Source organism: Pseudopodoces humilis, chromosome 1 (genome assembly GCF_049639895.1).
Source record: "Pseudopodoces humilis isolate 2021_Gansu_Grassland_sample_001 chromosome 1, ASM4963989v1, whole genome shotgun sequence".
In the NCBI taxonomy this organism is placed as follows: Eukaryota; Metazoa; Chordata; class Aves; order Passeriformes; family Paridae; genus Pseudopodoces; species Pseudopodoces humilis.
The window spans coordinates 8,798,834-9,042,252 of NC_142200.1; the positions used below are offsets into that span (position 1 = coordinate 8,798,834).

At 39.7% G+C, this 243,419-nt stretch overlaps 1 protein-coding gene across 4 annotated transcripts; it reads left to right on the forward strand.

Annotated features, from left to right (window-relative positions):
• The first annotated feature begins 97,584 nt into the window (after positions 1–97,584).
• ASAP1 (ArfGAP with SH3 domain, ankyrin repeat and PH domain 1) lies at positions 97,585–242,189 on the forward strand. 4 transcript variants are annotated; one of them, XM_014256080.2, is made up of 30 exons: positions 97,585–97,820; positions 116,579–116,665; positions 127,090–127,219; positions 170,513–170,585; positions 178,324–178,469; positions 181,936–182,010; positions 182,351–182,400; positions 182,727–182,856; positions 183,630–183,715; positions 184,450–184,525; positions 185,357–185,443; positions 191,918–192,018; positions 192,433–192,502; positions 193,635–193,722; positions 194,806–194,854; positions 200,466–200,629; positions 202,157–202,290; positions 203,365–203,456; positions 203,994–204,180; positions 206,549–206,634; positions 208,237–208,352; positions 210,126–210,193; positions 212,709–212,816; positions 214,264–214,492; positions 225,359–225,520; positions 228,399–228,465; positions 230,502–230,560; positions 232,899–233,401; positions 237,197–237,319; positions 239,307–242,189. In XM_014256080.2, the coding sequence occupies exons 2-30, from the start codon at positions 116,607–116,609 to the stop codon at positions 239,379–239,381; spliced, it is 3,393 nt and encodes a 1,130-aa protein (XP_014111555.1). In that variant the 5' UTR covers positions 97,585–97,820; positions 116,579–116,606; the 3' UTR covers positions 239,382–242,189. The 4 variants fall into 4 exon arrangements, with proteins under 4 accessions (XP_014111555.1, XP_014111573.1, XP_014111564.1 ...); XM_014256098.2 differs by lacking the exon at positions 225,359–225,520; XM_014256089.2 differs by lacking the exons at positions 97,585–97,820; positions 116,579–116,665 and adding an exon at positions 126,543–126,597.
• Positions 242,190–243,419: the final 1,230 nt, after the last annotated feature.

Here is a 243,419-nt window from a genome sequence, read left to right on the forward strand (position 1 = left end):
CATTACTTGCTTTGTGTACAGGTGGGATTTGTGCCAAGAGGTGCTAATTTCTTATGACGTGGGTGCTGTAAGTGACAGGCATTAATAAGGTTTGATCTGTGACTTTTACTGTACTCAACTTTAGGATTCTTCTTCTCACTTTAGCTGTCTCTTTAACACCTTTGATAGGTCTGTACAACTGTATATCAAGGCATATTAGAGAGGTCTCATTGATATTGATATGTTTGGGATGCACTCCTCTCACTCTCTCTTTGAACTAATCATCTGACTGAAGAGCTTTTCATTTATGCTCATACTTTCACATTTCTGCCTTGACTTCCAGGGAAAAGGCATCCAGCCATTCCCAAGAGAGCCTTGGGAGGGCAGAACAAACTAGAGTCCCAAAGAAAGCAGTCTGGCAAAGGAATACCCACATGTGGCCAAGCATGCATTTAACCCTTACTTTCCCCACAGAAATTAGATTTCACTTTTTATGAGACAGGTTTTCAGTAGTCACTAACAAGGATTTTCTTCCCAAAAATACTTTCCTCAGGTTGAGACATAGCCCTAGAAGCAATGACTCAACAGCTACAAATTCCTAACTGGAAACAAGCCAATAATTAACCTGGTTTGGAGTCTTTACAGAAAACTATGGACAGCAAGTGACTCTGCACTTGACCCTGGGACCCTGACAGACTCCAGCCTTTCCTACATTTATGTATTGATCCAGACATGGCAGGGAGCTACTGTGTGATCTCAGCAGCTAGAGTGCTGCATTTTTCTACATCAAGTTCTTGCAGTGAAAAATGATGTGGCAGCAAAGTTTTGTCAAGGGCTTGGTGTTCACAGTGTTAACTGAGATGCCGTTCTGATCTCCATAAGAACTGCTTCTGCTGGCTCACTTGCTGTATTTAATGTTGCCTCGGCTACTGTCACAGCTTCAGTGTAGGTGTCTGCAGCTGAACTGTTTAGACTCTTTCTGTAATCAGTGGAGGGAAAAAGGAATTTCCACAGGGCAGTTCATTCCATCTGGGAATAGGTGGGAAAGCTGAAAAGTAAATCTGTCAAGGAATAACCCAGATGTTGACTTCTGTGGGGTGTAAAGTGCTACATTCATACTCAGATCACATGAATCCCAACCTTGCCTTCTCTTCAATGACCCTTTGCAATGCTTTTACCTTCTCATCATGTTTCCTTGGAACAGGAGAGCACGGGGCTCTTCTCAGCCTCCCAGCTCTCTGCAGACACACTGCTCTGGATTCATTTTATTGGCTCAATTTTAAACAGAGTGACAACGTGTTGAAAAAAATCTTTTAAAGTCTCTGTCCTACCAACACCCCCAAAATCTGTTGGTTTCTGTAGTAACATTCCAAAACAGGAGCTGAGTTGTACAGCATTCATTCTTTTTGAGCAGGAAAAAGTCTGGCCTACAATTCTCCACAAGTGCTCAAGTTCTGCGTTTTGGGATGGTCCTGAAAACTGGGAGAATGGGAAACTCACCATTAAGTCCACCAGTATGAGGACTTTTGACAAGGCCAGGCCAAGTATCTGCAGCCTCCAGCATCTGAGCTGGACCAGGTAATTGTAGTTTGCCAGAACCAGGATAAATCTCCTCACAGTTCTCCTCAAGGAGCAACAGGTCATTAAGTTAATAACAGTAATTTAAAACTATAATTATCCCACCAACAGGGAAGCTGAGAAAAAATTATGGAAGAGCCACTTAGTTATCTCTTGCTCCCTGGGATGTCCTAACACTGCAGAGTATGCCTGAAAAGAAGGGTCCAGTGATCAGGAGCTCGTGTCACAAGGAGTCACATCCATGGCCATAGCAGAGAGATCAATGAATTTACATTGATTCAGGGTACCAGCTGGAAATGGCAGAGTTTCTTTCCACAGCTGGTGGAAGAATATGGAATATTCTTTCCATATCCTGTTGTGCTGTCACTTATCTTCCATATGCTGTGGAAAAAAATAAAAAATTTACTCTCCAACAGCCTGTAAAGCCACTAAAGGCCACACAGAATTTTTTTCTAATAACCATTTACATTTAATTTGTGTCTATTGACACGGGAGAGAAGAGGAAGGAAATGCACCTGTGTTTATTTATCTCATGATTTCCTGATGATTTCGTCAGACCTGCTGTCAATTAGTCACCAGTTTTGCTGTCAAAGAGAATGTTTTTCTCCTTAGAGTTTCACTGGGTTAAGTGCATGTTTTGATTGCCTGTTGGAAACTCCATGCTTAAACTGTGCACTGAGAGGATAAAAAATCTGCAGTCAAAGAGAATAAAATTCCTAAGGACTCAGTTCTCTGCCATCCTGTACTAAATCTGGCCATTCACAGCTGTGCAAAGTAGATGTAAACCCACAACAGGGGTAAGCATCCACTTTGAAGTCACATAAGTGACCCCACAGGGTGCCAGGCTGAAGGAGTTGAGTCTTTGTAGTGGAGAATCTACCAATTATGGAAGAAAATGGGCATTCAGCATTTATGTATTTAAAGTAGCTCTGTGTGTATATGTGCGCATAAACAGAGAGAAAATAAGAATTTCAGACTAGCTGTGCATCACCCCTCCAAAGCTATGCCATCTGAGTCATCAAGAAACTTAATACAAACATCATGACACAAATGTTAACATGCCTCTGAAGAGATGTTGTTTTCTATTTCCATCGATTGGAAGAGGATCCATCTGGAATGGTCAGATGGGAGGTAATCAAGAGAATCAATGTTGCCTGGAGTGCATTTATCCCATCCCAAAGCAGACATCTCAGGTAGGTAGGATGAATCATGACCGATCATTAGTTATGTAAAGACATTAGATGCATAAAATTAGGATGAATTTTACCATTGAGGATTCCATCTGATTAAGAAAGCTTCATAATCTCTGAAGAAAAGAAAATATCCTCAGGGATTTACTATTTCTGTCCTACCAAAAGCAAAGATTATTTGGTTTGGCTCTTATACATAAATTAGAATAGAGAATAACTTTAAAGACCAGAACTCCTGAACTCAGTAAAAGTGATTTCTCTGAGCATTGGTAAGTTTTGAATCAAGCCTGAAAGAATCAGATCTTTACACCAAATACCTTCTTGAGACAGGAGCAATGTCACACCTTTTAGCTTTGGTCTTCTGCCCCCCATTCTGGCTGTTTGCCACCAGCAACAAGCCCCCCACAAGCCTGCTTTGCCCCTTTGCCCACCTGCATTTGATCTTGAGCTGTTGCTGGACTTTTTCAGCTATGAAGCCATGGTGGATGGTGGATCAAGACCACTTTCACAGAAACATTGGATTGTTTTTCTAAAACCAGTTTAAGTTCCCTAAATCTGTGTGTGCAGAAACATGTCAGGGGAATGTGGAGGGAGAGCAGAAAGGGACACCTCGGGGAGGCATTGTTGCCAGTGCTTCATCTTGGGTAAAGCATGAGGATTTTGATGGTGCATGGGAGTCTCACATGTTTAATGGCCTAATCACCCCTGAGCTCCCACCCTGCCTCAAGTGCTTTTTGGTACTGTAAAAGAGAGCTTTTGTTCCAAGTAACATATAACGAAAAATCTATGGTACTCCATGGTAATGTGAATCACTTGATCCAATATTTAGCAACTTAAACAGGTGCCAAGCAGCAGAGTTATTTGGGCATTTTCCAGAAACATAGTTTATCGTTGGGAAATGCCACTTTGTTGAAATGGAGATTTCTCTTGGGAATATGCCAGTTTTGATGAAATTTTCATAAGAAAGGTTTCCATGGTAGGATAGGATTTCTGGTCAAAATGCCAAAGAGAGAGAGAGAAAGAGACATTTTTGCTCCCCTAGGAAATCCAATAGGTTATTGTTACGGCACCTGGTGAGGTCAGGACATCCAGACCCAAATCCATACCCAGAGCACAACTTTGGACTTGGCTGCCCAGTTATCTGGTTGAGTACCTGAGCAGTCCATTTGCTGTTCTCAGCTTCAGTGTCCTCTGTAAGAGTTATTCTGCATTCTCTGAATAACTATTGTTGTAGGAATACGAACCCTAGTCCAAACAAGGCTTGAGACTCAGCCAAGCTCCTTCTCCTTTCCTGGCCAAATGTTATTTATTCACCAGGAATATAGTCACTGGAATGAGTAGCTATTCCTCACTTAGCTTTAATGTGTGCACCCAAGCCTCAATAGCTGTGGCTATGCAACACTAAAACTTGTTCATGTGTCCATGTTTACTGCCGTATCCAGTTTTCCTTCCCCCCATACAGCAGCCTGGTGTGTACTCTGCAGCTTGCACGTTGACTAAAAAGTGCTGAGCAGCAACATGGGAGCCAAAAAGTTTCCACATGCTCTGGAGGGAGCATCCCAGCTCCACCTAAATCCAGCAGAGGACCCTGGTGAAGGTCCAGTGGTGGGTCTGCTCTGAGTTGCAGGCTAAGGGCCGTTCAGTAAAGACAGAAAATGCAGACACTGACCTCAACAGGACTTAAAGACATGGATCACAGTGGATGACACCTGCTAGGGTTGTGTGGATCCACTTACTTCAATTAATTAGTTGAAATTGGGAGTATTCTTATTTCTTTCAATTCACTTAGGGGTGCTAGATATCAGCTTTTGAGTTTGACATGTCTCTGATATCTCCAGCTGTGTGAACAAACTTCTGACTTTTTTGCTGGTAAATTTCCATAGTTTTACATTCTTAATGACATCTGAACAGACAAAGACCACAGATTTTTTTTTTTTATTTTTTAAACTAAGAACCATTTCATTATATCCTGAGCTCCTGAAAGAACCACATTGTGGGCAGTAATTGGTGAGAATTTTTTGAGTTTCTCCCATGGAGTAAACATCATTTGCAAGCACCTCATCCATCAGGGTTCTCTGAGATATCGTAGTAATCTGCAGCATAAACAGCATTTTTTTACCATGATCCCAGTAGGCATTGTTCTTATCTACAGAGCGCTTTGGATTATGTAGGAAAGGGTACATAGGAAGCTTACAGCATCCAAAACATTTTCATTTTATTTCTCACTGCCTCGCTGCCGAGGAAGAAAAGCTATATTTATATACTCAGTTATGTGGACAGTTCTGACTGCTGCTGAGTCATAAAGGGTAGGTTTAGTGGGCCAGGAAGGGGAAGTACAAAGACTGGAAGAGTTTTGCCAGTCTGATTTCCAGTTACACCACTTGAGATACCCCCAGTCACGAGATGACAGAGCAAGACAGAAGCTGAACAGTGGCTGTCTCTTCCCCAGCCACAGCCCTGGGGTTTTCTTGGACAGAGAAGATGCTGTGGGAACAAAGGGTACTCATAAAAGTGCAGTAAGGGATAGAAAACAACCAGAGGGAAAGTCTTTTCCTGCCAGAGACTCTCACCATGGCCTTGCAGGTAAAGACAAACCAAGTGGTTATTGCCGCTGTCATCTCTCTTTCACAGTGCCACTGGTATTTTGGTCTTCCCTTAAAGGGTGAATTCTAGGTTCCACACATGGCACAAGCTGCAGTAGGCTGGCACTTGGCAGTTTTGAAATCTCAAGTTCACACCCCCCTCACCCCTTACATACCCAGGAAAACATGCTTTTCCTTCTAATGCAACAACAGGGTCTTCAGGAGAGTAATAGTTTATTGATTTTTCCCCATTGGTGAATGTAATAGAGGACAGACAGATGGAGCACTGAAGTAACACTGTCAAAACAAACAGATGATAAAGAAGATTTATCTACCAAACAGTTCACTTTAAGGCATTAGATTGGGGCAATGTATGGAGTGTAAGGTGAGCATCTATCCTCAATAAGCCATCAGTTTCTAGTCAGCCTGTACTGAAATAAAGTTTGACTGCAATTATATCACCATGAGGACTGTCATCTACAGTATGAGCATCCTAAATATTTATATTTGATCATTATTTTACAGTCCCATGTTTTAATACATTTACATACACTTGCAAATATTTAATAAAATATACAGCTTTAAAGTTTAAAATAATGATTTTTAAAATCCCATTCCTAAAGAAGTCTGGACACTTATTGCTTCCTTTAGTCATTTTGAATATGACAAGTTTCAAAGGACCAGACCTCTGTTGCTTAGCTTACAGACAATGTCTTAACAACAATCGAAAGTTCTAAGACTGTAGCTTAACAAAACATGTGATGAAATCCAATCCTGGTTCATAAAACACCTAAGGACAAGCCTAAGTTTCATTTTTAACAGCAAAAGTTAAGTATGTCCTCAAGTCCCTCACTGGCCCAGCAGCTGAGCCAGGTTAAGGGGCTGCAAGGTACCATTACCTTCCACATCAGGCCTGACCTACATGTCACTCTGCCATCTGGCTTGGTCTCAACATGCAAGCAAAAGCATTTTCATCTCTCCCCAGCAGACTGCAGCCATAGCTGAAGTCCCAGGATCCCACCTGGGAATAGGACATCTCAGTGGAAGTGCAGCAACCCAGATTGTGGTCACAAGGAGGTACCAAACACCCACACGCTGCTTTTGTTCAGCAGTCTTTCTCTTTCTCTGAGAAAGAGTAACAAAAAGGAAAAAGTATTTGTTAGATTGAGTTTGTTGACATGTAGCTAAATGTTTAGAATTAAGGAAGTACAGAATTTATATTTTGGTTATTCACTTTGCACAATGGAACAGAACTCAGGGTTGATTGCAGATATTTCAGATATAGTCTAAACACAGATTCTAACTTTAAAAGGGACTAAAATATGTATATCTAGAGGTCAGCAGAAAATTTTTACTTATTCATGAGCCTCTGTCTCTACTTATGGCTGAGCTTATACCAGAAAATAAAACATGGTCCTTTTTTCTATGACTTCCTACTTAATTATAGCAAGATCTCATTAAATAATTGACTTCTACAAAGATTGTACAACTAAATTCCTGGCAATTATTTCATAGATATGAAAACAAATCAGGATTAATTCCATTGGTTTAAAACATGGCTTTAAAATTTACATGGGTGGCATCAGCACCAGACTTTATATACAATTTCTATGTAAGTTTAAGCTTTGAGGAATTTCAGAGCAGCTTATCTGCCTGAACATACAAATTCCTCCAGAGACCCCAGCAGCAATTAAAACTCCACAAGTACTGAGCTATGAAAAATTTGGAAATACCACTAAGTTTTTAAGAAATTCTCAGAGGTTCAAGTATTTGGTGCAGACTTCATCAAAATGAATCAATCAGCCTTCTGGGTAAATAGGCAAAGCTTTTAAGCAGGAGTGAAGTAAATATTATATATATACCTATATGTGTGTGTGTATATGCGCATATATATATATATATATACATGCATATGTATATATGTATAGATATATAAAAATAAAATATATTTTTGCTAGTTTGTGCTAGACCTGAGGTCCAGATATTTTTTTCCCTCCTGCCACCAAAATCAAAAAGAAAATTAAACCTTCTAATTTTCCTGTCCTGCCTCAAAAATGCTTACTCTGATTTAGCTAAACCTTCCTAAAGAGAAGTTTAGAGGGAACAAATATGTTTTTCCTAGGAGTCCATGAGAGCAGAGCAGGAATGGAGGAGTTCAAACATTTCTAAGTCAAGTCTGTAGTGCAGAATGAACTTTAGCCAGACATGATGAGGAGTTCTGCTGCTTTTTTGGTTTTTATTGTTGAAAAAAATTGTCATTTCATAAAAATGTAAACTTAGCAAGGAAGCCTGCTGATTTTTTTCTGGACAGACTTTGGAACATTTATGTGGGCAAAAATGGAACAAAAGCAGTTCCTGTCTTTCTCTGAAGCCTTATATCTGGGGTAATGGTTTGGAATAAATGTGATAACCAGTAGGTTCTGTCCTTCTTAACTTATGGGGTAAAACCAAACCTTGTTTCCCCAGCATTTTCCTGCCCTATTTATTTCATTATTGAACTTCACAAAATAAACACCTTGTCTATCCATGCATATTGGGCAAAATAGGAGCCAGTTTTGACTGGCGGCTTCTGACCTGTGTTATTTTATACACAATCACCTGTTTGTTTATTTGTGGATGCTGCCAGCCATCTCTCTGGACACTTTGTGCATGATGAGTTCGATGCAGAGACCGAGTGACTGCTGCTGCAGGAGTTACACTGGCAAGTGATGGGGCAGAGACTGGAAACATCCCCCAGCCAGAGAAAGCTGCAGGTGCCATTTCATCACGAGAACTCACTGCAAGGAAAAACTAAGGATGTGACTTCTCTCTTTCAAGGATAAAGGCTGGAGCTGACCCTAAGGAATTTGCTCTTCTTAAAACATTCTGAGCCTATAATATTAAGAAGGGTGTTGGCTATGCTAGAATTACTGTGGTAGTCTCTAGGTATTTAAATGCCTAAGCCCCAGCCTGTTCCTGATTTTCTCTGTCTAGACATGGACTCTAGCATCTTTTATTGCAGAAAAATCTTATGCAGTGTTTTCTATCAATCTCCAAGCACTCCATGCCAGGCTGAAAACCTTACATTGAGAATACTCTGGCAGATAACTGACTTTGGCCTTGCATGCAGCGGGGCAAACACTGGCGGAGGGGATGGGGACAGTTGCTGTTATCCTTGGATTCACAACTCACATCTGCTGCAGCTTTTAAAACTTACCTTTCTTCCACTCCCCAGCCTTCAGCTACTTTATTGACTTCAGCTCCCAGCTCCAAATTTAACGAGTTTCTATAATCTGTCTACAGCAAACCTGGGGGTTTTGACTCAACACAAACTTGCAGAATGTGACACAGACAGTTAAACCCAGCCAAGGAGGATTTGGGTTTGTTTTCTCTCCTAAAAAGAAGCTGTAATCCATTCAAAGTATTGCCAAGGTATTTTGGAATCAAGCTAACTCATTTCTGAAGTTCATGCTGAGGTAATGTGTTATTAACCTCAATTGTTCTGTTTTAATCTTCTCTGTCCATGGGAACAAAGTTGGGTTTTGGCTTTGGCTTAAAAAAAGAATCATCTACCATCCTGACAAAACTCAGAAGTGAATGGAGCTGTGTGAAGGAGAGACAGCAAAGGACATTGGGTACTGTGTTCTGCTGAGGCAAAAAAGAGAAGGATGAACACTATTTTCCAGACCACATAATGCCACAGGCTCAAATATCATGGGTTTACTTGAGTGAGTGGAGGTTTCACCTCTTACCAAGAGTGTCTGAACACTTCTACCCTAGCGCTGAGCAGTTAATCTGCCCTGGGGTGCTTCCAGTTTGGAAAGCAGAGGCAGCCCAGAGGGAGGGGAGTTTGCTCAGCTCCACAATTTTTCAGGGGTTCATGTAACTGGGTGCCTCCAGCTCTTTACGATGCCATCCTCTAATCCTCTGCTTTATTCAAAGGACCAGGGACTATGACAAACTCATAGTGACTGTGGCTAAAGTTCTCCAGAAGCCACCAGCTGGCACTTTTCAGCAGTAGCTATAATCCAGGTTTACTGGCCAATTCCTTCTGAGCTGATTTTTCATCATGTAAAATGATTCTGCCTGCTCTGCTGCACTGATAGGGAGAAGCAGACAGGAGAGAGAAAACAAGTGGGAAATGCCAATTGGCACTGAGAGAAGTGATGTGCTTAGTGTGGAAATGCTTGTGTTTCATGGGATTTAGCAGGCCCCAGGTCAGGCTAGAGGATCTTAAAGACCTTCCCAGCTAGGAAATATGGATTACTATTTTGTAATTTCTTAACAAACAAACAACAACAACAACAAAAATTGTTTACTTGTGCAAAATATATCAGAGCAAGTGTCACAATCTGAAGATACTTTCACCAGCTCACCATCCCTCCCTGCAGCAGGAAGGAAAGGGTGGGCAGGGCAGATGTCAACAGGAAAACATCTGTCTCAACACCTGGCAGAGCTACAAGGTAAGGATATGGGTGGCAGCATCTTCCTGAAGGGCACCTCAAATCTCAAAGGCCTGGAAAACAATTCTCATGACTGTGCAATAATTTGAAAATAACAATGAAAATAACAATATATAATTATTTTATAACATAACATAACATATATTTATTTTTATTATATAAAAATATATTCTGTGTAGATTCTCCATAAAATTGCTCATATCTCTTCTCTCTGCCCTCTTGGCTAGGAGATCCAGATGCTGATTTTGCTGAAGTCAGCAGATTTCACAGCCATTTTTCTGTTTCCTGTGAAGTGGTTTCTGCCATTGTCTTTCTCTCTCTTTAATTAATTCTGCATCATCTAACTGTCCCTTTTGGCATTCCCGATTTTTAATGTTCTTAGATTTATATGGTTTTCAATGATATTCCTTAAAACTAAAGTGTATAGCTAGCTATTTAATCCAGTTTTCTGCCTTCCTTTCTTTTCATCTGTGTAATATGATTCTCTTCCATCTTTTTTCTGCAGGCTGCCAAAGCCAAAACAAAGCTAGTCCTATTACTCTGGTCATACATTTTTAATGAATTTTTGTTTCATGCTCGCTATTCCATTTTTTTTAATAGATTTCTATCTTTCTTTCATGTATCATTTTTTATAGAGCTTTCTCACAGGTGTCCCTGCTGAGACTCTTTAACAGTAAGTCTCAGAGAAACAGGAAGACTCACATCAGCCAGCCAGAGACAAGCAGGAGTCCACTGGGGCTGTTGGGAGCCCAAGGGCTCAGTGCTGCATCTTCACCCAGGTCCAGCACAGCATGAAGCAGAGCTCCACAGCTCCTTGCTGCAGGAAGCTCAGGTGCAGCTGAAGAAGAGTCAGAGAGAGCTTGTCTGTGCCATCACACACTGCACCCCATGGCATTCCTCCCCAAGACAGCTGCCTCTAAGGAATGGCTGCCTATCCACCTCCTGCAGGATTTTTCTAAGCAGTATTGCACAGACTATAACCTTGTCTGCTTTTCTGCCTCTGTCAGGTGGGGTTAGAAGAATATGAAATATGCTGCCCTTATACCTTCCATTCAGGCCTAGTTTATGTTCATTTAGTATTTTGTTTTTGAACCTCTGTGTCCTTTGTTTATCCTCTCCCAAGAAGCCTGCAAGTGCATTTGTTTTCAAAGTCCTTGGGAGGAGTAATTTCTCCACTATGATTCTGTGACCTTTCAATTCCCTACTTGACTGCAATCAAGAAGGTGCAAAATTTTTGGATTCTGGATATTTCTGCATTTCAGACAAAATAAGTATCACTCTTTTTGGATGAAAGGAAGACTTCACTTTTCTCTGCCAGAGAAGAACCTGCTAAAAAAACTTTTTCTTTTTCTTCTTGCCTTGCCACTTTTGAACTGAAATATTCCATTGCACAGAGCTGAAATGAATTGGTCAGAAAACTTAAAATGTATCACCTTCATTGGCACCATTCTTTAGCAGCTAAGCCCAAAACCACTGGTATGTCACTCCATTTCATGACTCCAGCACACTACTATCAAATCTAACTTTTGGGGCTCTCCATGGACCATGATTAGCTTATATAACATATCACATCCAAGTCTCCAAAGCCATTGTGTTTTTAGAGCTTACTCAAGTGTAAGAACTTATCCAAGAATCCATATTGAATGGTCTGGGATACCAATGCATGGCTTCATGTTTCATTTCTATTGGATGTGACATTCAAATTATCATAGTGAGTAACTGTTCTGCCTCAGAAGAAATTTGAAATGACTGGATGCTACATAACAAGAAAAAAGAAAATAAAAAAAGAAAGGTCTGGGGATGTTCTGCAATGATATACAAGAAAAGCAAGACTCTTCAAATATACAAATATGGATTTTTCTATGTACATTATTTTACACAAGTATTTAACTTACAATTTCTTAACTTCAAGCTTAAGCTACCAATGATGTCTTCTTGAAGTACAATTATACAAAGTCAGATGTCAATAAATACATTTCATATGCACAACCTGTTTCCTGGAATTCAGGCAAAAATATTAGAAGAAAAGAACATCTTCAGAGTGGTTTAATTTTATTTTTTTTTTAAAGAAAACAAAACCTTCTGGAAAATTCTGCAAGTACATTGTAAATCTGGCTGTTCTGTTCACTTCCTCTTACAAATTCCACAGTGATAGGGAGGACTTTGTACACAATGGCAGCTGATATTTGAATAGCTTGCAAGAGGTTTTGCTGTTAGCATCTCAGCCTCAAACACCCAGCAGTATTACCATTTACCCCCAAAAAATGTTTAGAAGGAAAATAGTTTGAAATTGAGTCGTCTGGAATTATTTTTGGCCTGAACTTGAATCACCTTTGGCATTAAACATGCCTTTCATTTTGGCACTTGAACTTTGCTCAAGGAGATGGGGAAGAGCACAGGCACAGTGCCATGTTTCAGAACAAAATACCCATTTTACATTACATTCCCACTGCCTGTATCTAATTGCATGTGAATATCTGACAGGAAATGGAACAGGATACTCAGCATTCAATGCTTTTAGGAAACAGATAATCGTTAAATTGGTCTTTGCTATAGTTAAAGGAACAATTGTTTTACCAGACTGACCAAAACCAAATTACACCAAGGGTGCCAAAGAATACTGACAATCTGTACTCTACTGGGTGTAAATGGAATCATTCCTTTTCTCTTTATTTTTCCTTTTCAGTTTTCATTGCATTTCTTTCCCTACTCTGATGCTATCTCCTTGTAGGTGTGTGACTGGTAAAAAAAAAAATATTTAACTTTAAATGCTGTTAAGATAATTAGCTGTCACATACAAGTTTTGTTTATTCTCCAGCCAGGATAATGTCATTTTTAACAAATTTTCATGGCTGGCCCTCCATTACAGAAATGAGCTGTGTTCCTAATGAGCATTTTCTGGCCTTTGAGATAGAAAATGGCTTTGCACTTTTTGAACATTTTGAGACAGTGATCTATTTATATACCAGTAATCAAGTAGTTCAAAGATGTGGGAAACTTTTTTTTTTTTCTTTCCTTTCCCATACTTCCCTGATAAAGAAATGAGGGGAAAGAATGCTTTTGAAAAAGATTTCCAGGCACTCATACCCTCCACCTAATGGTAACAGGAAATTATTTTCCTATGAAACTCTCCCTTAAGCAACTTTCTTCTAGAGTATTCCAGGGTGGTTGGTGACACCAAATTTGATAAAAAGGGTCCTTTTCATATGGGCACTTCCAATCATTGCTCAGCTTGATGGAACCTAAAAGACTGTGCTTTGTGGTTGGGTCTTCTTAGGTCCATGACTCACTTACTTGATCTTGCCCCTTTTTCTTAGAAATCATATCCCTACTTGGTTCAATTAATTGCAGAAATTATTGAAGCGTTTGGGTTTTTTTTTTCCTTGTCTTTGCAGAGGGATCAGGAAAAAGAAGCACATCAGCTGGGTGGTAACTGTTCTTGTCTTTATTACACAAGATGATCTGCAAGAGGTGCAGATACCATTGGATTGGATATAGTTTATGTACCCACCATGGAGCCAGCCTAGGAAATGTAGTGCTGTTTTCTCAGAGAGTCCTCATTACTTGTCATCTTGCCCAGCGTGCTTTTGTTAATGTTTGTGACATTAAAACATAAAACACCCATTAAGGAGAAAAACTGTAAGTGAATGACAAAACTCAGTAGGTAAAATCAGGTGAGCCCAGGGGACAATTTGAGTAGCTTCTACAGTTCTAAATAATTTCCCTTAAAATAAGAAAAGGAAACAGTGAGGAAAAGAGTACAAACATCTAACAAATATATATGACTTTAAATAAGGCTTATAGGCAGCAAGATTATATTTTACTTTTTACATTCCTGAATGAAAGAAATAAAATATTTATATTAGAAAGTAGAGGTGTAATTTAGATTAAACCATTTGAAGACTGATATGCCAGACAATGAATTTAATAACACTTCATAGTTTTCAGCATCTGTAACAATAGAATAGTGAAGGACTTCATTAAAATTTACAATGCCCCTGCCAGATACTGCTATTAGAGACCACTAAAGGGAAGGTGACTTGCCCAAGGTAGTCCTACATTGAATTCATAACCCATAAAGCTCAGAAGTCTGAGTTTTGTTCCCAGGTCTAACTAGAAATCCTGAACTATGTCAGGTCCCTCACCCGGGGGTCTGGCAGTGCTGGCAGGACTGCACATCCTGGTGTCTATGGGGGCAATCACACCTTGCTGCTGTTGCTGTCTTCAGACAATTTGGTGTGTCTCTTTGCTTCTTAAACACCATCTCAGCAGAAGATGAGCTAATTTTTGTGGCTTTTGCATGGACAACGTGAAGTTCAACAGTCCCTGTCTGATCGATGGCTCTGTGGCAGCTGCGAGACAGTGCTGCCGCACAGAGTGAGAACATCGGCTTTTTCTAGCAGGAGCAGCAACCACGAGCAGCTCTGAAAAATGACACAGATGTCCATTTGTTTTTTAAAGATACATTAATCTTTCAGCAAAGTGTTTCTGAAGTTGCATTTGGACTTGGCTTTCGTTAATGTCCCACATTTCTAATTGATTTTTCTGACCTTCCCAGCCCATATGAAAACAGGGCGGCTGGGGCTGCTGAGGGAAAGCACTGTTTGCTGCCACAAGAGCCACATGGCCGGCAGCCAGCAGCACAATTACACCACGTGCCTGGAATGATAATTGGGCTACTGCTCCCCTCTTTACTTTTAACCTTGTTATTAGCATTGATGCAGCCTCGGCGTGACAGATTGACAGACAAGATGGGCCACAAAGACTTATTGTGATGACACTACATAGAAACCCTCTGAAGGCACCACAGTGAGGGTCCACTTGGGTACATGCAAGGAGGAAATAAAACAAATGGTTCTTATTAATAATTACTATTGTTGCTACTACTGCTGTTACTGCAGCTGCTGCTGTTACTGTTATAACTTGCTGCATTCAAGAAGGATCTGGGAGGTGCTAGAGATGATAGTTTCTGCTAAGCAGAGAGCAGGATGGACAAGAACATCATGTCCCAGGAGGAAGATTTACCATTTTTCGTTCCTTCCATTCCCTTTGTACAATTTTCACAGCCTCTCTCATGGCTCTGTTCCAGTTTTTTGCCTCCTCTCAACCCCATTTTTCTGTAGCCTGACCTCTACTCGTCATCACAGAGGCTTGCAAAACTCCCAGGGAGCCTGAGGATAGTTTCAGAAGTTGGATGTGCAACAAGGAATGAAGTTCTAAGCTGAAAAATTTAATCAAAAGTGGGCCACCAGTAAAGAATTTGGCAGGAACTTTCCCTCAGAATTCGGCCCTTTGGAGATCTATGGTGTTCAAGTCTGTATAGCACATAATGAGAGAGAGTCCCTTTCCTTGAAAAAAAATTTACAGGCAAAGTTCCAGAGAGGAGACCAAAGAATTGGAGGTACAAGCTGGGAGATAATAAAGAAGGACACAAAATGAGTTTCTTTGACAGACAGAAAACTTTGCTTAAGATTGGAAATTAGGCAGAGAGGATAAACAGTGGGAAGAGAGCAAAGCATTTAGTATAGATCTAGACTGATTTAGAACTTCACATTTTAGTATTCCTAATTTTCAGAGCACATATTTTCTTGGGGTTTTTTGGGGTTTGCTGTGTTTGTTCTCTTTGTTGTATAGAAGCTGCAAATCTATTCCATTTTAAATTTTACTTCTCTTTAGGCAGGATAGTTTACTTTCTAGGTAATGAGATTTTTTTTTTCCAGTAAATTCCCAAGATTTTCTCTATCTCTAGGCTTAACAGGTGTAAAAACTACTTCTACATTACTTTAACATTTCTATTTTCATTTCTGGATCTTTTTATCAATATTTTTCATGTTTTACACACATCTCATGTGTACCAGGATGGTAATTTTTAGGCCCAAATTTAACATAATAATTCAGTCCAAATTTAATAATAAAATAATAACAATACACACATCACCAGCTGAAAACAAAACCTCTGAGCTAATATGACTCATAAAAATATAACAATCCATTACTTGCTGTCCTTTGCTTTTTTCCTCTTCTGCCTTCCACAATTAAATACTAATGGTCATGAAGAGATTCTCTGGGGCTTTTTCACAATGTAATTTTTCTTAAAAGCATCTACACTTGCTCATGCACTATTGTTCAAAGCATACAAATAAGCTGCATCATCCAGCATTTCAAAAGTTGAATTTTACTGCCATGTTTAAAGTGCTCTTTACCAATTACAGCTTGAGAGAAGCCAGGGAAGAGATGTTTATAGATATGCTCTGCACTGTAGGGGTGGATTCAGACACAAACTTCATGGGGCATCGCTGCCTCTCCTGTCTGACTGAGCACTGCACTTATCACTGCTGATGGAAAGATTAAATCCCATTAAACTGCCACATTTTCTTATTATTATTCCCCCTTCAGCAGGAATTTATCCAGCAGCAGGCTCAGACCAAACATGACACATGGTTCATATGTGGGGCAGCTCTGGTTTTGTACTGAGACTCAGAGCAGTTCTTACAAGGACGTGATCTCCCAGTGACACCCTGACTCCTTCTTTCTTTCTCTCAGCTCTGCTCAGCTACAGAAGCTGTAAATTTCCACTCACAACTGAGACAAGAGCTAAGGATAGCTGATTTGGCCACTCCTATTGGAAAAAAGAAAGAGGAAAACAATATTGAAACCACATACAATAAATAAAATTCCAGTGCCAATTAATAAAGGAGAATGAATAGTTTTCAGTTGTCCACATAGGGCAGCACCGGTTTAGTGACAATTATTTTCTTCTTTAAGTAATGAAATTTGGTTTTGATATTTCTGGATGGGATGTGAAGGAAAATTCATGGGTTTAAGTACAGAGAAAAAGAGGAAATTCAACATTCTTATAGACGCAGTCTGGCATAACGCACATAGCTTCATATAAGCACAAGAGTTCAAGTTCAGACCAACACTCTGTGCTTTGCTCATCATTGCTGCTCTCTCAGAGCCACAGCCTGACATCTCTCCTCTGCCAACCTCAATGTTTTATTACAACTCACATTATTGCATTTTTTTTCTTAAAGACCATGCTCCTGAAAACATGCATTACACAAGAATCTCCACTTTCCCTTGAAGAAAATTAAGTTTCCAGACCTCACTGCTGCAGGACAAGGCTTGGAAAACATGAATCTTAAGTCAAACATAAAAGCCTCAGAAACCAGATGGAAACTCAGAAACATACAACCATCTCTCTATTTTTTATTTTTTTTAACACCCTTTTGCTTTTAAAGCTGTCATACAATTGTTCTGATACCTGACTCATGATTTCTGAGTGCCCAAGGCTGGCAGTCCAGCTTCGTGAGATAGGAAGGTTTGCCAGTGAGGGGCCCAACAGTTCTGACAGAGAGGCAAAATTAACAAAGCATCACCCCTGAGCTGAGCAGAACATCATTCCACAGGGATGACTCCCTCCAGGCTTTGGAACCAATTGTCAGGCTGTGTCTGCTCATCCTCCAGGCTGCCCTCCCCTTAATTGTCCTATTGCATGAGCTGGGCAGGAAGACTGTAAATATTTAACAAATGTGCCTAAGTCAGGAGCTGAAGCTATATAATCATTAAAGTCAAGGCAGAGCTCTCTTCAGGATGTAATTCCAAGGACTGTCTGGAGATATTTCCACTGTCTGCAGAAGAAACCTTCTGATGACCATGATCCTAATCTAGGCATACTAATTAAGTGCCTAAATTCAAGTTGGATGAAATCAGGCTAAATCCTTGTGTCTTCAACAGCTTCCTCTTCCAAAAGAGGTTTTTAATGCAATCATGAAGTGATTCTGCAACTAAGAGAAAGCTCTAAATGGCCACCTGAGCCAACTCACAGGAGACTGCAAATAATCCACTACCACTCATACATATCTCACTTCTCAAAGTATGTCATATGGATTAAAATTCATGCCTTGCACCTGCAGGATATTTTGGTGTTATGCTAGAAAAAAAAAAAAATCAATAGATTCTTCCAGGTGTGCATTAACAAATGCACAGGGAAATTTATATGCAGGGGTTACAGAGGTGCCTTTAAAAACCAGCCCTTTTATTTGAGTATTTCAAGATGCAAGCTGTGGTGGTGGTGGTGGTTTGAGGAGTATGAAGAGCCCCTCACAGCGAGAAGCAGGATCTTTGACTCAGGGAGCACTAAGAGAGCAGGAATATGCTTTCTGCTGCTCCCCATGAAAATCTCTAAGATATCTCCTCTTGCACACACTCCTCTCAGAGCTGCTGAGTCAGCTGGGCTCAGCAGCCGGTCCTTCCACAAAGGCCAAGCCCTGGGCAGCAGATGCAGGGGTTGACCAAACCGTAACTTCCAGTTTCACCCCAGATATTTATGGTTCCAAAGACTGGGAAGAAGAACCACACATCTGTCCATGCCCAAGTGTCAGGGAGGAGCAGGAGTTGAGAGGAAAAGAGGTTGTGGAAGCCATGAGGATGATTAGGAAGAGGAGGGTGGTGTGACCACAGGCAAACACATAGATGTAAACAAACAGCCCAAGGTGCTGAACAGAAGCAAAAAGCTTCCCAAAGCCTGAAGTTTGGAAATACCAGAACTAAAGTTGCTAGGGCAACCATAATTGGCCCCACTGTGTATAAGCTTCAATTAGATAACCACAAACTATTTTTCCACAGGGCCTAAAGATCATTTCCAGTGCTGGGACTGGGTGTGGTGCTGGGCACAAAGGCTGATGCCCCAGCAGTCCCACCCATAGTCAGGGGACAGCTGCAGGGACAGCAGAACCAAGCTGGGTAAGCAGCAGCAAAATGCTTTCACAGCAGCAGAAAGCACAAGCACAGATCCAGCAGAGCAGGACTTGTCCCTTGCTGTCTGATATCACATAGGAAATCACAGATTCCTGTATTTTCACAGCCAGTCATTAGTTGGTGATTTCTTTGGATATGTGGCTTAATGAAATTGTTCAAGGCCAGGTTGGTTGGGGCCCTGAGCAACCTGATCTACTGGGTGGCATCCCTGCCCATGGCAGGAGGGTTTGAAGGATAATGTTTAAGGTGTCTTCCAACCCAAATCATTCTATGATCCCATGACTAACATTCACAGGTCCAGGGAGGAACACTCACACTTGAAGGTGCTTCATCGTGGAGCAACCTGACACAGGAGGCTGATCCTCCTCAAGCACCCAAAGCAGGCTTTGGACAACTGTGTCCTTCTAGTCCTCTAGAAGCACCAGAGGCAAGTACTATCTTGAAGTGACGTGAAAGCTGGATGTGTATATTTAGTACTGACATGACAAACTGCTCAGAGCAGACAAAAAGGCTGCTGGGGCTCAGCACAGAATCAGCACACAGAGGTGTTTGAGAAGAGGCTGCACTGCTGCCTTCAACATCAACATCTCCTTTCCTTGTGTGAGCACCTCAACCACGGCCACATTCCTGTAATACTTAAGTCATGAATATAACATTAGCACCAAATACATGGCAGGCTAATTGCACTGTACCTACAGAACCAACAGCCACTGGGTGACCTTACAGGGGTCATTATCCTGGGACACTGCACCTCCTCTTCTCAGATTTTGTCTCTCTTTTTTTTAGACTAGTGGCTTTTAATTCAGAACTTATCCTCACTGACCTTTCACACAATGAAACATGATTTTAGTCTGGTTTTTCAAGCACTCTCATAATCTAAAGAAAACCATCTAAGTATCCCTGGGTCTTCACTGTGTCACTGCTGTTACAGTGGTATCAGTACCATCATTTCAATATTTCTGTTCAGCTCCAGCACTGAAGGAGAATTTTGGATCCACACACAAGTATTTGTGAAGCTGTTTTTGCTGACCCAGAGAGGAGCATGTTATTTTGGACCTCCCTTTTGAACACTAACACAAACTAAAATGAAGGAGAACCAGAGAGGAAGTAAGTGGCTCACACAGTAAAATTGCTTTTGAGAAGAAATGACTCAGCCATTTTCTGCTTAAATGCAAACACATATACAAAAATATCCCTGCCACATTATGCAGAAATCACCCTTGTTTCAGCTGGAAAAATAAAGAGCCACTGAAGCATGATGAAAGCAGCCGGAGCCAGCCAGCTCCTGTGCCCAATGCCCCATGCTGCCCTCCCCCTCTGCTCTGCTCTTCTGCTCCTCAAATCTGACCAAAAGAAAAGGGTTTTGAAAACCAGGAGTGGAAGGGGATCATTCCTGGCCTAAAATCAGACTTTTGCTGCCAAGTTTCAGCCCAGAAGCAATTTCTTACAGCTGAATTATAAAACTCTGGGCAGAAAAAGGCTGGGAAACAGAGAAGGGAGGAAGACTGAGGGGTTTTTGATGGATAGGCAGGCATGACCTTCACTTCAGCAAGACACGTGGGTGATGCTCAAGTCTTCCCAGGGCAGAGAGGTCTTGCTTTAAGGCAAAAAGATGAAACACTCTGACAAAAATAAAAAATTTGAGATATTTTCTTTTTTTCCTTCCTTGTATTATTATTTATTTCTTTCATCTTCAGACCACTCTTGCTCATTTATCTGAGTTGCTTTAAAGTATCTGTCAGTTGAACCACTGAGTCATATAATCAGATATTGTCATCTTAATGGTGACAATGTTTCTTGAGCTGCATTTTTTTTGTGTTTTACCTTTGGCAATTATTTAAAACACTCCTAGAAGTAAGCCTGTGGGCACGAATTGTAGCAGCTGCATAAAATCTTCTTCTTAAAAATAATTTTCTGTGTTTGCAAATGTTCTCTATCAAATGCTAAAAATCTCGACCTGTCTGACTTTAGACCAGTGGGTCAAATACCAGAAATTAATCATTTTGTGACTATTCAAACATGAGACTGTACTTGCAATTCATTCATTCTGATACAACTGTATGTACAAACAGTGAAGAAGAAAAATGACCATAGATACAAGGGAGTTGCAAAGTGACTTGGCAAGTATCACACATAGGATTTTGGCAAATGGAGGAGGACCTGTGTCTCGTTACAGAATGCAGATCTGTGCACTTTTTATCACTGCTCTGACCTCAGAAGAGTGTTTCCCACCCTTGTTAATTAATAAGTGTACTGTTCATTTTGAAACAAAATGAAAAACATACAAAGAAAAATATTCACAGAAAGTTTGTTGCAGTGTTGTCACAATATATTTTCTTTTCAAAAGAATAAAAAATAAATTAAATGTTAAATATTCATTTGTTACTTTTATTTTGCTCCTGTTTTGCTTGCTTGCATTTTGAGGGTTTCTGTGTAGGAGTATTTTGGATGGGTGGGAACAGGGTTTTCAATATTTTGTGGAAACACCTCCAGATACTCTGTACCAGTCACCTCGTAAATGAGTTTTTCTCCAGCAGAAACTGCCTCTTAGTGAGCTTGAGGTTGATCCATGGTGTCCATGTAGACATGCCCTCAACCTGACCTTCAGAAAACACCACAGTACAGGAAAATAGGAATTCTGTCTTCAGGCCATTTACATCTTTGGTCTTGTGGCTTACACCACTGAGCATAAGTGCATCTGTGGTTTAGGGAGAGGTTTACCAGAGATCAGCCACCAGAAGTCACTGGACAGTCAGTGATGATATCAGCTGTTAGGCAGATCTGATTTAGTTAAAAATGGAGATTTCTAGTTACCAATGACCTTGAAATGTTGATAAGTTGTATTGTGTGAGCATAGGGAAAGGCCTTGTAATTTGCATCTTACACACAGCTGCACTGGTGCTTGAGGCACCAAGAGCACCAATAGTAAAGATAAACAGTGTCTTGGCTGGTGGAACTGCTAATTTCTGTTCTGTTTTGACATTATTGTTGTCTTAGTTTAGGGCAAATTAGGAAGGAAAACTCCAAATGGGGATTTCCCCAGGGAAATGCCCCTCCCCACTAACTGGTCCGGGAAAAGAAAAAAAATTCCTTAGAGAGAAGTGGAAAAAGCTGTTTATTTAACAGAAATTGAGTAATATTAAATAATAAAACCTCTTGCTGTTCGATGGGATGGCAAGTCTAGGAAGAAAAGTCCTTTTCATGTGGTGTAGTTCGGCTCGTTCAGGTTCTTATCAGTCCCTCCGGCGCTGGAAAGTGCCAAGGCCCAGGCCCCGGTGGGCCACAGGCGTGAGCTCCCGGGGTTTGGCTGGGTGTTCAGTCCAGAGCAGGCTTGCACAGATCCAAGAAAATTGGGAAAAAAACAAACAAAGGTCCAGGGAACTCCTCTGCCTCAGCTAGCTAAAACTAACTAAAAGCCAGAGAGAAGCTCTGTCCTGCTGTCTGTCCGTGCTGCAGACACCACAGTCCAGGAGCGGGATGTGTGGGAGTGATGTTTTTCCTTAACACAAACTGCGCGCTTCTTCTTCCCCCTCTCTTGCTGTCAAAGCCAGTCTTAAAGGTGCAGAACTTAATATATAACATAAACCAGACGATTGGGGATACCAGTATCATAAAGTCACCCCAGGACAATTGTCAAGGGCTTTTAGTGTCCCTGGACCAGTTTGGGGAATGACTAGCAGAAGGGAGCTACTCATTCTTGGACTTTGAGGAAGCAGTGACTACACCACAGCCTAAAGAAAAATCAGTTCAGCTGATGCTCAGGAATCATCCTGCTCATCTGCTGATAGTTGCTCATGTCCACAGTCACATGAGAGCCACTGATTGAGGGCCTCAGTAAGAAATGTAAAGGAAATGCTCACCTTGCAGTAACTAGGATTATAAGTCATGAAAATATGGCTCCCTCATCCAGACTTGAAATGTTTTTGTAAAAGACCCTTCAGGGCACTCTGCTGCACAGCAGACACTTGTGTAGCTGATTTCTTTTTTACTCTCTAAAAATAGTTCACAGATTTGTATCTTCTGGTTTGTGTCAGAATTAGGAATGAGGCCAAACCATATCCAATTACCAAGTTACTACTGATGCTGGAAAATAAAAAAAAATAAAATCCAAAATTATCCTTGGATTTCATTTTATTACACAGTTTTGCCAAACCACACTTATATTGTTCACAATTTGAAAAAGAAATAAGTCTAAAATATCTGAAGAATTTTCAGAACTGAAGTCCCATTTTTGTATGCCGCTTCAGCCAGATCTACAAATGCAGGGAAATATGTAAGTCCCACTGAAGTCATTTGAAGGCATTTGGGTTCTGAAGGTCTTAGCTATTTAAAAAGTCTGAACTTCAAAGATACTAGATCTTACATCTTATGCGAAGTCAAAAATTGGGCCTGTATGTGCCTTGTCCTGTCTGAAACCATTTAACTGGCATCATCCTGCTGTGAACAAGACTGGATATTTGATATAAAATGATGTGTCTCATATTTCTTCCATTGGGAAACTGAAAATAAAGCCCCTCTGTTTTATTTATAAGTGAAGATTCTTGGACTATCTGCTATGTAGCTTCATGTTCATATTACAGCTGGTGTAAGCTGGTCTCAGTCCTGGACAGAGGTTCTGGACTGGACACCTCAATGAGTTCTAGGGACTTGTATTATCACTGCTTACAACTCAGCTTATTTTTCCTTGAGGTTTGGTGCTAGTTTCATGTGCAAAATTTCCAATCCAGGGTCCTGGTTTGCCTTTGCAACTCTGTCAGCTCTGTAGAAAGTCACTGGCTGCATCCTAAACCAAACTCAAAATGTATTTAAAAGTGAAATGCTGAGCAGGAGGCTAAAGGAAATGCTTCTGTCTGCTCCTAGATTATTCAGTCAAAAATAATTTTTAGGTTATCTGGCCACTTCCCAGCCTTTCCTAAATGGAAAACTCAGTCATCCCTAATCCATTCCTTTTATATGTTTGTCGCCAAGTTGAAATCTACTGGAAAGATGCAGGACAGGGACTGTCTGCCAGGAGGCAGGGTTTTTATCCCACTCCTATGCACAAAGCCATAAATCATATTCTGCCATCAGATCATTATTTTTCTTCTGTTTCTTATAAACACAGCAGCAGCATCAAATGAAATATGAGTCTTCCAAGGCTGTTGGACTTCCCTGTATGTACTGTAGAAGGCAACATTTGCAGACATATGGCATGCAGGCTACTCTTAGAGAAGCATTTTGAAAACTGAACTTGTACAATTTTGAGTCCAATAATTGTAGGTGGTCTGGGTTACTAACCCTAAATCACTTCAGTGGTAACTATTTCTCTTAGTCCTACACATCAGTCTGCATGACACTATGTTTGATGGGATTTTGTTAAATAGATATCTCAAATATAATCCCCTGAAATGAACTATAAAATATAATCTTTCTGGATGCATGGTTCTTTTTTTCATTAGATTTGCTTATTTGGTTACAACACCCAGGAATTTGTTGGTCAAGCACACATAACTTGCAGTGCTTTGGTGAACAACCTGGATCTACTCTCATTCCTTCACCAATTTGTATTCCTTCCTGATTTTTGCCTCTTCCTTTGCCACAGAAGTATAGTTAGGATAATGACAAAACATTTCTCAGGACTTCACTTGTTACAAGAGAGGAAGACCATGGAAGCATCTAAAGTACTTTGTTAGTTTTGCTCTTTTGACTTACATTTGTCCCCCTACCTACAGAGAGAGAAAGAGGAGGTCCATACACATATATTCATATCCATAGCTGAATACACATACCATATATTTTATAATTAATTATTTCAATGTGACTGACTATTGAGTTACCCTCTTCTATGTAGGAACTGTGCTGCATAGGCCATTTTGGAAACTGTATTTCAGGAATGGCCATGGAAAACAAGGGAAGAACAGCATTAGTTTTCTTTGGTGTAGGGATCTGTATGGGTACAAGCCCAGAAACTAGAAAGGGTGTTGAGGATTGTTGTGGCAGGCAAGTGAGTGTGAAAAGCTTTGTGAAAAGACAAAGAGGCAGGATCTGGCCACGTGGGACCTTGCTTTCGAGGGTGGCAACATCGTCCTCACAGCAAGCACATCCAAAAATCCTCCTGTGAACTCTCAAAAGCTTTGTTGCTCACACACTCTGCTTCTGGATGCTCCAAGCTCTGCTCCTGAATGCTCCAAGCCTGCTGTGAGCAATGTAAGGGCTGGACCCAAGCCCAGAGATCCCCACTTACAGGGTTGGAGGCAGGGTGCCCTAAACCACACCTGTGCACATCACATGTACCCACAGTGATTTCTCAGCTTTTGGAGAACAACCTGGGTCTGCTCTGCAAAGCATGATGGTCACATTCAAACCACCTGTGAGGAAGGGCTCTTGTCCCCTGCTCTTCCCCAGATCAGGGTGTGATAAATGTAACCTTGGATAAAAAATTCGTGAAAGAATAAATAAGTATATAACTAGATTTGTAACAATGTAAAAAGTATATAAAATATAGTGTGGCCGAAGAATTTCCCCAAACCCAGCAGTAACTACCCATTCAGGCGGTAACGACCCTAGGCGACGTTCATCAGCCTGAAAGAAAAAGCAGGTTAAGCCAAACAAGGAAAGGAGCCAGGCCGAGATGGCCATCGACTCCACACCGCACCTGGGCACCCCTTCCTGCAAACCCCAACTGAAGATGCAATCAGGCCGGACAATAAGAAGAGCCCAGCCGAGATATCCGTCGACTCCACACCGGACTTGGATACTTCACTCTGAGAGCCCAAACCGAAGATACAATCAAGAAGCACTCAGAACTTTTACATACGAGAGGACTCTGCCCAGTCGTCTATTGATTCAGTTCCACGGTTCCAGGAAATTCATTCAACCAGCCATCTAAACTCTTTGTTGAACAGTAACTGCTCAGAGTTTTGGCCTCAGGACACAAAATCCCTATAAAAACCCCGGACAGTCTACCCTCCTTCGTGGATTTGGGAACACCTATACCTTTGGGTATAGACCCCTGTCCACCCAGCGCTGCGCTGTTTATTTTATTGTGGTTTTTCCTCGTTGTTTATTTTTATTATAAAAATTGTTTTATAATAAACTGTTCTTTTATTTAACCTAAATTTGCCTTTGCATTTATAACAAGGGCCAGGGGAGATTTGAGAGATAGACCATTCAAGCCAAGCCATAACAGTGACAGAGTCTGGCATTTTCACAGCACAAATGATCAGATTCCAGTTCCTAGAGCTGTTTCCTGACACCATTTAAACCACTGGTATGAAAACAGGCCTTCACCTTGTCCTAGCCACAGTGAGGTACGTGGTCAGGAGCAGCTCACCCCAGCCAGAATCCCTCCCTGTTTCCCTGCCACAGAGTATGGCAGCTGTGACCCATCTGCAGAGACACTGGTCTGAGGACATCCTTTGTGCTGAGCATGCAGCAGGTTTAATCACACTGTGCAATCTTTAACATGATTGCGTTCATATTTATTGCTGTGCTGACACAGACAGCCCAGCTACTCTGCTGATGGATACCCTCATACATTAGCTCAGTTAGAAACCTGATTTCCTGCCTCTGAGTGAACTGAGAGATGCTCTAGATGCTGATACAAATGTCTTATAATCCAGCTATAGCATACCATTAGGATAATTGTCTTGAGACCAGTGGTGCCAGATTGATAGTCCCTGTTCCATTTGCCAGCAGCGCAGGTGCAGATGCTATTAACAAATGCATCCACACCTTTTTAAAACACTGCTGAGCTCTTTGCTTCAAGGCTAACCTTCAGCAAGGAGTTCCTTGAGTTAATTATTCACTGTGTCAGTACAGATAAAATGCCCAAATTAGAATTAATAAAATGCTGGAAAGTTAACCCTGAAGGGAATATCTCAAAGAAGGATGCTACACTGACAAGGAGATTGAGTAGATGACCTAATAAGAAAAATTTAGTCCCTTTTCTAATTTCTGTTTTAAGACTTTACCAGATGTGCTCAAATCCCAAGCACATTACATGCTTTGAAGTACTCATCCAGCCCTGGGTGTCTCTCAAACTAATTTCTTCTCTGGGTATAGTATTCCTCACTGTTGTCTCCTTGGCCTCGTTGATGCTGACAAGACTGATGCGTGCATTCACACCCAATCCCACTCAATTAACACTCACTGTTTGTGCTCAGTGTTCATAGTGAAACAGCTTCAAGGTGCACTTTGGATAAAGCACAAAATCTTATTTGTTTTTTACATTTCTTTGTTCTCAGCCCACCTCTGCTTTTAGTTATATAAAATTATAACTACTTAAAACTAATGAAGTAAAGAGCATAAACAGAAGTGAATGATCAAATAGGTCTTCTTCACACTGAACTCTAAGATTTCAAATGGTGTTTAAAATTCAGTCAGAGCTGCAACTGCATTATCTTCTGTTCACTCAATCCTTGATCATGAATTGGAAGCATTCATTATTTATTCACATCTGTCATTCATAAACCAGTTTATTATGAAAAGGATTAAACATTTCCCCCATACAAATCCCATTATTCCATTGGATTTGTAGTCATACCATCCTTCTCCTTTGAAAATGCTGCTCTCTGTTCCTTTAGTAACATTGAGCAGTTGCTGCCATTTAGATAGGCATAGGACAAATTCCACATTTCAATGGTCCTTCATGAAGTAGCTGCACTCAGCCACACTGCTGTTCACCTCACCATCCACTTTCCCCAAGTAAAGCAGGGATAAAACCATACAGAGTGCAATGAAACTCCTGAGGGTCCTTCCTTCCTCCCCAGCATGTGGTGGGGAAAATCAGACTCTCAGACCAGGAGTGTGGGGTTTCCCTGGACAACAGATATACCACAGCTGGTGTCCCCTGCCTCACACTGGGGGCAAGACATGGTCCACGGACTGCAGGGGAATTAAATATTGGTAGGACAGTGATGTTTGTGGCAAGAGTGAACAGAGGACAAAGAAACGGCACTGGTGATCAAAACTATGGCAGACTTGGGAGTTGTCCTTAGAAAATGAGCTAACAGACAATTCTTTCAGGCAGGAAAATCAGGCCAACAAACCATGGCAGGTTTTTTCATCTGGTGGGAGTTTTATGGTATGCACCTTTCCAAAGGCAGATATTTGGAAGGTAAGTATTAGAGCAAGCATCCTTTTGAAATGCAAATTTTCTGTGCAAATGTCCCCAGAGAGAGCATAGATCTGAGATATTAGTTGTTATTTTTATTTATTATTGTTGTTGATACTGATATTATTATTGCTGTCATGTTACTCCTGGACCAAATGGGATGGCAACACATTGGAACAGGGAAAGATCTCTTAGTAGAAGTGCAAGGAAATATGGTCATTCTGGCAACAGTCTTGTTTTCCTTCATTCCATTGTTCCAGGATACTGCAGGAAACTACTAATATATAGTCTGAGTTCAACTGCTTCTAGGCACTACTGCAGGCACTCAAAAGCTCCTGGTGATGCTACTCCCTGCATTTCCAAGCACACTTTTGGCTATGGGTCTGAGCTGGGCTCTGCTGCTCTGATCAGCCAGCTCTGTGCAGTCACCACAGCTTTCCCCAGCAAGGCAGCAGATGTCTCGTGGGACCAGAGCCATCTCTGCCATAAGTCACTTGGTTTCACTGAGGCAGGACTGCAGCTACACTCATCCCAGGGGTCTGGACCTTGACTGTTCCTCTGCTTTGCCATATGCTCCACTGTAATTGTAAGCTGCAAAGCAAAAAACAAATATGCAGCTTAAACAAGCCTGCTCTGTGTGGTGTTATTTCACTTAAGGATTAGGTGAATCAGCTTCACTGAAGAAGGCAATCTCTCACCATATGCCCACCCAGACTCCTGAGGGGCTGCTGCAGGGCAGGAGGGAGGTGTGTGCTGTAAGGTGTGTTCTAGCTCTGTTGTTAATATAGTGTCCTTGATAATGCCTGGCTATAAAAAATGGTACTTAGAGAAAAAAATCTATTTTTAGACAAGCCCTCTTTAGGGAAATACCTGAAATCCAGCAAGGACTATCCTTAACTCTCAGAGAAGGAGTCTTGAACACCCATATCAAAATTCCCACTGTAACCAGTGACCCCAGAGCATCATCTTCAGACTCCTCTATTTCAATGCACAAATTCAGAGCAATGAAATCTTAAAAATCTAATTACATCAGCTCCAGATGTTTGCATCTCTGAGGCAACATTTATTTACCTGAAGCTCTCCCTTCAAGAGAGGAGAAGCAATTAGCACAAGGAGTATCACCCACAGAGTCAGGCATATATATATTACTGAGCATCAAGCTGTGACACCTGAAATACTGGGGCACCAGAAGACAAACAGACAAACACTGCATTTGCTTTTGAGACAGGAACACAGCAAAAAACTCCAACCAACATCAACCTAAAAAACCCCAAACCTTGTAATCAACAAGTAACAGCAGAAAATACCAAGAAAATATTACCAATATGTCAGATGGTAAAATTGTAATACATCGTGAGGAAGAAAAGGATAACCTGTGTATCTACCATAAACGTAAGTGATACTGAGAGTTTCATAGGCAGAAACTGTATTCTTTATGAAACCAATCAGAATAATGTGTCAAAAGGAGGCAGACAGACTGATGGGCACAATGTCTTCTTTCAGTGAACTTTTGCAGTTGCTTTTCATAGGCAATACAAGCACACCTCAGACTTTCAGATGTGTGCTAGCTCTCACTCATCTCCCCTGGCACAGGGTACGGCCTGACTTGGAGCTGTGCAAAGCTTCAAAGTATTATCTGAGGTGCAACTGTGATTCCACCACTTTTATAGATACACAGAGTGAAGTCTTGGTGGGAAACTAGTCAGATGTTCCCTCCATGAGGCAAAAGGAAGGGCAGAATCTTGATTCTCTCTCCCCAAAGTGGTGTTCTGCAGAGTTAGCAGAAACAAAACACTATTTATGTCACTAGCAATGGCATATTTTATTCTGAATTCTTGAAGGAAACAGACCTCTAGAGTAATAAAGGGAAAATAAAAATAATAATTTCTTTGGAGGAAAGAGATGCTCCAAAATTGGAAAAATGTACTGGACATGCTGCTCTTATAGGAACCATTTATCTTGCATCTGCTCCCTTAACTTTCTCTCAAGCTCCAATTATGTATGAACACAGCTGTGTACATAAAAGGTAAATATCCACATGAGTCCAATGGCCCAAGAGTCATGTTTTAATTCTCTTTAATTTTGTTTTTCAACTCTTCATGCAATTCTACTTACCTTATGGGCCTGACTTAAAAAACTCAGCTGGTGAAGGGACAGAAGGTCTTTCTGCAACTAGCACAATAATTTTTATTGTCTCAGGATATATCCCAAATACATCCAAAAGCTTTCAGACATAGAAGAGTGGTCTTAGTATTAAATGAATTTGGTTCATTACAGTTAGAAAAGATTTTTTTTCCCATCAGATTCTACTTAGTTGACTGTAAGAGACTCACTGAATTATTTCACATAACAGAATCACAAAAACACAGTAGGTATGAAAACAGTAAACAAATGGCACTGATTTTTGTCTCATTTACTTTAGTTTCATACCACTTCAGTTTCACTTTTCCAGTTTTTTATCTAATATAAATCAATAGGTTTCTACTGCAACCAACAGCCCCAGAGTGATTTCATCAATCAAGGTTTAGATCTATTGTGTTCAGTGAAACTACTGCTATTTGTGCCCTAGTAAATAGGTAAACACTCAGATTTTGTATTTCATATTTTATTATATTTGTCCTTACAAAAAAATATTACTAAGTATATATGAAAAATGTTTCAGAGAAGTAGGAATGAACAAATGCAGAACATTCAAGGATTTCCTAAGCAGGAAGATAAATATATTTTATTATGTACAATAATTAGCACTAAAAACATTCTCAGCACTTCCAGGGTACTGCTCACACAGCAGCTTGGTTATAGCTATTTTTTGTGTCTTTCTCTTTCCAATGCCCCAGAAGGTTTGGATCATATTTTGTTGCATAAAGATGAAAAAATTAATTTAGATTAAATGTGTCAACAGAGGGTAGTTCCATCAGTGAAGTGCAGTTGTCTCATCTGAGCCTCTACAAGATTTCCAGCAGAGAAATGCCCATTTGCTCGCTTTCCTGCTCCACTCAGTGAAGCTCTGTAGGGTAGAGATAATTTTCTTGTGCCTCAGTATTGCTTTGATTCTGAAAGGCACAGGCATGGATTAAGGAAATGCCCCAGCTGAGCAGCTGTTATTTGTGAATCTATCCTCAGGCTAATCATATAGCTAAAGCTCTAATAAAGCAGTGAAACTAGAGCCTCAGTGTTGGCAGGGCATTTTTTGGCATGAATTGCAACCCATCTTAACCAGAAAGGTAAAATGGTAAAAAAACTGAGAGGGTATTTATTTTAAAGCTGTAAGACGTTGTTGTTAATGAACCAGACTGTGAACCTCTTACTAACACTTTGACAAAAAAAATAATGACAGAAGAACCCCCAAAAGGCTGAAATTTCAGGTACTTTGGTGATCATCCAGGAGAGGTATTTTTCTGTTAAGGTTTGAAGTAAATCCAGCAAGTCATTTTTGAAACAGCAGCAATAGTCTGAAAAGCGTGTGTTCAGAAATAGTACTGATTTTAAAGGTCTGCTCCCCATGTTCAAGGACCAAACAACTTTCAACTTTGGAATTTCTGTACCTACCAGTTAAGGGGAAATAACCCAAGAAAAAAAAAAAAACAAAAACAATAAAACAACCCCTCTTGATTTGTAAAGTGATTTGATCATATATCATCAGGAGCTCAAAATTCCCAACATCACCTTTCCAAACAGTGCTTTTTGATCTTCACATCAAAAAGCTGAAAATTTATCTTGTCTTCCCCCAATACCTTTCTACTTATAACTCAGGAGTTATAACTCAGGAGGCAGTAAAAAATTTTTGAATTTGTGGAACAAAACCTGACAAGCCCCAATGAACTAACATGAAGCATTTACAGATTTTCATGATAAAAATAAAATAAAAAATGTCAGAGATTTCTAATTTTGTCTCTTTCCGAGATGAAGGAAAAAAAAAAAAAGGAAAAGGAAACAAGAATGGAATTTATATGTTTTAGAAATGCCATAAACAGGCACTACCACCTGTTTATTCAGTGGCTGCAGAGTTCTGCCAGGAGGTAGAAGGTTGGGGTTAAGTTCCCACTTCCCTCCAAGAGATCAGAACCTAAAGGAGGTTACTCTATTGCACAGGGGAGTAGTCTTCTGGGAAATACTTTGTGTTTTGCTTTTTTTTCCCCCTGTAGATCTTGTTCTACTGTATATAGAATATTGAAATATTCATTAGGCCAGAGAGAACAACTCTATATCATGATGTTTAGGCCCTGCAGTGGAGAGACACAACATCACTCTCATGAATATTTTAATATTATAAACAAAGTAGAACATACTCTATCAGAGCTATTGAAAAAGATTTCCTCTGTCTCCATCCTGCACTGGGAGACACCAAACAGTACTTGTGGTACTTGGGGGCTGTTCCTGGGAAATTAAGGTGGGTTCAGCTCTCGTCTGGCAGACGAGGAAACTAAAGCCTTCTTTTTTGCATTTTAAATGAGTCCCTGCCAGATGAACTGTTGAAAGACAGGAGACAGGTGGCTTTTTAATCAACTAATCTATCTTTATGTAACTCTTTTTCTTCTCTGCCTCTCACCTTCAAGAATGACAAGCTCATCCTGACTTTTAGAGCAGTTCTAAACTCACTGAAATGCCACTTTTGGGCAAAACACTTAACAAACAAAGCTTACTCAAATCTGAGCATATTTAATGATATTTATGTTTTTCACAGCTTTAAGTTCATCTTTAGGATTATACAAACCATGTCCAGGTTTCTTTCCACATCTCCTCATACTTGGACAATTCTGATTTGTCTCTGATTTGGTGGAAAAGTAGATGGATAGGTTGGAGGGAAGGAAAAGGGTGCATAGGAGTCTAAGTACATCTCACTGTAATTAAAAAAAAAAGAGATCTGTTAGAACTGAAATTTGTGAAAAATATTGATCTGATTTCTATGTTACAGATTTAAAGCTGAAAATTGAAAGTTACTAGAAGCTGTGCTAGACTGTCCATGATTTTGTCCATGATTATTAAAATCATAGGATTGGTAGCTGAAGTTAAATTCAAGTGAAGTGCATAAAAAAAAAGTCCTAACCACTACTACATTTCTGTCAAAGAAAAAAAACCCAACAAAACAACAAAAAACCAAAGCACAGAAAAAAAGTCAGCACTCTCTGTTGAGCAATGTTCCCTGATTTAAGTGTGAGTCCACTCTGGAGGCACAGCACGGTATTTCTTCACATGCTATATGGAATGCAGTCCTCCTTTCCTACCTAAAAGCTGGGCTGAGTGAGAAGAATTTAGGTCAACCATTTAATTTTATTGTGAATTTTGCTCTTATGACTATACATTATAACATGGGGGCATGGACAAAGTCAGGGAAGAGCTAGAGCAGATGAGCCTTTGGATTTTCAAAGCTTTAACTTCCCAGGCTCTGAATGATAGGCATGCTTAGGTCAGAATAAAATTTCTTTTGTCATCTTCAGAGCCAGGAATATCCCTTTAGCTGGCTGAGAAAAATAATGTTTGGAAAATCTCTGTGTGATATTATATTGCTTATATTATTTATTTTGCCTGAATTTGTTCTGTAGCAAGCATTCTGGAAGTAATGCAAGTAAAATAACTCATGAAGAAACGACATAAATACAGTGAACTGTCATTGCATATAGCTTCAAGAAACACTTTCCACATACATCCACCTAGTTTTCTTCAGTGCAGTTGTCACAGGAGAGTTTACTAAGGATCCTACATGATGGAAATTTCAAACACATCTTCCTACTGCAGGTTATTCACCAAAGAAGAATCCCTAGGCTCCTGAATACCCAGGGAATCATTGATGTTCTGGGAGACAGGCTGTCACACAGAGGCAATGAGCTTGTGTGTGTGTTTTTCCTCCTCACAGGCACACAGTGATTCAGGCTACATCTGCATCCACAAGTGATGTGGTGCAACAGGAGCACCAGATTATCCTATTGCAAATTGCAACCATCACAAAACCATTTATGCTAAGGACAGCAGCACAAATGTGACTCATGGGGTTTTGCTTCAGGACAGCTCTGATCTTGTCCTCAGGACAGAACTCCTCTCAGCTGCTGGAGCACATTGGTGCTTGGCTGCCTGCAACATTTGGCTGGATCTGGCTCATGAGCTCAAACAGTGCAAACCAAAACTGGAGAGTGGGGACAATTAGGAGAGTAAAAGGCACAAAGCTTTTAGCTAAAACCATGCCTATTCCTTACTTCAAACCCATCATGTCTACACTGTTTTCTCACAAACCACATGCTCCATGGAAACCTTCAAGCCTCTTTCTCAGAGCAGTGGATAAAAGCAAAGACTTCTCCGAGCCACCAAAGGCAGGACCACAGAGGGCATTACAGCCCAGGTGCAGCTCCCATGGCAGCTGTGATCCCTCCTGGATGCCTCTGTGATGGCAGTGGTACAGGCTCTAGCAAAACAGCTCCCACTCTGGAGTCACTTAATCACTTTGAAGAAGCAATTTAGATAATCTGCTGGGACTACATGGGTACATGGAGCTGGGGGCTCAGCCATCCCGACTGGCCAGAGATGTCAGGATGAACCCCAAATCCAACCTGTGTACATTGAAAGAGAAGATATTAAAATCTAAGCATATTACAATGACCTGAGAGCTGTCCAGTGGTAGACATGTGGTGACAGTAGATGTAAAACTGAGATCTTTACTTATTTGGTGGTTGTGCTGAAGGACCCAGTTCATACACTGGCAAACATCTCACTCTTTGCAATGCCTAAATTGAGGACATGGGACAGTCAGAGCATTAAAACAATACCCAAAAAAACTCATTTTATGTGGCTAGCAAATCCTTAGGAAAATTCAGATGGCTTTGGTAAACCACAACATTTTACCAGCTTCACTGGAGGTTTTAACACATCTGGTTTTATACCCATACACAAAGATAAAACTCCACAATGCTCAAATTTTCCATGTCAAGACAAAAATTCACCCACTTTTCCCTCTGCAGTTGTACCCCAGCCATGGGAAGTGTACTCTTCCATTACTCAGGTGTTATCAGAACCAGATCCCACAACTGTTTGATTCAACATTTAAACTCAGCTTTTAATGGTATGTAAAAAAGCTACAAAGGAAGAACTTTACTTGAAACTCTCAGTTATAAAAGCAAATTGTCCTAAAAATGCACCTAAGCCTTTTGGAGATGGGGCCTACATCTTGGCAGGCTCCACAGGATTGCAGCACATTACAATAGTTCCTCAGCATAAATAAAAATAATCTAGATGGTTTTTTGGTGTCTGCACATTTCACATAGCAGGGATCAGACCCAACTGGCCTCCTGATGACAGTGTCATATAAATATTAAATATTAATAGCACTGTTACTGTTAATTTGGCAAAATGCGATACTGTGTAAAACAAACTTTGTCTCTTTTGGCTGTGCTGCAACAAGGAAAACATATGTTCCCAACATTTCTAGCTGGACAGCTTTCTTTTACAAATGTTTGCTTTTCTTAAATTAACATACATGAGTGGGTTGGGGAAGGGGGGAGCTGGTGGGGTGGTGTTGCTGTTACCTGAAGTCTTTCAACCCCCTTTTTTGTGAGTCACATTTACACCTACTGGAAATCTGGGCTTAGGTGACACTTGTCTCTAATTCAGAAACAGTCTCTTATTCATCAGATAAAACCAGGAAAAGCTGTGTAAAACCATTCCAGTCTTTGACTTTTGTAGGTTTTTGTGCAGTTCCTGTCATAAATGTAGGTCAGAGACTGAAGGTAGTGGCTGGAGCAATTAAGTGCTCTATTTGACGCAATTGCAGATCAAATAAAATACTTGAGAGTTTAACCATTATATGCACACATTTATTCTTATGCTTTCTATGTGCTGTAAATAGGAAATATTTACTTTCATGCAATCTGGAGACACAGTATCAACAGTGAGAGATAATCCTCATGAATATGGCTGTCAGAATATTTGCCAGCACCCTCTCTTCGTTAGCAGTAAAAAAAAATGTTTCTACCTTACCCCTTTAACAATGTACTTAAATCTTGAAAGGTGAAGTAAAGACTGGAAGAAGTCTGAAGGAGGTATCCCTAACACTCTCTAAGGACATGTGGTAGGTATGAATTGCACTGTTAGATAGTTCTGCTACTAAGAGCTTGCACACAAAGCTCAGTAGCAGAGCTGTGCAAGCCTAAATGTTATTAATTCAACACAGCACAAAAAGATGAGGTTTTGTTGGCCATTTCATTTTGAGTGGGGAGAAAAGGAGAAATAAACAGGAAAATGCAGGGAGAACTGAGACCTCTAGAGAGAAAATACCACAACATTATGAGGAAGCACAAGCATGAAGAGAGCAAAAGCTGATAATGACTGTTTCCAGAGCTGGCTGTTGAGTACTGCTGAGAAGATTGTGAAAAAGTCCTTCACTGTCTCACTGGGGAAAAGGGAAGAAGCAACAGTGTTTGTGGAGACAGGTGTAGGATTAATCAGCTGAGACAATGCTCTGGTACCTTGTAAACACGATGAGACAGATGCAACTGCCCAAACTTGGTGCCCCATGAGACACCTAGGAACAGCAACTGGAGTGCAGGAGTCATCCAAGGGCATCTCAAGTAGCCCCAGATACTTTCCTGGCAGTGGGATAGCCAGTCTGATGTGCCTGCATGTGAGGTAGATGGATAAAGAGGTTGTGCAGGCTGGCATGTCCAGTGTTATTTTAGGTTCTGTGAAGTATCTGCCTTTTAGTACCCTGGAGGTTTTTCCAACCTAAATTGTTATGATTTGATGACTCTCTGCTCTCTGATGCTGTCTGTGGTACTGTGATATGACATGGTTTAGTGGGCATGGTGGTATTCAGTCAAAGGCTGGATTGATGGTCTTGGAGGTCTTTTCCAGCCTTAGTGATTCTGTGAAGCCACACTGGCCAATCCACTGCAGAAGTGCCATGTATCATTGGGGTCTCAAACACCACTGAACTTGTTTAAACAGCAGCATTCCCCCGCTTTGTGACAACAGGCTATCTGAATTGCAAAGGAACTTCTCAGCCATTCTGTCTCAAAGTTGGCCCTGAAAATTGTCCTGTTGAGTTCTTCTTTCAGGTCTCTGGACTGCACTATAATGTTACCTTAAACATCTCATGCATGTGTAGACTCCTCCAGGTAATGTACCTTTAAGTCTTTAACTCTGGAGATGAAGTCATCCTGAGAAAACAGACATTTGGAGAAATTAATCTAAACCTGGGGCAGTTCTTGGAATATTTGAGTGCTGCTGATCCGCTGAAGGGAGAGGCCCAGACAGTAGAAGTCATGGTGTCAGCAATGATAGGCTACAGTTAAAGCTATTTGAGAAACACAACACAGCCTGGGTCAATTGGATTGCCTGATGTGGGCTCATGCTCCCTGGAAAAGCAGCCAGCCACGCTCCCAGCCCGCCCACCACGGGGCTGTAGGATCCACAACTGATTCATTTCCATGCAAACAGCATGGTCAGCTGCAGAGCTCATCCCACCAACCATAAACATCAGCACAAGGCTGTGAAAATGGAACTATGTGTCTTTGAGACTCAAAAAGCCATGCAAATATGCTAAAACCAAGAGATGAATACAAAGCCTCAGTAAGAAACTCTTACAAAAAGCATTGCCAGGGGTTTATAGGACCCAGCACGAGGAAGGACAATGCAGACCCTGATCTGGTAAAGCAGAAACAGTGAATGTCCTCAGGGTGAGACAGCAGCCACGGCAGGTCAGCTCTCTAATGGACAGGGGCACAAGACAAGGAACTGAGGCTATAAATAAGCTTCTCTTCAGCCAATGAGCCGTGAGAAATGCGCCGTGTAGTCACTGAGGAAGGAAGCTACAAGGCTGCAAAGAAAATGGATTCTTACATCTCTGGAAACTAGCACAGACTGCCTCTAACAGCAGTGAAAGCCTGGCAGACACTTGGGTATCTGCACTCACCCAAAACCACAGAACAGAATCACAGCAAAAAAAAAGTGTCACTGCTGATTACCAGTGAGTGAAGCCAGAGCACTTGGGCTGTTCAAGGCAAAACTGTCTGCTGATGATTGCATCAAGACAAGTCTTAGGGGAAGTGCCATGGATAATGAATTTCCCTGGGCTTGTGTTTTAGTCTCAGAGAGCCACAGGAAAGGTCTGGTCAATGTTGAATCACTAATGGAAGCCCTACCAGCAGCATTTACACAAGTTTTTTAGAGTGCAGTCAAGAGTTTGCTGGATTAGAGGAAAATCTCTGAGCACATGGCTATAATCTATTAACATGGCTATCATCTGATGGGACAAATATACAAACAGTTGGCATTTGGAAGTTACATGGCTGGCCAAATCACAGGGAGTAATCCCACTGAATGCCCAGAAATACACAGAAAAAGAAAAGCATGCAAAGAAAGTATCCCATCTATCAGATTCCAGCCAGGTTCTTGGGAAAAATCAAAACAAATTTAAGAGGGGAATTGCCTCATGAGAGAGAACTTTCTCAGCTTCTAGTAGGTGGATATTTTGGAAGCCATTCAGGCAAAACTCCAGTGGGGAAACAGAAAACACATTTTGCAAGATATGACATAACCAGGTCCCACACTCAGACAATCAAGCACATGACACAGTAGCAGAGTTCAAGTGACTCAGCACTCCAGGAGAATTTTAATACAAAACCTCTTCCCCTGGGTACACACAAAGCAATAGAAAAAACAGATCAGCACTAAATAGCCTGAGCTAAACATTCATCTGGACAAAAGAACAATCATGCAGGCAAATCTGGCAGGCTTATATGAAACAGCAACAGGCTTGGGACAGCAGATGAAATGAAACCAGTAGCAACAGAAGACTAATGGTAGGGAGCTGGAGCCCATGTAGAACAGAGGCCAGAGCCAGGAAAGCAATGCAGGGCACCCAGCAACCAGCTGAGTCAGAGGAGATGGGAGCTATGAGAGGAGAAGGCTGAAGAAGAGATGTGCTGAGCTGCCTGGTACAGCAGAGACACAAATCCTGCGCTGGCAGGAGACACATGCTGCTAGTGGCAGCCTTCTTCTTCAGACACCTGTACATGAGAAGGGCTACATGACTTAGTAGGTCGCTGCAAATTGGCTGCAAAAGGAATAACCATATATCTCAAACTTCAAGTTAGAAAATGCTTTAAAAATTAAAGAAAAAAAAATTTTAAAATGGAGTGGGTAGTTCCGTATCTGTCATAAAGCCAAAAGCAGAAGCACAGGTCACAAGAGTGTGTGTTTTGAAAGGGTCACTGGAGGAGGCAGGCTGGGTGCACATGGCTGGGGAGCTGAGCCAGAGACAGGAAGACAAAACCCTTTTGGGACATCTGAGAAGGTCAAACAGAAACATAAACCTGAAGCTCTGATCCCTTTTTCTTTTTTTCCTTCCCACATTTCCCTCCTAGGTCTTGCATATTGTGCTGTCCCTCTGAGTGCACCCACAAACTCCGTGGGTCAGGACACCAAGGACACATCACATATTGCGCTGGGAATGCTGCAGTCTCTCTTCTGCTACTAAAAGCCTCAGCAATACATTCCTTTTTGCATTTCTTCTGCTTCACACTGTGCAGGGACCCATCAGCACAGTTCCTCTTAATCCCCTTTTGCTCAAACATTCCCTCTTGCTCAGGCACATTCAACTGCTTATTAGGCCACCACTACCTTAAGGTCAATCGTGATTATGTTGTCCAAAATTTCTGAGTGTTTCTTTCCTATTGACTAACCACATCATACAACAGACTAATTAACCCACCAGGTTCTCATTAAGTGGTATTCCTTTGCTCTCCTCCAGGACCACCAGCTGTGCTGCAGATTTCCTCTGAGTTTTGGAAAATAACAAGATTCATTATTAGAAATGGATTTTTTTTTCCTTCAGTGTGTCACAGGCCCACGGTCAGGTTTAAAATAGCAGCCCCCCAGACTCTGGGGCTTGGGTCAGGATTTAGATAGACTCCTGCAGGGGTTGGGGTTGATGTTGCAGCAGTTCTTTGGGGAGTGAAGGAAGGATCCCATCACGAGGAGACCTGGATTTCTACAATATGCCCATTTTGGAGAACAAAAAGCATGTTTTATTCTTTCACAGACCATGATACATTGGATACTGCTGCTTAGGGTCACAGCAGGTCTGCAGCTGATGTGGTCTCCAGCTCTTGGGCAGCTCTTCTGCCACTTCAGAGCCCATGTTCACCAACTCATTTGTTTTCCAGAGGAAAAATTAGAATACTGACACCAAAACAGAGAAGGATGCTGAGCTGAAAACAGTCTCAATTTACCCATCCTTTGGGTGGTTAACAGCTTCAGACACTACCCAGGATGTAGCAATTCCTACATCTGGTTTGTGCACCCATTCCTCACATACCAACTGCCTGGTGTTCCTGCCTGGTGAAGGAGCATCTCTCACCTCTGTCAGAATCCTGCCCAGCCTGGGAATTCACTCCAAACTTCAGGCAGCACAAAACACCAGGACGCCAAAGTCCTCCGGTCTGGCAGGCCAAAATGTTTGATCCTCATACTTATGTTGTGGTGAACAAATTAGACATTAGTGTGTGGGCAAGTGCCTCAGTTCTGAACAGGCTTTAAAAACTGAAGGAAAAAGAAAATCTTATTTAAAGAAAATGGTCCATTTTATTGTCTCTCAATAACTTCCAAGTCAGCGTGGACAGTGTCTCTGGTATTGCTTCCAACCAGCTGAAGAGAGAACGTGTCCTAATTTCTCCATCAATGCCTGTAATTTGAGGGATGTTAAGATTATAAAGGAATGCTTATTTATCATTTAAAATACCACTGATATGCATGTGTAATGAAAATTTATGTTAATTTGTATTAAATGAAATAAAATGTCTATCACTGATAAAAAATTTTATTGGCCTGTTGTAAGTAAAAGAAAGATTTTTTTTTTAACTAAATTAGGCATAGACATAGATATTCCATTTCATGAGACTCAGCAGCCAGTTCCTATTTTGAAATGAAAGAAAAAAGCAAGACTTCAAAACTTTTCATTAAGACACAGGTAAAAAATTATTTCATTTTGATGTGTTTCCTAAACCAAACCACTTTGAAGTATTTATTTAAAATTTAATATTACTTAGCTGTTTATGAAAATAAAACTTTACAAATAAGTTGTTTTGACTAAAATAATTCTCAGCATGTTTTCATTCATGCTTTATTTAGTCTGATTTTTTTAATATGTTACATGTGTAAATTAACTATTACCTTTTTTTATTAGAAAAGGAGGGGGGTGTTTTTGCATTCGGGCCATAGAAAATAAAGGCATACTGGAAGATTGCAAGGCCACTTTTATCTCAAATAAAATGTTTTCCTCCCATAGAAAATTTTAATTTTTAAAGCTTCTAATTTCTTAATTAAACTGTACAAAAAGGAAATACAAGGTATAAAATATTCATAAGGAAGAAAATCAATATATAGCTAAAAGGCTGTATATTACATGAAGTGCATTAGAGCATATCGATTTTATGAAGTTGTCTTTCAACTGCTAATTACACATTCATTACAGGATTATAAATCTTAATAAAGTGATTGAGTCAATGTACTAGAAGGAAGAAATCTTTTCAAGTCCATGATTTGCAAGACCAGACTGTGGTTTCCAGCCTCACATCTGGACAGGTCTGCTGTGGGAACAGGACGACAGGCCGTGGAAGATCTTTGTGTGAAGTCAGGAGCAGGCTGATGGGGCTTCTCCCTGCCTGTTCTCATGAGGGGGATTTTCCCCTCGAGATGCAGAGATGGAGCTGTTTGGAGATGGGCCAAGATGCAGAGGGATACAGCTCAGCAGCAACCCATGGATCTGACCTAATACGTGCAAGAGGAAGCAGCTTCCTGAACACTCAGCCTCTGACTGAAAAAGCTTTTTTAACAGGCACTTCAGGTTGCTTGGGAATATTTCCTGTTGTTACAAAATCCCTAGACAATCAGAACTCAATTGTCTGCAAACCATATTGTGCAATGTAAACTGTCAATTTTGAGAGAGACAAATGCACAAATCCTAAGTGTACAGCCTTAGTCAAATTCTGGTTTTAATCTGGCCTTCCCAAAAAGCACAGCATCATGCCCTACTTGGTGATGAAAGATCAAAATGACAGAATTTGATCCTCCAAAAAATACCACTGTGAGCCATGGAAGTGTGGAGCACAAGGGACAAGATGGGCAGGTTCAAGAAGTTTCAGATGAGAACCTTCTTGCTCAGATGACTCTGACCTGTGCACAGGTAATGGGACCCCTGTGCACAGCTAATGCAAGAAATTGTGGATTACATAAAAATATAGTAAAAAGTAAGGCCCTTCTTAAGGGAAGCACGAGCTATTCCACTTAGATGCCAGAGCAGTGGTCCAGGGAAAGCTTAAAGCAGTAGTTTCCTCATGCATAAATTACAGTGGCTCACTTGTGCACCCTAAAAGCCACATTTAACCCAACTGGTGAACCCTGCCCAGCCCTGATTTACAGCATGTTCTGTTTTACAAAACCTACTTAGCCAACATATGGGAACAAGGATGGGGGAGGAGACACGAACATCTGCTTTCCTTGTCCTGGGATTGCACTATTGCTGTGTACAGCTTTTCACTCTGGAAGACTTTCAAGTCTGAAAGAGTCACCAACCACTTGGATGCAAGAGTGTACTCTGATGTTGCTGCTGTCTGTCTTCCTGCTGTGACTAACTCGGGATTTTTCTGGTTTTGACAGTGCTGACGTGCCTGGCAGTTTGCTTGCAGTCTTCACTGGCAGGGCCAGGGGCCAGGGTCTCCACACCCCACACCCAGCAGCCACCTCGTGCTCATGGTCATTGATGCTACCAGTGAAACAGCTGCTTCTTATTAAAGATTTCCAATAAGGGGACTTGATAAATGACTCTGTTTGTCTCAGTCTATACTACTGCTGTCACTTTCTATGTGCATTCCAGGGATGGGAGCATTATTTTTAAGAAAGACCAGCATTTCCATTTTGGAGGCAGCAGAGAGGGAGAGGAGACAGCCAGATGTGGCATTTGGCTTCGGAATGCGCCAGGGCTTGGATCCAGCAGACAGAGCAGAGGTATGGCTCTGGTATGGTTGTGCTGTGCAGACTGGCTGGCTTCTGACAAAAATGTCTCCTCAAGAAATTGGCACAACTCTTATGAAATGCAGTCCCTCAAGCCTCTACTGCTCTGGGATAAAAGGGCTTGAAATGCTCTTTCTAGTCCTTATGGTTACTTCTGTGAGCTCCTGTCCCCATAATTTGTTTGAAGTGTGGCAGGAACTTGACCCTTCCCTTGACAAAAACCTTGTAAGTGGAGAAATTTCTGCTTGTCTGAAACTCCTGGCTGCTCCTGGTCAGAATAATGTGTGATCAGTGACTGCACAGAAGCAATTCCTGTGCCTGTATTTCAGGCAGAGAGCTTTCCTCAGCTTCTCTGCATACACCACATCTCTCCATCAAATTTTCTTGCTCCCTGCTGAACTCCCAGCAGCACATAAAGCCTTGGAGTGGGGACTGAGGGAACTGTTCTGCTTTGCTTTATTACCACAATGATCAGTTATGAAATCAGGCACAAGGGTAACCACTCTGTGTAAAATCACCATAAAGATGGCCAGGTGAGTTGTGTTTGAGGATGCCAAGGACATGACTGACTTGAGGGAAAGAAAATGGAGCAGGTTCTGTTGTTCCCACAGGGCCAGTTCCTGCCACTCGCACATCTGGCCCTTTGAAATCACTGCAGCATTAAAGATTCAGTGGCTGATCTGGCTGGCTGGTAGGTGATGAAGCAAGCTGGGGCCCAGAAGTAACCTTGAGCAGGGGAGGAAATGCAGCCCAGGGCCAGAGGATCTCTCAGGATCCATTTGCAGGCTGCACAGGATGCTTGAAGAGACACCCAGCAAGAAGCAGCAGCCTGTGAACTGGAACAGATTAGTCAGGTGGCACTTGCCCCATGCAAACAAATCCCTTTCTAGTTGCACTTCCTTGAGACAGCAGACCTGCTCCCAAAGCAGTGACCTTGGCCTCTGAGCACCACTGGAAAACAGGAGAACCATGAACTGGAAAATGTGTCAGAAAGCAGCTGCATGTACCTCCCAAAGCAGCCCCTGTTCCCACTCAGGTAAGCACAGGCCTGTCTGCAGCTCAAAACTATCAAAAGTCACCACTAATGAGTATCTCTGAAATCAGTGCTATTTTTTGTCTCCATTACATTTCTCTTAATTCTCAAACTTTCTGGGTCACACAATGATGAAGGATGTAATTTTGGTTGTCATGCATGTTTTCTCTTAGTGCCACAGCTGAAAAGTTGAACCAGATGCTGCCTTGTCCATGGCTTTGTCATTTTTCTGGCAAGTTTTTCCCCCTTGTAAGGTGCACTCCTGTACTTTTCAAACCACTTAGCCCAAGGAGCTCTTGGTCACTACTTTTTCAGTAAGTGACAACTCTCATTCCAGCTGTAGAGAAATTAATATCTCCCAGCCTTCCCCATCCCCCTCCTAAATCCAAAAGGAAACGTTTTTCAAAGTGCAAAGTACAGATCAGTACCCCAGTGGTGCCATTTTTGTGTTGTTCACATTTTTGCCACAGTGAAGAAAATAAGCAGTTTGGTGCATGAGCCCTTGCCAGGTCTCACAGCTTTGTCCTCCTGCCTTCCAGTATCAAACTCTGCTCTCCCTCCTGGTGCATCCCCCTTCTCTCTGCCCAGTGTGGGCTCATACCCTTCTTTCATATTATTTATATGCCACCAGTTTCTCATGCCCCTGTGTGTTGATTTTTGGGGCCCACTGGACCTCAAGGAGACAGCAAGATGTGTCATGGAGATGGTGACAGTCCAAGATCTCAGCCCCCTCTTCAACCTCCTATCCCCTGCCTCTACATTATCACTCTCTCCATCCAAACATTCAGTCTGGTTTTATCCATTAGTTTCCCCATTAACACCCAGTTTTGGTTGCACTTTCCTGAGCAAACTGGCAGAGCCAGTGGGCTTTGGGTGCTGTCTAACAATACCACTGGATTTTCATCAGACACAACTTTTCTTGGACTCTCTGATTGTCCCTCTGTGTGCATCCTCTGAGCCCACAGGCAACTCTCAGCCAAGCCTGGGCAATGTCAGGACATCCCACATGGCAGGACATCCCAAAGCTACTGCATCATTAGCCTGTCAGACAGGAGACACTTAGCTGAGGAGAAGGCTGCAAAGCAAGCTCAGCCCCTGTTGGACACAAGAGAGATTTTATTAACACTCAAACCAACATCAAGAAATAAATATCAATAAGCCTCAAGGTAGGAGAGGGATTTAGGTGCATCATTTCAGACCATGAAGTAATTACTTGCTTTCAAAAAGTCATTTGAAGACAGAGTCACCAGAGCCCAGCCATTAAGAATGACTGCACCTGGGATTGCAGGACCCAGCTTGTTTTTTCCCAGCACAGTCTGGCACTGCTCCCTCACATGTCCCTCATCAGCTCTTTAGAACCGGGGTCCATCCCACAGGGCTCAGCCCTGCAGCCACTTCACAGCCTGTAGTTCTCAGTGATCTCCACCTGTACCTGAGGGATGAGGGACATCTTCATCTCTGAAATTATCCAGGCTTATCCAAAACACTGTTTTGTCCAGTGGGATGGCATTTGGTTTTCCTGTCTTCTGTGCAGAGGAAATCTGCTCTTCAAAACATTTCTAGGGAGGGTGACAAAGAAATACCTCTGTTCTGTTGGCATTTTGAGTTTATTCTCATTTAATGTTGCTGAGGGTCCCAGAGTCATGGCAGATAACAGCCCCCTAAATCTCTAACTTTTCTTTACCATTTGCACCATGTTTCCTGGAGTCACTGGGACAAGTGGAAGGAAGTGGGGAGGAGGGTTACAGATGGTCACTCCAGAGACCAGCACTTCCTGTTCTCTCACCTCCAGTGACTTCAGCACACAGGCCTGGCACTCTCTTCAAGACAGTTCTGCACAGTTTTACTTGGGCATTGCTAAAGTGGTAAAAGAGAGGATCTGGATCTGAACATCCAAATTGCACACACAGAATTATTGCAGACTGGTTTTGAGAAGTCAGTTGCTGTCTAGCCTGCTTGCCTTCACACCCTGCATGCTAAGCCTGAACAGCAATATGAACATTAGCCTGTCTCCAAATATTCTCAAATAATTGGTGAAAAAACATGAAAAGAAAAAAATAAAATAAAAAAAGCAAGGAAAGCTCTGATCCAATCTGCTCTACCCTGTGTGGGTGACAGAGAAAACTCGGTATCCTCAGGGATTTGTCAAATAAAGGACAAAACATGAAGATGTGTCCTGAGGAACACCTGTCAGTCTCAAAAATGTGTGCATGTCTCATCAGGGTGGTTTTCTCTCACCTCCTGACACTCTCAGTAAGATCTCATGTTTCCATGGATACTTCTGCTCTGGTTTGCTGTGATATCCTTCTTTCTGTGCTTATTGTTGTCTGCACAGCTGGTAAGGAGACATCACAGTAGCCTTCTGGAGTGTGGATCTGCAGGGTGGCTCACACACCACCTAGGGGAACACATTTGTCTGAACCATCATCTGTACCTTTACACCAGCGGGGTCCCACCACCAGCCTTAGTAACTCAATGGTAACTCAAGTAACCCTTGTGATGCTCCTCAGGAGCAAAGAGCCCCAAAGACTTATCCAGATTGTGAATTATATGGTCTCTCTCATTCTGCCTAGTTCCCAGCATCATTCTTGATGTTACTGTGGTATCATCTGCTGAAATGCCACAGTATTTTGGACTCTTCAGGGAAACAACGGGAGCGAACTGGGTTTGTATTCACCTTTTCCTAGAGAGTTTTCTTGTGAAAATGGAAAGTAAGTGATTGTTTAAATAAGAAAGGATAAAAAATAAAATAAAATGAAAAAAACACATCACTGCATAATCTTGAAGGACAAATGAGCTGGAGTTTTTGTGACAGCACTAGTCAAAGGACAGCCCTTAGAAATGCAGAAACCCACGCAACAAAGAGAGATGAGGAATGAAATCAAACAAGAGGAAAAGGCAAAATGTTGTGATAAATGCACCAACTGTATTTAAGAAAAATTAGAGGCAATATTTTGCTTGTCTTTTTAAATGACTTAATGACAGAAATATAGCAGAGGGAGACTTGCAATTGAAAACCTTTCATCTTGCCATAGAAATTATTATCACAGGCCTATCTCCTAACATCATCCTAACTATCCTATCCTATCCTATCCTATCCTATCCTATCCTATCCTATCCTATCCTATCCTATCCTATCCTATCCTATCCTATCCTATCCTATCCTATCCTATCCTATCCTATCCTATCCTATCCTATCCTATCCTATCCTATCCTATCCTATCCTCCTAACACAGCTTCTACCAAATATAATCCTGAACTAGTCAGTTTGAAAATTCATCTTCCAAGCCAAATAGAGCCTCTATGGTAAGAGCTACACAGCTGAAAGTGATTATATTTTACTTGGGCCATAGATTTGATTCACTTTTCAGAGAAAACCAAAATCTCTGTGACTTATGAGGAGAAACTACCAGTGACACTGAAATCACTGAAAGCAAGTCTTGGCCATACCATAAATCCACCTTTAAGACACCCATTGTCAAATTAAGACCACCACAACTTCATAATGCAAAACACTTATGTGATAAAAAACTCAATCTACCTTCTCAGTTTTTTTTCAAAACCTGTGGGCAAGTTGACTCCATCCTGGCAGGCTTCAGGCTGGAAAAAATTATCACTGGCTCCTACTGCTTAACTTGATGACAGACCTCTGTCATTCCAAAGTCAGGCTGAATCCCATCATAAAAACCAGCCTGAACTCCGTGGTAAGTTCTCAGCTAATTCCTTGGAAAAATGGTTCTCAGCCTTGTTTTCCTACCCTCGGTCTCAGTGGAAGTGAGCGCTGCTGGGCGATGTGTTAACGCGCAGTGCCCGCAGTGCGACTGCAGTCTCTGTGCTCTCCTGCCTCTCTGCTGTTTAAAGAAGGTGAAATTGCTTTTTATCCCAGTGAATGCTTTAGAAAGATAAAATGTACCAATGCCAAAATAACAGGAAATAGTTGTTACCACAATGTTAGCTCACTTTGCCTGGGGTCTATCTTGCAGCAATGTGCCAGGTTGCTACAGTTCCTCAGCAACTTGGATTTCTCGTCTTGAAAATTCAAGTATGAAACCCAGGGTGGTATCAGCTGGCAATGTGCCACCTCCCTGACACTTTCACATGGAGGAAGATTTTCACAAGGGAAATCCCCTTTCCTGGCATCCAATTCACCATGCCCCAGAAGCTGGTGATGGGAGCAATGCAGCCTGCAGATCTCTCTGCCCAAACAAGACTTTTAACAGGTTTTGTCTGCAATTTTCCTCCTTTTTGCTTCCCTGTGGTAGCATAGCCTATTTTGAGAAACAAGATAATCTGAGACTCCATTGGCAATTACCCACCTCTCTGCTGAAGCCCATTACTTTATTTTCAACCAATTTCTCTGCCTACAGAATCCAGCAAAGCCCACACCAATGGGTGAGGAAACAGGGATCCCTCACTGCCTTTAATAATATTTTTCTGTTCCAGCCCTCTGTATTCAGGGTCTTAATGCTGGGACTGCTTGATTTTTTTCTTGTTTTGCCTTTTGGGGAGCAGGACTGTTTCTGAGGTAAAGCCAAAGTCCACCTGTGGGGCCACCTTGTATTTCAGCCCCATCTGCAAACAGCATTTCACAGGTAAATAGTCATCCATTTAAAAATCATGATGACTATTTAATAGATTTAGGAACCATCTTTGGAGGGCTGCCTGATACCCAAAGGGGCCATCCTAGGGAGATGCATAGACATGCATTTTTGTTAGCAAATGACACTGAAATGAGCTATTGAGCTCAATGAGTTTTTCACATGATTTAACAGGCGTTGTGAAAAATGCCTGCGTGTGCACAGCTTCTGTGTATCCACACACAAATAAAGAAACCAGCTACCTTCCATATTTCCCTTGGATATTCCTTTTTTCCCCATCCTACAGAATTTTCTTTTCTTTATTCTTCAAAAATTGCTGGTAGGAAAAGTACTTTTCTGTTTTTATTTTGAGCTCTGTGTGTACTGGAAAATTACAAAATATTTGACAATGGAAAAAGACTGTGGTTATCTCAATGTTGTCAATGAAGAAACTGATATAGAAGGAGGATTTTGGAGGAGTATGTCTTATTTGCAGTATATACCATTGCACAGTTATCCCATTTGTAAAAAAACTTACAACTGATAAAATAAAACTTTCACTCAAATATTTTCAGGAACTCAAAAAAATATAGTGAACCAAGATGAAGAGTAAAAATAGTGAAAATACTTTATGGATCAAAATTCTTAATAATATTTGGGTTTGATTGAAAGTCTTATTTTTAAATATTTGGAAATTTTTCATATAATCTTTACCATATTTTCCCTTATTTTTCTTTTAGGTATTAGTGCTTACTCAAAAATAATCCATTAATTCACATATTAGTGTATCCATAAATTCCAACAGTAAGCATCTCAGAAGTAGCTGTTACATGTAATGTTGCTTATTTAGATTTATGCTACTTATAGTAGAACCAACAAAGCAAAAAATTAGTTCAGAGATTCAGGATCAGCAGAATACGTTGCTGCCATCATTAGCTAAAGAGTTCGCCCTTTTGTGTTTCTCAACACTATGAATTTCCCTCAAACAATTCAACACACCTGGACACAATTAGGAAGAAAAATACAAAACACCTCCAAAGTATTGCAATTAGGTTTGTTCTGGCAAGTCCTGAATCTGTATTCTGGTGGCAATTGGCTTCTGGTGCAAAACGTTGTGCCAAAAGCAATGTTTTCTTTTGCATAAAACATATGGAAGGCTCTTGCTGAATTCCACTGTGCAGCATGCCTCTGGTAACGCTGTTGTCCAGCCTGGGAGAGGAACAGCCCAGAAAAAGTTACTGCTGGGAGCACTGAGATGTTAACAGGGCTACTGAAAGGAGACTGTGGCTTGCAAGTTGGTGTGAAAGCTTTTATTGCAGTCAGAGGCTAACCAGCAGCAAAAGGCTTTTCCACAGGAGAAATCTGATCCGCGTGTGGTGGCCATGAGCACCCTCAAACCCAGTGGGTGTAGGCAGGGAGAGGATTTATTGGTAATGTGAAACAAGGTAAGTACATCATTTGCAAAATTATCCAGCCTGAGCCTGTACCTGCAAAGAGCAAACTTGTGCATCATGCTGAGTGTACCTGTATCTCTATCCATCAACTGTTGTTTTGTGTGACAAATCTTTGGCCACAAACACAAAACAGATCCTCTGTGCAGAGTGCTTGCAAAGAATTTGATGATATTATTTGAAAAATATTTGCATTGTTTCATTTTCTTGTTAAACTAAAACTTTTCTGAAAATGTTTTGCAGGCATCATCTATGTAGTCATATTACCGAGTTCAGCAAGATTAATTTTGTCAGTGAAACTCTTTAGAAACTGAAAGTTGTAAACTGAAAGCAAAAAAGCCAACCTCAGAGCACTCCTTTCATAAACTTTCCAAAAACTGAGGGTAGTAAATGACTGTGTCACTGCATCAACTGATCATTGTAGGGGAAGCATTGTCCAGCCCCCTCTGTGTCCACTCACCCATCTTCCAGCTGGTGAGGCTGGGCTCAGGCCAGAGGTGAGGCATCACATAACAGTGGAACTAAATATTACAAGAGAAGCTTTGTTGTCCTTTCTCCTATGCCCACAAAAGCTCTGCTTTCTGGTGAATATAAAAGAAATGCACTGTTGGGAGAGAGCTTGATGCAGATCAGCAGGGTCCTAGAGCAGCGACCTGAAAGTACTGGGAAGGGATTTGCAGAGATATTTCTGCCTTGGACCTGGATGGATCTGGGAGGGAGGCTGTACCTGCTGAGGTCTAGCTGTAAATAGCTGCAGCTCAGGGTGGCAGAAAGCCCTGAAGAAGAAATTGGGACTCTGTCTGGAGAAGAAAATGGGTAATTAAAGCTGCAGATTAAAACATCTCTTTCATGTTTCAGTTGGACCAACCATGCCCAATGAGAGGTTGTGAGCCAAGGAGGGGGCTGCAAAGCATTTTAAGGGGTTTGGGGGCCTGCAGGGAATTTAGGGCCAGCAACAGCATGTTGTGTGGCAGAAGCACCAGCAGAAAAGTCCTGCCAGCTTGGCTGGAGAGTGGGACAAGTTTGCTTTTCACCAAAGCACTTCCTACCACCCTTGAGGTGAACTGAGACAGGGGCTGGCAGGGGCTGAAGAGATGCTAAACCACAATGTGACATTCCTGTGTGCATGAAAGGCGAGCAAATGGCTTAACATAAGGAATAAACACAGTAAGAGGGACTTTATCAGTTTTTACAATTAATTTCAGTGACTCCTCTACACCCCTGTGTATGGCTTTTTTTGCATGTGGAGTTTTGCAGTCTGTGCTAAGAGCATTGAGCACTGCAGAATCTGGGATCTGTATTATTTCTGAGCAAACCTGTTCCATTCAGACCCACAAAGCTGTTCCCCTAAGAGGCACATGCTTCACCACCTTTGGGCACATGAGACATCTGGAGCAATTTCCAGGAGCTAAATACCTGTGCAAAGTGAACATAGACTGTTCCCAGTGTGTCCCCAATGTGTCCCCAGTCTCCTTCCTGGGAACAGCAGAACTACCTCACTTAGAACTACCTTAGAAAATGTTGATTTTGAAAGACTCTCAACAAAAACTACTGTATTTTAAAAACAGAGACATATAGTGGAAGTATTTGGTAACCTGAGCTCCAGCATGGTCAGTGGCAGCTGCACTTTAAGGATGGGAGAAGACTGTAAATCTGTTTCATCCTTGAGTCCCGTGGGTCCTGCAACTCCTGCTCACAAGCCACAGAGACCATGAAGTATCCCCAAACTGTTCATTGGCAAATTTGTGTATTAAAATGACATTTTGCTCGTCATTGAGCACAAAGACACCAGAATATTAATGAATCTGCCCTCAGAGATTGCTAAGATGTGAATGTTTGGCTTTTGGTCTTGTTTGGGGTTTATATTTGTTTGTTTTTTTAATGCCTAAACTTTTCCTTTAACTCTGGGATTGGAAAAATAAGCTAGTAACGTTCACTTTAAAAAAAAAAAAAATTAAAATTTTGCAGAGATAGAGCCTTTAAAGTTGTACTTGGCCTCAGTTCTGTTCCAGACCCAGTAATCTTCTCATTGATTGAGGCATTCTTAATGGGCCCTTTAAAAAATAAATAAATGAAAACTGGTAGTTCAATCAATGTGCAATCATTAATTCAATATTCATCCCAATTGATTTTCACTTCCAAGTTTCATTTTAGTATGAAGTAGGGCATTGTGTTAAGGAAGTTGTGGGGGAGCTTGTAGGTTTTGGCAGCTGGGATGAGGGGAAGCTGTGGTTTTTAGATTAGAGGAAGGTGTGGGAACCAGTTCTTTAGCGAGCTGTTGGAGCAGCAGGGGCTGTGCACGCTGTTTGTGTGCATGTTTGCTGTCAGCCCCCAAAGCTGCCATGGGCCAGAGGAGCAGGATGCAGTGGCTCCCGCTCCAGTCCTCTCCTTGCCCTGCCACCAGCTCCCTCCACCTCAGTGACTGCACTGGGCCACCCCAAAACCCCTGAGCTGCTCCCCAGGTGTCTCCTGCCCCCCTAACTGAGGCACCATCAAATCCCCATGCCCGCTTTAGCTGCCTGGGGAAAAGAAACTCCCTTTCCCAGCTGGAGCATCTCCATTTACAAGGCTGCCAAGCTCCTGCAAACATATTTCCAGATATTTTCTGTGGCTGCACTATATATTCTGTGGTTCAGTCTCATGAGATATGCAGGGCTTTCCATGGCAACCAGAGAGGTAGCTTTCTTCTTAAAGAAACAGCAAGTAACAGAAAATGAGAACTTTACCCAGATAAATTCAACCCATTTAAGGACATCAAGGAAGCCCATCAAAACACATCCTGCTCCCAGGAATGCAACTCTGTCCTCATGGGGAGCAGGACTGTGGAAACAGTCACAGTCCTAGATGCACTATGGAACAGGGCAAAAAGAGCAGGAGGAGCAAAGCAAAAACCCGTCCAGTTTGTGCCTCACCTGTCTGTGCCCCTCCTTGCCACAACCCGCTGAGCCTGTCCCAGCTCCCTCACCAACGCTATGGGTCAGGTTTCCAAGTGCACTAATTTCCCCAGAAAAAAACCCAAAAAGCAAAAAACAAAATAAAGCAATAACAAAAACCAACACAAAATAAAAAACTAAAACCAAACCAAAAACACATTTAAAAAAATTTAAAAAAACCCAACAACGTGGCTTGCCTGTGCTTCACTGTCTGCCCAAATACATATCCACACTGGCATCTTGACCATGATCCCAGCTGGTCTCCATCTTCTTTCTCCCTCCATAGTCAATAATAATTTCTTAGTATCTCCTTCAGTATCTTAATCTTTTTGTGCAGCTCTCTGACCTCCTCTCAGCCATACCAAGAGCTGTCAGTTAAGTGGTCAGTTATAATGGTCCATTCAGCACTTTGTGCTTTACCACCCCATATTTTTTTACTGGGAAATCCTTTGGGAAGGCATCTTTCCACTTCAGGACTAGTGATAAAAGGAGGAAACAGCCCCTTCTGAATTATTCTGCTAGCTGGTATACGTGATAAAAATCATTACAGCTGTAATAAAAAATGTTGATAAATTAGAGGTAAATTTAGAAAACAATGGTAACACCACAGGATCTAAAGGGACTAACTTAGAATCACTAGAATGTCTAAATATCCTCCCCAAATAAGGGTGTTAAAAGGGCTTCACTAATTCAACAAAGCTGTAATTGGTACACATAGAAGGAAAATACATGTTCAGGGTGGAGCCTTAAAAAAAACAGATAAACTGAAGAGGATATTAAGAATCGAAACCCGAAGAGAAATCTTACACCTTGACAAGGTTCTCCATACCTGACCACATGGCACAAAAATCTGGAGTACCCAAACCAAGGGCTGCCACAGCTGCCCTCCTTTGGCACAATCTCCATCACCCATGTCCCGTGAATTCTGAGCATCACCTAAAACAGCCTGGATTTTACCCTTGAGAATTAAACCTCAGACTCTCATCAAGATGAGAAGCCAACATTTACATACGGGGTCAAACAATTACCCTCCCTGCACATTTTCCCTTTAAAGCATGGGTGTGGTCATTTGGAGAAATTTCTATTAAAAGAATGAAATAATTTTTGATAATCTGTTAGAAAATCAGTTTGATAGCAGTCAGAGAATGCAGGCACAGGATGCTGTGCCATGGCGCACCGAGTGCTACACAGTTTGGAAAACAAATTACATGATTTGCTTGGCGTCACATGGAAACAGACAGGACTGGCAGCAGAGCTCTGACATCCAAGGTTCCAAATCTGAGATGTAACTACAAAACTCTCTTTCCTTCCTCCCACGGCCACGCTTGTGCAGCTTCACTGGGGGAGGGAGAAAAGCCGTCAGTGCTCACTAACTGGAAAATTAACTCAGTAGCAAAAGCAATCCTGTTTCCAAACTTTTAAATGACAAAGACCTAAGGGAGGGAAGGGGTAAATCTATAAACCCAGGTAATCTACAGTGTTCTGCTGACTCTAATCTTTATAAGTGAACTACTCTCCAGACAGAATATGTATTCACCGTCACAAAATCACTGAAGTAAGAACCACAATAAATTGCTGCAGCTCCTTTGAAGTCCGCCAAGCTTCTGCAAACTGGGCAGGCTGAGGACAAACTTTGGAAAACTCTCTCTTCATTTGAATATTAAGAGGACTAATAAAACAAAGAGGACATGGTAAGTTCTGGAGGCTTTTTTTTTAGTTGCCAAGAGACAATTTGGATGTCAGCATGGTTTTTAATAGCTCTCTTCACTCCAGTCCTTTAGTTGTGCTTACAGAACCAGTTGCAAAGAGCATCTCCTGCTGCTTTGCAGATTAATTACCCAATGTTTGGGTGAAGTGCTGTGTCAGTGCTAAGCATTATTGCTTCCAGCACCACCACTCTGCAGTGAATGCAAGTGGCCACTTTGGGAGGGCCACAGTGGCTTCTGCAAGACCTCCACATTCCTCAAAGCCATGTCCCACCCTCTGCTTCAGCAAGGGGGATTTCTTCATAGAGCTAGAGATACTGGTGTGCTCCAGCAAGCATGAACATAGGCAGCAAACACTGCATGGTGATACAGCATTTCATGCACACTGACAGACAGGATATGAGCCCTAAAAGGATGAATCCTGTCTGATTCAGTGGTATCATCCATCAAATCCTGCCTCATTACTCTTGTTGCCCAGCTTAGCTGCCTACAGTGTTTTTGTTCCTCCACCTTCAATCTCCTGTGCAACTGGACCCTATAAAATGATTCCCATGGAATTTATATAGCCACAGCGTCTAGAGACTGTGAAATGTTACAGTAATGGCTGTCTTATGATTGTAGAACAATGAAAGGATGCTGCCATGGTGGTGGCTCCCTGCAGAGTGTGAAAGAACTCTTCTTTCTATAGAAAGCAGGACTTTAGGGCCAGAAGTACCTATTTTTTGGATAATGAGACCCACAAAACAGCATTTGGTGCTTTTTCTCACAGTCCTTGGGACAATACTGTCCTGTCTCCAGAAGTCTGCATGTGTACTTTTACAGAGGAGAGTCATAAGAAGTCTTCTCCTTGCCTGTTTTACTCAAAAGCCAGGCACCATCTCGTCCTACACTAAAGAGAAGTGATCTTTGGTTAGCTGGCATGCTCCCCTTATTGCAGCTGCCTCAAACTCCTTTTTGCACTGATGTCCTCTCAAGATTCTGGGATGCTGCAGCCACTCCTCCCTTGTTAGGGCATTATTTGAAAGAACAGCCTTGGCAGTATTGCCTCCTGCATATGTTATGTACCAGCTGGGGCACATTCATCACCTTTTCCAGGAAAAGGAGGAGGAAAGTACAGAGCATATCAGAATCAGGCTTTGTTTTCTCACCACCCTTTCAGCAGAAGTCTGGGAGAAAAGAGGAAGCAGTTATGAGAACTGTGGTTCTCCTTTATGTTACCATAGGAATTTCCTGTAAGATGGTGTGTGCATTTTCCAAGGAATTTAGTTATTCACTCAACAATTATGCTGAGTCTGTCCCATGGGGAAGAGAGATGGGAACACTCATAGAAAATATATCCACACACAGCAACCTTGTATTAATGCAAGGTTATAGCTCATTGCTCAAATACACATGGAAAAAAAATCATATCACTTTTATACAACTCACTGAATTATTATATTCTTAAAAGGAGCACTATAGATGAGATGGATCCAAACTTCTTAGAGGTGCACTACAGAGGGACAACAGGCAGCTTGATCTAACTTTGAGGCTGATCCTGCTTTGAGAGACCTACAGAGGTCTCTGACAATCCCAGTTACTCTTTGCTTCTATGATTAAAAATGAAATGTATGCTCTGTAGAATGTTTATTAGGAGATAACAAGATTTTTAAAGATGCCTGATTTTTTCAGGACTAAGCTTGAAGTCATCAAATCAGCCTGAAATTCTCCCTGAAACTGTCTCCATTTAGTTGAAAATTTCCCTGCTTTTCTTCAGAAGTCAAAATAAATAAGCCATCTCTACATAACAGATAAACTCATTAGAAATGCCCTGCTGTGTTAGATCCGTCATCCATCTCTTCCACCAGTGACAGTCAGAGATGCTATTTTGAGAGAATACACGAGCCCAAATACTATTTGCGTTAATTTCCCACACACTCCCACAGCACCGACACTCAGAACAGAGATGTTCAAGTTCCCTCTGGGTGCTGCTCATGGCCTGTTTCACAGTCTCCTCTAGCAGCAGTGTCAGAAGTGTGGGACACCCCACAAAAGCAATCCTTTCTTTTTTGTGCTTTTAAAAGATCCTCTGCTGGTTTCAGTGAATGTCAGGAAGTTCTGGTGTGGTGGGGTATGGTCAGCAACTGCTCTGCAGACACAACCCAGCCTCCTCGAGGCTCAGTCCCCATCATATCCCCCCTTCAGCTTTGTCTTCAGCCAGAAGAGACTCAGCTTTTCTAGTTCCTTCTCATACAGAATCCCTTACTCCAATCCCTTAGTTGTGCTGCCACTTTCCTTGCCATTTCCCCTAACCCTCATGCCCTTGAGGTACAGAAACTCAGATCATTCACCAGACTCAAGGCATGGAAGAACCAAAAATGTAACAGGAAAATGACTCTTTATCATGACTGCAACATCCTTCCTGATGAGCTCCAGCATTTTATTGACATGCTTTTTTTCCACTTAACATGCTCAGTGAAAAATTTCAGAGTTTTCAGTTACAGCTCCAGGATCTCTTGCCTGAGTTCTAACATCATCTTCTTTAACCTGTTACAAAAACTCCATGCAGATATGTGAGAGCAAGAAAGCTTTGTGAGTAGGTGGTATAAAATTGGGAGAACTACCTTAGGTCTGCAATTTAAAAAAGCTTAAAGATGGCCTGGTCTTTTACTATAGTAATGCACATTACCTCTCAAGAAATACATTTGTTCAAGTACTGGAGCTTGTTTTGTGTTTGTTTGCAGAACTGAATTTCATTCTATATACATTTTCCTTAGAAAATTTTCAGGTTTTGATTTCTTACACTCTTTAGAAACAATTATGTATTTATGCACTTCCTGTAAAGGTGCCTGAAGTATTAACATTAGTGTGGCTTTTTACAGCAACATGTATGTGCTTATCTGGACAAGAGAGATACTCCTGCCATACTTTTCCCCCTTGTATGTCCAGCACATAAACAAGATGAATCTATTTCTCCTACACAGTTTACATAGATTAAGTGTTTGTCAAGAATTAAACCTGAAGAAGATATACACCTGAGATGCAGAAATCCACTCCAGGGCTGAAACAAAGAAGGATATTCTTCGGCATTCAAAATTTTACTTTCTGAAAAATTCATAGAATTCAGAGAATCATAGAAGGGTTTGTTGGAAGGACCTTAGAGATCACTTAACTCCAAATCCCTCCCATAGGCAGGGACATATTCCACTCAACCAGATTGCTCAGAGACCTGGCCTTGAACATTTCCAGGATGGGGCATCCACAACTTCTCTGGGCAACCTCTTCCAGTGCCTCAACACCATCATTTTAAGGAATTTCTTCCTAACATCTGATCTAAAGCTACTCTCCTGTAGTTTGAAGCCATTACCAATTATCCTACCACTACATGCCTCTATAAAAAGGTTCTCATCATCTTTCCTGTAGCCGGTCTTCCCTTCCATTCCCTTCCCTTGGAATTAAACTCTGAGGCCTTCTCTTTTCCAATCCAAAGAATGCCAATTCTCCCAGCCTTTCCTCACAGGAGAGGTGCTCTATCCCTCTAATCATCCTGGTGGCATCCTCTGGGCTCTCTCCAAGAGATCAAAGTCCTTTCTGTGCTGAGAGCCCCAGTGCTGGATGCAGGAGTTCAGGTGGGATCCTGTCAGAGCAGAGGAGCTGGATCCCCTCCCTCCCCTGCTGCCCACAGGGCTTTGGATGCAGCCCAGGACATGTTTGGCTTTCTAGGCTGTGAGTGCACTTTGCCAGGTCATGTCCAGCATTTCCTCCACCAACAGATCCAAGTCCTTCTTGAGAGGGCTGGTCTTATGTCCATATCCCAGACTATTAATGCTGGGGACACAGCACCTTGTACTTGGTCCTGTTAAATCTCATGAGATTCCCATGGGCCCACAATAGATGAACAATAACCACAGCCTCCAAAACCAGTATCAGGAATGTACTGTGACTTTAAGAGTAGTACATTTGTAAGAAAAAATGTAGGCAAACAACCAGATGATTAACAATTATGACTATAAATATAGTGGGAAAAAACCCAGTAGGAACAACTTTACTGAGCAGTATCTGCAGCTAAACTAAGTAGGTTTATGTCATCATTCAGATCCAGCAGCTTGCTGCCTGCTCACTGTTTATTCTCAGTGTTTGTCAGCTGTTGAGTTCTGGGCTATGGATTGTGCATTCTGAATTTTTTAGTGACTTTTATTTTGTCATGGCCTACAATTATGAAACATTTGGTCTGAAGAGCTCTTAAGAGCTTTTCACACTGCTGCCTCTTTTATTGCCATAAAATGGGAACATACACAACCTAAGGCTAAATGCTGCTCTGTACTGGACAATGAATTAGTTACTACAGAGAAAGCTATATATGCAACTCATTTCAAAATCTTCCTCCAGGCTCTGAACTCAAATTAAAATCTTTTTATACTGACTTCTCAGCTTGTAAATAAAACTGAAGGTAGGTAAAGAGAAGGGTCATCCATCCTGGAATTCAAGCATATCTCAAGGGAATTCTGGTGCAGCAAACCTGATCTTTGGGCTGCCACACCATGATGAAAACACAGGAAACAATATGCAAATAGAAAGCTCCATGAACTTCAGCATCAATGGTAACAGCCAGGTTTTTATAAACCAATTTTGTTCTGCCTTTGAGCAAGTCCAGGTCACTCCTTCACTGACAGTGTAGTGATGAGGTAACAGCATTTTCCTGGTGGTGTTCTCTCAGATAACACAGTGGCATTTAAACCCTAGATATAGAATCACTTGGTTTTTAAACTCTAGATGAAGAATCACTTGGTTCTGGGAGAGTCTAAACTCCTAATCTAGGGGCCCTGCTGTCTATCACCTGAGACAAACATTGAACAAATCCCTCCAAAATTCCATTTTTTAATGACATTCTCTTCACTAAATGAGACAGTTCTCATTTTTAATCCACTGGCTTCCACAGACATATGCAGAATGCAAAGGATGATCCTAGAAATAGACCTGTGGAGAAGGCATGGAGAGCCAGAGGAATTAGGACCCTGCTGGTTGAGAGAGGCCACATGTAAGTACTTAGCTCCTGCCTGAACTAGGATGTCCTCTCCTCTGCCTTTGAAATTGCTGTGGCCAGGCCTTCCTGTGCTGCCTTCATGGTTACTAGCTTTAAAAAAAAGATTATTATAATGAGATTAGCATATTGACATCATAAACCCTGCTACACGTGAATTAAGCGCATCCATTCTCAAGCTGTGAGGTTATTTAATCAAAACCACCCAGGAGAGGAAATATTTACAGAGCTTATGATGTCAGATCAAGACCTGGAGTGGCAGTGGTGGGTGCTGCTGCTGCCAAAGCAGTGATTAAAAGAAGATGATGTTTATCCAAAGTCAGGACTGAAACAGGTTGTTTAAAAGGGAAGTTTGTTTATAGCACAGTAGCATCTACACTTCTAAACGTGCTCCTTCTTTCAGGAAGTCATCTGCTCTCTGATGGGCAGAACTGCTTTAAAGCATCTCAAAGTGTGGGTCACATTGCCTGAGGAGGAGCAGCCTGCCTGACCCTACTGTCCTTCCTTTCCTCTTCATTTAGCACAATCCTAACATCAAACAGGAAAGAGAACAACTGCAACTACCTTCTCAGAGGTGATGTGCTATGAGAATATTTTTTCTTTTACTCTTCCAGTAAATTCCAGATGTCAGATGTTTCCAGTGGATGGAGATGTCAAACAGGAGCAGGAATGGTCACATGGAAGGAGTTGCACATCCACCCTTGGTGCTGGGAGAGAAATTACATGTGGAGATGCAACCTGTGCTCCAGGATGACTTACAGATATACCCAGATCAAGGCAACCTTTGGAGTCTCCTACAGCTCCAGCAGAAAAGTTTTAGAAATACTGTGGTACTCTGAGATCAAGGGACAAACAGTGACACTACTGGAGTATGACACTTCATGGTGGAGACTTGGTCTAACCTCCGTAGTGTTTGCTGGCTCTTCTTTGAGGAAAACAGCTCTGATCAGCTCAGCCTCACACACCTTTCTGAGAGTCTGTGCCTCCCTTGTTTGCGCTACACTCTGTACATTCCTTATCTGTGCAAAGAGAGCAGGACTGCAATCCTCTCCAGAACCACAACTGCACCTTCCACCTTCAGCTTGTCTCTACATTTCATCCCATTAGCTGTCAGTATGATATGACCACAGTCAACATAAGGCAGACAGACCATCAGCCTTGTTTGTCTTTGCTGGGAGAAACATCTCTTGATCCACGGGCTGGCTACTGCTGTAGTAAACAGTACAGGAAACAACTTGGGCTCAATTTTTTTCCAGTTCATTCTGTTCTCATGATGAAAACTCTTTGTGTCTTCTGTTTTACACCAGTCTGTGTCTTGCCATTTGTGGGCATGCAAAACAAGTTATGTTATTGCACAAGACCATATCATATTCAGTTGTGGACACTTTTATTTCATTTGGAAAAACATACACCACATCTGGCAAGAACAGTATTCCTTTGATTAAAAACAATGAGCTACATTTTGGTCTGACTCCTGTTTTGCTGAAGTTGTACAGCTGTTAAATCTAATGTATGTGAGTATTAAATAGGGTTTTCTCTGTGTTCATCTGAGCACATGCATGTGGGAAACTGGCAAATCTTCCTGCCTTAGAAGACAAACGGAAAGCATTTGAGCTTGGGACAACACAAGAAGAACTTGGACAACTGCATGACTGAGTGAGAAGGAAATTCTCTCTGCTGTGCTGTGAAGTGTGGCCAGCCAGCCTTGGGGAGACTTGTCACACACACAGAGGGAAAAGCAATCCATCACTCTTTGCCTCAACCATGATCTTCATCTGAAAATTAACTTTCACCAAATAACTGCACATGTTGTTCTGTATAACTGACCTGAAGAAATGTAGCTCTCAGAAGCCATGTCTGACACCAGGTGCTGCAGCAGTTGAGTAAAATGCTGGTAAGATGCCCTACACCTGACTTAGAAACCTTCCAGCCCCACTGCAGCTCTTCCTGGCAGCAGTAAAGTCCAAAATAAACCATGCTGAGCATGAGGAAAAATTCTCCAAGGTTGAGCAATACTCTGTGTCCATTGCAATCTCATTCAACATCTGTCAGTGTCCTCAGCAGGCTACTGCAGTGCATCTTGCTGTAGGAGAAGCAGGGCTCAGGTTACCTCTGTCCCAGGGCTGTTTTGCTGGTCAGGTCCTCTTAGACTGGCACCTCTATTGGCAAAGTGAAATTATACTGGTAAAATAAAAACACTTCCTACTTTACCCCCAAAAGACAAGATTTTTCCAGCAAGAGCATTAATAACATGGATTGAGAGAGCAGCACTGTTACAGCTAAACCTCTGCTCCCAGCCCCAGTGTGACTGGGCAGCATCGTGGGTCTGCTTCAGCTGGGATCACATCGCCCTCAGACCAACACAGCTGAAGATAACCATATCAGTGCTGGGCTTTCTTAAGTCCTACTGAGATATAAATATGAGTCCCTATCCTCCCTAAAAGTACAGGTGCAGGCTGCCTCTTCTGCTCCTCCCTTTTCAGGCCACTACTAAATTTTTTTTGCTTGAAATAAAGTCCAGGACAATAGCAGGGCAAAGTACTCTATTAAAGATAGCCCACACTGTCTTCATTGCTCTGCAATTCCCAGGCCTGGGACATCATCAAAAAATACCAAATTTTGGACCTGAACTTCAGTATAAAAATCAGTATCAAATTCCTAAACCAAGCATTTAAAAAAAAAAAAAAAAATCAGATTCCATATATGAACCTATTCCACTGGACTGTGCTCTGTATTCAGAAAGCATATTTTCTCTGCCTCTAATCTCACTGCAATCAATCCTTAAATTACACTGGACACCTTAATCACAACATCTAACATAAATATCAATTTTATTAATTCTTTCTGTGTGGTCCAACTTCACAGAAACCTCACAGTAGTTATTATTATCATATTCCACAGCATCCAATCACTTCTCATTGCATTCACACATCCAGAAACCTGTCTCCCCCAGATATCTGAAATGTTGCCATGAGCCTGCAGTAAAAAATACTGCACCCAACAGAAGAGAAAAGCAAAATATTTAGGTCAGCTCAGAATAAATCAAATTCAAATAAGAATCTGTTTTGCAGCTACATTAAAATAATAATAATAATTCCACGGAAGGAAAAAAGGAAAACTCTTACTGTGATGTGCTGCTTAGGTAAGTTGGTAATGCAGGTGTTTTGATGGAGAAACTAGGTCAAGTTTCTCTGAGACGTGGGCAAGGCCTCAGATGTTGTTTAGCATCGTACGAGTCTGTGGTGTTTCCAGGCACTCTGGTGAGGAGAGAACACTGAGGCAGAGCTGTTTTCATGTGGGTGCAATGGCAGACAGTGTTATCGGCTGGGAAAAAGGTTTACAGACCTTTCATTTGCATCTCTCCACTCGCCATCCCTGGGAAATCAGCTGCTGAGAATTGAGGCGAGGTGCCCTCCCAAAATAACTAATTTGCATCTACTAAATAGCAATAGAAAATGAAAGAGGCTCTCACTAATTCTTTGTTTGTGTTTCATGTTTCACCTGTTTAATCAGAAAAGTACATTCAGCATGTAAAGGACCACAGGGCCCACAGTGAGATGAAGCACAGCTTTTTCAATGTGAACCCAGATGCATCACACAGGGGAGAGACCAGGCAGGGCTACTCCCCCTACCAAGGGCACCTGCCTCTCCCCTGATGGGAGATCATCATGAGACCACTTGGAACCTGGGCCCATCCTGCAAGGACACAGGACAGCACTGAGAATCCATCCCTGCCATCCAGCCCGCCCAAAAACCACCTCCTGACACCTTGAATGGGAAGCTGGGTCACCCTGAGAACATGAGAGGTGCCAGTGGTGTTTCCACTAGGCTGCACACCATGGCATGGCCAGAAGGAAAACACACTGGTTTCACACAAACAGTCTCTTCTGCTTTTCTGCACTGTGACATCAGACTGCAGCATCCCAGCCACTGGACCAGACACACACAAGCAGCATGCCTCGTCATGGCATGGGTGTTAAACAACACCAGTTCTGAAGAGAATGTGAGCTACAGGACCCCAACAGCTGTGCCATGATAATTAAAAGATGGAGAAGCAAAGTGGCTGCCAGTCATGACAAAGACCTCTCATATTTTGCCACTGCTACTACCCATGTGGTCTGCCATTTCCAGTGCATTTCAGGTGGCAATTGAATGATCTGCTCTTGCTTCAGCAGCCTCTCCATTCACAACTCACTGACACAGCTCTGCTTGTGATGAAACATTTCCAGACAAAAGGTTTTTCTTGACTCAACCCTCCTGACAGGAAAAGAGAAGTAAGATCCTTCCCCATGTGTGTGACACATGACTCACCTTCACAGATCTCTTTCCCAGAATAAGGATTAAAAAAAAAAAGAAAAAAAAGGAAGTACAGCCAGAAGAAAACAGCAGAAACACATCAGAAAAACAAGCAAGCATTTAAGTCATAAAAAAACCTGCTACTGACAGCTTCTACAAGTCTACAACATCATCACATGAGATTATCATGAAGAGGCCTTGGAAATACAGACAGCAGCATGATGTGGTGTGAGTTGTGTTTGCAAGAGGACAGCAAATCCAGAACAACATAGAGAAAACTGCTGCTAGCATGATTATCTGTCAGGCACCTCTTACTGCACCTGCAAAAAGCATTTGAGAGAGAAGGTAAATGAATTTCCGAGCTTTGTGTCCCTGCTGTTTATATCCTGCTAGTCACTAAGTCAAACTCAGCTGAACAGCTCTGCCAAGCCCCAGCTGCCTCCCTGCAGCCTTCATGTGAGCAGCAGTCACAAGGAGCCACATCTCCCCAGCACTACTGCCAGCAGAACATTAAAATTTTGCCCTTGGTTTAGCCAGGCATTTATCTGGAAAGGAAGGGTGAGAGCCATCTGAACACATGAAGGTAAATAAAACACAGAGAAGTGCATCTCGGGCCATCACCAAGTCTCCTCTAGCAATGAAATGAGAGGAACCAGCACTTGGAGGCAATAATCTGCCCACCTTGAAGCAGGCAGCACATCTAGGGGAGGGCTGGTATCTCCCCAGAGGTGATGCAGGGAGGCCACCTGATAAACCCAGGTGCAGATGCCAAAAAGGAGGGGACTATTTCCATTCCCACATGCTGGCACGTGCTGCAATATAGTGAGTGAGACCACTGACACCCACATCCAGGTTTGGGGTTTCCCTGAATGAAGCCAACCACCAGATTTCCATTTGAATCAAAGACACCTAAGAATCGTAACATGCTTCCCAGCTGGTCAGATTTGGTCTGTTTTCATAATTTCCTAGTTCTTCTGAATAAACTTTTCCATTATTTAATTTCTTGAAGCAGTGTGGTTTTCTCCCCTTTATGGAGGCTGGCATGGATGGGCCACCTGTTCAAAATCTGATATGAAAACAACCTGGATGACAGAAACAACAGTGGATAGAAAAGATTGCACAGAAAAAACAGCAAAACAAAACTGCCTTGGCAGCCCCAAGCTTTTCACACTTGAATTTGCTAAGATCAATTCTTCAGTCAGTTCTGGAATACTCAATATGTGGAAAGGGTTCTTTTTATCCCATACCAGAATTAAGCCCAAGTAAATGCCAGCTTATGTAAGGTCCTCCCTCCTTACTCCCTTTCTGAGGAGCCCAAACTGAGTGAACTTGCCTCATCTGCTCTCCCCCTCTGATCCTTTGGGAACACCAGAAAGAAGGGAGAGAGACCTCTGGTAGATTTGTAGAACAGAATATGTTGCATTTATGTCCATGAGAAGAACTGATCATTAGACACCAGTCCTGCTCACCAGAAAAGGCAACAGCTTTTCTTCTAATGCCACCCTCATGTGGTTTGCACTGAAATCCAAGGCCTCCTCCTCCAGCAGCTGAGCAGACAAACCACAGCCCAGCCACTTTCTCTCTCTGTGTTTCAGTTTCCCTCTTAGCAGAAGGGATAATAAAATTACCCAGCACTCAGGAATGCTGTAGCTTTAATTCACTAATATCTATAAGTAGCTTAAAGCTCCTCAGCCATAGCGGGTTCTGGGAATGCCAGCAGAAATGCTTTGCATCTTGTTGCTGTACTTCAACTTTCCAAATTTCCCTATTGCATCCACTGATTCCAATAATTTGAGCTCTGAATCTTCTGACTTGGCAAATTCGAATCAGCTTTTCTCAATGATTCTGTGAGTAAAAATGTGCTCTTTGTCAGAGAGAGGAAACGGGGAGCAGCACTAGGCTATCTGTATGCTGCGTGAGTCAGCCACACTTTGTGCACCTGCTATGACTTACAGTCTGAATGCATTGACTGCACTCCGAGATGCTGGTGTTGCAAACAGATGAATTTTGTAAATCCTGTTAATGTTTCTATGTGTAAGAGCTTCCCAGCAGAAAAGGATCATGTCCATGTGAGTATCAGATCCACTTTACCCTTATAGATTTTAGAATAGTAGATTCATTTTCCTCAGGCTGGAGGTATAAATAGATTTATCGCAGAGTGAGTACCTGGTTGTGTTTGTGAGAATGGCAATTTTCAGGAAATTAAATTTTAAATTAGCTGCTCTAAGCTGTAAGAAGAGGAGAAATGTGTGCTTCCACACGCACTGGCTCTGGAAGTTCAGTTCCACCACACTCCAGCAAAATACCCAGCCTGGAGATAACACTGGGGCTGCACAAGCAAATGGCTTGCTCTGCTCTCTGTCAAACACAGGGTTTTATTCCAAAAAAGTTACTGGAATGTTATGTTCTCATAAGATTTAAGCAGCTCAGGCAGGGAAAATTGCATAACCTGTTTTCTAAGTTTCAGACTTTGACATGTAGTGAGCTCCTTTTGCTTCTTTCATGTGCAGTTGCCTATTGCATGGGATGGGACTAGAGAAGTAAACAAGGAAACTGAACTGGATAAGAAGGGAAAAAGAGTTCTGGGAGCTGTTGCTGTAAATGCAGGAGAAAGGGAAGTGGGATGTAGCAGTAGGGTACAGCCTGTGTACACACAAAATTGCCAAAATCTTTCTATTCTCCTAGTCAAAGAGGCTGCAGTGGGGCAGGGCACACACCTGCCTGTGCATGCCATCACCTTCCAAGGACACTGGCTGTTCTGGATTGACCAAATATAGCAAAACAAGGGAGAAAAAAATAAAAAAAAGTGGTGAAGGTTAGCCTGCTTCAGCAATCACAACAGAATGCTCTTTGCCACCCCTGGAAGCAGCCTCTCTTGGCTGCCACAGTGGTGGGTTTAAGCATAGCTATGGTTTGGGAGGAGGAGGAAGAGAAGGTGGTAACTGCTAAAAACTTGTCATTTTGGTATGTTTGTTTGTGAAGGGACCCTGACACCAGGAGGGACTGAGGTGCTGGGGCAGGGATGTGGCAGTCCAGCCACAACCCCACCACCCGAGCTCAGAGATTGGCAGAAGGTGCACTTAGGAGTGATGTTCAAGAAGCTGAACCCAGCTCTCAGACCTGCCTGTGTTTAGAGAGACACCATGACACTGTACTTCCCTGCATTGCTGGCATCATCAGTAATGGAATGCTAAAAACCCACTGCAGACTGTAAAACCCTCGCTGCTATTACCGGAATTTATTATGTGGGCAATTAACATAGGCAATCCCATTACCACTGCTGGGATTTATCTGAGGAAATCTCACATGTGTTATTCTTCTACAAAAACAAGTGATCAACTTTTTGGCTTGGCCTAAGTTTCCAAAGATAAATGTCTCCCCTCATTCATTACTAACTATGCAGCTTGTGGCCATGTGGCATGAGTATAAACAAGCTGAACAAATGTCTAGTATGGGAAGGAATGAAATGTTAATGCAAAAAATTGATTCGGTGATCTCTTTGCAGGCAGCGAGATGGATATTTCATTGCCAGGTCTGGCTATGTAATATAGTAACTGTGTGATTAGCACTTAATGACTGGAGTTTGTTTGTTTTCCTTCCCAATCATTAAAGCCATGTTGATTTGCTCAGAACATATTGATAATTTCTGAATACATAGGCAAGCAAATCAGAAACCACAACAGCATGCTCAGGCTCTGTTTATTTCTGTGCACTGACATGCAGCAGACCTTGGCAGACAGAGAGGTCTCCACCTGGGCAGGACAGAGGACAGGAAAAAGGGGATGAGGTAGTTCCTAAGCTCTCAGTCCTCAGAAATACCAAGTCACAAGGCCACATCCATCCAGAGAAAGATAACTGAGGCTCTGCTGCTGTTAAATCTTGGGGTCACCATCCCACACAGCTGCTGAGCACACAGAACAGCCCCCTTGCTGTGCACAGCTCACAGCCCTCAGCACAAACATTGACTTCATGAGCTGTCACAACAAATCCTCACCTGAACAAGACCCAAAGCACGTCTCCTTCCATTCTTGGCCACAAAAGTCTCGGCTTACAAAGTAGTTTCCTGTTTGTCTCCCCCCATTTCTGCAGCATTTCAGAGATTCCAAGGCAAGGCTGCCCTTCATGCAGAGCACTCAATGTGACTCTGCACCACGTGTCCATATGCATTTCAGCACAGCTACTGCTATTATTTTGCTTTTGATGACATCTGTAGCATTTCCCAGTCCTGGGAGATCTGACCCTTCACCACCACTCAGGCTGCTACAAGTGGTGCTCAAAGTGGGGCTCTTGAGTACCATGGCTGGGACTTTCAAAGGTGTTTAAGAGGCGTAGGTGCCTCCCTGCTGAAGTTTTACAGGAAAAAAGGATGGCTAATTCCTTTAGTTATGACTACTTGAAAGAAAAGAGGTTCTCTGCCCACAGTGTGCAGCAAGGACACTCTCATGCATGCTGTGAACTGACCTGTGTGAGCACATTTATGTCCCTGCTCATCACTTGGCCCAGGGCAAGATGTATGTAGGTTTCGTGCCAAAATCTCTGCAGAGATTCTTGTTCATGTTCTGTGGGAGCAAAATTACAAAACAGAACGAGCTACAGTTATGGATAAATATTCATCTGGTATTCAAGATAAATGCAAAGATGCATCTCAAGTTGGTTTCCATCTGCTAGTGATGATCCCAAGCTCCATTACTGGAAGCAAAACCCAAACAGCTAATTCATCCCTATTGCCTCCAATGCCAGAGCAGAAGCCTGTTTCCTACCCAGGTCTGTGTTACCAGGCAAACTGTCTGCCTGAGTTATGGACTTTATTATGAGCAGGAACTGTGCCAGAGCTTTGAGTCTGCTGGTGGATGATGACCACAGCATGAGGGTGGCTGGCATGGTCGAAGGGATCAGCACATCGCTCTGGGTGTCTCCTTCCTGAGGGATGCTCCTGCTAATGTGCATGGATGGACAAGGCAGACCCCACCATACCAGTTAGGAACAGTGTTGTCATGTAGCCCAGATGTAAAAATTATGCTTGGGTAAAAGGCAAAACCTAAAGGAAAATCTTGTATTGGTAAACAAAACAAGCCAGGACACTTTGCATCCTCTTGAGGCCAAATGAAGTGATACATCTCTCACCATTGAACTCTGGAAAAGGAACTCTGTAATTAAACCAGAACAGCTACATCTTCACTTCATCTGCACCAAGGGAAATATAGGATGGATATTAGGAAAATTTTTTTCATGGAAAGAGTCATAAAGTGCTGGAATGGTCTGCCCAGGGAGGTGGTGGATTCACCGTCCCCAGATGTGTTTAAAAAAAACTGGATATTGCACTCAGTGCCATGATCTAGTTGAGATGTTAGGGCATGGGTTGGACTTGATGATCTTGAAGGTCTCTTCCAACCTAGTCATTCTGTAAGTTCTGTGAATTCAGTATCTGCTGGCCCTTGCTGTCCTCCCAGCTGTGCCACAGAAACTGTGGCAACAGTGGTTGGGATGGTCAAAACCTTTGAGGCATTAATAATTATGGAGAGAATACCCACGCAGTGCTCTGGACCTGTTTAGCTCACTAGCCTAAGTGTTGCCAAAGGGCCTGACTCTGGAGTCAAGCCCTTTGGACTAGGAAGTCCAAAGCTGCCTTTTTTTGGTGCTGTGGGTTGAGCTGAGGATGTGAGTCTAAACTGGGAATTCCCAAAGGGACTTGAATTCCCCTGTAATTAGTAAGGGAGACTGGAGACCATGCACTGTCCCACTTACAGCCCACTCCCACTGGACAGGCAGTGGGCCCAGATGGCTGGTTTTGATATAAAACATGTTTTCCCTACTTTTGTCACTCCCTCCTTGCTATTCATGTGTTCACCCAGCTGTGGCTCCCTCCTTATTGCAGCCTGGCTGTGGCCGTGACTGCCGATGACTCACAGCAGAGCCATAAATGTGGGGCTCAGTACCTGAGTGTAAGCCAACACACCCCACAGAGCAGTACCAATCGCTAACACAGAGCTGGGTACATGGCAAAGGAAATGGACAGAAATCTTCCTAAATCCAACTTCAAAAAACTGGAAAATAACTCACTGAAATCACTTTGTTTCTGGGTTTGTATTTCCGATTGATACTGCTGTAGGTGGACATGTAAAAAATTGTAGGTGTCCTGAATTAAATTTTGAGAGTTCTGATGATGTCGTGTTATGTTATAAATAGTGTCTGCCTAAAGTAGTTAAATTCATTCTTATAATGCTTTTTTTTCCCCCTTAATATCATGGTGCCAAGTCAAATAAATTGGTAGAACTCCCACTCGCTTCAGTAAATTCTGGATCAGATCCTGCAGGATTAACCCATAAGTGCTTTGCAGAGCAAGGACTTGCAGACAGCAGTGACAGATTGATGAGAGCATTTCTGTGACCAAGAGTTTGCTGACAGGGGTTAAGTTTCCATGGCCAAGCACTAACAGACTTATGCCATCATTTTAATGGCCTCTGCATCCATTATGTTGAAAATGAAAGGAGCACATCTGTGTGCCTGGACATGAGAATTATTAATAAAGGGGGGACAAAAGGCAGAATACTGAGCAGGTAAAGTGAAGAGCATGGGACTGTTGTTCAAAGAGTTTTGAACAAACATGCGGGACTTGTGGATCTGATGAGTGGCGTGTGCTCTTGCACAAACATCCTACAATGGCAGATGTGCCCTGGGCTTGATTCCCAACTGAGGGCTGCTGTCAAAGCTGTACAGAAGTGCAATTCCTGCTCACTCTGGTAGGAGCTCCCTGTGCACAGTGAAGAGCACAGCAGGAGCAGTTGGGCCCAGGTCAAAGCTCCTAATGTGAGGAAATTGGGAGTTAAGTCTAACAACTGGCTGCATGCACATAGAGAGGGTTTAAATAAACATCCTCCAGTGAGAGGATGGGCAATACATTTGGAGAGCCAGACTGGCTCTTTCTGACATCTGTGTTTTGTTTCTGAATCCAGTGCTATGATAATGAATAAGCTATTTGCCCTTTCAACTGCATATCTCATGATAGCTAGTTTCCATCCAAAAGCTTTGGCCCCTGTTTGTAAATTGATCCTGTAAAGTTAACTCCTTTGTTCAAGAGGTTGTGATGTATCAATTGGGCTTTATGTGGAAAAGCCAGAGCAATACACTTACTGGGCCATATATGCATTGTAGAATAATTTGCAGTAAGGGTATGTGGAAGAGCAAAGATGGATCATACAAAAAAAAATAAAATATATATAGGCTCCAGTTCAAGAAAGTATCAGTTCAGAACAGAAGAGGATTTAAGCATATGCCTAACTCCCACTGAAATATGGCTTCTAATCATATGTTTCAGGTCAAGAGCATGGTTAGTGCTCACCCCAATTGGGAAGGATGTAGACAAAAGCTTAAAACCTCTGAACTGGGGCAGGGGTGACAATAAGGCCTCTGGTGTCTGGACTGACCAGACCAGGAATCAAATGTGCACCCAGTCCCTACCAAAGACACCAGGGAGACCCACAAAGGGAAAAAAAAGTTGGAAGGAGAGAGCAAGATCACCTGGAGACACTTCAGAATGCCAGAAGTACACGCTCAGTTTGATTCCAACCACAAAATTTGGCAATGACGCGTCCCTGGGATGCAGCAGCACAGCCAGGAAATGAAGATGCATTGGTCTTCACCACTCCTACATGAACATCTTTCTTACAGAAAAGTGGATGCTGAGGATCCCAGCCCTGGACTCACAAGACCTATTTGTTCTTTTGACTCATCCTTTGGGCTTGACCTTGGGTCACACCCTCCTCACAATACCACAGCTCTTGTATCTGTCCCAACCTCCCATGTGAGAGTAGAGAACCAGGAAATGCTCTCAGCCATGGGGGCCACAGAAATCCCTTTTGTAGATGGAAAAGTACCTACATTCTTGTTGCTGTAACCATAAAAATATTCCAGGGAGCAAAAAGGGCTTCTGTAAAAGTAGTTTTGCCACCATGGAGAATTCAGAGTGAGCCCTGAGGGAAAAGGGAATCTTCCTCACAGGAAACAGGACTGTCTTCACATTGTCTTCTTCAGTAAAATTAACATTGCCTAGGAAGGATGACGTCTCATCTAATATCTTAATCCCTGCCACGTACCCTGCTGGCAGTGGGATCATATGCATCTTTGGCAACAGGCAATTGGCATTTTCAAAGCATGTTAAATTCTTCCCTTCTGCTGTAGTGCATGGGGACACGGAACATATTGGCAGCCTTGCTCAATGTTATAATTTTACTAGAAACTCTTGAAGGAGTCTATTTGTCTTATCCCTTCAGTTTTTTCTTATTTCTTTCTGGTAGCAAGAACCAACAGCCAGTGAGGTACTTTCCAAAGAAAATAGTGGCAGAGCCTCTGCCTTGCAGGGCCATCAATCCCTTTAAAATCCTCTGCAGTGTTGTGAAATAAGAGAATCAGAAACCCAACCCTACCATTGTGACAATGTAAGGGTACTTTCAATATTTCTCTTTTCTGGGTGTTTGTGTGTGTGAGTGTGCTTAACCTTCATCTGTTTAATAAGGAGGTTTATTTTTCCATTGTAAATGGGAGGATTGGGAAAAGAAGTGCCTTAATCCAGTTCCTGCTCCAAGGTGGAGCATCACATCAGCTGTGCTGTTAAGCACCTAAAGTTTTCCTTTTCCTCCTTTTTTCACCTACTTTTCCTCCTTGGGGACCCTGGAATAAGCAATTCCTACGGATGCCCCAGGAAAGTCTGGAACAGCACTGGCTCAAAGAGTTTTTGGGGATTCCAGGAGTACAGTCAGCATCTCATCTGATCTAAACTGGTAGAGCTCTGCTGTGTTCCTCAGAGCTCTGCCAACACATACCATGTGGGGATCTGGCCCTCAGCCTTTATTAATTGTCACACGCACTCAGAGATGAAAAATACGTTTATCACAAAGCAGGGAGGAACCTGCATGAGCTGCCAAATGGGAAGGTGTTCACTCAGCTCGGCTCAGAGGGGCATTGCCTCAGTGGCACTGGGCACAGTTCTGCCAGGAGCAGGGAGGCTCTCACTGATGTTAACCAGCAGTGACAGAGAGAGACCAGACAGTGCTTTGGAGTTCCTCCCTGCCCTATTTTTCTGATCTCTGTTATTTAATAAGGAACCAAGTCTCCCCTGTTAGTACAAAATACAACAGCCAAGGCCAGGCAATGTTTCACAGGAGCAGAGGGCTCAAAGGGTTGTGTGGCTTTATTCAGACAGGATTTTGAGGACAAATTTGGGCTTCTGGGGACTGGTGATATGGAGGGGGTAACCGGGAGCTCCCAGTGGAGTAGGGCTACATGCAGTGGTGCTGGTGGATGAAGTCAGAGCAGCTGATTTTCCCCAGGGTGTTTCTTTGCCTGGTTTGGGAGGTTTCATAGGGATTAGGGAAGGATTTGTCAGGCTGTGGTGCCAAACCAGTGTTTATCCACAGAAGCCTTTTGATTTTTTAATTGTGTCAGAGATCTCTAGCTGGCATCTATCTCTCCAAACCTGGCCAGTCAGTGGAAATAGAAGATTTATACCCAGCCTTTGTTTTAGGGCTGCAAGTAGGCAAAGGGAGGGCTGAGCTTTCTTTTGTCTGACTTTAAAAAGACATCCTCCTCTTCATCTGCTTCCAGCTCATCCTCCTGGCTGGCAGACATGGAAACATTCCTGCCAGAGCTATGGAGGGATGGGGGAGGTAACAATGGCCCCCTTAGTGTGAGAGCATCAATAATAACACAAGGCCCCCTCAGATGCACACGAGCCTTTCTTGTTGACTGCTGTGGGAGTTGCCTGCATATTTTAGGAGACAATTAGGCTGATGCTGTGTACACTGCCTATTCACTCTTCATCTCCAACCCTGGGGAGCAGGAGGAATGATTTATTAGGGAGACAGACTTAATGTCTTCTGGCTTTGGTCAGCTGTGATGTGAAAATAGCCTCATTGAAGGCAATTAGTATCAAACCCTAATTAAAACCATAATCTTTCATTGGTTTTTTCACAGACAGCTACTGCACTGGAGCAGTCTTGCAGGGGGAGGACAGAGAGATGGGGAGTGGTGGGAAAAGGCAGGAACTCCCACTCATGAGGAAGGCAAGTGTGGGCACCACTTGGGAGCACTCAGCCCCTCATGGAGGACTGCCTGGCAATGGGAAATTCTCCATCCCGCTCTGCTGGGGCTGTGCAGTGACCTGAAAAGCTCAAGAGAGACGGTTTGTGTCGGCTGGTGCATATCCAGACAGTCCAGGAGAGACTAGCACTGCTCTCCATGACAAATCCTCAATAATCCCACAAAAGCAGAAACAAAACCTAAACAAGTGATGCAGCCTGAGCTTGCAAACAGGCGTGGGTGGCATTGTTCGATCTTTGGTCCCTGCCCAAATGGGGCTGGCTAAACCCCAGCACTCCCATGAGGTTTGTACCAGTGGAAAGCTTGTGTTTGCATAGGTGCTGGGATGAGCTGCTCACCCCTTTGCTGTGGCTTTGCCTGCCAGACCCCATGTCCTTGCTTCTGCCCTGAAGCATAGTGTGGAGCCCCACATTAGCTCTCTCATTGAAAATATGCTTATTCTGCTCTTGTGCCTGGTCCTCTGTCAGGTTCATTTAGTGACACTAAAAGTGACACTGAAGCCATTGCAGAGAAGGTGTTTTGTGCCTTTACACAGAAATGTGCCCACTTTGGGGTGTCCCAGTTGAAGCCAGAGGCTGCAGAATAGGAGATCATGTGTGGGTGATTGTAGCAGCGCACTACACCCTTAAAACAGCTTGTGTGCTTGTGTCTGGGCTCCGAAGCCACTAGAAGGCTGAAGAAGGATGGTGTTGGATGGGCTCTTGTTTGGAGATCTGAAAGCTGGGTTATTAAAGTGACAATAGGTACAGCTCTGAATAAGATCCAGAGACAAGAACGAGGAAGAGCTGAGGGTCCAGGACTATATAAGAGGTAAGAGGGGGTGGCTCAGTGGGCTAGGATCCAATGGGAGTAAGGCAAAACGATGCATTGGAGGGGTTAGGGACAGGGAAAACCATTGGGGTTGACAAAGCAGGGTAATGCAACACAACAGGGCCAATAGGGATTCAAGGAAGGGAGAATATTCTAGAGGGTGTACATAAATGGGAAATGGGGGCCAAACAAGGGTGGTCAGAGCCAATGGGATAACAGAACCAGGAAATAATTAACATCTGACTGCAAAGGCCTGTGGGAAAGAGGCTTCTCTCACCCCAAACCCTGGGAGATATTTGTTATTACAACCTTTCCAGAGCTGAGGGACAAGGATTTTAATAGCTGGCCCTTGGTCCCCATAGGTGATGGGGAAGCTCCTGGGAGGCTGGATTAAGTCTCCAGTCCACATTAGGCCTGTGGTGGGGGTGCTCCCCATGCCCACCTGCAAGCAGTGCCCTGCCAGATCTCCTCACTACATACGGTGCTCCAGGGGACACAGCAGCTGCACCTCTGGTAACAAATTAAACATGCCCAGGCCTCTTCTCTGTCACTGAGGCCAACCAGCTTAGAATAGTCTGCAGATGTACTTCTGAGCTCTTTTGCTCTCCAGAACTCTTCCAAGTTGCCTGCTGGGAGAGGTGGCTGACCCATGCTGCTTCGTGAACTGCAATGGAGACTTTTCTAACAGTGCAGACAAGTTCCAGTGCTTTTGAAATGGAAAATCTCCTATCAGTATTTAATTTATCAGTCAAAATAGAGATTAGATGTCTTCAGTATCTTCAGGTTAATAGAGGATTTCTGTGATTCAAGGAGCTATTCTGAAATACCAATGGTGTAGGAGAATTTTTTAGGGCTGCTGTTCTGGGAAAAGCAATCTCTGCTTGAGCTGAAGCCATTACTAATTTGAACATGAGTCTATTCAGCAAGTTCACATCCGCCACATCTGCTGCAGCCAGCGGCTGTGGGGCTCTCGGTGCACGCCTGCCCATCTGCTGAGCATCCACCTGCATCCCCCACCACTGCTGCACTCCAGCTCCCTGCCCCAGCCTGGCTTCCTGCACACCAGGAAGGAGACAGAGCCGGGCACTGCAGGTGTTTCCAGTTTCCAGATCCCTGCCGGGATGCTGGAGAAGTGCCTGGGATCCCAGCAGCAATGTCAGCTGGGGACGGCTGTGCTGTCCCCTTCCACACCACTCACTTCTCTCTGCCTTCAGGCTCGCCACACACGGGATCTGTGAACAGCCTAAGCAGCAAGCCAGAGCGTAGCTGGCCCACAAACACTAGAAGATAGACTATTCTAAACACAAAAATTTGCATCTGGAGTCTGCTCCTTGTGCTTATTTAGTTAGAGCTTTATTAAACTTATATATATTCCAGTTAAACATCCATACGCCTCATCACAGTTTAGTAAATCAGATGTCACACGGCAGCCAAATAAACCAACCATATATCAGCATTGCACAGTTTGTGGCAGCAATGTATATGGGGTAAGAGAAACTCGCTGACAACTCAGTGCTAAAGCATGCGATCCCACTCAGTTCTGATAAGATTTCCATATTAGGAAGAAGTTTCCTGTCCTAATTTCATCTGAGATAGAGTTCATTTTCTTCTTAGTAGCTCGTGCAGTGCTGTGTTTTGGATTCAGTATGAGAATAATGTTGATAACAAGCTGATGTTTTGGTTAGTGCTAAGCAGTGCTTTCCCTGAGCCAAGGACTTCTCAGTGTCCTGGGCTCTGCCAGGGAGCAGGTGCACCAGAATCCAGGAGGGAACATGGCCAGGGGTGACCTGGACTGGCCAAGGGGATATTCCACACTTTAGAATGTCATGCTCAGAGTATAAACTGGAGCGAGCTGGCTGAAAGAGGACTGATCACTGCTCAGGGATGGGCTGGGCATTGGTCAGTGGGTGGTGAGCAATTGTACTGTGCATCACTTGTCTTTCTTGGGTTTTATTCCTCTCCCTCTTTTTGTTATCTCTCTTCTCATCACCATTTTATTTTTTTATTTTTTTTTTACTTTACTTTGATTATTAAACTTATCTCAACCTATGGGTTTTATCTTTTTCTGATTCTTCTTTCCATTCCACTAGGGGTGGGGGGAGTGAGTGAGCAGCTTAGTTGCTGTCTAGGGTTAAACCATGACACTTCCTTATCTGAGGATTCAATAAAAATTTGGTTTCTGTTCCTAAGAGGAACTGATGTATGCTATCATCTGTCCAATTTATTCTGAGGCGTCCTCAGGTTCCCCTGAATCGCTATGAATCACTTCCTCAGAATTATGTGCAGATATTTCAAATGTATGCCTTGAGTATTTTAAAAACAGAGCTAATTGCCAGTTTTGGGCTCCTTTCGCACAGTCTATCAAGAAGATTTTGAAGATTAACTGTTTTGTTAGATAGCCAGGATTAGATCTTCAGCTGTATAAACTAGGACAGTCTCACTTCAAATTCCCATATATGATCCTTATCTCACTTGTGCATATGTCTTCAGCCTCAGGCTACACTCACTTCTTCTGCATCCTGTGAGAAACCCAATGGGTGAAATAACCTGTTAAGTTTCTAGTGTGGGAGAGATGCTGTTGTAGCACCTGTCCTAGTGCCTTTCACTGAAGGCAGAAAAAAGCTGCACTGAGATTTTAGGATCAGGCCTAGGCCTGGCACAGCAAAGCACTGCATAAATGAGTAATTTATTTCCACTATATGCCTAATTTTCAGTGACTTCAGCTAGACTGAGAACTGAGATTTTCCAGAGACTGATTTGAGGCTATGGTGAACAGGTTGCTGAATCAGAGCCTGGCTGGGGTTGTTTCATTTGCAGAAAATGGAACAGGGGTTGCACTGAGGGATGCTGCTGCAAACCTTCCAGGGCAGATGCTCTCACTGCCACTTAGTCCACCACATGCCAGATCCAAGGTTTTCAGATGCTGCAGTTAACCTGCCACATTCCCTAAAGAAAAATCCTTCACAACTTAACAGGAAATTCTAGTCTTGTTAATGCCTATTTTGGGTCTTTTTAATAATTTTAATTCTAACAGGAAATTGCATATAAAATGTTGTAAAATAGGCAGGAAATCTGCTGGATTTCAGGGGGTAGCTCTGATTTTTTTCTACAGTTCCCTATCCTTGAAGATCCTCATGACTTCACCAATGTTAAATTCTGCAGGACTTTTCCACAGAGGAAATCTGTCATTTCTTTTCTTTACACTTTCAACTGAGCAAATACAGACAAAATAAAGTTTACTGTGGCACAAGGGAGGCTTGAATCTGAAGTCACTTTTCAACAAATACTTGGAGCTGTGAGTGATATCTCATGCCCAACAGCTGAGTATGTAATTTGAAAAATCCTGTTACATGAGCAAATGAGAAGAGGAAAATATCTTGCTCAAAGCTTTTCACTTTTCCAAAGTTTCTTTTTTTTTTTTTTTTTCTTCCTCTATCTGCCTTGATTTTAAGAGACTGACTCACAAAAAGTGTGCTTTTCCTAGTCAAGAGAGAGCTATATCCTCAGAATTATCACATCTAGTCCAAACTGAATCTTGAGCCATGTGTTTCCTCAAGCCCCATACTGCTTGAGACTCAGGGTTGTGATTCAGGTGCATCTTCCTAGTGAAGATTAATTAAATCTGGGTTTCCTTGAAGCTTCAGAGACCCAAAAGGCTGCAGAGAGACTAGCAGAGATTTGATTTTTAAATGAAGGAAGACCTACTGCTGCACATACATCTTTATATACCCACTTTGTATATACAAGAACAGGATGATGGAGCATTTTCATATGCCTTTGTCTAATTGGGAGACAGGTACAGATTCATAAACAGAACAGAGAAAAAGGGCTGAAAAAACATAGAAGAATAGATTATCAGTTTCATCCTACCCAATCCATGCTCCTCCATCCCAAACTTCTAGTCTTCTTCCCTGTGTGGGGCTCCATCCACTCCTGCCATTCGGGCACATTATCATCCACACACAGCTGTTGCTTTAGAATAAGGAATCATTAAGTTTGGAAAAGACGTTTAAGATCATCAGGTCCAACAATCAACCTAGAACTACTGTCATGTTCATGATTAAATGATGTCCTTAAGTGCCAGCCATATCCACACCTTTTGAATGCTTCCAGGGATGGTGACTTCACCACTTCCATCAGCAGTCTGTTCCAATGCTTTACAACCCTTTCTGTGACTTTTTTTTTTTTTACTAATATCTAATTAAATTTCTCCTGGTGTTACTGGAGGCCATTAGCTCTTATCCTTACATTTCTGTGTTATACAAGGCCAAACACATATGTGCTATCTGGATGCATCCAGCACTGAAATTTGAGTCACACTATCAAAGCTGATTGATACTGATAAGTAACATGAAAATCAAGAGGAGATTTTGTGTTTTGAGTTATCACAGCAGTGCAGGGAACCCTCCACAATTTTGAAGTGACTGCTGCAAAATACATGTTTTGATTCAGTGCCCTGGAAATCTCAGATCTGCTGCTAATATTTCTTTTCCAATTATTGCTATGATTGGATAAAATATATTTCAATATCTTTGTGCTAATAGTTCTATCTAGAGAGAGAGAGGTATTTCCACTGCACTGCAAGACCATTACATTTATTTGTACAATTCACTTAACTCTGGTCCATGATATCGCCAGAAGCTCTTGATGGAATTATGGTTCCATAATTATAGCTTTATACATTACAATCCTTAGTAGCCTTAGGGCTGGGTTCTCACTTGCAATAAATCATCAGGGCTTCATTGATTTCGTTGAAGTATATGGAGGAATGTCAACTTACACCAGCTGAAACCTGAGGTGAGATCTTCACCCTTTGAAGTCATTGGGAGTTCTGCCATCAGCTTAAAGGCAGCCAAAAATTAACCCTTGCTCCTCATTTTTCATAGCCACTTTGCTACCATGAACTGCATCAAGACAATAAATTGTTGAAGCTAATACTATCACAAACCAAGATGCTACTGCTGATTAAAATCTATCATTATCACTCACACTCTAAAAGGTTGGGCACTAAAAGGTTTGATTCCCTACCACTCTGCACTTTAGATTCCCTTTGTACAGACCAAATGCAGCAACACAGCCTCAACTCCTGCAATACCCTCATACATTTTTATGGAGGTTTTCATATATGCACATATAAATTTAAAGTTTCAGAGTATGTCACTGTGCACTCTCAGATAATTTACTGGTCATATATGAGCCTCAGTGAAAGGAAAGGATAAATAACAAGAGGACATCCAGCATTTCAAGTGGTCAGCAAATGGATGGATCAGTTCACTCAGGCTCTTCTGGTAACCTACTTCTGCCAAGAAGCCAGACAATGGAAGAGGAGGTTAAAATACTGAGTGTGAGGAAATGCACTGCACAGGGGGAAACAGATCTGTAAATTCATATGTATGTAAGTGGTAAAAATCACTGACTGCCATAGGTCAGATTTGACCTAGTATTGATCACTTGGCATGGATGCAACTATCAGTCACTTATTACTTACACTTATTATTATAAGTATAATACACTATCAAGTCTTTCCTGTGAAAATAACATTATATAGCATCAATGTGTTTCAAGGATAACATTTTTGTGGGCTTAAATTTTGACTATTTGCATGTTCACTTATGGGAACAAAGCTACTGAAATTTTTGGTCCAAAACAGGCATTGGTTTTTTTGGCAACTAAAATGTGGATATCTGTGCCTTGCCCGAAGTCATCTTTGGCAGGCACATCAGAGATCAGCAGTTCCTACGTCTGAGCTGTGAACTTTTGATTACAGCTTATTGCCCTCTGAATCTAATTCCTTTAAAAATCAAAACAAGTCCTCCAGAGGAGGATTATTAGGGGTCTGGTAAGGATAGAATATCAGCACAGGCCCAAATTTACCAACAGATGAGACGGCTGTGGCGTAGGTGAAGGAAGGCATAAAATGTTTATCCCTTTAAGCCACAATGTCTGATGAAGGGTAAGCTGGAGGGAATGCTCTCTGGAGACCTCTCCTGCACTGCACTGCTCCAGTTTTGCTTTCCTCTCTGCTTATGGTTATAACTGTCTTATTTGTCCTTCCACTAAGATAAACATAACTTTCCCCCATTTGAATCCTTTATGACAAATTTATTCACTCAGAGAAAGGCTATCTCTTGCTTCTTGATAGCTCCAGAAAAGAAAGATAAGGGTGGGGTGATGAAAACGTTGAGCTTTTCATAACTGGAGAATCCATGGCCAAGGGACAGGCGGGTGAGGAAGCTCCTGCTCCAATGTCAGAAGCCTGTGGCAGCTGGACCACCCTTTCAGCTCTGATACATCAAAGGTGGCATTTGGAAAGAAGAACCATAAGAAGCAAAAAGTAAAGACAGAAATTCAGGAATATGGAAGAGTAGCCGAACCATTTTCATGGAGCAGATTACTGAAAAGTTAAAACCACTTGGTCAGACACAAGTGGACAATTTAGCTTAGAGGATAATGCACTGATGCCACAAGCTGCCCTGAAAGGGTGGAGTGGTTTTGTCACAATGGGCAGCTGGAATCCTTTCAGGTCCACTGCAGCACGAAATGTAATGGCAGGGACGAACCCACTCCAGCACGAACTCCTGAACCCACAAGCTTTCATGTGAACTAAGCCCTAAAAATAACAAGCTGTATCAAACATAAATTGATAAAGTCAGTCCAGGGTTTTTTCCTAATCTGCTGTCACTTGAAGAATGCTGTAAGCAGTTTCATCTCAGTCGTTTAGTACTAACAGATGCCTCTGCTCCTTGCACTGATGGAGAAAAGTGACGTTTTCACATAGGGAACACAGTTACTCCAAACTGCTTGCAAGGCAGTGATGAATACAGCCCCAGGGAACACATTTTTCTGGGTACAGCACATTAACAGAGCATTAACCAGGAGAACGTTAATTACACATTGTCGCTGCTGCTCACCCAAAAGGAATTCAGACTGGCAAAACATGATCATAAAAAAGAAGGCATTTGGAACAAATCAATGTGTGTGTGACATAAAAATGCCATTTGCATCCTGCCTGGGAAGGGTCTGCAAGATTTGCATCTGCCTCTCAAGGTCTCCACAGCACCATCAAACACACCCTCAGATGATGGTCCAGCGACTCTGTGCTCCACTTAATGAGCTCTGACAGGGAGATTAGAACAAAACCCAAAATACCCTCTGGTAACGTTTCCAGATATAAAACCTCCTTTTCTAAGGATTTTTTAGCCTTTTTCTTTTTTTTTTACTTAATAATTCTGTTTTAACACAGACTTCAACATTCCAGTGACCAAGGGCCAAGACATCTGGGTCTCTGAGGTTAGAATGTGCTGTGAGGACACAACTTCCTGATTCTCTGCCCAGTTTCATCCCCTCGAGTCTCCCAGTCTGCTCAAATCTGCACAGTCCCCAGGGCCCACAGACCAGATGGGGACAAACCAGCGCAGCACACCCCGAGCTCTCAGCTTGCACCCATCAACCCCTTGGAGAAGGAGACCAGGAGATCCATTCTGCCATGTCTATGACTGCTGGAGAAGACATGGTGTAGAGAAGAAAGTCCCAAAATGTCAAATCAATTCCCCTGAGCCACAGACAATTTGGTTTCTACTTAGACCAGTTTAACAGAGTACTGATCATCCATCTTCAGGGCGCTCTGAATGAAAGCTGTCACCACCAACACTACCAAATCACTGTTCAGAAAAGCAAAGTGACCTGTATTTTAAAATCTATACAAAAGTTACATTCAACAGCTGGTTCTGTTAGTGAAACACTCTGCTGTTAATGTATGCACACACACGGGCACAGCCTGGTGTGAGCATGCAACTTTGGGTTAAAGCCACCACTGCTTTATAAATTGTGCACAATCATCCCTAATCTTTGCGAAATACAAAATACAGTTTGCTCTCTGTTGCCTGTTCTGCACAGCCCTTTCATTACAGAAACATCTGTTAGAAGTGCTTTAGCTGAGAGCTCGTCAGACTTTCCATTATAAACCCCCATATTCAAGGGGTTACTGCAACTGAGCCATAAAAAGTTGCTCCAGGCTCAAACTTGGCATAAAAGGTCTCCAGTGGGAAAATTACTTTTTTTCTAAGCCCAAAATGTTAAAATACATGCAGTTAAACAAAATCAATTCACTTTTCTTCAGAGACTGCCTCTCCTGATTCTATGTGTTAGACTTACTTATATGTACTAACATTGTGCATGAGCCTTTAAAAGCAAGCTATTGATAAATTAATTCATTAAGGTCTTTGTTAAAATAAAGTCACTAAATTCACAGGCTCACTGATTCATTTAAAATATAAGTGGCCAGATGATTTCAGATAGAAAAGCAGCTACCATATGGAAAATATAATATCCATCCGTATAAAAGAGCAAGGTGGGGGGGGAAGTACTTTTAGGTCATATTTTCATCCTCAGCTTTAACTAACTTTTCTCTTGCAGACAATGGATTTACCCCTGGGCTGACAGTAGGATACAATGACAAATATGACCTGAGGGCAAGTAGAGAAGCTATTTTTTTTTCAGAGGCAGCCTGCTCTAGCAGGATGGTGGAGATTAGCAGAAAGATGTTAAGTAGGAGGAAATATGCTTGTTTAGAGAAGATAAGCAGGGGCAGGTGGGGGTGTGCTTGTGTGTGTTTCGCTCTACTGTACTGATCAAGGCAGTTAAGGCGATCCACTGATCCACAAGCAGCAGTACAAACAAAAATCCTTCATGCAGCCTGGGGACAATGAAGAAGAGGCAGAAACCATAGGAAAGTTCAATTTAGGAAAGACTGGTCTGCACGTAGAGGAAGATGAAGCAAAGCTAAAACCCAGGAGACCTTTGAATTGAAGAAGGGTTCATTTTTCAAGCTTGAGGCTAAGAGCAGTGCTGATGTTCAGCAAGGCAGCCCCTGGGTATAGAATGAGCAAAACTCTTGTTACACCATTAATTGTACTGCACCCAGCAGCTGCAGCAACAGACCTCACTGCTGATCCTGCAGGAATTTAAGCCCATGAGTAATCCCATTTAAATTAATGGGATTATGCCTCAGAAGTGTAGAGTTAAGCATATGTGTATTGGTTTGCTGGAACAGGCCTGGCGGGACAAGCAGGCTCACAGAGCACCCTGCCTGCAGTGTTGATGCTCTTTGTGCTGCCATCCCACAGCTCCTGCTCTTCCATCCACCCAGCCATTGGGAAGGAAGGCTGAGAATGAGCTCTAAGGTCTCTAAGGAAAACCTCGAAACTGGGGGAAGTCACACAGTGATTCACCATTGAATGAGTGCCACCATTGAGTGGCACCATTTCCTCTGAGTCAGTCCTGAACAAAAGTCCCAGCACAGCTTTAAGATGGGAAACTGCGGCTGGATGTGTGGTCCCATGGTGGAGATGGAAAACAAACATCCTGCTGGTGACCGTCACATAAGGTCTCAGTAGCTCATTTGGAGGGTTCGTTTTTTCACCCTGGTGTTTCTGGCCAAGATCCAAATGCTGTAATTCCAGCTTTCTGCTTCACCTTCCCAGCATGGGCTCTGGCTGTCTTGTAGCCTTGGTTGCATTTCTGAACACCAACAAGCAGCTGCTGGAGCCCTGATGGGTGAGGGACAGCAGCTCTGTACACACAACAGATGACCCAGACACCCCTAGAGAACAAGCATGACGTGGAGAAACAACACTGCAACCTTCACTCATGCTGAGGAGAGCTTTGGTTTCTATTAAAATCAGACATTGCTCAGCATGCTTGACTACAGCAAAGTGGCTCCCCAGCCTTCACTGACATTGGAACAACTCAAGATTTCACTACATGTGAATGTTCCCTTTAATCCACTCCAACGCTTCAGCTCTAGCAGTGAGCTCAGAGAAAAGATGTGAACATAGTGCTGTACCTTATGTGAGTAATGCACATATTACATCCTGCCTGTGGATGTAAGAGGAATATTTCACCACTTCTTGTGAAATAACTTGCTATCAGCATGCGGCATGTTTGAGAGGCTCCTGATTTTTGGGCATTGGCCAATCTCCTCCAGAGCTCTGGAGTTAACACCGCCATCAACTGATGCATTGTGTCACACCCTCTCCTGAGCATCAGGAGCTCCTAGAAAGGAACAACTCAGACAAGGAATCAGTCACTTAAGTCATAGGTTATCTGAAGTGAAGGCTACCCATGGCTTCCTTCCTTTTTCCTGTTTTTTGCAACTTTCTTCTGTGGCAGTTATCACCATATTTCTTAGGTCAAGAACACTCAGATGACCCCTCCTCATACTATTAATTATTATTATTATGAAAATATTTAAGTCCTCTAAATTAGAAAGAGTGTCCCAAACATCAGATATTTGACTGGCTTGCTCCCCAGCAATTCAGTTTTCTGTTTTTGCTTTAGGTGAACTATGCAAATACATGTTTTGACTGGCTAAAAAAAAAAAAAAAAACTCTTCTTTTAAACATAAACAAATATTAAAAATCTGACAACAAAAGCTGACATTAAGTAGCTGGAAATCTGAGATAGATATCAGCTAAAAGGAATTTCCTGCTGCTACTATGTGTATTTCTACCTTTAATCACTGTCATATTATTTTCTTATCCCTGCTTGTCCTCCATGGCATTATATAAGCAGGTATCAGACAGGTCCTAAAGAAGCCTTTTAGAACAGACCAATCTTTTAAGATTCACATTTTCTGTAAAAAAGGAATAATGTTCACAAAAGTTATATACTAGTCTATGTATTGAAATACTTTTCCTGGGCAGTTATATGTAATATCAACTCAACTTTCCATTTCAAATTCAAACATGCTCATCTCTACAAGTCCAATTAAAAAAAATATTTTTCTTTGCACATTCTTTTTGTGGAAGTGATGAAAATCATCTATTTAAAATGAATGGGAATGGATGTGAATCTGTTACTTTAGCAAGAAACAATCTGGTATTTCCATAAGCAATTAGACTATGTTAATAGTCTATAATCTATCATGCCAAGAAATGACAGAAGCAACTTCTAATCTATATAAAAGTGTCAGGGGTTTAGCTGATGTTTCTCCTTTACAGAAAAGATAACTCACATGTCCATCTGGATCTAACTCAGCTGTTGTGAAAGAGCAGCATCAGCATCCAGAACAGCAGAAACAGCAGAGAGTCAGAGTTCAGGTCCCAGTGCCATCCTGTTGTTTCTGCAAAAGCAAGGCAAATGACCCTGGAAAAATACATCAAAATGCAGCAGGGAGAGGTGTTATCCTTGGCTGTAAAGCTCTCTCTGAAGTAATCACCATGGGTGTTGGTTTGCCTTTCTTTTATTTTGCTTTTAAATAAGATCTGTGATCCTGTTAGCATTTTGCATGTCACAGTGAAACTTCACCCTAGAAAGAGACTGGGATGGAAATTCCTCAGCTGTGGTCCATGGCACAGTGGTGAGCTCACTGTGCCTGCAGTATGCTGACTTGCATCCTGGACTTCAGCTGAAAGGAGCAGAGCCAAGGGAAGGAGAAGAGATGAGATAAACAGAAAAAGCAGAAACCATGGTCAACTTTTACAGGAAGATCAATACCCATATTCCTCTAAAGACCTCTTTAAAAGAGGCACAAATGCTTTTTCAGTATGGTTTTCCATGTAATGTAAATTGCCACAGTGATGTTACATAATGACTTGAAGGATAAGTGCCCATGAGGCAATTTCTTTATTGAGATGTGGAGCTCATCACAGAAAAGCTGGAAAACACCTGTAGGTGTGGGAATAAGTTTCTACTTTTAGTGGAATAATATAGTCGGGTCATTGTTCCAGCTTTTCAAGATCCCATAGCATATAACACCTATTTCTGTCCGTCCTCTGAAGGATCCCTTCCTTTTTTTTCCCACAGATGAGATAATTTATCTGACATTTAGCAGAAGAAAAACCATTAAACCACATAATCAAGATGGCCCATGATGATCAGAAGCCAAGAGATATTGGCAAAGGGAGGAAATTATATGTGTGAAATGCAAGATTATGCCAATCTTGAGATGCAGTGCTAGAATTGGCTTTCAATGGACCATGTATGTTGTATTCCCTGTGAATAGGTACAGCACTGAATGATTCAGAAGTCTGACCTGAAGACCAAAAAATGGAGGGAAAGTTTCCTATTGACTTCATGGCCTTAGGATTACAAGCTTTTTGCAAGAAATTGATTACTGAAATAGCCTCAGCCATATGAAACCCCTGAGAAATATAGTTCACTATGCTGTAGCTATTTCTGCCACTGCTTCTACCTTAGCTGTCTGTCTCAGGCTGATCTATTTTAAATAATTATTTCTTTCTGGAACTTAAAGGCTTGAGTCATCCAAGATGATGAATTTGCAGGGAAAACTCCTTTTCCACCTCCTCCCTCCTCCCCCCGCCACTTCCATTACCGCACTGTGGAGGCCTTGTACATGAAACTTCACTCCTCCATTAGAACTTGAAATTTGACAGTGGTTTGAAATTCAACAGTTTGAATATGGCTTTTCAAACAGACATATACTTTCACATCTTTGAAAGCCAATATATACCACAGAATCACAGAATAAGCTGAGTTGGAGACCCACAAGGATCATGGATCCAACTCCTGACCCTGCACGGCACCATCCCCAAAAGTCACACCACAGCGCTGTCTAAACACTTCTTGAATTCTCTAAGTCTTGGGGCTGTGACCACTCTCCTGGATCGCTTCTTCCAGTGCTCTCTGCCTCTGACTGAAGAAACTCTTTCTAATATCTAAACTAAACCTCCCCTAAGCCTCCTCTGACGCAACTTTAAACCGTTTCCTCAGGCCCTTTCACTGGTCACCACAGAGGAGAGATCAGTGTCTGCCCCTCTGCTTCCTCTCACGAGGAATGAGGTCTCCCCTCAGTCTCCTCCAGACTGAACAGAACAAGTGATCTCAGCCGCTCCTTATAGGGTTTCCCCTCAAGGCCCTTCACCGTCCTTGTTGCCCTCCTTTAGACAAGCTCTAACAGCTTGATGTCTTTCTTACATTGTGCCACCCAAAACTGCCCCAGCACTCGAGGTGAGGCTGCCCCAGCCCAGAGCAGAGCAGGACAACCCCCTCCCTTGCCTGGCTGGCGATGCTGGGCTGATGCCCCCAGGACAGGGCTGGCCCTCCTGGCTGCCAGGGCACTGCTGGCTCTGTTCAACTGCCCCCAGACTAGGAGCCCTGGTCCCTTTTCATGGCTCTGCTTTCCAGCCTCTCATTCCCCAGTCTGGCTGTACATCCAGGGCTGCCCTGCCCCAGGTGCAGAATCCAACACTTTCCCTTGTTCAACTTCTGTGATTCCCCAGTCCTCTGATTTGTTGAGGTCTCTCTGCAGGGCCTCCCTTCCCTTGAGAGTCAATGGCTCCTTCCAATTCTATATCATCTGCAAACTTGCTTAGTATCCCTTCCAGTTTTGCATCCAAGTAATTTATGATGATTTTGAAGAGCCCAGAGCCTAAGAAAAATCTAGGTTTCTGACCAAAATTGCCTAAGACACCCTTGCCATGTAGGATATGCCAGCTCTGAGCTGACCAGGGCTGATCTAGACTGCAACTGGGTCAGTGCACAGACATCTGAGAACTGCAAAACTCACCCCAGCTGAGAAGAGAGGGAGGGTAAATCAGGGAAGAATCAAGCGAAAACTACATAATCACATATCCAACAGGGATGGGAAGAAACTTAAGTGACCAAAGATGGGGAAGAAGCAGCTCTGCCACAGCTCTACCCACGCAGCTTTTAGTGACTGATCTACACTCTCTTACAGTATGGTTATATTTTACAGTATGCATTGAATTTTAATTTTTCTGTGCAGATTTCACAGCCTTCCTTCCTCCTGTGGCTTTTACTACCCAAGAAGGGAGAGAGGCGGAACAAAAAGCTGCAAACCAAAGGGAGTGTGGGTGTGAGGGGGTTTATGTGTGCTTTGGGTTTGAAGCTTTGGCCTGAAAAGAGATATTTCTGTTAACAGACTACAAAAGATGGATGATTTGCTGTACTGAAAAAGTTAGAAACTCCTGCAACGTCAACACAGTTCATTGAAAGTTAAGAGGGGGCGTGTTATTTTTAGGTGCTAAGTAATTCACAACATTTTGTGTTTAAAATAAAATATTCATCTGTATCATTATGAGTCATCTTTGTTCAGATAGTTTACTAAAATATTCTCCTTATGTAATACTATCATCCAACATGCCTGAGATCTATATTTTATTTCAAAGTTGGTGTACAACAGAAAGTCAACAGATATATTTGTGTTTTTAAGGTTAATGGCGAAACAATATTTCAGGTATAGTCACTATTAACAAGTTGTAAAATGTTGACTTCCCTTTCTATATTTCAAATATTCTGTGTCCTTTCTATTATTATTTTTCTTCTGCAGTTTATGTGCTGTACTCCTGCAGCCAGGAACATGTGTTTCCAATTACTTGAGCTTTCCATACCAGCTTTGCGTTGAATAGCAACATTTTTTTAAGGTACAGCTCCTCCTCCCACAGAAGTTAATATTCCTCTCCTTTTGCATTAAGCTAACAGCAGTGGCTCTCGATTTCAGGCTTATTTTAGAAATCATTGGATTGGGAGCTCCCCCATACAAGAATATTGCTTTCTTCTAAATGTCTTGTACATTTCAAGTGAGAAAACCAAGCTTTCATATTGAATGTATAAGAAGTCTTGAAGCAAGACAGGGAAAACTGATGTAATCCAGTCTGCCTTGCATGACATTTTCTCTAGTTTCTTATACAGCAAAGAATCCAAGTTGACCACTAGAGCCCCAACGGTAGAAATATGAGACATCATCCCATCCTTAAAAGATATGCTTAGGCCTTACAAATCCCATTCCTGGAGCATCTGTGCAACCTGTGTCCGAGTAATGTCTTGTAAGGTCATACATTGTGATTATGACCGTTTGTACATGGAGAACTGAGGCAGATAGATGTTTTTGCCTCTGTGTTGGCTTAGGGCTCAAGTTTGTATTTGACTTTTCTGCACATTTCTGGGAGAAGAGGAATATGAAGGTCCTTGAATGTTTCCTGAGGAGGGCAACAAAACCAGTGACAGGGCTGGAAGTCATGTCCTGTGAGGAGCAGATGTGGGCTTTGGAGAAGAGGAGGCTGAGGGGTGACCTCATGGTCCCTAACAGCTTCCTGAGAAGGGGCAGGAGAGATAGAGGTGCTGAGCTCTTCTCCCTGGGATTCATTAGTAGGATATGGGAATGGTTTAAAGGTGTACCAGAAGAGGTTTAGACTTGATATTAGGAAGCATTTCATGGAATCACAGTCATTTTAGGTTGGAAAAGACTTTTAATACCTTCAAGCCCAACCATCAACCCAACACTTCCAAGTTACTATTAAACTACAGCAAACTGCTACTAACCCTAAGTGCCACATTTATATGTTTTTTTTAAATACCTCTAGGAATGGTGACCCAACCACTTCCCTTGGAAACCTGTTCCAATGCTTAACCACCTTTTCTGTGCATATTTTTTTCCAGTGTCCAATCTAAGCCTCAGCTGGTACAACTTGAGGCCATTTCCCCAGGTCCTGACACTTGTTACCTGGGAGGAGGGACTGACCCCCACATCTCTGTAACCTTCTTTCAGTTGTAGAGAGCAATGATGTCTCTCCTGAGCCTCCTTTTCTCCAGGTTAAACATCCCCAGCCCCCTCAACTGCTCCCCATAGGACTTGTGCTCTAGACCATACCCAGGCTGCTTTGCCCTTCTCTCAACATGTTTCAGAGGGTGTCAAAACAGTGGAACAATCTTCCAAGAAGGGTGGTCAACACTCCAAGCCTGTCAGCGTTTAAGAGGTATAAGGGCATGCCCTTAATGGCATGCTTTAAGCCCTGAAGTGGTCAGGCAGTTGGACTAGATGAACATTTTAGGCCCCTTCCAACTGAAATTTCCTATTCTATTGATCATCTGCATCAATTAGACATTGGCTTTCACTCAGGCTTCAGTCTGAGAAAGGCCATGGGCTCACCATACAGAGAAAAATCAGGCACAGAGCTGTAAACTGAGATGCAGACCTACAGACAGTGCAACCATAACCAACATAGAACACCTAACAAGAAAATGGACCCCAACCTGAGGCACAGTTCATCAAGGTAAGAGGTGTAGCCAGAGAGACTCAGGCTGTGTCTTGTCTGAGCAGAAGGTACAGGGCAATGTTTGAGTGGAATGGAGTAGGGTTACTGCACATTCATCCTGCTTCAGGTTGGGATTAAGACAAAACACAACTAGACAGCTGTTTGGCTGTGCCCCTGCATTTGTCACTTTAAGTGAAGTTTGAGCAATTTGATCAAGGCCAGCGTAAGAGCTTGAACTTGGCATTATCCATGAACCTGCTTAATGAAACTTCATTAACAATTTAATCTGCCTCCTAGGACTGGCTAGGGATCAGAAGGGGCAAGCTACTGAGTGTGGTCTGAGCCCCAGGCAGCAGAAAGACCAGTCAGAAGGTGTTAAGGTGTTTGGAATAGGTTATAAACTTCTGGCCTTTAGTCACTGAGTAACCAAAGATTGACTAGCAGATCTCTCATCTGACCTCCATGAGAGGAAAAGTCACGATCCCTTGTTTGCGTGAAGAACCACATGAACACTACTTTGTGGTTGCTCTGAACACTGGGGAGTATGGGTACCTCCATCTGAAGTACGAAGCTGCTGAGGCAGTGTGTGCTGAAATTACAACATAGGAAAGCAAAATATTTAGCACAAGAAGAGTCATTCAGAAAGGGGATTAATTAATGCATGGTGTTGTATCATCTTGCTCCATGGATGTGCTTTGTAGACCTCAAACAGACACTGTGTTTTAAGCCTCCAATGATAATATGGCAGAGCATAAATGAGAGATCCTGGTGAGCCAGGATGAATGTTTCAGCTGGTGAGCACTTGCAGAGGGATTCACAGCAAGTGAGAGTGGGATGAAGACAGCCACCACCTCCCACAAGAGATGAAGGAGCTTTTCCCAAAGAGAAGCCTATAACCAGCGTGCAAGCCAGAACAGTGATGTGACGAGGAGAAATATGGAAATGAGACATCTGCAGAGCCCATTCCTTCTCTGGGGAAGTGCTGCAGTCTCTGTGGCAATAGTGAGTCTCTTCCCTAACCACTATTTCTCCCCAAAACCTCTCTGATGCTGGTCTCAGGTGCATTGGTAGCAGAGGATAGGCACTGCAGCCCTTCTGAGGATGGTCAGAAGTTTCTGACCAGCACTTTCTGACTCATTGGGTCTAACAGAGGCCACCCCACCACCCATGCTACCTTGGTTTTCTCCCTGCAAAAATCACATCTTTCTGCAGCAGTCCCAGCCTTCTGCTGGCCCATCTCCTTCTCATCTACATACATCAGGGCTGTAACATGCAGACTTCTATTTTATCCTTTGGCTTTGTTTCTCAGTCCTGTTTCCTCATCAGCATTCTAGGGTTTGGATTTTGATGACACACACGCATGCATATGCATAAGCATAAAAATCTAAACTCTTAATCAATTACAGCCATGGGGAAAAAAAATAAAATTGAGTTCATCGTCCTTTTTGTAGTCACGTTTCCATGATGGCAATCACCTGTTCCCAAAAGTTGTGAATACAACTAAAACAACATTATTTTCCCAGTGGCCTTTAATTTTCTGGACCACCCTAAAACTCTCCACACTAACAACTCACAGCCTATGTTGCATCCAAATATTCAGTGATTAGAGCATGTGATGCTTGCAGCATTTATAACAGTGTTGACTCTCACATGTCTATGACAAGTCTCATGGCACCCATCCATACTTTCAAATGCTCAGCTCCTTGTGATAAGGGATTGAAAAAAAATATAGCACTAATTTTTATGTATACATTTAGTCTTCATTTGTAAAAATAGCTTAAAATAATTGCTCATATGACTTCCAAAGGCCCAGATCATGAGAAGCTTATGTCACTTTTTTTAAAAGTCCCCTAATTGCTAAACAAATCTGGTGATCAACTGGGATTTGTCATACTGTTTGTTAATGTCTGGAATTCTTAACTTCTGTTTGTCATTTAACTTTTCTGTAACAAACCAGTGACACCACATTTTCAACCATTCTTTTTCAACCATTTTTTTTAAAAAGAAAATCAAGGAAAACTTTAGTGACAATTGGAGAATAAGCCTGGTGTGGCGCTCATTTGTCGAAGGTGTCCTTCCAACCAAGCTGTTTCAGCACGACTGACATCCTGGAAACCTATAGAGAATGATGTAGAGAGAGTCAGATTTCTCCACACAACATTGTTATTGCAGCTTGGGTCTGTGGTGCATAATTCAGCTTATAATTGTCTCTCAACATTATCTGGACTGTCTGCATATCTTTGGGAAAAGATGAAGCCAACAGCTACTCTGACACCATGGAGACCTCTCCACATGACATCTGCTCTCTTTAGTACCCTGTACTGTATATTTCTGTACAGCATTTTTTGAGCAGAACTGGTTAAAAAAATTGTTTGTACATGTCTTTGGTTTCCTCCCTTCACTTGCCACATTGGAAAGAAAATATGGGGGGAAGGGGGAAATGAGGGCTGTGAAAATACTCCCCATTTTTGCCATTGTAACAAGGAACAATGAAGGAGAGGCAAGAGGAAATGCTTCAAGGTTTGGGGTGCTTTATTATTTCAAAGAAGAAAACTAAAAACAGTTGAAAATGAAACATGCACAGCCTCCTGTGCATTAGTGCAGCCTGTAGGTACCACTAAGGGTCAAGTGCTTCTTGTCAAGGCACTTTCTAATGTCTGGACCTTTTCATAACGTCAAGAGGTGCTATTTGCTTAATAAATGTACAAACATGTTGTTAAACTTGTTAGAACACAGCTTCAGCTGTATTTCACTGAATGAACAGTGGGGAAAGTGGCAATGTTTCTTGTGTAATGCAAGAGCACATGGTTTGTGCTGGATGGAGGGGGCTTGGTGCTTTTCCTAGTGCAACACTGCCAGCAGGGATGCTGATCTCAAAAGTAAACCTCCTTGGCTGCTCATTTAGGAAGGAGCAGGACTAGTAATAAAAGTGGCAGGGATCTCCAAGGAAATGTTAAAATTGAAAGCCAGTGCACAAAGAGATTTGTTTTGTAACGCAGCAAGTCTCTAAACAAGTTAATTACTGAAGTTTTCAAGAAAAATAGTGATTATATCTTATGGTAAGTTGTGTCAGCATTCATGAAATCCTTTGTTTTCTACTAATTTTCTCTAATGTTTGCAAAGTTTTAGTGTATGCTGTAGTAAATCCAGGTGGAGTCACAGTGTGATTAAGGAACGTGGTTTAGTGTTTTTCTCTGACATCCAGTTTCTGGTAGCTAGAGAGAGAGTGGTCTAGGATGGCTGAGACACAGAGCTGGCCATGCTCTGAAGGGAAAATACATTGGTTTCATATGAATATATTAAGTCATTTTTTTCAGGGATGTAAAGCCTCCAGGTGACAGAAGGGTGCAGAATGACAAAATGGGGACCTGCAATTTCTTTCTCCAAATGTTTTAATTATTCTGTTGAAATCTTCTCCAAATCCAGTAAGTAGGGCAGTAAAGAACTGATCTGTCTTTCAAATCTATAATGAAAAAAACCAAAATCTTAACTATTATGATGATGGGGCCTGTAATTGAAACATGAAAAGTAATAGAGCTTGGGGCCTCATAGGTTGATGATAACTTTCTTGAGCATTTTGTTCATGATCTCAATAATAATTTCATGTGATTTATCTTTCATATGCATAGCTAAACCCTTTTAATCTTTAATGAACTGGCTTGTCTTAATTCAGTGGCCATAGAGTTCTTTGTGGAAGAAGTGACAATTTTATTATCAGCCCTAGGAATACACAAAGCTACATCCTGGGGATATAGAGCAAGCAATCAGAAAGCTCAGCTGCTGCGGGTACATCAAGGGTGGATGTGGTTGTGGGATTTTCCCAGTTTAAAAGCAAGCATCTACACATCTGTACTAAGTAAAGCCACTAGCCTTTTTTTTCCCTAAGGTGATGGGGGATTTTTTGCAGCTGCTGTGCCCTTCCAGGAATCTTTACCTACTCTTTAGCTTTGATAACTCTTCTTGTCTGAGTTTGAAAATGTCTTTCTTCCCAATTTCTGCTGGAATGTTTCTGTAAAGTTTATTATTGTCAGCTTAATTATTTTGCCTACCATGCTGTCCCTGTTCTCCCTTTATCTCGAGGTGGACAATAACATCTTTTTGTAGAGTTTTTCAAAACAAATATCTCATAAAATTAAACTTTTCACAATAAGCACATTTTTTCTACTTATTTTTAAACTGGAAAACCAGAAAAGTGTATATATATATTTTTTATGGTTCCTTCTGGAAATTGTTGGAGATGTATTATAAACTCATAGTTTTCCATTGAATGAAAATTATTCCTTCCTCCCCCCCGCCCCCACTTTTGAATTTTTTTGTAGACAGAATCCCACTTTGCAGCACTTGCTCTTCTGCTTGCAGCCTATTGAAGGTAGCTGGAGGACACTGGTCTTTTCAATTATTGCTTTATCCCCTCTCACCTTGACCTAACTCTGCCCTGGTAGGGAATGTTTGCCTACCTCTAACTGATTTACAGCAGATGTTAGTGGTAATAAATTATATCCCACTTCCCCCAGCTCCTTTTTTTTTCCTAGAGCTGCTTGAACATTTTCAAATGAAAAGTCTCTCAATCTTAAAAGACTTTTTTTTGGTCAAAATGCATATTTTGAAGTTTTATGCCTATTTTCTCTCTTTTTTAAACTTTCTTTCCAGTTATACTGAAATGGCTGCATTTTTTATCTTTTCTCTATTTTTTGCTTTCCTTTTGCTACTGCAAAGAGTGGCACTAAGGAAAAAATACAAGAAAAGAGAAGGTGAAAAATATTATGACAACAGAAGAACTTCTATGGGAAAAAAGTGAATAACTGAAATAGCTCACTGGCAAAGCACATGGAACAAGAAAAAAAAGAAAAAAAATTCAACCTTGACATGTTTTAATTTTTCCCTGTTTTTCCACCAGCTCCCTCCTGACGTCATCAAGCAACCATTTGGTCCTTGTTTCATGCAGCACATGCTAGGCAAGCAGATGACTTCATGCCTCTAGAATCAAGTATTTATTCTACCAGCTCTTTGCACAGATGCAGCCACCAGTGCTCCAACCACACTCATGGGGACTGACCCCCATCACCAGCCTCACGCTTTCCAAAAAGCAATAGGGGAACAACTGGGAACATGAGGACTCAACTTGAAAGATATTTCCTGAGTCAGAATTAGATTGGAGACCAGATGAGATTTCCTGATGAAGGGATGCCCCCAAAGGCCCATTTTCCCCCCCAGTTCTGCTGCCATTCCCTACACTCAACACAACCCAACTCCACAGTCCAGGCATGATGTCCAAGCCTGGCCATTTCCAGGGAATGCTGTAACCAATGCTGGTTTGCCAGAGCTTCTGTCTTTGAAATAATACAGAAACACTGCAAGTAGTAGAAGGTGCTGAAGGAAGCCTTTTCCTATAGTGCTCCTATTTTGTTCCTAGCAGGAAACTTAATATAATGATACAGGTTAATATGGCATGTGGGACTCACATTAGGGCCATTTCAGATGAGATAATTGCCAATGCCTTAAGTGAGGGGACCAGCCAGTAGCTATTACCTCTGTGTCATTACTTCCACCAGCAAGTGAAATTCAAGGTACTAATTTTGATTTTTTTTTTTAATTATTATTACTATTTCTATGAAGTCTTAGGAGTAACAGAAAATCTAAACACATGATGTTTTTTCCCTAACATGGTTTAGGCAGGACTGTCCCAAAAAGTCAATTTTCAGAGAGAGGAAGAGTTTTTGGAAGTGGGCCCTTGCCTTAGGAGTCCATTACCTCTGGAAAGCAAAAAAGGCTGCAATTGTCTTCCTCCAGAAAACACAGTGAAATCCCCATTCTCCAAGCATGTAGGGGCTTAATCGTGTGTGTGTACTTGTAATACTACTATGAATTTAAATTTGGCAGCTCTCAGGTAAACTTCACTTTATTAGTTACATCTATGGGAGCAAAGGGTCAGCTCTATGCAGTATTATTGCTTCTCCTTGCCTTTGTCACTAGCTAAGAGCTTTACATTAATAGTGTAACCAAGGCAGATCATATAAAAGAAATAAATTAAGAAGCCTAATGGTGATATTTTTATGATGAGTGAACCACAAGACACAAAGTATATATTCTGAAAATAACCAACCAAACAGGCTTCATCTTAATTTTGCTAGGGACTGCAGAGTTTGTTCCTCAATTCATAGAATCAGACGATAGTTTGGGTTGGAAGGGTCCTTAGAAGTTATCTAGTTCCAGCCCCTCTGCCATGGAACTAGATTCCCTGACAAAATGGCATAAATGGAGTCTCTAAACACCCCTTTTGAGTTTAGCAGCCTGTCCCTACAATTTCTAGGGCAGGAAGCAGGGCGTCCCCACTGTACCAGCTTGGAGTAAGCCATCAAATATCCCACAATATATGGGAAATATCCCACAGACAGCCATACAAATCCTGTGTTACAGCAAAAGAGAAGTGGAAAAAGAACCAAGTAAAACTAGCTCAGGACCACCAGGTATCCAGGTAGCAGCAGCACACAGGACTTCGGGCAGGCTGCTGCAGGGCTCAGGGTGCATCTCCTTCTCAGAGGAGGAAAATTAGGAACATTTTCACCAAAGCAGCACTGTGTAGAAATCAGTGGAGTTTAAAAAGGCGAGGGCAGGGCTGAATGCAGGGCTGCTGCTCAAGACTTCAGAGCGCTGAGGCTGTGGAGCCCCCCGGGCAGCTTGTGTTTCCAGGCGTGTCAGAGCGCAGATCTGGTTTCAGGCTCGGCCACGGGCAGGCAATGGGTTAACAGGGACGCTGCACGTTAACTGTATCTGTGGAGATTATGGCATGTTTATCCAGTGTTCAGATTTCCTGTCTGAGTGTTTGGATTTCCTGAAATCCCTGCTATCAGCCCAAGTGCTGTCCACCGAGCAGACCTTTTTCTCTCTCTCTCTTCCCCCTACCCCACCCCCCGCTTTTTTTTTTCTTTTTTTTTTTTTTTTTAACTTTGCTCACATGGTAGGTTTTCCTTCCTGCTCTTTCCAGTTGTAGTGCCTGTGTCTCCTCACCGGTCAGGACATTTATGGATGCTGATCAACACTCTTAGGCTCCAGAACTCTGAGGATTGCCGTACATTGGATTTCCTTTTTATTATTATTATTTTATTTCACAGTATTTTATCATTTTGTGGCTAAAAAAAACCTGAAGAAACATGCTCTTTTTCAGCTGCCCATGGGAGAATATGTTTTAGTCTGAGATGGAATAATGGCCTTAGGCTTGAGGAGCAAATCTGGAATGGGAATTCAGTCTGCACACGTCCTGGTGAGTTACAGCGCGTCGGGGCTGAGCGTGGCTGGTGAGGAGCAGCTCAGACAGGGACAAAGGCTGAGCCCGTCCATTCCATGTGGCTGCCGAGCAAACTGCGAAAAGCAGATGGGTGAAGCTGAACTCAGAACTTCTCCCCAAAAGAACAACCGAAGTCCATTTCTTAGTTCCTGAAAATGCACACACTGCTCCACAGCCCATGTCTAGGTGAACTTCGCAGCAAAAATGTGTAAGGCCGGATTCTGTGAGTCCTTTCTCATGTAAGAAACTTCTACTCACGTAAACAACCTCAGTGACTTTAAAAAGAGCTCATGTAAAGAAAGCACTTGCAGAATGGGGCCCCCATTGTAAATTTCTATGTCTCACTCTCTGCAAAAATTAATTTTAAAAGAAAACCGAGCATTTTCTGATTGTCTTTGCATGTTTTCTTGGCCTTTTACATTTTATTGTGGATCTAGATTTAAGTTTTAAGAAGAATCCGTGTGCCAACTATTTGCCCTATTGTCTCTTAAATAAGTTTGCAGTAGGAGTGACAGTGTATTCCATGCAGCAGTTCTGGGAGGCCAGAAAGGGGCTTTCTGTTGTTGGAGGGAAAATGCTGAGTGCTCTGCTGCTCTGAATGAGCAGGAAAGCTGCATTCAGACATGGGGCTTAGCTAAGGTTTTAGCTTCGTTTTTGGATGTGAGAGTTCATGATGACATTATCAGCCTTAGATGGTTTTAGCTAAACCACAGTCACAAATGCAATGAATTGACCAGTCTCAAAATCAGTAACGCAGAATTTGAAAAGGAAAAAAAATCTTCCTTTCAGGACTCTGAAACAGATTTCATTATTGGCATCCATGGAAGTTTTTGCTGGAATAAGTTGTGGAAGATAAAGCACCATCATGTTGCAACTTTTGTTCTGTCCCATGGCTGGAGGCTGTGGTTGTGCTGAACATTCCTAAGCTGCTCACTGGAGCCAGTCCAGGGATTTGATTCTCTAATTGTAGGGGAAAAACTTGTTTCAGGAATTGTGTAGATGTAGAGAAACATCTTTAGCAAAGCCAGTTTTTTATAGTAATTTTACTTTTTTATAGTAATTTTACTGTTTTTCTTAGACTATTGAACAAATCCTGAATTCTAGTGTACAGCACTGCATGTCAAACAAGAGACTTTGATATTTAATTTTTTTTTGGGGGGGTTAGTAGGACAAAATACTTTCCTTCTTATACCAATAAAGGAAAAGAGCCATTTTCCAAGTTCTTTGCCAAGCTTTCAGATCTGAGGTTTTAAACTAACTGCCTGGTGTGACAGCTATCTGTACAACCCTTTGAACATGATCCCACTGCTCATCTTCAAGGTTTTGTTTGCTAAAAGCGGACAGTTTTCTGGAGGAGCCAGACCAAACTAATGTCTGCCTGGGAACCTCCAGGAATTGAGTTTTAATTATTGACATGGGGCAACAGTGGTCAATGTGTATTGATATGGTGGCATTTTATGCATTGAAAGGTCAGTTCTTGCTGTGTATGTAGGATATACTCTCATTCTAGTGCGTTGACTGTCAAAAAAAAAAGACAGGAGAGCCAAGGAACCCCTCACCTGAATTAGACTGGACCATGGTGTCCTGCCTTGCAGTTACCATGCAGTTTGATGGTCTGTGGTTGTGGATGTGATCAAACTGGCTGTAGCAGAAATGTGCTCCTCTCAAAGATAGCAGAAGGGTCAAATGTCATCAATGATCCATGAACTGCAAAAAATACAGATGAGGAGTCAGGGGAAATGTGAAGACTCATCTAAGTCTACCCAAATCTCCTAGCTTTAGAAATTTTGTTTGCCTTCCTATGAACAATATCCTTGATACTGGGTCAGTTGTGGGATTTTTGGCCCCTTTTTTCAGGACTGTCAGAACTTTTCTGGTTTCAGCCAGGTTGGAAATGCTGTGGGAATAGTTCTTTTGGTGGTATTTTGGAATTTCCTCTTCTGCTCACACCCAGAGCAGGAAGTGCAGAAGCACAACCTTCAGCTCATTGTGTACGGGTTTCTTTTTATAAACCTGAATTCTCTACCCGCCCCTCTCCTTTTTTTTTTTTTTTTTTTTTTTTCCTAATAGCCCTCATATAGGATTAAGGCTCTGTTGTATTTAGACTTATATTTTTTTAATAAATTTTCATATTACAATACTGAGAAATAGTTCCTTGCTAATTCCTTAATAAGTGATTATCACACTAATTTTCAATTGTCCAAGTGCAATATTCCAAATCCCACATTCAATAATGTCAGTGTGCTAATGCCCCCCAGTAGCTGCTTCTGCTGGCATTTACTCCTGAACCTTCAGCAGCATGAGGACTAACTGGAGAGCAGGATCTACCTACTCAGTTGCCCATGAAGAAAATCTGCAAATTCTTCTTTTATTGTAACGAACTGCACCATTAAACTCTCTAAGATTAGACATTTCTTGCTTTAATGTTCTTTCCCTCACACATTTTACTTTTCTGCATCAGTGAGGAGGTTTGACTCATGCGCCCTCACTCCATGTGTCCAACTCACTCACCATCACGACTGCCAGTCCTCCTGCCTTTCTTGCTATTGTTGGCAAGTATGGATAAACAATTTTGACAGGTACAGAGTCCTGCAGAGCTAACTTCATAAGCAGAGTGATGTTTCACTGCTCAGATGATGAATGGACCAGAGGAATTAAACCACTTTCACCAAAAATGTCCCCCACATCCAAAAATTTTTAACCCTTCCTCTTCATGCAGTTTTCCTCAAAAAGCAGAGAATTCTTGTTTCACACCTGAGAAAGCAGATCACGTTTGGATTGCATCTTCCCCCTCAAGACTATCCTAGCCATGCTGTGAGCCCTTAATTTGCCATTTTAGAAATGAAAATAAAGTTAAGTTGGATCTTAAAGTTGGTCAATGGCAAAATAATTATCTCTATCTCCATTTGGGTCCACTCTCAGATACACTACATGAACAGCTCTGCCAGTCATGATTGGAAACTCTCCATGAGTTTGTAAGACAATTTGCTCCTCAACAGTTTCATAGACTTCAAAAATACAAGGAAACACAAGCAAAGGGAAGTTAATTTACTTCACTGTAATCCTCTGTAACTTAAGAAGATTTAAGCAGATGCAATGGAATTACTAAGGGGATTTGAGTTTGGTGCTTGTTTTGGGGTGTTTCTTTTTCTATTGCTGTTGGCTCCGAGTCTCTTTCTTGGGCTTTGGGGATCTGCAAAGCTCCAGAGGGCACAAGGAGGGGGATGGAATGACAGCCTGGGTCATTATTTCAGACACTGATTAGCAGCAGCCTCAGCCTAGTCCACACATCACTGTGCCATGTGGCACCCAGGAGCTAAGCTCCATCCATGCTGAAGAGGGTGAGAGGTGATCCTTGCTCAGTCCCCCCCTGAACCCCAAAGCTGTGTTCAATCCCACTAAGTGATGCTTTTAGTTTTAGTGCATCTTCGTCTATCTCGACTGGAGTTAACAAAATCCATCTGTCTCTGTGAGTCAGCAGAAAAGTATTCAGCTTTTATAAGAGTTAAGGGACATGGGATAGGACAATGTCCTATCCCCCAGCTTGGCACTTGCACATCACGCAGGGAGAGGGGGCTGCATTTCCAGTTCCTGTGCACCAGAGGAGCTGATTTACACCAGCAGAGGATGGGGCCCGTGGTGTGTGTGGATACAGCTGCTGTAGAAGGCTCCTTTCATCAGCAAACAAATGTGCAAATGCCGTCACCCAGCACGCACTGTGACACGGCGGCTGCTGGCACTTCAGGAAAGTCAGAAGATAACTCTATTTTCTTCTTATAAAAAAAATAAAAATAAAAATGAGGAAGTCTTCCCTCTCCTCTTCTGCCCCCACTGCTACCACCCTGGCTTGAGCAAGTTGATCCTTAGGTATTTGTGTGGGGGTTTGTTCTCAGTGGTTAACCACATAACAATTTGAAGCATGTGGCTCACTCAAAAGAAACTGCCTTTAAACATTTGCAGACTGTAATTGTGTTGGAGAGAGCGAAGTCCCGGCTGGGGACTGCTGGCCGCCCTGGGGCTGCGGCAGCAAGCCCTGAACATCCCTCAGCAAGGTCCCATGAAGAGGGGACAAAAAGCTGATTTGGTATCTAGGAACTTCTGTTCTTGACAATGGTCTACAGCCAGGGCCAGATGTTCCCACCTCATGTTTTGTGTCTTTACTTGGTGTGTCAGAACAAAACAACCGACAGGAAACAAAACAAAGAGAAAAGGGTGGCAGTGTGGGGGACACAGTGTTTTGGCACACCACTTTCATAAATAAAGACAGAGGAAAAAATAACAAATTGGATAAGATTTGCTGTGAAGCTGAGAGTGCCTGAGGCTGCTGCATGATCCTTGGGGGAAGGGGTGAGGCAGGCACTGTGGCACTAAAGAGCCAGGCTCTGCAGGGCTTGGCAAGGAACAACCCTGTTTGTGGTGGTAAAATGCCTCATTAGAGTTCTTCCATCCCTCAAACCTGAATTTGTTGGACAGAGAGGAAAGACTGGAGAAAGGAAGTGTGCAAACAAGATGAGTAGTTGTGCTTGCAGGGGTGAAGATCCCAACGCCTGCATGGTGCCTCAGCACTTGTTATCCTAGAGCTGTGGGGCTATGCTAACATCCAGTTTTAGAGAGTCTGGGGCTTAAGGAAGCCACTAAAACTGAAGACTGCAGCATTTCCCCATGGGAGAAGATGTCTGTGAGACATTCTGCAAGTAGTCTGTGACTCCCTAAGGCCATGGGCTTTTAATTGCCATCTGATCCAGTGCATCCTCAGTCCATGGCTAAGAGAGCCTCTCCTTAGCTACAGATATACGTGCTCCTAAGTGTTCATTGTGAAAAATAACAAGTGCAACTAGTCTTCTTCACCCAACTACGAGCCTCACTTGTCATTCAACAGATAAAAATACTGTATCTGTACAACTGTCAGAATGGCCTCTGATCTAGGAAAGCAAATGGCTTTTGGAGAGTGGCCTTAAGGCTGAAAAGTTAAACTAAATTGGAGAAAGGGTAAATAAGGCCTTGCCAAGTCTTCTCTCATGGCTACAGTGATGGAAGCTGTAGCCAGGTGGCACAGAGATGGGATTGGATTCCAATTAGAAATTGAGCTGTGCTCCCAGGTACTGGGAGGACCTGCAACCCCACACATTCCTCCATATCTGTTCTCCAATCTGGTGAGAAAAATCAGCTCTTAGTCAGTGGCTGAACAACACCCCTGGGATTGCCACATTCTGCCTCTGAATTATGATGTGACCATGGGCATGTCACTGCATGGCACTACCCAGACCAGAAGCAGGAGCAGCATGGCTGGCTCCCACTTTCCTTTTGTTCATCTCTGCAGCAGGCAGAAGGGATATGTACGTGGGAAATGCAGAGCACATGGTTGATGTCCTCCTCAGAACTACTGGCGCAAGGAGAGGGAGATGTCTCCTGCCAAGCCTGGCACGGCTTCATGTCCTTTTTATAGCAGCTGGCCAAGTGCACAGAGAGCAATTTTGTCCTGGCCAGACCTGCCAGCCAGGGAGGCAGCAGGACATTTCAGGCACTAGGACAAGCCTTGTAGTATCTGGATTCAGCCTAACACCAAGCCCTTAGCAGAGTGTATAGAATCATCCAAGCCAAGACTTCAGGATCTTGTCTTCAGCAGTGGCTGACACATGAAAGGTGCAAGAGTTGAACAGGGAGGACAGGTAGTGGTATTTCCACAGATAATGGCCCCAGTGTTCCTGGATCTCATCTGGAGGATTTTCTGAGCTTTCAGAGGTCATGCTTAGGACGCACTTGTCCTGCAGATAGTTGCAACATGCTTTGTAGACTTTTTCCGACTTAAAGTAATACACATTTTAGGCATCCATTTTAAAAAGGCTCTTATAGATACAAGAGATTGTTAGACAAAAATGGGTAGGCAAAGCCATGGAAGGAATTTTGTCCTGAATTTATGTAGTTACTAAATCATTACTGAAAGTGAGGGTACAATCCTAGTTTCCTACCTGATTTGTAGTCGTGCTATGCACTGAATTTTGTAGAAATATTCAAGATTCATTTATGAGTAAATAAGATCTATGCCAGGACTATGTAACTCTAGTGATTTATTTATCTAATTTAGCATGGAACTATATTGCTACTTTCCTTCTGCATTAAAATCCACGCAGTTCAGTATTCACACAAATTAATATGCCTACTGATGCAATTATTTACATAGCATATTTGTCACAAAATGTGTAAGACTGCATTCTCTACTGATGTAGGAGCTCTACTGGCTCCATCCATCAGATAAGAGGCAGGTTGTAGTTGCACATCCTTTAATAATTATTTCAGCAGGTGTCCTTTTATTCCTGTTCATAATTAGTAGCTGAGTACTTAGCAAAGCTTGTCAGGATCAGAAATTCCTACAATTCAGTTGTTATCTATATGCTTGAACAAAGAGGCTCTCTACCTCAGTAGAATAATTTCTGAAGATATTTAAAAATAATTAAGGTATTTAAAACTAATGGGTACCATAATTCTACATTAAGTACAGAGCTTTTGAATTATGATCAGCCAGCAGGGTATAATTCTGATGTGTCCTAAATGCATCTGATTCCAGATTTAATCAATGGTAAGATCGGTTTTAGCCATAATCCCAGATCTCACAGGTCATTTAAACTTCGTCATTTTTATTTTCTGTTTCTGAAGCTATGGTAGAGAATGATCTATCATATTTCTGTGTTGACCAGGATGGGGTTAAAAATCCAAGATGATCTACAGCTGGTATTTATTCTCACTACCTAGACAAATGGGATTTGGCTCAGTGGAAACAAATTTCCTTACTATTGAGAATATTAGACTAAAAGTGCATCAGTAGCAGAGGAACAAAGATAAAAAGGTGATTGTAAAGTCATGTTGTGCTGGAGCTGTACAACAGCCTACCTGACACCTGGTCTGAATTACAGAAGTCTCTTGATGGCTGAGATTTATGCTTTTCTTCTCAGAGTTCCTCGGAAGCTCAGAGCAGTAATTAGGCTGTTTCCCCTACAAGGTGGTATATACATGTCTGCACAAGGTATTTCATAAACTCCTACACTTCGTCCCCTCCATTGCCTTCGAGCACAGAGGACAGCCTGGCTGTAAGGTTCCCCTTCAGTGAGAAACATCCTTCCCTCAAGGATCATTTCTGACACTACTTCTGCCCGTTTTAAGAGACTTTGGTTTCCCAAACAGCCACAAGTGGCTGACACATGTATCTCCTTCTCAGCTCTGGGGTCTGAAATAGGCCTGTGTTCTGTGAGTCACATCAGCAGTGTCCTAAGCAAAGGACTGCAAGAGCTACATCTTGAATAAGAGGGTTAGACTTACAAGTAAACTCCTACCATACATTTACACCATTAGACAGACGAGGCATAAGAAGGAACATGACCTTAATCAGTAAGACCAGGTTTAGCCTGATCCTAAGGAAAACAGGGTATCTTAGAGAACACTTTTCCATGATACTGGTGCTGAAAGACACCTACCCATTTAAGGGACCCTTATCCCTTACCCAGAATGTGATTTACATCCTGGGGAAAAAAAGTAACTTGTATCATAGGGATCCATTGAATAGGGTTTGAATAATGTGTCACTGAGAACTTTGCAGTGTCTGTAGCCTGTCTACAAACGACACTGAGGCAATTGCATTGTGTGTGTATGTGAACCCCAAGACTTGGACCCCCCTTCAGCCAAGACAGATGGAGAAACAGAGGTCTCAAGAGCTCCTACACATTTTGTGAAAATAGGCAGATTGCTAGAAGGAAAAAAATACTATTTGAAACCTCTAACTACCTCCTCCCAAAGGGAAAAGCCACAGCTGCTGTGAGGCTGAAAGAGAATTTCCACAGGAGTGTAATGATGTGCTCACTGCAACCCAGGAGAAAAGCTTCCACAGCATTTGCCACTCCAGGCTGCCCATAGGGGGTTTCAGAGTTCTCAAATCCTCTTGGTTCTTGATATAAAGTAATGCAAACCTGTGTGTGCCAATGTGGTTTTAAGAACAATAACAGTTCAGTTTTGCTCCTTGCAATAAATATCACAAGCCATTAAACCACCATATTAATGCAAGAAGTGTTTCCTGGAGATAATAATGTCCTGACATCAGTATTGCTTCCATACTAGTGCTGGCTGCTAGTGCATTGGCAATGTCTTGAGAGGACCCTGTTTGCTAAAGCTGGCCATTGAAGGTAAAATCTTAATTAGTAATTTTCAAGAGATGGTTGCCTAGAATTCAGAACTTTAGCTCATAACCAATTAAAATAGATTGGATTAGATTATTTCAACATCCTTTTGAAAGCGAGGTCGATTATTTTAGTCTAGTAAGGGTTTTGCTAGACAGGAGTTCAGTGCTTCCTCTCAAGTGTCCCAGTGCAGGACAATGTAACTCTGCTCTGAGCTGCAGAACATCTGTTTTTATGATTCAAGGCCTGTTCTGAATAGAAATCATCAGGTGGGTCAGGCTGTTGAAGACAGTCAATTTGAGTTTTGCAGAAGGGCAGTAGGCTCCCTTCAGAATGGGAACTTAGATGGGAGAGAAACAGGGATGCCCAGAAAGGACAGGTTTGTGCTTTTGCTCCTTAGCACCTCCAGCCGTCTGCAGCATATATGAGTTTACCAGGTTTAGCAGGAGACAAGTGCTGATCATGAACAGCAGAACTGAGCAATACCAGCCAGCTCCCACTCCAGGAGCAAACTGCAGCAGGTTTTGCTCTGGTTCCCACAGATAGAATGCAAGGGAGGAGGAACACCACAGTGACCAGGCAGCATCTGTGTGAACACTGACAACACCCTCTGGTTTCGACAGTAGTTATCATGAGAAAATACGTTTCTGCTTTGTCCTTTCTTGTGCATGACAGAAACAAACAAGATATTTTTTTTCCCAGAAAGGAAGCAGGTTCATTCTGGAATGTGCTGGGCAGATCAGGTTCTTCTAAATACTGAAGGATATGTATGTGGGATTTCAACATTTTTAAACCCTCCCAGGATATTTGTGCAATATTAATTGTGTCAGTTACAGCACTGTTTTTGCAGCAAACAGTAGACCCAGTGTAAGGAAAGCTGGCCTCATTTGTGTTGTTAGGTCTTTCTTTGAAGCAGAAACTATTTGCAAGATAAGAACTTCCCTCACAGACACTATGTTTAATTGGGGAAGAGTTCTCTTACAGGAATAATATTCTTACTTCTGTTCACATCTGCATAGTATTTTCCTGATCAGGAGATCAAGAGAAAGAGAATCTGAACAACTGCTTCTCTAAGTAATAATGAACAGAGAGCTGTGCAGTAAATCATAATGTTCAATAAAATGAAAAACAAAATTTGGCTGGAGATTAATGGCTGGAAAGGGACTTACTGAATTAAATTGGATCAGATGTTCCCTGGAAAAAAAATCTGAGATATATTCACAGGGTTCTGTGGTGTTGGTTTTGTTTTTCTCAAAGGAAGATTTAACTTGATTGTTTTGCAGCTGTTAAAAATTTCTAGGCCTTGCAGAGTGATCTTAGGGGCTTGTGGGAGAGGACAGACACTGGCTGGAAATTCTGGTCCCACTCAGGCAGGGTGGGGAGGGGGATGAACACGGAACCTTCCTGCTACACAATGCCACAAACTTCTCAAGTGTTGCAGGGGTATTGCATTTTTACAAGATAAGGAGGGCTGACTTCAGTTCCCACGTTCAGGGGCAGATTCATGATTACAGGTCTGCTGCAAAGACTGACATCCCTGAGTTCTCTAAGGTTGTGCTCAAAGGCCAGCTGCACCTCTCATGTTCCCTGTTAGGTGGTTTAGGTGCCTCCTTCTTACTGTGTTTTCTCCTATAAACCCAGTTCTAAGTGTCCAGCCCTTCAGATGTTGGCTAAAGACACATATGGGCTGTGACTCAGGCTTTAGAATTTCCCCAGGGACTAAGGCCCTCTAAATCTGCCCTTGACTTAGTATTTAACTGCCAGATTTGCTTGTGGTTCCAACCACAAGCAGCAAAACATTGACACTTCAGGAACTGTTCACCAAAGAAACTGACTTAAAACTGTAAACCAGTGATGGGAGCCGACATTTCCCACTGGTGCTGGTGGTCTGTCGAATCAGAGATGTCTCTTGTTTTGTAGAGATCCAGACTCGGCTCATTAATACATCAGATGAGGGAAACTAAAGCTGCATAAATTGTCACTGATCGTGCTAGAGATACTGAAAACTTTTTTCCCCCTTCAATTAATTTGGTGAGCTGAAAGTGAAACAGACCCATAGCAGGACAGATGAAAAGGCCCTCCTCGGCAAGCGTGGTGCTGAAAGTAAGGCACACATCTCACCTGCTCTCTGCAACCCAGCACATCTGCAGTGCTGGGGTTAGAGACTTGGCCTTATTAACTTGTGCTTCTTTAGGCTTTTGTAAAAAATGGACTTAACAACAGTTGCCTAGAGCCAGAAGAAGAGGAGAAAGGCTATGTTATTAAAACCTAGAATGAAATACCATTTTAAAATTCATCAAAGAGATCAGAGCAAATTCTCCAGAGACTGGGGACTTAGTCATCCCAGGTTTCTCCAGCTCATTTAGATAATTGCCCTTGAAATAGCTCTTTCTTTCTTTCTTTCTTTCTTTCTTTCTTTCTTTCTTTCTTTCTTTCTTTCTTTCTTTCTTTCTTTCTTTCTTTCTTTCTTTCTTTCTTTCTTTCTTTCTTTCTTTCTTTCTTTCTTTCTTTCTTTCTTTCTTTCTTTCTTTCTTTCTTTCTTTCTTTCTTTCTTTCTTTCTTTCTTTCTTTCTTTCTTTCTTTCTTTCTTTCTTTCTTTCTTTCTTTCTTTCTTTCTTTCTTTCTTTCTTTCTTTCTTTCTTCTTCTTTCTTTCTTTCTTTCTTTCTTTCTTTCTTTCTTTCTTTCTTTCTTTTCTTTCTTTCTTTCTTTCTTTCTTTCTTTCTTTCTTTCTTTCTTTCTTTCTTTTCTTTCTTTCTTTCTTTCTTTCTTTCTTTCTTTCTTTCTTTCTTTCTTTCTTTCTTTCTTTCTTTCTTTCTTTCTTTCTTTCTTTCTTTCTTTCTTTCTTTCTTTCTTTCTTTCTTTCTTTCTTTCTTTCTTTCTTTCTTTCTTTCTTTTCTTCTCCCTCTCCCTCTCCCTCTCCCTCTCCCTCTCCCTCTCCCTCTCCCTCTCCCTCTCCCTCTCCCTCTTCCTCTCCCTCTCCCTCTCCCTCTGTAAGTATTCACAGAGCAGTCAGATCAGGTCCACAGCTGCAGAAAAGCAGAAGAAACCTCCAGATACCCACCATTCACATCTCTGCTTTCTATAATATGAGTCAACCCCATCTGAGCGCATTCAAAATACTCATCTACTGTCACTTGCAGAGATATTAGGAATTCATTAGCCAGTTTAACAAATTAATGCACTGGTAATATTAATTTTTTTAAGCATTTTATTAAATACCAGGAGCTGTTTAGAGAATATAATGCTATTTATTCCACATTTTTAACTACCTTCAAGGCCTGGAGACTGTCATTCTCAATGCTTTCCCACCTTCTTGAAAACTGCATGATTTGCTTACTTCTGTCTTGGTATAAATTCATGCAGTTACCAAGACAGGCAGACCAAGTAGTGTTACATGAGGTTGAACAGGAAACTGATACAAATACAACAGAAAAAAGAGGTTATTTTTTTCAGATTTTGGTACAAAAATAAAACTGACATTACAACATATAATTTTGTTGTGGGATTTTTGTGTAACTTCTATCAAACAAATTCTGAAAGATCAGTACAACTTCCCATTAGATAGCCACTGGAAAATATGTCAGCATCCATGGCAGCACATCGTCTTTTTTGTGTTGTTTTCCATTGAAAGACTGGGGGTTTTCTTAATTTGTTTTCTTCTTCCTAATGTCTCTTCTTGACTGTAGAACTAGAGGTACAGTCTTATACCTGCCTGTGGTAAGGTTCAGGCAGAAATAAAAAGGCCCTTCTGCACTGTCCTTAGGCATGCAGTATCTTTGGAGTAGGTGTTCACCTCTGGAATCAGCACCCTACTCTCTTTTAGTCAGTAGGATGAAAGAAGCAGTTTAGCATGTGATTCATCTGATTTTATAGACATCTACTTTATTATCTCTGTTTTAAACTTCTGCTTTTGTAAGATGAGGTGAGATGCAACCTACTTTCAGTTGTCTGTGTTGACCATATCATCAGTCACGATGAAAGGAGTCTGGAGTGAACAGCCGAGGCAAGACACTTTGTTAGATACATCCCACTTTCACAGTGTAAAAGTTGAGTCAGAGCTCACTAAAGTGGAGGTAAAGAATCCCATTTACATGGACTGAGTTTGGGTTAAGTTGTAAAGGTTCTGTTCTGTCACTAACTTTTGAGGTTATCTCATTTTTCTATGTAGATAGGACATATGATTTCAAAGACATAAATATCCATGCTCATGGATCTGGGCATGACTCACTGTATGGGTAGATACAGACCTGAAGAGAATACTTAGGAACATATTTCTATGCCTATATTGAGGCTCCTATGTGCCTTGTATTTTGGGAAATTCTCTACAGACACTTTGATAGTTCTGCACTCTGCTGAAGGACAAGACGGCTAGAGGTTTTACCGAGCCAAAATAAATTACATTTTCACAGGGCTGTTAAGTAGGAGAGTGGTACTGCTTGGTGCATGTCAAAGAGGAAGGAATGACAAACAAGGCACTGTGAAGGACAGAGCTGTATCAGGAAAAGTGGGCTTGTCACAAACTGGAGCCTGGCGGTCTTGTCTTCAGTCTGCTGTAGCCATCCTACAAATATATATCAAATACATTAACTTCTGTGAGGTGTTCAGACACCAGGACAGTGCATGACCTCACGAGTGCCTGACTAATCAATGAAGGCTGGAAGTAGGAGGTGTGGTGCTTGCTTTGCTTGAGTGCTGCCAACTCAGAGTAGAAAAGCTGCTGAAGGAATGTTCAAACGCACCCAACTCTTTTGTGCCAAAACAATTTGATCTTTAACACAGATGTACCAGGTTTAGTTTCTAATTTTAATAATGATTCCTTCCTAAAAACTCAGACAGCAAATGACTGATCTTGATTTTAGCCCACAATCAGTGGCTATTGAGAACAAGTGGGGGCACTGAAAAGAGGGCTTGATGTCATATTCACATTATATTATTAATCTATATATACCATGCAAAGGGTATTTTGCAATCAACTTTGTACTGAGTAAATAATTAAGCAGTGACTAAGCATACAGGGAAGATGGGAAGCACTCTTGTGTGTTATTAGCCCCTCTGAGTTTTCAGAAGTGGATTATAACTCAAAATCTTGGACTGTGAATAGCAACCTTGTCATCAAATATTAAAAAATACCTTTGACAAGATCAGTGAAAGCCCTCCAGAGATGTGAAGCTGGGCAGCAGACACTCTGATTAGGTGCTGCCTCCACAAAATGAAAATTCTTCCCTGAGCCCAAGAAACAGCTGATGGATATAGTCAGAAGTGATAAAAAGGTCACTCTTAAGTGGATACAAGGAGATTTAACTCACAATACCACCATCCTGAAGCCCTTAGACAAATAATAAAAGACAGGCTCCAAAGACTAGAAAGTCATTCAGTCTAAATATTTACACAAATCTTTGTCATATATCTGAGTCTTAAAGAAAATTCACCTCTGAACGAGACAGCAGCAGATGACCACACAAGTACCCTTGAGCCCTCTGGCCCTCTCGAGCAATGTGCTCTAAGATTCTATGGTTGGAAAAACTGTTCAATCTTAGAATTGTGTTTTGCATCATGAATTCCAAGCTACTGTTCTATAGCACTTGCACAGCCCATCCATGATAATTTCATAATCGTATGACAATTATATCACATGAGACAGAGCACTAATTTCCATTCTAACAGTAATAACCATCTCCTAAAACTAGTTTCTTTTTTAATCAGTTGCTATTTCTAAAAGTACCATGAGAGAAAAGGTGTGAATTATTAAGCTGATTTTCCATACATATTCAAACATGAGGGTATTTCAAGATGAATAGAAGAAATCTCATACTTTGCCAATATATTTAAAAGTTTGGTGTAATGATGTGAGGATTAATACCTCTCAGCTTGACATCAATCCATGCAAAACACCAGAATTGTTAATTCCAGGTATTACTTGTAAAACTCAGAGAAAAGTAATGCAATTTATTACTATTTTCATTACTCATTGCATGCCATTCAGGATGGAATTAAGGAAAATATATTTTATTTCAATAAAGCTATCTTGATATTTTTTCAGGTTTTAAATTTTCCTGGGGAAAAATCTATAATACTTATATATTACTACTTATATATTACTTATGAACTTTGGTAGCACTTGTGTCACTAACCAAAATTTTGATTAAGAAACTAGAATTCTGCAAAGTCATCACAGTAATGATTGAATAGATTAAAACCACAGCAACTGACATTCTTGGAAACCCTCATAAGTGGGGACTCATCATCAAGAGGATGTCACTCAGCCCTTCAGGATCACTTCTAGGCTCTGTGCTGGGTTAGTTTTCCATTATTGTTTTCTTTCAGGATTCAGCCCATGTCTATAAGCATGCTAATATTTTGATCATATATTTTTAAGAAAACACTGAAAACACATACAGCTAATTCATGAGGTCCGGATGGAGCTTCTATTGCTTAGGACATACTTAAATCAAGTCCACAGATAAATATCCTCAGACTTGCTTCCCTGAAGTTTGTTAGACCACATCTTAATAGTGTTATCCAAATCATGGATTAGGGCAAAGCCAAAGAACATATGTTTGTCAGATCCTGTTTGGATGATACCAACACAGACAGAAACAGAACAAGCAGATTTTGGCATGAAATGAAAAATATTTTTGTTAACCTCACAGTTGTTAAAGAACATGTCAGTTACCACTTGGACTGAGTAATTTAGTTCCATATTTTGCCCATGAAAGTGTCTTAATAACCTTTGCAAAATGTGATTTTGAAAACAATCTTCAAATTTACAATACCTGCTTTTCAACAGAATGTGGATAGAACAATGACTTGATTCACTGCTGTTCAAATAACCAGCTCATTTTTTTCATTTGTGGGAAATAAGATTTTTCTACCTGCTTTATTTTAAAGCTTTTTGGGATATAAAAGCTTTCTGCTCAGTCATTTGCTGAAAATTGCAGAATGAAGCAGTACCCTACAGCATTTCCAGATGAAGTAGTCTGTTTATACAGAAAGCACAAGAGCTATAATTACTACATGATCACATTTGTATATCAAGGTCAGATTTCTGTGATTCACGCTATTGTTTGGACATAAAGGGAGTTGATTTTCAGCATGGTGGTGCACAACTACTATTGTTGTTATATCAGTGACTGTAGAAACAATATTAACTTTTGCTTGTTTGAGTTTTTCTATTTAGGCTAACTCTAGTTCAGGCATATGAGAAAATTGGCTGGCTAGTATTTGCCCTAAAATAGTCATTAGATATGAAAAATACAGATTTATATTATTGCTACTCAGGTCATATAGTCTATTATGAAAGAAAAAAAGTCCTCTAAAACAAAAAGCAAGATAAAGTAGGTCATTAAATGACTTACACATGAAATCACACAGAGTTTAAGCAATATCAAATTCAGGTAATTAAAGAATGTAAAAATAAAAAAAATCCTGATATTTTCCTCTATGCAAAATCCCTGCATAATTTTTTTTTTTATTATTGCCCAATATATTCACAATTTTATATTCTCTTCCTGAGAATCCATTAGCTTTCCACAACATTTACCCTGTTCTAAAACCTTAAAAATATGGGGATTCAACTCATTATACTTATTAGTTAAGCATTAGGATTAGTCAAGCACTTAGGTTGTACCAATTAATTTAATATAATTGTATGTATTTATAACTAGGCACAAGAACAAATGCTTTCCTCATCCAAGGACTCATAGAATCTGCTATTGTATTACTGTATTGTGTCGAGTTGTCACCCAGCTGCCATTAATGTCACCCTGTTCTCAGTTAGGCCCCCTCCTTACTTAAGCCCCACTAGACTTTCTCTTTTCAGGTGTAGGTGTTCCTGGGTGAAAGGCAATCATATTTCTCCAGTTTTCATTGTTCTCTATATGTTCTGGGCTTTTATATTTCATATTCACTCCCAGCTCCCACTCACATACTGTCATATATAAGGATTTTCCACAAATTTGGTAATGTTATCTCCACACTGCCAAGGACAGTCAGGGAGCATTGGTTTTGGGTTTTTTTGGGGGGTGCGAAGAAGAGTCAAAACACCATCTTGACACAGTCCAAATTCTACTACTGTCATTGGGTCAAGGGTTTGAGAAAAGTTGTATTTTGCCTCAAATATTCTTTACCCAGATAAATTACTCTAATGGGTGTATGGCTTGAGGAATTTGCCATCTGAATGATGTCCTAATAAATTGTCCAAGGTCATTGAGTCAGTGTTGAACTCATATGATATGAGCACTTTCATCACTGGACCACCATTCCTCTCTGTAGGAGAGCCACATACATTTCCTTCTCAGTGTTGTTTCTCATCAATCAATGATGATAACTTCAACCAACTTGATTTCTTTATAAATGTTTTTCTGGATTTCTTCGATATTTAATTTATTTGTTGATTGCTATTGTATCAAGACGCCCCAAAATGAGTAGGAGACCTAGAAAGGGAATATAATCATTCTAAACCACTGAGATCTAACTGAAAATCCTCATTATGCCACTTACAGCAAATGAGCAATTAAATAATATTCAATAGCCTATTATAGCAGACATAAGAAATTCTATGACTTTTTAGACTTACAGAAAATAAATTTCCATCCATTTAAAATTTAGTTCAATGTCAATCATAGTTACTTGTAAACTTAGGTCAGCAACTGATTTAGAAAGTAATGAGCCATTATATATTTTTTATTTCTTGCTTTGATTTGAATAACATAAACCTATGATGATGCTTTTTTTGCCTAAGGAGATGAATAGTATAATTAAAAGGAAGAGGTGTGCTGTAAAATTAAAGAATCGGCAGACATGTCATCAGGGGTTGAGTCACATCCAGGGTTGCCAGTGGCTATGGGTTTGTTGTAAGATGGTGGTACTCATTTGTCTGCCAGGAGAGGCCTTTCCCAATCCACAAAAACACAGCACAGTGCCAGGGCTGCCTTCACACAACTTTCCTGGATGTAACACAATATTCAAGCAGAATATTCTTGATTTGAGGCAGATACTCTTCCTCTTGCACACTTCAAATCAAGGGACACACCTCCTCCTTATGAGCAATGCTCGTAACCATTTCTCCTCTTGTGTTGCCAAGCTGGTGGCATACCTGGGAAAATCTCAGATCCTTTCCAGCCAGCATGTAAAAATCTGGAATCTGCTGGTAAAAAACATGTCTAACCCTTTTAATAATAAAAGAGCTCTTGACAACATCACTTTAAAGCATCTTAAAGGCTCAGAAACAGAAGGGAAAAGAGAGATACTAACATTCCATCCAAAAACTTGTATGCCACAATTTTTAATTGAATCTCACATGTCTTGGAGACAGGGATTATTCTGTGTTATTTTTAATGTTAAGGGCTGGAAAACCTCCAGACCCACATGACATATCTGGAAACACAAACAAACAGGACAAACCCCATAAACAAACTACAGCAGTCTCTGGGGAAATAGGTCAACAGGCATAATGTTGCTTCTCTGAGACAGAAGGTTAAGAAAAAAAAAGTACTCATGGAGAAGGATTTGTGTTTTTCCTCATGGAATCAAGGAATAAAGAGATATGCTCAAATGAAAATGGGCAGACTGGTTAATTCAAGGGTGAAACATGGGGATGGCTCTCTCCCACTCCCCTTCTGCCTGGGCCCCTCTGTTTGACCCTGATCTCATCCTCATGGCACCTCTCCCATGTGCAAGCTCACGCAGCCCCCATCTCTCTCCCACAGGGCTTGCCCCAGTCTCCCTGCTTTACCATCTAATGGCAATGGCTTCTGTGTAATATTCTCCTTCCCAGCACCCATATCTAGCCTCAAGCCCCTGCCAATCTTTTTCTAGCTTGTCCCTTTGGTCCAAACATGAAGATCAGTCCATAATGTCCCAAAGTGAAAAGTATATGCCAGCCCTACCCACCTGCTCAGGGCTCTGCACCATGTTTAGCACCTTCCTTTCCCCACAGCAACACAAGTCTTAAACTAGAAAGAGTATGGAATATAATGGCAGAAAAACTTGATGAAAAACTGTGAGACCACTCGTCCATATCTTGCTATGACTGTCTCCCCACACCCTCCTGCCCTCTTCTACATGTAGGATTACTCCCCGTCAGAACACTTCTTGTTCCCAGTCTCTTTATCCTTCAGATCTTATCTCTGTCTTCCAAAAAAGATCAGTCTTGTGCTTACACCTGACATTGAAATTTTCAGCTTGAATGGTTAGACTGAGGTTATATCAGAAAACAGGGTCTTCTGAAGTGTCAGACAACTTGGACAGTCAATGCTACCAGCACTGCACTCAGTGCACCTGACTGAGTAGTTGCCACATTGAGTTAGACAAAGAGTTTTCCCAGCCAGCTAAGTGAAGCTCTCCTCCAGCAATTTTTAACAAGGTATTCTTTTTCAGGGAATTTCTAATGGATCTCTTTACCACAGTGAAACTCAAAATATCAAATGCAGCAAACAAAAAATGTAAGATAAATTTCCATCACTGAAGAATTAACACACATTGTTTCAAACTGACTGTTTAAATAAGTGACTTTGTCAGTCCCATAGCTTTGGTCAGTTTTACTTACTTGATCTTTTCTCCTCATCTAGGTAGGTTTCTGGTTGTGACAGATGAGACATGAGATCTTCAGCATCCAGGCTTTCAAGTTTTTCTTCAAGAGATTCACTATGGAATCGGTAAGAAAAACAAAAGTCATAAATGTAAATAACTAGTTTAAAGAGTAAAAAGAAGACCAGATGTTTTATCAATTCTAATACCCGCCAGTGGGGTTTTTCCGCTTAATGTCACTTTAGACTTTACTACAGTGGGTGTTCCTCAGAAAAAGTCTAACCTATTGATTAGGTTTCAAGGATCAAAAATTCCAATAAATCAGTAAATCCTTACAAAGCATTGGTCACCTGAGCAATTATTGGAACAAACACCAAGATTTAATACATAGTTTGCTTTGCTTTCATAGATTTCAAAGCTGGATGAGGGGGGCAGGGTATACAAAGGACATTGTAACTCCTTTCAACTGATGTTGTTTTAACTTTGAAAATAACAAATCTCTCAGATCAGCCTGAAAAATCTATGGCAAGACTTGTGCGGGGGCTTGAAAAGAGGAGGGATTCTCTTCTTTGCATGATGTAAAGTGCTGAATAACACACAGTTGTCTAAATATGCTTTTGTTTATTCAGTCTCTGGATGGTGAGTTCTCTTCTTCTAAAGTTTTCACTCTCTTTCACTGAACCACTAAAAGCTACATTTGGATTGCCTAACAACACTGATGGTTAAGGCTGAAGTTTTCTTTGTACCGGATGCACAGGCTGGAGCTACCCTGGCACAGGTCACTGCTCCCTGTGTGACCACAGAGCAGTGTGGGACTTTCATCCCTTCCTCCTCCCTGGGGGAATCAGTTGACCATATTGCAGTCCTATTCCAGACCAGCCAAGAGGGTGAATCACTGCTGCTGATCTTCTCAAAACTGAATAAATCCTTCTTTGGCCCATTTGCTTTGTCACATGGCTACACATATTTTTCCTTTTTGAGTCCACAAGGTCTTAAATAAGCAAGAGTTCAGAAGTCAAACAGTCATATTTTAAAAAAATATAGAACTATTAAGCTGGACATTCCTATTTGATTTTGAAATGGCACTTACATTTTTATATCCTACTGCACCTAGATTTCCTTGAAGGAATAAAATAAAACACAGCCATCAAAAAGAAAATTGGTAGTGCTAACATCCCTGAAATTAATGAAGCCAAATTTCCTACAGTTCTATGGTTTGACTGAAGCTCCTGAGGAGGTGCAAACCGTCATTGAAACTCTTCCCATGACTGGGACACTTACAGGATCTTTACCCGACACTGATTAACTTGACAAAAACAAGGTTACAGTGAGCCTTTCCTATTCATAAAGACAAGAAATATTTTTTTCCCCTGCTCATTTTTATTTTCCTGCAAAAGTTTTAGGAACTGAAGATTTTTACATCTTTCCTGCTGACCTTTCAGATTTTCTGAGATCAGCATTGCTTTAAAAAAAATCCTTAGAGCAGAACAGATGAGCAGATGGTCACCCTCTATAGTAGCCAATGGAGCACCAGTTAACTTAGGAAGCTGGAAGCTCAAATTCAATAGTTAAAAGTAGAAGCAAATGAGTAATCAGCAAAAGGAGCTGCTGTGATGGACCTCTCAACTAAAATTCTACACTGCTACTTTTCATTTAGCACCATGTGAACACTGGCCCAGCAGAAATTTGGTACACACAGCAAGACCAGTTTCCAAAAACTTCCATATGGTTATCTGTCATCCTGGGTTTTACCAGAACCCTGCGACTTCAATATTCAAACATCTACAAACATCTGCAAACCATAACTTTAAATATGAGTAATTTTGCCTGAGCATAGAGGAGAAGTGCCACAAATTTTTAGATCTTATGTATTGTTAAACATTCTGATTTCCTTAATAAAACAAAAAAATATGCAAACAAAATAACCACAGACAAAACCCAAAAGACATCACTCCTGAATTGAAAATTTCTTATGCTACTTTAAAGTCTAGAGTCTGCCCAAGTGATGCATCCTTGAAAACAGTAGCTTATATAAGGGAAAAACAGATGTGCTACATTCAGTGGTTGCAAGGACCTTTTTTATAACATCCAACATCTGCAGATTTATTTCCAGCCTTTCTCTAATGAGATGCTATTTAGGAAATTATGAGAAATAAAGTATGCTCAGACAACACTATAAGACAGCATTTAAACTTCAACTCAGTAGGCCCTTACACATTCACATCTGCAAACTGTGTCTTAGCAAAGCTTGTGTAAAGCACAAATGACTTCTGTTTATTATCATGGGGGTCCCAGTCCCTCTTCTTCCACAAAGTAATGCTAGTAAAACTGTAATATAGAGGGAGAAGTCCCTCACAAACCCAGATCTTTCTGATTTATGTTTTCACAGCATTAACAACTAGTAGAAAGAAACCCTTTAATTCACCTGCCAAACCTTTTTGTCTGTTAAAAAAAGTGCTGAAAAAATTGTATAGACTGAGAGAGTCAAACAATGAGAAGAGTCCTTCTCATCCCTCAGCTACTTTTTTAAACTCTTACAATAAAATATATCTTAAAAATACTTAGTTCTGATACAGCAGTGTTCAGCTGAAAAGGCCCAGTGTGCTTTCACCTAGAAAAATAAATGTAATTGTCTGCATTCCACAGATAGAGAAATGATGCACACAGCAATCAGTTGCCATGTCAGAGCCATGAGTGGCAGCTCAAGGATATGATCCCAGGTCTGCAGAGCCTATATTTCATTCTCCAACTGTTTCCCAGGTTCATTTTGGTCTGAACCTTCCTTTTCACTGCAGGCAAAACGCTTCATGTTGCCATCAGCATACATTTAGCAGCTTTGGTAGAACCAGAGATGTGCCTAGTAATGACACAGACATACCATTTCCAGAGGGAAAGAGAAAATATTGAAATGTTTGCAATGTGGGTTGAGGCACATTTTCTTTCATTTATTTCATTCTCTTTTTATTTTGGAGAGCCTGCTATGCCAGCTGCCCTGCAACATGTTCATTTCTGCAGTATCAGACTATGATTTTAGTCATTGCTATTTCTCATATTAAAAATAAAAAGAAAAACAAAGCATCCAGCTATTATGACTCCTTCTTTGGAAGGACTCTTATTTATCTCCTTTCAATCGGAGTATCCCTTAATGACTTACTGGCTTCATCTTTTCCTTTGCAATCCCACTGGCATAGCCTGCTCTCATGCCAACAAGTCTGCAGTGCCCTTCCCAACATCCCTTCATAGATCTGCTCAGTGTCAGGAATGCAAGGATAACCGGGCCCAGGTTTCCCTGTGGTGTTCCCCAGCCTCACCAGGGCAGTGATGGTGGGTACTGCTGGAACACCGCCTCCCTCAGGGTGGGCAGTTCTTGCCTGACCATCTCTGTGAGTAATAAACATTATTGTCACTTGGGCAAGGGTTAATATCAAACTGTGAGTGGCTCCACGGACAGTTCTCTTATCCGTCAGCACTCATAAGAGCTTGATATCTTTGGACTGTCCAAAAGCCAGTCCATATAGAAGAATATACTGCTGTGCTTTTATATTCTGTAGATGTTGGAAGAGCTGTGTTTTAATCTGTTGTCTCCTGACACACAGAATCATAAAATATCCTGAGTTGCAAGGGACCCACAATGTCAGTTCCAGCCATTCCCTTAGGTCAGGTCTCTGGGCACCAGAAAGAAGAGGTCAGTATCTGCCCCTCCTCTTTGCCTTGTGAGGATGTTGGAGATCACAATGAGATCTCCCCTGACTCCTCCTCTCCAGGCTGAACAGCCCAAGTGACCTCAGCTGCTCCTTGTATGGCTTCCCCTCCACATCTTTCATATGCATTATTACACTTCCTATGAACTGAAGTAAGGTTTCTTAAATGAGCATCTCTAACAAAAAAAAATCTGTGAAATAGAAATACCAAATTCAGTACACCTGTAACAAGAAAAGGAACCTGTTTGTCCTGAGCCTGCTGCCTCTTGCTGCAGGTGAGCATTCTGCTGTTTTCTCTTCAGAGAATACATTGGTGGCAGGGGAACAGCCTGTTGCTTGTTGTTATTACTGGGAGCCTGGGATGACTTTATGTGTTTGTCTGCTTGCCACTTGATCTTGCATGACAAAACCAAAAAACAAAGGCAAAACTGAATCAGCAGATTAGTCAGCTTAATCTTGTGTAACTCAAAGCTGCAATTCATTTTCAGTGCTGTTATTTTCAGCTGTCCTTTGAGATGGTTATTTGAGCTTCCTTATCATTCAGCCAAGCTACTTGCCCAAGACATTCAAGTAAATAAGATGCAAAATATATAATTCAGCAAAATATTTCCGATGTTTTGATTTAATAATTTTTTCATTTTGTCCACATAGCGTTAAAACCACAAGATCTTAATGCTACTAAAATGTCACTTATAATGAGAACACAATGGACTCTCTTTTTGCTATCATTTTAATATTGAAAGAATGCAAAAAGAACCTTCTGCTTAAGCCACTATTGTAAGTGCTAAAAGGTTTTTAAAATAACATGTAGTTTCTGAGACATTTCGTATCTCATTTTAAATACCAGATGAAGACAAATGCTGGGAGATACCAATATTAAAACTGAAGTCAGCTGATTCTTGTATTCAAAACAGTCACAGCAGCAGCACAAATTTTTGACACAGTTCATGTACTTCATAAGTCACACTGGCAGATACTGTCTCTTAAAAAACGCAGAATTGCAATAAGCATGTTTGCTGGACCTGGATTTGGTCTTCTTCATGTACAGCAGTGCAACATAGGCAAGAAGGTTTCTTTTACTTGAAAGTTACCTGACTATTCTGTCCCAGTAACACAATCATTTCAAAGGTTTGTTTGCAAATGTCAAAGCTAACAGCCTTCTTTCTCAAGCAGAACCACTGCAGTTCACCATGTAAGTTCCCTTAGAGCAAATTAGCACCAGTCACAATGTGTGATGTAGGCTTCAGTGTTTAAAATAGATTTTGACTTTTCCTGTAAGTACATCATACACTTATGTGATATTAAACGTGTAAACACACTGCAGGTTAAAATACATAGTTGTTACATTTTGTACAAGGCTGTCAGCCGTCTGACTGTCCTCTGAGAGGACACAGCTCCTGGAGGTGAAACGCCTCCTGACTAAACATTTCCCGCTGAAGTACAAAGTGATGATGTTACTTGTCCTTACATAAATGGGGTGGTTTTGCTTAGCAAAACAAAACCATGAGAGTTCCATTAACAAAAAAAGTTTACCGAGTTTTAGCACATGAGATATTCCAAAACCAAAAGCATAACGCATCCTGCTGAGATTCTTGTTGATTTGAAGCTTCTTTTATCCTCTAAGCCCAGCATCCAACTTAAATGAGAAGAGCTGATACTCAGAAATATTTGTAGATATTCTAGTACTTATGGCCATAAATTTAAATAAGCCTTTCCCATTAATTTTGTCAGGATTATCTGAAAGTAAAACTATAAAAATGTAGGAACAGCAATTTACCATATAGATATTTTCTCAGGGAACTTCAAATCAGCTTTATCAGGTATCAAATTCATGGATATCTGATGTCATACAATGATCTCATAAAGTGAGTTAGGATCAGGAGGAGGATGGGAAGTACTGCTGACTGTTGTGTTTAGCTGAAATGGATGAATCTAACACCAAAACACAAACGTATTCAGGATAGTAGCGTAGTAGAAAAACATAGCCTAGGGATATTTTCCTGATGAATTTTAGCACACCACTACTTCTACTGCTATTTGCTGCTAAGCTCGTGACACTCTCCACATTTGTGGAGAGGCTAAGGAGCATAAAAAGAAAAACTATATTGTTTACTAAGAAAAGCATGTGCATTTCAATTATTTAATATTTTATTTTAGTATTTTATAAATACTACTGTCTATTATATTATAAAATCACTACTTTCATCTGCAGTAATAGCCAAGATGGGAATCTTGCAAGTCAAGAAATGAGTGTAGTTGTAAACCTGTATTTGCAAAAAGGCATCATTAATGTTCATACTTGAGAATCAAAATCCCCTGAATTTGACATGTGAGATCCTGCCATGACTACACCTGTACTAATCAAAAGGAGTCACTGCACAGAACCGATGTATGCAGTGATTTCCTTCTCCAGGTAACAACTCACTTCACTGCCACACTGAGAGCTTGCAAATTGCCCTGGAGGCAGCTTGTCTGAGCATGCTTGACAACACACTGGTGCACAGCCAGGGACTTGGGTCAAGCTTGTTTCCAAAAACCAAGCAGCAACCACACCTGAGTTTGCATCTGTGAGTTTGCTTCCTATGCAGCAGGGAAGCATGACCCCAGGGCAGTCCTGGGGCTGCTCTCTGTAGGCAGTATAATCACATCCCACAGGAGATTCACCAGCATCTTCAGCCCAGATGAGGTGTTGATACCCTGAAGAGCTGACTTTGCATGACTGAAGCTAGACAGCCACAAGCACAGCAGGGCCACAAGCTCATCTATCTGGCTCCTTATCTGTAGTGGAAAGATAATCTTGCTGTTCTCTACCTCAGTGCTGTGTAGTTCCAATAGTTAAGTGCATTGATGATGTGAAGAGCTATGCAACTGCCATGTACTCTTCACCTCTGGTACATACTGGTCATGCTTGCAAAGTTCACAGTGATGGCTACATCATCACCTGTTCACTCCTGCTCAGCTCCTGTGAGTGAACTGATGACCTCAATCTAAATACAAGCTTTCTAAAATACTGTAAAATGAAAAATACTATAATTGCTATTCAGTTTATTGCACAACACCTGTGTCTGTAGTTTGTCACTGTTCCTTAGCCTCTGCCTAAGCATGGCGACTATCAGCAGTACTGCAGAATTATTGTCAATTTGCTGTAATTAACTCTTCTGTTTGCAATCACAGTAAAAGCCAGGGAATCAAGTGGATTGGGTGGATTGAGTGGGATGGCAAGACAGCACAACTTCCTTGACTGCAATGCATCAGCAGTAAGGAGTAAGTGATTTCCAGTGCTGCTTGCTTGATCCTCACTGGCATTAGCTTGTCGAGGGTGGACAACGAGATGTATTTCATTTCAGAATACCAAGGGGAGTGAGAAAAGCAGAACTTCATTGGCAAACCTTCCATGAGAAAAAGGCCGTGGCACAGCCTCACCCAGGATCTAGCACAGACTAAGATAGCATTACAGCATACGCTGTGAAATGTAACTTTCACACTCTGATGATTATTCTTTGACATTTGTGAAGTGAAACAGTGATTTCAGTTAGTGACAATTTATAGAGAAATGCATCTGACAAATTTAGAATTGAATCTCAGATACTGATTGCAATTCAAAACAGGAAACATGGTTAAATCTGAAATTCACTAAATGCTATTTGAAATACTTACATAATTTGACTAGTTTAAACATTAGCACATTTTTTACAGGCAGCTTGTATAATTTATTTTTATTAACATCACATTAGTTAACTGATCGTACTTCCAGTGAGTTTAAATGAAAATAATCCAAGTCTAAAGAGGTCATGCCTATAGGGCTATTTTCTCTACTAACATTTGAATAGGGGAAGGGGAAATGCTGCTTCTAAGCTGCAAAACAGAGCACTGTATTCTCTCTGACAGAGCAAACAATTTCAGAACTGTCAAAAACAGACCAAGAGGCAATTACGATCATCCTTTTTCATTTTTAGGCCTTGTGCCATTATCTTTATTTACCAGTATTCTTCTGTATTTATTCTATTTCTTATACATTTAATATATCATTTTAGAAGACAACTTTTTTCCTGATGAGGAAACAAAAGCTCAGCTGCACTTACTGTCTGCTCTGCCTTCACTTCTGTCACTCTTCTGCTACCGTTTCCCTGGCCTGTCCATTCCCTTTATTATTTGAACATGCTTTTCAATTCTGTAGTTTAAATTTTCACAAAATAGTATAAAAGAAATTTGGTCTTTAACAGCATGTTCAGCTTCTGGGGGGATTTGTTTGAGATAGCAGATGAGGTTATTTTACAATCCAGAGATTAATGGTCAAGCTCAAGAACTTCAGCCTGAAGAAGAACAATTCAACCCTAACTGAGAGTTCCCAATTAGTTAAACCAGTTTGTCCATCAGTGTGATGGATTTATCCTCACTTGAAGTCTGACAGCGAGGGATCAGGAATCTTCCTAATGTGAACACTGTGGCTGACCTGCAGACCACCAGTCTGGCCCAGGAACAGCTGTGTGATAGCCCATGATTGATGTTCGGCAGGAAATTACAGGGGATGACCACAGAGACCCTGCTTGGCCCTTGGGCCATGTCCCTCACCCATCCAGCTTCCAAGCAGGCTAGGACAAAACAGCTCTTTTGAATGTTACTAACAGCTCTTCCCTGGCCCGACCCCCCAGCCCGTTCTTTACTCTTCTTTCCATACTGTTTTCATGCCACCAACCATTTTTATCTTCTTGGTATCTCTTCCTCCTCCACTGCTTTTATGAACACCATCATCGATTTTCTTCCTGCCTCTCCCGTTGCTTCTTCAGTGCTTCATTTTTTTTGCCCAGATCCATTTTTCAGTGCAACTCCCACACAGTTCTTTTCTTGGCTTCCTCCTCCTCTTGCCTACTCTACCTTTCAGAGTCTCATGACGTTTAACAATCATCTGTACGAGCTCAGAGCCTTTGTGCCAGAACGCTGGATCACGTGAAGCAGCAGCAGCAGCAATCACATGGCCATATGGAGGGCTTCTGCTAAGGCAGTGAAATCACAGAAACATGTTCAGGCAGGACCATTGCTCAGGAGTACTGGTCATATTTTTGCTGACAGAACTGCATAGACATAGTTTTTTATGGGTATACTCAAATCAGGTATCTCATTTTTATCCATATGCAATCATTGCAGTTTTTAGCTGATACCGTCAACTATTTTTAAATTGCACAGGCATTTTATTAGAATTACATACAAAAAAATGTACAAGCCTAACTGCATTATAATGTGGTAGGTGCTTATACAGAGAACATAAAATCTTTTGAAATGGATACAGCCGTATATTGTTCATTCTCAGTTGTTCAGATTTGAGAATGTTTACTATTCCTGAATGTCCCAGCTTCTGTGGAAAGAATCCCAAATACAAGGAGGAGGAAATCACACAGTATGGCTAAATAAATCACATTGATGCAGCAGATGACCACAATTACTTGAGCCTCCTGAGACTTAGCCTTCTTTAGAAAGGAACATATGGGACCCCAAAGCTAAGCTTTAAAAAAAAAAAAAAAAAAAAAGATAAAAGTCATTAGAGCTGTCTGTCTGTCAGTTCCCTGAGTTACATGATGCAATAATGGATAAAGGACACGTTAACTACTCAGAAATAGTGCTCGTGAGAGGACACAGGGCTGTAAGCCCGCGGTTCAGGGCTCGGGCCGGCGCTGCTGCTGAGACACCGCGCTGGGCTGTGCGACCCGGCCACGGCAGCGCTCAGCTCTGCTCTGGAAAGGTTCAGGAACAGAACTAGTAACGCAAAATCGGCAATAGCAACTTCTCTGAATCATAGCAAGACTTCTTAAAAATTAAGTAAGTCTAAGGAGCGTAAAAATCTGCAGTCAAGACTGCCGAGAGGGATGGCTCCCTCGGCGGTGGCTGCACGAATCCTCGGCTGTACATCATCGGCGGATGGGGCTTCAACCGGCTGTGACGGACTTGAGGGGAAAAAAAGCAGCACCCTCTGACTCGCCCTGGGGGTTCCCTGGACCGGGAGCGAACCCGCAGCCCGAGGCGGGCAGGGTCCCTCCCCGCTGCCAGAAGGCACGGGAAGCTCGTTCTCCCGCTTAGGCCAGTACTGCAGCCCCGCACCCCCCGGCCTTATCAGCTTCCACCAAAAAGCCCTTTTTTACGATAAGAAAACGAAGCAGTGGCAGCCTCCCCCCTTCAGAAACCGCGAGGGCGGGGGAGGGGCGCGGCGGCCGCGCCTGCGCGGAGCCGCTTCCTCGTTGTCGCGCGTAGCGGCGGCGGGCGGCGCGTGCCCGCCAGCGGTGCCCGTCAGCGCGGCCCCGCGGCCCCGCCGCGCCCGGCCCGGCCCCGCCTCCCCCGCCCGGGGGGCGCAGCCCGAGCCCGCACAAGTCAGTGCTCGACGCGGGCGGGAGCAGCGGCTGGGGCGGGGGGCGTGGGGGGTCGGCGCGGGTGGGGAAAGGGGCTGAGCCCGGCGCGGTCGCCGCTCCCCTCCCGCCGCCCTCCCCCAGCGCCGCGGCGGGGCCGGGCTGGGTTGTGCGGAGGCGGCTGCGGGAGCCCTCCCCACCGGCGGGGCCGAGCGAGGGGCGCCGTCCGGGGGCCTCTCCTCCTTCACCTCCTGCCCGGAGGAGGAGGGGGCGGCTGGGGAAAGGCTGGATGTATCGGGTGAAGCCTCAGCCTCCCTCTGCGGCTCCGGTGCTTTGATGCTGCGGGTCTCTGCTGGCTGTTAACATCTTCTTCCCTCTGCCCTTTTTTTTTTTTTTTCTTTTTTTTTTTTTCTTTCGTTTTATTATTTTTCCCCCCCACCTTTCCCCTCGGAACTGGGCTTCCCCTCTCTCCGGATCTGTGTGCCCGGCTTCTCCTGGGCTTTACCGGTGGGGCAGGATCATGCCGGACCAGATCACCGTGTCGGAGTTCATCGCCGAGACCACAGAGGATTACAACTCCCCGACCACCTCCAGCTTCACCACGCGCTTGCAGAACTGCAGGAACACGGTCACGCTGCTGGAAGAGGTAAATCGTCCACACCCAACACCCTATCCCCTGTTTTTTATCCTTTTTTCTCTTTCTTTCGTTCTTTTTTTTTTTTTTTTTTCCTTTGAGAGAGCATCAGGGACGGGGCAGCACCACCCGCCCAAATCCACAGGAGCCAGAGGCGTTGGTATGCATGTAATCTGGTCTTTTAATTGTGGGACTTTGCCCTTATGTTGAGCTAGTTAGTGAAAGCTTTCCTGCTCTGGCGTCTCAAAGATTACTGCGTAAAACAGTTGTCTGAACTTAAACGTTGCTGTGGTACTTCTTGGTGTTTTTTCAGTGTTGTCAGTTGTTACAGTAAAAAAAATGCGTGAATGTTGGGATTTTTAGAAAAAAGATGGGTGAGTTTTGTTTGGGAGTGTTTGTAGAGGTTTTCCCCAGCCACTGGGTACATCGAGTATTAGTGCAGAACTCTGCAGAAATCTGCCAAGTGAGACTCAGTTTAAGAAATGAGGTAAGGATGAGGAGATGAATGTGGAGTGAGGGAAATAGTATGAAACAGAATTGGTGGAAGGAGAGGAGCAAAATAATGCAGCAGAGGAGATTATACAGTCTCAGCACTTCAGCCTTGAAGCCTCAGTGCTAGGGTTTTTTCATGCTTGTTATGAGCGTCATTTAAATGTTCACCCTGCTCTGCTGTCAAGAAATAGAAGCGTGAAAATGGGTAAACTTCCAGAGCTGGTTTCTAAGGAATATCAGTCTGCTGCTTCCTATTTGAGGTTTCAGAGTGATTTTCTATGGGCTAGGGTAGTGGTTATGAGGAAATGTCTTCCAAATGACTTTAAAACAAGACAGTGTACAGCTCTTCTCTTGCCCTGTTCTTGCTTGAAGGTATAAACATAATGATGTTGAAAGAAGACAGATTTTTGCTATAGTTGCATAGGTTGCAGTTAGTTGTTGTTTTGGATTATACACTTGGTTCATCAAGTATTTGTCGATACTTCAGGAGCCAGCAGGTATCTAGGAGATGGATTTAATAGAGTCTTTCAGTTCTGCTGAATGTGTTGGCATGAGCAAAATATTTGGTATGCAAGGAAAGAGTATTAATTATTTAATTATGGTGTTTGCCTGATAGTCTCGGGTATGGAAATATAATTCCACAGGATTCAGATCAGCTAAAGTTTTAATAGAAAAACTATGTTCAAAATTCTAACAGTGCTGTTAGATTAGTCAGTCTGCAACAACTGACTAGAGTGATTGTAAGTGCACGTTTAAAATAATGTATCTTATTTTTATTATGTAACCTAGATTAACATTTGTAACTTTTCCATAATTGCAGTTTGGTTTCTCTTTTCTCTTGTAACTCAGCCCTGGCCGCTGATAGATTTGTCAAAAATCAACCTGTTAGGTTAGTGTTTGACAGAATTGCTGCCCCCTGGTCTTAACTATGTGGAATAGGTACAGCCATTGATATGCTCATTTGTACAGTTGACGGCATGCACCTAGAGTTAAGTAAAAATATGTATTTTGTCATCACTGGTGACTTACTTTTAGGGTAAGAATACAGTGTTATGCTTTCATGATTTGGGAGATACATCAGTGCAGGCTGGATGTGATAATGCCCATCCAAAGAGAACCAGAATATAGAAGATAAATACACAGTGTTCTTCACTATTTGTGTGGACTGCGTGTATTTTAGAAGTTTTTATGTCAGATTTGACAGCAGTAAATCAGAGGAATAAAGAATGGTGGGTGCTGCTGGTGCTTGTGTTGCTCTTCTTTGAATTTCTTTTGTTTGTATAACTCTTATATGCCCTATTTAGGCTGATTGCAGTTTAAACTGGACTTGTTTTGCATTATTTTTTTATTATCTGTAAATACAAAAAAAGCTTTATTTGGTTGGAAGCAAGATACAAGCAAGCTCTACTGTTACATGTGCAAGAAATCTGTAACTCTCCCAAATTTATAGTTATTAATTTGCATGGGGAAATGCAGACAGTCAGGATGTGGCTAGCAAAAGGCTCCTTTGGAGTCTTTGTATGCAAGCAACAATTACAGTGAAGACACAGTTTTGCTGCTGCTGCTTTCAAGCTGGGTTGGCTTCTGTACACCTGCTTACCTAAAACAGTGAGTTCTGCACAGGCTTGAAAATGCATGGTTGAAGTGGGCGTTCTGTAGCTCCTGCTGCTGTTGTTGATGTGTCGTGGATGACCTAAGAACTCCTCAAGCAGCTCCTGAGCTTCAGTGGTGAGCCTTCTGTGTTAAGGCAGAGGGGATCATTCCATCCATACAGCTGTTTGATTTTTAACCGGATGTTGCATCTGGGCTGGAGCACTCTGGGCTTTTGCAGGCAGTGTCAGACTCCATGCTGTTACGGCGCTGCTGCCTGAAGTTGTTCTTTTACAGCTAATTTAATTCATCACAACCTGCACCTACCTCAGTGATTATAAGCTAGTTTGTGGATTAACTAATTATTTTCTTTAAGCAGGGTTGCAAACTGGAACTGTTTTCTGAACAGAAATGGAAGGGAAATTAAACAGATTGAACCAAAGTTAGCTCTGTTTCCCAGCCTCTCAGTCCAGTGTAATAATTCCTGTTGTAGCTCAGATCAGTGGCTAGATCAGAAGCACCTTTTCATACAGAATGTGATGAAAAATAGTTTTGTGTGTGGATGCCTTTACCTAGTTCCCTGAAGTTCTTAAAAAATTGTGAACATACTGTTGCTGCATCACAACTAATGAGTTTTCTGAAATAATAAGAGGCGATGCACTGATTTGCTGATTTTCTCACTTGCTTGTCCATCAGTAGAGGGGCAATCTGTTCAGCCAGGTGAATTGTGACATATTTATCCCCTAGTTACAACTCTGTTCCTATTGTAATTAAAATAATTTTCCGAGGAGATTTTGGATCCAGTTAGATGTAATTTTGGAACGAGTTTCAACTGAAAAATCAGAGCAGACATGTTTACTGATTCTGATAAGTTTGCATTCAGTAAGTTTTCAGTGGAAGGCCCAACAAAACACAAAGGCATACCTCACAAAATGAGAACCATGGAAGTGCTCCTCCAAAAGACTTCTCTGTTCTCAACTTATTAAAAAAACAAAAGACAAAACAAAAAAAATCCTCTACCCAAACTTTATTTAAATCCATCATACTATTTTCAATGACAGTATTAAGAACATGCTACTCTATAGCAGTTTATTGAATAGGAAGGTTTCATGCTACATTATTTAAAGCTACTGAAATTTAGGAAGACTTGCAAGTTGGTTTTTTTTTTCTTTTTAAGAGACTAAGCTTAGCTTTTTGTCATCCAGTCACACCAGATTAGGAAAAAAAAAAAGACCCTGTCATATTTCAAGCCAGGCTTTGGCATCTTTAACAGTAATTACCAAAAGCTGCAAGATTGTTTTATAATATTTTTTAGAGCATGAGTGTTATGCAATTGCCTCAATTAAACACACATTTTAAAATTCATTCTATTGCTAAAATTATAGGGCTTTTTCTCAAACTCACAGAAGGAGAAACAACCATTATATTGTACTGTAGGTCTAGTTTGAGAGAATTTGCAATCTGTACTCCTTTCTGTTGATTTCTTCAGCATAATCTTACATTCATGCAAAAAACATACTTCTGCATACAGGTGGGAGATGTCTTTTATAACGCAACACCTTTCCTCTTTAGAAAGGCTGAGAGAGTTGGAGTTCTTTCAGCTTGTGGAAGAGAAGGCTCTGGGAAGACCTTAGAGCAGCCTCCCAGAGCCTAAAGGTGGTTACTAGAGAGTTGGAGAGGGACATTCTACAAGGGCATGGAGTTTCAGGGCAAAGGGGAATGGCTTTAAACTGAATTTAGATATAGGGAAGAAATTCCTTGCTGTGAGAGTGGTGAGACACTGAAGAGGCTGCCCAGAGAAGCTGTGGATGCCCCATCCCTGGCAGTGTTCAAGGCCAGTGTGGATGCGACCTTCAGCAACCTGGTCTAGTGGAAGGTGTCCCTGCCCATGGCAGAGCGTGGAACTAGATGCTCTTTAAGGTCTTTTCCAGCCCAAACCATTATATGAATCTATAGTGATCATATGAAGAGAGAATTTTTGCATATGTAAATGGATGGTTAATTACTTTTTTAAAGAAAAAAGGCTAAATGGTAAGTACAGACAGATTACTGTTATAGTCTCTTCAAATACAGCCTCTGCTATGTTCTGAACAGACATGCTTTTATATCCACAGAAGCTCCATGATTTGTATTACTCAAATAGATTTTGAAAAGTTGATTTTAATCACTGAGTTAATATTACTTTGTGAGCTAGTTGGAATTTTTAGAGAATGATGACATCTGTTCTGAGAATAAGTAGTGCACATGTGGGATCACCACAAGACTGTCTTGATTATCATTCTGCTGTGTCCCAGCTCCAGCTGAAAGGACATCTTTGCACTCAAGGGATAGCTCAGTTATCATGACCAGGCAGTTCTGAGTGTTTCTCCTAAAGTAGCAGATGTTGTGCAGCACTGTATGGAGACAGAGGTTAAGCTTAAATATTTAAATTCTCTTTAGTCAGGCTGGTAGAAATGAAGGGACAGCTAGAAGCTGATGGTAAAATAAAAAATAGCTTCAGTTGTGTCTGATGCTGATTTTGGAGTTTAATGCCTATTGTACTGTTATACTGTAATACTTGAACATGTTTAATGACTAATGTTATTTCTTTCTTTCTTTTGCACTTGAGTGAGAAGTTGAAAACTCAAAATGTGCTTTCTGACAATTAGATTGGCTGCAGATATGTTGTGTTTTGTTTTCAGGATTTTTTTTTTGTTGTTTTTGTTTGTTTGGGTTTTTGTTATGTTTTGATTTTTAATTTAAAAAAAAAAAAAACAAAACCAATACTATTCCTGCAATGATTGTTGCTCATTTTGTTTCTCGCTGTGCTGATCTGCCTGAGCACAGCAGTCTGTCAGTCTAGGCTGGCCTTACAACAGATGTGTGCATATACATCTCAGTAAAAGAGTGACTGTCTGGCTCCTGCTCAGCCTCATACACGTTCTGTTGTTCACAGTGCAAGTCTGGTGTCATTTGACATAGCTTGAAAGGAGATTTCTCATGTTCTTCTTCATAGCATGGATACATCTCTAAGATTAAAGATGGGAAAGGGGAAAGTATGAGGATGTTACTTTTTTTATTTGGCCTTTTTTTTTTCCAAAAAAAAAAATCTTTCAAAATGTGTTGTGTATGAATCATTTTCACAGTTTCCCATATGTAGCTTTTCTTTGGGCTTCAGTTTATGCATATATTTCTTATTCTACTGTGAGGAAGGCTTTTCGGTATGAGGGTGAGGGGACAGGATTTTTCCTCCTTATAATTTTGCTGAAATTTATGTAGCACTGAAACTGCAATAACATCAGATCATCTGTGGTGATTTCATACACTTCTCTACCAGAAGATCATTTTTCAGTGACAAAGAACTCTATCAAGGGAGGCAGGTGAAACCATGCACGAGAACAGGAGTATTTCCATTCTGAACCAACTTTTGTTGGTATTATGCACAGTTTGTTTTTTAGCCTGGACTGTGATAATGGGCAATATCTATTTTGTGTGTGTGTCAAGAGAAAGAAATTATAGAAAAATTTCTATCACCTAATTTTTTTTGAAGCATCGCTTCTATATAATTACAACAAATAAATTGTAACATTCTATTCTTTGTATTTCTTTTTTATTAGAATATGTTTTTATTTTTAGGAGGTGAATCCAGGCAACTCCAGCAGCACTAGACTTAAACCCAGCTTTTCCTAATCTTGCAAACTATTACTTAGGGCAGTTACAAGTAGTCTTGTATCATAGAGAGCTTTGTACTTCAGAGCTGTTTTCTTTATGTAACAGACCATGAATAATCTTCAGTTTTTGAAGAAACACACTTTTGATAGCAAACTGACCTAAAAATAGCAGATAAGAAAAGTTTATTCGTGTAGTTAATAAAACTCAGGATAATTGTTGCTGCTTTTGCATTGAATGACAAATTACAGCAGAGATGTAAAGATGGGCATGTGAGCATGCTGAAATATAGAGGCCACAGTGAGAGCACATGGGTAGCTCCCATGTCACAATACTGAAAATGTGATACAGGTGAAATTGACAGCAGTGTCTTGTATTTAAAATGCAGCTGAGGATGCATGCTACAGTATTTATTCATTTAGTGTGTAATCAGTTTTACCCTTCATTTGACAGTAGTCAAAGCATTAAGCTGTAATAAGCAGGCAATTTCCTTTTACTTAAATGCGACTGATGTGAGGAAAAATAAGAAACACTCACTGGTAACTCAGTTTCAGTCATGGCAGATGAATTAACTTAGCCTTTTGAGAATTTGTATTCATTTTAGGCATATTTTTGAAAGTACTTACTGCATTTGGTATCTCATATGTTTTTTTTAAGAAGTACTGCTTCTTGTTTTGAACTCCCAACAGGCTTCCTCATGTTTACTCGTCAGTTAGGAAGCTGTGAAAGTGCTCTTTGGTGCACTCTGTTCAGTATGCTGTGCAGATAAACCCTGACAGAGTGTGTACCATGTAGTCATGGGAACTTGGCCCCGATGGAGGGGAGACACTTAAAGTGACATGTCTTAAAGTTGAGTTTAATGTTCAGATTTGAGTACTATGGAGACACCTTTCATAGTTAAAAGGCAATAAAAAAGTACTTTGAAGAAAACAGAGAAGGGAAAACAACCCACAAAGCCATGTTTGTATTTCAACAGGGTGTCACTGAAGGACTACATGTGAATGATTCAGAACAGAATGAGAATGGTTGATTTAATTTCCAGTATTTTTTCTTACTGCAAAGAGTAAAACTTAATTTTCATAACTCTCTTTGTGATTTGTAACAATATGAATGAAGATGGTTGTTAATAATTTTAAACAGCAGATGTGAAGCAAATATACAGAGGATAATTGTAAGAAAGATCATAACATCTCATTTTGAATAGAATAGTGCCTTGCAATAAAACCGTTAGGAGAAATCAAGCCTAGAATGCTAATTATCAGTGTTGTTTCAAGTGCAAAGGTAGACAATATAAGCATGTTTTTTAAAAAAAGGGCTCTCAGCTAATAGTGTTTTTATATTTCATGGGAAATCTTTCAGAGTCCATTTAGTAGCATATTCTGGAACTTCTCTTAGAGATTGCTCAGTCAGGTTTGTTTGATACTGGCCAAGAGGTCTAAAGTTTATTGGTGAGTACTAAGGAAAAACCCTGAGATAATAGAACGAGTTTCCTTTCTTGAGGGAGTGCAGCTGGAAGTCCACTCCCTGCTGACAAGTGCAACAAACAGTTATTTTATATTTCTAAAGAGGGAGTGTTGGTCTGTGTTATTTATCTGTATCTATGTATAGTGTGTTATAAATACTGCTATCAGTAGGCTAATGTTGAGGTTTTGTATAAGCATTGAGACAAGTAAGATTTTGGAGTACAGTGGGCTTGATTGTGGTGATGATGGAGAACTTTTCCTTTCATGGTCCTGTGAAAAAGCAACAAAATGCTGTAAGGATCCCATTTCCCCCTTTACACACATAGATATGCACGTGGCCTTCTTGTCTCTTTTAGTTAGTGGTGAAAGGAGTGGTCTGAAGTTGTGCTATTGCGAAGGTTAAGCTGGAAAGTGTATGTTTTTTCTTTCTTTAGAATAGCCACTTCTATCTTGAACTTACTTGTTTTATCCTTCTTTTAATGTTTCTTAACAGAAGAAATATAAAACTATTTCTGATGCAGAAATAGAAACTTACGATGCCAGTAGAGTCTTTTAATTTCTTGGTTTCCTCTTGGTTAAGAGCTAAAAATCAGTATGGTGCTGGAGATAACTTCCTGCTAAGGGACTGTCAGACCTTAGACATGGTGTGCTCTGGGAGTCTTCTGGCCAAGCTGGTGAGAGATGGACCACGTTGAGGATCTGCAGGGTGGGTGGGACATGGACTGGCTTGCCAAGGCCAGAGGGTGGGGATCAATGAAGCAAAGTCCAGCTGGCAACAGGTTGCAGGTGGCATCAGTGCCCTCCAGGATCAGTTTTAGGATTAGAACTATTTGGTATCTTTTAATTGTGTCAATGGTGGGCTCGAGTGTGATCTCATCAAGTGTTTTTGGATGATACCAAGTTGTACAGTGTGCTGGCAGCAGTCACCCTTCAGTGGGACATGGAGAAGTGGCCTAAACAGGAAGAGCCTTGTGTGACTCATTGAAGAGAAATATGAAATCGTGCCCCAGGGATGGATGGGGTTGCCATGTGCAGAAGGACAGGCTGGCCAGAGGACAGTTTTCTAAGGAAGAACCTTGGAGTCAGGTGGGTGAGTTGTTGAGTGTGGGTTCACAGTGGTAAAGGCCAGCCACGTACTGGGCAGTGTTAGTGAAAAAGTGCAGCCAGCAGCCAGAAAGTAGTGGTTCTTCCCCTCTGTCAGCAACTGTGAGACCACATCTAAAGTTCTGTGTTTGGGTTTCAGCAATACATGAAAGAAATTATAGACTACCACAAGTCCAGGTGATGATCACCAAAATGATTAAGGGCCTAGAGCACATTGCTTCATGGGGGAAAACTAGACTGCTTCAGCCTTAGATAAGAGACTAGGGGAAGGTCATATTGATTTCTCCAAGTATGTATTGGGAGGAAACTGATAAAGCAGAAATTCCAATTAGTTTTGAGGGGGTGTATTTGTGGTTCTTTATTATTATTATTTTTGGGCCTTGTTTGTTTTGAACCATGAGTCTGGTGAACAAGTGCTCAGAGAGAATGTGAAACCTCTTGTCCTCAGAGACATTCAAAACTCCACTTGACTGTAGAAGTAGACTCCTTAAAATTGTTTGGACTGCTTATTTAATCTTTTAGAACATAAGGAGGCAGAGTAAAGTGGTTGTTTAATTTCATGAATGTGTTTCTGTGTCTTCAGGTAGAAGTTTACAGTGAGCTTATTCTTGGAAAAACAGCACATTTAAACCCAGTAAAATCGGTGTAAGCAAAGTTGATAATTTTTTTCCTTCAGTGAAAGACTGCTTTAATAGAGGAAATGGGGTACTACTCGCCCTTCTGCAAAAGTGTAGTTGAAAAAGCTTATCAAATTTGGGGCTTTGTATGATTTTTAGGAATAGTTTGAATAGTTACTGAATGTTGAAAAATTATATAATTCTTTTTAAATGATCAATCTGTACTTCTGGAAACTCAGCTAATTTATTCTGTAAAGCTATATTACAGATCAACTATGTCTCTACAGGATTCATTTTTATTATTAACTTTTCTTTTTAGGAAGGTAATTTGAATTTTTAATTCTAGAGCTCCCACCTTGAATTTATTATACAATTTCCTTCTTGTAATATATTTTACTTTTCAAGTAAATTATCTTTTGGTTTTTTTTGATTCTGAAAGAAATAATTTTGGACTGAAGAGGGAAATACATCTGAAAAGTACCCTTAATACAAAACTTAATCTTTTCCATAGCATTTCAGAAAAACTTACTAGGGATGGGGGATACAGGAAAGAATAAAATATAGCAGGTTTTGTTTTTTGGGAGAGTGGTGTCTTGTTATGAGACCACACTAGGATTTAGATATCCTATTTTGGTTAGTTTTTTAAAACTTCATTTCCTAAAATCATATAATATGGGGAATTTTTCCTTAATGGCTAACCTAAACCTATTGTATTTCAGTTTGAAGCCCCCTTGTCTTATCACTACATGCTCTTGTTCAATGTCTCTTTCCAGCGCTGTTGTAGCTTCCTTTAGGTACTGGAAGGTCTTATAAGGTTTCCCTGGAGCCTTCTCTTCTCCAGACTTAACAACCCCAGTGCCCTCAGTTTACTTTCATAGGAGGAGGTGCCCCAGCCCTCTGATCATCTTTGTGACATTCCTCTGGACTCACTGCAGCAGGTCCATGTCCTTATGTTGGGGACCCCAGAACTGGACCAGCATTCCAGGTGGGCCTCACCAGAGCAGAGTAGAGGGGGAGAATCACCTCCTTCAGCCTGCTGACCACGCTTTCCTTTGTGCAGCCAAGGGTACAATTGGCAACTGCGCATTGCTGGCTCGTGTCTGATTTCATTTATTTTGACCACCGGAATTGTCAAGGCCTTCTCGACATTGCTTCTCTCAAACCGTTCACCCCCAGCCTTCTGGTACAGGGAATTGCCTGGACCCAGGTGCATGAAGTTGAGCCATTGATTCAAACTCTGGACATGGTCATCAAGCCAATTCCTTGTCCATTGAATAATTCATCCAGAAAACCTGTGTCTCTCTAATGAGTGACAAAGATATTGTGTGTGACTGTGTCCTACGCCTTACAGAAATCAAGGCTGGTGACATAAACACACAACAATCAAAGTACATGAATGTGATGCTCATGCATAACAAACAAAACCATTTTAATTAATGCTTCTATGTGTCAGTGTCATAGTCTTGAAAGTACCACACAGTGAAAGTAGTTGAGCTGTTCTGTGCAGTGTGTAGTAAGGAAATGAAAACAGCTGTTAGAAAAATGTAATGGTGATGTTAAAACAAACTTAGGATGCTTTTGTTCAGTGATGACAGAGTGCCTGTTTACAACCTTCAAAAACTTGGTTTTTGAAAAAAAAGAAACAAAGTGGGTTTTTTCAACTATCTTTGTTAGTTGTCAGGTTATAAAATTGTTGAATTTTAATAAAATTCAATGATGCCAGGATGTAACAGAGTATACAGATTGTGCCAGGTTGTGACATGCTGTAAGTAAGCAGGAGTATGATGATCCATCCCTGTATTCTGAATAATGTAATATGCAGTGGTGATGGTGTTTGTGAAATCAGTGGGAATGGATGACTTTTAACTTTTTAGAATTTTTAAGGAGGTAACTTAAATCCAAGGTACACAGATGTTGGTTGTGTTTTGGCTTTGTATTTTTCTTACCTCACTAAGTGTCAGAATTATGGGGAAAATTGCTAAATGAAGAGTGATGATGCTATGACAATGCAAGTGGGATATCCTGACTATGTCTGTTGTCCAGTCCAATCTCTTATCTTAGAAAAGTATTTATATTACCTGTGTTAGTTATGAAGTTGAAATGTATTAAAACAGACAAAGAGCTTAAAGTAGACTATAAGTTATAACTAACTTGAATGAGAAAGTTGAATGAAGTTGCCTTAAATGTTTTGACAGAGTTGCTTTTTACTGTAAAACTGGTCTCACACTGCATTTTTCAAACCTTATAAATGATGCTTTGATTTCTTTTGCAAATTGTTCCTCATATGAGACTTTGCTGAAGTTAAGCTTTTATGATTTGGTTTGGGAAAAGCAACTTGGGCAAAACAGTAAAATTTTGATTCTTTTGCAAGACAGATGTATATCTATATTTTAGTTTTCTAGTAAATTGTCATGGTTGCAGCACCTACAACCTACATTTTTAGGGGATATTTTGTTGTGGTTTTTTTTTGTTTTGTTTTGTTGTTTTGTGGTTTTTGTTGTTGTTGTTGCTTTTTGGGTTTTTTTTGTTGCCCATTTGGTTGGTCATGGTTTTTCTTCCCCCACCTCTAGCCTCTTTCAGGGAGATGAAAGAAGCCTAAAGAGACTCTTTGATGTGAAGACCTACTTAAAATATTTTTCAGTGTTAGGATACCCAAACTGTCTGCTCACAGATTTGGAAAAAATGATGGCATTCCTCAGGTGATGTGATTCAAGTGTACAGAGAAGTAAAATCTTTTGGGGTGGGGTCACCCAAAGAAGCTCAACTGCTCAAAAATTGTCTGCTCACTAGTGCAGTTATAAGTACAGAGATGCTAGGTCTCTCTAAACCCTCCTTTTAAAAAATGTTTATAATTCTCCGGTGGCAGTTTTGTTGCCAATCTTTCACAGGAAGTGCTTGGAAGGAGACCTTGTTTAAACTGGCAGAGAGAACATGAGAAGAAATGCCATTTTTTCTTTGCTGATACTCTGCAGGTTTAATGAAACTCTTTGCTGCTGATTTAAACCCTTCAGTTCACTTCCTGCCCTTCCCTGTCTCCCTGTTTCATTTGAAGTGCTCCATATGCTTCCTTACTTGCTTTTTTCCACCATGTCTAGGACAGGTTTTTCAAATTTTTTTTTTTCTGTGGTTGAAACAGCTGTAATGGTGTTGCTTTGCTTCAGCAAAGCCTGCTCTATTTGCTGAACTCATGTGTAGTTTAGTACAGCTTCCTGTTTTTCTCATCCTATTTAATTAGGCAACAAGTTGCAGCAAAGCAGCTTCCTTTAGAATGAATCAGTGAACGCTGTGCATATTGTAAATATGAAAGCAATTCATGTCTCTTTGAAACTTACAAAATCATGGGTATTTTTCCATAGCTTTAATGTTTGTGTGGAAGGCCAAACCTGGTTGCATAGATAGCATTTTTCTCCCTTTCTGTGTATTCCTTTTCAATTTGATTTGATTTACTTTTTGTTCTCTGTTGCTGCCTTTTGATGGTAACAATAAAGAACTATCCTGCCTTATTTTTTTCTGTCATAATCTCTATTGCTTCATGACATATAACGTGTTCCTACAAGTAATGGTGCTACTTCATTGGGTCCAGATGAGTGTATGCCATTAGACAACTCATCAATAAAATTGACAAGTACTTATTAAAGCTGTCTCATTTGTCTTGCAGTGAGCATGGCCTAGTGTGATCGTTCTTAGGGCAATACAGCTGTTTCTTTGAAACACTCTGTGTGTGTTCCTGTGAGAAAAGCAAGGGAAATGAGGAGTTAATACAGTGTAGCTGGTGCAGAGCACAGTTCGTGTTATAAACCTGGGAAACAATTACAGACTTGGGGATTAGTTTGAAATCATTGATTGGCTCATGACTCAAACTGGTAAACTACTGGGTGTAGTGATGACATTTTGCTTGTAGTTGAAGTATGCTGAAAGCACATGTACAATGTGTACAAAGATATCTGGATGGATGCCTCTTCTCTGATAGAGTGATTTTGCCTGTTGTAAGCATGCACCTGGACCTTTGTCCATGTGCCAGAAGTTAAACCAGAAGGCTGTGATTTAGACTTACTCAACAGGACATTTTGGAGTATCGTTCTCTCATCAAGTTGCTATATGACTTTAATTTGAAACAAACCTATAATCTTGTGGTAGCAGGAGAAAACCTGAACTTTGTTCATCATAAAGCAGTGTTAAGTAGATCTGGAGCTTGGCCTAAGGCTTTAAAAGCAAGTAGATGCACCTGTAGTGAATGTTATTAGGTGTAAGAAGCACCTGTATGTCAGTGAGTGAAGTGCAGTGCTGGAAGGACTTCCCAGTCATTATGGACTAGACTACCAACCTGCTGAATAATTCCACCATTTGGGGAGTTTATGGTGTTTTTCTGCAAGAATTTACAAATGAAGTTTAAGCTTGACCACGATTGAGAGTTTTAAAGTAAAGATTAGATCACTCTCAAAACAGCTGTAGATGAGTTAAATATATAAAATACTGGGGTTTGATAGTGTGGATTTTTAACTATTGCTTATACATGCTGAAGGTCTTTCTAGTGTTGTCTGCAAAAAGCAATTGCAGGAAAAATAAATTTTTTATCTCTTGGTCAGCTGAATGCTAGAGAAGTGAGTTTGTCCCTGTCCTGTTAATTAATTTGTTTGAGCTAATCAAAAAGTCATATAGTGTGTTTACCACATGACTTGTAAATTGGAATTTCTTAATTTCTGAGAACTTGCCTTGAAGTCAAGTAGCCTAGCTGAATGGAGAGAATGTTGAGGTCTCCACGTGAAGGCAGTTGAATGTACTAATTGACCATAGAAAATTTTACAAAACACTGATGTACTGGACATTTAACCTTAATTGAAGATCTTAACTCTGATAGGTCATCTTACTGTTTTTGACAGGGCCCCAGGTAAATTGATTAATTCTGCAAAATTCCAAGCTATAGTAATCTCATAAAATGACAGAAGAAAATTTAATATTTCTGTTTTCAATGCAGGATTTGAGTAGCATGTAGTTTTAATGGGAAGGAAAAATATGCAAGCCTAGAAGTTTATAATGAAAACAGACTGAAAATATTTTAAAAAGCTGTTCATTGAGCACCACTCAGCCTTCTGGGAAGATGGGCTGGGATAAATTAAAGTCTATAGAGACAGATGGTCATTTAGGGATGCTTCTTACATGTGGTAACAATTAAGATGTGAATGGAGCCTGCAACTGGGCTTTTGTGGTCTGTACTAACCTTACTTTTTATCCTCTGTGCCAGGGTAGATTCACACACATCAATACAAAAATGTACACACACCTCGGTATAAAAACTGAATGGAGCTGCTCCTTTTCTGTGCCTGTGCTGTGGTTTCTGGCCCACTAAGCAATGCACATGCAGCATATATACAACCAGTGCTCTTTCTTCAGCAGTATGGGCATTTAATATGAGTCAAGCTGATGCATAAAGAGCCAGGCATTTCACTTTTCTCCTGAAACTTAAAGACAGTTGGTAAATTTATAGTGGCATAGAATCATACAATGGTTTGAGTTGGAAGGGACCTTCAAAGGCATCTATTTCCAACATCCCACTGGTGAGAAGGAAGATCTTCAACTAGTTCATGAGCTTTGGTTTATTTGACTGCATTCTAGTCTCAAACAGACTTACTGTAATCAATAGGTTTGTTTGTAGTCGGCTTTGATATTGTGGATTAATCTTTAGAACAATTTTGACTATTCTTAGGAAGCTTTTAATTGAGTTTGAAGAAGCCCTACTTCATACTTTGTGTGCAGTTTTTAAAGCATTTTTTCTTTTTATTAATAATGGAATTAACAAAGTGGAATAGAACAATATGTTGGTTGAAAAGATGATAGTTTTTGTAGAAAAATGAAAAATTGCATACAGCAGAATAATAGAAGTGGTCCTCAAGTGCATATGATACATGGATGTAATGTCTTGAATGTCACTTTCCAAAAAAGTGTGTGAGCCATGTGATGAAGTATAAAGCCAAAGGTAGATAATTAAAGTTTATGTCATTATTATATCATATTCCAGGATCTGTTGGGGACCAGGTGTAGTAGTTAATGAGTTCAAGCATCATGTTATCGCTCCAGAATATTAGAATCAGAAAACTTTCATTTCAGCTGAGGAGAGGGAAAGCATTGTTTAAAAACTTCAGCAGTATTAAACTTAAAATTAAATTGAGCAGTATTTTATAAAGAAATTTTATGAACATTTGGATGGTACTTTCCACCCAACTTTCTGTCCTTCTGTTTCACCTTGTATACCTTGTCCCTTCTTGAAAGGCCTAGTTGACTGATACCAAGTCCATGTGGATGGCTCTTAAATGCTTCAGTACTTGTAGCAAGACCTGCAGAAGACTTAGGTAACAACCTTTTCTATGAAAGCTGCTATTATTTTGCAGAAATAAATGTAATATTCACAACTTAGTGGATTTTATTTTTGGAGGTAGTTTGTTCTGAAAGACAGTGTATGTCCCTCTAAATTGTACTGGTTCTATCCTTGTTATCCTGGTATTAATTCTATCCTGTTACCCATTCTTGTAGCTGCATTAGTTTAGAGCTTCTGAGACTCCCTGGCTTATGTGAACATAACGAGAAAAGTGAAGGCTTAGGAACTGAAACACACATTGTGGGTTTAGAAGTGTTGTTGAAATGTGTGCTATGGTTGAAACAGTAAGAAGTTTACTGGCTCAAGATAGTCTCAAAAATTGTCTAGGTTCTCAAATTTTTCACCAGAAGCTATCACCACATTGAGTCAAACCACAAGTACCCCTAAGCCTGTATCCAGCTCTTTAACAATCACTGATCAATAGCATCTGTCTTGGGGAGAACATTGACAAGAAAACTTAACCATGATACTATTTCAACAATCTGCTGCTCAGAAATTTTCTGAGCTGAAGATGATGAACTATTAAGCACACAGATGTCTTGAATATCCTTCTCATTAATTAGAATTTTTTAGCATCTATGAAAACATAAATTTCACATCTTACCTATGTGGTGTTTAAGATAAAAAGCAGAGCTTTTAATTAAACTTGCATCCTTATGATTTAATTTGTCATTTTATTAGTCTGACAAAATAATTAATCATTCTGTGTTTATTTCCTATGATCCTTATAGACTGTAAACCTCTCTTGCTGTACATCATCAGTCTTTTCTTTTTGAGCATGAAGAACATTAGCATACACATGTTTAATTCCACCCCGTTAGGAAGTGTTTCCATAGCTGAGGTCAACCTAGTTGCCTTCTTATATCCCTCTTTTGCCTTTTTGAGATACAAAGAACAAAAGGCAAATGTACTATGAATTTCCATCCATAATGATGTCTTTTGTGCTGCTTTTGTACTGTCCTCAGTGGTTTGATAGTCAGGTAGCTCCTGAATATTCAAGGATAGTTCAAGAAAACTCTTAAAACTGGAGCATGTATTTTGTCTACCGTGGTTGATTGAGAGAGTAACATTATATATGTTTAAATTTACAAAAACAGGTTTTAAGTACATTGCTTAGTCCTTTACATATATATTTTTCATCTGCTCTCTTAATGGGCAGTTAGAATTTGTGAAGTTATGTGACCTCTCCATATCTAGTTTTCATTTTTCTTTCTTGAACATCTTAGATCATCAGTGAACTTCGTCACTTTGCCATCTACATCCTTTCAAGACAGTGTAGGATGCATTGAGCTGCACAGATGGCAGAGTTGGTTCTCGACGACGTCTCTTGAATAGCAAAATTGACATTTTGGAGTTTATTTATACTTCTTTTAATTCTAAACAATTGCTGCTCTGGAAGAATGGCTTTTCCTCATCTTCTGTCAGCTGTTTTTTTATCAAGCAGCTTTGATGCTCAACATTGGTAGCTCTTTTGGAAAATTCAGATAGACTATGTCAAATAGGTTGCTAACAAACCTATTGGTCTGCCAACAAGTGGTTATAGTATATTAAATGACTTGTATCCTGAGGTAACCCTTTACAAAATACATGGTTTGGGTTATTTTTGTTCTCTCTCTCCCCGTGTTTGTAGTTTCTTTGCCATTTTGAGGTGTGGGAATGAGAGAGGAAGTTCACAGCAGAATGAAGACAAGCTTTTTGCTTTCTATGTGTTTGAAAAAGATACTGGTTTACAGGCATTTAGAAAAATGGTTACTGCAGATCTCCTGATTTGTGATTTTTGCATTTAGTTTGCAGAGTGCTTCTATGATTTCCATACTTGCCCATGAGTTCATCTTTTTGGAGGATGTCATTTAGTAATCTCCTTTACAGGCTCTTTTGTCATTGTGGTCCTTCTGAAAAGCTCTGGTTTTTAAATGACAGAAATTCATTTTCTTAGGTACAATTACTTAAAACATTATAATCAAAGATCTGAAACTGTGTGTCAGGGAATGGGAGTAGATCTCCAGCATACCTTGTTGAAAAACTGTAATCCTGAGAATTATATGTGAATACTAATTTGAGTGTTTGTACTGTTTCACCAGGAGACTGTCTCACATTAAACATAATTTTAATGTACTTTCAAAAAGTTTTTGTTTTCAAATAAGCTTATGTTAATAATGCAAATATTTGTAGATTTTCAGGAAAAAAGACCTTTTAGCCAGCTGACCTTTGCTAAAAACCTGGGCAAGACTGGGATGCTTGTGGAAGAATTTTACCTTAGAAGTACAGTGAAGACATCAGCATCTAAATTCAAGTGGAATTGGTGAACATTTTTTTCATGGACTGTCCTTGTCCACTGAGGTGACATTCAAAATGTCAGGAAATTTCTTTATTTCCTTGTGGATAATGAGACAGAACTTCTGTGGGTCAGCGAACATTAGTGTGTCCTGGTCTGAAGTTGTTACCTGAGAATTGAGCAGATGTTTACTTCAAAAACATGAACGAATGTTCAAAACTGGGCTAATTAATTTTTAGACTCAGGGGTAAGGTTTACAATGTTACTTTTTTTTCTCTTGCTTACTTAAATGAGTTAAATTAAAAACACTTTTTTAAAAAATGTTACCCATGTGTTTTTACAGAGAAGATATTGTTCCCTTTTTCTCCGGTCCTGAGGTCAGTGCGTTGCTGTGGGGCAGAGCCTGTGCACAGCACTGCTGGAGCTGCATTAACCACACAAGCGCCTGCGCAGGAAATGGAAACTTCCTTGCATGCACTGCAAGAGAAGTTGTGACATGATTGTGCAGGTGGCACTGCTGGTGGGAAGTTCTGCCTCTGCAAGAAGAATGTCCCTTCTCTGCCCCGCTCCTGAATAGGGTTGGGCAGAGAGAAAGGTGGGATTACCAATCTTCAAGTGGACACGATCCGTTCAGCATTTGAGAATGTGTAGGCAGCCGCTTTTCCTTACACTAAAGCAAAGAATAACTTTGTTTTTCTCATGTTGCTTTTCGGCTTGGTTTTGTCTTGGCTTGTTTTTGATCACCAGTAAAGGATGGCAGCAGTGAAGGGTGTAAGTCCTCCAGGCTTAACTTGTTAACTGAGCAGTTTCTTTGTTCTTTGCTTCAATACACATCCTTATATCAAAGGGCAGGTGAGCCACTGGTGTTACACAACTCTCTTTTAACTGGGGGTGGTTGCATGTGCAGCAGGAGTGGTGTTTGCTATCACCCTTCCTCCCCAGCCTGCTTTTCTTGCCAGGCTTGTGTGCCTGGAGCAGGGAGCGAGCAGCACTGGACTGTGCCATAGCAATGGCTACTTGGCTCTTGCTGCTGAAGATGGAACTGCCTGCCTCTCCTTGCTTTGTTCCTGTTGATTGGCCATTTGTGGGTCCTTTTTAGGAAAATATTCGTTTACTGAGCTGGATGTTTTGGCTGGCAGTTTTTAAATGTGAAAAAAATACCAACAAGGCATCTGCCTCACAACTGGGATTGCGCTGGGAAGCCAAATGAAAAAGTTCTGTGAAAAGAAAAAGGGATCAAAAGGGAGATGAAGTTCTTCAGGCAGGGTGGAGGAATAGTCTTTCATATTATCTTCAGCATGTGGCTCTCTTCATCTAATTTTTTTTTTTGCTTTACAAGATGGCAAAATATATCATTAGATTTAACTAGGAATTTGTTTGAGGCCTGAAGGTATTCAGAGTGTGGAGTTTTTTGGGATCTTTGATGTTCATTAGGGAGTAGTTCTGTGCTAGGTAATGTTTACTTTGCCTTTTTCAGTTTCCTTTGCAAACTGCAGTTGTACTGTTTCGTACTTCCTCCTGTAAATGTTTCTTATTTAGCTTTTCTTTCCCAGACAACTTCCTAGGCTTTAGAAAATTTGGTTGTCTGACTTGTGTGGGATTAAATTTCACACAAAAGAAAATGGAGAATATGTCAGTTTGACTTTTTTTATTTGTATTAGTGTTTGTTTTGGTTTTTTACAAAGGACTGTAAATTTTTTTGCAGTATGTTAGTACTAAGGTTGCATATGAAGGGATAGATTATCCCCATGTGGTCATTAAAGTCAGTACTTAAAATATTAGTCTTGATGTCATGCTCTGTGCTTGCTTTTTATATTTTTCTTATGATAAACAGTAAACGGTATGTTAATTTTATTTTCTGTTTATGTTCTGAATATTTCAGTGAGTGTTTGTTTTTCAGATAATTTTAAATAAATGCTTATTTTTTAAGTCTAATGGAAACACTTCACAGTCTTAAGAGATGACTTCATAAAATTAGCAGAACCATACATTTGGTGTCATATTTAAATTAAATCACTGGTCATAAAGAGAAAGAGTTGTTATGCCACACATGTCATTACTACAGCAAATGGAAACATTTTTGCTTTGTTTCCTTAGTCTCAATACATTTAGTTCTCTCCACTCCTCACGTTGTAAACTTCAGTCGAAATCATGTGGGTGAGCTGGTACTACAAGCAGGTGTCACGGGTATTTACTAATCAGATTAAGAGAAACTGAAATAGAGAAAGGAACTTGCACGGAAGGTCAGAGTGTTGTGACAACAGTAATGGAACCTCTGTGTGGTTTGTGTAGGAAGCTACCAGGCTTCAGCTTGAGGCCAGGAGCAGAGTAGATGCCTGTACCAAGGTTACTCTGCGTGATTGATAGGAGGATTGCTCTTTGAGGGCTGATGAATAAGCTGGATTCCTATCTCTGTAATCATGTTGTGACCCAGGCTGGCCTGAACGGGTCACAGGGCACCGCTGCAGCAGCTGAGCTCTTTTGTTGCTTTCAGGCAGGGATACCATGAGATGTTGCAGGTTGCCTAGGAGAAGTCTGAGGGGACAACCTGCAACCTTCTGGTTATTCTCACTAGCCTTTCAGATGTGTACTTCTTCAGTTTCATTGTGAATAGCATTTACTGATTGTTACAGTTTCACTAAAAGGGATTCTGAGCAACACACCTGAAAAGCTTTCTAATTCGTGGATGTTAAAACTTCCATGATAAAGTTAAATGAATGGTGAATTAAATGTAAATGGAATTGTAAATTAATTTAAAATGTTACTCCCAAGACCAAAAGGAAATTCCAGCCACTGAAACAAAAGAAAATGCTGCCAAATATACAGGGTCCTTTGTGGAATAAGAGCTGGCTCTGTCCTACATGAAGGCAGCTTCTGCTGTCACAGGACCCACCTTGCAACGCCTCTTTTTTGCCCTGCTACCAAAACCTTACCACATAAACCAAATGCACTAAATAGCGCATCTACCTAGCAGAGAAGTTGTTTTAATGTTGAATTTGAGAATGCCCTTATCCAAGTTGTGGTAACAACAGCTGTCAAGTATGGCTGTGGATTACAGAATAGGATGGTGAAAGATTGATCAAAACATGCCTGATATCAGCACACAGTGCTGATAGTACAGTGTTTTGCATAAGACTCTCTAATATAAAATTGCCTGAAAGTATTTGCCAAGATCTAGTTTGGCTGTATTAAAGGACATTTAAATCAAGTTTTTCAGAGTTATTGCATGTGTAGCAAGTTTGACAATTTGGGGGGAACCAGACTTCAAGTAGAGTTGGTCTGGAAGTGTATGCAGTGCTTTTAGGAGTTGCTGTGCATCCCTTGTAGATTTTGCAGAATGGATATAATGAGTGGGTGCTGATGTCCAGACTGCTCAGTATGTACAGGAGTTTCTGATGCACATGATGTGAGCAGGTATTTACGTTGGGTCAGAAACCTCCTGGGAATTCAGACAGCTGCAGAAAATCCTCAATTTGTGTGGGCACAATTTCTGAGTTTCTTAATCTATCGTACCACTTCACTGCTTGGATCATCCAGCTGAAGTGGGAACTTCAGTTATCAGTGCTTCTGAAAACTCCTTGAATAATCAAAAGGATGTAATAGCCAGATGAGGTGTTTGGTGGCACATCTGTCTTTGGTAACTTGCTTACATGGTGGAATTAAAAATTCCGTACTGTTTTGTTACCTTAAAAATCTCAGTCAACTCCAACTGTGGCAAAACAGAGTGCAAATTTGGAACATTCATCATGACTTTGTGAATGGCAACACACAGTGCAAATGTTTCTGAATGAAGTAGGAAAAAATGGTAGAATGATATTTAATCAAGTTGCAACTGACTTCACTTAGAGCTTTTCTCCTCCCCCCTCTCTGAATCAGCTGGAGAACTGCCTGTCCTGGATTCTTTCTTTTGTCGTACCTCCTGCTACACCTGGTAGAAAGCACAACCAGCCCTGATGCAGTGTTTGTGTCTATGACTAATCTTATCCTTGAAGCTGTGGGTGGAGAAGAGGGAGAGGTCTAGACTTAAAATTTTCTTCAATTTTTTCTTTCTTTCTTGCAACTGCAAATATGGGTCAAGGTGTCTTGCAGACTAGCATGTTTTATTGAATAGGCCAATTAACAAATTGTTTGTCTGAGTGTGTGGTAAAATTTTCTGTCCCTTTTTGTGACTTGCGAAGTATGTTACACTGCAGAGTCTGAGTTACCTTTTTTTTTTTTGATGGCACCAACTGTGACTTTATACACCAGCAATCATATTTTATACAGTGTACTAAATAGGGTAAGTATGTATGAGTACAGGCAATGAATTGAGTGTAGCCACAATGAGGTCTACAGTTTTTGTGTTAACTGACCTCCAACTTTTTTCCTTACAATAACAGTAGACAGTAACCCATACCTGTTTATCAAGTGTAAACAGGGTGTGGAATGAATATTTGAGAAAAGCTAAAAACCCCATTACTTTTGTGTGTAATTGGTTTTTTTTTCTTCTGTCAGAATGAGGTGTATTCAGTTGCTCTTAACACAACTGTAATAAAGTCATCATCTTGGAAAAAGAACAGCTCATTCGAGAGTACTCATACTCTAAAGGTATTGTTAATGTATAATGCGTTACACAAATCAGTAGAAATAGTTAAATCCTATATTAGTAAACATTTTATTGTAGATATTCCCTATTTGCTGTGATTTGTGATGAATGAGTTTTAGCAAGACCTGTTAAAAATTACTCCCTTATGTTTACTGATGCCGGTGTTCAGTGAAAAATCTCTGTTCTTAGTTCAGTAGTACAGTAACTGCACCAGTGATGACTTAGCTGGTGTTAAGACCACACAGATGTGATATTCTTCTTGGGAGCACTTGAGATGGCTCAGAGGATACTATTTACAGGCAAAGCAAAATCGTGGACAGCTTGTTTTTCATTCCTTTCCATCAGCAGTTTAGATCGATTGGTTTGCAAGCTGGCAATTATGTTTCATCTTTGGAGGCCATAAAAGATACCTTTAAGGTACATATATGTTTTAGTGTCTCTCTTGGTACTTTTTGTAAATAATGCTTCTCTTGACAAATGAGTCGCTTGGAAACTGCTGGATGATTTGGAAAGTGTATTTTCTGGTCATAATACTCCTTGGTAATGTATGGTGCAGATGCAGTGAAGGCCTGTAAATTGGTAACTGCAACAATTGCACAGGGCTGTTCATAGAAACTTGTAAAAAAGTCGTCTAAGCTACTCTGGGTTTGTTCCAGGCTGGGAGTATGCATGGGAGTATCCATTAATGGTTCAATTTAATTTTAATTGTTAAGATGCTGTATATTGGTTATATATCTTAAACTGTGGAAAACAAAACAACCGAACTTAGGTTGTATGCTCTATAGACATTCACACATATGTAATAACACTGATTTTTCAAGACTTGATTTTGTTTTTATTAATATTGGTGAGTCATTTCTGTAGAGGTTATTTTGTTTCCTTGTGCCACAAGAAATCTTTTAAAAACTGCTGCTTCTGCTAATAAAGAGCAAAAAGCTTTATACTGACTCAAGGCATAAACAGACTAGAGATCTCGACTGAGCATGCAACTGTTCAGGCATAACAAAGTCAAAGCAGCTGGTTGAATAGCTTGGAGGGTTTTGTTTGTGCCAACCTTGCCAAGACATCTGTGTTCTATAAGACATTAAGGGGAGAAGTTGATTTCAAAGAGTTGTGTGTTTTTGACAGCCTGGCATTTGAATAAAGGGTTTGTGTAGGTTTCCTTGGTCAAAAATGCAGCATGCCATGTACTTTGTCTTCCCTGCAATCTTTCTGAAATTCAAAGTGTTTTAGTAAGGGTCTGGTTTAGTTTGAAGCGTTAATTTTATATCAGCTGTTCTCTTACCAAGGAGAGAGGTATTTGGATTCATTGCAACAGTTGAACCAGCACTGAGTTTTGCCTTGTGAAAACTTGGGGAAGAATCTTCGCTTTTGGGGTTTTAGATTAGCTGTTGTATCACTCAGCTGTGAAGCTATGAGGTGCACAAATTATTTGGCTTTATCTAAGAATTTCAGAAATGGATGCCAGAAGAGTATCCTATGGTAGCTATGAGTTAATCTTTGGAATATCCTTTTGAAGTAGACAGTTACTTCTACCTAATTGATTTAGAATGCTTTTTCTTTCAGTTTTCTTTCAGTTTCACAAAGCTTGGAATATAACTAAGATTTTATTTTCCCCCAAGATTCTCAAGATATCTGGCACACACATTGTTAGATTAGACATTGTAATCTAACATTCAGCCTAACTCCAGGAGTCTGTGATACCACACTTCATTTTGAATTACACTTGTAGGGTTCAAAGGATACTGCTGCATCATGGAAAGTGCTTACTTTCTTATAAGATTGAGGATCCTCTGAATTGTGTGAGCTCAGTTGAAGTCATTGACACTTTAATAAAGGAATAGTACTTTATTTTAGCTTGGATACTGAATTTATAAAGTTACATGCTGCTACAAATGGTAAAATGAGTTCTTAAACTCAGAAAACAATTGAGAAGAAGAGCAAAGATGCTACTAATTGCTGTGGAATAGTGAGGTTTGTTTGTTTGTTTTAATTTTAAAGTTCCCATATGTAAGAGCATGCATACATTTGTTACATCAGGTAAACATGTTATTGCCCAAGTGACCATGTAGTTTTACCTTGTTAAATGAAGGCACCTCAAAGTAGTAACAAACATTACTCAAAGTAATGTAACAAATAGTCTGAAAAAAATCTTTGGAATTTAAATTTCTTACTTCTTAAAATAAGTCTTACTTAACTATTAGCAGTATGAAACATGTAAGTGTGAACTATTTCTTTGTGGAACTCATAATTACAGGCCAAAACCTAAGTCACTGTTTTTTAGAGTTTCACAGACAAAGTTTCTGTTGCATCTGTTCCTGCAGGGCCAGGCCTGGCGAGCAGCTGAAGGTGCTGTCTCTGCATGAGCCTGAGCAGGGCAGTCCTACCTCTGCTCCAGCCCTGGGCTGCACATTCTGCTCTGCCACATGCCGGAGTGCATGTGGTACAGCAGCAGAGTGGGTTTGGGTTGTCTACTGGGAAACCATTTCTGGAATAAAATTTGAAATACCAATAAAGTTCTGCATTTTTCCTTCCATTTAATTAGTAGTGCCTATAATAGGACCTTGGGAACAATTAATTTTTTGTTTTTTTAATGGCATGGGTTTTAGGCTTGTATTTTATCATATTAATTAGTGGTCAGTTAATTTATGAATTCACTCAGTTGTTTTGTTAGACTGTTGGTATGTGATATGTTTAATTGTTCTGCAGTTATATGCTGAAAAAAGCATGTTAAAATATGTGTCACTTGTCTGGTAGTCTTTGGGTAGGTAGTAGAATGCATGGGGTTTTTTGGAAGGATATGAACTTTTCTTGAGCTCTCAGCCAGAACGGCTGCAGATAAATGTGGTTTGCAAGCTGTTTGCAAGGGACTGATTGATAGACAGAAAGAGACAATGGGAATAATGGAGAATTGAGGAAAAAAACCATGAATTTCTCCAAGTGAAAGTGGGAGGAGGAAGAGGCTAGGTGGAAGAAAGACTGGGCATGAGCTTAGACAAACACAGTAAGGATTCAGAAAAAAAGAGGAGCCCAGAGAACTTTAACAGCAGGCAGAGAAAAGGACACAGTGTTACGTGTAGATCCTGTAGATTTTTCAAGTCAGTAAGTTAAAACAAATGTAACAAAAGGGAGTTTATTTTTAACAGCCCACAGCAAGGCACCCTTTGGGAAACCAGAACACTTCCAGAGGTTCATGTAATGCAGCGTCTTGGAGATTGTTGACCTTGCCAAGGCCTGAACTTGGTGAGGGGGAGTTTTTCTGTTTTTGCAGTGGGTTTTATGTAGTTTTGGGGTTTTTTTAAGTCCATTTATTTAACCCAGTCCTTGACAAATTCACTGATCTCTGGGATACAGATGAAGAGTGTGTGTTATCTTAAAGAGTTCTGCTGAGAAATGAATGCCTTAATTTCCTCTAAAATAGCTGTTCTGGCTTGTGTGTACACCTCCAGCTTTGCTCTTACTTTTTGGGGAGGAGTAACCTTCCAGCTTTTCACTTTTAACTTGTTGTCTCTTGCTGTCTTCCACATTTGTCCATACTTGGCTCTGGCCTTCTGTGTTCTTTTGCTTGTAGACTTAAAGGGAACTTCTTTGACTTTTACTTCTTTGACTTGCTAGGGTCTCCCTATGAGTCTGTTCAAATGTTACGTGTATCTCTTTCATGTTGTCAGTAGAAACTTGAAAAGAGGGCTGTCTGTCATGCTATCTATCAAGTGCTGTCTTGTTGTACTCCTTCTCTGTGTAGAAAAACATTTTCCTTTTCTTTCATGTATTGCTGCTGTCAGATCAGAGACTTTGTTTGACACTTGCAGAGTTCTTACCCCAAAGGAGTTTGGCTTCTGCTTGGGCACTTTGGTAGTAAAGTAAGAATAGTCCTGCTTTTGCTATAATTTAACTTATTTTTATTGTTTTTTTTAAATTTTGTAGACTATATTACTTGTGGGGAAGTTGTTATTAATCTGTCAAGTCCTTATTGCTGTAGAAATTATTTTCTTTTCTTAATTTTTTTAAGGAGATAGGGAATGGCATATACATCCTAGGAAGTTTCTGATGATTTGCAAACTTTCAAATATATCTTTATTAAAAAGATACCTTTTTTTTTTGTGTGGTATAAAAGTGTTAATGTTGGAAAAGGCCACTAAGTTAATCAAATCCAGCTGTCAACCCAGCCCCCCCCACCATGTTCACCACTAAACTATGTCCTCAAGTCCTACATGTTTTTTGAACACTTTCAAGGGTGGTGACCCCACCAGTTCCCTGGATACCCTGTTCCAAATGACATCTCCTTACTCCTGAGTATCTGAGGTGCAAAGTGTACAATGGGGCAGTCCTCTCTAGCTTTATTCTGAAAGCCAGAGGATAAATTGGCCTGTGTCGTGAAAGACTCATCTCCAAAACCACAAAGGGACCCAGTGGAATGCTGACAGATAGGGAAATAGTCTGAGAAACGGAGCATCCTGACCTGGTTCTTCCCAGGTCTGCCACAGGAAGGTGATCATTTCCACAAGACTTACTATGGGGTAGAGGGGAGGGAACATCCATAAGTTCTTCAGAATGTGTTATAGAATGGTAGAGGAAGGGCAAAAGACAGGGTCTGTGATTGTGTAAAGGAATATTCAAGGTGATTTGGAGTGGAAGAAACCTAGGACAGAAGAACGGGGGAATCAAGGGGCCAGTCATGTATTGCTGGGTGAGAGGGCTGTCTTCTAAATACATTTGTATGTATAAGGAGTATTGAGTGCCAGTGTCAGCCCATAGTCCTGACAGGAGAGGGACCATTGGGTGTTGGGGGCCCCTGCACTTTGGTGTCCAGTCAGCTGGAGAGTGTGCCCTGTGTGGGGGTGTCAGTGTGCACCAGCAGTGGGGCTGGTATTGGCCTGCACAGTGGCTCAGAGGCTTGGAGTCAGATACTGAAGCAGCCACAAATCCAGGAGAGACAGAGAACAGAAGGTTTGCCAGTTGGCTGATAGAGGGGCGCAGGTCCAAGCCAACTTCTGCAGACACGATAAGGTCTCAGGCCTGCTTGAGGGCCATGTTTGTGTGTGATGTCTGTGCATGAGGCACACCGCACTGCAGTGATGTACTTTTGTCCATGTCAGCTGTAATAGAGCCCAGCACGAGGAGCCCTTTGTGCTCTCTGTGTCTGCTGGAAGTACACACTCAACCTTTGTCCTGGCCAGAAGTAGGAATGTAGAACCTCACCTTTCCTGAGATCCCGGAAACAGCAACACATGAGCCATTTGGAGGAGTTTGTGTGTGTGGTTGTCTTTTTTTGTTTGCTGTCTTATTGATGTGGCTAAAAATGATACAAGGTAGACTCTGGATATATCTAACATGTGCATTAGGCTTTTTACAGATTTCAGTTTAAAATAAGTTCTGTTGTTAAATTATATGTCTAAGGATAGCAAATCTTCATTGATATATGACAAGTATCTTCACTTTTTTATCTTTTTTTTTTTTTTTTTTTTGAGCCCTCTGAATCCTGTTATGAAAAGGGTCTTCTGCCTCTTCCTGTAGTAACTTAGTCATATCTGCCCTTTTCTGCACAACCTGTAACCTACCGTTCCCACTTTCAAGGAACAGTGAATGAATAGAATGTGTAGAAATGAACATAAAATTTACAGCAGTGGAGGATGAGCAAACATAGTCATCTTATTATTGCCTTCTGGAAATCAGACTCATTTGACAGTAAGAAGCCTTTGATAGGGGTCTCAATTTTCAACACTGCTGTGTTTTAGTTTGGAGCATGAATGTGTCCATAATATCACTCTATGTTCTATGTTTTATATGATGGAACAGCTTTATAGGAAACAAAATGGGATTACTTTTGTATGAAAATAAACTGGAGGATGCTCTCACAGGTATTACTGAGCATTCAGTGCACTGAGCTGTTTAGATCTGGTCTGGAGTAAACCTGCTTTTGAAATGCTTCTTATGTGGATAAGTTTTGTTTCACAGATCCTATCCTACTACTAGGATCTACTTGTGGCTATAGATATGTTTTCTATTTCATGGAGCAGCACAAATACGTGGGATAATTGTTTGTTTGCTTTTCCTACTTTAAACAACAGAAAAGCTTCACCTAGGAGGAGTCCCCTTCTGATGTTCTCTAAGGGGCTATGTTTTTGTGCACCATCCTGAGCTGCAAGTCATATATTCTTGAAAAGATTCAGGATTGCAAATCAGCTCATCCTTCCTTAGTATGGTGTGTATTTAAATGCTTTTCCACTGTGCTGCTTCTTTTTCTTCTGTTTGTATTATTTCCTCAGTGCTTATGACTTTATCAGTTTAATGTCTGTAAAATAATCCTTTGTTTATGGTCCTCAAGCTCTGCCTTTCTTCTTTTTATAACTATTGTGAAATGTACTATACATCCACCATGGGAGCTGGTTAGCTGCAGTTGCCATTACCTACTGTATTATGTGACTTTAACTATGACTTCTATTTTGTATATTATACAAACTGTATGTAACATTGGCATTAAATCAGTCTATTTCCAAATTCTGGAACTCTCCAATTTTATGATTAACAAGTGTTGCCTTTTATGATTATTCAGTATCAAACTAGAATTTGAACATGTTCCAAATGAGAATGCTTAGAAAAGTAGTTTACTGAATCTTCTATTTATATTCCTCATGTGAATGAGCTGGAGGTTTTCTTACTTTCTTCTTCGTATTCAGGCAGAATACCAATCAGCAATAGGATTTTTTTGCATCGTTGCACACAGCTTCCTTTTCTACTGCTCTGTTCTATTTGTGTCCTGCCTTCAGCCCTGCTCGGATACAGCCCTTAGCATTCTGTGCACTACAGGCTTGCAGGCAGGCAAACAATGCAACATTCGTGAAAGCTTGGAAAGGCTGCAGTTGCCAGGTGTAGGATTTACTCTGTTCTAGCTGTGTGCTGGTAACTTGTAATAAGCCAAGACAAAAATAGAATCCTACAATATTCTCTTGTGCATTCACAAGGAATGATTTATGGTCTCTGCTTCCTCAGCCCATAGCTGTCTATAACCAAGGTGAGAAATGGATGCTTATGGGAAGAGTGTAGAAGCAGTTTGCAGTGATATTTCTCCTGGTATGCAGTTCCACCAGTTTTGAACAGGGATATTTTGAGCTGGAGTTGCATAAAAGCTGTTGTGATTAAACCAAGACCTTCTGATTTAAAAGTAGCATCACTACCATGTCTTTTACCATTTCTGTCTTCCCTACCCTCAATTTAATCCAAACCTGTGATGTTGCAAACTGGAATTTTATTGTGTTTTGCCTGGTAGATGCTCACCAAAATTTTTTTTTATTTGTTTGTCAAAACATTCTGGGTCAGGGTAGATGCAGCGTTACTTGTTCTCGTTGCGGTAAAGGGTTGAATTTACCATGGTAGGTTTCTCCAGTGTCTGATGTACCAAGATTCTTTCCAAAAAAGTATATGTATTAAAAAAAAATCTATATTAAAAATGTTAATCTTAAAAGGCTAGGAGCTAACTTAATACAGTCAGTTCATTTTTCTGTAAAGGATTATGGATTTTATTAAAACAAAATGGCTTTCTGGGAAAACTTTCTACTCTTAGTATTTCAGTTTAATGTATTAGTTCAGTAACTTTCCATTCACTGCATAAAGACTGGATGTCCTTGAGTAATATAAAGAAGTTAATTAACTTTCACTCTTGGTGTATATAGGGCAAAAGTTACAGTATCAGACAGCTGTCTTTGTAAAGACTGGAAATAAATCATGCTTTTATTTTTCTGTGATTATAAAACATTCTACAATCTATACATGAAACAATCAGGTTCTGTTCTCTTTTTAGTTTAAAGCATACTGTAAAATATTCAACAGAAATTTGAACAAATTGTTTACTTTGCCTTGAGTTTATTCATTTGACTTTGAATGGAGCATATCGATTTGTAGAACTGGAGTAATGTCTAAGGGGTATTGTACATGTAAAAACTAAAATTTATTAAATGTTTATTTGGTGTGGTAATCTTTATTGTTTGGTTAATTCCTTGCTACTTAGTTACTGTTAAACCTTTCAGAAAATCTTCCCCCTTCTATATGCTAATAGCTTTTGGGGCATTTGCAATGATACCTGATTCTCAGATCTGCAGTGGAAAAATTATCCTGATTTTCTACAGAGCTTTTGTGGACTTTTTTTCCCATCTTTTTACTGAGTTTTGTCAGTGCTTGGCATTGTGCATATATTGTTATCTTCCGGTGAATTCCTTCATGTTACAGCTTACATAACAGAAATGCCATTAGTGAGGGGAAGAACAGCTGTGATGGGGTAGTCCAGAAGTTGATAAAAACCTAGGAGCTTTTCTGATATTGCCAGCAGTAGAGGATAAGGGAAGAGTGTAGGAAAATGGCAGAGTTTTACAGATACCTTCTCCAGTATGACCTCCCCAACTCCAGTAACATGCAGCTCAGGGTCTGGCAGAACAAAAGTATTAAATTGCTATTTAAAGGCCGTACTGAATTTTTCTTCCCTGACTTTACCCATTTTGTCTTCTATTTTTGGAGTATATATAATTTTTGAATTCAAGAGGAGTTCCACATCTTACCCTATGTTGTGGTGCAAAGCACTGTATGTTTCCTTTTTTTTTTTTTTTTTTTTAATTTGCTACCTGCTGGTTTGTTTAAAGTCCTCTGCCTTTTATGCTGGAACAGGCTGTGTTCAGCCATTGGATATCCAGCCCACTTTGCTATTTGGGATTTTTATAGGCCTGTGAGGCCAGGCAGGGTGCTTGGCCCTCTGTCTTGCCATGTGCTTCTCTCCAGAGAGGGACCTTGTGCCTGCTGTGACTGCTCTGCAGATATCTGAAGGATTGTACTTACTGTCTTGGGTAAGAAGGAGGAATGGGTGAGGCTTTTGAAATAGCTGTTCTGTGAAAGGAAATTCAAGGTGAAGTATTTCTAGAAAAGCTACTGTCATATTCCCACAACTTCTGTTGTACCCTTAGTGCAACAGAAGTTTTCTTTCTGTTTAGTGCTCTGTCAAGGCCAGCATCTGGCCTCCAGAACTAAATTCCCCTTTATTAAATACCACCTTTCTCTGAGCAAAAAGTGTGCTGAGACGAAGTGCTGTCTGCTTGGAGTGATGTCTGGTGTAGTGGATAAATGGTCTTATAAAAGCAGCAAGGAGGCATTTAAACCAGGTCAACAGATAGTTAATAATACACAACACTGGGAGTTACATTAAGTATTTTTCAGATTTTGCTCCATTGATATTATCAAGTGCAGTAATTCTGTAGCTGCAAACATAAAAATTCAGACCATTCTTCAGCCATGGTTTATGTACTTGTGAAGATCATGAGAAATGGTGTAAGGAACAGCGGTGAGTTTCTGTTGTTTAAATAGTTGACTGAGTTTCTGAAGGATAGACCATTTTAAAATCAAGAGAAACAATATGAGATTTAAACAGGAAATCTGTAGATGGAGTCACCCCTGTTTGGAGAAGGAGAAAGATGGAAGTTAGCCTCTGTGCATGAATATTTCTGCCTTCTGACAGAATTGTTTTCTAAGCATTCTAATTTTACAGTCTGAAAGTGTATCTTCACAGATCAGAAGTAGGTGGATTACAAGGGATGCAGCTCAGATGGAATGTATCTTAATGTAGTTGAAGTATGAAATATAATCTGTCTTCTCAGGTCACATGGCAGTTTTCATGGAGTCCCACAGTGGGTCATCTAGTTCAATGTTCCTGCTCAAGCAGCATCATCCCAGAGCACATGGCACAGGATTGGTCCAGAAGTTTCTTGAATATCTCCAGTGAGGAGACTCCACACCCTCTCTGGGCAATCTCTGCCAGTGCTTGGTCACTGCACAGTAAAGAAGTTATTCCTCATTTTCAGGTAGAACTTCCTGGGCATCAGTTTCTGCCCATTGCCGGCTGTCCTGTTGCTGGGCACCACTGAGCAGAGCTTGGTCCATCTTTTGATACCTCCCCTTAGATACTGATTGACATTGATGAGGTCCCTTCACTGTGACCTCTTTTTTGAGACTGAACAAACCCAGCTCCCTCAGCTTTTCCTCATAAGAGAGATTCTCCAGTCTCTTAATCATCTTTTTTTCCTCCACTGGACTCACTCCAGGAGTGTTTGCCTTGTATGAGGAGCCAGGATCTGGACACATCACTCCAGGTGAGGCCTTGCCAGGGCTGAGCAGAGGGGCAGGATCACCTCCCTCAAAGTGCTGGCAGTGCTCTTCCTGATGCAGCCCAGGACAGCATTTGCCTTTTTCGCCACAAGAACACACTGATCTGTGTGCGCAAGTTTGTGCATGCATTGAAGGGGTTAGAAGCCACCATGTATGCAGTTGTGCATCCTCATTTGCAATGGCCCACCAAAAAAGGCAACTTTAGTCTGATCTAATTCCTTGACTTTGTGATCAGTAATGTGCTGGTACAAAGAAGATAGTGGGAACGAGTGGTTGCAAGAGGAGAAACAGGAAAACCATATTTTTCAGGTCCTGTGAAGCAACTGACCACTCTGGCTTTCCACTAAAATCTACAGGGATTCCTGTTGTCCTGTTGCTTTCAATCATAAAATACCAGCTGGAATATGGAATGCTATTGATTTCAACCTTCCTTTGCTTAACAATTTCCTCTTTCCTGTCCAAATTTTTGTTATATTACTCATTTTTTTCCTATACATTCATTCTGTGTTCCAAAGGGAGTATTTTAACTGTACACATACATTTGGTGTATATTGTAGGACATCTATTGTATTTTTTGATAACTGAAGCAGTTATTACTTCCTGAGGAAAAGGACAGCAATCCATTTTCATTCATATGCCTCCACTCAATTAAATTGCATTTGAAGGTATTTAATTTTTATCAAAAATACTACAAGGAAGCTGCAGAAATATAATAATGAAGAAAGTGTCTGTCTCACTAAAAGTGGTCATGAAATGGTACTATATTTATTGGTCATAACATAGTGTCATGTCCCATAGCAACAAAGTTTGAAGGTGTTTGTCAAGTGATTATACTGTGATTCAGAAGTTTCTGTTGTATTCACAGCTTCTTTGCAGCTTTGTGAGAGCTACTGTACTGTTTTTTAATTTTAAGATACTATAACCTGTTAATCTGTTATTGTTCCAGTATGGTTGTCTGTCTAGTTTTTATGTAAAATTATTCCTTAATTGTGGAAACCTCTTGATTGTCCTTAAGACTGATGTTGACTGAGGTTAATTTCCTTTAATCAGTAACTGCATCCATTAGATTTAGCTAATACAACATTTAGAATGGGCTGAAATTAATAAATTGTTTTTGGGAACTTGGGTAAATTCAAGATAAATGCTATAAATTTATGGGTTTTAGTATTAGTCTTAATTTTGTGCTTTGGGTGGGAATGTATAGTTAAAAGGAAAAAAAAAAAACATTAGACTAAAATATTACCAACTTGGTTTCGGATTAAATATACTTCATTATGTAATTACTGCACTTTTGGATGGATTTTAGATTATGGCATTACTTTGTCCTATGTTTAAGTGTAACCTATATGTTCTAGTTGCATATTACACAAGCATGGAAAACTACATGGTAAGAATTAACTTTGCCCATGCATTCTTGTTACCCTGTGGAAGTAATCCTGGTTTTCATTTGCTTTCTCACATTCCTTTCTCCTTTCTGAAACAGAAGTTATATTCCTTATTTTTGAGAAGGATATTGCCAGCCTGTGTTCTTCTGAAGTGACATACATCCTCATCATAGAATCATAGAACGATTTGGTGGAAGGGACCTTAAAGATGCCCTCTCTGGGCAGCCTGATCCAGTGCCTCTCCATACTCACAGTAAAGAATTTCTTCCTAACATCCAAACTAAATCTACCCTCCTTCAGTTTAAAGCTATTCCCCCTTGTCCTTATCATACCATTCTGTTACAAAAAGTCGCACTCCTGGTCTCTTTTAGCTCCTTTAGGTACTGGAAGGTGCTATAAAGTCACCCCAGAGCCTTCCCTTCTCCAGGCTGAGCAGCCCCACCTCTCTGAGCCTTCATCAGTCTCCTGTTTAAATAAAACAAACCAAAGTAAACATGGCAGAGTTAGTTACACAATTATTTTATATTCATTGTGGGTGTATAGTACAAGTGTTAGCAAAAGTGATTTAAGCTTGAGGAAGAGAAGGAAGATTGGGCGTGGTCTTCTCTACCTCCACTGAACTTGAACCTTCTTCAAGTCCTGCATATACGGGGAAACTGTGTTCTTTGACTAACTTTTGCTTTTGATTCTGTGGAATGTGAATTATTTTTATCTGAGTATTTTAAAGAAAATGTTGCTAGTGTAATTTAGCTATGTTTAGGATCTTAGCTATAAATTATGTCGCAAGTGTGTTATTATTAAAAAAGTCATAGAATATTCTCTAAGGGTGTCTGTTCTCTAATACAGTAATAAAAGAGAAATAGCATTTGGCTCTTTCTGCAAAACACAATAGTAGGCTAAAAAAATTCTGTGAAGTAAGTAGCAGTTTGCTTGCAAAGTACTCATAATGTTTCCTAAAATGCTGAAAATTGCTGCCAAATTCTTCTAAATTTCACTGTGGTTTTAAAACAATACTTTTAAAATCAGCACTGTATTCAAAGTGTCCTTGGTATGGAAGAGAAAGTTGTACGTTCTGTGTTGTCCCAATGACTTTGGCAGGTCTTATACACAATTTGGGGAATTTAAGGTTACCTTTATACTGTAGGATTTCTTCTTGCAGCCTTGATTGATTGCTGTCGCTTATATGCTTGTACATAAGTCAGAATTTATTTTTTTTTTTTATGCATAGCTGCTTTGCAAGTGGTCAGTGTCTGCCAGCATCCCCAAAATAAACCCAACAGAGTATAATCAAACTCAGTTATTTGCTTTAGTTTTGATATCTCTTCTTATTTCATTTTTTTTATTTGTATGTTGAGAAAGCAGATTTTATTCTGGTCTTAAGTTGTATGTAGAATTATTCTGGTAAATAAGCATATCTGTAATTAAATCATATGTATCACACACATATCTATGGCTAGATTTTCTTCAGCCTATATAGCTTTTAGAGGTCTGTAGGTTTTCTGTACCACAATGAAGATGAGATGTACATCTTCATTTTCTACTGTATATTTATGCTATTTTTGCATGTTGATTAAAAGGCAGTGTAGAAGAAAATAGAAGCTTTTAGATGAGGCTTTTATTAAAATACTGGACTTGACTATCCTGATTATTGTTTCCTTTTCTATAATTTTCCCACTTAATTATATTTGTCCAGAGACTATATTAAAGAACATGACATGGAAATTAAAACATGAATCCTTCACATATAAATTTTGCTCTTGTGACTATTTTATTTTTTTAAGGGGAGGGGTCTCTAATCCACTCGTTTATGCATTTTATAAAGCTCTAGTCACAGCCTAAGCAGAGTTAGAATTAGCCATATTTTGTCCCAGCAGTTGCGCTAGTGTGTTTATCCAGCAACTGGGGTAAGAAATAAGTGAAGTTGTGCTGCAGTGACATTTAAAATGGGAAGGTTGTTTCACTGTTTTTGACATTCTAGGTTTCTATTCAGTTTACTACTGCTGAGTTAAGACGTGTGGTTGTATATTATGAATGATAGTTGTTCCAGCAGTTGTAGCTAGCTCAAGGTGTGTTATTGCCAGTGTAAAGATAAGAATATTTCAGTGAGTAGTTGTGGATGCCCCATTGTGTCCAGAGAAGCTGTGGATGCCCTGTCCCTGAAAGGTTTCAATGTCAGGTTGGATGGGGCTTTGAGCAACCTGATCCAGTGAAAAGTGTCCCTTTCCATGGAGCATTGGAACTAGATGATGTTTTCCAACCCAAACCAATCTCTGATTCTCTGATACTTATCACCAAGTAGTTTCTACCCAGTGAAGCCAGTTTAGAGCCTGTGGGGGAAACTGTCATGGATGGTTCCAAGTGTTGTCACTAATTGTGGGTGTTTCAGCATCTCCTACACAACAAAAATTAGAAAATAAATCAGATAAGTGTCATCAACATTCCTGGAAACAAATCTCTTAGCTTATTTTTCAGATGTGCATAAAATAATAAGAAAGTTACACTCAGAAGTGTTGATGTAACTCAACTGAGAACTTAAAGGAAGAAACTGCCTAAAATACTGTTAAGCTTTCCCAGGTGTGTCAGAGTGCTCAAAATCCAACATCCACACCATGCTCATTAGAATAAATGTGATGTTAACTTCATTTTATGCAGAAGTGGTCATACATAGTGACTCGTGTCTGTATTCTTGCTCTTGCAGGAAAGGCTGCTGGGTAGGAGTCTGGTTGAAAAGAAGGATCCAGTTGTCAAGCAAATTACAATTAGCAAAACTGAACTTTTACAAGCAATATCTTCTGTGCTTCCATTTGAGTAATACTTGGAGAATAATTAAGTGGTTAACATTTTTGCACATTTTTGCAGCTCTTTCAAGAGCCCACGCAAATGAGCTGGCTCATCTATTGTGACCTTTATAGCACTGGAGGTTGGTGATTTTTGTCACATATGTGGAGTTTGGAGAGGATGTTGCATTGCATCAGACTACATAGCTCAGAGCAGATGTGAGGAAAGTTCAACTTATGGGATCTATGTTAAATTTTGACATTACCTGAAAAAGTACTTTTGGGAAAAATGTATTTACTCAGTTTGATCACTGAATGTTTTTTTCATTAGGTTATGCTTAGAACACTTAAAGCTCGAAATTTACTGAGAAAAGACAAGGTTTTAAAAACAGTGTTATTTTAATTGGTCGTCTTTTAAGTGCAGCTGGTAAATGGTGGTATATGAAATGATGCTTGCATCAGTTACTGCAATGATAAGTGCTTGTTTATGTGTTGTTTTGGTTTGCTTCCTCTCATGGGGACCCTTTGGGGTTTTCTTAAGTAATTCAGGACAAGTTCAAGCTGGACCTTTCTATATGCGCAACAAAGAAAGAGGTCTCTAGAAAATTCTTAGCACTTTAACACCTCTATTTTTTGTCATGTAAACATGTGATGAGAACAGCAATTGGAAACAATTTTCATTCTGGTGACTGGCAGGATCAGTATGAATTGAGAGGAGAAGGAAGGGCAGGAAGGATGGTTTGAGTCACTTCTGTGTGCTCAGAATTAAATGGGTTTGGAAGTCTGCTCATTTCGTAATGAGTGAGCTACAGAAGACCAACAGTTGATGCTAATCTTCTCTTTTGGTTTTATTTCACTGTGGCAATTATAGTTTGTGTTGTTGCAATTTCAGTGGCATGTAATAACTTACTAGCTGTCTACTCTGTGTTTATTGTATATCCAATAAAGTCTGGATTTTATTGTAAGGAAGGCTGATACTGCTGCTCAACAGCCATAACTTTGTAAGGTGCTATTGCTCTACTTCATTCCATGAGTCCTGTAACTGGGATTTGAGCAGAGGGCAAGCATGTTTTATAATATAGCCAACAGTAACTTCTGTGCCAGGGTTAGAGTAGTGTGTAAATTGGTAAGTGAAAGATTTACTACTTTCACTTTCTTGAAGCCAATAAATCATTCATGTGTGTTCCATGAAATAATTATTCGTGTGTCTGACAATACAGGCACATGACTACCAAGCTTTCATTACACCCATTCGTGTGTATAACCTCAAATATTATTATATTTCACATGGATTACTTTTTTAATACAAGAAAATAATTTCTTAAAATGCATGGAGGGAGGGGTTTTTGTGATGAGTACATAGGTTGTGCATGCTCTTAACACCTTCAAGGATCTTTCATGGGTTTGTCTTGTGCAAAATATTGGAATGGTTTAAAACATTTCTTCTCTGGTGTATTATTTTTGTGGGCAGGTTCCAGTAGTGCTAGAATATGGAATCTTTTAGGACAAACCTCCTACAAATGGTGTGAATTTCTAAACTTCCTCTGATATAAGCATGACTGGTTTGTTCCAATTGGAAAATGCATCTCCTTTGGACAATAATCCACTTGGGGATTAATAATATTAAAAAATATATACTAACATATTAATGTGATCATCGATGTGTTGAGCAGCTTTTTTTTTTTGTTATGGTAAGGCTGAAACAGAAATTAGTGGGGTTTTTTTACCCCTATTCAAATTGTAAAGGTTTGCGAGGTACACAAAATGTATTTGATGTTGTAATACTCTGGTGAGCTCAGTGGGCAGTAGCATCCTGTGTGCAAATGTGTGCCTCTGGGTTGGTGCTGATTTCTAGACAAGCTAAATTTGTGTGCAAAGCACTTTTGTGATTGGTTTCTGGAAGTAGTATTGTGTTAATCTAGAAAGAAAGGTTTATGTGGTTTTTAAACCGTGATTTTCATGTTTATTAGCAATAAGTATCTCCAGTATTCGTAAGTATGGTTATAGTATGTAGCCTTTTGTGCGCAAACACATCAGGACAAATATAGAATCACAGAATGGTTTGGGTTGGAAGGGACCTTAAAATTAATCTAGTTCCAACCTCCCTGCCATGGGCAGGGACACTTGCTAATACACTCTAATATAAGTATTTATACTCACACATGCCCGTAAATATATGCATACCTATACAGAAGAAAAAGACACAAGGTTTTAAAGATGCAGTTGGTGGTTTATCTGAATGTGAACCTTCCAGTTTTTACTGCCTCAGAGACAGATGGCGAACCAGAATCTACCACTTTCCACATTTCACTGTTGTATAATTTTTAGTTTAAAATTTAGAGGCTATTAACACAGAGCATGATCCCATGATAGAAATACCTTTCACTGAGAAGAGATCAGGCTCTTGAGGGTTGAGGAGAGGCAAAAGCAGTGTCTGTCAGTGTGAACAGCAGTGGAAAATGTGCAGCAGAGAGGACTGGTGTGGGTTAGGGAATGTCAGCATGTACCTCTTCTGACCTGGCTCTGATCTGTGTGATGTGGTAGGCTGGTAAAAGTGCATGTGCAGCTACCCAGTGATCTGCATCAATTAAATGATCCATTGAGAGAACTCACCTTGTCTCCAGCCTGAAATGAATTTGGTTTTACATCCTCAGATGAACAAGTTTTCCATTCATATCAATAGCTACCTGTAAATGTACATCTTAGCAGGGAGGAGGTACCTTCTCTGAATGTGAAATGGTAGCTGTAAATACAAATGTCTGTCTGTGTGTACTGCACTGAGGGAAGGTGAGCTAGATCCATGGTGCTCAAAAGGATTCATGGGTCTGTTGGCACCACAGCAGCCCCTGAGCTGGGTCATTGTGTGGCCAACATGAGTGCTCTGGGGTGAGGGAGCAGAGATTCCACTTTGTTCAGCAGTGCAGATTTGAACCAGGCTGGTGGTTTGAAATGGCAGGCTAGGTTCAAAGCAGCCATATTTTAGCAGAAAGGAGAAATTATATCTGGTGTAACTGTGTGGGGAATTTCACACTGATGAGTTAGAAGAGCTGATGTTGCATCATCAGGAGATTTTCTTCTTGAGCATAAGCTTCAATATAAGTGAATGCAGCAACCTGAAGCCTCAATAAATCCAGAGAACCTGCTGACAATGGAGCAAGGAGCTTTCCTTGCTTCTTTTTATTTAAGCAGATTAAATATGATGGGTGCTTTGTGTTCTTTCTCCTTTTTCTATCTCAGTTCTCTTATTATTTTGTTTTTTTGTGGAAACTGAGTTTGCATTATTTTGAGCTTGTCTCCAGAATGACTATTCTCAAGAATAAAGCTTTGTTCAGCTAATAAGGTAGTGAATCTGTGGTGTAGGTACTTTTAAATGATTTGTCTTTCCAAAATGCATGAGAGGGTGAGAAAATATTCTTCAGTGGAACCTAAAGAGGCCTCCTGCAAGATGGTATCGTAGAAATGAAGAAAGAAGCATTTGCCAGGAGTGGGTGGTGGTAAGGAAGAATTTTGAAGGTAGGAAGGAGTGTCACTGAATACCTAGAGATTGTCACAGAAACCCCTCGCCTCTCTAAGACATTGCAATTTTCAATAATACAAATGTATGCCACTTTTAATGCAAGATCAGATTTTTTGTCTTCGACGATAGGCAGTTAAAATATTTAGTATTCTAAATACTCAAAATGAAAATTTGTGGATACTGCAAAAGCTTGTTTTAACCTAACTAGGGAAGGCATGTTCCTATCTACACATGCTGAGAAGGGAGTATTACCCTGGAATAATAATTGAATTGAGCATGGAGTGCTACTTACTTCCTTTGCAGCAGAGCAGCAGCTAAAAATTATCAGCAAAAGACATCTAAGAGGAATGTAATATATTTGGAAACAAGCTATCTCCAGTTATATAAAATAAACAAAACAAAACCAAACAACCAAAAAACCTCAACACCCAAAAGCACCTAAGCAACCCTAGGAAACAGGTTTTGTGTACCTGGTATGTAAGTGTGTTTTGTTTATAGTTTTGGACCATGAAGAAGTAGTTCACACAAAAACTATATTTGCAAATATAAAGATACAAAATCGGCCTGTGATGTCATTCTGACTTAGATCACTGGCTCCTTCAGGCTGTGGATGTCATCTCTGTATATTGCTTTGCTCAGTGATTCCTCTTTTAAAATAATGAATGTTCTCTTTCCTCCTGCTTTCACATTAGTGATTGCATCTAATTCAATAGAAAATCCAGTTTAGAAGATTTTTCTAGTCTGCTTGTCATAGTCTTTTAGACTGATTGATAACTTGAGGAAAAAGTTTCCTGGAGTTTTTGTATTTGTTTCTTTCTCCTGAGTGTTCAATTTGCTTCAGTACTAGACCTTAGCAAAAAGTTTTCTCTCTCAATTTTGTCAATATTAACCATTGTCTTTCTTTCAAAATATTGGTTTCAAATTCTTATCCTGTGTTCAAACTCTCAGTAGACAAGTGAGTCATTATTTTTTTTATGGTCATTGAAGATGGAGAAAACTTCAGTGGAAATGTATGATAGCAACTGCCTGACATAGGAGGCAGGCAGAAGCAAAAGCTTTTGACAGCATTTGCAGAGGAATCAAAGAGAAGCACTTGCTGTGCACTGTGTTGGAAAGGAACACAGAGTTCCCAATATTTTAGTACATTTAAAAATGGTAACTTTTCCTGGCAAGATGTAAGTCAAGTCAAACCCACTGTTTTAGTGGGGAGCAAAAGAAGTAATGATGTTTGCAATTCTTAATGTTTTAATCCATTGTTCTGCTGTAAATGGGAAAAAAAACCCAGAGATAAATAACCTCAGAAGGCATTTTTACAGCTGTTGTGGTTCCAAACGTTCTAGTTTTAGCTGCCACAGGAGTGATTGCATGATTTGAGAAAATGGTTGTTTCCACTTAAGGAACAGAAACATTCCATTTTATTTTGCTACAGATTATCATGTATTGTTCAGCTATAACATTTTTCATGGTTAAGATTGGGCTACTAATTTATTATATAAGAATTGGTTTCTCTGTATGGATTCCTACTGTAAGTGCTCATAGCCAGGAACACTCAGTATTTGGAGCTTGCTGATGAGCAGTATCCTCACGTTTAACTGTCTGTAGTGCTTAACACTGTAGTTGATCTGGAGCTCCTGATGTGGTTTTCTGGAGCTTCTTAATGCCCAGTGGAATATTCTTCAATTATAGAATCATACAAGGGCTTGGGCTGGAAGGAAAACTAAATATCATCTAATTCCTACCCCCCTGCCACGAGCAGAGACACCTTCCAGTAGACCAGGTTGCTCAAAGCCTCATCCAGCCTGGCCTTGAACACTTCCAGGAATGGAGTATCCACAGCTTCTCTGGGTAATCTGTGCCAGTGCCTCACCACCCTCGCAGTAAAGAATTGCTACCTAATACCTAATTTCAACCTACTCTCAAGTTTCAAACCAGTTTTCCTTCTGCTATCACTCTATGCCTTGGTAAAACCTTCCTCTCCAGCTGTCTTGCAGACCCCCATTTTTCAGGTGTTGGAAGGTGCTACAAAGTTTTCTAAGGCTTTCACTGTCAAAATCATCTCAGTTTTGACAATGACAGCTCTGCTTACTGTGTGTTTTCACTCCGTGTTGCAGGTGATGTCCCTCTGTGAAGAAGTAGGAGTAGCTGACATTGTCCCTTTTTCTGCCAGTCTTCAGACGCCCCCAGTTTGAACTTTTTGGACAGCAGGGCTGTGCAAGGCTTTCTGCAGCATGAATTGTGTGGTTGTTACCAGCTCCCATGCTCAGTTGGACTGCTGTCCTAACAATGGTTCTGAGTACAAATTCTCCAATCTCCCATGATTTGAAAGTGAATATAATATGGCAAACACTGCCAGCTTCATTAAAACTTGGAATTATTGATCTAACATTACCTAGGTGATAGGAAATCACCTGTGATCTAAATAGGAGAAAAATATAGCAAACTATTTAAAAATTTCTGTATATGATTAGAAATCTAATCCTCAATTCATCATTATGTAATACTTTCATAATAATCAATTATATAAAATATAGCTTATATACTAATACTAAATATATTAATAATTAGTTATATTTCTCCAAATAAATCCTTTTGCTGAACCAATTTGGGGAGAGGCCGCTTAAATTTGCTTTCTGGAGGGACCCCATTCAGAGGTTTTCTCCCAAATTTGCCCTAAACCAGGATACATTTTATACTGAATTTTGGAACTATTGCAGAAAATTCAAAATTCTTAAAGGTATAATCTTGCAAATGAATATTTGAATATTATTATTATTATTATTACTACTATTATTCCTTCAGTCACATTATTTTATACAAAATCAGATAGTGTTCCTTTATTTTGGTTTTCTACTTTTCATCTGCTGTACTTTTAGAGTTGTGTTGTAGAATTTGGTGTAATGGGTTATTGTAATTTTCTGTGACTATAAACACTGTTGCTGTGGGAGAACCACAGATGTTAACAAGCAATTTAGTTGTAGTAGAAACTGTAGGGCTAGTGTAGAAGCATCTGCTATTTCTTGTTTAGGATTTTCTTTTCCAAAATATAATGCAATTTGAATGTATGCTTTGTCCTTTGCAGAACTAAAATAGTGTTTTTCGTCTAGCACTGTCAGTACTGTTCTACTCTGTTGTCAGAGCATTTTCAGTTCAATTTTTTAATTCATCTTGAAGGGCTTGAATGACCCCAGACCTTCCCACAGGCTGAATCATTTGTACCTGCAGCTTTTTCCAGCCTGTGAAACTACTTATTTTGTGTGTTTCTTTTTAGTTGTTAAAGTATATTCTGGCAATCAATTAAGTACATATTTAAAGTTTGTTTACTTCTTGCTGTTGTAGGCATTGGATCAAGACAGAACTGCACTACAGAAGGTGAAAAAATCTGTGAAAGCAATATATAGTTCGGGGCAAGGTAAGACATTTTTTTCAGTTGCACATGAGAGCCAAAGCATTTAACTTCAAGTTTGAAACAGGTTTCATCCTTTTGAAATCTATAGCATAAGAAATGCTTATCTGCCTAGCAGTGTTTGAACTTAATTTTTTTTTTAAATTGTGATTATACATCAGACTATTGTGGTCTCCAGTTCTTTTACCCTCATTCCTTCTCAATGGCCTCTAGGAGAATCTCATGGGTAAATTTTCTTTCTGTCATAATATTTCAAGCATTTACCTTCAACAAGAACAATGACACAAATGTGTTCTCAACTGAAATTTTAGAAAGACTTATAAGTGAAATAAGTTTTAGAACTTGTTTAAAAGTTTAAAAAGTAAATAAATATAAAGAAATACATGTTTTAGTTTTGTCAACATGTGCTCTCCCTTCATGTGTTTCTCTTCATACCTAAAATCAAAATTACGTATTTCCCTTCTTACCTAAAAGAGTATAGATACGTAATTGTTTTGCTTGCTTGAATACACTGTTGTTGTTTTACTGGAACTATAGTAGTTACTTTGATGGGAGGTTATTTGGTTAGAATATGAATTGATAATCAATTTGAGTGTAGTAACAAACAGTGATTAAACACGAGTATACAAATTTTGTTTTAAAACTGCTATAACTCTAATGCTTCTATCTCTGTTTCTCTTTAGTTCTAAAAGCTTTGCCAAAGGCAGATAGGGTAACAGAGCTGTGCACTTTCCAATACTCTTCTGGCTGTAAATACAGGATTTTAGAAAATCCCAGTTCAAATTTCCTAACAATAATAATCAGTTTAGCAAATATTTTCCATATACAGAGCTACTTCTGAATGCTCATAGTTTCTGTGTTTATGGAAGTGTCTTGGATTTTTAATGTCTTGTAGATTCTTAACTATTCTCATTTGCCAATCACTGATGTTGGTTTGCTAGCACCATCTTTAATTAGCTGTAATTTCAGTTGTTGATAAATGTTTTCCCAGTAGACTGTGAAGCCTGATATAAAGTGAGAATAGTATTTGGTGCAAGTGTATTTAGCTTTATGCTTTTAGAAGTATTCAGATGCTCCAATAAGCTTTTCTATTTGAGAGCACTTACTTAAAAAGTTTTGAAAGCTGAGTTTCAAAAGTGATGGAAAGTGTAGAACATGGTAAAGGTGTTCTGCATTTTTTGAAACATATAAATAGCTATCATTTGAGTCTTGTGATAAAAATAATATTGATTAAGGGCTGTAAGGAAGGCAGTACTATATGATGAATTAGTTGCATTGAAAGCAGTAGAAGGTGCGTTAATGCTTTTGATTGGGTGCTCTGCACTTAAAAAGGAGCCAAGATGTGTAGCTGGTTTTTAACTTTTTTTTTACATTTTTAAATTACTTTTTAAAATAAGCCTTTTTTCAAAGGTACAAGGTAGTAGGAATTCTTTTGGCTCAAGGAAGCTTTATGCATAATCCTCTGGCTCCCTCTTCAGAATGCTGCTGTCATAGGCTCTGGTACAATAAAAAGCTGTGTGCAGGAGTCAGTTCATGCAGTGATTGATAAACTGGGGTTAGTAAAACCAAAAAACATGTTATACATGTGGAACCTTATAACAATAAATGTGAAGTGAATCAAACCTCAAGATTATTTAGCTTCCTTGTACAAGAAAAATTGCTGAACCAACTATTTCCTTGTGCTCAGTAATGAAAATGGATTTTGTTGATATTTAAGTAAAACATACCAGAAACAGCTGTAAAATGAATTGGGGTTTATCAGTTCAAGAAAGTATTATGTGGCTAGTTTTGTATTTCAAAAGAAAGCCTCTAATTACATTTTGAGAACCCAAAATTGGAATTTTGTTTTATAAACTTAATAGTTTGCTGGATGTTAAAACCATATTTAATTTACTACAGTAGGAGAAGGTTTTTTAGTATTCCTGTGTTTCATAATCTCCTTTGAGAATTCCAGCTGAACTGGTGAGAAAGAGTTATTCAGGGACAATAGAAATTCTTTTTCCAGATCAGTAATCAAATTCATACTTTACCAAAAGCCATAGCTAGTAATGGTATTGGGTTGTTGGGTTTTTTTTTTTTGTTTCTTTGTGGGCTTTGTTTTGGGTTGATTTTGTTGTTGTTTGGGTTTTGGGGTTTGTTTTGTTTTTGTTTTGAGGGGTTTTGTTTTGTTTGGGTTGAGTGTTTTTTGGCATTTGGTTGGGGTTTTTTGTGGGGGGGGGTGGTTTTTTGGGGGTTTTTTTGGTTGGTTTGGTTTGGGTCCTTTGTTTCCTTTTTTTTTTTTTTTTTTCCCCCCTGAGTAACAATTGAATTGTGACAGTGATGCAATGCAGTGTCTCATACAAAATTCTTCAGGAAGGCTGAACCTTGTGGTGTGTTGTTTGTTCCTCTCCAGTGCTGAATTTTGAACCACGAGAGTTCCTGGTCTGTTACAAAGAGCTTTAACATCACCCAAATACTTTTTGCTCTTCCTGAACTTCCCTCACCCGTTTGTCATATTTACATTTAGAGCTGTGGAAATGAAAACATACCAACACGAGAGTATAGAAAACACTTAGAAATATCCCTTACCTATTTTCTTTCCTGGAAGTGTTGCATGGGAAAGGACTGTTTATGAATTCCAGTGAGGCATACAAATGGACACCTCTTTCTCACCACTTCCTCCCTGTCTGGCTTGCTGTTTACTTCTGGCATGATCGATTGTATCTGTAACGAGGAACCCATCTTATGCCAAGGATGCTTGAACTTAATGGAGAATCTGTTCTGACTTCCTTTCCTGTAACATTTGGATTGAATTGTAACAGCAGTAGAATGCACAATTATTTTTGCTGTAGGTTTTTCAATAGCTCTTTTTCATTACTTCCCTGGGATAACTCCCAAATATAATCAAAAGAATTTACACAATGGAGAAATAAAAACATAAAATCCATACAAGACCAAAGGTACTGAGATGGATCAGCAGTCCACATGATCTCCCACAGAGTTCAACAGCAGATGCTCGAGGAAGTAGAAAAACAGTTCAAAGACGGAGTGTATTTTAAGCATTTTGTTTAGCACTTTCTCAGCTCACACTGACACGAAGGCCAGGAATTACCTTGAGTCAGAAATGATACAGTTGTGTTTGGTACTTCTTAATGGACTTCTGCAAATTATTTTGTGCAAGGAATTTGAATAAATGCGAATCTTTATCATTCCCAATGTTGAATCAATCTAGGTCAGTTCTCCTGTGCAAAGTTTCCCAGTGCATGTTCATGTTCTTCAGATCTAAAGTCACCTGAGGAGAAGACTGTCACCCTATGTATCACAGCACTGGCCTGAAATCCACCAAAATCACTCATCTTGATATGAAACTGAGGGAGCTGGGCATCAAAGTTTGTAAGAGGCTTTGAAGTGCCAAAGCTTACAAGAGTAGAGCCAGAGGAGTTTTTGGTGGATGAATCCATTTTTCTGTGGACCATTTTCTCTCTTGAAATAGGTTTGAGTTGCTTCAATTATTACTCACAGTATCTCTCTTCTGAACTCAGCAGCTCTAGGGGGTTTTTTGGTTGTTTTTTGTAGAAACCATCACATTTAATCATCCTCACTTTCTCTCTCCAAAATGGCAGCATAGACTTCCTTTTTTAAAATAGGAAAGCGAAAGACTGAATTTTGGGCAACAGGAACAGGAACTGCACACAATATTATGAGTCTAAGCCCAATATGGCAATATTTTGATATTGCTCTATTGCATGCTGTGTTTCTTCATAATTTCTGATGTGCAGCTTTGTTTTGCTTGGTACTGAAAGTCAAAGTGATAGAACTCCAGAACCTTTCCTTGTAATGTCTGGTAATGCAATAATTTCCTTAAAGTTAGGAGTGTTTTCCCTGATGTGCTGCACTGCTTCTAATGCACACGTCCATGCACTGGCCATTGAACATGAGATTGCTCTAACTTGGCAAGTACCCTGGTAGGAGCCTCTTCCTGTAGACTGCACAATAGTGGGTGCATGTAGAGACTTCTGGTTCACTCCCTCTGGTGAGAAAATTAACACTTTACTATTTTCTTTCCTCCACATATTTTTTTGTCCTGTCTCTTCTCCTTGTGAGGCTCATCCCTCTTCGTGTGCTTAGTTCCTTTCAGTGTTTTTGTAAGGGAGAGAACTTCTTGGAAAATCAATAATTTAATGTGGACTTCCTTTCCCTGTATGCTTGTTGATCTCCTGGAGGTGGGAGATGTAAAATTTTTCTTTTTATAAAATCTATGTTTCTTGTTCAGCATTTTGTATTCATCCACATGTCCACAATTCTGTTCTGCACTGTAGTTCCTACAAATAGCCTGGGGAATATATAAGCAATATTGCTGTTGGTGCATACTTGAGTTCTCAGTTATCCATGGAACTTACTAAAAATAGCTATTATATTTGCTTTTCATTCTTCCTGTAGTGTTGAGGCTGGTATAAGTAAGAGGCTTCACTTTGCAACTGTATAGTTTGCCTATTTTATTCTTTTGTACATGGATCTAAGTGACTTGACATTACTCATGTTATCAGATTTTAAGACCTCTACTGTTAAATTTGGTACAAATCCTCTGAAGCAGAGGAGAAAGAAAATTCTTCCATGGGAACTTCTTCAAGCATGTCAGTGATGAACAGATATGCAAAAAGAAGTTAATTTACTCTTCTGGGCTGGGTTATCTCTCAGTGCTCTTTTACTGTGATGAGCTAGAGAACCATGCAGACTCAGTGAGATGCTTCTTGCTCTGAAATATGGAAAGAGGCTTTTATTACTTTTCCATCGAACAATCTCATTCCAGCAGGGGTTATTGTTATCAAGTTCAGACAATTGCATGGTGGTCAAATAATTTTTTTCTATTATGTTTTTGTGAAGAATGAAATGAAAAAGGGTGTTTTTTTTATTTCAAATAATTTCTGCCATCCTTTTTAACCTTGCCAGCTTTCTTGCTTTTCTAAAGCCTTTCTGAGTCATCTTTCATTCATAAATGCATCTTGGCCCTGACCTTGGTTATTTTTCCTCTGGCTATCCATGGAAGAAAGCTGTTTTAGAAGTTAAACTTAAAAATAGTTTAAAGTTGATCAAAATTCTCAAACATGATTTTTATTTTTGTTAACCATATATGCAGAATCAATGCTCATTAATTTAGACATTCTTCAGGTTTCTTTGGGCATAATCAGTGACAAAGGAGAGGCACCTTTGAAGGGTGCAGAGCCCTTCCTCAGTTTTCCATGATCCTGGCATGCCTCAGGGAGCTGCTGAAGGCGCAGGATGTCTGGCTGGGGAAGCTGTTTTATTTTCATCACAATGCTGAGTGTTGCTTACGATGTTGAAAAGACGCGATTCAGTTCTGGAAGACAAATCTTATTCCCTGCATGTACTGCTGTCAGTGATCCTGTCTTGCTCTCAGGGTTATTAAAGTCTTGTATGAGGACTTGTATCTAAGAAAATAAATATTGTCGTGCCTATTTCAGCTTTCTGTATGCAAAGGAAGTTCTATTAGAACACTAGGAAGTAATTTCTGAGTTTGCATGAGGCACCTGCAGTGAGATTAAAGGATGCTCTTTGCTCTAAGCGTGTCAGGTTTCACATTCCGTATTTTAGTGCAGGGTACATTGCAGATTTAATTTTTCAGCTATGTGCATTTAAGGTCGAGTAGGGAATTGCCTTGCCTCTTCAACAGAAAATATTTCATCTCCTTTTGCAAGATTTACATTGATACTTTTGTAGAAATTGAAAATTTCTTATTCTTACAGAGTACTTGCATTTTGTGTGCCTGTGTGTGGCAATTACAGAAGTAAATACAGGACTATTACTTTTGCTTCACCATCAGAACTTTATTTCTAGACTTAGGTGATTTGTGGTCTGGGATTCCTGAGAATTTCCTATTGTTCTAGGACAATGATTTGCTTCCTGCTTCCTCTTTCTTACTGGGAATTTCTTTTGCCATTCCACAGATAAAGGAAACAAGCATCTTCAGCTCTTTTTCACTCTCTTTATGAAATAATTTTTTTAAATCCTCTGTGAAACAACGCAGTGCTTAGAATCAAAATGCTGGGAAATGCTGTGGTGTAAAAAGCGCTTCACAAGCAAGGACAGGGATTCCATGATCTAACAGGGCTCTTTCTGACATTCCATTATCCTTCCTTTTCCTTCAGCACAGCTGGGTATACTTGAGCTTTACTCACTTAAGACAGCATAAACTAAACCCTCTTCATAGATAAAGTCCTCTGTGTGTATTTGTGCAAAAGCTTTTACATCAAAACACAATGCATATTTTAGTGTTATGTAGTGCTTTCCTTGGGTTCAGTGCTAAACTATTTGATTAAAACTGCATGCTTTTGGAACAGTTTTCCTAAAAACATACAGCTTGAGTTGGAACTCTGTATTAGCATATGATTAAATATTTGGCCTTTTGAAAACCTCAGTATTAATGTCTGATTTTTAAAATGTGACTGGTGTGAGAGCTTTGGGGCTTGGTATTGGTGAATAAGGATTGTACTTTTTTTTAACAGGTTTTGACATTGTGTTTTTTGTTGGAGCTTTGGTGCACTGTTTGAGTATCTGCAATACCTTAGAAGAGTTAACTGCTTAACTCTTCATCAGCTGTTTTTAAATGTCCAAGTAGATTTGTGCATTGTGAGACATTATTAATGAGATTTGTTTGAAACTTATGTCTTTTTTCCTTTTCTTCTATCTTTTGAGTCATATCTTGTAATTCAGATACTCTCAGGCAATATCACAACTTGATTAAAAAAAAGAACCTGGAGATTTTTTGGGAAAAAACCATGGTATCTACTTGCAACTATTCTTTCTGTTCCTTCCTCCGTTTCATCACACAGAACTTGTGCTGTAGCTATGTGGTTTTGTGTTTGTGGTTTGCAGAAACAAGCCCGCATAGTAAAGCTAGGAGTTGCATTAAAGTGAAATATTGATTTAATTAATGACAGTAATATTCTCTAAGAGAGGTAAAGGTGGTAAAGTCTTTCCCAAAGGGCTGTAGAGGTAAATTTTCCATTTAAAGATACTAAAATGGAAATAACAAAAGTTATGCGAACACATGCCAGAAAGGAAACTAAATAGAAGCGGGAAAGACATTTCAGATACAATGGTTTCTAATTCATTCTTGAGTTGAGGATTTTTCTCACTTTCACTGGTTTCCACTGCATTGTCTTGGTTCTGACCTCTCTGTATCTGCAGTTTGCTAATAAATACATTGGAATGAATCTTTGGCTGCAGATCAATAAACATTCCTTTATCTGGGAAAACTCAGTGTACAAAGCAGGCAGAAAGGGAACCTTTCTAAGATGTTTCTTTTTTTGAACTTACAGTCAGATTCAGACTTGGTCTCCTTACTTTTATATCTGATACTTTTGACTTTTTTGTTCTGTGAAATTTTCCAACATTTCAAAATAAAAGTTCATGTATGCATGAAAGTTGTTGTAGGGGGCATTTGTAAATTGTGATGTTGTTTACAAAACAAGCTTATATTGTTTCACTGATCTATTATTGATCTTATTACTCTGTCAATAGCTACAGAGTTTTCTTCATCGCTGTATTACAAATTCAACTTGCTGATTTAAAAAGCCTGTTGCTAAATACTTATTTTTAATCTTAAAATTATTTTAATTTTCAGTAAATGTGTTGAATTGTGGCTTTCCTCAAAGTCCTGTTTGCTAGTTTGTTTTTAAGTGCAATAAGCTTAAAATTATGATTGATTGGCTACAAAAACCTGGCTTTTGATTTTTCTTTGCAGATCATGTTCAAAATGAAGAAAACTATGCACAAGTACTAGATAAATTCGGAAGTAATTTTTTAAGTCGGGATAATCCAGATCTTGGCACAGCTTTTGTAAAATTTTCCACGCTTACTAAAGAATTATCAACACTGTTGAAGAACCTGGTGAGGAATTTCAAACTTTCTTAGCTTTTAACTTATTTCAAAGTAAAGTATCATATAAGAACTGCATGATCATGATGACGAAGGATAATTTTTAAGATGCTTTCAGTTTTTTTCAAAAACAAAACCAACAGTTTCTGCAGAGAGGATCTCTAAAGGGTTTTATTACAGACTCTGTGTTTGATTGTTATTTGGCAGTTAAGAAGGTAAATATAAATGTTGAGTCATCCCTTGAGTCATCATTCTCAAGTGATTGATGGTGATATATACCTCATGGATCTTAATTTTAAATCATCCCTTAACTTGAAGTCTCTCTAGTTAAAAATACAATATCATTAGTTATGGCTGTTTTGTTTTACCACAAAAGGAGAAACATTCACTTTTTGGAAGAAAAATAACAATTTGAGCATGTTTAAATGGTGTTAACAGTCTGCTCTCCCTGTGATATATAAAGCATCCATTGCTTAAATACCTGTTTTTGAAGGTGGTTTAAAGGTTTGTCTCATTTAAGGTTTGCCTTAGGCCTTTTATTTCTGAAAGCTGCATAATAAAACTACAATCATAACAAATACCTTTGAACACTGAAAGTAATGAAGCCACATTTCTTGTAGAATCCTTTTTCATGGGCTTTGTAGCTGTTATATTCAGAAAGTCATAGCTGCAGTTTTGCATTTTTCTAATAGTTGGGCTTATTTCCAAGCTTTTTTGGTGTGTGCAGTGCAAGTGATGTTATAGACTTGGCTTCCTGTAGTCCCCAACACAATCATAACTGCTGTAGATTACCAGAGGTCCCTGTAGCAAATTCTCTGCCTTTGACAGGTGCCCAGGTCTGAGTCTTATGCTTTCCTCTGTAGAGACTTCGGTCACTCTGGGTTATTTTGACCTTCTTTAAATAAAATTTAACACACAATTAAAAGTAATTATTTTAAAATGTGAATTAAAGTAAAGTATAAAGATAGCTTGGGACTAGAACTCAAGTTTTCTGGAAGCTTTCTAGACTTCGTCATTCCTAGCAGGGCATCAACAGAATATTTTAACCTATTTCAACTAGCAAACAATATGGCAGGGTTTATTTAATTATTTAAAATATAGTGCTGATCAAGAGGAAAAAGCACTTTTAATTTAAGAAGCCACACTTATTCAAAACAACATTATAATATTTCAGCTGGATTATGAAGCATTATCTACCAATACAAATTCTTGTTGACAGGATTTGAAATAGGGTGTTCACTAATTTAGTTCATTCAGTAGTTTCAAATAGACAACAAACTTACTTTACAATTGCCTAAGCATTTTAAAGCCGTTTATTTTTCTCCTTTTTCCTCCCTAAGGCAGAAAATTTTGGTTTTTTGTTCTTAAGCATGAGTCTGTTTAATAAGATTTCACTGAAAGAAAAAAAAAAGATGTTTATATCAAAATAGAAGTTGAGGTCCATTGAAAAAGCAGATGAGAGGAGGACTCTGTTATGGCACTGATAAAGCCCCAAAGTAGGTGCTGAGCATTATGTGGATAAAATTAATTGGAAAAATGGTAGGAGTTATTAATATGAATGGAAGGATAATAGATTTGGGATATTTTTTTTTTTTTTTTTTTTTTTTTTTTTTACCTAGAACAGGTTGTTGATAGCTTATTTAATAAAAGTACAATAAAATAATGAATGGTCTTCAAAGACAAAAATTAAGAAGGACTAGAGCTACACAGTAGACTATGAGAAAAATGCTTTACAAATTTGGATCCTTTGTTCCACCTTTGAACTTCAGTTATGATTCATTACAATTTTCATATGAATTGTGATATCACTATTTCATGAGAAGGAGAGTACAAAATAACTTTTTTCTTCATCAATTATGACTACTTTTAGAGTGATATTCAATTACTGTGAAGTAAAACCAGCATCTTTTATTACATACACAACTTTTTGAAAGCATGGTTTTGAAATGATTACTCAGCACACAAGGGCAAGAATAAAAGCATGTCCATTCATCATTTTAACAAGGCTAAATAAGTTGCTGTGCAGTTTTTACTATTAACTGTTGATGTTATATTTAAATATAATGTCTGAAACTTAAAATCTATGAATATAATAGTTAAGTTGTTGATATTAATATTATCTTACCAGAAGGACACACAATGACCCTTCAGTAAGATTTTATAAAGGTAAAACACTGGGATTGGCCATTGCCAACCCATGTCTATGTTTTCAGCAAACTCTTTTGAGTGTCCCACCAGAATAAATTTCTCTGTCTTTTTTTTTTTTACTTCTACCTCCTTGTCCATTTCAGGTTTCATTCTTTATGCAGTAATTCATTAAAACAGTGCATTTTAAAGGTGTATAAAGACCTATGTATATGAAAATGAGTATGGCAGTATCTTCACACTGATCTAGATGAGGTTTTGACAGAACATTTGTAGCACTTGCAGATTATTTCTTTTGAAAATTTTCATGGTTCTTGCCTTTTTCCAAGTGTTTAAAGCCTGTTTTTCCTGTAAATGTCCTCAGCTACTCTTTTCAGGCAAGTTATTTTTTGTTCACAACCCTCACTAAATTCTCATATGTGTTTTCATGTGTTAAGGGTTTTTTTCTCTTTGTTTTGTTGTATACATGAGAGTGTTTTGCTTTCTCAGATTGTTTCCAGTTCATTTGGGCTACTGTTTTATCTAGTCTACAATGATGTAAATGATTCCAAATCCTTTCTGTATTGGAGTAATACACTGCTGTTTAGCTTTGTGTTTTTTGGTTTTTTTATATAGCTGACATAGTCGCTGGCTACTGTTCAGTCATTTCAACTCAAAAATTAATGGCTTGAGTTTGTTCTCCTTAATGGATACACCTGGAAAAATGAAAGAAAGTCTGCTGTGTCTTTAGAATAGATGAGGAGTTTGAGTGGAACCTTTGATCTGGAGAACCTGTTTGAGTGGTTGTTTTGATACTCCTGTCGATAACCAAATAGGTCTGAACTCAGTGGGGTGAAATTTTTACTCATGAGAGGTTAAGGAGATGTCAGATATGCATAATGGATGAAGAAAACAGTATTCCCAAAAAGGGGGAAATATTAAAAGAGCTGGTGCCCCTGTTGGCTCGTTCTGTTCATAGTTGAATTAATTTGTGCTTTGTATGTTCTCTGCCTGTGGCACAGCAGGCCCTTCTGACTCAGGAGGCTGTAGCCAAATTTGTACCCAAATGTTTGCTTCAAGAGGACGAATACTGCCTTGAAGCGCTTTCAGAACTTTGCTTATGTACTATTCGTAAAATTCTGGGTTTATGTCACATTGTTTAAGTAAATGTTAATTATAATGTTTCTATGTCTTATGCAAGTAAATATTTATTAATTCTTCCCAGACTTGAATTTACTAGAAGTTTAGAAGTGTGAGGTGATTGCAACTTGATTAGTGAAGTTCAAAAGCTTGTTAGCAGTAGTTTGATAAGATCATAATAAATCCTTTTGAATGATAATGTTTTTGTTTCTAGCTCCAGGGCTTAAGCCACAATGTTATTTTCACTTTGGATTCTCTCTTAAAAGGAGACTTAAAAGGTGTTAAAGGGGTAAGTGTTGCAGACTAAATTTGTGTTTCATGTTCAGTCTAGTGACTGCTTTCCTTTCGCTCATGAGAGTATTTCTTATGTTGACATTTATTAATACTCTGTATTTAGTACATAGAAAAAAACTGGCATGATTGCAATAGAATCTTGAACATTTAATTGTAAATTGCTGTGTTACTGTGCACAGGAAAGCAATACTTTACAAGATTCAGACCCAATATATTTTTTCCAACTGCTGTCTGAAAAGTTTTGAAGAAAACGGTATTTTTGTTGCTATTTATTATTTGATAACTACAGAGAAAAAGTTTTTAAAATGTTCTAAGACAATTTTCTATTTCCTAAGGACCTCAAAAAACCTTTTGACAAAGCCTGGAAAGATTATGAAACCAAATTGTAAGTATTTTTGTCTCCCACTTGGTTTTGTTTTTTGTGGGGTTGGGATTTTTAAAATGAATTATTATTAGTAGTATTGTTAATTAAGATATAATTATTTATTGTTTTCCCCAAGTAACACACAATCTAGAGGACGGAGTTGAAGGAGGGGCAGTTTCATGGCTCAGTAGCTTCTGGAGACCTAAAAATATACAGGATTTGGTAGAGGAGCTAATTTTCAGAATGTCTTTTTTGAAACTTCTTAATTATTACTTTTTCCCTAAATAATGCTAGATCTTGTTTTAGTGGAAGGAATTCTCTAAAATGTTTCCTAATTAAAATCTCAGTACAAAGATTGAAAAGGAGAAAAGAGAACATGCGAAACAGCACGGGATGATAAGAACTGAGATAACGGGAGCTGAGATAGCAGAGGAAATGGAGAAGGAGCGGCGGCTATTTCAGCTACAGATGTGTGAAGTAAGAAACAAATTTCAGTTTTTAATTGCAACACCATAACTACTTATTAACAGACTTAGTGGGTCTTACTTGAAGGTGGTGAAATCTTCTTTGTCGTTTAATGGGGATGGAGGGAGGAGATTATTTTAATGTGACACAGTACAGCAATATAAACATAATTATTTTAGCAACTCATACAAAACTTGACTTCTTTTTGTTTTATTCCTTCACCTTGCTTTTAGATTATTGTGGGAAGGTTCTTGGGCTGAAAATACACTGCAGAAATACTTCTTACTTTATCAGGTTTATTGTTAAATGGTATTTTGATATCTTTCTTCCAATATGCTTTCTGAAGCCTTCTAAAATTTCTAATAAAGTGATAAATGTTAGTGATAAATCAGTTTCATAAAACTGATTTTTTTATATTAATAGTTCTTTTTATTACATTTTAGTGGGGATTACTTTAAATTACACAATGTTTGTTACGCAGTATTTTCCAGAATATTTCAATGACTATAGTAACATTTAAAATAGGAACTCTTTAGACAATTGTAAAGGATTAAACTTTTTTCTTGAATTTGCTTTATGTTTTGGGATGTTTAAATTTTATGGAGTGGCCAGATAAACTGTTTCCTGTTTTAAAGTTTGTTAAGCAGTGGTGGACTAGTGTTTTATGGGTCAGCACCCAAGTTAACCGCAGAGTTTAATTCATTGAGCAAATGATGTTTTATTGTTTGAAAAATGTTGAAGGTTGTAATATGTGATTGTCAACATATTTTACATTGTCTATACAGTATCTTATTAAGGTAAATGAAATCAAGACAAAAAAGGGTGTGGACCTTCTGCAGAACCTTATTAAATATTACCATGCACAATGCAAGTAAGTGTTGCAATGCTTTAAGCTTTAGCTACAATTTTATTTTTTGCGCAAGATTTTGTTTCCCTTTGTTTGAAAGAATCAGGGCTTTTTTTCATAATTGTGATGTGCCAGGTGTGTGAATCTTCCTCTTCAGAGGCTGTAGATTTCCAGTAGAGTGTGAGAGTGAGTTTGTGGGGCAGGGCAATGATGGAGAAAGAAGCCAAAGGAAAAATTGCACGTTGCATACAAAAATTCATTTTATTTCCTGAGGCATTGATCTAGAATGCATTTCTTTAAATATCTTGTTTATGCTAATTAATAGTTTTTAGTCTTTATGGAAATTTTAAACCCACTGTGAAATCCAGTCATTTCTTTGGATTTCCTTGAGGTAAAACTGGTGAGATGCAACCTTGTCATTGTTAGAACCGCAAAGGCAAACACACAGGAACTTAGGTTAAATGCAGAAAAAAGATTTGTAGAAATTAGTGTAGAAGAAACACGTTGGCTGTATTCTCTCTAATTTGATATTTGTTAAAATCAGAATGGTGTATCTCCACTGTTGAAAGATACTGTACTTTTAAACTACTAGGAAGGGGTTTTTTGTTGGGGTTTTCACTTGTTTAATTATTTTGTTCAGTTTTGAACGTGGAAGAAGCTGGCTATGTTTTATTGGTTTTGCTATTTTTCTCCACATGACAATCTACTTTGTGTTATGAACTCGATATATTCCTGATAAATCAAATTTTTCATTCCAGTTTCTTCCAAGATGGCTTGAAAACAGCTGATAAACTTAAACAATATATTGAAAAGTTGGCTGCTGACTTATATAATGTAAGTTTACTTACAAGTAGCTTTATATCTGAGAATGAAAATATTTTGTTTATATGAGCACATTTAAAATATAAGTGTAAGGATCTATATTTCATTTGCATCTTATAAATGAAAAGTATGTTACTTGAAACTGAACATAGCTAGATGAAGAAAAGACATCTTGACTGTTTGACTTCATATGCTGCTTTTAGAGCCATTAGGAAAAGTAGCTTTCATTCTACTACAAATTCAATCATATATTAAGATAAAACTACTTTAAAGGGTGAGTATTAGAATCAGCTTATATTATTAACTCTGATTTTAGTTCCATTTTCACTTTTTAAAACCAAACTACTTAATGATAGCACCATGGTTTTAAAATGAATTAATTTTTGATGTTCATTGAAGAGAAGTAATAACATGGAATCAAAGATCACTTGTCACCCAAGTGTTTTGTATTCTATAATCAGAATTACAATAATCCCATTTTCTATTGTCATTTGTTGCTAAATTAAACTGCATTTTCATTCCTTAAGTAATCTGTCAAATTTATTTGAGTTATTTTAATATTTCAGAGGATAATTTAGTTGCATTAGATATAATAAGCCATTAAAATGTAACTGAACAAACAGTGCACGTCAAGTTGTACATTCATTTTAATTTGCTTTTCAAGCAATAAATGCATAGAAGGTGAAGACATAAGAATGGATTGGTCCATGAAAATAAATTCAACTATTACAAAAACACAAAATAATTTAGCTAGTTGTTCAGGATATCTAAAATGGTATATTGAAATGCATAAAACATTAAAGTTGCATCCAGCAAGCATATAATGGCAATCTCTTTCTACAGATAAAGCAGACACAGGATGAAGAAAAGAAACAACTTACAGCTCTTCGAGATTTGATAAAATCCTCCCTGCAGCTTGATCAGAAGGAGGTAAATAATTTAAATATGTTCTTCTTGGAGATAGTGTAAATTTGCGAGTTTTATATTCAGAAATTAATTAATGTTAAATTTGTGTAGTTATTGGCTCAAAAGTTGGGTTTGTGAACATTATGGCAAAACTAATATTTACGATGTTCAACTACATATCATCAAACAATGTTTTTACATTCATTTTCTGTTAGAATTTTCTGTACAAAAAGAAATTATTCTCTGTTTTATGTAATTTCTTAATGCACTATAAGAAGAGTTGTAATGGGTCAGATAAATGCTTCATCTACCCCAGCATCCTGTCCTTGACAATGATAAGGAATGATTGTTCAGGTTGAAAAATTAAGAGAAGGGATGCACACTTCCATCTGGTGTTCTGCTACCCTCCAGCCAGTTTGTGTTCAGGATTTTCTTGACCCAGGTGATCCCAAGGCAGAATGAGAACCAGAGACTTGCCTTTAGCTGTGGTTTGTACTTTAGAGTTCACCTGCTAACTCATGTGGATTTTGTGCTGCTGTTCTCCTTTCCAAACTTCTTTTTCTAACAGTATATAGTAAGGAAAAAAATTTGTTTGCTATTCAGAGAGATGGGGCTGAGACAGGGCAGTTAAAAAGTAAAATTCATCATCAAATGCACTGGTATCTGGTATCCACTGCAAAAGTGGAGGGAAGCACATATCATCTATTGCAGATGTTCTGGAATACTTCTTGTACTAAGAGATAACATAATAAAATACAGCTTTTACCTGAGATAATCCCGTGACTTCAAAATCTTAGTACCTGAGGGAGATACTGAATATCCCATGGTGACAGTGACTGTTGGGAGGGTCAGTGTAGCTTTCCTTCAGGAGAAGTTTGCTTACCGTCTGTTCAGTTTTCTTGTAGGTTTATGAGACATGTTTACCAGGTGTCTGTTATTAAATATGAATTTTAACTAAACATTAGACAGATGCCCTTCTGCTGAATATACATAATCATCCAAATATATGATTAACAGTGTTGATAATATTATATATACATAAAAACATGATTTACAACCACTGAGTCAGCCAAGTTTCTGATGAGTTAATAGTGGGTGTTGAGAGTAAAATGCAGGGCAATAAACACTGATACTTCCCCAGAATACCCTCCTGTTAGCTTGACTGGCTTGGAAGTCTTGGAATTTGTGCAGTTGCTTTTTGAAGAAATGTAAACCATCAGCTTATGATGCAGCTGTGCCTTTCCCACCATGGTTGTATGGAAAAATCTTTTCCCTTTTACTTGTTTTTAACTTTTAGATCTTCGTACCCTATTCAGGATCTGAGTGCGTGTGAATTGTTGATATGCTCACTAGATACCTTTTTTTTAATTTTTTTAATTTTTTTTTTTTCTAATTTTTCCACATAAAACCTTACATTGACTTGCTTTTTGGCCAGAGGAGGTGTGTAAGCTTAATCATCTGTAAAGCTATAACTGTATTATCCTGTTTCTGAATCTTCATGGTGAGCTCAAAGTATCTTATTCTTTCCCTCTGCATCACTTGGCATTTTTTTATGCTGTTCTTCACCTGTCATTTGTTGTCAAGCTACTCACTATCACTGAGTTCCTGAGAAATTCTTCAGTCAGCCTATTCTTGAGTCTCCTGAATAATTTAATAGCATCTAACAAAATTTGACAGTTTACTGTTCATCCTTTTCCATATTGTTTGTGTTAGACACCACATGTGCTGGCACAGCTTTCTGTAAACTCATCTGGCTGTTTCATGCTTTTAACCTGTTACCTCACCTGAGGACTTTTCCTCTCATCCTGTGGCAATGCAATTCGTTCCCTTTCATAAGGAATAAGTGCCCATTGAAAGTCCAGGTACACTGCATCAGTCATCATTTACTTACTGATTCTTCAGGGAACTACAGGAAATTTTTGTACACAACCTCTCTGTTCAAAAGCTGCCCTGATTTTCCAGTGTATATAATAATAAATATACTCTTCAAAGTTGTTTTCAATGTCACTTCTGTGGTTTGAAGCTAAAAAATCTTTCCTGGAATTCTTCTGAAACTTTTGAAAAATAGGATTCTAAACTTTTAAAAAATAGGATTCTGGGGCAAGTATTTTCATAGGCTTTCATGTAATTTTATAGATAGCCCATTGTGATTATGGCCACTGTGTATAGATGTGGCCTTGAAGTTAGTAAACTAACTAATGTGGAATCACAGTTAATAAGGAATAATGGATGAATAATTCCTTACAGTGGTGTTTGTTTTTCTTTTGAATGCTTACGTGTGCTTACATAACATAGGTGTACATCATATAGCAGATAAACCTTGGCCAGGAGGCTGTTCCTCTTCCTGCATCTCTAATCCCATCATTCTGAAGGACAACACAGCTTTACATCACTCTGTACACGTTTTTTAGAATTTCTCTCATGGTACAAATGCTGACAGGAGTACCACAGAGCACCTTTGAATTGATGATCCAAATTTACTGTAAAAGCTGCTAGTTCTTCCTAGTGCTCAGTTTTCCCTTATCTCGTATTTTACAGTCTCTCCTGATTCTCAGTTTGGTAATTTTTTCCCCTTCCATCTCCGATGTGCACTTACCAGATCTCTTCCATAGCACTTACAGAGCTTTCCATACAGGCATTGCATTTGTCATCTTCCTATTATCTAAATAATTCTGAACATAATTCCTGCTCATTCTTCATCAGGAATTGATTCCCAGCATGCAGAGCAACAAGGCTCGCTCTCCTCTCATGTACCTTTTCTTCCACAAACTGATTATCTGGGAAGCAAAGAAAAACTTCTCTTCTCCTGGATGCTGCATATGTTGTTGAGTTCATGCTTCTTGACTATCAGCCAGTTCTTGAAAATAAAATAGGACAAATTGGGTGGATGTTCTTCAGAAATGTATTGTGCATTCACAGCTGCATATGGAACAGTCCATACAAGTCAAGTTTCAGAATTGCTCATAGATTATTGTGAGGCAGAGTAACAAGTGAAATACAATGTTTGGATTTTTGGTTGCCTATTTCCTGGATGCATAGTAAAAATATTGTGTTTTAGTGGAACACAACCTTGTGGGTGAGGGTCCATAGTGACACAGAGTCCCCAGGCAGGTGCAAAGGAGCTTTGTGCTTTATTGCAAAAACCGGGCCTTTTTTAAGCCATTATCAGTTACTTGGTTTTAAATCATAATAAACATCATTCAAAATCATCAACCATCATGCACCAGGATGTGTCCATGGTCACGATGGTTACGTGACTTGTTTTTCTACCTCTGGTTCAGCTGAATCACTTTCCCGTAGTCCTTTTCTGCTTAACTGAAGTGGCAGACCTGAGCCATGATTTTACAAGGCCTTCCTTTTGTAAAGTTTTACCTATGTGCAACAAAACCTCATCCAAAAAACAGAAGTAAAGTCAAATATAAATGTGAAGTCAAATTTTGATATTTGAATACATGCTGAAATAAAATAGCTTCACAGGCATTACCAGAATAAACTGTGCAACTGTTCTGACTGTAATTACAGTGTGGACGAATTCTAGGACTCTTGAAAAACTTTGTGTGTGTATATATGTATAATATATATATAAAGTTATAAATATAAAAATAAAGTGTTTTGAAGAGAACTGAAGTTGTGTCGTAGAAGAAAAAGGAGCAGTATTGTGATTCTCAGATATCCAGGCAAATCAGAGAGAGAGATCGAGAAATGCTGTAATGAAAGAATCTTCTTTTTTTGATAAAATAACCTTTGATCACATTTATGTTCAAGTTTCTCCTTCAAAACCAGCATGAGGACTTTCAGTCATGAGATTCTGCTACATGACATGAGTCAGAGTGTAATGATGCTGGAAGAAATTGAGGAGCTTGATAAAACAATGTGTTACTTAGGTATTCAGTGTTTAATCTTGAAGCAGCATGTCAGCATTTTGTTACTCCTTGGTTAAGAGGAAGCAAAGCGTGACATGGCCTGAGTTTTCACCAGCCAGCCTCCATTGCTGTCTACATCCAAATCTTCAAGTACATAAAGCTGGACTTTATTACTTCAACAAATGGCCTGGTGGATTACAATAAAGTATACATTCTCCCACTTATATTATTGCATCATAATCTCATTGCTGGAAAACTGATGGATTAGTGGAATTACTGAAGAACATGAAATGAATGGGATTTCTGGTGGATTTGTGAAAAGCCAGAAGAACTCCCACCAAACATTGCTTTGGCAGGGAAGCAGTTGAAAATAATAAAATTGAGGCCCTGGTTGTTAATAGTTAAGTTTCTTTGACAGAGAGAAGGAAATTGAAACTAGTGATTCCTGTCCAAATTTTAAGTTCTGCCACCTTTAACCTCTTTAGAGCTGCTATAAGTGAGGTGTCCCAACATTTTTGAGGTCTCATAGTGCAACTTCTGTTTCACTGCTGCACTTGTTCAAGGTGTTTATTTAGCATTATGGGCATCTGTAATGACTTTACACATTTTTGTGGCATGCCTGTCCTTTCATCAGGGAAAAAAAATATTACTGTAATCAATGCAATCACTGGTTCCTGGAGGAAGCACATCTTGCCCCTGTTTGGATCCTGGGCTGTGCAGCAGTGCCAGTGCTGCAGCTTCATTGCAGGAAGTACCATTGGTGTTGGCTCTGTTACGTGCAGTGTCTCTTGTGGCCACTGTTGTGCTGCCCTCATGTCGACTTGGGGCAGATTCTGTTACCTTGTGCAAAATTACCTAATTTTGGAAAATCATTTTATGGCTTTTGGACAAAGTATTTTAATGAATACTAGAGTACTTTTAATTGTGTAAAGCATCTGATCTTGTATGTTGCAAAATGCTCATATCCTAAGAAGCTTAAATTTTAAAAGAACCCGAGCCTTTAATACAGCCTTCTGTTGTCTACTTTTGTCTATTAATTATTGCTGCAAATGTAACTTAACAGCATTAAGTTAAATGTAGCTAATATTTGGAATCTTGTTTTGTGTCTGTTTTGTCAATTATTTCTTTACATTTTATTTCCCCGAATCTCCCGTCTCATATGCTACTTGGAACAAGAACTATATCTCATTATGTTTGTTCCTATGCTAATACCAGCAGGACCCTAATTCCAGTGGGGATTTGAAATTTGCTTTTAACAAACGAGCTGCTGATTGTGGTGGTGTAAGCACTGCTGGCAGCACCCAGCTCACAGACGCCTTTGTGCTGCTTCCAGCCACAATTGCCAGCTTTACCAAAGCACTTCCCTAAACTCTGTGGCAAACTTGTTACAAAATAAAAAACAATTGTAAGCACCCTGGATAAACCAAGAGGGAGTAATCTTCAGTATATATTGGTTGTGGTAGTAAGAAACTCTTCTTTAGAGAGGAAAGGTTATTGACAATGGAGTAATTTAACTTCCCATTGTTTTTATTTTATTTTTTTTTTGTGGGATGTTTTGCAGGTTATTTTTTCATAGTTATGTTTAAAAACAAATTGATGAGACCTTAATTATAGCTTTTTGCATACACTTGCAAAAAGTAAATGTTAACTTTGGGCCTGATCTTTTTCAATGGAAATTCAGAATTAGCTCCTGTGGTGGAGGGTACAGCATAACTATCATTTTAGGCAATATAAAGATGACAAAGATTGGAAGATATTTTAAAATTCGATCTTGCAGTCCTATTAGTTGTTTTGTGAAGCCAATGTCATATATGCCAGGTTGCCTGGAATTTTGTTATGATATTTTGTTACTGGATGAGACAAAACACGGATATGCCTAAAAAAAATAGTTCTTGCCATCCCTCTATTAGTGTCCTCAGAAAGGGGAAACACTGTTTTAACAATAGGGGCTATAAACTATGTTCAAGGAACATATTTATTTAAATGAATAATAATTCTTGTTTTAAATTATTTGCTTTCTCTTTCCTCTGTTGCTTTTGCCTTTCGTGATCGAAGTCTAGGAGAGTAAGTCAATGTTTTAATGAATTTGGGGGATTTTTTTTTTCTGATGTGCTTGTAACAAGTTAATCCAATTCACTTAATTGTTTCACTAGAACAGCCAAAAGTTATTTCAGCTGACTTCATTCACTAAAACTCATGAATTATACGTATTTTTTTATTTGGTAAAAAAAAACTATTATTAGCGTTTGTCTTTCTTTATATATGTATTCATATATATATATATGCATGCTATATTCTGTTGTTTTCTTTTTGAAATTTTATCTTAACCTTTTGCTTTTTGCTGATAAGATTGTACAGTATTAAATATCTGTATTCTAAAAGTCTTTGTTTTGAGATGCATATTTGCATCAAAGACCTGACGTATTAATGAAATCTTTAACATGCCTTTAGTTCAAGATTGCATTGTGTCAAAGCAAGCTCTCCAGTGAATGTAAAACATGCAGTAGGAGTTCTCCTTTTTTAATCTGTATTAATTCATGATGTTGTAGAGAGGAAAAAATGAAATAGGATTCAAGGTTGGGGAAGTTGACTGTGCACATCAGGAGGAGATTAATGTTGTGTTTCCCCTTTTCAGGATTCACAGAGCAGGCAAGGAGGGTACAGTATGCATCAGCTTCAGGGGAATAAGGAATATGGCAGTGAGAAGAAAGGCTATCTTCTAAAGAAGAGTGATGGGTAGGTTCTGGTATCACATAATAGTGAAGTCTACTACTATGTTCAGGCTCTAATTTTAATAGTTTTCTGCTGTGGTTTCAGGCATATTCTCCTAATGTATGTGCCACAAGTATTTGTGAGTTCTAAAGTTCAAGCCTGAACACAGAACTGAATTAATATAGCAAATATGAAAAACATGACAAGCAAGTGTAAAAAAAATAGTCATAGTTAAAAGAAAGCTATTGTCTTTATAATTCTCTGAAAGATGATTAAGATCTGTCACAAATCTCCAAGTTTTTTTTTTGGTGAAGCATTTAATAAAATTTTGACTGCATCTGTTTGTTTTTTAAAGCTAATTGTCTCAAACTAATAATGATATTAATGTGTTTTGGAGTTACATCTATTTACTAAACTTGATACGGTGTTTTTTTGTAGGTTAAGAAAAGTATGGCAAAGAAGAAAGTGCACTGTTAAGAATGGAATTCTTACCATCTCACATGCAACGGTAAGTTATTTTTATACCTTTATATGGAAACAATAAATAGCATTGTCCTTTCCTGGTGAATCTGTTGCTGCTAATGTGCTATTACAAAAAGGATGTTACTTCAGCTTCTGACTGTTGAAGATTTGTGAAACTGTAGCTTATGAAATTAATTTATCAGTAGTTCAATAAAAAAATGGCAAATGTATTGAACAGACTTCTCAGTTAATACTTCAGATGGATTTGCCTATGAGGATTGTCATGGTATATATGTGAACCACATAATTTGGGAACTTGGGAAGCACTTGATACTAAGTTAGAGGCTGGCAGATGAGTGAATGTGTTTAGTATTTTGCGTGCTTTCAATTAGAAGTTTGAAATGTTGGGAAGTTTTGATCACAGTGAGTTCTTGGAATCAGGCACATATCTGAAGGATTTTCCTAGGAATGCTCAATTGTGAGGTAGCACCAAGGTGATCATGGTGGAGGCAGTGCTAAAGCTGCCTTGTGGGAGTGTAACATGAACTTGTTGCAAACAAGCACAGGAGTTGCTCTTATTAAAGGAAATTATCCCATTTCCTCACCTCTTTTCCCCCTTTGCCCCAATACCACTGACAGCCCTCAATTTCTAAAGTTTACTACCTGTATAAATCCCAAATTCCTTAACGATACATTTAATTAGCATGTCTTAAGTGACTTAATTACAGCACAGAATATTGGTATTTATCCTGAGTTCATAAACTCCAGATCTTTGTCTTTCCACTTTCCTTTTAAAGTTTTAGGATTATATCTTTGATTTATTTAAAATGGGAGGAAACTTGGATTATGGGCATGCTGTAATGAAAAACTCCATTATAGTTTTGCCATTGGATGAAATGCAGTTAAAAAATATTATTAGCATATTGTAAATTTCAGGTTTTCTCTTTCCATCCCTTTCAGATAAAGTGAGGCTATGAAGATTTTAATTTTGTTTAGATTTAACAATGTGTCCATTTTGAGAGACTAAATCAGACCAAGTGATGCTGGTCTCCAGCTTTTTGAGGGTGGATATGTGTGCATGTCCAAGCTTTAAGTAATATCATACCTGCCCACTCCCCAGACAGGGAAATTAATCCTAAATCAATACATTTTTAAAATAAAATAAATTTTCTTTTTAGTCCAACAGGCAACCAGCTAAACTGAATTTATTGACCTGCCAGGTGAAGCCAAACGCTGAAGATAAGAAATCCTTTGATCTAATATCACGTATGTAGCAACTTTAGTACCATCTTGTGGGATGTACCACTTATGTGGGATTTCTGAAAATATCATTGCAAGATGCTCTAAGTAGAGCACGAGGCTAGAGCTCAAAGTTCAGGTCTGTATCCAAACACACACAGTGTTTTATGAGTGTTCAGAGCCTCTAGTTCTGATGATGAGCAAATGGATGTAGAACATTTCTTTGTGTACATGTGACATAAATACTGTTTGTTTGTGACAAACCATGAAATGCACCATATGTGCTTCTCCCTAAGCTCAGAGATGTTTAACAGCTTACTGGAACATACATTAGCTGTATCCACCAGGAAAGGGGAAAGACCTTGGGCTTTTCAGTCATTGTTCTGCTTTCTGATTTCTATTTGAGGGAATGAGGAAGACAAGGGGACCCAATTTCTTTCTCTCTTATCCTACATTAAAAATTTATTTCTCTTTGTCTGAAAATTGGTAATGCCTTGTCTTCTCAGCCTTAAAGCTCCTATGGTTCCCCTTCTTCCCATTTTGGTCTCGTACAGCAGGTATTTGTATCCAGTCTGGTTTTAAAAACTCTTTTGATGAGTCAACTTAGCGTTTTTGGACTTCATATACAGAGTATTAATCAACAAACAGTTCCAACATTCTATACTGAAAAGGACAGTCTAGGAAACCTTTGATTGTGGGAGATACTAGCCACTTCATGTCTTCATCTGTTGGCTAGTAAAAGAATTTTCTTGGCTCACCTGGTTGGAAAAACTGTACAAAACTGAACAAATTAATTTTGCCCTCTTCTCCTAATTGTTTCAGTTTTGACTTCTGAAAGGATAAAATTTGATCCATGTGTTTATTTTTCTTCAGTATTTCAAACTTTAGACTTATAAAATACATACAATTCGTGTGAATAAAAATTTACAGTTGCATTTTCCTTTTTTCATTGTTTTGGAATTGTTATCCATAGCTGTGAATAATTAATGATGCCTTTTAAAAGAAATTGCTCTTGAAGGCTTTAGCTGCCAAATGGGTTTTAGTACCAAATATGTAGGCACATTAACATTTATCATGTGCCAAATGAAAAGATGCATTTCTTTATTTCAGATAACAGAACATACCACTTTCAAGCAGAAGATGAACAGGAATATGTCGCGTAAGAATATTTACATTTTTTCAAGTTTATTTTGCCAATAGAAATGTATAAAATCACACATAACAGTGGAAATAATTTTCTCAGCTAATGCGAAGTAGTGCCCACTGTCTCTTTTTTCTGCTGTTACGAATCTGTAAATGTAAACTATTTTGTGTCACACTACAGAGCTCTTTTAAAACCTAGTAACATTCAAAGCAAAACTAAACCAAATCAAACTAACCAAAACCCCATTTAGATTGTGTAAACCAGTACCTGGTTTGTGTGAAGTGCTTGATATTGTAGATCAGATTATTAAGATTCAAACGAAATATTTTTAAATTCTTCTCTGACTTTTTAAATCTTCTCTGTCAACCCGGTTCTGCAGTTACTTCTTTTCCTCTTGATCCTACCTTTTCCTTGAAATTAAACATAATAAATAGATAAAAAATCTCCATATGACACATAGAAAATATCTATAAGCAGTGCATTTTTTCTTTTGTAGGCCTAGAAATGAGTGGCAAAGCATATCTCTCAGATTTGTGTACTTCAGAATCCAGGAACTTGCTTCATTAATGCATGTTTCCAATTCGATTATTTTCTTTTAAACAATATTTCTTCTTCCTGCATCAGAATTATTTCCTGAGACCCATGTACCATTGATTTTTCCTCCTGTGTCACCAGATACGTGTTGTGCATGTTTTCTAATGCTCAACACCCTAAAGTTGAAGGAGTAAAGTTACTACTGAAGAGGACAGCAAATTCCTCATTCTTTTCCTAAATATCCACATTCTAGTGGAAGACTGTGTTGCTCCATGTGTATTTTAAAGGTACAGGGGATGTTTGTAGGGTGTTTAACTTGTTTGGTAGTGTTGGGTGACAGTGACAGTGGCATTGACTGCTCAACCTTGGGGAGTCATGGGTGGAAAAAAAAGGGCTGGAGAATTCTTTGTTGTGCAGCTATTTCCTTCTGGGCTTCCCCAGCTTTATGTTGGCTCTTACAGTGTAGAACTGACTTGCTAGTCATGATTACTGCATTCATCCTGGAACTTAATTATTCCAGTAATTTTTTTTAGTCACGAAGAAAACACTGTTAGTTCTTAATGGGTCATAAGTTTTTGGTACTCTACCATAAATTAATTTTTACTGTATTAGTTGGTTTAGCAGGTTTAAAGTTAAAACTTTGGGGTTTTTTTGTCTTAACACATGAGCAAGGTAGGGAAGGGATAGATTAACAATAGCCTTCTTCTGAGAGGCAGATTAATAAATTTAGTTTAGCAGGTTGCCTGTTGGACTGTTTTGAAATTCCAGGCTGGTTTTATTTCCTATTAGAAGCACTGACATTTTGTCTGTCGCTCTAAAGTCAAGTGGTTTAGAAAATTGTTTTGGAGTACAGAATCCTAGAATATCTCAAGTTGGAAGGGACCCTTAAGGATCATTGAGTCCAACTCCTTGCTCCTCCCATGACTGCCTACAACTAAATCGTGTGACTAAGGGTATTGTCCAGATGCTCCTTTAACACTCACAGGGTTGATACCCTGGCAGTTCCCCTGGGGAGCCTGTCCAGTGGCCAAACACCCTGTCAGTGAAGAGCCTTCTCCTGGTGTCCCATCTGAGCTTCCCCTGATGAAGCTTCATTCCATTTCCTCATGTCCTGTCTCTGGTTCTCTGGTCACCAGAGGAGCTCAGCACCTCCCCTTCTGCTGCCCCCCTTGAGGAACCAGGATGAGTGTAATTGTGCTGATGAGAAACTTTCTTGTGCAGCCACTGAGTGGCTTTATTATCTAAGACGTCATGGGAACAGCACCCCTTGGACTTCCAACCTCAGTGATTTAATGGTTTTCTGCAGGAACTACTTGATGTAACTCCTCAGTTAGAGTTGTCATCCTCTTGTTTCAATTTCCTCCTGACTAGCAGAGGTGTGCCCCTCTCTTGATCCTTTCCTCTTGTGTTTTGTCCACACAGTTTTAGTGCTGCCTCTGTTCTGTCCTTTTTACTTTGTAAGCCACTTGAAAATGTGTAAATAGATTTTCAAATCACCTTCCTTCCAAACTCACATCTAAATAGAGAAGAAAAGATGTATTTCATTTTATTCTAGTTTAACTTGTCTTGCATACATTTTACTAGAAATCATTTTACACTGCTTCAATAAGTAGCTCCTCAAATGAAATAAAAAAATAAAATATAATAATAATAATAATAATAGTAATGGGATTTTTATAAAAACATGTATACAAAGCACTGGAGCCTACTTTCTGTTGCAGGTTTATTACTGTTTCCCCTCAAACATTTCCTTCAGACCAGTGCCTGCCTTTATTTTTATCCAGGCAGCTGTCTGTTGGCCTTTAATTACTGAGTGACAGTCCTTAAGTTCTCAATGGATTAATAGTTTCTCTAGCAGATAAAGTTATTAGGGGGAAGTGGAGTGTGGATAATATGTTTGTTTATGTGCATGTAAATATATATTTATGTATAGATTATAGAAGGGTAACCTGATTTTTTAAACAAATACAATAATAGTTGCTTTCTGGTTTTTTTTGTAATTGTGGATAGGGCCAAACATACTCTGGTGATGAGCTTTGGGCTCTTTTCTACCCTGTTTTAGAAGGTCAAGAGCATATCCTTACCCACAGGAAATGCCTGGATTATAAACAAAGCTAGATTTAGAAAGTTTTCTCTGAAGAAACAGACATCTAGCTTCAATCTAGTTTTTAACAGCAGTCCTCAGACATTTTTCACCTTGGAAACACTGAATTTGAAGGCATTGATACTATCTGATGCTTCTTCCATACAAAAAAAAAATATAAAACAATATTTGAAAAATATTATACTATTCTTGTTCTAATTATGCATTTTTACCTGGAAACAACAGTGTTACAATAGTGACTGTCAGAAGAGACAGTTAAATTTTTACTGTAAAATTAAAAAAAACCCAAAACTATTAGACTGGTTCTTATTCTTGAGGGACAGTTTTTTATTGACTTGAAAATACTGAAGCAAAATAAGAGAAATGTGAGTGAAGTCTGGTCCATGCAAGATTAACAAAGATCTTCTATTTCCTGAAGGCAACTAGGATGCCAGAATTTTGTTTAGCTTTGTTTCTTCAAAACTGTGAATCTCCAGCAAAAAAAAATGCCTTAAATGATGATAAGAAATTACTGTTATTCAGAAGAACAAGTTTAACAGATGATTGGACCACCTATTTATTTGTTAGGTAGAATTGTATCGTAAAGTGCTTTAGGTTGGAAAAGACCTTTAATGTCATTGGGTCCAACCATTAATCAAATACTGCCAAGCCTCCAACTAAACCATGTCCTCAACTACCCCATCCACACATCTTTTAAAGCCCTCTAGAGATGGTGGCCCAACCACTTCTTTGGGGAGCTTGTTCCAGTGCTTAAAAACCCATTTTGTAAATAATTTTATTCCTACTATCCAATCTTAATGTCTGCTGGGACAACTTGAGGTCAATTCCTCTCATCCTAAAACAAGTACACAAAGCAATTCTGTAAGACTTGATTCATTTTTCAGTTATTTGAACTACAGAGTATTAGCAGAAGGTTTTTGACTGTTCATTTGGCACTGGTAGTATTGTGAAATAGAGCAAATACATTTTTTTTTTTTAAATGAAGAACAAAAAAGACTAATAGAGATAAGAAAAAGAGGAGAAGAAGAGCAGATAGAACAAGTTTTATAAACCATTAACATTTAATTAACATTCCATATTTACTGTCTTGAATTGTTTATTTTTGAGTGTGCAGCCTGCCAGGAAGGCCTGGTGACCAACTGGGCACTTCTTGATAAGCAGCAGCAGTCACTCAGAGCGTGTCCTTGTGCTTGTCAGGGAAGAGCTGTGGTGCCTCTTGCTCTCACTCACAGGTGCCCCAGTCCTGGACAAGGGATTCCTTCTACCTGAGCAAACACAACCAAGATAATGATTTCTCTGACAGTTTAGATACTTGTAATAAGGAAGTCTATATCAAACTAACAGCTGGCTCAATTGTGTTGTGTTTGTTTCAATTGCATCTAATATTTTTTTAATTGTTACTGCTTAGTTGGGTTTTATTCAAATTCTGCCTTTTCTAATCAACTAATCAAATTGTAACTCTAAAATAAATTATCAACAAATTTCAGGATAAATGTTGTTTGTCTGAGTTTAATTATTGTTTTGCTCTGTATTTAACCAAACATTGCTATAATATTAGAAACAAGACACCATTGCCTCTTATTTTTTTAATAACATTGAATTTCATCATTAAAATTGCTGAAGAATGCCCTCTAGTGTAGGTTCTTCTCATGTAATGAGAGATTAATGTACCTTTATATATTTCAGCACATAAACCTTGGAGCAAATTTGTGCTCAGCACTTTCAAATTCTCTTTTATTTTTAAGGTTGATTTTTCAAAAATTTTAATGCATTTTAAGCACTAGTTCCTATATTATTCTCTGCACATAAAAATTAAAAAAAAAACATACATGCATGAAGTATATAATATGGAATGCCCATATATTCATTCAGGCTCTGAATCTGTGCTGTAAGATTACACACATAAATTTCCCTCAGAAATCCTTTTAAGCTAATATTTTCATTGTTAGTTCAGTGAGAAATTATGAATTTCAATCTGATGTTCTCTTAGTATGTTTAGATGACCATATAACCATTTTTCATATTTCAGAAGATTGGTGATTGCAGACAATCTGAATATTGTAAACATGGAATGCATTGATAATATTGCCAATTTAAAATATTTCTGTGTTAAAAAACATAAAACATTTGCAGTAGATCTGAATTCATCTAAAATCACTTTACCTGTGAGGATTTCTTTTTAACATGTTTTTTTTTTCTAAATTAGCAACACTGCATCTGCAGTGTGCTTGGTCCTTAGTGGAACTGCTTTCCTCTCTTTACTTCCACATGGAACACAGCAGTTGCTGAGAAGGGGTTTTGTTTAGTTTTAATTAAAATATTATGTATAAACAACAACTTGCAGAGTGATTGAGAGGGGAGAAAATAGTGCCTGAGATATCATTAAAGAGTCTTGATTTGTTGCACTTGACTGTTCCTAAAATTTTATGTTGGCTATTGGTATCATTACTCTCCTGCCATCCCTTGGTTGCTATGGCAGTTGTCATTAATTTGGGCTTTTTAGTCTGACTCTGATTAGTGCACAGTGCATTTAAAAGGCAACTAGACATAAACACATTCTCCAGGGTGCTTGCTGAGAAATATTCATGCTGAATAAAGTAGGGATTATAATTTTCTCCAGGAAGACAACTTTAGGAAGATGTTGGGCACCTTTTAAAGCAGTTAAATTTACAGAAGCTTAATTGCCCCTTTTCTCTAATTTCTGTTTATTTGAGAAACCTGAGAACTTGGCTTTAAAATTGTTCATCAAATGTTCATTGTTCAATTCTAACCTATAGAATTGAGACTCTTTATGTCGTCTCATTCTTACATATATATTCTAAATCTTTCCTTTCTGACTCTCACTTTTCCCCCTCCTCAGTCTCTCCCACAATACAGTCCTTCCCTGTAGTCCCACTAACGTTTTGTTCCTGGCAAGATTTCTACATTTTATAGATTAACATGTATTTGCAAATGCAGATCTTCATTAAGGTCTTTATCTTGTGCTAGATGGATATCAGTATTGACTAACAGCAAAGAAGAAGCATTAAATATGGCATTCCGTGGAGAGCAGAGCACAGGTGAAAACAGTTTAGAGGATCTGACAAAAGCCATTATTGATGACATACAGAGATTACCCGGCAATGAAGTCTGTTGTGATTGTGGCTCACCAGGTATCTCCATTTGTTCATGTCATCAGCTTCTTGTTGGGAGCAAAGTAATTTCTTTAAAGAAGTGTTTGTAGAGTGCAAACTAATTTTCTAAGTGATGTTTCTCCATCTTCAACCTGTTTTTAAAAGAACAAATATGACTTTCCTACATTAGTTCTGTTTAATTCACTAAAATATTTTTGTGTGTTGTCTGTGCTTACTTCCAGCAGTTCAAGCCCCTCTGGAGTTTGAACTGTTCTTGTTGCACTGTGTCTAGATGCTTGTTGCACTTGAATGGAAGTTGCTTGGCATCACTGATCCTGTGCATGCTACTAAGTAGAAGTGAGTAATACTTAGACAATGATTGTGGAAAAATTGACCTGGCCAGGATCTTGCTCTGAGGCTTTATCTTGGTATGAGACTACTGGAATTGAAGCATGAGAAGTTTTCAGAGGTGGAATAAGTAGTCTTGTGCAAAGAATGAGACCCAGAGTTGAAATCCTATCAGATAATATCTTCAGAAGTACAGAGTTACAGGTCAGTTATGTGTCATTTAGAACTTGAGAAGGGGCAGCTGGTCACAGTACAACTGAGCTGGTGTGGGAGCTGGCAGCTGTTGCAGCTTTCTCATCAAAGGGACACTTCAAGAAGGTGATGCTCATTTGGAACTGAGTAGATCATGTGTATCTTGCAGATGCTGATGCAGAACTGATCCAAATTTGAAATAGCTAGAAAAAATTACTAACTGGGATATAATTATGTCAAATCCTGGAACTGGTTCATTCAGTTATTTAATTGTGTAAAGCTATAGAAACTTCAGATTACAGTTCTCATTCATCTTTTAATTTGTAGTAAAGTTTTAAGCTTCACCTCTGTACTCCAGCTTGCTGCTTTAAAACTCTTGGCTTAATGCTTCAGCAGTTACTATTTAAGGTCAAGGAAGAGATTAATTTGTGCACAAAGTATGTCTGGAGCTTTTTCTTTTCCTTAAAAACCGGTCATGCTTCTTATGTAGCATTCGTAGTATAAAATCTATTCTAGTATTACATGCAGATCTCCTCTATGACAGCATTTTTTTAATTGTTTTTTTTTTTTCCTGGACTAGCCAGCATTCCTCAAATTTTCTACAACATGCTGCTGTTTTACATACTGGAAAGCAGTATGATTAATCTTTTATGAAAGACTACTAAAAATTTAAGTAAATTTTAAAACAGAGGTTGTCAAATTTAGGAGATCTGTTACTTTTAAAAACAGGAAATAATTTGTACAGAAAACAAATACTAAATGTATTCAAATACATTCATTCAGAATGAATGAAGAAGCCTAAATTCAGTGCTTTTGGGACTGTTTCTAAATCTGAAAAACTGCATTCCATTGGTAGCAATTTGTGGTTAAATTTGCACTAGAGTTTGGAGAAAAGTATGCAGTGTTCCTAGTTTATTTTCATTCTTTGAAATATGAAATAAGGAATCATTTCAGAATACATCTCTTACCACCAGTGCAAACCTTTTCTTGGACTCTGATTAAAGACTTTGTTTTTCAATTGTGCAGATCCAACATGGCTGTCGACTAATCTGGGCATTTTAACCTGCATTGAGTGTTCTGGAATACACAGAGAAATGGGTGTCCATATTTCTCGAATCCAGTCTTTGGAATTAGACAAATTAGGAACGTCTGAACTCTTGGTAAGTTTCTTTAATTTATATTGGGATTTTTTAGTCAAATGTTGACATATATGTAGGAAGCACTAAAATGTACAATTTACTGTTAATCTTTTTCAAGGAATTTGTTTTTGCAGAATTTCTCCTTCGTATTTCTGTAGGTATTTTACAGGTGCACAGTTATATATTATTATATATTATTGCTGCTCTTGTCACTTCTCATTTCATGTCCTGAGGTGATGCAGAATGAGTATTGACATCCATTGTAATGAATGCCATCAGAATTTTACCTGTCAAAAGTTGATCTTAGCCCAAAATCAGGACACTCTAAAAGCTCATACAATTTAAAACCTGAAGCTAATTTGACTTGAAGGGAAATGCCTGTTGCTGATCCTGAGAGAAAAATATTGGAGGAGTCTTAATTTGATGGATGAAATCATGTAATATTGAAGTTATGAAAGGAATCTAATGTGAGACTACCAAAAAAAATAAAATAAAAAAAAAAAAATAAGGAATATATAAACAAGTCAAAAAGAAACAGTTGCACTAACTTTTATCTCCCTAGCTGTGTTTGGCCTTATAGATGACATGTTACAGAAATTTTATATAGGAAAATTGAGAGAAGATGTAAGGCAGATCTGGATTTGGGTATAGGTTCAACATTACCACTTTCTCTCCTCATGAAATACTGAGGGTTTTTTTTGCGAAATTACTAATAATCTTAATCAAATTTCACTAAGCATGATCTTCAGTAGGCCTGAGCATCTTTCTCAAAGCAGTTTCCTGATCAGTGTACCAGCACCATTTCAATGTTCATGCTGCTGGTTCCTCATTCTGCTTTTGTGTTGGAAGCAGATTGTCTTGAAATGCAAATAATTCTGTGACTCTGAAGTCTTGTACAAGTTCTGGCATAATAGAATCATTTTCTTTGTTTTTAATTGCTCTATATCTGCATGTATTCATTGGGCTTTAATTTTTCAGTCCTGTGTTTTCCATCTTTTATTAATTGTGTGGAAAAATGCATGTTAGCAGTCCTATTGTTAGGTTGCTGTTAGACCCCCAAAGTCCTCATCTTCATTTGTTCTTTTCTTATCACAGCTGGCCAAGAATGTAGGAAATACTAGTTTTAATGATATTATGGAAGGGAATTTACCTAGTCCTTCACCTAAACCCAGTCCATCAAGTGATATGTAAGTACTGAATCTTTCAACTTTCTAAGGTTACTGTGGAATATATCTGTGATGTAAAGTGTCTTAAACAGTAAAAAAGCCAGGGGAAGGCATGGATGGCAGAAGACTGCAGGTTTTTATTCCCACTGTGGAGCTTCTTAGTTTAGTCTCCAGTCATATAGTCACATTTTAGCTATCTCAGCTTCCCTGTGTAGAAAACTCTTTAGTTTGGATTTCAAGGTGCATTATTCCACTCTTGAATGGTTTTGAGTTTTGTGGTAAACCCTCAGATGATAAACACAGTGGTCTAAATGGCTCTGCTTTTTTTTGGTCTTAGTCCCCACAGAGTAATTTTTGTATAAAAGAAGACAGGATAAAATTGACAATGTTCCATATTCAGGCCTTGTTTGCAAGAAAGACATGCAGTGTAACAATAAATAACACTCTTTTTATCAGATAGTTTTCAGCTTCCAAGTTAGACAAGGTGATTTTAAATTATAATCATTGACCCATTTTTCTAAAAATTTCTAAAGCAAGCTCTATTTTCACACCCCATAGGACTGCACGTAAAGAATTTATCACTGCTAAATATGTAGATCATAAGTTCTCTAGGAAGACTTGTGCATCTGCGGCAGCTAAACTGAGTGAATTACTTGAGGCTGTCAAATCCAGGGATTTACTTGCACTAATTCAAGTCTATGCAGAGGGGGTAGAGCTAATGGAGCCACTGCTGGAACCTGGACAGGTAAGCTTATCAGGTAAACAATTACTATTTTAAATCATGTGTATTTGTAAAATGCCCAGGATCTGTGACTCTACTTTGATAAAACAAAATAAATAACAGATGAAAATGTTGGGGCTTTTCTTTCATTCCTTAATGTTGCATCCTTGTAGGGAGGGAAAGGAACACTATCTTTCGTCATCAATTGATCTAAAGGACTGTGAAATGAAATAGTGATATCATACACTGTTTTGGTGCCATTGTAGTGTGTTGAAAAGCACCTGTTCTGCAATGTGTCTCTTAGAAAAGTCCCAAAGAACTGACTTGATAGCCCAGGGTCACCTGGTACCACATATCACAGTATCATACCTGTGTTTAAAATAGTGGCTGAAGAAACATGTTATTGACTGTCTGCAAGTCTCTGTTTACTGTAGACGAGGAAAGAATAAATCTGATGACTTCTCAGCTTCTGATGAGACATCTACAGAAGTACAATTTCTTTCAACCTGAAAAGTTCTTTTGTGTGTGTGTGTGTATCAAGTTTTGAGTACTTGATCTTCCTTCTGAAATCAGTAACAGTTTTTCTGAAAAATCAGTCTGGGTTGACCTCAATTATTCATGGACAAATGTTAATCATGAGTATATAACCTGCTTTTATAGATAATAGATAATTAATGCCATGTAACCATTTGCTCAGCAGTCTTTTCTCCCAACCTGGAGACATGTCAGAGAATGTTTTCCACAAGTTGTGTGAAAATAGCTAAGTTGGTGCAGACAGTGCCTGTCTGTGTTCAGTGAAAGGGGTAAGTTCAGTATGGTCTCAGCACTTGAGCTATCACAGAGTGCTTATCATGAAAACATGTTACAAATTCCCTGACTGCAAGGTCAGTTTTCTGTATTTGTCATCCACAAGCAGTTACCACAGAATTAGCTCCTTAGTCTTCCTAGCCATTACAGTCAGTGATGTCTAGAAAGCTGTGAGCACCAATTTAAATGTAATTTGCAGCATTCTCTTCTGCAAATTCTTTGATGTTTAATAAAATAATACTTTTTTAATTAAGACTTTAATTCTAAGTATATATCCTGTAATATGTTTTTTTAATTTTTCTTTATGATCAGTAGGAGTTAATGAAATCTAAATTTAGATTAACTTCTCGTGCAACTTTTAAAAGGAATTAAACAGCATTTCTGGTTCTATTTCAGTGCATTAATGCGTATGATATGTATAGAAAATAAAGTATGATTGAATTCAAGCTTGACGAGGAGAAACCCTATATATGGGGGAGACCCCCATGTGCCTACTTTATGCTGGGAACTGCCCAGCTCTGCCAAAAGAGACCCGAGGGTCCAGATGGACACCAAAGTGAGCAAGGGCCAGCAGGGTGCCCTTGTGGCAGAGGTGACAGTGGCATTCCAGGCAGTGTGGACACATTGCCAGCACATGAAGGGCAGTGATCCTTCACTCAGCACTGCTGAGGCCACAGCTGCAGGGCTGTGCCCAGGTCTGGGCTTCCCATGACAAGAGTGACTTGGACATGCTGGAGAGAATGAAGTGAAGGGCCACAAACATGTCTGAGAGTCTGGAGCACCTGGAAAGGCTCCGAGATCTGGGACTGTTCAGCTGGGAGGAGGCTCAGGGGCATCTCATTGTTGTATGGAAATAGCTGCAGGGAGGGTGGAATGAAGATGGAGCCCAGTGGTGTCCAGTGATGGGACCAAAGGCAATGGCACAGACTGGAGCACAGGGAGTGCCCTCTGAACATCAGGAAACCTTTTTGTATTGTGAGAATGACCAAACACTGGCACAAGTTGCCCAGGGATATGGCGTCTCCATCCTTGGAGATATTCCAAAGCCATTTGGACATGGTCCTGGGCAACTGGTCCTTGGTGGCCCTGCTTGGGCAGGGAGAGGTTGGTCTACAGTAACTTGACAGGTCCTTTCCAACTTCAGCTGTTCTGAAAATCTGTAGGAGTTTTAATGTATGTAGGACTCTGATTTTTGTGATGCTGTTTCTCTAGGAGATAATGTTGTGACTTTGCTTGGTGCTCACCAGGCTGTTGTAAAACAAGTACTGCAAATTTCCTCAGTATTCCTTGACAGGATCCCTTTCAGTTACTGGTAGCTAAAATGGTTAAAGGCTCCTCAGGGTTGTTCTATCCAGCTGGGAAAGGTGAAAATTTGGTTTAGGAAAGCTGAGATCTTGGGAAGTGTAATGCTCTTTCCTTTGAAGCACATAGGGTCTTTTAGAGACAAAAAAAGATAATAATCATTTTCATCATAATATTTTTATTTCTAAAGACTTGTAAAGAGTGAATGAGATGTATCTCATAGGTCTGATACACAAGCTTTGTAAATTAGACAGAAATCTAACTTCTATTTATGTGTGTTTAGGAGCCAGGTGAAACAGCACTTCATTTAGCAGTCCGGACTGCTGACCAAACCTCTCTCCATCTGGTTGACTTCCTTGTACAAAACTGGTATGGATTGCTGACTTACTATTACATAGCACATGACAATTGTGGGTGTTCAGAGTAATCCTGGCAGTGCCTTTGACAGGGTTTGCTGAGAATTTATAATCTTTCTCCTTAGATATGTTTCAGAAGAGAATAGTTTAGTACCTTTGAGTCGATCTTTGTGCTCCTGGTCAGTAGAGAGAGGGAAAGTTGTGTAGATTAAAAGCATTGGAAGCAGTTACATAAAAATAGGATGAAAGGAAAAACTCTGTAGTGCATGAGAGAGCATTGATTTAGAGCACATGATGATATGAAGCCATGCAAACAAATAGTTCAGGTCCAGGAGGGATGGCAGGTAAATGTACCAAATACAGGACACATGCAAAGGAATTGTAAGAGTAGAAGACTATGAACAGAAAATTCAAACAAAACACACAGAAAATTATGAACAGATGCTAAATTGACTTTGAAAAAGATGTTCCAGTAGTTAATAAACTGTATTAAAACTATTGAGAGCAAAACTTCTTAATTAGTAATTTTCAACATCTAGTTTATTGGCTGAGTTTTTCTTTAAGGGATGTGTTCCTAGAAGTGAAAAACCTTAGTGAAAAGTGTGAGTGCTGATTATAGGAGAGTGTTACTAAAGTAACAAAGGAAAAATAACATTCCAATATTTTCAAGCTCTTTGAGTTCATAATTTGAAAAACGTTTTAGAAACCCAAATTGCTATTTTGAGCATTATTAAATGGTTTTTTTTTCTTTTGGATGATTATTTCAAATTATTTTGATTAGTTATGAAGCTTCTTAGTTTCTTCAGACAGCTATAACCTTGTGTTTCTGTCTGCTGGATGTTTTTTTGTGGCAGTCTCAAGTTTAGGACCATCTTTACAGCCCTGTGGGCTCTTACTGTCCAATACTGGAAAATACTGTCCAATTCTGTCCAATATTTCCAAACTGGGAAAAGCTGTCATCTCCTGAGCTTTGCTTTTCTAGTTTATGGAAATGTTTTATTGTTCCCAAAATGTCAGTAACAGTTTTTGAGAAAACCTGGGTTTAGAAGTTGAAAACTGAAGGAAGTACAGCTTTTAAAAAGCCCTGTGTGAGACCCTTTGCACATTTGTTTTTTCCCTAACTTGATGTGTTGTCCTTATATTCCTTCTTACAACTCCTATGTTCATTCTCACAGCTGCCCTCTTGATAGTTCCTTAGCTGCATGGAATTTATTAACCTATCTTAACTGTATCAGAATTATTTTTCAGATATTTCTATTGTGCTAACTTAACATGTTTGAAAAAAGAATTACAGTGGAGTGGCAAGTGGAAAACAACTGGCATGGACTTAGAGAGGTCTAGGTTTGAGTCTCTGAATTTCACTTTATTTTTTTGAATGATCATCTGTGGACTTTCAGTCCTTTTCAGTCACAGCTCAGATATTTCCAGTGTTCTTGGAAAAATTCTTAATAGTCTTTGAAAGTAATGTTTAATTTAAATATTTTTTGTCCTACTTCCTATTTGTCCAGTAAAGTTTTTTATGCAATTACTATTTATAGGGATGCTAGATCTGGAATGAATAAATTAATAGCACAGCTACTGTACTTTTCTTGATTGTTTTGTTTTTTTTTTTTAGTGGAAACCTGGACAAACAAACAGCATTGGGTAATACAGTTCTACACTACTGCAGTATATATAATAAGCCTGAGTGTTTGAAATTGCTTTTGAGGGGGAAGCCAACTATTGATGTAGGTAAGTTAATTATTTAAAACCAGGAAATACGGATCTCCTAAAATTTCTTCCCAATATTTTAGCCACTTTTGTTTATTTCTCTCTGGTAAGTAAACTTGTAAAATAAAACTGTGGTAGAAAGATGAAGACCTTATCTACAACAAGCCTAAAGGAAACATTCATTCAAGAACTGGAATTCTTAGAAGATAATAGTTACAATAATTCCTAATATGAAATACTAATGGCAAACCCTAATCAGAGTTCAGAGAGTTCTGTTTCTGACCCATTTTAAATTGGAATTTAGGTTTATTGTTTATTCTAGAATTTGTATGTTATAATGCTTCAAATATTTAATTCCACTCTTAGATATGTGGGCTTTATGTACACAGCACTTAATTCTTCTGTTGATGTCAATGGCAGCTGGTGCTGTGGTTTCATGCAGCATGTCCCAGCCAACACTGCCACTGGTTAGGGGAGACCATGTACAGAAAAAGAAATTATCCTAGCTGTGAGCAAACAGATTCTATTTCCAGTTAAACTTTTGGGATGCCATTATGAGAAATGAACTGATACAGGTACCGTAAGTGTTACACCTACCTCCTCATATGTGTAGGTACAAAGAGAAACTGAAAGGGAGCTGAGAAAGCTGATCCCATTTTTCATGAGTTAAGAAGGAATCCAGCTTGTTAAGCCCAGGAGTTAAATGTGATCAGTGTGTCTATAAAACATTTACATTCAGTCAGTTAATGGTATAGGAGAGAAGTTTTCATAACAGCTGATGCAAACTGGATTTTATTTCTCCCTTTTTCTACGTCACCATTACTTTTCTGGGTGTTGGCTTCATATAAGAAGTACTATCTGTTCATTTTCATATTGAGCCATCTCTGATAGATCTTTCCATAAGTAAATCTTTCTTCTAGGGATCTGAATTCTTTCAAAGTCACAGGCCTTTCTAGAGGACTGCTCTGTATTTTCAAGGATTCCTAACTGGCATTCTCTATGTAATATTTCACAGAGATATTATAGATCTCAGTTTGATAATTTTCAGTTCCTGATCACAGAAATGCTTTACAATCTGAATGTGCTGTAGAGCATTCTCTGTTCCAGCCCCATGGCATTTACTGATGGACTGTGAGTACATTTTACCTTGGGTTTATCCACAACAGATGTGGGAGTTGTTTTTGTTTACTGAGATTTGCTACTGAACATCCAGGAAGGATTCCATTAGGTGCTGTGCCTGAGGAACTCCCAGCAGCCTCAGATTATCACCTTCTTTCTGATTTTAAATTGTAAACCATTTTATAGCTTGGAAAAAGACAAAGCTAGAAAGTTTTAAATTTATTTAAATTTATTCTTGTTCAAATGTCACCAAATTAAAGCTTCAAGCCTCTGCATATTAATCAAAGTAAAATCTGCTTGGATTGACATTTACCCTTTTTTAAAAAAAAAAAGTCTTAGAATTGGTTTTCTTTTTTGAGCTATTTTACCCTGCCTGCTTGCTTCTCCTGCTTATTCAGGTACATTTTATTGGCAAAAGTACTGAGTCAAGATTGAGATGACTAAATTTCTTTATAGGAGGGATTTGGGAACTGTCCCAGCAGATGCTTCTGCTCAAAAAGAACCTGATGATACATGAAATGCATGAATACTTACTAAAGAGCTGTAGCTGCTGTAGAGTGAACAGGTGGTTTTGATCACTTTTAGAAGTTACTGTGCTACAAGCAGTGAAATGTAATAAATTGTTTCTTAAGACATCTCAAAGAATTGCTCTTTTTTGTACTGTTAATTTTGTAGTAAACCAAGCTGGAGAGACAGCTCTGGACACAGCGAAACGAGTGAAAGCTGTCCAGTGTGAGGAACTGGTAAGGACTGGTCCTGGGGGCACGGGGGAGTGTTTGCTTCTTTAAAAAAAGATACACTTAATGTATCATTACCACTGTATCTCACACCTGGTATTGCTGCCAGCTGGCTGTGGGTTGATCTGAAGGCCCTACCACAGGTGACTCTTTTCTTACCTAAAACACAACAATTATTTTCTTTGTAACACTTTATGAAAAAGGTTTTCTTCTAGTGGCAGTACTAGTAATTTTAACCAGTGTATTTATAGACTTTAAGTACCGGAGGGTCAGATATGTCAATAAATACATCATTTGAGGAGATCTGGGCTTCATCACCTCAAAAGTTCTTCTTAGAGGCTTTTATATCAGGAGTACTAAACAACCCCTGTAAAATTAAAACGGTCAAGACCTTTTAGGTCTGGATCTTTTTTTTTTTGTGTTTTTCTACTTTGGCTTTTTTCAGATTATTTAACAGGACAGATAGTTCAGGGATTGTGGAAGTCCTTCTATAAGTAGAATTAAAACAACTTAAAATTACTTTCCTGAAGGGAAGAAAAAAATGTAATGTCTGGAAGTTGGTGTATCAAAAGATGTAGAACACCAGCTTCTGTGGGACTTTGTCCCTCTACTGAACATGTTCAAAGAAAAACCTCCTGGAATTTTGAGAATATGTGAGGGATCTTAACAGACACCACTCAAAAAGATTATTGCTGTTCAAGAAATAAAGGTGTTAAGGATTTTCCCAAGTACTCCTCTGAAGCATTTAGCCAGGCATAAGGATTTTACATCAGACCAACAAACTTGTTTGTTCTTGGCCCTCTGAGGTTCCACCAGCATGCATTTTATAGGCAAGAGAATTTAATTACTATCAAGGTATGAAAAAGTCTAAGTACTGTGGCATTTTCATATTCAAGACAAAACCAGGAGAATTTACAAAACACTTGCCACTTAATTCTATTTCTTCTTCCTCATTTTGATGATCTGAGCATATCTGCTTTTGCTCTGCAGCCAGTAATTTTAATACCTTTCCTGTGACAATTGAAAGTTCTTGTCATGAATTAATTATTGAATAATCAAAAGACCTTGTCCTTCACGAATCAAAGAAATTTTCTGTGTTTCTGGGGATGCAAGTCAGCATTTTGCAGTGGTTGATCAGGTGGGACTGACTTCTTGGTTACTCCCATGTGTACTGTGTGAGTAGGTGCTGTTTCCAGTGGTTTGAGTGTCCTGTCAGCTGGATCAAGCAGATCACCTGTGCAGCACACAATTGGGATTGATTGCTTTTTTTCTTTATAGTATCCCTTTAAAAAAGTGACATCTGCCATTAATGTGGACCAGCTGGCTGTGTTACAGAGCAAACAGTCAAGTGGATGTTATCAGTGAGCTTATCTAGCAGTTAATCGTTTAGTTATAGTGATCCAAATTGCGTTAATACCTCAATGATTATTTCACTTAACTCTCACAGAGCATTTATGCATTTTCTCTTTTTTTTATTTATTTTTTTTTTAATTTTTGAAGAGGAAAATTATTTCTGCCTTTTTTTTTCCAGCAGCAATGAGTTAAGAGTGAAAAAGAAACATGAATAAGCACATTGTTTGCTGCGGGCAATAAAAAAGTACAAGATAAATAACTAGGTGTTTGTTTTATGATAGATGTACTAAACTCATTTCTGTTGCGTAACTGGAGTCTTGACTGTGTAATTAAATTCAGTTTCAGCTCAAGTGGGTTCATGAATCCTTACATAACAGATTGGAAATACTTCCTTTATTCCCAGTATTATTTCAGGAAGACGGTTAAAGGCACTCTTGAATCAACTACTATCAAGTATACTACATTTCAAAGGATATGAAGGAATAAATAAGGAGGGAAGATCTAGGCATTGAAAAGGAGAATTTATTTCCTCAAAATAACCATGAACTGCTCTATTAGTTTTTTTTGGTGATCACTGAGTTAGTTGTTTTTTAAAGAATGTGAAATACATTACTTGGGCTGGCAAAGTTGAGGAATTTTGTGCTTAAGATATATTGGCCTCATCCAGTGAGAGAAAGTGGCAAAATATCTAAATAAAATGTAAACACCTTTTCATTTGATCCAAGTACAAGGATTGTGATTTTGCTGGGACAGCAGTTGTATTTACCAAAATGTATAAATAGGTCTTGCCTTTCCTTTTTGGAAAAAAGGAAAAAAGCCCTTTTGGAGGGCTCTGGATAAATTCTGCTTTTGTGCATATACCTTCTCTTAATGTCATCTTTTCAAATGCTTGTCAAACATGGTGACTTCTGCCCATTTGGAGAAAATCTTTCCTTTTTGCCTTTTAGCTGTGTTTCTATACCTCAAACAAATGAAGGATGCTTGTGTGATTGCCCTGAAACTGCTTTGTTCTTCTTTGAATCTGGAATAATTGTAAAACTTCCAAATTCTCCAGTTTATTTCTTGCCGTTACAAAACTGTCACAAAACTGTCACTGGTTAACTGGTGTTAACTAAGTTAACACCAAAAGAACAGCAAGTATTTTAACTAGAGTTTTTATTTCTTTCAGCTTTCTCAAGCCAAGGCAGGAAAGCTAAACCCACACGTGCATGTGGAGTACGAATGGAATCTTCGGCAGGAAGAAATTGATGAAAGTGACGATGACCTGGATGATAAGGTGAGTGTGAATTACGGATACAGCTTTGCACGAAAACTGGCAGCATCTCTGCTCCCTGGAAAAAAGTGGCAATTAGAGATCCACTTTGGCCTTCCTTTTCTTACAGATATTTTTCTTGTGAAAAAAAACTAATTTTGAGGCCTGTGTTATAGACTGGATAAGTGCTTTTTGAATATACTTTGTCAACCTAGTTATTATGGGCTGTTTCAGAAGTTTGACTTTGACAAGACATACAGTATGATGTAAATCAGCAGATCTGGACTACTTTGTTGCTTTATCCTCTTCAGAATTTTAGACTGTTAAATTTTAGCTGGAGGAAATCTGAAGCTTACATACTTAATTTTTTCCATGAATTAATTAAAAACCTAGTTATTGAATAAATAACTCTATTTTCCACAAACTGTGCTGTGCTATTTATTCCTGATTTTCTTTAAAAAAAGGAGTAATGGAAAGGCAAAACTTGAGGGCATAGAATAATTGCCATCCTAGAGCATGTGAAAAATTAGCCTCAGTGTCCTACTTTAGCAAGCCAGTTAATTACTGTGTGCTCTATTTCTGCAATAAATGCGAATACACCTCTCCTATTTTATATGAGTGCCACAGAAAGAAATGTGGACGACTTCTTAATTTTCTGTGGAACTTGGGACTGAAAAATTCAGAAACTGAAGTAATTTGCATGTCCTCAAGGACAAAATTTTGTAGAGAGCAAAATAATCATCTGTATGAGGAGGCTCTGGAGGATGAGGGATGCTGTGCTGGAGATAATAACCTGAACCAGAGCTGCAGGGAAACAGATCGTGCTCCATATGCACCCATTAACGTACAGCAGGCAAAAACTGATATGTAAAATTTCTTCAAAGAGCAATTAGAAGCATTTAAATAGAGCTGTATCATGGATTATATTGCTGGTTCAGAGACCAAATAAATCTGATCTGTCAGGAGTGTTTGTTCATTTTTACTAGGCATCAGTGGAGTAATCTACTTGATACTTGAGGATAATTAATACTCTATTCTGAGCAATGTGCTATATTCCTTGAAAATTACTTTTCTCAAATTTACTAGGCTTTTATTGGTATTTTATTTAGTGTATTATATATGTATTAGTGTGTATATATATTTAGTATATTATATTTTATATATTATAATTTAGTACATTATTTCCTGCCTTAACATTAAATTTAATTTTGTGTTCGTGATGATTTGTTGATGGTACAATCTTAATTTTCATTTAGAAGAGGGGACTTTTCAGGTTGAATTACTGAAAACGGAAGAAATGGGGGTTTATTTGTCCAACAAAGGAAAAAAATCATGTTCACTAAATTATGTTCAGGATCATGTTCACTAAATTATGTTCTGGTATGCTTTTTTCCAAACATACTGACTATAATTAGTGTTTAGACACTGATTCACAGACAGCTATATCACATCTTTGTTCTTCTATTCACAGCCTAGTCCTATAAAAAAGGAAAGATCTCCAAGACCCCAAAGCTTTTGTCACTCCTCAAGCATTTCTCCCCAAGACAAACTGACTCACCCTTCATTTAGCACTCCCAGAGACAAGCAAAGACTCTCCTACGGAGCCTTTACCAACCAGATCTTTGCTTCTGTAAGCACGGACTCACCCACCTCTCCAACATCTGATGCTCCTCCTCTTCCTCCTCGAAATGCTGGCAAAGGTAAGTCTGTCTCCAAACCACACTTGCAAGCAGTGATTTTCCCACTGTTGCCCTTGCTCTAACCAAGGACATGGCAGTGTTTCAAGATACAGTGTGTTCTTCGTGATGCAGTATTGTGGTACAACACATGTTCTAAACTGAAAAGACCTGGGGGGCACGTTGTAATCATTCATAACACTGAACATGAGTGGGTGAGGAATAAACTAATATTCTGCTAAATGATAGTTAATTTTATGAGACTTACAGCTGCAGTGGATTGTGATTGTTTGACCTAGATATCTCTAATCTTAGAGGATATATTTATGGAACAAAACTTTTTACTGTATTATAATTTGTGCAGATATACTTTTTAGGACAAAGAAACCTTTCATTCCTTTCTACATGTTTAATTTAGAAATTGAAAAACTGTGTTTGTACAGTACACTTGTTAGAGGAATCTTTAGTTGTGGTGAGGGTTACAGTATAGCTTAACACTTCAGCAGTTATGCTGATTCCCCTTTTTGTTAGCACTACTATAACTTTATTTCTCAACTGGTAATTGACTTTGCTCAGGAAAAATGAAGAGATGGTCTCACCAATATGTGAAAGAGTAGAAGGGACAGGATAGTGTTGGCATCAGGTGCTTGTTTTCACATGGTTCAGATGTTGTGCTTAAGCACTACTGTTCCATCAGTCTTTGTCATATACTGGCAACTTTCAAATAGATCCCTTGGCTCTCTCTTCTAAACAGCTTTGTTTCCCATTTTGAGGCAAAGCGTTTTTGACAAGGTTTTCACATGAGATTTTGTAATCCTTGTTTCCCTGGGGACTCAGTTGTATTCCTTGTAACTTTACTTTGTCAACCTGCTTTTTGGTATTGTAAGATTCTGCCTTTTCCTTCCACTCTCCCATCCCTTTTACATGCTCTGTCTCACAGTCTGCTATGGATTGTTCATTGCAAACACAATGTACTGGCTTAGATGTTCCGTCATGACCTAGGATAACTTCTTTTTCAGTTATAAAGTTGCAAGACTTGGAAATTAATCATGCATGCAATTACTGGGGAAGTTTTATGAGTTTGTGTCTGGTATCTGTGCACACTACTGATGTTGTCAGCTTTCAGTAGATTTTAATGAACTTTATTTCTTTGTTATTATATAGTGGAGTTCTCATTCAGACTTACCTAGAAAATTGTCTTTTTTCCAGGAAGCGGAGTATATACGTTCGTATTTCATTCTAAGTATGTATTTTGGTTTCTGAAATGTTAGGCATTTTCCTAGCTGTTCCTGGAATTTCCTTATTGTTCCTAGACTGGGGAATAAACACAACACCAAAGCTATTCAGAAAGAATTGACTCCTTGGGTTTTTATTTGTTTTCATGTTAGAAACTATGCAAAGAAATCCTTATTTATGTTGCAATGAAATAATATTATAATATCACCAAATTCCCTTCTAATGTAACATTAACTGCTTCATCAGAGTGGAAAATGTCAGATTCACAGGGTAAGTCAGAAAGGTTGAATGTCAAACATGCTGAAATTCTACACTCTGAGTGATGCTGGAGTGGAGTTTTGGTTGATACACACTCAACAATACTGTGAAATTAGAAATTTCCATTGTATACATGCCTATGTTACAGGAATAATTCAAAACTTAAAAGTTGGTGAAAAAAGTGACAAATGCGAAGGACAATTCATCAGTGGAAAGGTTGCTGTAGATGCATCATTTCAGATGAACGTATGGTTCATTTTAAACTGTGCTGCTCCTTGTTATCAACCCCTCCTCCAGCTCTCTGATTACTTAAAAGAAGATGAAGCAGAGACTCTCCACTTCCATAAGACACTGTTAGCACATCTTAATTTTGAAAGAGTCAATTTTTTTGTGTAAGAAAACAGAAACCCCTAGAATTTTTCTCCTCTTTTGGATGAAGAGTAATAGAGTATATCCTGTACACTGAAATTTGAACAAGCTTACTTGTTAGATATGTGTTTTTGTTTAAAAAGTTTAATAGCCTGTGTTTAAGATTGTATGAAAACATAGTGTACTTTTTTCACTAAGCTCCCTAAACAGCAAGAGTAACAAAAGCACTGAATCTGTATTTAAATTTAAGCTGACCTTCTGTCCAAAAGCAAAATCTGATCTTGTCCCTGTGCTGCTGTGAAGCTCTGGCAGATAGCATGGGCCCCTGCTAGGACCTGGAGTCTAGCAGGTCTGCATTTTAGGAGGCAGACAGTTTTCAAGTTTCATGGGTTCTCATCCTTTGAGACATGCAGCTGAAATCATCTTTCCAAAACATGTTCTGTTTTTAAGAAAACCCCCTCCCTGTAGCCCTCTGTTTCATTACCCAGTGAAGTTCCTGGTAGCCAAGTTCTGTGGTATTCCTGAGGGGCCACAGTGGTCAGGAAGCCACCCACTGAACTTGTGCTGGGGAGAGGAGGGAGGTTTAAAGCAATTTACATAAGGCACATCACTCTTGCTCATGATTTTCAGTGGACATGCTGGCTAAAAATAATTTTATAGGCACAATAATGGGAGGAGGTGATATGGAGATGTTTTAAAATTTCTCCATACATCATTATAACTCATGTCCAGATTTTCCATTTGATAACTTTTCAAAATATTCCTGAAAATGCTGGAACCTTCATGTATTTTAGTCCACATTGTCTCATTTGTGGATGCGTCTTACTTGCTGCTATCTCTGCTATAGATTTAGTTAATCCTAACAGAATGAGTGCAGTTGGCTGCCTGAGCCAGCCAATCTGTGCCTTTTTTCAATAGTTTGTATAAGCTTATTCAGGTTCAAATCAGTCAAATCTCAGTCAAATGTTTAGCCTGTAATATTCTCAAAATAATTTTTTTTATTGCTCTTCTCAGTTTATTACCTGCATTTTGGCTCCAGACTCTAGCAGGTCTTTTGCCTATTGTTTTACAAAAAGCTTTCAAAAAAAAAAATCAATATTTAAGTAGTTTCATGACTTGCCACAGTAGCTAAATAAAATCTTGCACAATCTTCATTTCAAATCCAGTGTGAGGGTGATGTTGCTAACTAGCTTTGGTGGAGTGTTAGGCAGTCTAATCCAGGTTTCCTTCACTATAGCTGAGAGCTAATTGATATTAGGGGTTCTGCCTGTTCATCCCAGATGAACATGGAAGTCAGGGATAAATTCTGTATCATGAAGTTAAGTTTGGATCTTCAACACCTGCAAGATTGCATAGTTGACACTCTGTCTAAACTCTATCATGAGGTACCTAAACCCAAAAGCACTTCCTTTGTGCTTCCTGTCCACTGTTACTGCAGACACAGACACATTATCTGCTCCTTCACTAGATCAGACTCAATTTCTAACCAAATTAATTTATTTGAATTTACTAGTAACTTCTAGAAGTTGTCTGACTGCATTGCACACAGGATTAGGAATCTTCTTGAGTTCCCTAAGTTACTTTGTGCATGTACAAACACTGCCCTTCGCCTTTGGTGGTTTTTCTGTGGCTGGTAGCTGTGTCAAGGCACTGCTGGATGGAAATTGTACAGGTCTCCATGTCTGGGGTGTTACACTAAACAAACCAAGCGTATTTTACCTTATCTGACTGAATATTTTCATTCTCCTGGGGTTCATGTTACCCTTTCATCACACTAGCTCTTCTTTGTACCTTTGCTGTTTAAATCAGCTTTCTGAAATACAACTGGCTGGACAGCAATAAAATTTGCTGTTTCTACTGGAAATTCCATATCAAACAATCCTTTGGTCCTGGATTTTTGTTTGTTTTTTGTATTCTTTTACCTGATTGTATCATACTGTGGCGTAACAGGCATCTCTACTCATGTACAGGTGAAGTTCTTAATTTATAGCACAGATGTATTTATTCTCATTTCCATTACCTCAGCCTTTGAAGTCATCCTGTTCCTTCTGAATGCTTGCAGGATTCTATACTTCTCTTGCATATACTTGGAGAGGGTTTTTTTTTATATTTTTATAAATGTGTTGCACATTTTGATTAAATTATGCTACTTACCCCACTAAGACTTAGTATTTTTTAATACCATAATAGGAAGGGAAGACTAGCTGATGACTGTTGGTTTCATGGGCTCTTTTATTAGTGAATAAACCCAAACCACAAAATTCTTTAATATAACTTCTTTCTTTTTAGACTGAACCTTTTTTATGCATTAATTATCTAATGTACTTCAAATGCTAATGTTGAATCAATGTATATTCTTAGCTTTCTTATTCAGAGTGATCATGATAATTTTGTCTTTAATTATGCTCTTCAGTAGTGAAAATATGTGATCTGAAGTAAGGCAAACTGAAAAGACTTTTAATAATATCTATGCAATAAGTCACTCATGAGAAATTTAAAAATAAGGATAACAACACTTGTTAATGAAAATACTACTTTTAATGTAAGTTACTCTCTTTTGCAGTGTCCATTCTACTATTAGCTGGAATTCTGTTTTTTACCCCTATGTCTCATTAAGTGGTAAAAAAAATTACGTATGTGAAGTTTTTACGCTCTAAACCCACCATTTCTTGATTGGATGGCAACAGCTTTGCATGGTTTCACAAGTACACAAATGAATTGTTACTACACTGACTGCACAAACCCTAAAGGGCAATGCACTATTAATTGCACACCGTATCCAGTTATTTACCTTAGTACAATAATTTTGAGATTATTTGATCTATTTACACGTGAAAGCCTGACCTTGGTAATACAAAAAAGTGATAAAATATGACAACAGTTAGTACTGTAAGCATCTGCTTTCCAGTAACTGAGGAAAAGAAAGCCTGACAGAAGCAAAAGGAAAAACTTCTAGGTCAAGTTTTTGGGGGTTTTCTTCCTGTTTTTTGTTGTTTTGGTTCTGTTAGGAAAATGTCCTTTATGAAATTTGAATTTCTCAACTATGTGAGAAATCATGATTAATACATCTGTTGGAGGGGAAATGACTAGCTCAATTGCTGCCTGGTTAAAACCACAAAATTCCTTTGATCTAGTAACTGCTCTGATTATTGCTTAAAGATATCTCGCCTAGCCTTATATAATTAAGACTATGAGCCGGGAATTGTTTTGAGCTGTTGGTTTCTCACACACATTTGTGTGTACATGTGTGTGAATACACAGCCACGTGCAGTCACTGAGCTCAGCAGCCCTGCTCCCGACACAGGAGGATTCCTCAGCCAGGGGAGCCTCGGGGCAGTGACAAAGTTGCAGGGGCCAGAGCACTGACAGCACCTGAGGGGACACAGGCAGGGCCAGGGGCAACAGGGCCCAGCCCAGACGTGTGTGAAGAAACTCTTGGGGGAGCACCACGAGCAGCGTGCTCTTCAGGGGCATGGTGTGGCAGTTTGGATGGGAATTTTCATGGAATGGCACGCAGGAAGGGGCTGTAACTCTGACATCCTGAGCAGGGAGCAATGGTGTCTGCCACTGGGTTAGTGCACATTGCAAGAGCTTTTAACTAGATTTGAAAGGGGAAAGAGACAAAACCAGGCTTGCTGGAGGTAACCCTGTGGGCAGCACACCAGTGTTTGAGGGAGTGTTTGCCAATGAGGTCCCTTGGGCTGGTGGCTCAGTGCAGCAGGGGAGTGACAGCAAAGACATAAGGCATGGAAATGCCTCCAGACAGTCTTGTAGGAATTAAGGTTTCTCCTCCACAAAAGGTGGTCAATATCCCAACTGAAGTGCATCTACACCACTGCACGCAGCACAGGCAACAAACAGGAGGGGCTGGAAGCTGTTGTGCAGCAGGAAAACTGCAGCTGCCATCATTCTTGGAGGGCTCTCACAACTGGAGGGCTGCGATGGATGGCTGTAAACCCTTCAGAAAGGAAAGGCAAGGAGAGAGAGGCAGTGGGGCAGCCCTATATGTTAGGAACTGTTTTGAGTCTCTGAGCAAAATGATGGTGGCAGTAGGGTCAAATGTTTGGTGGTAGGAATCAGGGAAAGGCCAGCAGGCAGATATCCTGGTGGGAATCTGTTAGAGACCACCTACCCAGGATGGAGAGGCAGATGAGATATCCTGTGAGCAGCTGGGAAAAGTTTCACAATTGCTGGCCCTTGTTCTCATGGGGCAGGAATGTCTAGGATGTGTCGAGTGGAAGAGAACGTTCCTATTCAGCTGGTGAGGGAGCCAGCAAGGGGAGGCACCTGCTGGACCTGCTGCTGGTGAAGAGAGAAGGATTTATGGGTGATGCAGGCCATCTGGGGCACAGGGATCACAAAATTCCTGGACAAGTAAAGAGGGGGGATCAGCAGAGCTGCCACCTTAGACCTCCAGGGGGCAGACTTTGGCCGGTTTAGGAGGCTGGCTGACAAGAGTCCCTTGGGAGACAGTCTAGAAGGAATCCAGGACATTCCTGAAGAAGGAAATACCAAAGGCACAGGAGCAGAGAGGTAGTTTAGGGGAGGTCTTGGCGGTGTCTGACTCAATGATCTCAAAGGTCTTTCCCAATCTAAGTGATTCTGTGATACAGTGTATTTTATAATAATTGTACAGACATTGTATTATTTCACCAGTTGTTTCCAAAAAGCGATTTTGATTCAAGAACTTTCCCCGTGTTTTCTTTATTCAAAGCGTGATGTCATTTTATACTTCTTCCTGAAATGGTGATTTGAAGTTTTCCTTTATTTTGTTTTTATTTGAATGTAAGTTATATTGTATTTCAGCCTTGTAATCATTAGTGTGTGACATCTGTATTCATATTTATTCCCTGAGTTTAATACAGAAAAAAATGCTGGGAGTCTGAAAGTCTGAAAGAAATTTGTAATACCTTAAACACCTTTTCCCCATCACTTTTGTATGCCATGTGAACTTCTGAAAGCTGTGAAGGGATTTTTTTTAACTCCTCTGTAACGTCTGGATATGTATAATTAATGTGAAATCTGAAACATGCCCATATAACATAATTTTAAGTGTGTTTTTTTTAATTCTACTACAGTTTATTTTTGTACAGAAGATTTCTTCCTCTTATTGGCAGTTAAAAGTACTAATTCCACTTCATGTCTGGAGTTTAATTTTTGCACTAAGCGCACAGAACTATTTCAATGCCTTTCCTGCCCTTTTTTTTCCGCTCTGAGCCGATTTGGGGCAGTTTGGGAGCGCTGGGTGCGGTGCGCGGAGCCGCCGAGAGCCCCCCGCTCCGGGAGTGGGACCGTGCGGAGAGCCCGGCTGGGACAGGGGGTATGGGACTGGGGACAGGGGACAGGGGACAGGGGGTATGGGACTGGGGACAGGGGACAGGGGGTATGGGACTGGGGAGAGGGGACAGGGGACAGGGGTATGGGACGGGGGAGAGGGGACAGGGGGTATGGGACTGGGGAGAGGGGACAGGGGACAGGGGGTATGGGACTGGGGAGAGGGGACAGGGGACAGGGGGTATGGGACTGGGGAGGGGGGAGAGGGGACGGGGGGTATGGGACGGGGGAGAGGGGACGGGGACAGGGGTATGGGACTGGGGAGAGGGGACAGGGGGTATGGGACTGGGGAGAGGGGACAGGGGACAGGGGGTAGGGGACTGGGGAGAGGGGACAGGGGGTATGGGACTGGGGAGAGGGGACAGGGGACAGGGGGTATGGGACTGGGGAGAGGGGACGGGGACAGGGGTATGGGACTGGGGAGAGGGGATAGGGGACAGGGGGTATGGGACTGGGGAGAGGGGACAGGGGGTATGGGACTGGGGAGAGGGGACAGGGGACAGGGGGTATGGGACAGGGGACAGGGGACAGGGGGTATGGGACTGGGGAGAGGGGACAGGGGGTATGGGACTGGGGAGAGGGGACAGGGGGTATGGGACTGGGGAGAGGGGACGGGGACAGGGGTATGGGACTGGGGAGAGGGGACAGGGGGTATGGGACTGGGGAGGGGGGACAGGGGACAGGGGGTATGGGACTGGGGAGAGGGGATAGGGGGACAGGGGTATGGGACTGGGGAGAGGGGATAGGGGACAGGGGGTATGGGACTGGGGAGAGGGGACAGGGGGAGACAGGGGGTATGGGGCGGGGGAGAGGGGACAGGGGACAGGGGGTATGGGACTGGGGAGAGGGGACAGGGGGTATGGGACTGGGGAGAGGGGATAGGGGACAGGGGGTATGGGACTGGGGAGAGGGGACAGGGGGAGACAGGGGGTATGGGGCTGGGGAGAGGGGACAGGGGACAGGGGGTATGGGACTGGGGAGAGGGGACAGGGGGTATGGGACTGGGGAGAGGGGACAGGGGAGAGGGGACAGGGGGTATGGGGCTGGGGAGAGGGGACTGGGGGCAGGGGAGAAGGGGGTATGGGACTGGGGATAGGGGCCTGAGGGTATGGGACTGGGGAGAGGGGACAGGGGGCTGGGGATAGGGGACAGGGGGTATGGGACTGGGGAGAGGGGATAGGGGACTGGGGATAGGGGACAGGGGGTATGGGAGAGGGGAGAGGGGACTGGGGAGAGGGGATAGGGGACTGGGGACAAGGGTTAGGGGACTGGGACTGGGGAGAGGGGATAGGGGACAAGGGATAGGGGACTAGGAATAGGGGACAAGGGACAGAGGATAGGGGACTGGGGACAAGGGACTGGGAAGAGGGGACAGGGGACTGGGAATAGGGAACAAGGGACAGGAGACTGGGAATAGGGGACATGGGACAAGGAACAGAGGATAGAGGACAGGGGATAGGGGACAAGGGACAGAGGAGGGGACAGGGACTAGGGATAGGGGACAGGACAAGGGATGGGACTGGGGAGAGAGAACAAGGGACAGGAGACAAGGGACAGAGGACAGACGCTGTTCAGCCAGCCCCGCATGCTCACCTCCTGCTTCAGTAACTTTACTGTTAACATATTGATGTAATATAGCTCCTAGCTTCCCCCTTGGCATTCCACATTACATCACAAATCAAAACAACTTTTGATTCGTATTTGTGAAAGAATTGCTACCTTGCAGGAGTTTAAGGGATCATCAGTCAAAATCTAGAATGAGAAAAGTTGGTTTTGCTTTCAGAAACATCTCAGCGTGCAGTTTAAGTTACTTTGCTTACTTGAGCTTAAGGAAGAAATTAAAATGAGAAAGGGTGAGGATGCAAACTGGGAAACAATCATTAAATGCACTGGCATTTGACTTGTTGCCAATTAATGGTTTTCTGAACTTGGAAGTAAATTGAGGGGAACAATTGCAAAATACATAATTTGATTTACAAAAGTAGCCAATTAATTAAGCCATGCCCAAAATATCTGCTGGACTTGTGGTTGAGAGATTCTCCTGCACAGCAGAAGACCTTCCAGGATTGAATCTGGAAGAGAATAGATTGAATTATTGGCTCATTAAGGGCAGTTCTATTCAATTTTTCTTTTCTATTTATAAGGAAGAGGGAGGTCACCTGCTGAAAATATCTGACAAACAGATTCATGCTTACAGAATCATTGAAGTTACTTTTGTCAGTGTTAAATGTTTTACCAAAGGAATTTTAACAAATACTATTTCTCACTAATTTCAATATTCCTATAATATATAATAATTTGGGAAGGAGTACAGATATTAATAATTTCCAGTCTACCTATAGAGAATATTCATAAATATTTTTGAAGAAGGCAGCTCTAGTTTTATGTGCTGCATGTTAAGATATATGTCAAGTACCTAAATGAAGGTTTTGTCTCAAATACTGTTCAAATAAGGTAGCTTTTCAAAAATAGGCAAGTTGGTTCTACAGTGCTAAAAAATAGACTGACAATAGAATTGAAATTTCAGGTATAAATAGAGTTTGCTTTTAAAGTTTTATGTCAATTTTCTGCATTTATCTGGACTGATGGCAAAGCTGTCTGATGTGCAAAACTTACTGCAAGTGAAGACTGCAGCGAAATCTTAGTTGTTGGTTAGATTAAAACAAAGACAAAACCAACAAACTCACAAACTAACAAAACCCACCCCAACAGCAAACCCCCCTGGAGCTGTTCTAGCCTAATGCAGAACTACTGCAGAAAGTGTTACATTTCTTGGGGCAGTGGTGGCAGCTGACTCGAGCAGTCGTCCCCAGTTGCGCCCTGCTCTGCTTCCTTGAGCTTACGTTTGTTAAGGTCAATGGTGAAGCTGATCAGCAAAAACTCCTGTCTTCCCACTGGGTTATGTTGTCTTTCAAGCTGTATCTGTTCCCATATTGTGTAAAACATGCATTGTGTTGAATAATACTTGTGCTAGCATTAAATCAGAGGGAAATAAAAGTATTTAAGGATAAGGGTGACTGCATTGGCTCTTATAAGCAATGCTACCATAAAATATCTCAGTCCCAGGAAGGACTTCTCTGGTGTTTATTTTATTCATACCATGTACAACAATTTGCATTGCTTTTGGAATGTATAGTTTGATGTATTTGATCTACAGAAAAAAGAATTACAGAAAATCTTCTCAAGCTAAAAATCCTATTTTGAAAGTGAATGGAAAATTTATAGGCATATTTCTATTTCTTTCCTCCTGCCTTCCAGTTTATTAACAAAATTTGTATGGGATGGTCTGGAGGGCTAAAAAACCTCCCCACGTATATAGAAAGTGCTTTCAGTCTGGTATAAATTAACAACAATTTTAATCCCATGTACTAAATATTACTTAAATTTAATATTTCATGCTGCCTTTTTTTTTTTTAATATTGCCTAAAATTAGAAATCTTGGCATGATTAATCCTGTTTCTTTTAAACATAAGTACACATGTCATTCTATTGTCAAGTTGCTTGTATTCCCACAGCTGAGATAGTTAAAAATGTGGTGGACGTGTCGTTTAATCTGAACGGTGTTTTGGCATGGCTTGTCTTTTTATTTCAGTCTTCTGCTGCACTTTGCTGTGGGTCTGACTGTGAAATTTTCAGTGCTGCTTTGACGTTTATGCACATGTATTTGTAAGAAGGTTGTTTGTTATTTTGCAGGCCCACCTTCAACCCTCCCTCTAAGCACTCAAACCTCTAGTGGCAGCTCCACTCTTTCCAAGAAGAGACCACCTCCCCCACCCCCAGGACACAAAAGAACCCTCTCTGACCCACCAAGCCCACTACCTCATGGACCCCAGAATAAGGGCCCAATTCCTTGGGGTGAGTTTTGAAATGCAAAACAAAAGGGCAGGGGAAAACCTTTATGATGACTGATATATGATCTTTGGTTTCTTTTTACCTGGTGCTTGCTTTCCAATGATCGCAGCTCGATGTAACGTCAGCTCAGATAAATCAGCAGTTCTGTCTTCTGTCACTCTGCCTCCCAGGCTGCTGCAGCCGAGTCTCACTTGAGAAAGCTTAAAACGCTCCACGCTCCCCTGGGGCCCAATCCAATCTCCTCCACTGCCTCCCTGGCTGCCCCAGGTGCCCGAGCTCTGCCCTCACCCAGCCCCTCAGCCCCTGCTCTCCTCTGCCTCTGCCTCTGCCCCCTCCCGTGCTGCTGCTGTGCCCAGCTCAGGAACCAGCTGCAGGATGCACACAGACCCCACTGTGGCTGTGCAGGTCTCACAAGTGCCACAGCACTCTTTCCTTGGGCTCTGGGCCGCGCCTGTCCTGTAAAGTGTTCACACCTCACTGGTGGGAATGTGTTGTCTTAGTATGTATTTGGCTTTTGTGATGTTGTCTGTACATACACAAAGACTGATAGGTTTGCATTCTGCAACCAGCAGAAGTTACACAGAAAACAGTGCATTTTATTTTTTTATTTTTTTTTTTACCAGAATACATTTCTGACAGATGCTTTTTGGAAACTGTTCTCCAGACTACTCAGATTCTTCCTCTTAAATAAACATTGCTCTATGCAGTCAAATTTTCTTCGTAGCTATAAATCTCAGACCCATGTAATTTTCTGTGGTTTTAGTCTTGGTGGCAGGATTTCCCTGAATCTGTAAATTTTTGAACTGGAATCCAGTGCTTACATAGGTGCATCATCCCTACACTACTTTTATCTTAAGAGAATCCTCTCTCTATTCTAGTATAAATACACAATTACTAGCCTAAAATAAAAAATTGCTAGCCTAAAAGCACCATTTTTTTTTTTTTTCAGCAAATTGAGTTAAATGTAGTTAATCATGGAGTACTCATGTATGATTTAATCTAGGATTCAATAAGAAAAGTATAGAGTCCAATGAAAAGCAAAGATTTTTTCTCAAGGAATAAAAATAGTGGAATCTTTTCAGTTCTCTACTTCTCAGAGGTCTGCGATATGGGAAAAATAATGTTTCCTATGTTCTAGAATCTAACAGCCCTGTACTTTTTCAGTGGTAGTAAAGACGTTTTGAAGAGCTTGGACTTTAAATATGTAAAAAACCTCAAATAAGTCCAAAACAGCACTTAAAGTGCTATACGCTATAGAAAATACTAGAATACTGTATAATGTAGCATGATTAGACTGAAAGGTGTGATAGGATTAGATGCTAAGCAGGTGCCAACTTTTCCTTAAACACATTAGGCAACAGATAAAGGAAGAAGAAAATATGGGAAAGGTGCAGGCATGCAGTTGAAGATGATCAGCAGTAAAGCACCTTGTCAGAGTAGGCCCAGGGAAGAATATTTCCTTTCCTGTCTCTTCACTGTTTTCAGGGCAGGCTAAACTTCAGTGGATGGAAGAGAGGCCTCTTCTCCCCAGTTTGCTTAGCTGACATCTGTACAAAAGCTTGTTTCAAAGTCCATTTGGATTTTTAAGCAAGTATTAGATTTTGTGTTTATAAAAGAGGGAGTTTCTTGTATCTGACTTAGTGTTTTTTGCTTAAGGATATTGTCAAATGTTCACTGCTTTTCCTTTCAGAAGCTTTCTTCTATGTTGTTACATTTCTTGCTATGTTGAATTTCAGCATTTGTCTTCTAATCTGTGCATTAATTGAAGTTTCAAGCAGAGCAATCCTTAGTTTATGTCTAAGCAAATTGAGTTACTATTCAAAGATGTTCTAAAAATGTCATTTAGATTATTTTGTATTTCCATAGCAACCATGAGATATTTTTCCTTCCTTTATCCGTGGGATCTACATGTTTGCTGTTTTACCTTAGTTCCTTTTTTGCACCACTTCTAAACACAAACATATTTTTAGCAAGGCACAGCACGAGCCTTTTCTGCTGTTTCATTTAGACATCAATGCGCCAAGAATGGTATTTAGAAAAATGTGTCATTCTTTTGAATGAGAAGTACTTTATGTTCTTGGATCATTAAATGTCACTTTGCATCTATTTCAATGACAAAATTTACTAATGGTTGTTGAAGCTGGTTCTGAGATTAAGACATGCTGTAAAAGGAGAGGCAAAGGGGGTTGAAAAGGCACTAAACCAAATGAGTTGGTGTCATTATACCTTGGAAATGGTGACTGATAATGAAGAGGAGCTTTCTGCTGAAGGAGTCCAGAGCACTTGGGTTTGGATTTTGCTGGCTTTTGACAGAATTCTGTATACCCAGGATCTTTTCTTTACCAATGCCTAAAGTGTAGACTATGGGAACACACAAACTTAGTCATTAAATCAGTCAAGCCTATTCTTTACATAGGGTAAAATACCAATCCTTATAAATTGAATGTTTTGTGAATAAAATCACATTCATGGTTGTTTTAAAAATATGTGCCTCACAGTGCAAAATGTAAACATCTGTGATAAATTTATCTAATACTGGCCTGCTGTATCTCCTTCTATACAGAGAAAATTGAAACACTATTTCAAAACAAATGCCCTACAGCAATGTCATTCAATCTTCCCTTGCCAGGAAATGAGAGCTACCAGTGAGTTGTTTTAAAATGTGTTGTATGAAAGGTCATCTTGGATTATTTTAGTCCCTCCTGCTTTTTCAGCTGCAAAATTATTAATAAAGAATGAATTTATAAATGATCTTTTAGCTATGTTGTATAGAAGATGCATAGAGTAATACATGTTTTGCTTTGAATTGCACCCTCTGCTGATTATATTTCAGTTATCCTAATGATTTAATTTTTTTTAATCGTCCTTTTTTTCACCTCAGGTAATGATTTGGGCCCACCTTCAACTAAGGCTGCAAACAAGTTTGAAGGGATGTCTCAGCAATCAAGGTAAAATCTACATATACAAAGGCAAAGATGAAAATTTAAATAAATATAACTAATTGTAAATTAGAAAAGAAAAGCCTTTCATAGGAAATAAAATCCTAGCTATGTTTTCTATTAGTTTTCTGCATGCTTTACTAGCACACAAATACTTTGGCTCCACTGAGCCTCCTACACTTTGTTCCTCGCTGTGCATGCACAATCCATCCTTTGAGCCGGATGGACAGAATGGCTTGTACCCGAATCTATCTGCTGCTCCTACAGAAGTGCTCTCCCAGCTGGGGAATGCTGCCTCAGACCCACAGTCCAGCAGGACAAAAGTTTTATTTTCATGTCTCCTGGCATTTCATTCTATCTGCTTCAGTGAGGTGTCCTGCCTGTAGCAGCAGTGTCCCTGGGTACAGGCTGGCATCTAAGATGGCTCTGTTAGAGAGAGAGTTCATCTCAGTCTTCCAGTTTAGCTGCTTTCCATTCTGTCAGACTTCTGTGCTTCCACACAGTCTGCAGTAACACAAACTGCTTTTAGCTCGTAGTTCATCAGTTCTGTCCATTACAAGTGTCTTTCTCAATAACTGGAGCAGTAAGAACAGCCATACATTTCTGTCACTTAAGAGTGACTACTCCTCTATCTGTGCTGTGATTCCAAAGTCCTGAGGTTCAGAGCATGGTAATTCCAATAAGCACCTGCCTCAGGCACACAGCCTTGCTTGACCACAAGTATGTGGGCTGCGCTGTGACTGGGGATGGATGAATCATCCATCAGATGGGGGCAGACAGGGCACAGCAGAATATGTGTAGGAAGAGGTTCTGGACACCCCCAGCCTGTGATCTGCCTTGTCAGAGCAGACAGGGAACCTGTTGGTGGTAGCACAGCTGGCTTCCCACATGTGCTGAATTCATCCAGCTGGCACTGGGCATTCAGGGAAAAAGTGGTAGTGTTCCACAGCACAGAGAGTTGGGCCCATCCTAGATTCTTGTCAGACAAAGGTAAAAGTGTGGTCCTTGTATTCCATGGCATTAGAGAGAGGCCGAGGTAGGAGCTGGGCTTTGATGATCTTTGTGGGGCACTTCCAGTTCAGGATATTCTGTGATTTATTGAATCAAAATTGAGCTTGGCTGTTCTTTCAGTTTCATGTCATTATGTATTTTTGCTATTTAAAAAGCAGCAAGAAATTAAAAGTGTTTCATCATGCTCATTTTGAAATGTTGCCTGCAGAGACAAGCAATACCAGAATCAAGAGAGTTGATGCAGAAGAGTCTCTGCTCTGTTGAACATACACTGGCAGCCTTCTCAGTCACTTTTCTTTTTTCCTTTTTTTTTTTGAGTCATTCTTTTGAGGTGATACTGATTTTTACGTATTTTTAGACTTTTATGTCTTAAATAATTTTTTTTTCTTCTCTTCTTCCACATTCCTTTTCTATAAAAGTGACTTAGGTGTGGTTTTAGAGGAAAAACTGTGATAGGAATAGCTAACATATGTGTAACACAGGTTGACAGAGTAAAGCATGTTGTTTTCCCACAATCATCAGTATTTCCTGGGAGTAGCAGAGACCTTGTCTCCTCCTGCAGCAGAGCATGTGTGTGATACAAAATCATACATGTGCAGGAGGCTACAAGGCAATAGGCCTAGTCCTGGAAAACTTTGCTGACATAAAGCACAAATTTTTTTTTTGTATATTTCAGTATAATTATTTTGAAGAACACATTCTTCTTAAGGTTCAGAATATGCCCACAGAGTTGGTCTTTCAGCTTCAGCTATTTTCAGAGTACATTTTGCATGTACCATAATTCGTACAATATATCTGCCCCATAGCATTGAAGGTGTTTAGGGTTTGTTATGTCTTTTTCTCTGAAAAAAAAGCCAATTAATTCTTAACAATGCTTTGAGTTTTGGGATTTATCCATGGATAAAGTGATTATACAAAAGGGGAAAAATAAATGGGATTTGGGGGATTTAAATGGATGTGTAAAGGGAGAAGATGAGAAATAAGTATATTTTATAATAGCTGTAAGTACTAATCATTCACATCTGTTGATTTAGCACTGGGACTGCAAAGACTGCACTTGGCCCTAGAGTTCTTCCCAAACTACCTCAGAAAGGTAAGACATCTCTTTGTGGCTATTCTCATAATGGCATATTTTAAATGTGGGTGAAAGTAGATACTTGTTTTAAATATATGGATCTTTTCAGCAGAAATTTTATTTCTGAAATGCCACAAACATGAAAGCTTCACAAAACTGAAAAGATTTTGGAAGATGGGGAAAGCTTTTATTAATTTTTTTAAAAATACACCTAAGAAAACAATAAATCATGAATTAATTGAAGCTGGAAGACCTCAGGAGGTCTTGTGGTCCAGTCCAGCACTCGGAGTAGGGCCAGCTCCCTGCCATGAGAGCAGGTTGCTCAAGGCCATGTCCAATCACATTTTGAGTATCTCCATGGATAACTTCTCTGGGCTTCTGTTTCTATCCTAGATCACTCTCACTGGTAATTTTTCATTTTGTCCTGATATCTCCAAGTCCAACATCTTGATATGTTGGAGCAAACTGTATCTGTGCCATGTTCTGGCAATCAGGGGTCTGGTCAGTGCAATTGCTTTGGAAAGAACCAGGTACTGTTACATGCTCATTTATATATCAGGGACAAACTTGCCGAGACTATATCCCAGGGAGCACCTTTCTTTTTGAAATGTTTCTTTCTAGTGTCTTTATACTCACACAGCAGGTTTTATTTCGTTTGAGTTGTTGCAGCAGTTGACTATAAAGTAAAAAGTAGATCTACTTCAGACTGTTCTGTCTGAATACAGAATCCATCAAAAACATGTTACATCTGTATGAGTGGATGATCACAATAGAGCCTGAAGATCAGGAAATGCTGCTTGTCCAAAATTCTGAAGCCAGATGTCTGAAATTGAGAGTGCCAATCATTTTTAACAGAAGAAGCAAAAGTAAATTTTTAACTTTATTATATTATGATTATTCTGACATGTTATCTTTTGAAAAAGACACCAGTAATGCACTAGGGTGGCACTGTGAAGAAAGCCAACACTTCCTTGATTTAAAATTATTTAGGTGAAAATTTAAGAAGGGCCAGATCAAAGCACTTCGATAAGGGCTGCTATCAGTGTTTTTCATATAATTTACTTACATCTCAAACCTATGTGGCCAGCCAGTGTGTGCACATTTGCTGCAAGGTAAGCTTAGGACACAGAGCTATATACAGGGATCAACACAGATATTTTTTTTTAAAACAAGACATCTGATAGTAATTTTAGAAGTCTTTCATGGAAACTATGCAAATGGGTTTGGTTTGGGGTGTTTTGTTGGTTTTTTTTGGTTTTGGGTTTTTTTTATAATGAGGTTTTTTTTGTTGGTTTGTTTTGTTTTGTTTTGGGGGGGCTTGGTTTGTTATTGTTTGTTTTTTTTTTGTATAAGTAACCATAAATAGATTATGGAAGTGTTACTTAAGTAGGTGATATCCAAAGAGAGTGTTGTTGCTTTCATAGTCTAATGTCAGGCCACTTTTTGGCTGATAGAATATGGTACATTCAGCCCTGCTGAATGCAATAGAAAATTGTTCTTTCTAGTCAAAATGTGTTGATTTCATCACAGATTGTAAATGTTTTCTGTCTTGTCCCCTTTCATCAGTTTTAACATTAGGGTTATTTGATTTAGGAGGTTGTGGGTTTGGGGTTATTTTGTGTGTACTAATGGTTTTGTTTTTGAGGTAGATTTCAGCTGAGTTTTCTTGGAGAGCTTAGCAGTAAAATCAATAGATGATGTTGAGAAAAATCTAATTTCAATTTCCTTCCATCAAATCTGCAAAATACACATTTTAAAATTTTCATCTTTACTAAATTGTAAATATAGACAATAATACATTTTTTTCTTAGTTTTAGTGTGAATGTCTATAGTACAGTATGTTCTATGCACTACATAGATACGTCTATGTGGTCTCTCTTCTAAGATTTTGCAGGTACTAATCCAGAGAGTCAGATGGTTTTTAGTATGGAATTCAACTGTATATGTAAAAAATTGTCATTAAAAAGAAATTTTGTTACAGTCATATCAATTGTTCTAGAGGTGGTTTTGCAGTCTTTTATTATATTTCATACTTTTTGGTTTAGGTCCAAAAAGTGATCACTTTATTTCATTTTAAGTAAATAATCTATGAATTGACATCTAATAGCTGTTGGAAGGCACTGTTGAGGCACTGCTGGCCTCCAGGAGGAGCAATTAAATGAGACCTCAGTGAACGTGGATTATATAGAGTTGTATTTATCTTGCTTTTGTCATAGACTAGGAGGACTTATGGGCAGTTATGGGGCTCAGTGACTGTGTGGTCATTGACACAATTGCAGTTTTGATATATGCCTAACTTCTTTAATGTTAAAATATTCAGATTGTGAAAAAACATTGTTTTTCTGTTTTGTTTTAGTGGCACTAAGAAAAATAGAAACCAGTCATCATCTTTCAATAGATAAATCCCATCAGCACATGGAAATGTTTCAGAAGCCCTCACTGTCCATTGATATACCACAGAAGCCACAGCCTGGAGACTTGCCCCCAAAGCCTCTGCCTCTGGAATTAACTCAGAAACCTCAAGTGGGAGATTTACCCCCAAAGCCTGGAGAACTACCCCCAAAGCCTCAGCTAGGAGACTTGCCACCAAAACCACAGCTTGGAGACTTACCTCCAAAGCCACAAATGAAGGACCTTCCTCCAAAACCTCAGCTAGGAGAGCTGTTGGCTAAAACTCAAGGTGGAGAAGCAGCACCGAAGCCTCAGCCCTCAGAGGCAAATCAAAAATCTCACTCCATAGATCTTTCTCCAAACGTACAATCCAGAGACACCGTCCAAAGGCAAGCATCTGAAGAGTCTAATGACATAACACACACCCTGACAGAAACCCCTGTGCCACTTCCCAGGAAAATAAATATGGTAGGTATTATTCCAGCTCCTTGGAAGTGTCCATGGAAGGCCTTGAAGTTATTGTAGGACTTTTTGTGCACCCTTGAGCTATGCACTCAAGGCAACATAAAGTTATGGGCTGGGGAGAGAAATGAGGGGCTCTTTTTGTGCCCCAAAGCAGCTTCAGCAAATATTGGGGGTTTTCAAGGCCTCCTGCATGCTCAAACAAATTGTTGCAACATAAAACAATAACCTTGGGAGCATGACAGTGTGTTTAGATTTGAGATTTATGTATTTATTATATCTGTGCAAATCACAACTCTGAATGAATTGATGATTTCCTCTGTTGCCTTTGGTCACGGGTCTATGTGCCTTAGATTGCTAGAATATTTGTATATTTGACTTTGTAAGCTTTAGGAAGGGATGTTAGCACCTGTTGTCAGTGGATGCAAAATTTAAAGTGAAGTCAACTGTGACCAAATAGTAAATGTGCCTGTCATGAGTATTTAGTGTTGATGTATTTAGTGGTTGAGGTGTAGGTTCAGATGTATTGATGAAGTGGAAAAATCGACATTGCTGCATGGTGCCTAGTAGTAGATCTGGAACTTCAACTTGATTCCAGCCCCCAGTTTATCTCACTGTTCATCTTTCTAACCAGTGCAATTTCCAAAAGAGAATTCTTAATGCATATGTAGATTGAGATAACCATGAAACTCCAGAGCTTTCTTAAGATTTTCATCATGAAGAATACATCAAAAGGGAAATGGCTTTGTTTGTCAGATTGGCTATGCAAAGCACTTATGTAAAAAGGAAATAAGACTTCATTATAGTGAAACAGTGAAAGCAGAGGGTGAGTTTCTGCCTTGTGCTTGTCTGAGGAAGAGCTTGTGGAGCCATCATTCTGCTTGGCCTCTGGCATGGACTTGCCTGTAAGCTCTTGTCTGAACTGAAGACAACTGAGTTGTTGCTTCCTGAGTATTCTGGAATTTAAATATTACAGGGATCTGATCAAAAAGTGTTTGTTTACTTATGTACTTTTAAATATAAACAGGCAAATTATGCTGGTCATTTTCAGCTGCTTGTCACTTTATTAAAGAAGAAAAGAAAGCAAATAATGGATTACCTGTTTAGTTTGGTTACTTCGGGCTTTTTTTAAACTGCCATCCTACGGTATATAGAAAAATTCTGAGGAAAGGTTTTTTGTTCTCTGAACTCAGCCATTTTCACATGTGCAGTAAATTAAATAGTTCCTCTGTTGTGCAGTAATTTAAGCAATTTTATCTTTCCAGTATATATATATATATGTATGTATGTATGTATACATAGTATCACCAGGTTTTTGCACATCTTTGCACCACACTTGTATCTCTTCATATTCAGTGCAGCTTTTTTTGCTCTAATGATGATGTGCAAGAATTCATCTGAAATGTATCTTGCCTCCACTTTCATCCTCTGGCTGTATCCTCTCCACAAAGCTGGTGAAATGCTTCATCCCAGTGAGCAGTGAGACCCACGACAGCAGCCACAGTACTTGTGGGCACTTCTCTCTTGGGCTTGACTATTTAGCTTCTTAAGAGAGAAACATAGATTTTTTATTGGTAGTTTTAGAAAATTAATTGATCAGAAATACAATTTTAAAATTCCAATGTTACAGGATTTGAAAAGATATTTTTAGAGAAACAAAACTTGCACTGAGTGCTCCTGAAATCACACTGAGCACTTGAGCGTTCTTTTTTGTGTTTGCGGTGGTTTCTATAAAGGAGACAAAGTACTCAATTTTAAAGAAAAAAAAATGTGTTGAATGTAAATAAGAGCATGGTTGGATTATTAATGATCACAGCATCTCATTACTGTTCAATTTTCAGCATAAAATCTCTTTAATAAGTACTTGTTAGGTACAGGGAGTCAGTAGGTGGTGGGCATTTGTTTTTTAGTCGCAGATTACATTTCCTGGAATTGCTTCCATTTCTTTACACACCAATGCCACAAACTGTTCTGGAACATGAACAAAATATGTTCTGGAACATATGTGCTCTCTACATACCCATCCTTTTTTATATCTTCCCATGATTAAATACACCTTGAGCTTGAATGCTGCTTTTTGCTGCTCTCTGTTAAAACGAATAAGGTGTTAAAATCTGATGGAACCAGAGTAATTCCCATCATTTCTCATGTGCTCTTACAAGCTGAGTTCCATACGGTTTTCTAATTTTAGAGGAATGTAAATTTCTTTGTTCTTTTTACTGAACAAGAGGATTTTTACCTTGCAGAAGTACGTTTCCCCTCATCACTGGAGGATTGATTGGGAGGCAGCACTCTTGGTTTGTAAAGGTTCTCTGGAGTTGAAATCTGGGACTGTCCCCAAGCACTCATTCCTGTTGAATTCCAGTCCCTAGTTCTAGATGAGATTTTGCTTAAATTATATGAATATATTTTTAAGAAAAGAGGAAGCATTCTTTGAAGTGACTTTTCACTTCAGCAAACCTTTGCAGAAGGAAAAAAACCTTGATCTTGTATGACCTCTTCAGTATTTCTCTTCATTTGTCTTGAGTGTGGGTTTTTGCTTTTTTAGTTTTATGTTCTGTTAACTGCTGTCTCCCTTAAATCCCCCTGTAACTTTTTTTTACTTTTCTGTACCTTGAGTTTAGTGTGAGTGCTTTTTTCAGTGTCTGTTCTGCTGTTGAGCTGTTGGGATTTTTTTTTCCCTTTTTTTTTTTTTGCCACAACATGGAGGAATTTCAAGTCAGTAGGTAACAGCAAAGAGAAGACTCCCTAGGAAATTTCCTCTGTGAAGTTAGGTTTGGCTCAAATTCCTCTAAACCTGCTGACTTTTCCCTTCATAGCCCTTCTGCTTCTCATCTCCTCCTGCTTTTCTTGGGTTTTTGCATTCTTGTTATCTGATACTTCTGTTAAAAGAAGTAACTGTAGGTTTTGAAGAGGTGTGGGTATGAAAATACAGGAATAAAAAGTAGCAGGAGTGTTTTGCTGTGAATATTGCTTACTTACTCTATTTGGAAATCATTTAAGTCATCTTCTCTGCCATAAGAAACATATGTTTGGGGAGGAGTCCATGGCTGAGGCTTTTTTCATATGAATTAGCAGTATGCAGCAAAGTATGACCTAGAAAATACTTGGACTCAGAATGCTAGAGCTGTGAGAATATCTAGTGTGAATTATCATCAGAAAATAGTACTGCCATCTGACATTAAGGTAATTTTAGTAAGAAATTGCTAACATTTGGATGGAAAAATTGCTAAAAAAATAATTTCCAGTCCTGTAAGCAGATTTGAAATCAAAGAATACTGTATTTTTGCACTAGATCCAAAACCAAAACTGTGAGGAATACTGGGATTTCAATGCAGCATTTTCCTCAGTCCTTACCTCTCGTGGAACATTCAGAGGAGACTGGATTTAATTTTCTATTCATAGTGGGTTTTTTGATGAAGTATGTATTAAAGAAGAAAGAGGGTGTTTGCAGACTAGAACAACGTAAAGACATTATTTAAACTTTCTTAACCAGAGGATGCAGAGGTTACTTAAGCCCTTTTAAGGGCTACATGTTAAGCACTACATATTATGTTCTACTGGGAGTTCTGAATCTTAAGAAAAAAAATCTACACCTGTATAGGTAACTTTTGATTTTATTTTTTTAATATCCTTGTTGAAGCAGAGTTTTTGGATTTCTATGTTCCCAGTTGCAGGGAAAGTGATTGATAGTCTTCACTTTCTTGTAAAACAAAACACAACTAAAAGGCAAAATTAATATCATACATATTTTTTCTCTGTTTCTCATGTCCTTCATCTCAAACTTCATTCTGTTTTTAGGGGAAAAACAAAGTTAGGCGAGTGAAGACCATTTATGACTGTCAGGCAGATAATGATGATGAACTCACATTTGTTGAAGGAGAAGTAATTATTGTAACTGGTGAAGAGGACCAAGAGTGGTGGGTATGTATCTTTCCCTTTTACAGTTCCACATAACTTCTTTATGACTTTTATAGGAAAACCTCTTTTTCCAAACGTGGAGGGTTTGTTTTTATTTTTGTTTGTAGGTTGTGGGTTTTGTTTTTGTTTTGCTTTGATTTTTGTTTTGTTTGTTTTTGCCTGAGCTAACAGTCAGCCCTTAAACTTCTATTAGAGAAAACCCTTTTATCTGGGGTAACAGACTCAGGAGAGTCTGTTAGAACCAGCCCCACTAGGTTTAGCTTTATTGCTGGCTCATACAGCACTTATTTACACATGCCCCTCTCTGTAATGCATACAGCCTTTCATTAAAAGAAGAAATGGTGATTCTTACTCCATTTAACAAACTTACACCCTCCATGAAGATGAGATGTGTAATTATCTTCAGTTCACCCAAAATGTTAAGTTATACCTACAGGGGTTGCTGGAAATCTAAAGAATAGTTTGTAATTGATGCTATATGCTGATGGTTTTCTTCTTAAATGAGGGGCAGATAACATTTTCTTTCCCTTCTTCTCTCTCATGTCCCAGTTTCATACCATACTCACTCCATTATGGACTGCACATTGTTCAAGTGCTAACACCAGGTTTTTCTCAACCTCACATGAAGGCTCCAGTCTTTCTTGACAACCCATGACATCCAAGACAATCATGTCCGTAAAGCCCTGCTACATCATATTTCCCTGCCAAAGAATTATTCCTGGGGATAATGAGACAGATTTCAATTGACTGAAACAAATTCTAATTGCAGTGCTGCCTGTGATACCCTAATCTAGGTGCAGCACAACCTTTGCTGTTTTGTTTCCAGCTACGTTTTCCTCTCACTCATCATATAAGTGTGGAAGATTCTTAGCTGAAGAGCTGATATCAAAAGAGCAGTGCCCAGTGAAAAGTGCCTGTGTTGCCCATATCACCTAGTCCCTGATTACTGCTGCATTCCCTGCTGGACCTATTTTGTAAAGTGGCTTTTTAAGCCCCTTGGGGACATGCCCAGCAAGTTGCATGAAGCACCCCAGCCTGAGTTTTTTTGAGAGAGGAAACAAAGGCTGTTGACTCATATGCTTCAAAACTTTGGCTCTCCAAGAGGAAATGGCCAACCCTGTATGTTTCCCCTTCCCATTTTGTAAGCTTGTGGAAGAGGAAGGAAGGTACACCATTATTCTGAAGGTAGTGAGCAGCGGGGTGAGAAGAGGGTTATGTGGTCAGTCAGGGCTGCTGCTCCAGTGCTATTCAACAGTTGTTTATAATTATGCATTTTAAACATGGAAAGTTCATATAAAATATTCCATTACTTTTTAATCTATTTGAATAAGTTTATTAGCTATTTCTTTATAAATAATCATTATGCAAAAGATGCTGTAGCTGAAGGATGCTTAATTAGACAACACTGATTTAATAATATGGTGGGTTCAGTGGAGTTTATCACTAGTGCTATAAACACTAGTATGCACCTAAATCATTAACTGTCGTACTAATTCAATGAGAAAAGAGCTGGGCTTTTATCACCTTAAGTGAAACATGCAGAGTATCATAAGTAACTTCACAAATATATAGCAGACAATTCCCTTCAGTGAGATGTTCAGGATTTATTCACTTAACTAAGATAAGTGGTTTGCAGAGATGTTACTGAAAATCTGCCTATCAGACAAAAGAAACTCAGGCTTCTGTTTTGGTGAGATTCTTGAAATTCAGTGATGTACGTATGTTTCCTAAAAAAAAATTTGAGTTTTATTCCCTTTAGATTTAATTTGCTTCATTTGTTCTATTTATAATATACTTGTGCAGTTTCATTTTGTTCCTTTACACAGATTCAAATGTTAACTACAGTCTGCTTCAGAGCAGAGGTCCAAGAGGTTGCTGAGGCTCTGTGAGCAGTTCTGCTGCTTTTGAATGAGTGCAGTCTGTGAAGTCTGTGTGTACATATGCACATCTACATATATGTATATCTGTACCTTCTTCTCCTGTGTTGCAGATTGGCCACATCGAAGGACAGCCAGAGAGGAAAGGGGTCTTTCCAGTGTCCTTTGTGCACATTCTGTCAGACTAGTCTAAACAAACAAATCCTAAACTTGAGCATTGCACATTCTTCATGCAAGACGGGCTTTTTAGCAAAAGCGAACGCTGCTGCCTCCCTGTAATCCTGTGCACAATTGTATATATAGCTGCTGTTACAAATTAAGAATTCATTTAAGTTTCACCTCATGAGGTTGAATTATATGTATTGTAAATATATTGTGTTATTCTGCCTTTGCCAGTATTATGGTAGCCTTGGAACCTGGCACGCCTTATCGGGTTTGTTGAAGCCATCCTGGGCATTTAGCACTTCCATCTCTGTCCGTGCTGTCCCACACGAGTGGACTGCCAGCTTTCCAACATAGGTGGTCTCTGTTACCCACGTAACTGTACAGAAATGACTGTTCCTAATAACTTGGTATTCTCAATATACAATTAGCAGAAAGTTAGAATGAGTGAATGGTTTTGGACAATTTAAAGATCAGTCTGCAGTTCATAAGTGTATGCAGTTTACAGCTATGAAACCCACTTCGATATTTATTTAATATAGTGCTCAGTTAAGTGTAATTATGAAAACAAATATTCACTGACTTTACAGATAACAGTAATGTTTTACAGTGTGCATACAGCATTTCATGTTTATATTTTGTGGACCTATGCCAAACTGTGATTGCAGTTCCCCTGTGATATTACCTCACTATAAAATTAACAAATTTATTTCATTGAAAACTTACTTTAATGAAAATTAGTCATATTGTTCTTTAGTAGGTATGTGTGAAATTTGCTGGTTTCTTTCACTGAATTCTTAGTAACCAAGGACTTCTAGCAAATGTTAACTGTTGACATTGTGCATGCATTTAGACGCTTACTTGAAACCTGCCTTTGTACAAAAGTAGTACTGTAGTCATATAGCTACATTTGAGGAAAAGAACATTTTAACTTAATTGCTATTCAGGTTAATGTGAGCTTGCAACAGTATTTGTTTATGGCTAAATTGGCTCTTTGAAAAATGATTTTGTGGATTTTTTTTCCTCTTGTCTTCAACCTTGCTAAAAGTTAGTTACCTAAAATAAATTTTTTAAGTGGTGATATAAGGATAAATTTAAATTATTTTTAATGCTCTAAAAAGTGGAAGCTAAGATGACCTCTCATGCATTTGATCAGGCTGTTAATGGTAGATCTCAGATCACAAGGATAAGGCTGGTTTTCATGGAGTTCACCAAACTGACAGAAAGAGTTGTAACCCAAAGCACAAAGTAACAGACATATGTCACAAAACTAATTTCTAAGAAAATCTTTGGAAGGCTGCATTTGACCTGAGGTTTCTTGAAAGTTGGTATAAAGTTGCATTGCCAGAAAACACTTCAATGTATTACTGGAAACTTTAATTTCCTGGGTCACTTTTAACATAATTTTTAATCTTTTGAAACATCATGCAATTGTGTTTTTCCCATGGTTTGTCTGTAGCTGGTTCCATGACTTTCATGTGTAGTTTTGTATTACTTGCTTTAAATGTTATTTTGGCTTCAGTACCTAGTGCTGCTATTTCAAAGCAGATTGTCTTGGCTGCATGGAAAGTTTTTCATTTCATAAAAGCATATCTCAGACTTTCTGAGGTCTTTCATTTCTAATACAGTTTTACAAGACTGTAGTCAGTGAATATTTAATTCTGTTTGTGATTAATTTAGAAACAAATATCTGTCTAAATCCCACACAAAAAAAAAAGCAAAACATTTTCAACTATTAATGGTTTTATCATTTATTTTAAAAACAATGAATTCCAAAAAAAAAAAATATGCAATGAGTGAGCAAGCCTGCTGGCATCTAATCTTCAGTATTACCACCTCCAGTATTTCAGACTTTATTCTGTTTTTATGGAAAGGAAGTCAGGTTTAGCATTTATTTAGCATTCCATTTTATCCATTACTACAATGTTTTAAGTTGCATTAAAGAACAAAACCTATTCACTTTTGTGGTCAGTTGTATTTTTAAGTGATCTTGAAATAAACTGATAAATGCAAATCATATAAAGAAAACCTAGGCATGTAAAATTATGTAGAGTCAAATGTCTATTCTTTTCTACGCTCTTTAAAATAGTATACATATGCATTTTATAAAATTAAATTAGTTCCATAAGGAACAATAGTTCTGTTTATTCTGGCTTATTGTGGATCATAAGAAATCTGAAAATGTATGATATTGATTGAGTTTAAGTACAGTATTATATTTGAACTCAATGAGCCACTGTCTGCAATTTTGTATATGACATAGTATTTGGAAAGTCTAAATCTTTATGGTAAATTAGCTGATAAAGGGTTGGGGGGAGGGGCAGGGGAAGGTGCCCCCAGAGGGGGAAGTTTGCTCTGCAGATGATGTCTTATTTACTGTTGAACAACAGTTGCTATTTATTTTTTTATTACATAGTACATCAGCGTGTACAGAAATCAGATCTGGTCATGCCACTAGTTAAAATCTTGACTTCTCATTGAATGTTAAGGTAAAACATCAGTACACATGTCTAATCACATGTATTTAATGTGACAGTTTTTGAGTACTGTATGTGTTAATTTCTACTTTTTTAATATTTAAAATTGCTTTTAAATAAATGTATTCAGTTGATCCCAGATATCTGAACAAGGCCCTTTTTGTCAACTGGAATATCTTCTAAGGAGAAAGTCTGGATTCCAAACAGGTAGAACTAAGACATTTGAAATGTTTTCTCTTGAATATAAAGCACTCCTTATATAATGCAATTAAATGTATATCTCTTTAACAGCTGTTAAATATGGATGCAATTGCCTTTATCTGGAAAACTTTACTTACTAAAGTTAGCATCAAACCACTTGTTTTGTCCATGAGTTTCGATTGCTTTCTCTCAGCAGGCTCTGTGGGCTCCCAGCCCCCTCTGTGTTGTTTCACAGCAGCCTGTGGGGTTGAAGGAACCATTCACAAACTTTGGTCTGTGGGCAGGATCTGCCAACCCGACAGCAGCTCTCGCACCAACTAGAGCAGTACTAATCTTTCCTGGGTGGAGTGACTCTTGCTTAGACTTTCAGTCCTGATCCGGCTTGCAGAGGTTGTATTTCCCCCGTCGCTGACTCAGTTCTTGGATGTTTCTCATTTAAGACCCATTCCTGTCAAAACTACTCCAAAATGAACAAGTCACTTGAAATTGCTAGAAAGCAATGAGAACATTCTTTAGCCAGAGGAAAAGCTGGAGTGTGGAGCTATCAGATCTGGTTTGTATCAAGAATAGTAGCTGCCACGGCACAGGGCTCAGGAGACTGCTGTGAGAGATCCTTCAGACTGGATTGAGGCACTGATGTGATGACCCACCATCACAGAACATCCTGCTTGCTGTATTTGGGGCTCTCAAATCTATATAGGTTCAACATGGTGGGGTTGGAGGGGGAAAATATGGATGTGGGGCAGAAGAATCAGCCTGGTTAAATATCATGCTCTTTATCAATTTCTACTGTGTCACGGTATTTCAGATAAGAGCATTCAGAGAGACATTGATTCCAGCAGCCTCAGTTCTCTGTCCTACTTGTATTATGTGTTCTTCAGTGACATGTATTGATTTCTTTTCCTAAGTCAAAATTAAGGTAGATATCTCATATACTGTTTGGAGCAGCAGAGAACAAGACAAACACATGCCTAGAGAACTTGTTGTTATTTAAAGTTTCAGTCTCCTTACTGTTCTCCTGGCAAACTTAAAGCTCATAGATAAACAGAAAATTGGCAGTCTATACCAGTGAAAGTGGTGCAAATATTAAATACCAAAGCATGAAACTCAAGATAGCTCCCTACTGCACAACAGAAAACAAACAGTTCAACCACATAAATCTGATTTGTTTTCAGATGCTTCCCCTCTCCAGAACTTTCTAGTTCTGTGTGATAGTTCACCTGAGTATCAACAGAAAACAATTTTATTTTTCCATTCTCCACACTGTTACATGGTTTCATGCCACTCACACCCTGGACTGGGAAACCTCCTGTGCCATGAAACCAGAACTAGACAGAGAAGCAAATGTCCCTAAGTAAATGAAGTTCAGTTTCAGGCCTTACATTC

Excerpts from the sequence above, each read along its gene's own strand:
- ASAP1 (XM_014256080.2), top strand. The coding sequence starts at position 116,607 with ATGAGATCTTCAGCATCCAGGCTTTCAAGTTTTTCTTCAAGAGATTCA. Across the intron at positions 182,011-182,350 it reads ACTTAAAAGGTGTTAAAGGG|GACCTCAAAAAACCTTTTGA; the intron begins GTAAGTGTTGCA and ends CTATTTCCTAAG. Across the intron at positions 206,635-208,236 it reads GACTTCCTTGTACAAAACTG|TGGAAACCTGGACAAACAAA; the intron begins GTATGGATTGCT and ends TTTTTTTTTTAG.